Source organism: Cnephaeus nilssonii, assembly GCF_951640355.1.
Source record: "Cnephaeus nilssonii genome assembly, chromosome: 10".
NCBI classification, from domain to species: Eukaryota; Metazoa; Chordata; class Mammalia; order Chiroptera; family Vespertilionidae; genus Cnephaeus; species Cnephaeus nilssonii.
Genome location: NC_137081.1, coordinates 76194571 through 76435117, shown reverse-complemented (window position 1 = coordinate 76435117; position 240547 = coordinate 76194571). Strand labels below are relative to the sequence as shown.

General features: G+C 42.8%; 1 protein-coding gene and 1 pseudogene across 3 annotated transcripts; one reads left to right on the top strand and one right to left on the bottom strand.

Annotated features, from left to right (window-relative positions):
* Nucleotides 1–32849: 32849 nt before the first annotated feature.
* On the top strand, nt 32850–33366 carry LOC307105935 (MICOS complex subunit Mic10-like; annotated as a pseudogene). Its single transcript has one exon. The product of its transcript is annotated as an MICOS complex subunit Mic10-like (transcript).
* A 110-nt stretch (nt 33367–33476) lies between these two features.
* On the bottom strand, nt 33477–233002 carry ZRANB3 (zinc finger RANBP2-type containing 3). 2 transcript variants are annotated; one of them, XM_079781908.1, is made up of 21 exons: nt 232750–233002; nt 215174–215341; nt 164730–164748; nt 133612–133790; nt 131406–131637; nt 129529–129614; nt 114097–114268; nt 111764–111880; nt 82993–83112; nt 80481–80600; nt 77462–77641; nt 76548–76700; nt 56134–56521; nt 52737–52934; nt 51127–51218; nt 48506–48607; nt 47237–47379; nt 41046–41156; nt 39637–40039; nt 36144–36275; nt 33477–34276 (listed from the first exon to the last, which is right to left on the bottom strand). In XM_079781908.1, exons 2-21 carry the CDS (start codon nt 215332–215334, stop codon nt 34178–34180), a joined length of 3207 nt encoding a protein of 1068 aa, XP_079638034.1. In that variant the 5' UTR covers nt 215335–215341; nt 232750–233002; the 3' UTR covers nt 33477–34177. The 2 variants fall into 2 exon arrangements, with proteins under 2 accessions (XP_079638034.1, XP_079638035.1); XM_079781909.1 differs by lacking the exon at nt 232750–233002 and having other exon boundaries at nt 33478–34276; nt 133612–133698; nt 215174–215310.
* Between the last annotated feature and the right edge of the window lie 7545 nt (nt 233003–240547).

Sequence of the window (240547 nt, the reverse complement as noted above, 5' to 3'; positions counted from 1 at the left end):
TCAGTCTGGACTTACCCTTGTCTTTCCTTCATCAGTGGACTGTTAGCAAGCGTGACACAGGCCAAGAGTTGAAAGTACTTGCACACTGGGCTGCCTTCTCCTCCTGCAGGAACCTGAGACATGCGAAGAGCCCGATGAAGGAAGAACATTGGGGAGGTTTGTGATGCAGAAGTTAGCTGATGCAGGAGGGGATAGAAAGAGTGTTATAGGTGAGGAAATAGAATGAGCCAAACTCAGAAGCAAAAGAAACTATCCTAAGAGCCAGCATTTCCATTTGTGCGGAATGTGGAACCCAGTGTGGGAAGAGGTGAACAGGTGAGATCAGGACGTTCTGTGTAACCTCAGCAAGGAGTTTGGGCTTTATCTCAAGACGGGTGAGTTGCTGAAGAGTTTTAAGCAAGGGTGTGGCAGGGGTTAGATCGCAATTTAGCAGGACAAACGGATTGGGGAGTCTGGGAAAGTGTATGCATGTCCTAGTTCTTGCGCTAAATTGGAAAGTAGCAATTATATGGTTGGTGTTTTTTCCTCTTTCGTGCTTTGTACTGTACTGCAAAGAGCCTGACAAATGCTCACGGCACCCACGTGACTCCTCACGTGGGCCCTCCCACGCCTGTGTATTCCTATACCACGCGAAAATTCGGATTTCTCTGCAGGTTGGGATTTTGTAAAGTCCAGTAAGCATTTACATTTATTTTCCATTCAGCAAGTGTTTATTGAGTGCCAACTCTGTGCCAGGCACTATTCTGGGCAACAAGGATTCAGCAGTGAGCAGGACAGATAACAGACCGTCGTGGACATGACAGGAAAGGACACCAGTGGGAGGGAAGGGCTTTGTGGACGGGGGACAGGGAAGGCCTGAGTGGTGACATTTGAGCAGAGACCTGCATGGAGTGAGGGGTGCCTCAAGAGTGGCAGATGATTCTAGACGGGGCTAGTGAGTGCGAGCCCAAGGTGGGTCAGCTGGGTTTGTTGGAGGCACAGAGAAAGGGCCAGTGTGGTTAGGGTTCGCGAAGGGAAGAGCGTGCAGGGAGGAAAGGGACCAGATTACACACAGCATTAGGATTCTGTCCGCCTGACTGAAGGGGAGCATGGTGGATGGACTGTCATAATCGGACATGAGTCCTCCCTTGGCTGCTGGTGGAGGATGCACTGCAGAGGCAGAGGTGGGAGAGGAGGAGGAGGGTTGCCAGAGGAACCACCCAGGTAGACGGAAAAGATAGAAATACGTTCTAGGAGCCGAGAATAACAAATAGTTGAAGGAGGTGTCAAATGCCATTAAGATGTCAGGTAAGAAGAGGACTAAGAATTGGCTGTTGCATGCCTGTGTGTGCAGAGTAGCAAATGCAGTCCCAGAGGTCACGCAGTTCACACTGGGAAGGAACAGGAGCGCCTGGAGGGAATGTCGTCCCCCGACCTGAGTGCCCGTCACACTTCTGTCCCAGCCAGAACGGGTGTGGTTGCTGCTGCTGCTTGCCAGGAGCTGAAGGGCAGGAGCACAAAGTCACTGTCTAGTTATTTTCAAGCCAATGATAACCCTGGTCCCGGCCCACTGTTGCTGCCAGCTCCTTCCTTCTGGGCAGGCAAGGTAATGGAGAGGGCTTGACACTCAACAAATTCTGGATGGATGGGTGGGTGGGTGGATGGATGGATGGATGATGGATGGATGGGTGGATGATGGATGGATGCGTGGATGGATGGATGGATGGATGGATGGATGGATGGATGATGGATGGATGGGTGGATGGATGGATGATGGATGGATGCGTGGATGGATGGATAATGGATGGATGGATGGATGGATTGATGGGTGGATGGATGGATGATGGATGGATGCGTGGATGGATGGATAATGGATGGATGGATGGGTGGATGATGGGTGGATGGATGAGGGGTGGATGCCTCTTGATGGCAAAAGAGTCCCCACTGTTATGTTTGAATCTCTGGACTCATATTTGGCCTTTGGGCACCATAAACCAGAACATTTCGGAATATTAGCTCCTGAAAGGCAGCATTTCTCTAGCTGGGAAGTGGGACTGGGCATCAGCCTGAGAAAGGGGGCGTGGCTAATCTCAAAATACAAAATAAAGCTAGTTCATAGCCTCACGACTCCTTCGCCAGCAGTTTTTCACCTGGCAACTTATGCTGTCTGACAGGTAGTCACGCAGGAATCTGCCCCTCACCCCGCAACAGGCTCACCTACTGCAGGCAGCTTTCCAGGGCCGAGCTGACCCAAGGAAGGGGCTGAAAGGAAGGCCCCACTTGGCCCCACTTGGCCCCTCCTGGGAGCGGACAGGAGCCTAGCGGCTCCGGCTGAGTCTCTGAGTCTCTGCGAAATGCTCCTCTCGTCCCCACCGGGCCAGCCTCCCCGCCTCGGCAGCAGGAGAGTTCTCGGCAGCTGCGGGCAGAGATCTTGGTGCAGCTCAGAGGCTCGCTTCCCTGCTGCCTCCCAGCCAAGGAGTGTCGTGAAGGGGGTGACATCTCTTCCCTATCAGGTTGGAAAAAAAGAAAGGATTCTTTTTCCATGCAAAAACCCTGATCGAATATTTGTTTTTTGTTTTAAGTTTGTATGTTTGTAATCCCAGAATAAGGCGGGCCAGTGGCTTGTGAGGCAGAATGTGTGCAGGCGGGGCTGTCTCATGCTGCATGAGCTGCTAGTTGGGGTCAAAGCTGGTGAGTTGACCGGAGTGCTCAGGCCTGTGATGAAAGGTATTAGCCACTGTATTAGTTTCCTGTGGCTTCTGCAACAAGTAACACCAGCTGGGGGGTGCGGGGTGTTAACAGAGGCTACAGTCTGGGAGCAAGGTGCTGGCAGGGCCACGCTCCCCCGGAAACCTGTAGGGGAGGACCCTTCCTTGCCTTTTTCTAGCTGCTGGTGGCTGCGGGCAGCCTTGGCATTCCTTGCCTTGCAGCTGCAGCACTTCTGCCTGTCGTCACATGGCCGTCTCCCCTGTGTGTCTGTGTCGCATGACACCAGCCACCCTGCTGCAGGGTGGCCTCACTTGCATGGATTACCTCTGCAATGATCCTATTTCCCAACAGGCCGCCTCCAAGGGACTGGGGTTAGGACCTGAACAAAGCTTTCTTTTTTGGAAGGGGTGGGGGTCGCATTAACCATAAAAGCATCCTTCACAGCCAGCCCCACCTGGCTGCTGTGGGCCATGGAGCTGATGGGTCTAATCCCGGCCTTCCTAACCGGCCTCAAGACGCTGGGCTGGGACCTAACCTCTTCCAATGCCAAAATGGGGACCAAAGAAAAGAACAACCAGGCTGTTAACAAATTAAACAATCTGAGACGTGCCCAGCACGGTGCCCGGTGCAGGACACATAGGGTTTGTGTGAACTGGCCCAAGTGGCCCCGTTGTGGACGAGTGAGTGGTTAGCTGTTGGACACAGGCTCCGCTGCGAGGTGAGGACAGCTGCCAAGCCGGCCTTCACAGGACTGCCAGGTAGCCTCGTCGCAAGGAAGGCGACTGAGAAATGGACCCTCCCATCAAGTGGACTGCTTTCTGTTCACCCCTTTCCCGTCCATGGAGGAAGTTACGATGAAAGGCTGAGGAGACTGGTGAGGTGGGAGTCAGGCAGTGGCATCGCACGTGCCAGGCCGAGGGCCTTAACTCGGAGGCCCCTCCTGGCCGGGGCGGCCGGAGCAGAGCGCAGGGAGGAGCAGAGCGCAGGGAGGAGCAGAGCGCAGGGAGGAGCAAGGCTGCTGCAGCGGCCACGGCCAGCCCCAGAGCTTCGCCCGCGGTGGGGGGCTCGGCCCTGCTGAGTGCAAGTGCAGAGGCTCCGAAGGTCTGGGCAGGAACTGAGAGCAAGCCCGGAGGCCGGCGTGGGGACCAGTGGCCACTGCAGTGAAGGACGAGGTGCAGCCTGGACATGGAGGTGGCACTGAGTGGCCAGCTGCTCTGAGAGGGAAGAGCCTGGCCTGGGGCTGGGGGCACGCGCTCAGCCCCCGCGCAGACCCCAGAGGGGGCGCTGCCGCCTGTCCTCCGGTGTGCCACGCCCTTCCTGTGAGGGACACACGGTGGGCCATGTTTCCCAGGAAATGCCCCTCCGGCTGGCGCAGAGGCTGAGGTGCCCGCAGCAGGGCCCATCCTTGCTCATGTTCTCGAGGAGGATACGGGCCTGGTTTCTGTCTGGATGTCGGCCTCACCAGGCAGCCAGGGCCTGTGGTTGAGACGACGTCTGAGTGCCTCGTGGCCTCTGCGGGTCTAGCGCAGTGCCGTCCTGTGCGGGCACGGGCTGTGGGCCTTCTCTGTCGTCTTCGGGACGGTGGCCTGGGAGTTTGTGACGGAGCATCAGTGACATTCCCTCTGCCCCTGGGAGGTTGTCTGAAGCTCGGATGAAGCAGACGCCCTGCAGGAGCTCGGGTGGAGGCACTCGGCTCCCACACGCACGCCTGCTCGCTTCCCTCTGAGGACGCTCCAGCCGTGTCGCAGTGACCTCCGTGGCGGGCCTTTCCCTCCGGAGCATCCAGCCGTGGTCACCGGAATCCAGGTCCCTTCCGACCCCCCTGCAAGCGTCCTCCCCTTCACCTCCAAACGGCTGGGGTTCGCCCACACTGCCCAGGCCCGAGCACATCTCGGTTATGAAGCTCAGGTGTGGCAGGGCCACGGCTTCTTCATTTTCTCCAGGGCTTAATTTCCGTTTTGAGGCCCCTTAGTCTTGATTAAATCAGGATTCTTGTCCTGTTTCCCCGGATCCCATAAGTGTAGCAGGTGGAGCTATGTAGGGAGTGGGGGCAGGGCCAGGCCCAGGCCTCACAGGTTTATTTTTTTTAATATATTTGTATTGATTTCAGAGAGGAAGGGAAAGGGAGAGAGGGATAGAAACATCCATGATGAGAGAGAATCATTGATCGGCTGCCTCCTGCACGCCCCACACTGGGGATCATGCCCGTAACCCAGGCATGTGCTCTGACCGGGAATCGAACCGTGACCTCCTGGTTCCTAGGCCGATGCTCAGCCCCTGAGCCACGCCGGCAGGGCCTCCTGGGCTTCTCTGATCCATTCCGAAGGACATCCATGAGAAGCCCTGGCCTGACATGACCTGGGCCATCAGCTCCGCAGGCTGTGCTAACCCATCAGCAGGCCTGTCTGCTTGGATGCTCACCTGCAGGCGGACGAGGAGGCTTTATGTCTTCCCGCCCAGGGACCATTCCTGCCCCCTCCCCCAGGACTGGCTGGATGAGGCGCCTCAGGGTTTCCCACCACCATCCGGTGTGCAGGACTAGCCCGGAGCTCCCCCACCAGGCTGGGCCACTGGGCTCTCTGGGCGGCTCAGCACACGCCCCTCCCCCACCTGGGCAGGGGAGCAGCTCGACCGCCCCCCTGGGTTTCTGATGCCCGCCTCCTGTCGGGGCTCCCTCATACCTGCCCGTGGCTCGCTCACTGCAGGGATGTCAGAGGCAGCCACAGGGCTCCTCAGTGACCTGCCAGGATCTTGGGGTGCTCACCAGGGCACCATTATAATGAGGGCAGGTGAGGGGCGGACGACAGGGAAGAGCTGGTGGGATCGTGGCTGGTGGCCCTGGGAGGGGCTGGGGCAAACGCAGGGCGTGGCACTCGGCGAGAAGAAACCCGTGAGGAGCGGGAACCGGACGGGAGCCCTTGGTGGCCTGATGGGGCTCAGGCTTCCTGGGGCACTTGCTTGGGGGCAGGGCAGCATCTAGAGCAGAGGACAAGGGGCCACTGGATTTCGAGGCGAGTCCACTAAGACTCCAGAACCCCAGGCTCCTTAGCCCGGTCGTCCAGCGCGGGGAAGTTCCAGGAAAACCACTCAGGCCCGTGAGTGAGGCTGTGGATTTGCTCCTTTCCCTGCCAGGCGTCCCGAGTCTGAGCCCAGTGTTTGGTCCTTTCCATCCCTGTCCCGGGAAGTCTCCTCGAGGCCGAGCTGAGATGGGAGCGCGGGGCTGTGGCTGCGTGAGTGACAGGGACTGGCAGGGCCTCGCTCCCTGACCGCTAACACTGCCCTTCTCCGGGGCCAGGTGCAGCCTGGGGCCTGTGCCGCCCACTGTCCCAGCACAGCCCGGGGGCCCACCCTCCAGGCTCTTGCTTCCGGACCAGCACGCATTGCTGCCTCTTGCCCTGAACCCCTAGGCCCGGGAGCCCGAGACAAACATGGCTATGCCCGCTCATTCTAGGAGGTCCCTGAGCCCAGACATCTCCCAGGCACCCACGCTCGGGAATGGCTGAGCCCTGACCCTCCCCGGATGGGCTGCTGGGAGGGGGGCTGTGCCTCTCAGGCAGCCATGGGGAAGGGGGGGGGGGCGCAGGGGGAGGGAGCAGCCTGGCCGGTCCCACAGTCCCCAGGGCCTGACCCTGGCTGGCCCAGGCTGCAGAGAGGACTTGCCGGACTCTGGCCCAGGCACTGCCTCGGTTTGCTTGTGTCTACAGAGCACAGTGCTGTGCTGCGGCAGGGCAGCCAGGCGGTTCTAGAATTCTCTCTTCTGAGGTCACAGAGACAATCCCAAGGGAACAGGGCAGGCACCTCAGATTGCAGAGCCCCACCGCCCGGGCGGACTCTCACTCTGCGCATTGGTGACGATGAAGAAGCAGCAGTCCTGTTTTCCTGGGGTCTCCAGACCGCCCTCTCCCATCCCCTTTTCCCCTGCCTCCTCCCCCTCTCCTGCTTCCCTCCACCCCTGCCTTCTGCAGGCCCCCACTCTGGGCCCCCGGCCTGGCCCTCCTCCTGCTCCCCCACCTGGCCCAGCCAGGTTCCCGTCTCTCACCAACGGGCTCCCTCCTCTCCTGGGAGCCCGCAAGGCCGGCAACCTGCGCAGGTGCCCTGGGGTCCCCTGCTCCCCCTGCCCTGCCAACCCCCCGTCCCCTCTTTCCATCCACCCTGTCCGCCTGGCCTCCCTCTCTTCCTTTGCCCTGCACCCCCCTTCTGGTCCTTCTCTGGCTTCCAGCCACCTGGACAGATGGCTCACCGGCCCCTCCCCTCCCGCCCAGTCCCCACTTCCCTCCACAGCCCCTCCCTTGGGCTACCCTGCCAACTGTGCCAGGGGCCAGGAGTCCCTGCCATTGGGCACCCAGACCTTGCAAAGCTTCGAGAGCAGGGCCCCTTCTGGGCGCAGGGAGCAGAATGCGGTGGGCAGCAGCCACAGGTAATCCTGGTGGCCCCCTGGACAGCTGGCTCCACAGTGAGGTCTTCGCCATGTGGCCGGCGGGCCCATGTCGGCGGGTGGAGGCCGGGCCACAGGCCAAAGGAAATGTAACAAGCTCCCGTGTGTCCACTCGTGGGCCCTCCAGGCTCTCGGAGCTGCCATTAGAGGGGGGGCTGGGCGGGGCAGACTCTGGGCACCTTTCCCTGCCGGCCACTTCCCCTCCATGTGGCCACGCACAGTCCCCTCATTCAGAAGAAGCGAGTGCCCTGTGCCTGGTACAAACCTCACTCCCCAATCCAGCCTCCCCAGGAGACAGTGACTAGGGGTCGCTCAGGCAGAGCGCGGACTGCCAGGGCTGGGGAGCGTGGCCCTGGGGGGTGAGGTGGAGCCCTGCTGTGAGGCATTGGGGCCTGGAGCTGGGGGTGGCCTGGGACCCCTCTGGGCAAAGTGCCCATTCACTGTGGTCCTGCGCAGTGTGGCCGGCCCTCCAGGCAGGACCTGTCCCGCAGCCGCCCAGGGGCAGAAGGAAGCGCTGGGGGTGGGGGAAGCTGTAGGGAGATGAGGGCTGTGTGGAGGGGCCTCCACTCTCCTTCCTGCCCCCTTGCAGGCCCCAGGGCTACTCCCGCTTCCCACCTGTGGCAGAAGGGACGAAAGGCCAGACTGGCCAGAAATGGGGGAACCCACGTTTAAACCCCTCTGTCTGCCCGGCGGGGCTAGACAGCTTGAGACTGGACGGCCGGAGACTGGAAGGCCGGAAGCCGGCAGCACGGCCTGCCCTTCTTCCCCTTCGAAAGGTGAGTCTTGGGGGTGCTGACTGAGCATGGGGAGGGGACCCCCTAAAAACTCACCAACCACCAGCTGCCCCACCCCCAACCCCACCCCCGCTCCGAGGCGCGCAGCCTGGCAGCTTTCGGATGCAGGCCGGGTGCTCAGGGTCCAGGATGGCTCTTCCTTTTGGCCCCTGCAGGCATCTCAGTCTTGATAGTCGCCTGCCCTGGGGTGCAGTCATGTTCCGAAGACGCCTGGGACTGCACCCCTTCTTCAGGATGCACGGCGTCCGCAGGCCAGGGGAGCCCAGCCCTCCCGCCGACGGCCCACACGTGAGTCACTCCGCAGTGCATGCAGCCTGTCGGGACCCCGGGCCTTGAGCTCCGAGCCCTGTGCCAGGAGCAGGCGTGGAGACAGGCCGCTTCAGGGCCCGTCCACGGACCTGTCCTCTCTCCGTCCATCCGCTCTGCAGCCTCCGCTGGGCCTGGGCCAGGCACAGGCCAAGAGCCAAGTCCGAACCTGCCCCGGAGGCTCCGTCCCAGGCCCTGCAGGCAGGACTCCGGGCCTCGGATCCAGGGGGCAGGACGGCTCTCGTGCGGCTGCAGCCGGTGCCCTCGGGTCAGGAGAACCACCGCCCTGACCCTGCGCTCAGACAACGGCCTGCCCTGCCCACTGAGCCCACCTGTCACACTCACTCTAAACCTGACTCATGGCCACAGGTCCTCCTGAGCGTGGGGAGGGGAGCCATTCTCTCTCCACACACATGCACACACACGCACATGCACACGTGCATGCACATACACGCACACACACACAGACACACACACAAGCACGCTTGCACGCACGCACAGAGCAGCTCTCCAAATAAGGTAAGGGCTGCCTTCAGATCACGCACTGCTCTGTACCCCTGGCCTTTCTTCTTGATGGGGAAATGGGCACATGTGGGCCTGGTTACTGCCAGGGACCCACAGACCCGTGTGCTTTGGGGTCAAGGAGCCCTTCGGCCTCCTGTTCAGTGGCCTAGAAGATACGGCTGTGATGACTGTGATGGAGCCAGTGCTACGAGGCCCAGACCGGCCTGGGGAGCCCGCAGGCTGGAGGGACGTTCAGTCTTTTCGGGACAACAAAAGTGGACCGTGGACCGTGGACTGCTCGTGTGCACACCACCTGGACCACACCCACCCTCTGGGGTTTGGAAATTTCTCTGGGAAGCATCTGGGGCTCCAAATAGCCCCGTTCCCAAGGCCCCTTCCTTCCCTCCATGACCTGTGGCCCCAGGCACCAGCATCTCAGGACTGACCAAGGACAGAGGCGTGCAATGTCCCCACAAGTAAGGAAACCAATGACCAGCTCCTCAGGCCATGGGACAGCAGTCCCGCCCCCGAGGGCTCCCAGCCCCCTGCCAGGGGCAAACGTGAGACCGGCGTCTCAGAGGCTCAGCCCAGGCCCAGGGCTGCAGGACATTGGGGCCGCCTGGGCAGGAAGCTTGTGGAGTTCATGGTTGGCTAGTCCCGCACTCTTGCCCTCTTAAGAGATGCAACTGACCCCCAGGAGGGGAGGTGGGCGCCATTGCAGCCAGCTCTCCTGCCCAAGTGCTACTTGGGGCAACGTCTAAGCAGCTCAGAGAGGCCAGTGGACACTGCTGACCGAGACCTGGAGGAGGGGCAGCCGGAGTCAGGTTCCCGTAAACACAGGCGGACTAGGAGGCTGTACGTCTTCCCACCCAGAATGACGCCCTGACACTTCCTGGGGAGCGTGAACAGAGGCCAGGCCACGGGACGCCCTGGAGCATTCCCAGGACTCTGAGGGCCCCGAGCCCCGAGCCCTGCCCTGGGCTGCGTGGGGGCCCGGGAGGTCTGCATTGTCCAGAACTGGCAGAACTAAGCCAATGAGCACCCATCCTCTCTGACCTCCTCACTCAGTGTCCCAGCACCCGTCATCTTTCCTTCAAGTGAGATGCCATCAGGAAATGCAAATATTTCTTACAAGGATGAAAAATATTTATTAAAACCATTTCACAGAGACATGGGGCAAAAGAGCAGGCTATGCAGGGCTGGCTCAACCAGTTTTGGGTCATCTGGTTACAGAAATACAACTTAATATATATCTTCTTTAATACATATATATCTTATAATGAATAAATGGCATGATATATCTTATACATCTTATAAATGAACTAGAGGCACAGTGCATGAAATTTGTACATGGAAGGGGGTGTCCCTCAGCCTGGCCTGCACCCTCTCCAATCTGGGACCCCTCGGGGGATGTCCGACTGCAGGTTTAGGTCTGATAAGGCCTAAATTGGCAATCAGACACCCCTCTCACATTCGGGGACCGCTGGCTCCTAACCGCTCACCTGCCTGCCTGCCTGATCACCCCCAACTGCCCTCCCCTGCCGGCCTGATTGCCAGCCTGATCGCCCCCTAGCTGCTCTCCCCTGCCAGCCTGATCACCCCCTAACTGCTTGCTCCCCTGCCAGCCTGATCGCCCCTAACCGCCTCTGCCTCATCCCCCCGCCCCCCCCCCCCCCCCGCCACCATGGCTTTGTCTGGAAGATGTCCGATCGACCCAGTCTAATTAGCATATTACCCTTTTATTAGTATAGATAAATAGCATTAAATGTTCTTTTGTGAAGAAAATTGTTTCCGTCCAAAGCCCATCCTGACAGCTGCACTTCCTTGAGTGGCCATTCTGAAGGCCCCACCTGAAGTTTCACACGACACCCCTCACCCCCACTGTCAGTGTGGGAACGACTAACCAAATTGTAAAGGATTCAAGCATCTTGCTCTCCTTGGTCCATTTTCTCTATTCTGATTGCTGATCCACAGCGTCTGTGCTGCATAGTTTACAGATTTTGCAAAATTAGCAGTAACCTTCTCCTAGATGAGGCCTTTGCCACGTAATTTTTTTTCTGAATGAATCAGAGCAAGACGTTTTTCAATGGCTGACATTTTACCAGAATCCATAAAACAGGTCGTTGTTAGCTATTATCGACTATATTTTTAAGTAATGTTAAATCATAAGGCCCAAACTAAAATCAGAGTCATCTTATTCAAGGAAACCAATTAAATTTTGTTAAATTTGTGTTCAATTTGTTCACATGGGTTTTGAAACTTAATAAACTTGGGAGACGAAGACGAGGGAAGCATTTTTGGGCAAAGGAGATCTGCTCCGTGCAAACCAAGGGTCCCCACTCCTAACCCTCACATAGAAGTGCAGGAGGAATCCTCATAAGACTGGTTACTTGCCTGTAGCCTCCAGCCCGACCACAATAAGCCCATGACACCCCAGCACTTATTCTCTGTGTACTTTATTATAACCATCCTAGTGGGTTGCAAGTGGCCAAAGTATACGCTTTTGGACACAAGCTTGAGAGGGCCCCTCATAGGCTCTAATGTTGCCCTTTGGTCTCATGAGGCTACTGAAAGCTTCCATTTTCTTGTTACTCAAATAGTATGTGCTATCTTTTTAGAAAATATATTTTTATCAATTTCAGAGAGGAAGGGAGAGGGAGAGAGAGATAGAAACATCAATGACGAGAGAGAACCATTGATAGGCTGCCTCCTGCATGCCCCACCCTGGAGATTGAGCCCACAACCTGGACATATGCCCTGACTGGGAATTGAACCATGACCTCCGGGTTCATAGGTAGATGCTCAACCACCGAGCCACCCCTGCCAGATGAGTCTTTGCCATCTTTACATTAAGCTGGTGACCCAGGGACGCTCAGGGAGAGCTACAGGGAGGTGACAGCTGGGTGAGGGGCGAGCTCAGGTTGTCTTTCTGATGGGAGGCTGAAAGGATGCCAAAGCCCCAGAAGCTACGGAGAACCCGAGGTTACAGACTCTGAGAGTGAAACAGAAAGGCAGCAGCTGTTCTTCAAGCCAAAGAAGCTTCCGCACCCACAGAGGAGGTGCGACTTGGGGAAGAGGTGCTGGGTCGGTGCGGCCGCTGGGAGGGAGACAGGACCCAGCCTGCCTCCGGAGGGCACCCAGAGCCGTGGCCACACCCTTATCTACAGGGTATTTTTTTGTCTCAGGAGCAAATCGGTTGGGAGCTGTTGTCAGTGCACGCAAACTACCAAACTACCGGGAGGCTTCTACCAATGACGTGAAAAGAGGGAAATGAGGTTGCTGTCTAAAAGCTAGGCTTTGAAATCAACAGGTAATTGACGATCAGAGTTAAACCAAGCCCCCTTCAGGAGACACGATGGCGCCGTGGCCAGAGCGAGGGCTTAGTTGTCAGGGACCCAGTGTTGGCTGCTCTGTCCGGGGTGGAGATGGGGGAGCTCCCGTGGACACGGCTGTGAGGCTGTGAGACATCCGAGTCTTGGAATGGGCTCAGCACTTACCTTCTGGTTATGATTTGACTTCCTCAGTGTCTTGGCTCAAGTGAGATAAATGCCTTTCGGGCAGAAGCTAGCCGGCCACCAGCCTTGAGAGCCGTGGCTCTCAGACTGGGCGAAGCTAACATGCGCTCACTCCAGGAGACCCACCCTTGATCTCTGGGCCTCTGAGACCTAGGACTGGCCCTGGGAATTGCCAAGGGCCGGCGGTTCCAGGAGCCCTGGGGACCGGCAGCCTCGCTTCTTGGTGGAACGTAGATGCACACTTACCAGCCCATGGTCTGTACCCACAGCGTTTCCAGCCGCTCCTGCCCCGGCTGACCCTGCGCCCATGCCCTCATTACAATGCCAGTGACCCACAATGGTCAGGATTTCCAGGTTCTCTTCCTCAGATAGTGCCTGGGAAGCCATATTAGTTTCCCGTGGCCGCGGTGGCAAATGGCCACATATTACAACACACATTCCTTGTCTGATAGTTCTGTAGGTTGGAAGTCCAACACAGTCTCACTGGACTAAAATCAAGTCGGCAGGGCTGTGTTCCTCCTTGGGGTTCCAGGGAAGAGCCTGTTTCTGTGTGTCTTCCAGCTTCCAGAGTCAGCTCTGCCCACAGTCCTTGGCTCGTGGCCCCTTCCTCCATCTTCAAAGCCAGCCACAGCGGGTGGGGTCCTTCCCACATTGCACCCCTCTGACTTGCTCTTCTGCCTCCCTCTTCATCACTCTTGGGATTGCTTGGGTTCCACCTGATAATCTGGGAACAGCTCCCTGTCTGTAGGGCAGCCGACTAGCAACATTAATTCCTCTGGAACCTGAGTTCCCCAGGCCGTGTAATTGAGCATATTTGCATAATCTGGGCATCAACACGCGGACAACCTTGGGGGAACCGTGATCCTGTCCACCTCAGAAGCCCGAGGAACGTTCCAGGATCCACAAAACCTTCCTGGTGGCTCCTAGTCACCTTAGCCAGCAACTCTCCTTCCTCACCCCTGGCCACCTCAGAAGTAGCTTCTCTGGGTGCACATGAGCACTGCACCCCACGTATGGGCCCAGGCATCCTCCCCATTCTCCAAGGTCTAGTTGAAATGGGATGAAAATGCCATGGTAACAACGGGCCCCGGAATTCCTCACGGCCAGGGAGACATCAACAACAGTTGGACGGAATGTGGGAACTGGGACCACAACTCAGAGGCGCCGAGCGCTCCGCGGGAGGTGGGAGGAGAGGAGAGAGAAGAGCTGGAAAACTGGGGCCAGAGGACCTGCCCGGAGGGGGCCGGGGTTCGTGTGCGATCAGGCCTGAGGCCGTTCCCAGGGACGGGGTGGCTGTGGGCCGTGTTAGCTGTGGAGACGCATGACTGACAAGCTGCGACATGAAACCACTTCTCCCTGCAGCCCACAGGGTTCCCGAAGCCCAGGGTGCTCATCACTGCCTGTGAGCAGGAGGCCCTGAGGAACTCGGGAAGAAGCTGGCCTGCCTGGTGGCCAGAGGCCATGGAGGTGTCAGCCGGCCCCGCCCTGGGCGCTCACAGAGAACGTGAGAGAGCAGTGGCTACCCTCAGTCCATGGGCCAGGACATCCAGGCGGGCTGTGTCCTCCTCCAGCCCCTCGGGGTCCAGATGAGCCAAGGGTGGCAGGACTCTGGCGAGACTCCAGCTGACCTCGGGATCTCACAGCTAAGGCCAGCCTGTGCCTTCAGTCACATGTCACTAAAGGCTCGGGGAGGGCAGCGGGCGTTCCAGCCAGGGAACTCTCAAAGCCCTCGTCAGGCTTGCAGGCTCCGGGCACACCAGCTTCGCCCCCAGGCTGCCCTCTCTGCAGGCCGGGCCTGCCGCCCTCGGGAGGACGTGCCTTTGTCATTTCTATCCCAAGTCCAGCAACCTCCCCCCTTCCCAGTTTAGTCTTCTCTGGGCCCAAAGACAGGAGGAGAACATCCTTCTCATGCTCGGTTCTCAGGACCCCAGGCAGTTAGTTCCAAGTTGCAACTGGCACAGCGTGGAGTCGATAGCTCCCCTTCCTCTCGGTCAAGGCGAGCCTGCATCTAGGCTCCTGATCAGTGTTGCCAACGTGGCTTCTAGAACGCGCGTGAGGACGTCCCTCTCTGTCGACTCTGCCAGCAGCACTAAGAATCGCCCGTGATCAATCTCAGCCAGTTCCATAGGAAAAAAATCTCATTTTCATTTTCAGTTCTTTGACTACATTCGAGGAAGATGTGCTTTTAAAATATGCATATTCCCTCTTTTATTAGCTCCACTCTACACTCAGAATGAGGAGCCAGGAAAAGCCTATTTCAAATGTCACTAGATCTCTGTTTAAATATGAGAAAAACGTCACCTCAAATGGAGAAGGGAAGGTGTTGTTATGTGTGCAACTTTCATTCTGAGAGTTGAGACTGAGGGAGGGAAAAGGAAAAACAAGAGAAAAGCTACAAAGGGGGAAAAGGAAGAGCAGGAAAAAGAAAAGCAGGGAAGAAGCGATAAAAAAGAAAAAATGTAGAATTGCTTTACATTTTGTCCCAGGGGCCTCACCTGGGAGACAGGCTGGTAGGTGACGGTGAAATCGACACACCTGGCCAGGGGGCTCAGTTGGTTGGAGCATCGTCCTGTGCACACACACACACACACACACACACACACACAAAAGTGTGGGGTCAGGGCACATACCTAGGTTGCAGGTTGATCCCTGGTCGATATGTATGGGAGGCAATCAATCAATGTTTCTCTCTCACATCGATGCTCCTCTCTCTCTCTCTCTCTCTCTCTCTCTCTCTCTCTCTCTCTCTCATCCTCTCCTAAAAATCAATAAACATATCACTGGGTGAGGAATAAAAAATATAAAAGAGCCATACTCAGCTGACCCTGCACTCTGCCACGTCACGTCCAGGCCAGGGCTCTCACGCTATGTGACCGCAAGACCCCTTTACACCATGAAAAATTATTAAGGACCCCCCCAAAAAAAAACCCCTCTTAGTTACGTAGTTAATATCTATCAGTATTTGTATATTAGAAACCTGGGACCAAAATATATTGTGAAATACCAACTGTGAACCAAAGGCAATAAAAACTTCTTTTTAGGGAAAAAAATTATAAATATTTATATAAATAACATTTTAATGAAAAATATATTTTCCAAAACAAAATAAAATGGTGAACAGAGAGGCATTATTTTCCCAATCTGACCAGTCTCCCGGACGTCTGGTTGAGAGATGGCTGGCCTTTGCCTCGGCCTCTGCTCTCAGTCTGTTGTGACAACACCCATCACACAGCCTCTGGAAAACTCCACTCTGCACCCAGGAAAGGACACGTACGGGAAAGGATGTCATGGTATAAAAATAGTTTTGACCTTGTGGATTTCCTAAAAGTATCCCAGGAACCCTTCAGGGTGGCCTGGACCACACTTTGAGAACCACTGATTTAGGCAGGGGAATTGATACAAACTCTCACCCCTTCTCCAGGAAGGGATATCGACAACATGTCAAGGGAGGGGGGCAAAGGGGAGAATTGGGGGCCATCTGCGTGGGCTGTGTGCGCACCATGGCCAAGGGCATGGGGCTGCTGGAGAGTAGAACGCAGCAAAGCGCAGCGTGAGCCTATAATCCTCGGTTACTTGTTGGGCTTCCCTAGAGAATCAGAGGGCTGTGACGAAGATGTTCTGCTCCCGGTTTTAGGTGTGTTTCAGAGAACCTTCATGGAGTCCTATAAAACCCCACTGAGTGCGCCTGTCCTGGTCCTGAGGACTCAGGAGGTCCCCAAGGGCCCCCCTGCGCTGGCCTGCAGGCTCCCACCTCGGCCAGGCATGGCCCAGGAGGAGCAGGACCCCAAAACCCTTTGGTGGGCAGGCTGATGTTCTACCCCTGCCAGCTGCCACACCAACTTCCGCCAGCCTCCCCTCGTGATGCCTTCCCACACCCACCACGGACCTCGGGGCCTCTCAGCCGAACGACTTCCCGGGCATCTCTTCTGTTCAGGACACTTATTTATTTATTTATTTATTTATGTATTTTTATTGATTTCAGAGAGGAAGGGAGAGGGCGAGAGAGGTAGAAACATCAATGATGAGAGAAGCATTGATCAGCTGCCTCCTGCTCGTCCCCTGCTGGGGATCGAGCCCACAGCCCGGGCATGTGCCCTTGACTGGAATCGAACCTGGGACCCTCAGTCCGCAGGCCAACGCTCTATCCACTGAATCAAACTGGCTAGGGCATTTATTTATTTATTTAAAAAAATTTTTTTGTTGTTAATCCTCACCCAAGGATATTTTTTCCATTGATTTTTAGAGAGAGTGGAAGAGAGTGAGTGGGGGAGGGCGAAGAGAGAGAGAGAAACATCAATTGGTTGCCTCCTGCACATACTTCAACTGTGGCTGGGAATCAAACCTGCAACCCAGGTATGTGCCCTTGACCATGAATTGAACCCACAACCCTTTGGTGGGCAGGCCCACTGAGGGGCACCAGCCAGGGCTGCTCAGAACACTTTAAAAGCTGTCTTTATTAATTTGAGAGAGAGAGGAAGGGAGAGGGATGGATAGAAGCATCTATGAGAGAGAGGCATGCCCCCTACTGCAACCTAGGCATGTGTCCTGACCAGGAATCGAACTGGGGACCTCTTGGTTCATGGGTCAATGCTCAACCACTGAGCCACACCGGCCGGGCCAGGACACGTTTTCATACAGACGCCACGTCATTATCACAGCTGACAACTGTAAAAGTCAGCCTTTAATGTCCTCTGCCATCCGATCCATCCTCATCCCCCAGTCGCCTCAGAGTCTTTTTATAGCTGGTGGTTGGAATTGGGTCAGGACCCAAAGGAAGGCTCAGGCTGCGTTCTGTGGGTCTCCCCTCCTTTTCCTTTTCTTCTCATGGCGTTCGTTTGGTAAGGAAACATCATCTGCGAGTCCATTCTCAATGCACAGCCAGTAGTTGGGCCTCTCCCAGCCGCTGCCCCTCGAACTCTGCCCCCCCGCCCACCCCCCCACCCCCAGCTGGTCTGCGGGGCTTTCCCGTCCACCCCACCTTGGCCCGGCCCGGGGTTTGCTGTCACAAAGGAGGCCGGGCTGGGCCAGCAGGCGCGGCCGCCCCTCGGCAGCCGGGCAGAGCAAGTGCCGGTGCAGGGACCATCCTCGCTCGCTCCGAGGAGATGCGGGCAGCGTTCTCTGTTTGGACGGCTGCCTTCCTCACGCATCTGCCTTCCTCGCAGGCACCCAGTGCCTGTGGCGGGGATGGCATCTGAGCCACTCTCCGCCCCTGCGGCTGAGGCCTCCAGGAGTCCTGTGAACTTTCCTTAAGTTCCTCAGCCCTTGGCCAGTTTGTGTAAATACTGACTTCCAGTGCTGTTCACCCGCATTCCCCTCTCTCACCCCACTTTTGGCCCAGAACAGCCCTTATTTTTGTCCGTGTTACATAACGAGGGAAGTGCATTCTTAGCAGCCCACTGTCACTCCTGCACTATCTTGCCAAGAGAAAAAAGGACATATTTTTAGTGTGAATTTCCCAGACGTTGTCAACTATTCTGGGACCGAAGCATGACGTCATGGTGGGGAGAGGGCCCAGCGGAGGCTGAAGCCTGATCCCCAGAAGCTGGAAGCCTTTCTCCTGTTCTCCCCGTCCTACCATCCTCTCTGCCTCCCTGTCCTCCCTGCCTCCCTGTCCTCCCTGTCCTACCATCCTCCCTCCCTCCCTGTCCTCCCTCCCTCCCTGTCCTCCCTCCCTCCCTGTCCTCCCTGCCTCCCTGTCCTCCCTGTCCTACCATCCTCCCTCCCTCCCTGTCCTCCCTCCCTCCCTGTCCTCCCTCCCTCCCTGTCCTCCCTGCCTCCCTCCCGGTCCTCCCTGTCCTCCCTGCCTCCCTGTCCTCCCTGTCCTACCATCCTCCCTCCCTCCCTGTCCTCCCTGCCTCCCTGTCCTCCCTGCCTCCCTCCCGGTCCTCCCTGTCCTCCCTGCCTCCCTGTCCTCCCTGTCCTACCATCCTCCCTCCCTCCCTGTCCTCCCTCCCTCCCTGTCCTCCCTCCCTCCCTGTCCTCCCTGCCTCCCTCCCGGTCCTCCCTGTCCTCCCTGCCTCCCTGTCCTCCCTGTCCTACCATCCTCCCTCCCTCCCTGTCCTCCCTGCCTCCCTGTCCTCCCTGCCTCCCTCCCTCCCTGTCCTCCCTCCCTCCCTGTCCTCCCTGCCTCCCTCCCTCCCGGTCCTCCCTGTCCTCCCTCCCTCCCTCCGGGTCCTCCCTGCCTCCCTGTCCTCCCTGCCTCCGTCCCTCCCGGTCTTCCCTCCCTGCCTCCCTCCCTGCCTCCCTGTCCTCCCTTCCTGCTGTCCTCCCCGCACAGGTGCTACATTTTCAGCAGCGGATTCAGGAGCCCAGGAATAATCCTAATTGCTATTCCTCATTCCTGTTGTTTTGGGATTTTCAAAAGATTGGGAAAAGTCATCTATTTTTTATTTTAAAAAATACTTTTAATAAATATTTCCCTAAAACAATGAGAGGTGGTCCGTAGGCCGTTCAGCCGCATGGCGGGCGGCGTAGGACCCACTGAGGACCGGCCTGCAGGCGTGACCTGCGGAGGGGACCTGCCCCTCGGTGCTGCGTGCGCAGCCTCTCTCAGCAATGGTTTGGAGCTCATTGAGCAGAGGGAACACCTGCTCTCTGCAGCCACCTGCTGAGAATTTGGGTTTGGTTCTCAGTGCATAGGATGGATCCGGCGGAGAGGGCAGCAGCCTGGAGGCGGCGCCCTGCGTCCCATCAGCCTCCACCATCCAGCCCGTGGTCAGGAGAGACTTGCACGTGGGAACGAGCCTGGACATCACAAGGAGCAGGTGCAAACCGCGTGGCTTTAACAACTTGGCGTGCACTGGTTGGGGCCTCCTTTGGGTGGTCCCTCAGACTCTCCGGGAGTAAATGTCCCTTCTGCCTGCTGCCGGGGGCAAGGGGCGGGGGGCTGTACTTGGGGAGAAAAGTTTGCAAAACTCTCCCTGAGGGGCAGGGGGTCAGCGCTCCCGAAACTCCCGGCAATGAGGCGGTGCAGGCCACGCCTGTGAGTGGGAGCCAGGAGCGCCCAGGGCCCGCCTCCCTGTCCCCCCCCCCCCCCCCCATCCCGCCCACGGAGCAGCTCATCCCAGCGGGCCCACTAGCGGTTTCTGCAAGTGAGGAGTAAGCCTGGTTTGGTTACGCTAGTCCAGTGGTCGGCAAACCGCGGCTCGCGAGCCACATGCGGCTCTTTGGCCCCTTGAGTGTTCTAACGCCACTTCTTCAAAACAGACTCGCCCAGGCCGAAAACCGACTTCGGCGCACGGGCCACGAGGTTTCAATCGCACTGTACGTACGCGCCCGCACGTGGTATTTTGTGGGAGAGCCACACTCAAGGGGCCAAAGAGCCGCGGTTTGCCGACCACTGCGCTGGTCAGATCCCCCGTAGGATATTGTTTAGGGCGGCAGGTCCTGAGCGTGCTCAGGCGGAGAACCATGGAGAACAAAGGAAGTGGCCACACGTGGGCGCTCCCGGGAGGGTGAGAGGAGGCGAGGCTGCGGCCTGGCCCCCGGGGCTATTCCGGGAGGCCCTTCGCCGTCCAGGTGCTTGGATGCCGCCGGCCTCAGAGCCCACGGTAAGTAGGTGTTGCCCAAACCATCCCAGTGCCGCTGGCTGTTTCTCACGGAGAATGTTAGACGCTGGGGGCTCAGCAGGGCTGCCTCCTCCCCGGGTCCGTCCGTCCTCCAGGGGCAACACGCGAGGGAAGTTCTCACACAGGGGCGGGGTGGGCTGCCCGGCTCCCCTCCCGAGCAGGACTTCCGAGCCCCTCAGCAAAGACCTTCCCAGCAGGCTTGGCAGTGCCGTGGGGCTCCCGGGAGAGCCCATCACCGGCCACGTCAGGTCCCGCCTGAGAAGCAGGGCAGGTGCCGCCAGCAGGAGGCCTCCTGGGGCGGGGCAGGCTCCCCACGGAGACCTGGGCAGGTTCCTCCAGGGCGGGCCCTTTGAATGCGGGAAAATGGCGTGTGCGTTTCCGGAGCACAGACCTTGGGCTCAGGATGAGAAGGCGACCCCACACGGCAGGCCTGTGTCCTCCTCGGCCACAGCTCCCAGCTCCCCCCAGGAGCTTTGAGGACGTTCACTCGTTGGACAGAGGATGGGAATAGGCCCTGATGTTGCTGGCCTCCATTCTCAAGGTCACCTGTGCCTCATGACTCATCAGCCCGGGCTGAGCTGCCGACAAAACGCCCGGTTCTATCCAGGAACCGGCGCAGGCACAGTGGTGCAGACGGCTTGGGACTCTCCCATGTCAGCAGGGAGCCGGTCCCTTTGCCACCCTCCCGAAAAGGAACGGGAAATGCCCTCGGGCTCCATGGAGAAAGGCCATTCTCCTTTGGAAGAGCATCCAAGGACTGACACCAGAACAGACCCATGGCAGGAGCCCAGTGATGAGCCGAGAGACTCACCCTCTGTGCCCAGCGCCGGAGGCTTGTCCTGGGAGGGGAGCCAGGGGCTCGGAATCGATGCTCCCTCCTTCCTCAGAGGAGCAACTGAAGGCTCTTTGGGGAGACATCCCGAGCTGTTAGGTTGCTATTTATCATCTCTATTAAGTTTACTAGAAACAATAGGCCCCTTTCTAATGAAAACATTTATAAAAATGACCAGGGAAGACAGAAATCATGTCAATTAGCCATGGTGATTCATTTGGCTGCTGTGAGTTCAGATCGATGGAACAGTTCACAGAGCAGATGTCCTAGGGGTCTTATTAATTGCATTTGGTGAACACTGGAATTGCTATTTTGTTCCCCAGTTATTTTGATGGCTTCCCTTGAAGACCCGTGGACTCCTGAGACTGTTCAGTGATGTGCCTGATAAAGACGTACCTGTGAGTGCACGGGCTGGCCCACAGCTGCTCGGGATCAGCGACAGTTTGGGGAGGAAGGGAGCAGGATGCCGGATGAAAAAGTTACCAATGAAATAATGGGCTCAGCCCGGCCCGGGTGGCTCAGTTGGTTGAGCGTCCGTCCCATGCACCAGGAGGTCACCAGTTCGGTTCCTGGTCAAGGCACATGCCCAGGTTGCAGGCTTCAGTCCCTGGTGGGGGAGTGCAGGAGCTAGCCCATTGATGTTTCTCTCTCATCGACGTTTCTCTCTCTCTCCCCCTCTCTCTGAAATCAATACAAACATATTAAAAAATAATAATGCCCCCAGCAGCCAGGAAGGCGGCATTTCCCAAGATTAGTCTGCTCTGCTCTTTAAACCCCAGGACACAGCGAGAACACACTGAAGTGTAAACTCACGATGCTCCTCGGGGTACTCCTGTGCCGCCACGGACTCCTGAACAGGGTTAGCAGCTCTTCCAGGGGCAAGGGGAGGAGATGATGTCTGCCTTGGATTTGCCATAGAATTCCTAAGATTCGGGGCTGACTTTCAGCAGTGGGCGGAGCCTTGTCTGAAATCCTGCTAGTTGGGAATCCCACCCATCTCTCTGAACTGGTCAGGCCTTATACACTCCCCCTCTCCCAAAAGCCACCCCCAAATACATTTACCCATCCTTCACAGCCTTTCTGCCAGTTAATCTAAGGAATGGCTTCAGGTTAGCACAGAGGGGGCCACAATGTCACAGTACACTGTGCAACACACAGGCCAGCTCCTTGGATCTCCTGGGCACCACTCCATCTTTCTTTCACCCATCAAACCCTACATCTAACTACATCTAACTGTTCAATGAACAAGTGGAAGAGTCGATACAAAAGTACAGTTACTTTTGGTCCTGAGCTATATGCCAGGATATGGTTTTTTAAAAATAGATTTTAGAGAGTGAGGAAGGGGGGTAGAGAGAGATAGATCATCGATGTGAGAGAGAAACATCGATCAGTTGCCTCCTGTATGTGCCCCGACCAGGGATCGAACCAGCAACCTAGGTATATGCCCTGACAGGGAATCGAACCCACAACCTTTGGTGTATGGGACGAAGCTCCAACCGAGCCACCTGGCCAGGGCTATGCCATTTTTACTATAAAATATTTCCGATTTCCAAGTATGTATATGTTTGAAGGTACAAAGAATGTTAATTATTACCTGTGACTTGCAACCTGGCTTTAGGAAGAGGACATTACTGAGCCTGTAGAGGCCCCTCCGGCCCCGCCTTGGCCACAGGCCTTCCTCTGCCTCCCAGGTGGGGCACGTCTCTGACCACGGAAATGAAATCACGGCGTGTGCAGTCTTCTTTGAACGTTTGGTAGAATGAACCCGTGAAGTCTGGTCCTGGGCTTTTTTTGGGGGGGAAAGGAGGTTTTTTTGTTTTTGTTTTTGTTTTTTATTGCTGTTTCAATTTCCTTACTAGTGATTGGTCTACTCAGGTTTTCTAATTCTTCATGATACCGTCTAGTAAGTTGTAGGCTTCTAAGAATCTGTCCACTTTTCCCAGCTTGTCCAATTTGGTGGCATATAGCCTTTCGCCCATCAAATTTTATAATCCTTTGTAATTCTGTGGTATCTGTTGTAACTTCTCTCTCATTTCTGATTTTATTTCTTTAGTGAGTCTAGCTAAATATTTGTCAATTTTGTTGATCTTTTCAAAGAACCATCTCTTCTGCTCATTACTTTTTAATTGACTTTTTATTCTCCATTTTGTTTATTTCCACTCTGCTTTTATTATTTCCTATCTTCTGACTTTGAGCTTCATTTGCTCTTCCTTTTCTACTTCCTTAAGGTATAATGTTGCAAATTGATGCAAAAATTCTCAACAAAATACTAGCAAGCCCAATTCCTCAGCATATTAAATAATTATACACTATGTCCATGTGGGATTTATTCTTGAAATGCAAGGGTGGTTCAACATAAAATTATCAATTGATGGAATACACCATATTAACAGAATGAAGGACAAAAACCACATGATCTCAATTAATGCAGAAAAATCATTTGATAAATTTCAACACCCTTTCATTATAAGGATGAAACTACTAAGAAAAGAAGGAAACTACTTCAGTATTAAAAAGGTCATAGATGAAGAGCCCACAGCTAACATACTTAATGGGGAAAGACTGAAAGCTTTTCCTCCAAGATCAGGAATGAGATATGCCAATTTTGACACTGCTATTCAAGAGAGTATTAAAAGTTCTAGCAAGAGCAATTCCAAGAAAAATAAATAAAAGGCATCCATATTGGAAAAAATTAAAATTATCTGCTTGTAGATGGCATGATTTTATATATAAAAAATCCTAAAGATTACACACACAGAGACACACACACACCTACACACCTGTTAGAACTAAAAAATAAGTAGTATAGTGAAGTTGCAGGACACAAAATGAACTTATAAAAATCAGTTACATTTCTACACATTAACTGTGAACAATCTGAAAAGTAAATTAAAAATACGATCCCATTTACAATAAAGTAAAAAAGAATAAAATACAAAGAATTAACCAAGGAAAGAAAAGAATAGTCAACTAAAAATTACAAACATTGCTCAAAGAAATTAAAGATATAAATAAGAAGAAAGACATTTTGTGTCCATGAGTTGGAAGACTTATTTTATTTTAGTTTATTGAGTTGAGAAAGTGAGAGGAGGGGGTGGAGAGAAAGAAACATTGATTTGCTGTTCCACTTACTAATGCATTCATTGGTTGCTTCTTGGATGTGCCCTGACTGGAGATTGAACCCGAAACCTTGGCATATCGGGAAGAAGCCCCAACCAGCGGAGTTACTCGGCCAGGATGAATTGGAAGACTTGATACTATTGAGATGTCAGTACCACCTAAAGTGAGTCATTCTAACCTACAGCTGCTGTCGGCATGGGGGAAGAATGGGTCTCAGAGATGCCAGCAGGCTGGACAGGGCAGGCGTGGATTTCGGGGGGCAGAGGGCTCCCAATGCCCAGGGTTGCTTAGGAACTAGCGAATACATTTCCAGGCCAGGGACAGGATATGCTAACATACATTAGGAACATATTTTATCATTGTGCTACGTAAGAAAGAAGGCACAGTGGTAAAACGAAACGCCTATCCCACACACCTCAAGTTTTGCTAAATGGGGAAACATTTGGTCTCTCTTTGCCCTTAGTCCCTCCTCCCTGAAGGAGGCAGAAGAACGTGGCCCTTGGAGATTTCAGCGGCGGCACAGAGGATAAAGCACCTGCCCCCTCCCGTCTCTGACCAGCCTGCCTACCAGACTGGGGCTTTCTGCTTTGCCACTTTTATGAGCCCAGGAGCCCTGCGAGTCCTTCTCTCATCGACCCCACAATGAGGCCAAGGGACTGTGGGACAGGGTTTCACAGACTAGATCAGGCTCCTACTTTGCTGCAGGGGCTGCCATGTCCCGACCAGGACATGGGCCACGAGTGTTAGCTTGGCTGAGGAGCAGAGCCGTGCCACGCTCTCCCTACCCTATCAACCTCAGAATTGATCTTCTGAATTTCATCTTTCTGACTCTCAGGCTCATGCCTCAGCGGCTTCCCAACTGATGTGTGGAGGGAGGCATTAACAATCACCCTCCCCAACTCCCTAACAGCAGCTTTCAAACCAACAACAGAGCGCCCGCAGAGCGGTTCCGTGCAGGCCTCTGTAAACGCCCATTTGATGGCAGCGGAGGCACCAGCTGAGACACAGCACGGAGAAGCCATGCTGGGTGGAAAGTGGGTAGGACGGTTTGCAGGGTTGCACAGGTGGCTCTAAAGGGGGAGTGCGCAATCTGGAGTTACAGCCGAGGTGGCTGTGTGGCGTGGCTACCTACACTGTGTGTGTAAAGTGTATGTGCTCAGCACTTGCGACGGCCAGGAAAGCGATTGTGTTAGTTTTTTGTTTGTTTTTTTAAAGTTCATTTTATGGGTTAAGTCAAAACCGTGTGAAGATCTTTCTTAAAAAGACCTTAGCTGTCACACGGAACGATGTTTGGGGTTTCTGTAATTCAGTGAACTCTGGTGGAGAGAAGGCAGATGCAGAAGAACAGAAAGACTATGAAATATGTACCCTTTATAGGAAATGCAGAATTAACAATATTTTTAAGATGTTCCATCTGCCAGTTTCTAGAAAACAAACAAACAAACAGCATCTCTAATGAGACAGAGCCACGCAGTATTTCAGAGCTGGGAGAAGACTGTTAACGCAGGTGCAGCAGCCGGAACCAGAGTGAATTCCAACCTCTGGCCTTTCTCGGTAGGCAATGGGAACCAACCAATAGAAACACAACCAGGGCGGCAAAACACCCTTGCCAGCAAAAGGCAACTGACAAACGAGAGGAGATGGGGCATTTTTCGGGGGGTTGGTTATTCAGATAGATCTGGGCATTGAATAGGAGCTCACAATTTTCCAGTTTAAAAGAATAAAAGGTAGAATGAGAGACAGGCTAATAACATGCAACAGCAAGTGGGATACTATTTCCACAACCTATTCTTGATGTTTGGTATTCATGGCTCTGTATCCCTTAAGTAAATACAATTTTCCCACTTCACTCTGAAGAGCTCAAGAATGTTGACTGCTTAGACATATAATTTAAAGTGGTTCATGCTTTTATTTCCACAGAAACGACACTTTAAGTGTTTCGCTCAAGAATCTGAAGATGTATTAGTAAGACATGCGGGCAGAAACTGCTTTTCCCATCAGCAGTTCAGAAAATGTAAAACGGTATTTAGTTGTCACAGGAAAGTCTCCCCAAGAAATGTACCTTCGAATGTGATCAATGCCGAGTGGCCGAGTGGGTTTCCTTAGAAATTCCAAATGTTCTCTTCCCTAGGGCCCTGGGGCTGCTAAAGCAGCTTTATCGGTCATCAGCGTTTCTGGAGATCAGTGTCACTCAGGGGCCGAGCAGGAAGGAAGGACAGGCATGGTTTGGGCGCTGAGCCACCTGCCCAGGAAGTCCTCCCACCAGCTCCAAAAGGCCCAACTCCGCAGCGGGAGGGGGCGGGGTGCGGGCACGGCCTCAGGACACCACCATGTCTCCCAGCGCAGGCATCTCCTCCCAGCTCCAAACTGCAAACTGCTTCGTCCCTGGCGATCCGTGTTCTGCTCTGTTCCCTGGGCCCAGCGCCCTTCCTCTTCTGTCTGTACCTGCGGAGTGTTTTCAGGGCCGCCTCCTGCATGCCGCCAGCCCCTTGGTCTTGCACTTGTCTCCTTTCCTATGTGGTAGCTGCTATGTTCTTCCAGGGGGTGGGGGTGGGGGTGGGCGGCTCTGCGCTCCTTCCTGCAGGCAGGGTGCAGGGTCCCCTCCCGACACCTCGCGTGCCCTCTAGGGAACTTCCCACTTGCAACCCACCGGGGGCAGCTTCTTTCAGACTGTGAGGACGAAGGACAGCCTCCCTCGGCGTCCCCGCAGTGTTTACCTTGTGAGGTCTTTGCTATTATCGATCTCCGGCTACCTTTATTTTCAGTCCCAGAATGCTCCGCCTCAGTGTGCCCCACAAGTAAAGTAGGTCAAGAACCTGTGTGGCCAATGCTCATTGTTCCTTAGAGTGTTTTTCTTTCCAGCTTTATTGAGGTCTAATTGACAGATAAAATTGTATGGTGTTTAATGTGCACAATGTGGTCATTTGGTACACTGATAGAATAACCACCGTCTAGTTAAGTAACACTTTCATCACCTCACCTATTTATCTTCTTGGTGGGGGGAGAACATGTGTTCCACTCTCTTAGCAAATATCAACTGTACAATACATGTTATCACCTGTAGTCACCATGTCATGTGTTAGATCCTCAGATCTTATTCATCTCATAACTGAAAGTTTGTACCTTTTTATTAAACTCTCCCTATTCCCTCACCTCCCAGTCCCTGGTGACGACTTTTCTACTCTCTATTTCTAGGAGTTCAACATTTTAAAAAAGATTCAACATGTGATGCCATGTAGCATTTGTCTTTATTTGGCTCATGTCACCTAGGATGATGCTCTCCAGGTTCATGTTGTCACAAATTGCAGGATTTCCTTCTTTTTTAAAGCTGAAAAATATTCCACTGTATACATCGACTATGTTTTCTTTTTTATTGATTCTTAGAGAGGGAGAGGAAGAGGGGTAGGGAGAGGGAGAGGGAGGGAGGGAGAGAGAGAAACATTGATCTGTTGTTCCACTTTATGCTTTCACTAGAGGCCCAGTGCATGATTGAATCATGCACGTGTAGGGTCCCCTACACGCTTTCGCTTTTGATCACGGTGGAGCTGGGTGCCTGTCCGCTGGTGCACCAGGCCTTTCAGAAGCCTCCAGCGCGGCAAAGGCTTCTGAAAGGCCTGGTGCACCAGCGGACAGGCACCCAGCTCCCCCGCTTTTGATGGTCCGCGGTGGGATGTGAGCTCACTGCCCCAGAGGCCCCCTCTGTGCCGCAGCACAGCCATGGCGCAGACGCTGAGCTCGAGCCGCCGCTGGCGATGCGAGCTCAGCGTCCCGCCGGCCCAATCAGCCACCCCGGCCACCCCGAGTCACACCCCCCCGCGCCTCCTGGCCAATCGCGGGCATAGCGAAGGTACGGTCAATTTGCATATTTGTCTATTATTATGCTTTCATTAGTTGCTTCTTGTATGTGCCCTGACTGGGGATCAAACCCGCAACCTTGGCATATTGGGACAACACTTTAACCAACTGAGCTACCTGGCCAGGGTGCTATGTTTTCTTTATTCGTTCATTCGTTGACACACACGTAGGTTGTTTTCATACCTTAGCTCTTGTGAATAATGCTGCAATGAACATGGGAGTAGAGATATCGCTTTGAGATAATGGTTTTGTTTTCCTATAGATATATACCTGGAAGTGAGATTGCTGGATCACAAGATAGTTCTATTTTTAACTTCTTGAGGTCACCATACTATCCTATCTAATAAAGAGGGGATATGCTAATTGACTGCCATGCCCTCACAAGATGATGGTGCCCACAGCCACTAGATGGCATCGCCCAGTCCCCTCAACACCACCTCATCCAGCCTCAGTCCCCAGTCTCCTCAGCCCCGCCTCATCCAGCCGGAGACCCCCAGTCCCCTCAGCCCTGCCTCACCCAGTTGCTGCAGCATCCAGCCTCAGTCCCCCACTCCCCTCAGCCTCGCAGGGGAAGGCAGTTGGGGGTGATTAGGTCAGTAGAGGAGGGCAGTTGGAGGTGATCAGGCTGGCAGGGGAGGGCAGTTGGAGGTGATCAGGCCGGCAGGGGAGGGCAGTTGGGGACGATCATGCCGGCAGGGGAGCAGTTAGGGATCAATCAGGCTGTCAGGGGAACAGTTAGGGGACTATCAGGCTGGCAGGCAGAGTGGTTAGGGGCAATCAGGCAAGCAGGCAGGTGAGTGGTTAGGAGCCAGCAGTCCCAGATTGTGAGAGGGATGTCCAACTGCCAGTCACAAGATGGTGGCGCCCAGTCCCCCAGTCCCCCAGTCTCCGGCTGAGGGGACTGGGGGATTCCCTCTTTATTACATTGGCAGTCGGACATCCCCCGAGGGGTCCCAGATTGGAGAGGGTGCAGGCTGGGCTGAGGGACCCCCCCCATGCATGAATTTCATGCACTGGGCCTCTAGTCCTATATAATAAAAAGCTAATATGCAAATAGTCATCATGCCCTCACGCCATCATGCCATAATGGCTCAGACACTCAACACTGGGGAGAGAGGAATGGGGACCAGCCAGGCTGCGGCCCGGGAGAGAGACAAGCTGCCTGCCCCATGGTCCTGGGCACCTACAGCTGCGGCCAGGGTGAAGCTGCCCACCCACGGTCCCGAGGCTGCGGCCGGCCTGGGCGAAGCTGGCCTGGGTCCTGGGTGCCTGTGACCGGCCAGAGGAGGGAATCCTGGGTCCTGAGTGTGGGGTGAGGCAGAGGCGGTTAGGGGTGATCAGGCCAGCAGGAGAGCAGTTAGGGGCGATCAGGCCAATAGGGGAGCAGTTAGGGGTGATCAGGCAGGCAGGCAGAGGTGGTTAGAGGCAATCAATCAGGCAGGCAAGCAGAGGGGTTAGGGGCGATGAGGCAGGCAGGCAGGTTAGGAGACAGCGGTCCTGGATTGCTAGAGGCAGTCAGACATCCCCCAAGGGGTCCCAGATTGGAGAGGGTGCAGGCCGGGCTGAGGGACTCATCCCCCCATGCACGTATTTCGTGCACTGGGTCTCTAGTTTTCCATAGCGGCTGTACCAAAGTACATTCCCACCAACAGTGTACAAGGGTCCCCTTTTCTCCACATTCTCACCAGCATTTGCCATCTCATGTTTCTTTAAAAAAAATTTTTTAATCCTCACTTGAGGACATGCTTAGAGGAAGAGAGAAGAATGAGAAAGAGAGAAAGAGGAGAGAAACATAGATGTGAGAAACATCAATTGGTTGTCCTCTGTATTTGCCTTGACTGAGGCTTGAACCTGCAACCCAGGTATGTGTCCTGACCAGGAATTGAACCTGCAACCTTTTGGAGCACAGGATGGTGATCAACCAACTGAGCAACTCCAGCCAGGCTTGTGTCTTTTTTTTATAATGGTCCCTATAACAGGAGTGAGATGATATCTCATTGTGGTTGAGTTGCATTTCCATGGTGCTTAGTGATTCTTTTTTGCTATGGAGTTGTATGAGTTTCTTATTTATATTGGATACTAATCTCTTATTGGATATGTGGTTTGCCAATATTCTCTCCCATTGAGGAGGGTTTTTTGTTGTTGTTTTTTTTTACTTTTGTTGATGATTTCCTTTACTGTGCAGCTTTTTAATTTGATGTAGTTCAACTTGTTTATTTTTGCTTTTTTAAAAAATATATTTTTATTTATTTCAGAGAGAAAGGGAGAGGGAAATAGAAACATCACTGATGAAAGAGAATCATTGATTGGCTGTCTCCTGCACACAACACACTGGGGATCGAGCCCACGACCCAGGCATGTGCCCTGACCAGGAATCAAACTGTGACCTCCTGGTTCATAGGTTGACGTTCAACCACTGAGCCACACCGGGCTATTTTTGCTTTTATTATTGGATCCAAAAAATTGCAGCCAAGGCAGATGTCAAGGAGCTTGCCCCTGTTTTCTTCTAGGAGTTGTATGCATTCAGGTCTTATGTTCAAGTCTTTAGTCCATTTTGAGTTGATTTATACGTATGGTGTAAAATAGGGATCCAGTTTCATTCTTTTGCATGTGGTTATCTAGTTTTCCCAACACCATTTATTGAAGAGACTATCCTTTTCCTATTATATAGTCTTATCTCTTTTGTTGAAACTTATATATGCACTAGAGGCCCAATGCACAAAATTCGTGCAAGAGTAGGCCTTCCTTCCCCCAGCTGCTGGCACCGGCTTCCCTCTGGCACTCAGGACCCGTGCTTCCTTCCAGCTGCCAGCAGGCACCCGGGACCCAGGCTTCCCTTGCAGCCTGGCTTCATCTGGAAGGTCATCCGGAAGGATGTCTGGTCTAATTAGCATATTACGCCTTTATTATTATAGACTAGAGGCCCGGTGCACGGAATTCATGCACTGAGGGGGGTTGTCCCTCAGTCCAGCCTGTACCCTCTCCACTATGGGACCCCTCGAGGGCAGTCGGACATCCCTCTCACAATCCAGGGCTGCTGGCTCCCAACTGCTTGCCTGCCTGCCTTCCTGATTGCCCCTAACCGCTTCTGCCTGCCAGCCTGATCACCCCCTAACCACTCTGCTGCCAGCCTGTTTGCCCCCAACTTCCCTCCTCTGCCGGCCTGATCACCCCTAACTGCCCTCTCCTGCAGGGTTGATCACCTCCAACTGCCCTCCCTTGCAGGCCTGGTCCTTCTCAACTGCCCTCCCTTGCAGGCTGGGTGCCTCCCAACTGCCCTCTCCTGCTGGCCATCTTGTGGTGGCCATCTTGTGTCCACATGGGGGCAGGATCTTTGACCACAGGGGGGCAGCTATATTGTGTGTTGTAGTGATGATCAATCTGTATATTACTCTTTTATTAGATAGGATAGAGGCCTGGTACAGGGGTGGGGGCCAGCTGGTTTGCCCTGAAGGGTGTCCCGGATCAGGTGGGGGTTCCCTTGGGGTGTGGGGCGGCCTGAGCGAGGGGCCTGTGGTGGTTTGCAGGCCGGCCACGCCCCCTGGCAACCCAAGCGGAGGCCCTGGTATCTGGAATTTATTTTCCTTCTATAATTGAAACTTTGTAGCCTGGAGCGGAGCCAAGCCTGGGGCTCTCTCCGAGGCCCGCAGCCATTTGTGTTGGGGTTATAATTGAAACTTTGTTGCCTTAAGCGGGTGGGCCCGGTCAGGGTGTGTGGAAAGCTTTGCTTCCCCTGTTGCCGGCGGCAACCCTGGCCTGCTCTCTCAAGCTCCATTCTGCTGCCATTTGTTTGAATTTGTTTACCTTCTATAATTGAAACTTTGTAGCTTGAGTGGAGGCTTAGGCCTGGCAAGGGCAGGCGGAAAGCTTGGCTTCCTCTGTTACCTAGGAAACCTTGCTCTCTGTGGCTGTAGCCATCTTGGTTTGGGTTAATTTGCATACTCGCTCTGATTGGATGGTGGGTGTGGCTTGTCGGAGGTATGGTCAATTTGCATATTTATCCATTATTAGGTAGGATGGGCTCTCTAGTCTGTTCCATTGGCCTATGTGTCAGTTTCTATGCCAATACCATAATGTTTGATTATTATAGCTCTGTACTACAGTTGGAAAGCAGGAAGCATCATGTCTCCAGCTTTGTTCTTCTTTCTCAAGATTGCTTTGGCTATTTGAGGGTCTTTTGTAGTTTCATACAAATTTTAGGATTTTTTTCTATTTCTATGAGAAATGTCATTGGAATTTTGATAAGGATTGCATGAAATCTGTAGATTACTTTGGGTAATATGGATATTTTAACAATATTAATTATTCAGGTCCGTGAACACAAAATATTTTCCATTTATTTGTGTCTTCTTCAATTTCTTTCATTAAAGTCTTGTAGTCTCAGTGTACAGATCTTTTACCTCCATGGTTAAATTTATTTGCATTCTATTCTTTTTGATGCTCTCAGTGTTTTTAGTTGGGGTTTTGAAATCTGGCAAAGAGAGAGACCACCTTCATGGGTCATTTCACCTGAAACCATCACCCATTCCTCCATCTGAGAATGTTCTCCCTAGAATTACCAACTTAATTTGATCTAAAGAGCAAGCTCCACTCAAACCTGACCTACTTACACCAAACTCTCACTTGCAAACACTCGCTGCTGGAGGAAAAACAGTGTGAAGACTTCTTAGCCCTCAGCCGTGAGGAATCCTGGGTTACTCTGGCAATGAGGCAGAAAGCTGCAAAGAGCTTGACCAGCAAAGCAGAAAAAAGGCCAAAGAAAGCCCAACCTAACTTGTATAATAAACAACACTATTTGATCTTATACAGCAAAATAGTTATAAACTTAATGAGAACTCTACAAAAAAAAATTCATGAGTGTATAATCTTTCTAAAAACTAGTGCTCTGCATTGTGAAACATCTGCTATTAATTAAAATTGGAAAGTCTCAAACTGATGAGGTCATATCGATACGGAATTTATACACAGTCTTTGTGGTGTACTTCGTCCTCGAACCTGTGTTTTGTGTAGTTCCAACTCTTCGCTTTCATGATTCTGACATATTACAGGACTGTGCTCTGCTTTTGTTTCATTACCACCCTTTTACTTTTTTATATCAATTACATTTTATTTTTTAACATATATCTCAATCAGATCATGCTTTAATATAAAGTGTTTTATCATCATCACTCCTTTTAAAATAGGTACCTTTCAGTAAGACAGGATTTTAAAAACAAGAAGTGGTAACTGGGGGACTAAGGTGCTTTGACAGTAAGCCTAGCTTTAATGCCTGAAGGCAAACCAGCTTTGCCTGGAGTCAGAGCACGGGGCCAGGCTGGGGAGAGCCGAGCTCCGGTGGGAAACATGTCGGATTCAGAGCTCGGCAGGAAGTGGGACCGGTGCTTGGCCGATACGGTCGTCAAGATAGGTACTGGTTTGGATTAAGACTTGTTTTCTCACTTACCTTCTTTAAAGGGAGATGTGGCCACTAGCCTTTGGTTCTGGCATGGGATTGGGAATGGCCTCCTCCAACTGCCAGCATGATTTCCAGGCTCCGTATCTTCTACGTGGAAAATATGTCAAAGAGCAGAGCGTGACTTACACCTGAGAATATCTCAGTGGGCGGAGAAGAGAAGTCATGTTTATTCCTCAGGAACACTGAAGTGCCCGGAGTAAGCTGACATTCTTCTGTGTCAATGTTACCAGCAGTGCTTTAAACGCCAGCACACTGTTTATGTATTTGAAGCCAAGTCTGTTTCCTGTTTTGTAGTTTCTCTCTGGAAATTGCAAGGAGGTGGTCTTAAAAGAAATATATTAAACAAAAATAGGCAAAAACAAACAAACACAAACAAACCCCCAAAACAAAAAACAGCTAACTGAAAATTGAAGTTTAAGTGACATTTTATATTTTATTTTTTCAGTTTTTTAATATATTTAACAATTACTTTACCCAGAACCCCTGATTTGTCCACAAACACTATAGGTCCAATTAGTTTTTTTAAAACATCATTTTAATAAAGACAACTGGCTAAGAAATAAAAAAGAAAACACTCAAAACGTGTACCCCAAGCCCATTTTGGAGGCATTTAGTGAACACGAGTCTCTCTTGCATACTAAGCAGGCTGGTCACGCTTTGCCCAGGATTCCTGAATAATGAGGATTTGCTCCCAAAACTTCCCTTATGGTCTTGCCATGCCCCATTCTATACGCTCAGCAGTCCTGAAACAATCCCAATCCAGCAGCATTTTGCAAGTAATTGAGAATATATTTTTTAAGTACAACCCATGCATAACACCATGATTAAGGTAGTAGTAGGAAATCAGAGCTTAACAAAACCTTACTGAAACACAATTGAGAGTCTGCATGAAATCAAGGTCACAGAAATAGTACTGCATCTCAGGATTTCTGTTAGGTACTTTAAAAAGGTATTGAACGCTAAAAGCATTTAATATGAAAAGGGAAGCTGAATTCTTGACTTTCTGAAAAATTTCACTCTTAAAATATTAGACAAACATGAAAAAAAATGAGTTAAATTCCTCCACATGTAAGCCATCTGTCATCCATTCCAAGTTTGTTAAACTTCATTTCTTCACCAAGAACCGCGTGATGTCGGATCCATGCTTTGCCGCCAGAGACTGTCTCCTCACCTGGCTTCTTTCCTTGGCTTGCCTGGCAGTTCTCTAAAAGTTAAAGACATGAATGTGTTCACATGTGGGGAGAAAAGTACTGGCTACAGAAACTCAACTACTCTTCGTATTCTGTTAGTCTGGAAACACCTACATGACTGCCACACCCACGCCCAGTGTTTAGCCATTAGGGACATCACCAAACTACCAGCAGTGAACCCGAGCAGCTCTGCTGAGGGCCGAGGTCCGGGGTTCACTTAGGACCAGGTGCTGAGGAGAAAACACAGAGTTTGGGGGGATGCTACCCAGTGAGATCCGGGCATCCCTCCCTTAAGTCTTGGGGAGGAGGCCATGATTCTCCTTGTCCAAGTGGGAGTTTTAGGCCATCTCGGGATTTCCCAGAGTGCAGTGTGCACAAGGCCTGCCCCTTCGTCATTCCCAACCCAGCAGCCAAACCAATGCGGAAAACAAAATGGGATAGACAAGAAATGGATTGTTTTGCCAGTCCCGCAAATAAGACTTCTCATGAGAACCCGAAAAAGTGACCACAGAAGGGGCAGCATTTTGCTTTGCTGTGTCTTAATTCTCTTATTAGTCTTAAGTATGCTACTAATTTGCACGTTGGAGAAATCGAACGGCTTCCCCCCATCCCCATTGGAGTCCATGCGCGTGTGAAGTGACCCAGGTGGAAGGGTGTGGAAAGCAAAGAGGGTTCAAATGAAGAACAAACAGAACAATCCCCATTTGTGTAAAGTTATGTTTCTGAGGAGAGGACTCTAAAACATTAAAAGGCTAAGAAAACGCTCATATAATAGGAACATTGTCAAAGGATTGAACAGATCTCAAAGCTGTAAATACAATTGATTAGCATTTTAAAAACCATTAGGACTTTTAGCAAACAAACTGGGGCAGGCCTCTTCCCCCACTGCCCGGGCACAATCCATGCAGTCAGATGGGCACTCTCTTCCCTGACGGGCTGGGAGGGGCCTAACAGTATAACCTTCGGGGAAACAGCTTGGAGATAAAAACAGCAGCCTCAAAAATATCCAAACACATGACTCAGGGATATTTTAGATCTGAGAATCTATCTTAAGGAATGACCTCAAAAACAATAAAGTGCGTGGCAACAATATGTATAAGAACAAAAAAGAATGTAAATAACTTCAATGTGCATTAGTATAGGAATGCTAAATACACTAAGGTAGAGATCTATTCAACAGAATCATGTGTAGCCATTTTAGACAATAACATTGTGAATGCTTATGGGAATGTGAGAAAATGCTTAAATCTGCCAAAGGGAAAAAATAAGTCAGATGCAAAGTTTCATACTGAATAAATGTGTCTTTCTAAGTTTATCTCAACAGGTAGGCCTGACTTCCTTTTGCTGACGGCCTGTTAAAAATTCATCCTAGTTGATAAACAAATACTGTGTCATTTTCCCCCTCTCGTTTTAAGCAACAAGTAATTAATTGTGCCAAGGTTAACAGGTTTTATACTTTGGCCAAGAGTGCAATGTTTGCATATTGAACTGAGTTGGTCCTAGAGATAATTTATTAAAGTTCTTAGACATTTCAGGACATCCTTAGCTGCACATGCAAACATATGTCACTGCCCCAATTCACCGAACTTCTAGTTTGAAGGTCTGGGTCTCTTCAAGACTAGGCAAACTACATTGTATTTCTTTTCTGCTAGGCGGTGGGGAAATTTCCGGGTCCTGGGATGAATCAGAAGGCAAGCAGCTTCTCTCCCATCTGTGACTGAGACCTAGGCCTCGAGAGGAAACACAAGTGTTAGGTGATGAAAGAAATAAAATGTATCTTGGATCCCAGCCCAGGACGTAGATGCACCAGTCCTCTCCACGCCTGCAGGCACGATGTCACTGCTGCCTGGGACGGGTGGGATGAGCGGGGCGCGTACTGACCTCTCTGTGACAGACTGTGCAGAGGGTCTGCAGGTTGTCCAGGGAGCACTGTCCTCCGCCTCCGAACACCGGCCGGATGTGGTCCACCTGCCAGAAGTGCCCTTCCCCGGGGGCTCTGACCATCTCGTTAAGCTGCAACCAGAACCCAGGATCAGCACTTTTGTACATACACTGCGGGAACTGTGGGCTTTGCATTGTGCGATCATGTTTACACAGCAGAATCAGGGGAAAAATACATTAGGATGGCTCTTTATAGCGTTTGTGAATAGGAAAAAGCATCTAGGTTAGCAATTTGAAAACAATAAAATGTTTCTGAAAAGTTCTTTTTCCCTTACCTAACCCATTTTGAGAAAAAATTATAAGCAAGTAGAAATACCAAGACTCCTGACAGACTGGGAAAAACTAGTTGTTTTTTCACTTTTGAGCTAGTTTATACAGTCACTAAAACAAAACAGAAAAGATTAAGAACAGATTAAAAACTTAAAACTTCTGAATATTACTACTGACTTAAACAATCTTTAATTGTTAACCTAAATGCATTTATTACTATACCAATGACAGTTTAATATTAATAGCTATAACCTGGAACTCCCATGCTAGTCACCTGGGAATCTGCTAGTTTACAAGGACTGGTATATTTCTAGAACAACCTCTATAAGTTGCATATTTTGAATAAACAAAGATGTCCACTTAAAGCAGGGATGATTTAGGCTAGTCCACATACACACACTTAATATTTAAACAATGATGACCTACATTCAAACGGGATGTATTGTAACATTTTACCTAAGGTAGTAAAACCAGCTCACAGCACAGCTGTGCAGTTGTTTAAATATCACAAAGATCAGTGTGAAGGTTGTTTTTATTTTCTCGGTCTTGAACAAGGAAGAAGTTGTAATCAACTTCCTGGCTGCCAGCCATGGGAACCTGTGATGCAGTTCTAAAGCACTTTCAAGAAAAGCTGCAGACCTGTGTGGGCACAGGGCCCGGTAGGCAGTGCCCAGCCTCAGAGGCACCCCAAGTGGCAGCGAGTTGGAGCGGAAGCTTTGTCCAGCTGTGGCTGGCACTGTGGAAGCAACTACAAATAGAAGTCTGATGCATCGAGCAAATGGCGCATTCTTAGGAAAAAGAGCCATTTTGGTTCTGCCTTTTGTAACCAATTCTTTTGCTCTGAACAGTCTCTACTCTGACAGACTCTATGGTCTAGAAGGTGTTTATTCTCCCTAGTAATTGGCAAATCACGTGGGGACATCTTCAACATCCTAAATTCACCTGTCCAAAGAGTCACCCCTCTCTGAGTGGTCCTCCCAGAACCGAGCCTGTGGTGCTCCCTGTCCTCTGAGCACTTTTGTTTTGGGAGTCACTACGGGGAGTCACTACGCTGCTTCGTGGACAGGCCGCTTCCAGGATGTCCGCAAGTCTGGCCACGTGTGTCTCCTGGCAGCCTGCTCATGGAGGCGGCAGGCAGCAACGACTCCGGTGACACCCGGGGATGGGTGCTATATGTCCCTCACCCATTGACCAAAGGATATTTCAGGAACTCAGGACACCATTTAAAAAACAGTGTATCTCCCTAGTTCTCAAAGTCATGCGAATTCATCTTTGCAGAAATGCTTATTAATGAATTCTGACATAATTCAGCAATAATAGATAAATAAAAATATATGATTTGACAATATTTTAGTGGGCAGAGAGTGGCTCAGGAGTGATTTTTTAAAAAATTAAGCTCACTGCCCTGGCTGGGGTGGCTCAGTGATCAGAGCATCAGCCTGCACACTGAAGGGTCATGGGTTCAATTCCTGGTCAAGGGCACGTACCTGGGTTGCAGGTTCAATCCCTGGCCCTGAAGGGCGTGTGCAGGAGGCAACCAATCGATGTGTGTTTCTCACATCGATGGTTGTCTCTCTCTCTCCCCCTCCCTCCCTCCTTTTCACTCTCTCTAAAAATTAATGAAAAAGATATCCTCAGTTGAGGATTAACAACAAAAACTCAGCTCACTATAAAATTATACATTTTGCTTTAGTTTGAAGTTTAGAACTGATTAGATCACAGCATTAGAAATCCAACTGAGTTTTGGGAATCAAAGCAAATATTGAAAAGTCTAAAGATAACATTTTGTCATAAATTGCTCTGCTAAAATCGTATTTTACAACAGATGAACATGTTTCCTTCTCATTGCAATGAACTGCATTTTATCTGTTTGCCCTTTGTCATTCAATATTAACATCATGAAAAGTAGAGCAACTGGACCATTGTTGTTTTTTTTTAATTTATTGGGGATGTGAAGAAAAAGGACACCCTGTACACTGCTGGTGGGAGTGTAAATTGGTACAGCCACTGTGGAAAACAGTATGAGGTTTCCCCATAGGTGCTTCTTCTTTTTTCTTTCTTTTGGAATCGGACCCGGGATCCTTCGGTCTATAGGCTGACACTCCATCCACTGAGCCAAACCGGCTAGGGCCCTCATAGGTGTTTCTTGATGCAATGTACCATCTGTTAAGGTCTCTTCCCCAAATAATTTAACGAAAATCTAATTAAGCCTCTATATCTTATAACCATTATTCTGGAAATCAGGGGGGTAGAGAAACATGTCAGATAATACCATGAGAATATAGGGAGACACATCCAGAATGTGGGAAATCCTATAGGCAAATGATCCAGTTTCCTCAGCAATCAATAGTGTAAAAAAAAGAAAGGGGCAAAACAGATTAAAGAGACCATAAGAGGCATGACTAACTGCCATGTGTGGGCATATTTTGATCTAATCTGAACAAGGCAACCGTAAAAAGGTATTTTTGAGACAATCTGGGTGGGAAACCAAACATAGACTTACTGTAATCAAGAAATTACCATTGTTTTGTGTGTGATAATGGTTATTGGGGGGATGGGATTAAATTTCCAAGACAGACAGAAAAAGAGAGGGAGGGAAGGAGGATGGGAAAGAAGGAAGTCTTTGTCTATGAGAGATACATAACGAAAATATTTAAGGATGAAATGAAGTGCTATCTGGAATTTGCTTTAAAATAATTCCAAGAGAGCCGGGACCAGTTTGACTCAGTGGATGGAGCGTCGACCTGCGGACTCGGGGGTCCCGGGTTCGATTCCGGTCAGGGCCGTGTGCCTTGGTTGCCGGCACGTCCCCAGTGGGGGGTGTGCGGGGGGCAGCTGATCGGTGTTTCTCTCTCATCGATGTTTCTAGCTCTCTGTCCCTCTCCCTTCCTCTCTGTAAAAAAATCAATAAAAAAATATATATATTTTTAAAAAAATAATAATAATTCCAAGAGAAAAAAAGAACTGAGGTAAGGGACAGATGAAAATTAAGGCAAAAATGTCGATAACTGTTAAAGTTGGGTGATGGGTTATGGGCTCATCATTCTCTCTACTTTTGTGTATATATTCAAGATTTCCCATATAAAAAGTTAAAAGGAGAGCAAGTCAGTCTCCATCCCTCAGCACAACGCTGCCTTCTGTCTGCCACACAACGATGACTTACCTGTTCTAGAGGGAGCTTGGAGGTCCAGGTAACGTCCAGAAGACTCTTCCGCTGACTTTTAGGAGCGTCTCTCAGACGTAAAAAGAGTTCTTGTGCGTTCAGATGACACAGCTGACACACACCATGTTCAATTTCGAACACTTTGGCTCGCAGGTAATTGTTATTAGAACGAATCCAAAACTCCTCCTGACAGTTCAGAGAGCAAAACCGTGAGTCCCAAGCGTTCACTTTGCACTCTTGCTTAGTTTGGCCTGCGGGCTGCTGACAGCGGAGGCAGAGCGGATTTCCTTCATTATCCACAGCTTGTAAGTAGCCTTTGGATGCAGGAGGCTTCACAGTGAGACCAGCTTGCGCTAGGCAGGGAGTCAGCGATGGGCCAGAGGCTCCATCTTCAAGACACTTCCTAGAACGGAACAGAACATAGCTAATAAATACACTAGTCTAAATAAGCCTAACGTCATATAATGGGCTTCAGGACTCCTATGCTGATAAACAGTAAACATAGAACCCACAGATTCTGTGATTCTATGTGGAGTGAAGCTAGTCAGTACTCTTGATTCCATGCCAAATACAGGAAAGAAGGGTGTGTTTAAAAAAGTTAATTTGAATACCAATGAGCTGCATCTCTTGAGAATTTAGGTATCATCAAGTTAAACAATCAGACTTGGAAACATCTGGAGAAGTTAGAAATGCTCTTGAGGCTGGGACAGGACTGGCTGATGTGAAATCCCAGCTAACGCTCTCCCAACGCTGCACACCTCGCTGCGACACAGCCCATTCCCAAGGCTCCACGGACCTGTCCTCCGGCTCCTCTGGAAACAGTCACATCCGTAAAGTGACAGCCAAGTAGCTAACAGCGTCCACAGGGTGAGAACCGAAGACTTGCTAAGCATGTGCCTCCTACAGGCAAACTCAGAGTCTGACTGAATTAAAATTAGAAATGAAACGTAATAGGACATGTGCTCCATTTGTTAGAATAAAAGGAAAAGGTGCATTACTCAATTATGTTGAAAAGTCCTACATGGGAATTACAACCGCTGTTTTCCTATTTTCTACGCTGCTTATTAGAAGCATTAGAAGAAAACGTCTTAGGAAAGAAAGAGCTCAGTATCAGGGGGCAGAGTCCAATTTGACCTCAGGTCTCCTAGCATCTTAGTGGCCTGGGGCAGTTCACTTGGTCTACCTGGTCCCAGGGTCCTCAAAATAACCTTCTTGCTTCTAATTTCCAAGATGAGGCCATCATGTGCCTCACAGGGTTGCTATGAGAACTGAAGGATTACTGTATTGTGAAAGCTCTTTGGAACGTGTAAGGTGGCCACACAAAGGAAAAGCACAATTACAAAAATGAATGCAAAAGTGGAAAGGAGTGGTCTCAGTACTGCTGTGCCCGACTAGTAAACAGGCCTTACTGTGTCGAAGTGTCCTGCGGCCCAGCCTCCTTGGTGATCAGACGGACGTGGCCCCCGGCATTCTTTACCTTGTCCATCGAGGCTGCAGCAACATCTTCTTTAGTTATGTATCTAAAATAATGACATGTTAGGTAGATGTTCTCTCCCGGTAAGATGTTTCCTGTTCATGTAGCTCCTTGCAAAGGCAATAGGAGAGAAAAAGCGAGACCCCAGTCTATTGGTTGTGTGATGCCAAAGTTAGGGGATGACGTTTTCTCCCTTTATATTGGTCACCACGGGTGGGAAACACATCTCTTTCTTCCACATTAGACTTATTTTTCTAAGAAATTCAAGAGTCATTCAGTGTTCTACGGGCCCATTTTCACTTAGAGGAAAAAAGGAGTGGGCGCAGGGATAAGAAATGATGGAGCGCAGGCGCACGAACAGCCTTAGGTATGGTGCAGGGAATCTCTAACAGCGTTTCCCCTCTCCTGGCCTCCTCTTCTAGGTTCCATATCACCTTGATAAGTTATAATAGTGAATCAGCCAGCATTTCAGATAAAGTGGTTCTCTTTTTAGCTAAACAGGTTCAATCACATCTTCCCTAATCTCAAGGTTGATCCCGTTATTATCAGCCCATCTAGGTTTACAGAACTGCCACTGAAGTGAAGCCACTCTTGCTGTGGGATTCACAGCACCATCACTCCCACACCACGGTGTAGGGGCTGGAAGTGAGGAGGAAGTTATTCCAATTAAAGGTGATGGGGGAATGTAAGAAGGTGAAATGCAATTACCCAATTAAGTCCTTCTAATTAGCATGGCCCAGTTTCTCTGGTAGTTAACACCTATTATAGTTTTGGGGTTTTGTTTTTTTAAATCAGTTCAAACATAAATTTCTTCATTTTTTGAGTACTTCATTTGGGAGCTTGACAAAAATCAAACTTAAATCACAATGGAATAGTTCTGCAATTGTAGGTAAATTTTAGAAATTTGCTTTTATGTTGTTAAAGCATATTTAACAATTAATAGATTTCCTTCTTATAAAGTATTTTACTCATTTTCAATTAGGTAATACATACTGCACATATATCAAAATTCAAAAGATAGGCAATAGTGTATTTCTCATTCTTTTCACCTCCCCCCAAAGCTACCTCTGCTGCTAGTTTTTAACAAATCCTTTTAGAAATCGTTTTTTTTCTGTATACAGGTTACATATTTTATTTATTTATCTCAGTATTTTTACAGACACATAACTCATAGCACTAAATTTAACATTTTAAATTTTACAATCCAGTGCATTTTGCTATATTCACCAGATGTACAGCCATCACTACTACCTGAGTCCAGAACATTTTTATCACCTCAAAAAGAAACCTGAACTCACTAGGAGACACTCCCATTAACTCTTTCCCTTTAAAAACAAATGGTAGCATCATATACACAGTAGTCTTCACCTTGCTCTGTTTACCTAACCATACATCTCAGGATCTCTCCTCAGCACATACAGAATTGCCCTATGTTTTAAATGGCTGCAATATTCCATTATTTGGATAAACCATGTATTTAACCAGCCTCTGATTAATGGGCATTTTGGTTGTTCCAGTCTCTGCTATCACAAACAATGCTGTCATAAGTATCCCTATACATGATATTTCCTACACATGAAATAGATATAAAATAAATTCCAGGAAGTAGAATTGCCAGGTCAAAGTTTTAGTGCTTTAAATTTGGGTAGCTTCTGACACATTGCTCTCATTTGAGTTTGTTCCAAATACAGACCCACCAGCAATGAATGAGAGTGCCTGTTTCCTCATACTTCCACTAGCACCAGGTATGTCATTTGAAAACTTCTTGCACCAAAAGGTTGCTGGTTCGATTCCAGGTCAGGACACATGCCTGGGTTGCAGGCTCAATCCCCAGTCCCCAGTAGGGGGAGTGTAGGAGGCAGTCCATAGATGTTTCACTCTCACATCGATGTTTCTCTCTCTCCCTCTCCCTAAAAATCAATAAAAATATTTAAAAAAATAAACCCCTCTGTTAATGGTGATAGGTATCTCATTATAGCTTTAAGTTTGCATTTCTCCAAGCGTAAGGGTGATTATCTTTTCATACATTTGCATTTCTACTGTGTGTCTTTCTTAAAGCAATAAAGAATTATAGTGAATTCCTTTAAAATTCTCTAATTTTAGTTCGTAAACTCCTCCCACCCCCCATTTCTTCAACCATTTTATTCCCTTGATAAAAACAATTCACTAAAGTATTTCAGTGGATTCTAAATGAACTAAAAAGCTTCATAGCTTTGAGGGGCGAGGGAATATTAAGTCTTGCCTTAGGTATTATTCAATATTTAAAGGCTTAGGAACCTAATTCAGTAACTTTAAAAGATGCTGAGAAATCTATTCAGAGATTTAGGAACTAAAAATAACCTTTCCTACAAGAGTTTTTAGCACAGATTTTTGGAAACCATGGAACAGATCAATCAACACCAAATGGAGGGGGTAGGGGATAACTTTTCAAACATAGCTGTGAGTTACCAATATTTAATTTTCCACTGAGGTTTGTATGAAGTTCATGTAAGTATATCAACTCTCAAAAGGATTATGGTAAATCCCAATTCTGACAAATAGAGAAGGAAGAACGTTGTCTGCTAATACTTCCTGGATGGGGCTGCGGCAGAGGATGGCAAGTTTTGTAAGGAGAGGAGTGAGTGTGCTGAAAGGGGTCCACTCCGATGAAAACACTGCTGGCTCCAGGGTGCCCACCTGCGTTGGGGATCAGCTGTGGCTGGAGGATAACTAGTTGGCAGCCTAAACTCAACAGGGCTCCGACTGAACCAGGCCTGCCTCTGCCGAACGGGAACTCACTTAGGAACTGAAACAATGGCTGGTGACCTTGGCTTCTATTCACACTCAAGAGTGAGCTGCTCAAAAGCTGACTGCAGGCCCTGAGCTTGGATGAGCCTGAAAACTGGTGGACAGCACGGGAGGGTAATCTAATTGGGGATTTAGCCATTGCTTTTGGGGGGAACTCCTAAAAATCAGTACCTATTTGTCTTTATTCTAAGGCCATTCCATTTTTTTTCAGAGATGAATCTTATGCCTAGGAAATAAAATGTGGCTGCTGGTGATCTGGAAGTTGAGTAAAGAATGTGGAAACACTCTGAGCCTGATGCCAACCTTGGTTCCATTTCTCTAGAAAGGAAACTGGGAGGACAGTGGGGGAAAGGCGTCCAGTGTCTAACCGTCCGCACACAGACTTCCACTCAGCGCTGCTGCGCAGCCCTGCCCTTCAGAGAGACATGGTCACTCCACTTTACTGGGACTTAGTGGGGTTCCACGGGGAGATCGGCATGCTTCCTCAAAGTACCGCCCCTCTAAGGGGACACAATTCATTGTCATGCTCTGCTAAGTCAGTTTCCCTGGAGCCCTCCCTCTCTAATCAATGACTGCTCTTCATTTTCTTTTCTCCATTCCCATTGCTAATGACTTCATAAAAAGTCCTCATCTTTTGTTCTTTCCAAGTCTACTACAATAGTCTTTTTAATTTGTGTGGTAGGTAGAATTTTAAAGACATCTCCCTAGGATTCCTGTCCCCAGTATCCAATCAATAACGCATGTAGGTAATGCTGTAAAGGGACTTTGCAGATGAAATTAAATTTACTAATCAGCTGACTTTAAGATAGGGAACAATTCCAAGCACAAGGAGTTCACACAACTTTGCTTGTCCTGAGATGTAGGGATCCTTGTGCTAGAACTAGGAAGAAGCCTCTAGAAGCTAAGAGCGACCCCCCCCCCCCCCCAGCTGAGAGCCAACAAGAAAACCTAAGTCCTACAACCACAAGGAACTGAATGCTGTCAACCACCTAAATAAGCAATGGATCCTTTCCAGACTATCAGTAGAGCCCAGCTGGCCCACATCTTGACCTCAGCTTTATAAAATGCAGAGCAGAGAAACCAGCAGAGAAACTCAGGCTTTGACTTATAAAACCCCAAGATGATAAACCACTGTTGCTTTAAGCCACTGAGTTTGTGATAATTTGTCATGGTAGCAACAGAAAACTAGCTCAACTCGTCTCCCCAACTCGAGTATCACCCTTTCAATCTACCCTTCCAACTGCTGCCAGAGTGAGCTCTTAAAAACACAAGTCCAACGACTTACTCTGCTGCTTGTTAACACACGTGATATCTATAAGATATCACTGCACATCCTATATAATAAAAAGTATATGCAAATCGACCAAATGGCGGAAGGACTGGTTGCTATGACCCACACTGACCACAAGGGGGCAGACACTCAACGCAGGAGCTGCCCCCAGCCCACAGGCTCCAATCGCCTGATGGGGAACAGGGAACCAAGGGTGGGTGGTGGTGGTGGTGGGGGGGGGGGGGGGGGGCGGGGCCGGAGCAGCCGGGAAAGATGGCCTTGATCACAGGCCGTGCATGAATTTTGAGCGCCAGGCCTCTAGTAATTTTATAAGTAACTTTGGTTTGTATCAATTTTATGACTTGCTTTTTAGCCTGACCAGTTATCTTTCTCAGGAGGTTCTTTGAGTGGTCATCCATGTCCGATGGAGAAGAAACTAGAAATGGCTGTGGTTATCTCTGACTGTGCTTATAAAAATGAGAAAATGGAGAGGACTGGAAGAAGTATTGAAAATAGGCATCATGCTTTTTGTTATATGTGTGTGCATATATGTATGTGTAGGTGTGCGTATGTATAAACACACACATATTTTAAATGTATTTTTTATATAAAGTAATATATGCTCCTGAGAAAAATTCAGTACAGAAGACATTAGGCAAGAGTCCAAAACTGGCAGCTCATAAATAAACCAACTCAGCAGAGTCATGCAGTATTTTATTTTTAAATCTGAATTTAAATGATGTTAGATGGGTTATGCACTTTACAATTTGCCATAGTTCCATCTCCTGCCCCATCTTTTTCTAGTTTTACACCTGACCTCATTCGCTCATTTACGGTTCCTGCTTTGTTTTCATCATTAGTTTGTGATCCTGGAGTAAAGTACCAAGTCCCTACCATCTCCACAAGTCCCCTAATCTGTGGTCTACAGCAAGATCGCTCAGTGGTGGCCCTACTGGCACTTGGAAACGGGAAACTCGTTGCTGGGGAGTGCAGTGCTGCTCACTGCAGGACTGTCATCAACACCCCAGGCCTCTGGCCGCTAGGTGTTCCCCTGCGGTGTCCCCTGATTTTGACAAACTAAAAGTTGTCACCCTGGGGGTAAAACTGGCCCCAGCTGGAACCACTGTCCTAGAGAAACCTCTGGGAAGATTTTCTGAGGTATCCTTCCAGACACTTTCTATGTCAGTAACAGCAGTTACATATATTTGTGTCTCCATCCTTTTTATATACTTATTTTTATCCTTAATGAATTATCACAAGTGTCATTCCTTGTTCTCCCATATGAATGACTATACCACATGCCATATGCTGAAACAGCTGAAGAGATTTTCACTGTGTGGGGATATAATTTATTTAATCAACCACATCCTCTCCTAAACCATTGGTGAATTTTTTTCACCTGTGTGCACAGGAAAGGCCAGAAATCACAAACGATGGCATGTGGGGGTGAAGGGGTTACAGGTGTATGGAGACAGCAAGGGCCACGGGGTCTTTCTGCCATGGGGCCGCTGGTGCTTTGCGAGCTCTTCAGAGCACGAGAGGGCGGCACATAGCCGCCTGCCCTTCCCGGAACCTGCTTCGTGCTGAGGAAAGACTACAGAGAGCGGATCACACGAGGGGACACGAGCCCTAAGTGAGGCGGAGATGATTGTGATGCCAAGAAAGGAAAGTCCACGCACAGAGATTGTCATTGGTGATGACAGAGGCAAACGGCTGCAAACACGAGACGCCTAACCTTTCATTTCGTTTCCAACCACAGGCGGAACCGTTACCTCCACCACCTGGGTGGTGGTGCGGCCACCAGAACCAGCTCCCTGTGCATGGCACCGAGACCCACGGCCGGGACGCAGGGCAGATGGGCCCAGAGGCGTGTCCTGCTGTCCTCGCAGGGAAATGTCTTCCGGGGAGCAAGGGTCCCGGGCTGGGTGAGTGCGACTCATGTTGAGAAAGGACAACCGAATCTTGGATTTCTTCAGTGGTTACATAAATGCCTCAAGCCACCCCTCCCCCTAAGAACTAACCATGCCAAGTCATAAAATACAAAATAGAAAGAGAAGGTCCGCCCATACCTTTTTGTGCTATTTGGTTTGGTCTGTTGCTTTGTGGCCTCTTCGAATGCCAGCGCTGGGCTGCAGAACAGCTGCCCGCTCCTCCTGACCACCCTCTGCTTCATGGCCGTGAGGCCGCTCCATTCGCGCACGAACCGCAAAATCTGCCGGGAGATGAGAGGTGAAAGCAGGGCACGCAGCGCACCGCACGCCTTCTTTTGAAGTGGGGCTACTTACAGCGCCCGGCCACTGAGGGGGTGTTATACCCCAAACAGGCTTCTAGTGAAGGCTTTCTTCGGTTTGATCGTTCACCTCTTTCTCGTGAACCACCTACAGCCAGTTCTGCAGGCGTCTCCTGGTCCAGAGACTCGGCAGGCACGTTTCCGGGCACCCGGCACACGTCCCTGGCACGCAGGGACCAGCTGCAGCAATGTGCTCAGTGAGGCCGACAGAGGCCCGGGTGGAAGCCATGACCAAGGCAAAGCTGGTCTTGGGGACAGCGGGGGTGGCAGTGGTGACCGACCGACACTGCTACACCTGAGAATCGCTTTGAACCCCACGACTTAAGTCATCGCAGGAAGGCAGGCATCAATCAACCTGGGCATTTTTATTAGAGTGACATTCATCTCACTTATTGGTCAAATATACGTAGCTGGCTATCTTCTGGGAACCTGCGAATCACGATTAGTGACACTGAAGAAAATAAGTCAGTGCTACCTTTCCCTTTAAGACAGGTGCAGCCCACCCATGGGCAATGTTTGATTTCCACTCCAAGGGCAAAACATCGTCGCTGTTTCCTTGTAGAAAGCAGTACGCTGCAGGCTGGGTCCGCCCTGCACACGCTGACCCTCCTTTGCAGGGAAGGGAAACGGCCACAGCTGAGCACCGAGGCCACCCTGGCAGGTGCGTGGCCTGCACTGCAGGCTGGTGCTCTCACGGAATCGAGAGTCACCCAGCATGGCCTCATCTCCGCTCTCAGAACCTGCCAGGTTAGAACGGAGTCTTCACAGATAAAGTGTGACCTGACAGATACAACTATCACGTTGCTACTCCTGTGAATGAGGCATTAAATGTGAGGATGACTCAATCCACAGAAGCAGCAACCTGGGTGTGCTCACTCACCAAGGGAACGGAGCTCATATATAGTCTGAGCAGCGGGGTAACTTGCAGGCACGGCCGGTGATGGGAATTCTGCAACAGGCCACGAGTGCTCCGCTTTTATGACACTCCAAATGGTCATTAACATTACTCAGATTTTAATTTACAACAAATTCACAGAACTATTCTTACCAGGGAGCGATTTTGTTTCAGCTCAAAGCTTGCTGGTAAATCTTCCCAAAGGTCTAATTTTATATCCAAAGGAATGAAATTGCAGTTCATCTGGTTTCCATCCTGATTATAGATTAAGAAGGCATTGTTAATCCATTTTGTCTGTAGGCACCATAATTATTTTAAAAGTAAAGAACTGTATTATGACATAATAGCTCAGTCTCCCAAGATCCACCCACACAGCCCCCCAGAAAGGACGCTGAGAGGAGGAGGGAGGAAGGCTCCCCGGGGCCCTCTGAATGCCACAGTGCGTTCACTGCTGAGGGAAAATACCACGCAGAGGGGTAGTCAGCTAAACACAAGGCTGGAGCAGGAAGTACTTCTTTATAAAGGGGGAGAAGAATCTCTGCATGTGAAAATAGAGCAACAAGAGTCGAATCATATTCGAACTCTCTCTGCTAAAAGAAAGCGCTCCAGCTCCCACAATTGCTTTGGGAAAAAACACACAAAAAAATTACCTGCGGATTCAAAGTTTAGATACATAATTGTTATTCTAAACTCAATCAGACTTGGGATTCTGGCTGCAAGGACAGTTCTTTAGAGTTACATGTTAATGACATAAATGGCTAAATAGCTGTTACTGCTCTTCCTTTTAAGCAGTGTTCTTTTAGGCAGCGAGCTGAGTTTTTATCCAGATTCTACTTTGGCTCTTCGAAGGTCAAAAGGAAAGATTTCATCGCAACTCTGCTGTAGCTGTGAAAAGACCTGTTAGCATTTCATCTGCGTTGGGTCTCGTGTGTAGAAAATAACTGAATAACGTTTTATGGTAAAGGGGCACATATTTAGAGTAGTCGTACAAATGCACTGGAACTGCTAAGAGAGATGTCAAGAACAGGAGGCGGCCACGCTGCCAGGCTGGTGGCCGAGCCAGGAGGGATGGCGAGGCCGTGGCTGCACCTGGCCTGGCAGCCGGCCCCTGTGCCTCTGCCAGGAGCTGGCAGGTTCTCCCCGGCCTCCACCCGAAGGGGAGAACCACTAATCAGATGATTCAGGAAGCACAGCTTCCACTGCAGAGAGTAAGACGGGTAAGGAGCTAAGGGCTTCTGAATTCCTGTGTGCTCTGCACGGTGTCTGACTTTTGGCTTCTTGACCCTCAAGCCCACCTGGGGTCAGTTCCCTGTTGCTCCCATGTGATGGTCAGAGAAGCGAGGCCTGGCGCTCGCTCCCGAGGGGGCGAGGGTGGTTCAGGGTGAGGTCTGCCTGGGTGAGCAGAGGCCCCGGGGCGCTCCTCCCAGGTCTAGGCCTGGGGTCCAGCCGTCAGGGGAGCGCTGCTGACTGCCTGGCTTTGTCTCGGTCCCTCTCCCGGTGTGGCCCCAGGACAGAGGTTGTGGGCCGATGAGGAGGCTGCTTGGTGATTTTGTATTCACGATCCTCCCCACCTCCTGCTCCTCTATCCAGCTCTTCTAATCTTCAGTTAGAACTGAAGGTTATTACATGGAGCGCCATCTGTCTATATCTATATTTGGTGTAGTAGATAACATGGCAGTGAGTTTGCGCAGCTGCAACATAAGTTATCTTTAAAAAGGCATTCTTGCGGTAGAATGGCCCATGAGTTTAAAAAGTTATAAATACCATTTTCTTATACTTATACAGATTAGAAATTTGAAACTGTAGTCCAAACAAAATTATTCATAATTTCAGCAATTTTTTCTCAAATATTCAGACCAGTTAACCTAGGCCAAGGGTTCTCACACGGCCCCCAGCTCTTTTCCGGGGATCCACACGTCAAAGAGTTGATATAAAAACAGTAAAACACGATTTGCCTTTTTCATTCTCGTTCTGTCACAACTGTACAGTGGCTTTCCATGCACAGGCAGATCTGGGAATCCCACTGTCTTCTATTAAGACTTTAGAGAAAATTGCTACAAATGTAAATGTTCATTAAATATTATTTTTGTTTTGGAAAAGGTAATTGTTTTTCATGAAAATATGCTACTGATATAAATATGTATATTTACATTATGGATACTCTTAAATAAAACAATAAATGAATGTTTTTAAGTGTTTCCATTTTAATTTTAGATATAGTAGATATCAATACATACAAGCCACATAAAGAGATAAAAGTTTGAGCCCCACCAGCCTAGGCTCTGGCAGGAACCCGAGCAATCCTTTCATGACATCGCCATGGAGTTCAGTGAACAGATGGGCAGGCGGAGGCTCGCTAGAGACGCTACTGTGGCTGCTGCTACAAGAGGTCAGGGCAGGAGCTGGTATTTTATGAGAGGGCACTGTGGCTGGCCCTGTGCTGAGTGCTTTTCAGGAATCAGCTCCTTTCATCCTTGTACTGCTCCTCTCCACATATTACAGTGGAGGAAACTGAGGCACAGAGCAATGAAGTAAGGTGTCCAAGACTCCACAGCTAGTCACAGGTCTGAGCTGAGGCTCTGGTGCTGACGTCTGGGCTCCTGACTACTATGCTGGTTGCCTCTCTGACTTACCATTGGGATTTGAGGACTAGCTTTAAGGAGAAAAGGAACTAGGTGCCAATCTCTTTGTTAATAAAATTAAATATCTCATTGAAACATGAAAAAAGGAAGCCTTTTGCATGATGCAAGCCACATAGCCGGCATGATGCTTACCTTGGTGTAGAGGTGAATCCGGTCGGTGTTCCTACTTGCACGAAACATTAGGGTGCTGTACACTGGCTGAGGGTCTGCGCACTTCGACTGTTCTAATCAAGAAGATGAAAGAGAACCTGAAGGCTCATCTACCCTCAATCCAAAATAGTTCATTTCAGTCTTCTGTGGGCTGGCATGATGAACCAGTTTACCACGTATATCAACCCCTGTGACGGAAAGCATGTGCCTGGGCCTGAACAGGATGCAGGGAGGCAGCTCGGAGCATAGCCTCCACGGCACCAGCGGCTCTGCACTTTCGCTAGTGACCCAGGAAGAAAGAAACACCTTCAGAAAGAGCGGGACAGTTACAAGTCAGGCCTAAGGGAGCATTCCTTGCCACCACGAGTGAAGGAGTCTGGCATCTAGACTTCTGCTAGAGCTGATTGAAGTGGAGGCTGAAAGGGCACCGTCTTGATCAGCAGCAACAATACCACCCCGTGAGGGCCCCGTGAGGGCCTGACTCCCTGTGGCTTCGCCTCCCGTTCACAAAGGGAAACGAGTGGATACCTTCTCTCCTCATAATCTCTTTTCATTTATTCCTTCCTCAGTTCCACTGACCAATATATTCTGTAGGAAAGACAGGCTTATCAACGCTGACCTAAATAATAATTATAGTTAACACTTATCAAGTACTTACCATGTTCCATGCACTGGTCTAAACACATATATTAATACCTCTCAGAAATAAGTAGTGGATTATTTAGAGGGGGAAACTGAGGCACATTCACTTGCCCAAGCCCACGCCATTAGCAAGAGGATTTAGCCCAGTGAGTTACTATGGTCACAAACTGAATAACAAAGAAAATAACTCCAAGGCACTCACAATCTCTTGCCAGCTGGCCCATAAAGATAGTGATGCATGACATATAGACTAGTATTTGCCAACTAATACAGCTATAAATAATAAGTGGAATCAACCCAAAAGCAAATGAATCTGAAACTCTATGTGGTTGGCTCCAAGTGCAGTCATGATTCATATAGTCTTTTATAAAAAATTAAACTATAGTTAATATACATTATATTAGTCTCCAGTATACAACATAGTTATTCAACATTTACATCCTTAACAAAGTGATCACTTGATTCGTGCAGTCTTGAAATTATGTTCTTCAGAAAAATTTTCTTTACCAAAAACACACAAAACCCCAAACCCTAAATTTAAAATATGCCAATTAGTTGTAGGCTTTTAAAAGAAATTCATATGTAAAGAATTAATTATCTGCTAATGGCTGTTAATAATCTGTCAACCTTACCATTTGGCCCCAAAGAAACTCCCAAATATCCACACCACCCAGTTGCTGGGCGTGGGCCGCTGTGTGAAGGGGCGGGGCTGAGGCGGGCTGCAGGTCTGGAGCAGGGCAGCCAGGTGCTGGTTCTGCTCTCCGGTGATGTCTGAGTGCCAGCAGCTCTGCACTCTCCACTACCTGGTGTTTAAGTGTGTGGCTTATATTTTTAATATAAATGAGAATACGAGGAACCCAGAACCAGGTGGTGATCACAAATCTACTAACAGCATCATGTGCCTAAGCACCTGGGTATTACTTGGACAATGGAAATTGGAGCAAACTTACCATCACCCGGCGGGGGCGTGAGTCCATCGTCTCTCCCGATTTTCGATATTTCTTCCTTGCTCTCAGCCAACGGTTCCGGTTCTGTCTGTACAAGCACTCGTTTTTCATCGTCAGAATTAGTGCAAATGTTTTTGGACGTGTCTTTCTGAGAATCATCTTTCTCATTTTTGTTTTTATCCTGGGTATACTGTCGGCTATCTATTTGTAGAATTATAAAAATCAGACAAATAATTTACACATACATTAGATAAAGTCATTATTTACTCTAAGCCTAGTTTGAAAAGGAAAATTTAAAAAAGTCACAGTAGTTCTTATAGAAAGAAACAAAGTCAAACAAAGTCATCCTCTGGAAACATGTATTGGAGACACTCTAGGTGCTGGAGAGGAAGCAAGGACAAGACAGATGCGTCCCCGCTCCCTGGAGGTTCCATTCTAAGTGGCAGAGGTAGACAATAGGCAGGTAAACAAGTAAATAGGGCCTCTTCAGGTAAAACAGGGTTTTGTGAGTAAGGGGATGGTCAGCAGGGCCAAGCTCTAGGAAGAGCCCCATTTGAGCTGAGAGCTGTCCATGCGTCTAGGAATCCTGGCCCCGGGTCTTCATTCTTGGGTTAGATTCTACCTGTAGCTAGAAGGTATTAGAGGGTTTTAGGGAAAGGAAGACATTGACCTAAGTCTTTAAAGGCTCACTCTGGCTGCTGTATAGAGAAGAGCCAAAGGGAGAATAGTAGACAGGCCACTGAGGTATGAGAGAGAGAAAACGGTGGATTCCCGTGGGTGATAGCAATAAGATAAAGTGGCCGGAATCAGGATATATTTTAGAGGCCACACCAGGAGAATTTGATGGATCAAGTGTGGGAGGAGAGAAAGGAATTAAGAATGCTGCCTAGGTTTTTAACACGATATAAGGAAGATAGAGGAAGAGAAGATTTGGGTGTTGGTGGTGAATCAACAATTACACTTTGGACATGCTAAGCTTGAGGTACCCATTAGACCAAGCATGTCAAACTCGCGGCCCTCGGGCTGCATGCTGCCCACAAGGAATATTTTTGTGGCCCAGCCAATATAATGGTATGTAAGAAATGTTTTAATAAAAATTAACTTTTACAATATCCTGTTACACATAATTATTAATAACGAACTACAATGTTCGCTAATGACTGATTACTATAATCATGTTGCATCCATTTCCCTTACGCACCTTATGCACAGACACACCATTTCTCTCCACTAATATTAGCAGCAAATATTTTAGCAGCTGATTGCCACGTCATTAGTCTTGGACTGACTTGTTTGGTGTGCACAACAGGAAGTATTTTGCTTTCGGAGAACAAGAAAAATAGGTTTATTTGCGTTATGCTTATTAATTTGTGCAGTTATTCAGTGTCTGGTAAGTAAATGTTCAAGAAAAAAGATTAATTTTTATTAAAATGTTCTATTATTTTATGTTAACGATGACTCATTTATTTCAGCCCTTTGTATTCACATGTCTCTATCGAAATAAACCTACGTTTCTATGAAAATTGAAGCTTTTGGTTTTTTTGCGGCCCACATAAACTTAAACCTTGTTTATTTGGCCCATGTTAGTCTTTGAGTTTGACATGCTTGCATTAGACGTCCAGGTGGAGATAGATATTAGAGACCACTGGATACATCCAATCTGAATTCAGTGAGAGAGAAATCTGGGCGTATACAGTAAAATGTCAAGTATAAACTATCGATTTTAAGAACAAAGCACAAGAGAAGTGTTACACATTGGCAAATATTATGCTCATTAGTATACTGTACCAAATCTCATCTAATATGCTAGAATCTGCATGAGCAACCTCCATAGGAATGTAATATCCTAACACGGCTCCTTTGATTTTTGGATTCCACTATTTCCTCAAAGTGTTATATGGCAGGCAAGGACTTAAAAATTTAGATGGATTAGAAATAATTCTGTGGTTCAATACTTTTGGGGTATATCCAAATTAAGATTGGAAATCACTATGACAAATTACAGTAACATAAATCTAATAATAACTTTTATGTACAGTAATACCATTGTTATGTAGAATATATGTTTCTCTTTGAACAGACAGTTGCTTGCTCACAAAAGACATTTTGTTTTTGTTTGGACTGCTTGGGAGTTTGCTTATTAAATCGTGGGTCTAGAAACGTTCGTTGTTGCTCTTGGTATCATCACAAAGAAAAATCAGAACTATAAAACCCTGTTAAATTATAATTTTTGTTGCTAAATCGCTCAACTTACGTACTTAAAGTGAACTGACATAACCTCGTAGTCACAAGATACTTTATTTTTATTGCCTGTAGCAGTTGGAAATTGAATGAGATAATGCAAATTGTGAGAGAGATGATATGGGATAAGCTTGTGGTTCCAATTTAGTTCACAGACAACAGGTGTCCACGTTACAAATATACCCACCCAGATGGCAGGCTTGTCAGTGTGGGTAGGAACACCCAGGAATGAAAGAGGAAAGACTCAGCTACTGATTACACTTCCTCTCAAATCAAAGCTAAGACGGAGGGAAGCATGGCCGGCAAGAAGGAACGGCAGTTTCAGCTTCAACTTCGCTGCGTCTTTGTTAATGTTAATACTCTGAAGCATTCACATGTGATGGAAAAGGAGATGTGGACAATTATTACACTTGATAAAACAAAATGACTTCTTCCAGGTTCCAAAACTGTCGACTTGGTACTTTGAGTTACCATAAAAAATGACCTCTCACACAGGAGAATTGGCAACAAAAGGCATACGAGTGATCTTTTTCTTAAGACAACCAGGTATTAATAATCATTCCAAAAGCAAAGCATCAGGAAATGGCATCTTATGCTATAGAAACATACTCTGAGGTATGTTTATCATTTCTACTTTTAAAATAGCATGCTTTAAAAAAGAATAAACTCATAAAACATATCAAATCGGTTCTTTAAAAAGATCTAGAGAGGAATTTCTATGATTGTCATGCAAGAAACATGGCCCAGTGTATATTTTACTAGACAAAGAAGCGACACTGGGTTATTTTGTTATTTGAATAAAAATAATGTATAATTTCTTTAAAGTCAAGTATTATCCTCTGAGTAAAGAAAACAGCAGGTCTATGACTACCAGGCATATTTGCTGCCATAGCAACAGAGCTTCTATTCCTGCCCACTGAATTCACATCCTGCTGGCATTAATCACAAATGTCCATTTGTGCCAAATTAATGCCAGGCCACGGACGCTGGGGGTCCACATTCTTGACGGAGCCAGGAGCTTTCCACATTCCACAAGGGGATACATTCACTTCACATGTGCAGCTGTTCCTCCAGCTTAAAAGCTGCCCTACGAAGCAGCCTTGGTCTCGAAAACCACAGGCTACCTGGAAACACCCCTGCCGGGGCCCCGTGTACTCACCAGCACTGCCCTGAGGATTCCCACACACTTCACAGTAAGGCAGCAATGCGTTGTTAATGTAGGTGCAGAAACCGCACTGCCAGTCCTCTTGGGGAGGGGCCGGGGCGGTGGCCTGGGCAGGAGCTGTGGTTTTCTGGGGCCGGGCCGGCTGCGCCTGTGGGGGGCTGCAGCGGTCATCGGGGGTGACTGACTTCCGTCTTTTAGCTTCAGGTTCAAAACTGTTTTCAAAATCAGTGGTATCTCTTGTAGGTATTTTTCCAGGGCCTAGTGGCAGTACAGTATTTTTCTCATGGAATAGCTTTGATTCATCACAGGAGGTCACCAAGTTCGTTTTTTTAGGTTTTGGTAAAAAGAAAGATCGAATATCGTGCTGTTTTTCTTTTTCAAACTAGGAAAAACCAACAGTTATCAAATTAACAAGCAATCTAGCATGTGCTTCCCAATGAAACAGCTTGACAAACTGCTTTCATGAGCCATGTCTTTTCTCTTTTGAGTACCTTGTTGGGAATGATTTCTGTTTTGCTGGGACTCTTCATATATTTGTAGATGCAGAATATCATTCACACATCCATACACTTCCTGAGTGTGATTTTTATTTTATTTTAGCATTTACAACGTGCCAAGCACTTTACATCTATTCACTCCTGTGATCCTCACACCTGCTCTGTGAGGCAGGTACTATGAGTCTTTCCATATTCCAGATGAGGACATTCCAGCTTTGGAGAGGTTAGGTGAACGGGCTACAGGACTTATATAACTAAAATGTACTTCATAAACTATCTGTTCCACATGTAAAACAGGGAAAGAAGGTGCTGTATGTTTAAATATTTCAGGTCAATCAAAAGAACCTAGAGAAATGTATCACACCCAAACTATAAACACAATGATCATAAAAAATATGTTTTTCATATTAAACTGTTTTTCTTGACCAAAGAGAATTAGAACAGCTACTTTAACAGACACATTTTAATAATTATCTTGTTTTCTTTTCTAACAACAGCAACATCTCACGTTTTTTATCACCTTTTCAAAGTGTAAATCGCAACCTCCTGATAGAGGAAGCAGGGTTCTTGCCTTCACAACTGATGAGCTAGCAACTAAGGTTCATTAAAGGAATTAATTTCAGAGAAGTCCTACTGGGGTTGAATTGGATACCACTGTGAACACACACACACACACACACACACACACACACACACACACACACACTGCAGCAGTCTGCATTTCCAAAGATGGTCACACCAATTTTTACCCCATTTCACATGCTCTTCTCACAGTGTGGCCCTGACACACTACATTTAGAGGTAGGACCTGTGTTCCTCCTACCTGAGCCTTGGTGGACCTTTGTAATTGTCTCAACCAACAGAATGCAGTGCAGGGATGCTGTATGACCTCTGAGGCTGGTCACTGAAGGTTGTGTGGCCTCCATTTGGCCGATCTCTCTCTCTCTCTCTCTCCCCCCCCCCCCTTCCTTTATGTCTTGAGATGCTTTGAAGTCCAACCACCATGTTGTGGGAAAGCCCAGGCCACATGGAGAAACAACATGAGGAAGTCAAAGTTGACAACCCAGATAGGCCCCCAGGTTACGGCCGGCATCAACTGCCAGACATGTGAGGGAAGGAGACTTCAGCAGTTTCCAGATCTCAGCCTTGGGGGCTTCCCACAAAGGCCCCAGGCATCTCGGAGCAGGGACAGGTAATCTCCGCCATCCCCTGGCTGAATTCCTCGCCCATAAAAACCATCAGAAATAACATATGACTATTACTGTTTGAAGAAACTAAGTTTTGGGGTCCTTTGTTATGGAGCAATAAATAACAAGGACAGATACTACAGATAATGACAGCACCATATAATAAACTGTAAAGACATTATTTCAAAATCTACTCTGTAATTCTTAGTAGTGCTGCATAAAATATAAAGGTTTAGCAAATTCATAGAGACAGAGCATTAAATGGTGGCTGGGGCTGTGGGGAAGGGAAATGGGGAGTTATTGCTAACTGGTTACAGTCTCTGTTCAGATAATGAAAGAATTTGAAAATAGTAGTGATAGTTGCACAATATTGTTAATGTAATATTAGGAGGCATTTCCACTGAATTCTATACCTAAAAATGGTTAAAGTTATAAATTTTATTATTATACTATATATATATTCATACTTTTTAAAAAAAAACATCAATCCCCTCCCCCTATCCCTCCAAAAAAATGGAAGGTAGGAAGGTTTAGGCTGTTCCCATATTAGTAAAATTAAAACACATATTATAGGAAAAAAGTTCCTCTCCCAATAATGTACTACTTTTATTTTATGAGGCTGTTATTTATACATTTTCACATTCTATAAAAAATTCTCTAATTACTTGTGGAAGGTACATATTTTAGATAAAAATATAAAGCATGAAATAATTAATGATGAGACAAATATTTAAACAATGCACAAAGGAAATTATAAGAAAAGGATGGAGAAAAGCAGAGAAATTAGCAGACTTAACAGAGTTTGGGGTTTAAAAAAGAAATGAGTGTGCATGCATATGAGCCTAACCAGTAGTTAAGGACAACAGGGGCGTGGGGGCATGCGTGAGGAGGGGGGTGGGATGGGAATGGGGGGATGAGGACAAATATGTGATACCTTAATCAATAAAGAAATTTAAACAAAAAAATAATAAAAAAATAAAAAATAAATGAGGAAACAAAGATTTAAAAAATTAAAGTAAATGTTCTATCCAAATAATAGGACTGCAACGAGGCCTTGCAGGATTTTGAAAATATTAGCAAATGTTGAGCAAACATGAACAGATTCCATCAGCTATTGCTAGTGAAATGATGAGGATTTTAAGGTGGAGGTCAGCTCTCTGAGGCTCTGCATGTCTGGAATTAGCTGGTTTTGCTCTAACCCTTAGTCAGTAGTTTCGTTGGGCAAACGATTCTTAAATGTTTTTCCAACATTCGAAGAGGGTGAGGCTGTTCCCTTATAGATGAAAGCTTTTTGCTTGTTTTAGATGCTTTCTGGGCCTTTTAATCCCTGGTGTTCTACAATGTCAATGGTCTGCACTTACTCATCCATATCTGTTTCATCCATATCTACATGCCTTCTGCTCAGCACTCAGGATACCTTAAATTTGAATAGTTACCTTTAGCTCGTGGACATTTCTGCTATTCTTTGATAATTTCTTCCATTCCTTTTTCTCTTTTTCTGGAATTCCTGTTAGCAAAATGGAGGACCGAGACATCTATGTCTTTTATTCTCATATTTCCTGTTTTGGTGTTTTTACTTTCTAAACTCTTGGAGTTTTCCTGTATATATATATATATATTTAAGTCCTCACCTAAGGATGTTTTGATTGATTTTTGAGGGAGGAAGGGAGAGAGAGAGGGAGAAGGAGAGCGAGAGAGAGAGCGAGAGAGAGAGAACATCAGTTGGTTGCCTTCTGTATATGCCCCCAACCAGGGATCAAAACCTCGACCTTTTGGTGTACAGGATGATGCTCCAAACCACTGAGGCACCCAGCCAGGGCAGAGTTTTCCTCTATTTTATCTTTAGAACCTTCTAGAGAATTTTTTATTTTGGCAGTCATATTTTTAATTTCTAAAAGTTCCTCTTCTTCCCTGTTCCTTTTTCATATTATTGATTTTACTCATATTGGCAATATTATTTCAAATCTGAGGCTACTAATTGGAGTTTTTAAAAAGTTATCCTTAGGATGAATTTTTGTATTTTTTTGTTCCTTTTTTAGCTACAGGTTTTCTCCTCAGATGTCCAATGACCTTTGCTGTCCCTTCCTACATAAGAATGAAGGAATAGAAGGGCTGCCTGGGAACTCGGGACACGGGGGCTTATCACCAGAAGGTCGGATAGGACACAGTGATTAAAGGGGAGGGATGAGGTAGATGGAAGGGCCCAGAGTGACCCCAGCCTCCTCATTTACGATGTGTAACACTGTAGTGATGACATTCTCAGTTACTGTAATAGGGAACACAGAAAGGAACTGGGCTCATTAAAAGGCACAAAGAGAAAAGGAAATAAGCCCACTTTTTGACCTGTGTGAGGACTGGGGGTACTGGGGTATGGAGTGTGGGGAGGGGGAAGTGTCAGGAAACAGGTCTGGAGTTCAAGAGGAAGAGCCAGCTGGGTTTACCCATCGGGAACACTGGCATAGAGAGGTCGCTAAAGTCACAGGACTGGATGTCACCACACGTGGAGGGGGCAGGAAGTGAGGAGAGGGGGAAGGGGAAAGCCACAGACAGAAAGCAGAGGAACAGCATGAAGGCTGGAATGAGGAAGAGATACTGAGAAGGGAACAGAAAGGGAACAGTGAAAAAGGTAGGAAATCAGGAGAGTAGTGGCTTTAGTGTGTGTGTACTCTGGTTTTCCATTCATTCTACTAGGTGCTCAGTGGGTGCTTTCAATCAGAAAATCTCATGTCCTTCAGCTCTGGGAAATTTTAAGAGTTTTTTTTCCTTCCTCTATGTCCTCTGTTTGTAATTCTTACTAGGCAAAAAGCTTCTGAACCAATCATATGATTTTCTTCACCTTTTCTCACATTTTACCATTTCTATTTGTTCTACTCTGTGTGATTTCCTCATTATTTTCCTTTCCATCCTTGCTGAATTATTCCTTTCTAAGATATAGGTTCAATTTCTAAGAGCTTTTCCTTGTTCTCTGGTTTTTCCTTCCTTGCTCTTGTTTCATGGGCACCAGACATTCTTTTACTTCTCTGTGAATATCAATGGTAGTTGTGGTGTTTTTTAAAGTTTCCTTCAGCTCATTGCATTGTCTGTTTCTTTCCTCCCCCTTTCTGGGCTCACATGCTTGTTTTGGTTTCTCTTTCATCTGAGTGGCTTCCTTTCACGCCCGGTAGCCCTGCTGTCCATTCATACTGAAAAATAAGACACCAAAATGCTGCTGTTGGAAGTTCCACGTGGGAAACTTCACTGGGGTCAACAGTGACTGCCTGGGGATCCCGTTCAGTCTGCACTGCTGCTTCTTAGTCCAGTCAGTTTCTCCAGAAAGGGGTCCTCCAGGCCTCTGCCCGGAGGATGCAGTGCTGGCTACCAGGGACCAGGGACCCGACCAAAGGGTGCTGATGCCTGCAGCCATATCACCCCCAACGTCCCCATCTCATCTCATTGGGAGCTAAGCAGGGCCGGGCCTGGTTAGTACTTGGATGGGAGAAGATGGCACCAAGCACTTCACCATTATTAAGGAGTCTTTCACCTAACGTGCTTGTTTTCAATATACTGTCTTAACCCCCTCCCTCAACTGGTTCTCTTCCTAGATATAACTTTAAAGACATTTTTAAAGAAGAACAAATAAAACAGCTAAATAAATAAATATGAAATACCAAAAAATAAAACAAAATATACAAATAGGCTATTGTCGCTTATACTGAATAATGTTTAAATAAAAACAAAACTTTTGTCTCATTCTACATTTTAAATAATTTGTTTCTATAAAAACATTTTAATTTCTCCATCTCCCCACTAAAATATAAAATGAAACAAAACTGTTTCAGATTTATTTTTTAAAAAGCAACCCTCTCTTCAATAACACAAAACAAAAACCTAAGAAATCTTTCAAAAAAAATGCTCAGGGCCTTAAAAAAATCAGCTTTTATAGTTGATCTCTTCAATTAAGCTACTTAATTAAGCTATTTTTAAACAAACTTCTTTTACTAGTTAAGTAATGACTAATTTTGAAAATTAGCATTTGAAAAATTCTCATTCTCTGGTAGAGGCTGGTTGGAAGTCAAGGTTAGCAGTGACTGGGGGTGATCAGAAATTGACGTCGCCCTCTGCACTGCTCAGGTGTACTCACAGCGCCTGGGAGCAATCGGCGGTATAGGTGCTATTTTGAAACTACAGCCACTTGGGTAATAATAAATTGAGACTGTAGCGTGTAAATTTCAGAAAAGGAGTGGGTGGGCGGAAAGGGAATCATTTTATATCACCTCAGGAACCCAAGGATACACAGAACATAATTTTAGAAAAGGAGAGGATGAGGTTAATCTGTGACAATGACTTCAGCTGATGTTCTGACGGCTAAATTGGACAATGATGAATGTAGTTACAGGGAGCGAACGTTACAAGTTAGGGCCCTGGCCATGGGGCTGCCAGAAGCTGTGAGGCATAACAGAATAAAAACTTCTGAGATCCTCAATTATAATGAACAACATAAACTGATGAACAAAAACAGATCCAGAGATAGAGAAGCATCGATCAGACTGTCAAACCTCAGAGGGAAGGTAGGGGAGGGTGGGAGTAAGGGGGAGAGATCAACCAAAGGACTTGTATGCATACATATAAGCCTAAACAATGGACACAGACACCAGGGGGGGTTAGGGCGTAAGTAGGGGGGTGGGGGGGTAAGGGGGAATAAGGACACATATGTAATACCTTAATCAATAAAGAAAAAATTAATTAATTAATTAAAAGTTAAAAAAAAGAAAAAGAAACTGATCCATATCACCAGTTGTTTTCTGATTGTAGCCTCGGAGCAATCAGGCAGGAAGCTGGCTGACGAGGTTTCTTTGACACTTAGCTATGACTGAGAAACACAGTGAGAACATCTCTGACACGTCCTAATGATGACTGTCCATGTTGGATGGGAACAAGGAGAGTCACAGGTTTGCTGAATACAAGTTCTTAATTTGAGGTTCATGGGCCGCTCACTAGACCTTGAACAGCCTTCAGCAAGCCTGAGAAAGCCCTGGGTTGCCTAGAAAAGGTTGTATTGTATGTGCATTTTCAGAGAGCAGTTCTTTATTCTCTCCATAGTCTCAAAGGGATTCGGGTCCCAACAGAGGTTAAAAGCCACTGGATTATGCCCAGCTGGTGTGGTTCAGTGGTTGAGCACTGACCTATGAACCAAGTGGTCATGGTTTGATTCCCAGTCAGGGCACATGCCCAGGTTGCAGGCTCAATCCCCAGTAGGGGGTATTTAGGAGGCAGCCAATCAATGATTCTCTCTCCTCATTGATGTTTCTATCTCTCTCTCCCTCTCCCTTCCTCTCTGAAATCAATAAAATATATATATATATATATATTTTAAAAGCCATTGGATTAGAATAAAATACCTGAAGATGCACATATGGTTCAAGTTGCTCCATTTCTTTCCTTAATTTTCTAGAGATAACGAGAAATTGAAGGCTGATACGTGAGTGTACACATGGGCGGTGAACTCTTTTTAAGAGGAAACAAATGCATACATTCTCTTAAATAATGAGGATTCCTCTAGCTGATCTCAAAATGATTAAAAACAAAACTGAATAATGCCAAGACACAGTAACTTCTGTGCAGGCATGAAAGATGCTCACTTAGCTCACTTGCCTATCGCTGTAACAGCTTCCCATAAGAGCAAATGACAGGGGAGTACTCATGCAGTCCCAAAGGGAAACTGCTGATGAGGTGAGTAGAAGAAAGTGCCTGGGCTGCAATGGCTAGGGGACTCAGGAGACATTACTGTGCTGGCAGGACTCAGAGGTGTCATGTACGTCAGCCTAAAACAACACCCTCTCCTGGATGACTGGAGGCAGGGACAGATCACCAACAGCTCCTGGAGATTCCACTGGGGACATGTCTGCTTAATACAAGAAGGAAATGACCTTGTAGGCACAGATACTAAATATGAATGCAAAATTCCTGTGTCTGTTAAGCTGCTTCTAATAACTTTTCTTTTAAAATTTAAATTAATTTTTAAAAAGTGATCATGGATCCACTGAAGACTAAATCTGAGAAAAAAGTTTTAAAACAATAATTGTAAACAAAACGCTCCCCAAATAAACAGGTTTTTCAGAAATATTAGGTTTAAGCTTTCTCGGTCTCACCACAATACTGATAGTTACATACTCAGCACCCACACTGCGGTGGCAGGTCGACATTTAAAAATTACTGACATTAATATTATAGCACTTCTCAGTGGTAAAGAAAAGCAGGAACACAGAAAGTCAAAATATTTTTATGGCCTAGGAAAGCTTTGTTACTTAATAGCAAGAGTAAGCTAAAATGTCTTTCTTTTATAACTACACTAGAAGCCCAGTGCACGAAATTCGTGCACGGCTGGGGGTTGTCCCTCAGCCCAGCCTGTACCCTCTCCAATCTGGGACTCCTGGAGGGATGTCCGACTGCCCGTTTAGGCCCGATCCTGGGATCGGACATCCCTCTCACAATCCAGGACTGCTGGCTCCCAACTGCTTGCCTGCCTGCCTTCCTGATTGCCCCTAACCGCTTCTGCCTGCCAGCCTGATCACCCCCTAACCACTCCGCTGCCAGCCTGATTGATGCCTAACTGCTCCCCTGCCAGCCTGTTTGCCCCCAACTTCCCTCCTCTGCCAGCCTGGTCACCCCTAAGTGCCCTCTCCTGCAGGGTTGATCACCTCCAACTGCCCTCCCTTGCAGGCCTGGTCCCTCCCAACTGCCCTCCCTTGCAGGCCTGGTGCCTCCCAACTGCCCTCTCCTGCTGGCCATCTTGTGGTGGCCATCTTGTGTCCACATGGGGGCAGGATCTTTGACCACATGGAGGCAGCTATATTGTGTGTTGCAGTGATGATCAATCTGTATATTACTCTTTTATTAGATAGGATAGAGGCCTGATACAGGGGTGGGGGCCAGCTGGTTTGCCCTGAAGGGTGTCACAGATAAGGGTGGAGGTTCCCATGGGGTGTGGGGCGGCCTGAGTGAGGGGCCTGTGGTGGTTTGCAGACCGGCCACGCCACCTGGAAACCCAAGGGGAGGCCCTGGTATCTGGAATTCATTTTCCTTCTACAATTGAAACTTTGTAGCCTGGAGCAGAGCCAAGCCTGGGGCTCCGGCAGCCATTTCTGTGGCAGTTAATTCACCTTCTACAATTGAAACTTTGTTGCCTTAAGCGGGTGAGCCCGGCCTTGGTGTTCGGAAAGCTTTGCTTCCCCTGTTGCCGCCGGCAACCCTGGCCTGCTCTCTCAAGCTCCATTCTGCTGCCATTTGTTTGAATTTGTTTACCTTCTATAATTGAAACTTTGTAGCTTGAGTGGAGGCTTAGGCCTGCAACGGCTATGGAAAGCTTGGCTTCCTCTGTTACCTGGGAAACCTTGCTCTCTGTGGCTGTAGCCATCTTGGATTGGGGTTAATTTGCATACTCACCCTGATTGGCTGGTGGGCGTGGCTTGGCTGGTGGGTGTGGCTTATGTAGCGGAGTGATGGTTAATTTGCATATTACCATTTTATTAGAGAGGATTCTTGCCTTAATAAGAGACATTATAGTAACAAATTACTCACAAACGTCCTAACTCATCATGACTGTCCTTGTAAAGAAATAATGATTTTAAGTGACCCTTTTAATGTGATAAGTAAGAAACTTACATGTAGGTGTTTCTAAATAGGAGGAGTGATCTGAGTTTACAGTAATTTTTATCAAAAGGGGATTCTCTCTCCTCATTGATGTTTCTATCTCTCTCTCCCTCTCCCTTCCTCTCTGAAATCAATAAAATATATATATATATATATATATATATATATATATGTATATATATATATATATATATATATATATATACATATATATATATATATATATATATATATATATATATATATATTAAAAGCCATTGGATTAGAATAAAATACCTGAAGATGCACATATGGTTCAAGTTGCTCCATTTGGGGAAATATAGTTAAGTCAACACGCCCGTATCATAAGCAATGTGGAAAATGGAAGGACATATTCCTCTCTTCAGTTATATTGCTGACACCCAGTTATTGTATTGTGTTTCTGTCTTTTGTCCAATTGTTTTTGAAAAACAAAAGAAAAAATATTGCTTTTGGTGGGGAGTGCTGAGAATTAAAACTGCAAAGTGCTTAACATGACAAAGTGCATGTTTTTTTCTGAAAGGTGCAGGGACATAATATATTTGCTCTGTTTTACAGACAAATCCCCTGGCCATGATGATAGGATTAAGTCAGTTGCTGGAACTGAAGGAGAGGAAAAGAAAATCTAGTAAAACTCATAAGAAAGCAATAAAGCACTTCAAAGCCTGGTGCGAGCCCAGCTCAGCACACACCACCAGCAGAGACAGAGGGCGGGTTTAGCAGGCTGTGATCCAAGGACAGCTCTGCCCTGTGTCCCTCTCTCCTGTTCCTAAAAGAACTGACGAATCAATTCAGTTACGAAGGAGGGACCTGGACCTTTGCTGGTCTCCTGAATGGCCGATGACTGTTGGCTGGGGCTGGCACTAAGACGGCTTCTCTACCATTTATAATCAAGCCAGGGGATACAAAGTGACAAAAGTAGTTTCATCATCCAACAGAAAATACATTTTTTAATTCTCCTAAAAATAATGACTGAATTTTTCAGATTTTGCAAAATGTTCATTTCCATGTAGTTAAAATTGTGACAGTGATCAACTCTTAGGCACAAGTTTTTCTCTGTGGGCATAGAGAAAACAAAATAAAACACTCTGGTTTAAAAAATGGTAAAAATGAAAAACGTTATTACTTATTTTTAAAGATGACATCCAGAGCAGTGCAGGCAAATGTCTTTGGGGGTGGCTCTCTTCCAAGGACAATTAGAATTTACAGCAAAATGTTATCTAATATTGTGCACAGATCGCTGGAATGGGACTCTGGGTAAGTTATTCAGAGCCCACAGGCCACAGTCTCTCCCTTAAGGTCTAGGCCTGACGTCCATATGCCTCTTGGACATCAGCTGAGTGGTTCAGAGGCTCCTCAAACTCAAGGTCGCAATGGACTCTTCACTCCTGTCAGCCAGCTCCTCTCCTACCCTCAGTCTCCTGGCTCTACTGCTGACCAGGTGGACCGTGAAGTCCTCTGCTAGGGACCCTCCCTTTGTAGACTGAACTGGGTCACTTCCTTCCACTTCAGCTGGTCCTCCCCTCACCTACTTACATGCCTCTGCTCATGGCACCTCCCTGACGTGCCTGTTTCAATCCCCTCTTCTCTTCCTGAACATGATGCTGTTAACCAGGGCGCCACGCAGGCCTCACTGTATTGATTCTACCCCTGGTAGGAGTGAAATTTTTCTCTTTCACTCTATTACCACTGCCACTGTCAGGATGTTTAGTACCCCAAATCCCATTTGGGAATCCCTGACAAGGAGACTTCTATTTAGTAATTACCTTACTAGTAAAAAAAGAACTGGCTTTATCAATAGACCTGTGCGTACCTGAGAGCACCACAGTCAAGTTTCAGTACAAGATGTATTACCATCTGAAGGCCACAGTGAGAATTCCCGCGTTCCCCCCACATCCAGCAGTGGAGAAGGCTGTGGGGCCTGACAGGGCCGGTGGACACACACGTGCGGGGGACGGGAGCCCATTAGCTTTGAGCTGTGGCCCAGCCAAGTTCCCAGGCTCTGAAAAACCAGACCAACAGCTCCTCCTCCAGGGGCAGGGGAGAAAGCCCAGAGGGAGCGGCGGGGCTGGAACTGGATGGGAGGGAGGGCAGGGAAAGAATCGGTTCCCCAAATACCACTGCCTCCAAGAACTTCTGTGCCTTCTTAGGATTCATTTCCCACACTGCCACTTTTGAAAATGGAAATCTGATCACAACACTCATCTGCTTAAAAGCCTCTGATGAGCCCTGGCCGGTGTGGCTCAGTTGGTTGGGTGGCGTCCTATGGGCTGAGAAGTTGCTGGTTAGATTCCCAGTCAGGGCACATGCCTGGGTTGTGGGCTTGATCCCCAGTAGGGGGCATGCAGGAGGCAGCCAATCCATGATTCCCTCTTCTCCCTTTCTCACTCTTGCTCTAAAAATCAATGAACTATCCTTAAAAAAAAAAAAAAAAAGAATCAGTGGGGGAAAAAAATAAAAACCTCTGACACTGGTGTTTCTGGGATAATATCCAACTGCCGGGCACGGCTGTGCGGCTCCTTCCGCCTGACTGCAGCTTCGGGCTTCCTCTCCTGTGACTCACTCCTCGGGTGCCCACGGAACCGCGTTCCCTGAAACATGACGTCTGTTCATGTCTGTTCGTGTCATGGTGCTTTAGGAGCTCCCTCTGCCTGAGCTAGAACCCCTCTGAGCTCATCCTCAGACTCCACTTCCGAAGCAAAGCGTCCCACTGCCCCGGGCAGCCATTTGCTCCGTCCTGGGTGCCCAGAGCCCGCCTCACACATCTGTTCCCACATCCGTCACATTACATTAAATGACGTGCTTACAAGACTCTCTCTCAATTAGAGGAAGCTCCAACGGAAAGCTAGCAGTTTTCCTTACCTTTGCACCTAGCATACATCCTTTTACAAATAACAGCTTTAATGAGATAGTTTACTTATAAAATTCACTCTTTTAAAGTGTCCATCCAGTGATTTTTTTGTAGTCTATTCAGAATTATGCAACTATCACAACTGTTTAATTAGAAAACATTGTCATCACCCTCACAAGAAACCCCATTCCACTGAAGCAGTCAGTCCCTCCCCCGGCCCCCCAGGCCTGCCTCCCACTAATCTGCTCTTTCTCTGTGCGTCTGCCCGTCTGGCCAGTTCATAGAAACAGAACCAGACAATCTGGGCCTTTCACTTGCATAATGTTTTCAGGGGTTCCTCTATACTGTAGCCATGTGTCAGTACCTCATTTCTCTTCATGGCCGAGTAATAGTCCATCACGTGGATATACAACACTATTCTTTCATCAATTGATGAACATTGAACTGGTCTAACTATTTGGCTATTACGAATCATGCTGCTATAATATTCAGGTACAAGCTTTTGTGTGGACATTTTTTAATTTCACTGGAAGTGGAACTGCTGGGTTTACTAGTTTAAGGAACCGCTATATTGCTTTTCAAAATGGCTGCATTCTACATTCCTACCAGCAATGGATGGGTACTCCAATTTCTCTACATTTTTGCCAATACTTATTGTCTGTCTTTTTAATTTTCGTCATCTTACTGGGTGTGAAGTGGTATCTCACTGTGGTTTTGATTTGCATTTCATATAACCTTAATAAATATCTTACCTTATAATAGAGAAACATGCAAATTGACCGCACCTCCGCTATGCCCACGATTGGGCCGGCAGGAGGCTGGGGGCGGGACTCCGGGTGGCATATCCGCCATTGAGAAGATCAAGATGGCGGTGCCCAGTGGCCGGGCCCATGCCGCCGCTCCCGGGGGTGCCAGGGGCCATCGGCACCCCGGGGGGCGTGGCCGGGCCCATGCCGCCACTCCCCGGGGTGCCTGGGGCCATCGGCACCCTGGGGGGGCGTGGCCGGGCCCATCGGCACCCCGGGGGGGCGTGGCCGGACCCATGCCGCCACTCCCCGGGGTGCCTGGGGCCATCGGCACCCCGGGGGGGCATAGCCGGGCCCATGCCGCCACTCCCGGGGTGCCTGTGGCGATCAGCACCCCGGCGGGGCGTGGCCGGACCCATGCCGCCACTCCCCGGGGTGCCTGGGGCCATCGGCACCCCGGGGGGGCGTGGCCGGGCCCATGCCGCTGCTCCCGGGGGTGCCTGGGGCCATCGGCACCCCGGGGGGGCGTGGCTGGACCCATGCCACCGCTCCCCGGGGTGCCTGGGGCGATCAGCACCCTGGGGGGGGCGTGGCCGGGCGATCGGCACCCAGGGGGGCGTGGCCGGGCCCATGCCGCCACTCCCGGGGTGCCTGGGGTGATCGACACCCGGGGTGGGGGGCGTGGCCGGGCCCATGCCGCCGCTCCCGGGGGTTCCGGGGGTCGATCGGCCACCCGGGGGGGGCGTGGCCCGGCCCCTCCCGCCCCTCCCGGGGGTTCCGGGTCGATTGGCCACCTGGGGGGGCCTGGCCGTGCCCATCCCGCCCCTCCCGCCGCTCCCGGGGGTCCCAGGGGCCGAGGCTTTCCGGGCCTTGGGCACCAGCGGGGAGCCTGCACTGATCGCAGGAAACCACTGGGGGTCGGCTCCTGTGATCGGTAGCAGGGACGCTGGGTGCGGCGAGCCCAAGGCCAGGAAAGCCTGGGGCGGCCCCGACCCTGAAAAAGGCAGAAGGCAGTGGCCACAACCAAGGCCTGGGTCCCTGGTGCCGGCAGAAAACTGGTGCAGGCAGCCAGGTGAATGAAGGTCTATTGCACGAATCTTCGTGCAAACGGGCTACTAGTTTATATATAAACATTTTATATATAATGAATTATCTCTGAATGCATTATGTGTAGTACATGTTCCATATACACTGGCTAAGCCAAAATGAAGTGTTTCATGTCCTTTGCATTCCACAAGTAATCAAGGGTCTATAGTACACTGGTTCTAAAGCCTCTAGTATAGTTTGGCAAGGTTATGAAGGTAGGGTTTAGAGCAGAGAGACATTGCTCAATCCAGCTCTGCATTTACTGACTGTGGCAGCTAACTTAACCTTTCGGAGCGTTAGTGGGACGTGGTAACATAGCCTCACGGTGTAGTTGGGAAGATTAAACAAGATCGTGAGTGTTAAAGGCTTAGCACAGTGACTGCACAGAATAACCACTCGGCTAATTATTATTATTACTACTACATGTTAATTATTATTACTGAGTGACTTGAAGTCACAGAGGCAAACAAGACAAATGCCTAATAATAGCACTATGTGATGTAAGCGATGACAGTGATATCTGAATGTCTCCATGACAACGAGGCTGCCTCTGATCCTTATCATTAGGCTATTATGCAGACTAGTTAATAATGTTTACAGAGTGGTTTGAATTCTGAAATATATATTAAATAAATACCAAATGTGAGGTGTGTTCGCTTCAAGAAACCAGCGCTCACCCTGGCTGGTTTAGCTCAGTGGATAGAGCATCAGCCTGCGGACTGAAGGGTCCCGGGTTTGATTCCGGTCAAGGGCACATGCCCGGGTTGCGGGCTCGATCCCCAGTGGGGGACGTGTAGGAGGTAGCCAATCAATGATTCCCTGTCATCATTGATGTTTCTATCTCTCCCTCTCCCTTCCTCTCTGAAATCAATAAAAATATATTTTTTTAAAAAAGAAAAGAAACCAGAGCTTTAGCATATTCAGAAACAAGAGGCTTGGATGAGACAAATTTAGACTTCACCAATGCCACAGTTCCTGTGGTCAACTTACTTCCCGCTGTTACCATTTTTTCAACTAGACACTATGTGGGAAACAAGGCTATTATTTCTTATATATTTATGACAGATTCTTTTTTTTTAATATATTTTATTGATTTTTTACAGAGAGAAAGGGAGAGGGATAGAGAGTTAGAAACATCGATGAGAGAGAAACATCGATCAGCTGCCTCCTGCACACCCCCTACTGGGGATGTGCCCGCAACCAAGGTACATGCCCTTGACTGGAATCGAACCTGGGACCCTTGAGTCCGAAGGCCGACGCTCTATCCACTGAGCCAAAGCGGCCAGGGCTATGACAGATTCTTATTTGTACTTTTTAGCCCACAACAAAACAAATATTTCATACAATGTTGGAATTCAATAAATATGCAGTTTATGAATTTTGTGGGCATACTTTGAAATTTCAGTTGTGCTGGAGAGCTCTCCTTTCCAACTACATACACTATTTTTGCAGCAAACCAGCAACCATCCTATGTGTTTTTTTTAAAATATATATTTTTTATTGATTTCAGAGAAGAAGGGAGAGGAAAAGAGAGATAGAAACATCAATAATGAGAGAAAATCATTGATCAGCTGCCTCCTGCATGCCCCCCATTGGGGACCGAGCCCACAACCCAGGCAGGTGCCCTTGACCGGAATCGAACCGGGATCTTTCAGTCCGCAGGCCGATGCTCTATGCACTGAGCCAAACCAGCTAGGGCAACCATCCTATGTTCTCAATGACAATGTGATGTCTGAGAGGTAAATCTGCTTTGGGTGAAGGATGCCCTAAGGCCCGGAGGACAAAGGCCAGGGACTGGAGCTTGGTTATGACAGAGAAAAGGCAGTGGTATGAGCCAGGTCAGAGACATGAGCACTGGGGAGGTAAGGAAGGCTAGACAGCCAGGAAGAGGCCAATGAGAGAGGAAACCTGGGAAACCCTGAACTAAGAGCCCACTAAGTGAAAACAATTGGCAAGGAACGCAGAGAGTGCAGGAGTGGGGAATTGGGGAGCTCTCTGGAAATCTGTCCCCACATGGAAGAGAACTGCTGTCTGAAGGCCCAGAGGGAAGCAGCTCTGGCTCACTGAGATCTGAGGAGAGAAATCAAGCAGAAGGAAGACTTGTCCTAAGCGGGAGCTGGACGTGCTAAATCAGTCCTTTCTTTTGCTCAATTGTGAATCACTTATGCACCAGGTTTCTCTTTGGATACTTCTCTTTATAATACTATAAAGTATACGTTATATACTTGGAAAGGACTGTGGAAGCCATCTAGTGAGCTAGGAACTCAATGGCTGAATAAATGATGATGCTGTTACCCATTAAGGGCCAAAAGAGGATGGGAAAAGTCCCTAAAGAGGTTAGGGGAAGGGCCCCGTTTACCACAGCTATAGCCAAAGGAAGGAATATCCCTCAGATGATGATGGCAAAAATGATGCAGCCTTTAATTATTTGGAAATGACAACATACACTAATATAGTCCATATTTCTCTCTTTCCATCTAGAGACAACCTACTTTATCATTCAGTGGAAACCCATGTAGGAAAATTAAAGCATCTCAAAGCCAAAAGAGAATTAGGAGCCATGCGCATTCAGACGAGAAGAAACGAACAAGCCCGAGAAAACAGACCCCGGCTGAGGCCGTGACCCTGGTGGGAGGACGACTCCTCAGGAGACAGCCACCTGGGCTGTGCAAAGGTGCCCTTCCTTGTGGGCATGGGATGTTTGCTCTCATCTGAGTTGGACTTAAATTCGAGTTTCATTCGGGTTAAATAATGTCCTTTAAAAATGTAAGTATATCTAGGATGGGTGAAGAATTGTGACTCATACATTTGTGTGGATTAATGCCATGCAGGTGATTATTTAGATGTTTAACAACAGCTGTAGTAGAGGCACTGACCAGCATTGGGTCAAAGCAGAGCCCGAGGGGCCCCGTGCTGCCAGGTCACAGAGGTCGCTGAGACCTGCAGGGAGGTGAGGGCCTACACACAGGAGGGGACTGAGGAAGTGGCTATTTACCAACCATCACCCAAATATTTGGTATTTAACAACCAGCACACGTCTCCTGGTATATACTGGTAGAACACCATCCTGACTCCACAGATTCTTTTCATCTAACAGTTGGGTTAGGTAACACAAGGAGGACTCTGATGAAGACAGGAGGGAGATAGAGATGATACCATTCTGAAGGGCAGTGCACACCAGGGGAGAAAGAAGGCAGGAAATATAAAAATGAATAGAAAAATTTTATCCACAAAAGGTTTCTCTCCTTTCCCTCCTCCTCTTCTTCCGAACCACAGGCCTCCCTGTCCCCAGGGCCCATCATCATACTAAAGTTGGGCTCTAGTCAATTCACTGAAGACCAATCTGTCACACTGACCAAATTTATCGCTTTTCTAAAAATCATTCATAGACTTCACATCTTTTGAATGTGTCGGGCTGGCAGGGGTGAGAAGACTGGGAGCTGGGGACCCGGGGGACTTGAGCCTCCTCCCTCTCTTCCTGCCCGGTTTGTCCTCTTTGCCCCTCAGGCTCACCCTCTGCTCCTGGTCTTCTCCCGGGGAGCCCCTCAGCTTCCCCTTCTCCGGGCTGAGGCCTGGGCCGAGCTGTGCGCTGACACACACAGTCTGTCCTTGGCAGGGGAAGGCCCCTGTTCTCTGCCCCAGCTCCGACCTCCTGCCGCAGCCTCGGAGCACTGGCATGGAGATAAAGCGAACATGCCTTAAAATGCTGACACCGCCAAAACAGTCACACGCTGTTCAAAGCCATCTAATTAGAACTGTTACAAACTTTCCAGTTAAACACGTGTTTGTTTGTTTGTTTTATGACAATAGACAAATTTAGTTAATTTGGCGAAGTTTAATTAACAAAATTAGAAATAGCCTAAAATGCCAAATGTAGGAAACAATTTTTAAAGGATTTTTAAAAGGATCAGAAAGAAATCCGTATAAATAGAAAAATTCCCATAGGAAATGCTGATTTTGGCAACATTCAGAAGAAAAATATGTTTGTCAGTAGACTAAATTTTTTTAGGACCTTTCAAAAAATTGAACATTTCTTAACCTTTTGCACTCGGATGTCGAGTGTGACTCGACACGGTTAGCATTAGAATAAAGGAATCTAGAAAAAAGCAAGCGAGTGCAAAGGATTAAAAATGCATGAAGCGGGAGGATGTAAAGAGAAAGTGCTATGTGGCATTCCCACCTAAAGTCATTCAAGCACATTTCACATGCTGGCCAAAAAACAAACAAATACAAAGCAAGACAAATGGTCTGTTATAAGATTCCGATTTACACACATCCTCCCTTATCCACGGGGACACGTTCCAAGACCCCCAGTGGATGCCTGGAACCAAGGATAGCACCAAGCCCTCTACGCACTGTATGGTTTTCTACACATACCTTTTCACGTAAAGGAAGCACTTTCCGGCTCCTCTTTGGCATATGTGAATTGCCGGCATCATTACTCTTGTGCTCTGGGGCCATTATTAAGTAAAATAAGGGTGACTTGAACACAAGTGCTGCAATCCTGGGACAGTCAATCTGATAATCCTGACGGCTACTAAGTGACTAATGGGCAGGGCATATACAACGTGGAGACAAAGGGATGACTGAGGTCCTGGGTGGACTGGAGCAGAATGGCATGAGATTTCATCACGCTACTCAGAACGGTGGCACAATTTAACACGTATGAATTGTTTACATTTGGAATTTTCCATTTAATGTTTTTGGACCACTCTTGGCCATGGGTAACTGAAACAGTGGAAAGCAAACCGCAGGTACATGGGCAGAACTCTCTGTGATACCACATGTGCATAAAGCCACGCACTGGAAAACCTGTGCAAGGTAACAGTAACCTACGAGAGACAAGCACCTAACTCAGGAAAGTGAGCTTCAGTCAGGGTGACTGGGTGACCTTCAACTTTATACAAAGATATATGTTTTTCTTCAGATACACATGAACACAATAAACATGTACATATCTGTGTCAAATGTCAAATTCTTAATACTTGTCATAGAAATGAACTTTTAAACATAGTTCAATAGTTAAGAAATTTTAGAGAAAGGAAAACTACAAATAGTTATATTTTTATAGTTTGAATTATATATTTTTTTTAAATATCTAGAATACCTGGTTTTTAATTGACCAAAGTATAATGTAATAAACACTACTAAAAGGAGTTGTTTAATTAAAAAAAATTCTTACAGCCCTAGCTGGTTTGGCTCAGTGGATAAAGCGTCAACCTGTGGACCAAAGGGTCCCAGGTTCGATTCCAGTCAAGGGCACATGCCCGGGTTGCGGGCTCGATCCCCAGAGGGGAGCGTGCAGGAGGCAACCAAACAATGATTCTCTCTCATCGTTGATGTTTCTATCTCTTTCTCCCTCTCTGAAATTTTTACAAACAATCCTTCTATTTTTTTAGCAACATTTGAAAAAATGGCATTCTAGCATCCTAGAAAAAAAAAAAAAAACTAATCCTGCAAATAAGATACATAAAAATTTAGTAAGATTCCACATAAAAATATTATGTTTTTATGGAACTAAACTTTATATTAAATTTTTAAATTTATATTATGAAAAAACATGTATAGACTTTAATTTTATTCTTATAATTTCTGATCAATTCTTTTAAAAATTAAACTCCCCATAATTCTCATACCATATTGCCCCAAAAGGGGTCTGAAACTTGCTTATGTTACATTTTGTGGCAAATTTAATACATGTTTCCCAACCCTCAGGGTCATAAAGATAGCTTCCTGTATTTTTCTCTGAAGTTGGATTCTACTTAGCTTGTTTTTCTAAGGAACTGAACAGTGAGGCACTGATATTAACTGTTGGAAGATACAAGCCACAGCTGCAGCCTCCTTCCATCTGTTATTTTTTGGTTCTAAGCAGTTTTTCAGCTTTATGTAGAGGCTAGCTTTCAATAGCACGAATAAGTAAAGGTTGCTATTTAAAACAATCCTATATAATAAAAGGTTAATATGTAAATCGACTGAACAGCAGAACGACCGGTTGCTATGACATGCACTGACCACCAGGGGGCAGACACTCAACGCAGGAGCTGCCCCCTGGTGGTCAGTGCGCTCCCACAGGGGGAGTGCTGCTCAGCCAGAAGCCGGGCTCACGGCTGGCAAGCGCAGTGGCAGTGGCAGGAGCCTCTCCCACCTCCGCAGCAGCGCTAAGGATGTCTGACTGCTGGCTTAGGCCTGCTCCCCACCTTCAGTTGGACATCCCCCAAGGTCTCCCAGACTGCAAGAGGGCGCAAGCTGGGCTGAGGGACTCCCCCCCCCCCCCCGTCTCCACCCCCCCCCCCCAGAGTGCATGAATTTCATGCACCGGGCCTCTAGTATACAATAAAGTTATAGTTTCAGACTATTAAAAAATAGAAAAGGATAAGTCATATAATCGTCTTACATGAGTGAACAAAACTTCATCCCTGAGCTCCTCCGAACTCTCATTGGGAGTCCAAGCTTCAGCAAACTGCAGGAAATCCCATTTTTCCTTCTCCCCTTCCTCAGCCTGAAGTCGCTCCTTCCTACCGTTCAACGTGCTCCCGGTAACCTGCGCCTGTAGGAGGGAGAAGCATGTGACCTTCGTAACGTTCGCCTCACTGCTGATATTTGCTAAGCAATATCTTGATTTTGCATTTGAATCACAAACAATCCATTAAAGAAAATCATATTGCTTCAACATATCATGTGCTGTAGTAATATAGTTATTCAAAATCACAACCAAATGACCAGTTTTCACTAGACAAATTATCCCATTGGCTTTTCTCATAAAAACTTATTCTAATATTTATAAACTTTTGAACCTACATATGAATGGCCATTTTGAATATCTATACTCAGTGCTTGAAAACTATCTTCTAATCTTTAGTCAAATCCTTTCTGTAAACATTCCGCAAGGCTGAGAGAAGAAACAGCTCCGGGGACAGAGCAAGCAATGTCCCTCCTACCTTTTCGAGAGTCTGGGTGCAGGTGTCCTCTATCCAATATTAGCTCTGGATTCAAGAATCCTTCAGAGAAAGGGTTTATTCTTTACTTCCGAAAAAGACTTGGTGCTTGAAAGCATTATGGTTCCTTGCTAGCTATCCCTCTCCTCTAGCCTCTAAAGTGGTAGAAGAAGGGCGTGAATACAATAGGAATACACGTAAATTCATGCCTCTTTTACAAAGGATAGCAGGTACGGTACTACCTTTTCTATTATCACCAATATCTTAGTGTACTTAGGTATCCTTTGCCTGAAAACACTAAAACCCATTCTCTTAACTGATGTAGACTATGGATAACAGTAAGGTGGTAACCTGGTTTAAACTCAAGCCTTACCTTGCGATTCAACATTCCCCACATGAGGGTGTCTAGAGTCCCATTTGCAATGAGGTAGTGAATATTCACAGAATTGCACTGTCCAATTCGGTGAGCACGGTCTTCTGCTTGCTTTATATGCCCAGGGTCCCAGTACAACTCAGCAAATACAACATGAGTTGCAGCAGTAAATGTCAAACCCTTAGCAAAATAAAGTGAAGAAACCAAGATGTAACTAAACTGAGAATATAAAATAGAGCCATGTGTAATAGTCTTTCTGAACACATTAAATGGAGAAGAGAACGCTGAAGGACTTAAAAACAGATCAATTTTTCATACTAAGCCAAATTAAGAAAATATAATTCACGAAAGGCAGATGAAGACTGCAAGACAGCCAGGTGAACTACAAAACACACATTCAAAATGTATTTCAATATTTCAAAAGTCAGCTTAATGGACACACACACACACAGAGAATTACTTTATTGTCTGATGAGGACTGGATTCACATTACCACTGGAAAATCTAATAAAATACATTATAAATGAGAGTATAATTTCTAACACATGGTATCCATAGCAACTAGGAGAGAGCAATGACATCCTCTGTTCATTTAATTCATACTGCTGTTCTATAAAGCAAGAAAATCATGTCTCCAGTCATACTGTTCTCTTCCTATGAAATTTCTTATGTTACATTCCAAAGGCTCTGAAGTCTACTAGCTTGTATCTCAATATATATAACACAATTTCATTTTCTATACAATTGCACTTTACATCAGTTTGAAATAGTGCAACATTTAAACTATTAACTGTCTTGTTTTATAAATAATATATGAAATAAACAAATCTCCTCAAACTAAAAGTGAGTAAAAAATGCAGGCTGAGTGAGCTGCTAACTCTGCTTATGCTTTTGCCACATGCAGGTGGTCGACAGAAACACCTGCCATCCTTCGAGAGTGTCATCCAATCCATGCTGATGCTCACATGCACTAGAACTTGAAGGGAGGGACTCTTATGACTGCTGTATTGTTATTTTGACATGTGATTCTAACTTAAACTATTTTTATATCTCATAACAACATCATTTTAACCTTCATTTAATGGTGGCATTAGTTCTCAAGCTGAAAAATTCACTGAGGATCGATCACTATGGAACAGAAGTTAGAAGTAATAAAAACATGGAGAGAGCCAAACCACCACCATGCTAAACTGTACTGCTGTTTAAGACAGGGAATGCCACAAAATGTTAGAGATGATGTCGAAAATTAAGAAGTCGTATTTAAAGAGGGACACCTTTAAGCATGTACAAAGTGTCATGTGACCATATGACAATGAAGGGGGAGTATGCTGGCAGGCTCAGCATCCTTCTAAGACACTTCTAAACTACAACGGAGATTTACACACCCCGAGAGCAACGCTCTTTCTACTTTCCTTTCTTCCTATGAAGATACCGTGTCCACGTACACGAGTTTTGAATGATGCAAGGTCTTCAGGAATACAGCCTAGAATAAAATGTGAGTGCCCTGTCAATCTTAACTTCAAAGTCTTTTCTCAGGCCACTCCTAAGCTCTCCTGCCTGGCTCCGCCTACATTGCTTCTCCCATCCTACGAGCATTCCATTTCTAATTTTAAGCTTTTTGGTGATATTTTCTATGTCTGGAATATTCTAACATATAAAACTCAGATTACTGGAAGTTTAATCCAACATGAGCATGGAAGTGTTGAGACAATCATCCTTTGGGTTAGAATTCCTAGTGAGTTCTAGAACCATGTAAAATTGTATGTATATGTGGGTAAATCCTCATGGAGTTTCTCTGTATATACAATCTTATATACACACATTCGTTTGCTGGGTAAAAGCAGATCTTTGGCTCTGGTTCAGATTCAAGTCTACGGAAGATACCAGATATGGCATACACCAGGTTGGATGCACAGCTATATATTCAATTACTTTTCCAGATGTTAAATATCGTGGCTCAGACATTTACATTGAAGTATTTCAGAATATTAGGAGAAAAGAAAATACAGAAGGCTCCCCTCTTCTACAGTGTGGCAGAGACTGCTACTGCCTTCCCCAGTACCTATTCTTATCTTATTCCTTTGCAAAGTAACACCTGCCTTTTAGCATAACTACCTGGAAAAAGGGCTACTTTTCCCAGCCTGCCTTGCAGCGGCTAGTTGTGGCCATGGAACTGACCACAGGCCGGTGAGAGGTAGCATGCCTCTCTCCAGCCAGCTGTCTGGATGGCAGCTCTGCAGAAACTCGAGCAGCCCTCTTGGGAAAGAGAGACCTGCTAGGAGTGGTGAAGCAGAAAGCCATGCTAGCCTTGGACTGTCTACATGAGAGAACTAAGTATTTAAGTCTTTCTTAATAAGGGTTTCTATTTATTTGCAGGCAAACATAATTCTTAAATATATATATTTCAGAGAGGAAGGGAGAGGAAGAGAAATAGAAACATCAATGAGGAGAGAAAAATCATTGATCAGCTGCCTCCTGCATGCCCCCCTTACCCCCACTGGGGATTGAGCCAACAACCTGGGCATGTGACCTGACTGGAAATCAAACCTTGACCTCCTGGTTCATAGTCGACGCTCAGCCACTGAGCCATGCCAGCCGGGTGCCAAATGTAATTCTAAGGACCAAACCAGGGGCACCCCATACAAAGTTCTCAGAAACAGAGTGCTTATTCCTCAGGCCATCTTACCTTATGAACTCTGAGGAAAATAACCAAGTAAGATAAATTCTATAAGAAAGGGATGGGAAAATTCCAGACAAATTCAAAGGAAGGAAAAACAGTCATGAAACAGTATTACAATCAAATGCACTAAATACTTCTAGAAAATTCTTTCCTTGAAAATTTAGGAAGGTATCAGTCAGCGGTGTTGAGGTCTCCTTCTATTATACTTTCCAGCACTCTCCAACACAGAATGAACATTGATCACACTAGATACCAGATATAAAGTTATCACTATAGTTAATGACCTTTTTATGATTTCAAAGACATTTTATTATCAAGTTGAGGCCTGAAATTTCTTACCTGACCAGCAGCCTGAATGCTTAGGATAGCCACACGGGTCTCAGGATCCTTTTGAAACTGATTAACCAGATGTATTCTTTCTGAAGACGGAACACTTCCATCTATCCTAACATATCGAGTCTAGCATTAACAAAGGAAACGGCAAAGTTAGGACAAGCCCGTATGTACCCATCTTATTTTATATACTTTACAGCTTATTTTTATGTTCACATAATAAAATAGAAACTGGTTAAGATGACAGGTTGGAAAATATCATACAAGAAGAATCTTAACCAAATTACTTAATAGCTTCTAATAACAATTTTATGTTTTTTATTATTTGAGTTTTATTTTTAAGATTAAAAACAATTTATTCATTTTTAGAGAGAGAAAAAGAGAGAGAGAGAGAGAGAGACCTCAATTGGTGGCCTCCCACATGGGGATGGAACCCAAAACCTGGGTATGTGTCCTGACCGGTAATCGAACCCACCACCTTTTGGTGTATGGGACAACGCTCCAACCAACTGAGCCACACCAGCTAGGGCCTAGCAATTTTATATTTTTTAATCTTTTAAGCTACTTGAGGGTAGGAGCTATGCCTAATTCATCTTTATACCATCATTGCCAAGCACAATGCCTTGTACGTAACAGGAGTTCCATAATCATGACTGAATTAAGCTAATGTTGTCTCAGTAAAATTCCATGTAAATTAATATGCCAATTTTCAATTTAATGATGTATCAGAATAACTTTCTAGTTATAGAACCACTAACTCCAGAGTAAAAGTAAAATCAGACATGCAAGAAAGGAAAAAGGGCATTCTGCCCAGGTATTAGAAATTCATGAAAAGCAGTACATCTATTTCTGAAATATCCCAATAGTAACTGGGAAAATATCCTTTTTAATGTTCCATTTGAGTTCTCTTTTTTCACATTATTAAACTTAAAAGAAATATGCATCTCCATTGAGTTGGGGGACAAGACCCGCACCCATGATTTTAAGAAGTAGGGAAGCATTAAGTGCCTAACTGAACAGTTCTGCGTTTTAAGAATGATGTGAGTTGAGAAAAGGAAGCCATCAGTATGTGTTAGAACAGCTAAAAATAACTTATTTCTCAACTTTGTAAAACAAGTATAAGCTCTGAATTTCAAATAACCTCATTTATATGTGCACTTTTATGGAAAATATAGTCTTAAATAGTTGAGACAGAAATATTCACTTATATAAGAAGACAGTCAAGTTAATCACTAAATAGAATGTCCCTTAGTAACTTTCTCTGTCTTCACAAAACAGATATAAAATGACCAGTGATCCATTTACTATCTATTAGGGAGATTATAAACTCTTCAGAGAGTCTTTCTAAAGAAAACACATTGCTTTGAGCAGTTCACCTCCAACCCCAGGATACCCACATTCTTTATTCTTAGTGATGTAAATGGGATTCTAAATCCACCAGGAAAGCAGAAGTGGGGAAAAGAAGCAGACTGCTCCTCCTGGGATAGATTCCAGTATTTTAAGGGATAATGGAATCCGAATAAGAAAATACTGTGAGTCTAATAGTAAGGCCCAATCATTTCAAAGTTATTTGTAAGGTTAACTCTCCCTCAGAAGGTGTTTTACAGTCACTATGAGGTAATCAATGAGAAAGTACCTTTCAATGTACAGCACTTTATTATCATCAATCTTTCAATAAAGGAAACACTGACATTACTTTTTGGGTAATAATGAATTTATTGTCTAGTGCTTGATAAACCTATACTGTACAAAGTAATAAAAATATGGCTTTATTCCTCCATTTAAAAAAAATCTACCTACACAGGCAAGAAGTTCTGCTGTTATGCATATAGTGATAATAGGAGATATTATCTGGCTGCTTCTGAGCATCTCTAGAAGCCCTCGCACATAAAGGGATGGCAGGTTTCAACTTTGGAAGAAAAAATGGAAGACGCTGTGACTGACAGAACAGCTGGGAGACAAGGTGGGCCTAAGAACCCACGCAGGAAGGTCAGCGGGCTTGCTGGAGCTGACCTGATGGACTACCTGGCCCCAAGCTATAGATTCACTTACACTGCGAGTAAGTCTTCGTAATCATATTCTATAGTGTGCTGCCTGGAGTTTGAAAGGTCTGACTATAGCTGGGCACAAAAATCAGCAGAATTCACCCTTCCTTTCCCCTCGACGTCTCCCCCATTCCAGGGGTGCCTTTTGGGTATTCAAAAAATTTAACTTTTAACTGCCTATACCAATCTCAAATGGTATATCCATGAACAAAAACCAAATTCACAACATAGACTATTAAAGCAGCATATTTTAATCAATTCAGACCATCTGATTAGTGGAAAATTATGAGACTGGTATAAAAGGCAAGTTTTAATAGGATACCATCAACACAATAGTAATATAATATTAGGATAATTTTCAAGAAAAATATCTAATATTAATTTATATACCATCATGCAAAATAGGCAAAAAAAACTCCATTATAAGACAAGTGATGCATCCTGAGGTACTTTATAGACAAATGGTAACATACCTTGTTTTCTATGACTGCTTCTGTGCAAGCCTGGAGCATGAGTAAGTGGTGAGCGAAAACCAGAAATTTAAGCGAGTCGTTCTGAAGCATCATCTTAATGTAATCCTTTACAGCACCTGCCTAAATATTAAAGTTAAACCTTATTCTTATTAACATCATAAAAATGTTTATTAAAAGTGATTTTACTTTCTTTCAATAAATCAAGAAAAACTCAAACATTGATACATTTCTATGAATTTCTAACTGTTTTGGGTTCTAAGTAGCCCAGGGGAATAGAAGCTCACATATAATAGTGAGTGGGAGAAAAGGGACAAAAGAGGAAAAAGAATATATTCTTGTTGAGAAAACAAGAATATAAGAATTAGCAGGAAGAAAAAGATGACAAAAGACTTTAGGTGGAAAGTAGACTCTGGCCAAGAAGAGGTTGGTGGTTTTTTTTCTGAAGGTAATTTCAAAAAAGTTCATATAGAAGACTAAGTGGAATAGAGTTAAGGAGAAAATGAAAGGTAAAAAATTAGATGAATAGCATTATTTTTTAAAAAAGGGAAGACTAGAAAAGAATGAGAAAGCAGGGACTGCAGCTTAACGATTAAGAAAAGTAGGTTTATTCATTTTTTAAGCTAAAAATTTAAGTAGATTTACAAATAGGGCACTTTGGAGAGAAATTGATAATGAGAAGGTCACAGAAGAGGCTGGAGGAATGAGATTAAGAGTACAGAAGGGAGGTCTGAGAGAGCAGGGAGATACAAAGAAATTGTTGGGTAGAAAAGGAAAAAATTTTTAAAAGTGCAAATTGAATAGGCTTTTCTTACTTAACGGGAGGCCAAATTACCTATTAAGAATAAGAAATCAATCTGAGATGAATCAAATAAGACTTAAATTTAAAGTGGATAGCATGACTTAAATCTAAAACACAAATAGAGCCTCTTAACTGTTAAAAACTAGTTACTTTGACATTTTGGGGAAAAACAGTAGGCGGAACACATTTAACCTCCATCCCTCTCAGAGCTCTATTTAAATAATAGAAAGTATATAGGAGAAAGCATTGGAGAGGGATCAATAGCAATAAAACTTAGGAAGCTAAAAAGTAGACAGATGCCTGGTAACTGATCAGCCACCTAACAATAGTTCCTAAGCTGTCAGTATGAAAAACCCAGAAGAGAAGCACCTGGTTTGCAATGTTGTAATCTTAAAAAGTTCCGGAAATGGCACCTCTGGAAGGAGGAAGGGGATGTGGCTAAACAGGAAGATTGGTTGAAAGCATGTTTAGTAGTTGATTATGCGCAACACTCATCCATATGCTGTCTCTACCCATTCCATACAATAAGTGACTTGCCATCCCATCCTGGCAGAAAACTAGAGATTTATTTTCTAGAGCGGGTAAAGCAAGGTATCTGATGGAGGAATCCCACATCGACCGTAGGCTATCCTATAAAAATCCTGGGGATTAAATGAAAGTTACATAATAAATGCTGAGATCTGCTCTTCTCTCTCAATCTTCTTACCCCTCACAGGCCCATACTCTCTAGGAAGAGAACAGAATCATATAAAATTATTATTTTCTGAGGAATCTGACCACCCAAAGAGAAAAGACCAAAGAACTAAGGATCAGCAGGCATTTGTAGAAAGCAACCTACATGAACAGATCAACTGTACAGAGAGAAGAAAATTAGAAGGGATTACATTTGTAAAACAAGAATAGTATGCTACAAAAAAAGAAATAAAGAGGAAGGAAAGTATTCTTGGTAAAAAATATATTAACAGAAATAAAAAATTCACTGGTTATTAAAATAAGAAAGTCTTCCAGAAAAAAATCAGTTAAAATATCTAAAATATAAGAAAATTAGAGGAACAGGCCATTAGGGCAATATATGAATAAAAAAATTCTAGAAAACAGAGGAAAGAAAATAATCAAAGAAATAAAAATGTTTTACAGAACTTAAGGACTTAAATTTCCAAAATGGAACGTGGCAAAGGCCTAAGAAGATTCTGCACAGTGGATGAAAATGGACCCAGAGTAATATCCATCATGAAACTTTATAATACTGGGGACAAAGAAATGATTCTATGAGCTTCCAGAAAGGAGAGGAAAAGATTTCACAAAATCAAATCGAATAAACATTTTGAACTGCATTGGATACTTCAATATCAATACTAAAAACTCTAAGAGAAAATGATTTCCAACTAAGAATTTATATCTAGCCAAATTAAAAATCAGATATAAAAATAGAATAAAAGCATTTTCAAATATGCAGGGATTAAAATAATTTACCTATAATATACACTTTTATAGAAGGCTACTGACGAATGTGGTCCAGCAAAATAAGGGAGTAGACAAATGAAGAAAATAATCCTATATAATAAAAGGCTAATATGCAAATAGACCGAAAGACAGAACAACTGAAAAACCGAACAACTGGTCGCTATGATGTGCGCTGACCACCAGGGGGTGCGCGCGGAACATGGAAGGAGTTGGCAGCAGGTGGCAGTAATGAGATTAAGAGTACAGAAGGGAGGTCTGAGAGAGCAGTGAGATACAAAGAAATTGTATGTCAGAACATGGCGGGTGTCAGCTGTGGGGGATGGTGGAGCAGGTGAGCGGGGGCACCAGACCAAGGTTACTCTCATCGGGGCAAGCCTCTGGTGGTTACTGAAAATTCTTTGCTCCCGCGAGCTGCAGTCCCGCCTGGCGCTCACACCTGCTGCCGGTGCCGGCCCCCTTGCACCCGCTGCTGGCACCCAACGCTGGCCCCAATCGCTCAGCGCTGTCAGCGGGTGCGAGCAGCAGCTGCCGGCCCCGATCGCCCCTCAGGGCTTCTCCACCTAACCTGCTCCTGAGGGGCGATTGGGGCAGCAGCCACCACTCACATCTGCTGATGGCGCTGGCCCCGTGCAGAGGATGGGCCGAGACCCACCCCTGTGCCCACCACAGCCTCACGACCCACAGTTCCCTTCAAGGTGCACTAATTCATGCACTGGGCCCCTAGTCCTATCTAATAAAGAGGGAATATGCTAATTGACCATCACTCCATCACAGATGGCTGTATCCACAGCTGAGGCCAAGTTCCCTTAAGGAGCCTTAATGAGCAATCAGCAGGGACCTGAGGCTATACCCTCCCCTGCCCCCGTGGGACATGACAGGGGACCTCAGGCCGCGTCCCCCACCCTGGAGTCAGGCTGGGGGACCTCAGGCAGTGCCTTCTGCCTTGGCACCAGGCCAGGGGACCTGAGGCGACGCCCCCCACCCGGTGGGGCTTGACGGGGGACCTCAAGGTGTGCTTCCCGTTCTGGTTCTGGTTCTGGGCTAGGGGACCTTAGGCTGCTCCTCCTGCCCCAGCGCCAGGCCGGGGGACCTCAGGCTGCACCCCCCACCAGGTGGGGCTTGACAGGGGACTTCAGGCCGTGTCCCCCACCCTGGCACCAGGTCAGGGGACCTCAGGCCGCACCCCCTGCCACAGCACCGGGCCAGGGGACCTGAGGCTGCACCCCCCTGCTTGGCAGGGCTTGACAGAGGACCTCAGGCTGTGCTCCCCACTCAGCAGGGCATGATGGGGGACCTCAAGGTGCACTCCCAGTGCTGGATTTGGGGAACTCAGGCCGCGCCCCCCGCCCAACGGGGTTTGACAGGGGACCTGAGGCTATGCCCCACCCCACCTGGCGGGGCTTGACGAGGGACCTCAAGGCACGCCCCCCACCCCATCTGGGGGACCTCAGGCCATGCCCCCGTCCTGGCGCCAGGCCAGGGGACCTGAGGCTATGCCCCCTGCCCGGCAGGGCTTGACAAAGGTGGGACTGGCCGGGTCTGGATCTAGCCCAATGGGGGGGTGGCGGCCGGGTCTGGGTCTAATGCGATTTTGAGGCGCATGTGGGTGGGCAAGGACTTGACTCTGGGTCCCCCTTTTAATGTGCATGAATTTCGTGCACCAGGCCACTAGTATCAAATAAAGAGGTAATTCAGCACAAGGAATAAATAGAGAAAATCTCCAGGATGAGAGATCTGCAGCAGACTGGATGAGCAACAGTCCCAACTGGGGTGGACCAAAGGCTACAGGGCAATTTTTTTACATAGATTAAAGTTAATAGAATACTAATGTTTAAAGATATTGAAAGGAGTCCTGGCTGCTGTGGCTCAGTTGGTTGGGTGTCGCCCCATGCACTGAAAGGTCGCTGGTTCAATTCCCCACCATGACACATGCCTGGGTTTCATGCTCAATCACCAGTTATGGGGCGCAGGAGTCAGCTAATCCATGTTTCTCTCTTACATTGATATATCTCTCTTTCTTTCTCCCTCTCCCTTCCTCTTTCTCTAAAATCAATAAAAATTAAAAAAATTAAAAAATCAATAAAAATATTTTTAAAAAATATTGAGAGAAAATTAAACCACCAGAAAAAGTCTGAAGATAAATTATTGAAAATGATTTATAGAAGAAAGAAAACATACCCATAGTATATTGCACAGTTCTCCTGTAAATATTACAAACACTAGAGGCCCGGTGCATGAAATTCATGCACGGGGGGGGGGGGAGGGGGAGGGGTGTCCCTCAGCCCAGCCTGCACCCTCTCCAATCTGGGATCCCTCTCACAATCCAGGACTGCTGGCTCCCAACTGCTCACCTGCCTGTCTTCCTGATTGCCCCTAACCGCTTCTGCCTACTAGCCTGATCACCCCTTAACCACTCCCCTGCCAGCCTGATTGATGCCTAACTGCTCCCCCGCCAGCCTGTTTGCCCCTAACTGCCCTCCCCTGAAGGCCTGGTCACCCCCAACTTCCCTCCTCTGCCGGCCTAGTCACCCCTAACTGCCCTCCCCTGCAGGCTTGATCACCCCCAACTGCCCTCCCTTGCAAGCCTGGTCCCTCCCAACTGCCCTCTCCTCCTGGCCATCTTGTGGTGGCCATCTTGTGTCCACATGGGGGCAGTCATCTTTGACCACATGGGGGCAGCCATCTTGTGTGTTGGAGTGACAGTCAATTTGCATATTATTCTTTTACTAGAAGCCCGGTGCACGAAATTCGTGCACGGCGGGGGGTTGTCCCTCAGCCCAGCCTGTACCCTCTCCAATCTGGGACTCCTGGAGGGATGTCCAACTGCCCGTTTAGGCCCAATCCTGTTCGACTGCCCGTTTAGGCCCGATCCCAACAGGATCGGGCCTAAACTGGCAGTCGGACATCCCTCTCACAATCCAGGACTGCTAGCTCCCAACTGCTTGCCTGCCTGCCTTCCTGATTGCGCCTAACCGCTTCTGCCTGCCAGCCTGATCACCCCCTAACCACTCCGCTGCCAGCCTGGTTGATGCTTAACTGCTCCCCTGCCAGCCTGTTTGCCCCCAGCTTCTCTCCTCTGCTGGCCTGGTCACCCATAACTGCCCTCCCCTGCAGGGTTGATCACCTCCAACTGCCCTCCCTTGCAGGCCAGGTGCCTCCTAACTGCCCTCTCCTGCTGGCCATCTTGTGTCCACATGAGGGCAGGATCTTTTACCACATGGGGGCAGCTATATTGTGTGTTGCAGTGATGATCAATCTGCATAGTACTCTTTTATTAGATAGGATAGAGGCCTGGTGCACGGGTGGGGGCCAGCTGGTTTGCCCTGAAGGGTGTCCCTGCTCAGGGTGGGGTTCCCTTGGGGCGTGGGGCGGCCTGAGCGAGGGGCCTGTGGTGGTTTGCAGGCCGGCCATGCCCCCTGGCGACCCAAGAGGAGGCCCTGATATCTGGAATTTATTTTCCTTCTACAATTGAAACTTTGTAGCCTGGAGTGGAGCCAAGCCTGCTGCTCCCTCCGGGGCGGCAGCCATTTTCTGTGGCAGTTAATTCACCTTCTACAATTGAAACTTTGTAGCCTTAAGCGGGTGGGCCCGGCCAGGATGTGCGGAAAGCTTTGCTTCCCCTGTTGCCGCCGGCAACCCTGGCCTGCTCTCTCAAGCTCCATTCTGCCGCCATTTGTTTCAATTTGTTTACCTTCTATAACTGAAACTTTGTAGCTTGAGTGGAGGCTTAGGCCTGCAACGGCTATGGAAAGCTTGGCTTCCTCTGTTACCTGGGAAACCTTGCTCTCTGTGGCTGTAGCCATCTTGGATTGGGGTTAATTTGCATACTCGCCCTGATTGGCTAGTGGGAGTGGCTTGGCTGGTGGGCGTGGCTTATGTAGTGGAGTGATGGTTAATTTGCATATTACCATTTTATTAGAGAGGATTAGATAGGATTAGATAGGATAGAGGCCTGATGCATGGGTGGGGGCTGGCTGGTTTGCCCTGAAGGGTGTTCCAGATCAGGGTGGGGGTTCCCTTGAGGTGTGGGGCGGCCTGGGTGAGGGGCCTGTGGTGGCTTGCAGGCTGGCCATGTCCCCCAGCGACCCAAGCAGAGGCCCTGGTATTTGGGATTTGTTTATCTTCTATAATTGAAACTTTGTAGCCTTGAGCGGAGCCAAGCCTCCTGTTCGCTCTGTGGCCACAGCCATTTTTGTTGGGATTTATTTATCTTCTATAATTGAAACTTTGTAGCCTTAAGCGGAGGCCAAGGCAGGTCAGGGCAGGCGGAAAGCTTGGCTTCCTCCATTGCCAGGGAAACCCAAGCCTCCTTCTCTCTCCTTGGACACAGCCATCTTGGTTGGTTAATTTGCATACTCGCTCCCGATGGGCTGGTGGGCATGGCTTGTGAGTGTAGCAGTGGTACCGTCAATTTGCATATTACTCTTTTATTAGATAGGATGGTTCTAATAATATACATGGTGAGTATTGATCAAGCCAAAATTAGTTCAAGTTACTATAAAATTAATAAAGTATAACTATATCCATCCATCCATGCATCCATCCATCCATGTACCTACCTATCTACCTACCTATCACTTTGTTGGGAGAAGGGGAATTCAGAAAAGATCTAGGTGTGTGGGAGGGGGGAGGGGTGAAGGAGCTAAAATTTTATCTTCCACATTGGGAAGGCAAATGGTGACAGCTAAAATTATAAACAAATGGTAATACAAACCAAGAAGCAAGATAAACTTGTAGCTGAGGGATTTGAGATAAATACTAAAAAGATCAGCTACAAGAATAGGAAGCGGTTTCCTTTAGGGAATAAGTTTAGGGAATTGTTATATTTTGAAATGGTGATTTCTCCTCATTCAACTATGAACATATGTGGCTTTGGTAGTAGTGGGAAAAAAAATTAAAACGGGCATTTCAAAATTGAAAAATACCTATTGAAAGCTGATTTGAAAGCCCATTTTTTTATGTCTAAATTTTCTAAACAATAGTTATTCATCACACAATGAGACTGGAAGCTGTTAGGAACTTTAGCCTTGGATTTCAGTGTCTCAGAAAGTGGAAATGAAGCCCTCTCAAAATAAGGAGCTATAAATTCCAGATATGTTGCCATGGTAACTGAACCACTTTAATAAACTTCATGTTTGCCTAAAGAGCTATATTTACCATGATAAGCCTTTCAAAAAGTACATGGCAAGTTGGAGTATTTTTAAGGTACATTCATTTCCCATCCATTGCAGACTAATCACTCTACCCCAGCATCAGACGCATTCCGTGCCTCTTCATAAGAAAGCCGTTTCTACTAGAATCCTCCACTCATGTCACCCTTCCTTATTCAACCAGAAACTGCTGATGCCAAAGCACAAGCTCCCTACTCCTGACTCCTTCCAATCCACTGGTTTAGAATAATTTATGGTGACTATTAATTTTATGAAGTTCAATCATATTATGGGCTAAACAGTCTCTTGGGACTAAATTTAGTAACTTAATCATCTTAGTGATATTGCTTCCTAGGAAAAAATGCATTTGGAGAACCAAAATAACTATGTACAAACACACTTTAGGATTATTTTAGGGTCATAGGTAGGGATTACATAGATTTGCATCCTAAAACATACCATACATGCATTTTAACTATTCTGATTTTATTATTTTTTTCTTTTATCCTCACCTGAGGATATTTTTTTCCATTGACTTTTAGAGTGGAAGGGAGAGGGAGAGACAGAGAGAAACACCTATGTGAGAGAGACACATCTATTGGTTGCCTCCCGCATGCCCCCGACCAGGGCTGGGAGCCTGCAACTGAGACACGTGCCCTTGAGTGGAATCGAACCCGGGACCCTTCAGTCCGCAGGCCAATGCTCTGTCCACTGAACTAAACCAGTGAGGGCCTGATTTTATTCAGATTAAAACTATCACTGCATTGTCATGTTTTAAGTCATCTGAGCAGAAACTTGCTTTCAAACTATCTTAAGTGCACATTAAATGGAATGGCAGGTTCTATTAATGACAGGTTATGCTGGTTCAGTTTTATAGAAGTAACAGAAAATGCATGTACTGACTATTCTATTTTATTTTATTGAAACTGGCCTGTTAGTAATGTGTTTGTTAGTCAAAGACCTCTTTTAAATAATTAAGACTACCCACTACATCTCATTTAAAGAAATATAGAAATGAAGAAAATATGTTGTAAAAATTTGTTTCTTAAATTTTTTTTTTAGTGACTAGGTATGCATCATGCTTTCTGAAGTAAGCGAACATAAAGACTGCATTAAAGACCTGTTGAAAATTACTTAATTTTTTAAATTGTCAGTTTTTAATCAAATAACAAGAAGGAGAAAGGAAAAATGAAAAAGACATTAAACCTGAGCTATGACAAAGATTCTCTCCTTGACCAAACATTAGTCTTCTTGACTAGGCCTTACCCTTGGCCTTGAATCTGACCAGTCCTTGCCAGGTCCACATAGTCCATTCTCACCAAACATTTTGCTAAGTCAGTTATTGAGAACCCCCACTTTTATTTTTATTTTTTTAAAAATATATTTTATTGATTTTTTACAGAGAGGAAGAGAGAGGGATAGAGAGCCAGAAACATCGATGAGAGAGAAACACCGATCAGCTGCCTCCTGCACCCCCCCACTGGGGATGTGCCCGCAACCAAGGCACATGCCCCCGACCGGAATCGAACACGGGACCCTTGAGTCCGCAGGCCGACGCTCTATCCACTGAGCCAAACCGGTTTCGGCGAGAACCCCCACTTTTAAAAATATTTTTTTAATTGATTTTTCTACAGAAAGGAAGGGAGAGGGATAGAGAGTTAGAAATGATGAGAGAGAAACATCGATCAGCTGCCTCCTGCACACCCCCTACTGGGGATATGTCCGCAACCAAGGTACATGCCCTTGACCAGAATTGAACCTGGGACCCTTCAGTCTGCAGGCCGACGCTCTATCCACTGAGCCAAACCGGTTAGGGAGAGAACCCCCACTTTTGATAACTGATCAACTCTTGATATCTGATCAAGTTTTTATTGCTTACTTTTGATGTCTAAGTTTTTGACCTTCCTTTAGCAAGAATCCCCCTGTGCTGGATGTCTCCTCTTAGTAATTTTCCATCCACCAACCCCCTTATCCTGCTGGTTGGCTACCAATCCCCACCTGTCGTATTCAGAGTTGAGCAAGCTCTCTCCTCAACTTCAACAGAGTGCACTCCCATGGCAATGATCTTGAATAAAGTCTTTCTTACCATTTTAACAAGTGTCAGAATAATTTTTTCTTTAACTGCTATAAATTCTAGCTAAGGGAATATGAGTCCAAACGAAGCTCCTCTAAGTTCTGAAGTCCTCAGACCCCAGGCCAAATGGAAACTTTGTTTAGATACTTGTGGCCACATACTTTCAGAAAAGCTCTTCACGTTCTTCTCAATCAATAAGAGGTGAATTGTGACTGGTCTCAGCAAGCCTAGCACTTTCATTCCCCCTACAAGTGATTCTGACAATAAGAAATGTGGAAAGTGTGCTGCAGGCTTCAAAAAATCCTCACTGACAAAGGGACTATGGGGAAAGCTTTTCATTGCCTTAGACATTGTGGCCTGAGCATGGTACAGGAAATGAGCAGTCATCTTGGGGTTATGATGGAAGCCACTGAGGACAAGTGGTAAACTGGGTCAACCAAAGGACAAAGACAGAAAAACCTGGATTCTAAAAAAACCCCACAAAAAACAGCTTTACTGAATATAATTCACAAGGCATAATTCATCCATTTAAAGTGTATGATTCAATTTGGCTGTCACCGAATTGTGCATCCATCAATGGTTCTTTTTTTAATCCTCACCTGAGGATATGTTTTTACTGATTTGAGAGAGAGAGAGAGAGGGAGGGAGGGAGGGAGGGAGGGAGGGAGGGAGGGAGAGAGAGAGAGAGAGAGAGAGAGAGAGAGAGAGAGAGAGAGATCAGTTTTCTTTCTGTACATACCCCATGGGGGATAGAAGCCCAAACCTAGGCATGTGCCCTGACAGGGAATCAAACTCCAACTTTTTGGTGTGCGGGACGACACTCCAACCAATTGAGCCATCTGACCAGGGCTGTTCATGGTTCTTAATTTAGAAACCATTTCACCAATCTGAAAAAATATTTTCAAATCTGGCAGAAGACAGCCTTCAGGGAAAGACTAGTGTTTTGGAAATTTTCACATGCCCAAATTTTCCCACAGAAAACAAGAGCTTCACTTCCAAAGGTGTTTGGGTGAACTATTGTGAATGTTATTTCACCTTTAGGCAGGTTTATGCCTAGATCGGTAAATAGGAATCTGACACTTCGAATACATCTAATCTTTTGACATTAACCAAGTTCAACAAGCAGCCCACTTTGCACTGAGAAGCGGAAGGGCTACAAAACAGTGCACAGTGAACAAATCCAATTTAATACCTTAACCAACATGAGTTTACAGAAGAACCTTAGATATTTAACCTTCCCATAAAACTTTCTGGAACAAGATATAATAAAGCAATCACTCTATCTAATCATTCTGCCTAATATAGAATAGATGAGCAAGGCTATTCCCATTAATGACATACTCCACTGGGTTTACTCAAATTTATATAGAAAGTTAGAAAGTGAAGCCAATAGTACATGGACTTCTAAAAAATTGTTTTCATAAGAGCTGATTTCCTGGAAGTTTGGTGATAAAAGTCACTAATCACAACAGTGAATCTAAGTCTTTTAAAATTGAATTCAATTTTAAAAAATTCTCAATTTCTCTCCTAACTCCACCCATTGGTAATCAACTTTGTACTACTAAAGTATACATGAATAAACTTTATTGGGTGTTAAAAAGTATAACACTTAGAACATGCAGGCTTTAAAATTCTGCATCTTCTCCATGCCTGTGCAAGGATGCTGAAAAATCACTAATAGGGAAATGGGCACCACTTTAAACCCACGGTCATTAACAACTATTATATGTATTCAGCTATCTTATGGGAACAGTAGCTAAGTGCATGTACTCTTGAGCAACACCCTTAAACTGTTTTAGTTTCTCCAACCATAAAAGGGGATAAAAAGTACCTATTCCCCAAAGAGTGGTGGTGAGAAGTAAATGAGTTAGTGCATAATATGAACTTGGAATAGTGCTTAGGACGTTGTAAACACTGTAAAAGTGTTAGGTATTATTATTACTATATTTCTCCAGTAAATTGCAGAAACAACTTCAACCTTTATCACTCTCTTTGACATCAGAACCTCTGCCTCCTTGGCTCTCAAACTTCCCACTGTCCAGAGAAAACAGAATTTATTATCCGAAAATTCCATTGCCTTTTCTTACTTTTACTCATCATAACTTCCTTCCCTTTTCTAACAAGAGATTTTTCTTCTCTTCTCTAAGGCAAATCCCTCTACCTGTGGTTCCAAACTTAACCATTCCTGACACCTCAAAATCCTTACACTGCTTTCCTTCTTAAGGGGATATTGAAGTTTAACAGATCCTTCCTCCATTCCACATTCCACTATCTTTTTTCCTCCTCTAACACGAGAACATTATTGTTTTATTCGTACTTTATTATCACCGACCATCTTACAAATGAACAGGAAGGAGGCAGACTGTGCCTGGTTCGGAGCCAGAGACCCGTTCCTGAACAGCAGTGGCCCAGGAAGAGGCGCGCTCCAGTCTCACAGTATCCCCGTCCCTGTGTGGCAGAGACGATCACAGTGGCCTCATTACATCTCACTGCAGATTATAAATAGCATTCTACCTGTGTTAAAACAGCAAAGAGGAAACACACTTGGTGCATAATGGAACTGTGTTTAAAGCAGTCTACCTTCTGGAAAATTTTTAAGGCATGAAGGAATGCTGCCATTCCCCAAATAACAGAAGTTTAAATTATGGGATGGTTTAATCATAGAAAAATAACTGGCATTCCTCTTAAAATGGACTTCTCTAAAAATGAGATGTTGTTGTAACGTACCAGAAAATAGCTAAAAGTTGGCTAAGCCATACTACTACATATATCTGTGTTTTTTTTTCCCCTAGGAGAGTATTACACTGATCGTAAATCTAAAAAATCTGTGCATTTGTATCCAGTGTATTCTCAATAAATATTAAAAGGAATAAGAATAATAATATAAAGGAAAATTAATTTTAATAACCTGAGATCCTTCACTAATTGACTTTTTACCAGTAACACTGATTATTTTATCTTCATTTCCTTTTAGTGTTTATCATAATTATTTACTGTTTATTACCATTATTAAACTTCTTATCACTAAGAGATATCTAAAAAAGAGATCTCAATAATGTAATAACAAAACTAAGAAGATAATAACAAACATACTTAAAACTTATACAGCCTCTATCTTCCTACGTACAAGTTCTGAATCTCAAAAGACAGACCAGCATAAATGTTTTTACAGCACATGGAGGATATACATCAGTACCATAATTGTACGGTACTTTAGCACTGCATATTATAAAAATGGATCATATCAATATAACCTAATTTGCTGACATGACCTAGTTTGAAGTGCTGTATACCTGTCTGCCTAGAAGACACTGTATGACACGAGAAAAAGAAGAGAAGATCAGAGCAGAGCAGGCAACCTATCCGGGAGCTCTATGAAACCTGAATAGATGGAGACACATTTGTCGCGAAGGCTTCAGACATAACTCTGCCTGGAGCAAAGGAAGAGGATCGATGACCCTCAGAGGTTCTTTCTAGCGCACTGTTCTCTAATCACAGTTAATGAACAGTGTTAAAATAGTCATATAAATGGATGTGGGAAGGATTCGCTTCCTCAGAAGAGCTGACAAGAAAAATACTTTACAAAAAAAAAATACTTTACACATTGTTTATTATCCTATGTAATGAAGAGGTAATATGCAAATTAACCCTCACACTGTCACACCATCACAAGATGGCTGTTCCCACAGCAAAGGTGGGGTTCCCGTAACACAAGATGGCTGTGCCCACAGCAGAGGCGGGGTTCCCGTAACGAGCCATAATGAGCGATCAGAAGGGACCTGAGGCTGCCTGGCACTGCCGGGCCGGGGCGGGGGACCTGAGGCTACGCCCCCCACCTGGTGGGGCTTGACAGGGGACCTGAGGCTGAGCCCCCCACCCGGCACTGGGCCAGGGGACCTGAGGCTGCGCCCCCCGCATGGCGGGGCTTGACGGGGGTGGAGCTGGCCAGGTCTGGATCATGCCCAATGCAGGGGGCCAGCTGGGTCTGGGTCTCGCGTGATTTCGAAGTGCACGTGGGTAGGCGGCGACTTGACTCTGGGTCCCGCGGCACGCCCCAGACTCTGACAGGAGGAAGATTTTCATATACATTTTATTAATTTTCTTTCATCTCTGACATTTCTATTATAGAGAAAGGGCAAATAGCAATATTAAAATATTTCCTCTAATTAATTCCCTTTTAATGTGCATGAATTTTGTGCACTGGGCCACTAGTATAGTGATAATCTTTTAAAAATTAAATACCACAAATATTGGCTGGGTAGTTCAGTTGGTTGGAGCATTGTCCCATATATCAAAAGGTTGCGGCTCGAGTCCCAGTCAGGGCACATACGTAGGATGCAAGTTCCATCCCCAGTCAGGGTGCATACGGAAGCCAATAGATCAATGTTTCTCTCTCTCTCTCCTCTCTTCCTTTCTTCTTCTCTCTCTAAAATCAATACACATATCCTCAGGTGAGGATTAAAAAAATTAAATACCACAAATAATAAAGATATGTGTCTCCAAATAGAATCCTATCTAATAAAAGAGTAATATGCAAATTGACCGTACCTCTGCTAAACCCACAAGCCATGCCCACAAGGTATGCCTACCAGCCAATCAGGAGCGAATATGCAAATAAACCCAACCAAGATGGCTGTGGCCACGGAGAGCAGGAGGGAGGCTTGGGTTTCCCCAGCAATGGAGGAAGCCAAGCTTTCCACCTGCCCTTGCCGGCCCAGGCCTCCACTCAATGCTACAAAGTTTCAATGATAGAAGATAAATAAATCCCAACAAAAATGACAGAAGCCACAGAGCTGGAGAGAGGAGGCTTGAGTTGCCCCTAGAGATGGAGGAAGCCAAGCTTTCCACCTGCCCTGGCCAGCCCAGGCCTCCAAACCAGGGTAGAAAGTTTCAATTATAGAAGATAAATAAATCCCAACAAAAATGGCTGTGGCCATGGAGCAAGCAGGAGGCTTGGCTCCACTCAAGGCTACAAAGTTTCAATTATAGAAGATAAATAAATCCCAGATGCCAGGGCCTCTACTTGGGTTGCTGGGGGTGTGGCCAGCCTGCAAACCACCACAGGTCCCTCGCCCAGGCCACCCCACGCCCCAAGGGAACCCCCACCCTGATCCGGGACACCCTTCAGGGCAAATCAGCCAGCCCCCACCCATGCATCAGGCCTCTATCCTATCTAATAAGAGTAATATGGAGATTGACCATCACTCCAACACACAAGATGGCTGACCCCATGTGGTCAAAGATGACTGCCCCCATGTGGACACAAGATGGCCACAAGATGGCCAGCAGGGGAGGGCAGTTGGGAGGGACCAGGCCTGCAAGGGAGGGCATTGGGGGCGATCAAGCCTGCAGGGGAGGGCAATTAGGGGTGACCAGGCCGGCAGAGGAGGGAAGTTGGGGGCGACCGGGCCTGCAGGGAAGGGCAGTTGGGGGGGGGGGGGACCCAGGCCTGCAGGGGAGAGCAGTTGGGGTGACCAGGCCTGCAGGGGAGGGCAGTTAGGGGTGACCAGGCCTGCAGGAGAGGGCAGTTAGGGGCAAACAGGCTGGCAGGGGAGCAGTGAAGCATCAATCAGGCTGGCAGGGGAGTAGTTAGGGGGTGATCAGGCTGGCAGGCAGAAGCGGTTAGGGGCAATCAGGAAGGCAGGCAGGCAAGCAGTTGGGAGCCAGCAGTCCTGGATTGTGAGAGGGATGTTTGACTGCCTGTTTAGGCCCGATCCCGGTAGGACATCCCTCGAGGGGTCCCAGATTGGAGAGGGTGCAGGCTGGGCTGAGGCACACCCCCCGCCTCCTGTGCACTAATTATGTGCATCAAGCCTCTAGTATTTTATAAGTAACTATATACTCACACAAAGGCATTTACTTGAATACTCATTATTTTCTTCAAAAATCTTATTCTTATCAAGATTTTCAAATTTAGATAAACTATCATTAGATTTTTATCTTTAAACTAGAGGCCGGGTGCACGGAATTTGTTCATTGGAGGGGGGGTCCCTCAGCCTGGCCTGTGCCCTCTTGCAGTCTGGGAGCCCTCGCTCCTTATCACCTGCCTGCTTGCTGATCCTTACCGCTTGTCTCGCTGCTCCTTAGCGCTGCTGCAGAGACGGGAAAGGCTCCTGCCACCGCCGCTGCACTAGCCAGCCGTGAGCCCTGCTTCTGGCTGAGCAGTGCTCCCACTGTGGGAGCACACTGACCACCAGGGGCAGCTCCTGCAATGAGCATCTGTTCCCTGGTGGTCAGTGCACATCATAGTGACTGGTTGTTCTACCGTAATGGTCGCTTAGGCTTTTATTAAATAGACTAGAGGCCCAGTGCATGAAATTCGTGCACGGGGGGTGGGGGGGTGTCCCTCAGCCCAGCCTGCACCCTCTCCAATCTGGGACCCCTCAAGGGATGTCTGACTGCCCGTTTAGGCCTGATCACGGTAGGATCGGGCCTAAACAGGCAGTCAAACATCCCTCTCACAATCCAGGACTGCTGGCTCCCAACTGCTCACCTGCCTGTCTTCCTGATTGCCCCTAACCGCTTCTTCCTGCCAGCCTGATCACCCCCTAACCACTCCGCTGCCAGCCTGATTGATGCCTAACTGCTCCCCTGCCAGCCTGTTTGCCCCTAACTGCCCTCCCCTGCCAGCCTGGTCACCCCTAACTGCCCTCCCCTGCAGGCCTGGTTCCCACCAACTGCCCTCCCCTGCAGGCCTGGTCCCCACCAACTGCTCTCCTCTGCAGGTCTGGGTCCCCCCCAAACTGCCCTTCCCTGCAGGCCCGGTCGCCCCCAACTTCCCTCCTCTGCTGGCCTGGTCACCCCTAACTGCCCTCCCCTGCAGGCTTGATTGCCCCCATCTGCCCTCCCTTGCAGGCCTGGTCCCTCCCAACTGCCATCCCTTGCTGGCCATCTTGTGGCAGCCATCTTGTGTCCACATGGGGGCAGTCATCTTTGACAACATGGGGGCAGCCGTCTTGTGTGTTGGAGTAATGGTCAATTTCCATATTACTCTTTTATTAGATAGGATAGAGGCCTGGTGCATGAGTAGGGCCATCTGGTTTGCCCTGAAGGGTGTCCCGGATCAGGGTGGGGGTTCCCTTAGGGCATGGGGCAGCCTGGATGAGGGGCCTGTGGTGGTTTGCAGGCCGGCCATGCCCCCTGGTGACCCAAGCGGAGGCCCTGGTATCTGGGATTTATTTATCTTCTATAATTGAAACTTTGTAGCCTTGAGCGGAGGCCAGAACCAGCCAGGGCAGGTGGGAAGGTTGGCTTCCTCCATCGCCGGGGCAACCCAAGCCTCCCGCTTGCTCCAGCTCCGTGGCTGCTGCCATTTTTGTTGGGATTTTTTTATCTTCTATAATTGAAACTTTGTAGCCTTGAGCAGAGGCCAGGGCTGGCCAGGAAGCTTGGCTTCCTCCATCGCTGGGGGCAACCCAAGCCTCCCGCTTGCTCCAGCTCCGTGGCGCCACCATATTTGTTGGGTTAATTTGCATACTCGCTCCTGATTGGCTGGTGGGCTTGGCTTGTGGGCGTAGCAGAGGTACAGTCAATTTGCATGTTTCTCTTTTATTAGATAGGATTCCTGAACATAATTGTTCAAATGATCCAATAAAGAGAAAAGTATTTAATATGATGATGCACAGTACAAAGAAATCTATCATCTAACAGCTTATGCCTTGCTGAGTTTGGCACAGATTATATTTAATGGGGGACTGGGCTTATACCACATCTCATGTTTTTCCCAGTTTCACTGAATGGCACAAACATCAACCCCGTTGACCAAGCAAGAAATCTACATTTTACTTTTTTCCTCCCCTCCATATTCAGTCAATCACTAATGTCCATTGATTTGCCATTGTAATAATTCTTGAATTATTCCTTTCCAGTGCACACATGGTACAGCCACTGCCCTGGGTTAGACCACCCACTGTGCACTGGGTTACCAGTGCACATCCCAGCTGGATCCCCTGCCTTCAGGCTTGTTTCTTCCAGTGCATTCTCCACACAACTACAGTTCTTTCCCTGAGGCTCAAATCTGATCCTTTTACTCTACTCCACTATATCAGATTCCTCAGAACCCTGTGGAAAATTACAAACTATGAACTGCGAGTTTCATGACATGGTTACTGCTCTCTATGGTCTCCAGCCTAGTCTCTCTCAGAATTCCTCCCTGACATTCTATGTTTTAGCTGTGACGACCTACTTTTGGTTCCCTAAATATGCCACTTCTAGATAATTTTTGTGAGTTTGCAAAAACTATTCATCTGTCTGAAATATACTCCACCAGCCTCATCCCCTTCCTATTTCACTCCCCTCGTTTTCTGGTTGGCTCACCCTCCCTATCCTTTCCCCGCCACCCCCAAGGTAGGCCAGCTGTCTTTTCCCATGTGCTTCCACAGTTTGAAGCACTAAATACACTCTACTATAGTTAAATGTTTATTTTACTGTCTTCCCCAACATACTCCAGTTCTTTGAGAGGTAGATGCTGGTATCTTGTTCACTGTTCCTCCCTGGCACCAAGCAATACCCTTGCTATATAGTGGGCCCTCAATAAGGATCTGCTGAATTCGTCAAGAAAACAGCTAAAGAAAGGAATCTTCAACATTCATTTGCATATAACATAGTAGTCAATTTATAATCTGTGGTAGTTCAAAAGTTCATTTACAAATAGGCTTGTGAGAACTCTGAATACATTTTCTCATAAAAACAATATTAAATGTAGTAGATAATTAGCTGCCTTCCCAAAATCTATTTCATCTATAATGTAACTAACCTGTATCATTTACAGTTACTATAGACTCTAACTACTGGATAACAATAATTGTTCTGGGGGAAAATGTATGAAGAATTCCAATTTAGTAATGACATGAACTACTAATTTATGTAACTGGTTGAGGACAGAAGTTCTAATAGGGAGGGAATGAAAAATGACTAAAAACTAGGGATTTGCGGTGGCAAGGATTGGTCGTCTGCTGCCATTAATCTTTGGGAACATGTTCTAATCCGGATTAATTGACATTTCATCTCTCTTCAATTCCTTTAAGAATCCTAGGAATTAGGTACCAACTTCCTACTGACTGTCAACACTTCAGACTTCCAACAAGCGTTTCCTATATCACAGATAGGAAGTTAAAAACAAGGTTCTCATATTCTTTTTCCTTAAACAAGCATTCTGTACTCACTATTAAATGCAAAAAAAGCTAAGCAAGCAAGTAAACAAAAACAGCTATTAACTCTATGAAAAACAACAGTTGTCAAAAGAAGCAATGTAATTATAGTCAACTGTGAAATGCTTAACTGAGTCATTACATGGTAAACAATGAACACTAATCAAACCAAAAATTATGATAAAAATTATGATATGGAAAAATGAAGCTGGGTGAATGTATTGCAAATACTTTCTCCTAATCTGTATTTTGCATTTGCATTTTTGTAAGTGTCTTTCATATTTCATACTTTTTTAAGCACTAAAAATTTTAGTTGTGAGTCCCATTTTTTCCCTTTAAAGTATGTGCTTTTACAGATGTTGAATTAAAATGTTGTACACATGAAATTTATATAATGTTATTAAATAATGTTATCTCATTAAGTTTAATAATAAAAAAGCATGTATTTTTGTATCCTATCTAAAAAAATCACTACCCAAAGTTTGGGAATATTTTTATGTATGTTTGCTATTAAAATTTTTATAAACTAGCTTATATTTATGTCTTCGACCCACTTCAGGTTAATTTTTATGTATGATGTGAAATAATGGTCAAGGCTCATTGTTTTCTTTAAGAACATCCAATTGTTCTAATACCGTTTGTTGAAAAACTTATCATTTCCCATTGATGTACTATTACAAGTAAAAATCTAAGTTTTTACTTCTCTAGGATGAATATCCAGGACACACACACACACACACACACACACACACACACACACACACACACACTTTTTTAAAGAGAATTTTCATAAGTTTATTTGAGCCAAACTGACAACATTGCTGGGAAGCAAGCTCTCAAATGCTTCCCATATTTTTTATGACCATATTTTATCTCCACTACTGGCTTATAAACTGACTGAAAGATTTTCTTTTCTCCAGATACTGTTGTTGTTTTTTTATTTCTCGCATTTCCATTTTACTGTGTTTATAGTTTTCCTATTTCTTCTGAAATTCTCCTTTTCATGTTTATTTTTTTTTACTACATCCTTTAACATATTATTCACAGCTTTAGAAAAATTCCTTGTGTAATAGTTCTACTATCTGGGTCATTTCTTCAATTGATATTATTGATTGTCTTATCTTTTTAAAAATTTTCATAAACTCTATTTAATGCTAGAAATTATATCTAGAAGAACAGGACTGACTGAGATAAATGATGCTTACACCCAGAAATGGGCATACTTCTCTTCCTGCCAGGGTGACAGTATGGGAGGCACTAAGACAATCTGGTCAGTATTGAGTTGTATTTAGGTTCTCCTATGACATTTATCTTCAGTAAACCAAAAATTTTGAATTTCCCTATTTTGTGATAGTATGAACACAGGGTTTTTCTAAATGTTTCAGCTGTATTCTTAGCTTTCATCAGTCCCTCATGTCTACACTATAAATAGGTGTCTCTCTCCCCCAGTAGATTGACCTTGATGATTTCTCAGTGTTAATGCTAGGGGACAGAGAATCTCTTGGGTTTCCTGGTACCAATCCTATATAATAAAAGGCTAATATGCAAATTGACCGAACAGCAGAATGACCAGTCGCTATGACACACACTGACCACCAGGGGGCAGACACTCAATGCAGGAGCTGCCCTCTGGTTGTCAGTGCGCTCCCACAGGTGGAGCTCATGGCTGGGCTCATGGCTGGCGAGCACAGCGGCGGTGGCAGGAGCCTCTCCAGCCTCCACAACAGCACTAAGGACCCCTCAGGGGATGTCCGACTGCCGGCTTAGGCCCTCTCCCCAATCCTGGACTGTGAGGGGGTGAAGGCTGGGATGAGGGACCCCCCCTCAGTGCACAAATGCACACCAAGCCTCTAGTTCAGTATAAGGCAACTTTGCTCCAGCTGAGTCTCAAAGATGGGACTTTCCTGCTGTTTCTATCCCTTTTCTCTGTGGCAACTAAACTTTATCTCATAACTGTGAGTGCTCCAGGGCAGTAAAGATGTTCTCGCCCCTCCTCCTGCAGTAACAGATCTCTGCCAAGTGCAAAGTCTTGATTTCAACAGGGTTTCCTGCCCAGTCTCCAGAAGTAGACAGCTTTTGTTTCTACCCAGCCCCCAGAAGCAGCTGATCCTGGACTGGGTTTTGGAGGCTGGGAGAGGGGTTTTGCCTCTCCCACAATGGCTTAAGGCTTTTGCTTAATATGAGAAAAGAGTCCTGGAAATAAGCATGGGATTATGCTCCACCAATGGGATGCTTTCTGATCTCCTGGTCAGCACCAGGTAGTGGCCAGTGGAAGTAAAGCTTGTGTGTGCGGGTGAACTGCCTATGCCAGGACCCCCAACATTTTGAACTGTCATGACAATACACGCTCAGCCTTTATAATTTTGTTAAATTTTGGCTTTCTTCTTATCCACTTTTACGGAAGCTACCTTCTTCCTAACTCAATCTGCCAAAGGAAAAAATGTTATATGTCTCATCTCTCCTCTCAACAAACAAGGAAAGGAAAGACATTTTCTCAATCTAAGAAAGGGTATCTATGAAAAACATAAAGATAACATTATAATTAATAGTGAAAGACTGAATGCTTTCTACCTAAGATTGGCAACAGGCAAAGCTGTTCAATCCTATCACTTCTATTAAAAATTATATTGTGTGCCTTCAGTGCAATAGGCAAGGCAAAGAAAAGACATATGGATTACTGGAAGGAATAGAAGTGTCTTTATGTGTAGACAAAATGATACTCTACGTAGAAAATCGCAAAGAATTTACAAAAAAGCATAGGAACTAATAAGTGAGTTCAGGAAAGGTCAATATATAAAAATCAATAATTCTATATTTAAAAATAAAAATGTAGAAATTTAAATTTAAGAAATACTATTTACAAGAGCATAAAAGGACATGAAATACCTAAAAATAAATCTAACAAAATGTACTCAAGAAAACTGAAAACAGCCCAGCCAGTAGTGCTCAGGGGTTGAGCATCAACCTATAAACCAGGAGGTCACAGTTCGATTTCCAGTCAGGGCACATGCCCAGGTGTGGGCTCAATCCTCAGTTGCAGGAGGCAACTAATCAATGATTCTCTCTCATCACTGACATTTCCACTATCTCTCCCTCTCTCTTCCTCTCTGAAATCAATATATATATATATAAAACTGAAAAAAACATTGCTGGGAGAAATTAAAGAAGACCTCAATTAAATCAGATACTCTCTTCATGGATCAGGAGATTCAATGCTTAAGAAGTCAGTTCTCAGTACCACCTCCCACTTGTTAGAAAGGATATTTATTATAAAAAAAGACAGAAATAACAAGTGTTCATGAGGATGCACAGAAAGGGTAACTTTGTGCACTGTTGATGGGGATAAAAATTGGTACAGTCACTATGGAAAATAGTATGGAGGTTCCTAAAAAAATTAGAACTAGAATTATCACATGATACTGAAATGTCGCATTGAGTATTTATCAAAAGAAAAATTTAAAAAATAACTAAAAAACGATATATGCACCCCAAGTTTATTGCACTATTATTTACAGTAGCCAATACCTGGAAACAACATAAGTGGCCATCAATGGATGAATGGGTAAAGAAAATATGGTATAAAGTCTGAGGTGGGGCAGGAGCCCGATGAAGGGTAAAAAATGGCAGGTATCTGTAATACTCTCAAAAATAAAAATACATTGCCGAAACCGGTTTGGCTCAGTGGATAGAGCGTCAGCCTGCGGACTGAAAGGTCCCAGGTTCGATTCCGGTCAAGGGCATGTACCTTGGTTGCGGGCACATCCCCAGTAGGGGTTGTGCAAGAGGCAGCTGATCGATGTTTCTCTATCATCGATGTTTCTAACTCCCTATCCCTCTCTCTTCCTCTCTGTGAAAAATCAATAAAATATATTTTAAAAAAAATAAAAATAAAATAAAAATACATTTAAATAATTACAAAAGAAAAAAGAAAACGTTATATATACACACAGTGGAATATTATTTAGCAATAAAAGAAAGAAATCTTGCTATTTACAACAACATGGATAGACCTTGAGGGCATTATGCTAAGTGAAATAAGTCAGACAGAGAAAGACATATGATCTCATTTATATGTGGAGTCTAAAAAAATATACTCATAAATAGAACAGATTGGTCATTGCCAGAGGTGGTGGTGTTGGTGGTGAGAGAAATGGGTGAAGGGGTCAAAATGTACAAACTTCCGTTATAAAGTAAATGGGTCATGAGGATGTAAGATACAACATGGTGACTATCTATAATAATAAAAGCGTAATATGCTAATTAGACTGGACAGCCAAATGACCTTCCAGATGTCCTTCCGGATGACCTTCTGGATAAAGCCGCAGGAGCTGAGGCAGAGGCAGCTGCCGTGGCGGGCAGGGGGCCGAGGCAGAGGTGGTTAGGGGTGATCAGGCAGGCGAGCAGTTAAGAGCCAGCGGTCCCAGATTGCAAGAGGGATGTCTGACTGCCGGTTTGGCCAAAGGGTCCCGGATTGTGAGAGGGTGCAGGATAGGCTGAGGGACCCCGACCCCCCCCCCCCCCCGTGCACAAATTTCGTACACCAGTCCTATCTAATAAAGAGGTAATATGCAAATTGACCATCACTCCAACACACAAGATGGCCGCCCCCATGTGGACACAAGATGGCCGCCACAAGATGGCCGGCAGGGGAGGGCAGTTAGGTCTAACCAAGCCAGCAGAGAAGGGCAGTTGGGGGTGACCAGGCTGGCAGGGGAGGGCAGTTAGGGGTGACCAGGCCAGCAGGGGAGGGCAGTTGGGGGCAACCAGGCCTGCAGGGTAGGGCAGTTAGGAGTGACCAGGCCAGCAGGGGAGGGCAGTTAGGGGCAATCAGGCTGGCAGGAAGAAGCAGTTAGGGGCAGTCAGGCAGGCAGGCAGGTGAGCGGTTGGGAGGCAGCAGTCCTGGATTGTAAGAAGGATGTCTGACTGCCCGGTGGGATTGGGCCTAAACAGGCAGTCGGACATCCCTTGAGGGGTCCCAGATTGGAGAGGGTGCAGGCTGGGCTGAGGGACCTGCCCCCCTGTGCACGAATTTCGTGCACCGGGCCTCTAGAATATTTATAAAAGGCTAATATGCAAAGCGCCCCCATGGGAGTTCGACTGGGAGTATTTAGGGGTGATCAGGGCAGCAGGGGAGAGCTGTTAGGGGCGATCAGGCCAGCAGGGGAGAGAGGTTAGGGGTGATCATACAGGCAGGCAGAGGGTTTAGGGGTGATCATGCAGGCAGGCAGAATGGTTAGGGGTGATGAGGCAGGCAGGCGAGTGGTTAGGGGTGATGAGGCAGGCAGGCGAGTGGTTAGGGGCAATCAGGCAGGCAGGCGAGTAATTAGGGGCGATCAGGCAGGCAGGCAGGCGAGCAGTTAGGAGCCAGCAGTCCCAGAGTGAGAGAGGGTGCAGGCCGGTTTGAGGGACACCCCCCCCCCACCCACACCCCATGCACGAATTTCGTGCACAGGGCCTCTAGTCTTATACAATAAAAGCCCAGTGACCCAATGGTGGAACGACCAGAACAACCAGTCGACCAGTCGCTATGACACACACTGACCACCAGGGGACAGACACTCAATGCAGGAGCTGCCCCCTGGTGGTCAGTGCGCTCCCACAGTGGGATGGCTGACTGGGATGAGCAGCTGCTCAGAGGGCAGGTCCATAGCCACTCTACTGACCGGGATGAGCAGTGCTCCCACAGCGGACCAATCCCCACAGGTCACGTCCCTCCACCAGTGCACGAATCCCGTGCACCGGGCCTCTAGTATTTAATAATACTGTATTCTAAGTTTGAAAGTTTCTAAGAGAGTGAATCTTAAGGGTCCTCATTATAAGAAAAAATATTTTGTGAGTATATATAGTAATGGATGTTAACTATATTTATTGTGGTGATCATTTTGCCATATACACAAATATCAAATCATTATGTTGTACACCTGAAACTAAGAAAATGTGTTCCAATTATACCTCCATTTAAAAGAAGTTAATTCGAGGAGAAACCAAAATGGCGGCACAGGTAAACACCTAAACTGCTGCCTCGCACAACAATTTCAAAACTACAACTAAAAGACAAAACGGACATCATCCAGAACCACAGGAAGGCTGGCTGAGTGGAAATTCTACAACTACAAGGAAAGAGAAAAGCACACTGAGACTCAGAGGAGCTGCAGGAGGCAGAAGTACTGAGACGTGCGCGCATGCGGAGAGGACTGGCAACTGAGTGCGCGGCTGGCTTTCTCAAGTGGGAGGGAGACAAAAGCTAAAAGTGCCCTCTGGCTATTTTCAAATAAAAGATTTCAACAAAATAGAAACATTTTTTTTAAAAAAACGTTGGCTGAGATTCTCAGTTTGAACAAAGAATGTTAGAAACATTTTTTTTAAAAAAACGTTGGCTGAGATTCTCAGTTTGAACAAAGAATGTTAGTTAAAAGAGGAACAAAAATTCCAATAAAGCAATAGGTTTAGTTAGTATGTGGTTAAAGAACTAGGAAGAGGAGAAACCAAGATGGTGGCACAGGTAAACACCTGAACTTGCTGCCTCACACAACAACTTCAAAACTACAACTAAAAGACAAAACGGACATCATCCAGAACCACAGGAAGGCTGGCTAAGTGGAAATTCTACAACTAGAAGGAAAGAGAAAAGCACACTGAGACTCAGAGGAGCTGCGGAAGTAAAGTGCAGAGGTACGGAGGCATGCGGAGAGGGCTGGCAACTGAGTATGTGGCTATCTTTTTCAACCCGCAGGGAGACACAAGCTTCCGAATGCACTGAACTCCAGTTCCGGGCGAGACTCGGGGAACCCAGACTCATACGGGGAGAAACTGGACTGTCTGGCAGCGGACGGAACTCAAGGGCGGCTTTCTCTCAGAGGTGCTTGCAGCGATTACCACGGGACACTGAGACACAGGGGCCTATTAGGGCAGGGCTGACAGGAAACCAATGCTGTCTGCTCTGCCCTGAGACTCCGCCCCATCCAAGCTGAGCACAGAGGCTTTTTGCAAGTCTTGTCTCATAAGGGTGTCTCCAACACAGAAGTTCTCCCAGCGTAGACACAGCTGAGCCTCACAGCCAATTGGCCTGGAGGTCAATTCCTCCCAGTGATACCAACAACAATCAAGGCTTAACTACAACAAGACTGTGCACAGAGCCCACAAAGGGGTGCACCAAGAGTGTCCATCTCAGGTAACTGGGGAGGCTGAGCCACTGGGCCCTATAGGACACCTAGCACACAAAGACACTCTATCAACTCAGAGAAGTGGAGACAAAGAAACAGACCACAAATGAAAGAAATGGAGGAAAGCAAACTACTGGATATAGAGTTCAAAACCATGGTTATAAGGTTTTTCAAGAATTTTCTAGCAAAGGCCGATAAATTTAGCGAGACCCTCGAGGATATGAAAAAGGACCAACTAGAAATTAAGCATACACTGACTGAAATAAAAAATATTATACAGAGATCTAACAGCAGACTAGAGGATCACAAGAATCAAGTCAAAGATTTGAAATACAAGAAGCAAAAAACACTCAACCAGAAAAGCAAAAAGAAAAAAAGAATCCAAAAACATCAAGATAGTGTAAGGAGCCTCTGGGACAACTTCAAGCATAACACCATCCGAATTATGGGGGTGCCAGAAGAAGAGAGAGAGCAAGATACTGAAAACCTATTTGAAGAAATAATGACCAAACACTTCCCCACCTGGTGAAAGAAATAGACTTACAAGTCCAGGAAGCACACAGAACCCCAAACAAAAGGAATCCAAAGAGGACCACACCAAGACACATCATAATTAAAATGCCAAGGGCAAAAGACAAAGAGAAAATATTAAAAGCAACAAGAGAAAAACAGTTAGTTACTTACAAGGGAGCACCCATACAATTGTCAGCTGATTTCTCAACAGAAACTATGCAGGCCAGATGGGAGTGCCAAGAAATATTCAAAGTGATGAATAGCAAGAACCTACAACCAAGATTACTCTATCTAGCAAAGCTATCATTCAGAATTAAAGGTCAGATAAAGAGCTTCACAGATAAGAAAAAGCTAAAGGAGTTCATCACCACCAAACCAGTATTATATGAAATGCTGAAAGGTATTCTTTAAGAAGAGGAAGAAGAAGAAAAAGGTAAAGATAAAAATTATGAACAACAAATACATATCTATCAACAAGGGAATCTAAAAATCAAGTGAATAAAAAAATCTGATGAACAGAATAAACTGGTGAATATAATAGAATCAGGGGCATAGAAAGGGAATGGACTGACTTCTTGGGGGGAAAGGGGTGTGGAAGGGAGTGGACTGACTTCTTGGGGGGTAAGGGGTGTGGGGGGTGTGGGAAGAGATTGGATAAAAATCGTACACCTAAGGATGAGGACAGTGGGGGGGTTAAGGGCAGAGGGTGGGATGGGAACCGGGTGGAGGGGAGCTATGGGGGAAAAAAGAGGAACAATTGTAATAATCTGAACAATAAAGATTTATTTAAAAAAATAAAAAATAAATAAAAGAAGTTAATTCTTCCAAATTAACCTACAGGTTCAAAACAATACCAATCATAATTGTACATACTTAACAAGCTAATTTTTTTTTTAAATCCTTATCGAGGATATGTTTTTATTGACTTTTTTTATAGAGAGAGGATGGGTGAGAGAGAGAGATACATCAACTGATTGCCTCCCATATGCTCTCCAATTGGAGATCTAATCTGCAACTTAGGTATGTGCCCTGACCAGGAAGTGAACCTGCAACCTTTTAGTGTACAGGATGACATTCCAACCAACTAAGCCACACAGCCAGGGCTTAACAAGCTAATTTTTAAACTCATATAGGAAAGCAAAGGGCCTACAATAGACAAAACAATTTTGCAAAAGAATAAAATAGGGATGAACACAATGTGATTTCAGGACTTATTATAGAGATAATCAAGCCACTTTAGTGTTCTATATGGTTATATGTACAGTACAATCAATGGAACAGAATAGGAAGCCCAGAAACAGACTCACACATATATAACCAACTGATTTTTTTATGAAAATGCCAAGATAATTTAATGATGGAAAAACAATCTTTCCAACAAAGAATGCTGGAACAACTGAAAATTCATATGCAAAAAACCCCAAAGCAAAAACAAGTCACCCTCCACCCTTACTCTGTACAACATAAAAAAATTAACTCAAAATAGTGCATAGACCTACATATATACCCTAAAGGTATAGTACATTTAGAAGAAAACATAGGAGAAAATCTTTGTAAAATTGGATTAAGCAAAAATTAATTAGGATTCTAAAAGCACAAAACATAAAAGAAAAACTTGATAAATTTTGGACTGTTTCAAAATTTAAAATTTCTATTCTTTCATAGACAATGTTAAGAAAAAAAAAAAATTCACAGACTTGAAAAAACATGTTTGGAAATGACATGTATGTTAAAGGACTTGTTTCTAAAATATATTAAGAGCTCTAATTCATGGGCACACTGCGATTTAAAAACTAACACTTAAAAAATGTTTTTTAATCCTCACCTGAGGATAAGTTTGTATTGATTTTAGAGAGAGAGAAAGGAGGAGAAAGAGAAACATCAATATGAGAAAGAAACATTGATCGGGTGCACACCCCGAATGTGCCCCGACCAGGGATCGAACCGGCAACCTAAGTATGTGCCCTGACCAGGAATTGAACCTGCAATCTTTTGGGGTACGGGACAATGCTCCAACCAACTGAGCCACCTGGCCAGGACCAAAACTCTAACACTTTTTAGACAAACAGAACATGAGCACATTTATGTCTACAGGGAACTAAAAACATAATACCAATAAAAAATAATTGAGAAATTAAAAAGATTAGCTGTAGCAATTATGCAGTAGAACCATACAAAAAGCTGATAATGAAGATGAATATATGTATGTCCTTTAACGTATAAAATACCATCAAAGTGTACCCTTATATTGGAAAGGGTCAATATATGGATAGTAGTATAACCGTGTTCAATATACTATTGTTTACTTTGAATATGTCTAAATGTTTTTCATTATAAAGAGTTAAAAAATAAAATGGCAAACATGTTACAATATGCAAATAAGCTGCTTAAGTAAAACCATTAAAATACATTAAATAATTTGTATGAAGACACACACATGATGGCCCAGCAATGAGTACCTTGGCAATAGCAGTCTGTTTAAACATGCGAGTAATCAACCCCATAGAAGTCTCAGTGGACACGGAATTTGGAGCTCTCATTAATTTTTCCCACTCTTCAAAGCTGGCATTCAATTCCTGTGTGGGAGAAAGCAACAGTGTTTAGACATGAAGCATAAAGAACAGAACAATTAATGCAGAAATGAATCATGTCCTACCTTCTTTTATCCTATCTAATAAAAGAGTAATATGCAAATTAACTATCACTCTGCTACACCCACAAGCCACGCCCACCAGCCAATGATGAGCAAGTATGCAAATTAACCCAACCAAGATGGCTGTGGCCATGGAGCAAACAGGAGGCTTGGGTTGCCCCCGGCGATGCAGGAAGCCAAGCTTTCCGCCCACCCTGGCTAGCCCAGGCCTCCACTCAAGTCTACAAAGTTTCAATTATAGAAGATAAATAAATCCCAACAAAAATGGCTGCGGCTACGGAGCAAGTAGGAGTCTTGGCTCCGCTCAAGGCTACAAAGTTTCAATTATAGAAGATAAATAAATCCCAGATACCAGGGCCTCCGCTTGCATTGCCAGGGGGCGTGGCCCGCCTGCAAACCACTACAGGCCCTTCGCCCAGGCCGCCCCACGCCCCAAGGGAAACCCCACCCTGATCCGGAACACCCTTCAGGGCAAACCAGCTGGCCCCCACCTGTGCACCAGGCCTCTATCCTATCTAATAAAAGAGTAATATGCAAATTGACCATCACTCCAACACACAAGATGGCTGCCCCCATGTGGTCAAAGATGGCTGCCCCCATGTGGACACAAGATGGCCACCACAAAATAGCCAGCAGGGGAGGGCAGTTGGGAGGGACCAGGCCTGCAAGGAAGGGCAGTTGGGGGTGATCAAGCCTGCAGGAGAGGGCAGTTAGGGGTGATCAGGCTGGCAGAGGAGGGAAGTTAGCGGTGACCGGGCCTGCAGGAAAGGGCAGTTGGGGGTGACCAGACCTGCAGGGGAGGGCAGTTAGGGGCAAACAGGCTGGCAGGGGAGCAGTTAGGCATCAATCAGGGTGGCAGGGGAGTGGTTAGGGGGTGATCAGGCTGGCAGGCAGAAGCGGTTAGGGGCAATCAGGAAGGCAGGCAGGCGAACAGTTGGGAGCCAGCAGTCCTGGATTGTGAGAGGGATGTCCAACTGCCCGTTTAGGCCCGATCCTGCTGGGATCAGGCCTAAAAGGGCAGTCGGACATCCCTCGAAGGGTCCCAGATTGGAGAGGGTGCAGGCTGGGTTGAGGGACACACACCCCCGTGCATGAATTTCGTGCACCGGGCCTCTAGTATATATATATAAAGATATAAAAGAAAATTCCCTAAGATGCCAATGTGTTCATTTAAAGACATGGAGGCTGCTCAGTCACATGTTCACACCAATAACAGAAACTAACGATAAGCTGTAGGTGAAAACATTGCTAACATCATAAACCAAACAATTTCAGCTTCCTCTTAAGGGAAAACATTTTGTAAACATAAAAATTTAAATACATAAGAAAGAAGCGCAGTGAAAATGTATATGGTAGCAAAGTATTTTTATAAAAAGATATGATGTTACTTAAATAAAATCAAACAAAAGACTTGGGGGATATTAATTAAATAAAAATATAATATAATCATACATTCTCTTATTTTTCTTTCAAATGCTAAAATAGTGGATAAAGGAAATTAGACTATTCTTATTTTTTCCAATAACATATTGCTTAATGTTTACAGAATGCTTACTCTAAGATTTCAAAATAAAACAATGCAATAAATAATCTTTGTCAACAAAGTTATGCCCAGATTTGAAGAAATTTCAGAGAATATATAAGCATTGCACTACCAAAAATGTATATAAAGATTTGCTAAATACAATTTGGCTTTCTGATATGTTTAACTTCACATCTTACATGATCACCGAGTTTTAAGATTGCAAGAACAGGGCTGTATCTAAGTTATTCTAGAGGACAGCTACTTATACTTAAAAATAAAAAAATCCTAGAAGAAGAAACACAACTTCTCTTGCTTCACACCCTACAGATACTCAGAATTCTTAATACTAAATCTTTGTTGTAATTGAATTACTTTTTTTCTATATTCAGCAGAAATAGATTTTTTAATCACTAGGATACTGAATCTTTTCACATTATATGACTAAAGTTAAATTCTTCCTTCTCGGCTCTCGAAATAATACAAAGCCAATACATATGCTCTATTAATTAAACCAATTTTAAGAAAGCAGACTTTTCCTTCTGTAAAATATGAAATACGTACAATCTTTCTTAGTATAATTTAAAATAAGACTTTCAATCAAAAAGGGTTCTCACCTTGGCTGCTGCTGATGGAAGGTCGAAAGGAATACGCTGTCTGATTTTAGGGGGCAGCTGGGTTAAAACGTCAGTCTTTAGCCTTCTAATCATTATGTCACTTAATAACTGATGAAGTTCATTAAGATTTGATGCTCCTCTACAATCCCACTGAGGCCTTTTACCAAAATATCTGTTAATATGAAGAAAAGAACATGCAGTAAGAAAACAATTTATCCAATGTGTTCTTCCTTTAAATGATAGAAGCCATGGCACTGTTTTTACTGTAATTTTTTAATGCAAATTAGTTTCAAAAAGCTCAGCTTGAGAACTAGTAATGAATAAGATTACACATAACTTTCAGCTATAGAAAATACTAGTGTCTAAATGTACTGTTTACACTGAGTTCATGCAAGGCTGGGTGAACATGAACATGCCAGCTGTACAACATGCTTGGCAAAGTCTTATGTCACTCTGACGACCACTGGCAGTTCTGGGTGGGCTCACACAGGGCAAGCAGAATGTTTATCAGATGTAGCCCTAACTAGGCACTAACTGCCAGTACACCAGCCAGTCAGCAACCAAACCACCTAAAACATCTCCACACCCTCTAGAAGGAGGTATTATCTGGCACCACAGCAAAGGAAACAAAAAAACAACAACCCACTGTGAAAGAGAGAATGGGAGGATACAATGTTTACTGGTAGAAGTCAATGCAGACAGACGCTGACTTGGTAAAGAAAGGAAGCTACAACTTAAAATGCTTGCAAAAGGTAACTTTTCCCCTAGATCTCCACAAAAATCAGGAGTTGGAAGCACCAAGGACTGTGGACAGGTGTTAAGGCAAGAGTTGAAATATAAATATTTCGATCTGGTGGATCTACTAAACTTAGGCATCAGGACAGCTGGCCTAAAAACATCGCTCTATCACTGTGACAACTCAAACATTTCCCCACAAAATTCCCAGTCGTCTTCAGAGGGACCATACTATTAAAAATGAGCTGTTAGACAATAATTAACAAAGGAAAAATTCTTATTAGGCTGTATTATCATTACTAATATTAATAATTAAATAACTATAATTTTAATAGGATTTTGGTGGTATTTTAGCACAAATTGGTGTCAATTTGGGAAAGTTAAAACTTGTTGACATGAATTTTGATAGCAAACATATAGAGTAGTAAGACAACATTAAAGACATGTACCATACTTGCATGTAAAATCGATTAGAAAAGTACAGTGAATGAATGGAGCTACAGTATGATAAAATGAAAGACACCATTCAGTTGTCATCAATAAGAAATTTACTTGTTTAAAAAGAAACTGATAGCATTCTAAGAAAATTCAATCAGTTTATTTATAACTAGAGGCCCAGTACACGGATTCATGCACTGGTGGGGTCCCTCGACTTGGCCTACGGCTCTCCAATATACCCTCAGGAGTCCCGGATTGCGAGAGGGTGCAGGCTTCGCCAAGAGACCCCACTGGTGCACCATCAGGGTCGGGGAGGGACCGCAGGAGGCCTCCAGGGCATGTCCAGCCCATCTCACCCAGTCTCGATCGGCCGGACCCCAGCAGCAAAGTAATCTACCGGTTGGAGCATCTGCCCCCTGGTGGTCAGTGCACAGTCATAGATACTGGTCGAATGGTCAAACGGTCGCTTAGGCTTTTATATATACAAATTGTTATAAATTAACCTTTTGCACTCGGATGTCGAGTGTGACTCAACATGATTAGCATCGGTAGCAGGAATTGAGAAAAAAGCAAGCGAGTGCAAAGGGTTAAATCATTGATACTTGTTCACTGAAATGTCTTTACTTACTTTAATGTTTTATAGCCCCATTTTGCATTAAAAATACACACACTAATGAAAATGAAAAAAATATTTGCCAATACTCAATTCTGCCACCTAGTTTACTATTCACAATCATATACTTAGGTACATTTTGACCTCATGGTAAAAATATGTAATGTTCAGAACTACCAATGATGGGAAAAGAGATTGGATTTGGTGGGGGAAGGTGGTTGAGAATGAAATGTTTGCAATTAAAATGGATTCTTAAGCACACACTCCATCTATGTTACACATTCTGCAGCTGGTCTTATGTCACAACTGTTCTACACGGGCACTGACAGCACACAGGTACCCTCAAACAGGCCACCATAGGCCTCACTTGCCTCCTGCAGGGCACCAATAGCTGTGCTCCAGAAATAGGTAAGAAGTCAGAGCATCTAATCTCACAGGCCAGCCCCAGGCCTGGAAGGATGAGGTCTCTTAGTTTTAATTTTAAAAATTTCCTTTGCTCTCAGTCTCTTTACCCCTCTCAGTAGTACAGTAGCCAGTATGAACCATGGTTTAGACTCGGAAATCCTTTCTCCCACCCCCAGCCTCTTTTCTTTCCCACTAGAGGTGGCAAGGACTCTACAGAGTATTGGCAGCACCAAGTGCTACTAATGCCCCCTTCCCCAAGTTTGGAATGCAAAAGGGAAATGAGAGGGGGAGGGGGCTGGAAGAGGTGCCACCTGTAAACACTGGTCTCTTGCCATTCAATTTGATGCTTATTATATTATGGAATATCCTAATCTGTTTTATTTAGCAGCTTTATTAAGATACTAGAGGCCTGGTGCAAGAATTTGTGCACGAGTGGGGTCTGGCCAGCCTGGCCCCCAATTGGGGTGGGGGGGCCGATCAGGGGTGGGGCCAGCCAGGGGAGTGGCCGGGGGAGGTTGCGGGGGCCGATCAGGGCCCGGATTGGGCTGGTTGGCTGCCACAGTGCGCATAATAGCGACTGGTCGCTCCAGTCATTCTGCTGTTTGATCGCTGGGCTTTTATATATATAAATAATTCATAATGCCAAATAATTCACCCATTTATAGTGTACAATTCAGTGTACAATTTAAAGTGTACAATTCTAATATATTCACAGATAGTGCAACCATCACCATGGTAAATACTAGAATGTTTTCATCATTTCAAAAAGGAACTCCTATATCCTTTAGCTATCACTCTTAACTGCTGTCCTGCCTTCCCATCCCTAAGCAACCACGAATCTATTAAAGATTTCCCTATTCTGAACTTCCATATACATGGAATCACACAGTATGTAGTGTATAGCATATAGCATATAGTACACTATCCTATCCTATCTAATAATAGACAAATATGCAAATTGACCATACCTCCGCCACGCCCACAAGCCACACCCACCATCCAATCAGAGCGAGTATGCAAATTAACCGAAACCAAGATGGCTACAGCCACAGAGAGCAAGGTTTCCTAGGTAACAGAGGAAGCCAAGCTTTCTGCCAGCCTTTGCAGGCCTAAGCCTCCACTCAAGCTACAAAGTTTCAATTATAGAAGGTAAACAAATTCAAACAAATGGCGGCAGAATGGAGCTTGAGAGAGCAGGCCAGGGTTGCCGCCGGCAACAGGGGAAGCAAAGCTTTCCACACACCATGGCCGGGCCCACCCGCTTAAGGCAACAAAATTTCAATTATAACCCCAACACAAGTGGCTGCAGGCCTCGGAGGGAGCCCCAGGCTTGGCTCTGCTCCAGGCTACAAAGTTTCAATTGTAGAAGGAAAATAAATTCCAGATACCAGGGCCTCCACTTGCGTTGCCATGGGGCGTGGCCGGCCTGCAAACCACCACAGGCCCCTCGCTCAGGCTCCCCCACGCCCCACGGGAACCCCACCCTTATCAGGGACACCCTTCAGGGCAAACCAGCTGGCCCCCACCCCTGTACCAGGCCTCTATCCTATCTAATAAAAGAGTACTATGCAGATTGACCATCACTGCAACACACAATATAGCTGCCCCCATGTGGTCAAAGATCCTGCCCCCATGTGGACACAGGATGGCCACCACAAGATGGCCAACAGGAGAGGGCAGTTGGGAGGCATCTGGCCTGCAAGGGAGGGCAGTTGAAAGGGACCAAGCCTGCAAGGGAGGGCAGTTGGAGATGATCAACCCTGCAGGAGAGGGCAGTTAGGGGTTACCAGGCCGGCAGAGGAGGGAAGTTGGGGGCAAACAGGCTGGCAGCAGAGTGGTTAGGGGGTGATCAGGCTGGCAGGCAGAAGCGGTTAGGGGCAATCAGGAAGGCAGGCAGGCAAGCAGTTGGGAGCCAGCAGTCCTGGATTGTGAGAGGGCAGTCGAACATCCCTTGAGGGGTCCCAGATTGGAGAGGGTACAAGCTGGGCTGAGGGACAACCCCCCTCCGTGCACGAATTTCGTGCACCGGGACTCTAGTCTAATAATAGACAAATATGCAAATTGACCATACCTCCGACACACCCACAAGCCACACCCACCATCCAATCAGAGCGAGTATGCAATTTAACCCAAACCAAGATGGCTACAGCCACAGAGAGCAAGGTTTCCTAGGTAACAGAGGAAGCCAAGCTTTCTGCCGGCCGTTGCAGGCCTAAGCCTCCACTCAAGCTACAAAGTTCAATTATAGAAGGTAAACAAATTCAAACAAATGGCGGCAGAATGGAGCTTGAGAGAGCAGGCCAGGGTTGCCGCCGGCAACAGGGGAAGCAAAGCTTTCCGCACACCCTGGCCGGGCCCACCTGCTTAAGGCAACAAAGTTTCAATTATAACCCCAACACAAATGGCTGCGGGCCTCGGAGAGAGCCCCAGGCTTGGCTCTGCTCCAGGCTACAAAGTTTCAATTGTAGAAGGAAAATAAATTCCAGATACCAGGGCCTCTGCTTGCATTGCCAGGGGGCATGGCCAGCCTGCAAACCACCACAGGCCCCTCGCTCAGGCTGCCCCACGCCCCACGGGAACCCCACCCTGATCAGGGACACCCTTCAGGGCAAACCAGCTGGCCCCCCACCCCTGTACCAGGCCTCTATCCTATCTAATAAAAGAGTACTATGCAGATTGATCATCACTGCAATACACAATATAGCTGCCCCCATGTGGTCAAAGATCCTGCCCCCATGTGGACACAAGATGGCCACCACAAGATGGCCAGCAGGAGAGGGCAGTTGGGAGGCACCCGGCCTGCAAGGGAGGGCAGTTGAGAGGGACCAGGCCTGCAAGGGAGGGCAGTTGGAGGTGATCAACCCTGCAGGAGAGGGCAGTTAGGGGTAACCAGGCCGGCAGAGGAGGGAAGTTGGGGGCAAACAGGCTGGCAGCAGAGTGGTTAGGGGGTGATTAGGCTGGCAGGCAGAAGCGGTTAGGGGCAATCAGGAAGGCAGGCAGGCAAGCAGTTGGGAGCCAGCAGTCCTGGATTGTGAGAGGGATGTCCGACTGCCCGTTTAGGCCCGATCCCTGGGACCCCGGGCAGTCGGACATCCCTTGAGGGGTCCCAGATTGGAGAGGGTACAGGCTGGGCTGAGGGACAACCCCCCTCCGTGCACGAATTTCGTGCACCGGGCCTCTAGTACTAATATATAGTGACACTTCCTTCACTTAGCATAATGTTGTCAAGGTTCATCTGTGTTGTAGCATATACACTGAGTGGCCAGATTATTATGATCTCTGAGCGCATAATAATCTGGCCACTCAGTGTATAACCTATATAATAAAAAGCTAATATGCAAATTGTCCCCTCGACCAGGAGTTTGACCAGCAGGCAGGCTGGCCAACCACCCATGTCCCCTTCCCCTGGCCAGGCTGGCCGGACCCCACCCATGCACGAATTCATGCACCGGGCCTCTAATATATATATATATATATATATATATATATATATATATATATATATATATATATATGTATATATACACACTGAGTGGCTAGATTATTATGCGTTCAGAGATCATAATAATCTGGCCACTCAGAGTATATCAGTACTTTATCCCTTTTTAAGGCTCAGAAATATTCCATTGTGTGAATATACCACATTTTGTTTATCTATCTGTTGACAGATATTTTGATTGTTTCTAACTTTTGGCTTTTATGAATAATGATGCTATGAACACTCATATGCAAGTTTTTGTGTGGACATATATTTTCATTCCTCTCAGGCAAATACCTAAGAGTGAATGGCTAGGTCATATAGTAATTCTGTTTGATCATTTAAAGAAGTGCCAGATTGTTTTTCAAAGCAGCTGGACCTGTTTACATTCCAACCAGCAGTGTTCAAGGGTTTCGACTTCTTCAGGTCTTCACCAATACTTGTTATCCAACTCCCCCCCCCCCCCCATTGATTTTTAGAGAGAGTGGGGGGGGGGGCGGGGGAGAGACAGAGAAAGAGAAACATTGATGTGAGAGACACATTGATTGGTTGTTTATTGTACATGCCCCAATCAGGGCCTGGGCAGGGGAGGAACTTGCAACCAAAGTATGTGCCCTTGACCAGAATCAAACCTGGGACCCTTCAGTCTGCAGGCCGACGCTCTATCCACTGAGCCAAACCAGCCAGGGCCCATAGAGATTTTTGAGTGAACATATGTTTATCTTGTCTAAATACCCAAAGTGGGATTGCTAGTTTGTATGGTAAGTGTATGTGTAACTTCATAAGAAATTGGCTTACTGTTTTCCAAAGTTCCTATATCATTCTGCTTTCCACCAGCAATGTGAATGAGTTCCAATTGTTCAGCACTGTTGCCATGATGTGATATTATCAGTTTGTAAAATTTTTATATATTCTAATGCATATGTACTAGTATTTCATTGTGGTTTTAACTAGCATTTCTCTAATGACTAATGACATTGTGCATCTTTTAAAGTGCTTATTTGACCTCCACATATCTTCTTAGATGATGTCTCTAACTCTTTCAACCATTAAAAAGTCTTTTGTCCTATTTTTGAGTTTTGAAAGATTACATATATATATATATAATCCTCACCTGAAGACATGTTTATTGATTGGGGAGAGCAAGAGAGAGAGAAAGAGAAACACTGATCAATTACCTTCCCGTACATGCCCTGACCAGGGATCAAACCTGCAACCTAGGTATGTGCTCTGATTAGGAATCAAACCCCAAACCTTTCAGTGTATGGGATGATGCTCTAACTGAGCCACACTGGCCAGGGCTTCATATATTTGTAATAAATTCCTTTTATATATTTTAAAATTTATATATTTGTGAATATATATATATATATATATATATGAATTATATATACCTTTTTAAAGCTCAAAAATATTCGTGTGAATATACCACATTTTGTTTATCTATTTATCTGTTGACAGATATTTTATCATGTAAAGTCCATATTTGATCAAATACTAGTATGTGCTTTATAAAATTTTATCGTAGTCTGTGGCTTGTACATTCATTCTCTTAACAGTGTCTTTGGAAGAGACCTTTACAGTTTTGAAGTAAAAGCACTTTTGTCTTTTATGGTTCATGTTTTTTGTTTGTTTGTTTGTTTTTTGTATTCTATATAAAAACATCTGCCTAACCCAAGGTCACAAAGATTTTCTCTTTTATTTGCTTTAAAATTTTTTATAGTTTTATGTTTTGTATTTACAAGTCATATTTAATTGATTTTTCTATTTTTAAATTTTTATGTATAGACATAACATAAAATTTACCATCTTAAGCATTTTAAATATACATTTCAGCAGTATTAAATACATTCATAAAGTTGTACAACCATCACCACCATTCATCTCCATAACTCTTTTCACCTTTTAAACTGAAATGCCATACCCATTAAACAATAACTCCTCATTGTTCCATACATTCCAATCCTGGCAACTACCATTCTACTTTCTGTCTCTATGATTTTGAATACTCTAAGTACCTCATATAAATGGCAGCATACAGCGTTTGTCTTTTGGAGACTGGCTTATTGCATTTAGCGTAATGTCCTTAAGGTTCATTCATGTTGCAGCATATGTCAGAATTTCCTTCCTTTTTAAGGCTGAATAATATTCCATTGTATGTATAAACTAAACTTTGCTTATCTGTTTTGATGAACATTTAAGTTGCTTCCACAATTTAGCTATTGTGAATTATGCTGCTATGAACATAGGTGCACAAACACTTCTTCAAGTCCGTGTTTTCAATTCTTTTGGGTATAAACCCAGAATTGAAATTGCTGGATCCTATCAGCCCACTGCCTTCTGGACTCACAGTTTCTGATAAGAGACCTGCTGCTAATCTTTGTGAGTGTCCCTGGTATGTGATGAGCTTCTCTCTTTTTGCTTTCAAGATTCTTTTTGTCTTTTGAAGATTTGATTTTAATATCTCAGTGTGGGTCACTTTGAGTTCATCTTATTTAGAGCTCATTGAGCTTCTTGGATGTTATAAATATGTCTTTGACAAATTTGGGAAACTTTCAGAACTTTTCTTCAACTATTCTCTCAGCCCCTTTCCCTCTTCTCCTAAGACTCCCATCAGGCATGTGTTGATTGGTTTGATGATTTATACAGGTCCCTTAGGCTGTCACTTCTCATGCCTTTTTCTTTCTGTCCCATAGACTGGAAAATTTCTATGGTCCTATCTTTGAGTTCTCTGATTCTTACTTCTGTTTGCCTTTGATTCCTTTTATTCCTTCTAGTGCATTTTTTCATTTCAATTATTGTACTTTTCATCTTCAGAATTACATTTTAAAATTTGGTTTCTATCTCTTTATTATCATTTCCATTATGTTTACACATCTTTTTTTTTTAACTTTCTCCACATCTTCCTTCAGTTCTTTGAGCATCTTTAAGACAACTGTTTTAGTCTTTTCCTATGAGATCTGTCATCAGATCTTTTTCAAGAGTTTCTGTTGACTTATTTTTTCCTTTGAATAGATCAAGTGGGATTGCAAGGCTAGTACAATATTCATAAATCAATAAATGTGATACATCACATAAATTAAATGAAGGATAAAATCACATGCTCATATCAAAAGATGCAGGAAAAAGCATTTGATAAAATCTAGCACCCATTTATGAGAAAAACTCTTAGCAAAGTGGGAATGGAGGGAAAGATAACAACAAAAAAGGAGCATGTTAAACAGCACCACACCAACTGCAAAATCCAGATTACAGTAACTTAGCTTATTCAGAAAATTAAAATAAATGAATAAAGCAAGGAAATAGAAAAGATTAAGGGACTAAATCCAGAGATTAAGAGAGACGTAAGAGATATTTATCACTTATAATGCATGAGTCTTATTTTAGGTATTGATTCAAACAAACTTGGGGGAAAATTTTTTAAAAAAAATTACAAATTTATGACATTCACAAGATAACTGGAAATTTGAACATTTACTATATTTTTAAAATATTAAGAAATTATTATTAATTTTAATTGTTTAAGCATGATAAAGGTATTATAACTTTTTAAATGAGTCCTTACTATTTAGAGATATGTACTGAAATATTTTATGCACAAAATGTGATATCTAGGCTTTTTTTCCAAACAACACAGGTTAGTGAGGGTAGATGGGAGTATAGGTAAACCAAGAGTGGTCATGTGTTGATAAATGTCAAAGCTGATAAAGAAGAGTACATTGGGGTGGGGGTGGGGGAGGTCATTATACTATTCTGTCTACTTTGAACATATTGAAACTTTTCCATAATAAAGTATTAAAAAGAAGACCAGAAAATAAATTAAGAAAAAAAGTGATGGAATTCAGGAATTTGGGAATCTAATAGAGTAAATGGCAACAGAAAACACAGGATGATGGCTCTTCACCATCTATATATATAAAACGCTAATATGCAAAGTGTCCCCGCAGGAGTTCGCCAGGAGACCAGGAGTTCTATCGCTCGCTATGATGTGCACTGACCACCAGGGGGCGGTGCGGAACGAAGGAAGGTGCCAGCAGGCAGCAGGCAGCCGGGGAAGGGAGGCCCCTGCTGGCAGCCAGAAGGCCCTGATTGGCCCTGATCTCCAGCCAGGCCTAGGAACCCCATCCATGCACTAATTTCGTGTACCAGGCCTCTAGTACCTAAAGAAAAACCATCCAGACTGGAGTAGAACAGAAGGCTATGGGATGGGAGGCCTCCAGGAAAAAGAAAAAAGATTATTTATGTGCTTGTAAGACCTTTTGGAAGTTGACAGAACTGTTGGCTATATAGAAAACCAAAGGATGGGGGGCGGAGGGAAGAAGTAATTATAAGATTAAAAGTCAACCAAGAAAGAAACAGTCAACTACTTGATTCATTAGAGAATGTTAACTTATTTAATCCATTTATTCTATTTAATCGGTCAATATAAACATGGACAGTGAACTACCAAATAATTCAAACACTGGAAAGAGAATGGAAGGAAGGGGGTGTCAGGGGGGAGTTAATTACTGCTCTTTTACCTTTTAGTTTTGTGATCTGGACAAGTTACTTAACCTTTCCAAATCTCAGTTTATTCTAGATAATACATCTAAAATACATGGCACAGTATCTTATATATAAAAGGTAATATCATGTAGCCCATGAAAATGATATATTTTAGTTATTGATATAGAAGATATCCTAAAAGTAGTGCTACATGAAAAAAGTAGTGCTACATAGAAGAATATGTATAATATGGCTCTATTTAGATAAAATTGTCTATCTATCATCTATCTATCTATCTATCTATCTATCTATCTATCTATCTATCATCTATCTTTATGTACCTCAGCAGAGAAGCTACCTAGAGGGAAAGTTATCAAAACACATCAGTAATGGTTATCTCAGGACAGTGCAATTCTAGTTGATTTTTTTCTAATTAAAAATTTTCTCTTTTATTTATTAAAGTAAATATAAATGATTTCCCCCAAAGCAGTAAACTATCTTATAAATTAGTAAAAATAAAGGAAATAAACTTATAAAGATGATTTTAAAGCATGGGACAAGGTGATGCTAAGTGAAATTGGCAGATGATAGCATTACAATCAGGCTCTATTAAAACTACATAAAAATTATTAGATCTACAGACAAGGTAGACATAAAGAAAAAATGAAAACAATTTACTGGTTACTATAGTTAGATTATGGTATTTTTCCTTTCCAGTTTTATTGTTACAGTGTCATATTATTTTTATTTTCAAAAGTACATATATATAAGTATGTATATTTTATAAGTTCTTACTCATATTACTAAAATCTACTTGCCTATTAAGTTTCAAATAATAGCTTTGCCCTCTGAGGCCACAAAGACAAAGTCTAATTCCTTCAAAATGACAGATCTTTAAATATTTAAAGATAGGCTCCCTCTAGGTCTTTTTTTTTTTTTTTAATTCCTATAGGCTTTCTAAGATCAGGCACTATGTCTTTCTCATCTTTCTATTGCCAGCATCTCTGAAATAATGTCTTAAATATAGCAGGCAATCAATAATATTAGGTATTTGTTCAGCTGAATATGAAATCCCCTCATTATTCTGGTCACCCTCTCCCACATATGTTTTCACCTGTTAACATGCTTCTTAAAATAGGACTTATAGTTCCCTCTCAATTCCTTGTATTCCTTGCCTCCAATGACCTTCTAAAATTTACTCCAACCATTTATTCCACTCCCACAGCTATAAACAGTGCTGAAAAGTAGCTCTACCTGGTAAATTCAAATTAGTCCACCTTTTCATTTATACCCACTATCTCTCTCTTTTTAAAAAAAAATATATTTTATTGATTTTTTTACAGAGAGGAAGGGAGAGGGATAGAGAGTTAAAAACATTGATCAGCTGCCTCCTACTGGGGATGTGCATACAACCAAGGTACATGCCCTTGACCGGAATCGAACCTGGGACCTTTCAGTCCGCAGGCCAATGCTCTATGCACTGAGCCAAACCAGTTAGGGCATACCCACTATCTCTTTACTATTTCATCAGGACCTACGGTCAACTGACTGCTCCACTTTCATCATATCCACAAATTCCTTCCTGTCTTCACACCCAACCTCACCTTGTTTTGATATCTGAGTCCATACATTAGCATTGTTATGATCAATATAACATAATTTCACAGTCTATGCATCAGAAGCACATGGGGGGAAAAATCTTCAATGGCTCCTTCTCCAAGCCTGTACCTAGGCTGCTGGGTGTTGCTGGGGAAATTGTACCTTAGAAAATACTGCTTCCTCTATAAATCTAGAATTACTAATCTCAAGTGGTTACTCAGTGCTGTTACCAATTCTAAAACACTAGTCGTGTTACCTTATTCTCCCATTAAGCAAAATTTCAAACCACGTCAACATTCATCAAACTTTTAACCCTCTATTTTTTCCATTTCTCTGAACACATGACTGTCCTTCCCATTTCACAGAGAAGATAAAAATCACCATATTCAAATTCCCTAAATTTCCCACCACCTCAGAAACTATTATATATTCTCAATAATACCATGCAGCCATAAAAAGGATGAAGTTATTTATATATATATATATAAAGGAACAAATAAAGACAGTACAAAACAACATTTATGTCTTTACTATACTACCACTTATGTACATTTGCTTGAAAATGCACACAATTTCTGTTGGAAGATTAAAAACTAAATATAGAAAATAAAAAACTACATATAGTTGCTTAAAAGGAGGGAAATGGGGTGAAAAAGACTTTTCAAAGTAAATACTCAGTACTATTGGTTTGGAATTTTGAACCATGCGAAATATTGCCTCAAAAAATAACAAACAAAACTAGTAAATATAATCATGTACGTCCTTTTCATGCTTTAAAATCCCACAGTGCGTGGGCTAGGTGGGGGTAGCTAAAGAGTTATTATTTCATGGGCACAGAGTTTCAGTTCGGGATGATGAAAGAGTTCTGGAGATGGTGGTGTTTGCACAACAACGTGAATGTACTTAATGTCACTGAACTCTACACTTAAAAATAGTTAAAACAGTAAATTTTCTTATGCATATTTTATTACAATTAAAATCCCCACAATACTGAAAATTAAAACACAAAACAAAATACTCTCCAATGCTTCTTACTGCTATTATGATCAAGGACAAGACTCTGACCAAGACACCATCAGCTCAAGAACATTCAACTGAACCAGATTTCTTTTAGTTCCTCAAGGTATCTTCCTGGAATGCAAACATGGATCTATCACTGGCAAGATGCTTCCTTCTGTCCTTTGTACTTGATCAGTTCTCTATGCTAAACTCTGCCAGAGCATCCTTCACTTCCCTTTTATGACTTATCACAACTATAATTTCCTACTTAGCTGAATTAAAAACTCAGTGAAGGTTAGGACCATTGAATCTTGTTACTGAATGCATATTTGATGTCCAGCATATGGCATCGTATGTAACAGATAACCTATAAATATTTTTTGGATGAATGGATTAATTTAAAATTAAACTATAATCCAGATGAACTCTAATCAATGAGTGGAGTAGAGCCAGGCCTTACTCTGTTCCTTTAATTAATGTGTCTTAATATTACTTTATTTTTATCAGTTATGACAGACAGTTGACTTCCATTTAGTGTAGGGTTATTCAAAACCATAAATCTTTTTAAACTGAACTACTAATAATAGGTGGGAATTTCTCAAATCCCTTCCACACAAAACAGACTTTTTAAGCATAAGTGCAGAATTTATGCTATTAATTTTTATCTAATTATTTTTCAAACTTGTCTCTGCCATATAGGATATTAACTATTTCTTCCAGATTTGAACCATTTGCAAAAGAATAGACCTGACCTCTATTTAGCCATGGATGAGAATTAAATGTGACAGTGCTGAGGACAAAGAACTGTGCAATTTCATAAGAGACATTTCTTGAAGCTGACAATGACCTATTAATTAACACTTTTGGGGAAAGGCTATAAATATATTTAATATGTATTACTACCCAGAATTTTCCCTCTCATAAAAATTTAAACAACTATTTCTCCTTTGAGGTGAATCTAGCACAAAATAACAGTGATAAAGAAAGTTTAGGAAAATTTGATAAATGGCTATAAAGATATTCTGGGATATTCTTAACCTTCAAGCATGTCATCAGGGAGGGCAAGTATGTCCTCCCACAGTGTGGCTCTTGAAGGTGACTGCTGATAACAGAGTGCTTGGCTGGATTAGCTATGTGAGCTCTTTTCTATGTAAAGGGACATTGATTGAAGTTACCATTCCCTAAGACTTTCTTACTTTCTCAGGGAAAAAGTAAGAGGAAGTCAGATCCAGGGCAAGCCATTAAGCTCAGCAGATGTCTGCAAAATGACAGAGGGGGCTGGGTGATCTAAGTGCTAATGGCTGACAACTGAATGTGCTGCCTTTTCCAAGTCATATTTGTATTTATAGCTTCCTCTAAATATAACCTAGTAGAGTGAATGATGTAAGGGATCTTTGGATATGGGATGTTCTGCTTGAGTAATACTCTCTCTGTGCCTCTCAAATCAAAGGTGGTTACCTATACCTAGACTTCTCCAAACCACATTCACATTAGCATATTTGTTTGTTATCACTTATTTTTTTTAATAAACTTTATAACGGCAAAGTTATATTTTTGCCCAAGCTTCACTTAACTTTATTTTGAATGCAGTCGTGACATTTCAAATATGAAATGAGTCTAGAACTGAATAACTAACCATAATTTGCTTTCTGCAAAATTATAGTGTGAAAATGACACCTTCATAGAATCAAAACATTATGGGGGGAAATTAACATTTCACAGACTAACTTAGAATGCCAGGAAGTGACTTGATTTGAATCAGAGTCTATGAAGTCATAGTGCTTTCAAAGTAAAGAAGTAAAGGAATAACATAAAACTTTTGAAATGGAATCTGGAAGAAAATGCCATTTGAGAAGCACAATAATAATCTTGAAATGGCTCTCTCTAGTAAACAGGAAATAGCCCACAATCTCCCAATCATAAAGCACTTCATAAAGATAATCTTTTCTTTGAAACAACTTTGGTATTAATAACCAAGAAAGGAACAGGCATACACTTCTGTTGTTGTATGACAAGTCCTAATCCAGTTAGTTTTTGCTTATGTAGGCAAACTTTGACATTTATAGTCTGCAGGAATTGTGAGTAAGGGCTTGCCAACAATATCTGGTATTATGCCTATTTGGCATTGTATCTTAAAACTATTTATTATTTATGTGGAACACAAGCACTATTTAAAAAGAATGCCAAAGCTCTTTCAGTAGTAGCTGATTGGAAGAATCTCCAATACATTAGATGAAGATAGCAAACTGCAGAACAGTGTGTAGATTATACTACTATATATGTAGACATAAAATGAACTACTATTGTGTATATGTATATATAATCATGTGTGCTTTTTCATGCATAGAGTACCTCCAGAAGAATACACAAGAAACTGCCAACACTGGTTACCCGGAAAGGGAAATGGCTGTCTGTCACTTTCCCATAATGTGCATGCTCAGCTAGTCAATACAAAAATATCATTCCAAAAATAAAGTAAGTGGAAGGTTAAAAATAAAGAAAAATTGCCATTATCTACTCCTTTTTTTAATTTCATACATAGGTCATCACATACATAAGATTTTACTTGAAGAAATTATTCCACAAGTTTGAAAAACACTGGAACAAGGAATGACTAATCAAGCTGCATGTGCACAGTAAATATGTGAGGATTAAAGTTATAGAAAATAGTTTGTCTTACCTGACATGTGCGTTACAGTATCTTTTGGCATATTCAGTCCATGTTCCAAATTTTTGTGGAAAGAGAGCTTCAATCTGCATAAATAGCTGTAACAATGCAAGTGTTCTCAATATGTTGAAATATTATTAGTCAATTATTATTACAATGACAAATCCAGTTAATAAAAAGTAAAAAAGGAAATTTCCTCTCCTTCCTTAAGGTCCCTCCTTCCCCACCCCCCCACCCCCCCATTCCTGCCATCCTGTTCTTCAGGGATAACTGCCATCCTTTTGTTAAACATACATCTATGCATTTTCTATGTCTACATAAGTGTATGTACATATTCTCTTTAATTCATATGAATAGGATCATATTATACATACACAACTAGAATTTGTCCCCCCCAAAACATGTCTTAGACATTAATGCACATATATACTGGGTTTTTTTACTTAGTTTTTAAAATTCTGAGCAATGTATTATAATAATAAAGCACTGTTTAAAGTTACATAGCAACCCATTGTGTAGATGTACTGTAAAACGTTTATTTTAAAAAATATATTTTTAATTGATTTTAGAGAGGAAGGGAGAGGGAGAGGGAGATAGAAACATCAATGATGAGTGAGAATCATTGATTGGCTGCCTCCTGCATGCCCTTCACTGGGATGGAGCCCACAACCCAGGCAAGTGCCCTGACCAGGAATGGAACCGTGACCTCCTGCCACTGAGCCATGCCACCTATTAATGGATATATAGTCTCCTATTAATGGATATATAGGCTGTTTCTAGCTTTTATGTAATTACAAAAATTAATGACAATGTAGGTCTGCATGTGTATGTGTGTATATATAAAATATATTAGTATATGTAGGTGAAGGTATATGTACTACATCTACATTTATCAATTATCTATTCATCCATCTATTTGTATTTCTTTTGGATGGATTTGTAGGGTATATTTTAAAAATTGAAATATGTGGGTTTAAGATAAATGCTTTAATAGACAGGGCTTCCCTGGGTTACAATGATCCTTAGACTCATAAGAGTTCCACCCATTATTTCTTCCTCCCAACCCTTTAATCCAGGGGTCCTCAAACTACGGCCCGCGGGCCACATGCGGCCCACCGAGGACATTTATCTGGCCCGCCGGGTGTTTTTGCCGCCGCTGCCTGTCCTGCTTAGCAGCCGACTTAGCAGTGTGCATAGGAATTTGTTCATAGTTGTTTTTTTTTAAACTATAGCCCGGCCCTCCAACAGTCTGAGGGACAGTGAACTGGCCCCCTGTTTAAAAAGTTTGAGGACCCCTGCTTTAATCACTCCATACCCCAACTGCCTCTCACAATAGTGAAAGCTAAATCGGCCATCACACAAATGCCCGATTCCTCCATTCTAATCAGATACTCTATTTGGTCTACACCTAAATTCTCTACCTTCCCAAACATGGATCTTAAAGTGAAAAAGAAATAGAAAGAGGTTATGCAATACTGTATAAAATATATAAAGATATATCTTTATAAAAGATACAAAGTTGATTCAACTCCAGTCCTAAGAAGCTTATAATGTAAAATAGACTGGATAAAATGAAGATTAAGGCCACAGAACAACCAGAATAACACAAGTGTCATTTACAAATTTGTACTAAACATGAAAACCTTATAATAAAGGTAAAAACTGTGTGTGTGCTTTATAGCAGATACTCACAAGCATGGCTAAGGATCACATGTAACTAGATAAAAGTCACAGTAAAAGATATATTTAATCATTAAGAGCAGTCTAAAAATTCCCAAAGTGCTCTTTTGGCATCTGAGGCATCTAATTTAACATTTCACAGGTGACTGATTCTGTTTTCTGGGTTGTTTTAGTTTGTTTGTTAAGCCCAAGTATAAGGATTTTAATACCTCTTCAGGCCTTCCCAAAGCGGGAGTTCCCGTCAGAAGAATGGCTCGTTTGGCTTTCTGTACTATTGGCAATAAAACCTTGCTGCGAGTTGCGTTTCTGGACTTCATGTAGTGTGATTCATCCACTATCACTACGCTGAAGTTCTGAGTGTTCAGTGCATCTATCAAAGTCTCTGCATCTGTCGTTAAGAGACCATAACCCAGAACCGTCACTTTGCTGGTCGATATTCTCCTAGAAAAGAAATCCATGTACTTTAAAAATACTATTTCAGTAACCAATTTATCATAAACAATACAACTCTTGGGAAGAAACACAAGGAAAAATAAGAGCAGATGGTACCACAACTGAAACCCAATTTCTCTTAAGGCTTTATAGTCTTTAAATATAATAAACCCCAATCCAAAATTTAAAATTTGGTTAATCAAATCTAACTTTATTTTGTTTAATGCTCTTTGAAAGAGTTGACATCCAGCATGCCATATTTTACTAGGATAAGAAGATAACTTTGTGAGAACATTTGCTTTCATGCACCTGTGATCATGAAGAAAGTGGATACTTAAATATTAGTCAGCTATTCCAGGAAGCCTTTCCACAAACAAGATAGCAGTTTCTTAAGCCAGGTGCTCCTGAGATTTTGAGCAGGACAATACTTAGTACTCAGGGCTGTCCAGCACGCTGAAGGGCATCTCACATTCCTGGACCCTCCCATTAAAGGCCAGTAGATTCCCTGTCACAATGACAATGAAAATGCCCCCGGCCCTAGGTCGACGAAGTATAGGGAAAAGATGGGGTACCACCTCATGTGGAGAAACATTGGACTAAAGTGATCCCTGATCTTTTGAACTATCTCTATAATTCATACGTCTATAATATTCTTTATTATACTATAATGAAATTATTCATTTACATATTTATCCCCCTTATTATATCACTAGAGTCCCAGTGCATGGATTCGTGCACCGGTGGGGTGCCTCAGCCTGGCCTGCGGGGATCAGGCTGAAACCGGCTCTCCGACATCCCCGGACGGGTCCTCGATTGCGAGAGGGTGGTTCTCGGGTGATGCACCCAGGAATCGGGCTCCCTCCTCTCTGGTTCCAGGTGTGTCACCCAAGAACTGCAGCTGCCAAGTCACTGAAGCGGGGCAGCTCCTGCGTTGAGTGTCTGCCCCTTGGTGGTCATGTGCATCATAGCTATCGGTGGGATGGTCGCTTAGGCTTTTATATTTATAAATAAGATAGGTGAGGGCAGGGGATGTGTCTCATTCATTTTTGTATGTACAGTGCTATGATACTAAGGAATTTGTAAAATTAAATAATTAGACAAATAAATGCATTGAAAATAAAACATGTCACTTTGCACTTTCTATGTATCACCAGTGATGATACAGGAGAGAGTCAATCTTCTGCAGTTCTCTACCCTCTAATTAAGAGTGGTTCTCAACCTTTCTAATGCCGTGACCCTTTAATACAGTTCCCCATGTTGTGGTGACCCCCAACCATAAAATTACTTTCGTTGCTACTTCATAACTGTAATTTTGCTACTGTTATGAGTCGTAATGTAAATATCTGTGTTTTCCGATGGTCTTAGGTGACCCACAGGTTGAGAACTGCTGCTGTAGAGCCTAAGACCATCGGAAAACACAGATATTTACATTACGATTCATTAACAGGATGTGAGGGCGATCTGGCTGCGACATCTGTCGCCCCATTGATCGCCAGGGTTGATTCGGCTGATCTGGCTGGCTAGGCGGGTGTCCCCCTCCTCCCTCACCCATCCGTGTGCGTCCCTCCCGAAGCTGCGCGCTCGGTCGAAGAGGACGACCTTCCCCCAGAGGAGAGGACCGGTCTTCGGTCAAGGGTATACAAGTAGCTGTGCTCCCCTGCTAGAACCTCCAAACAAGCTCTCATTAACAGTAGCAAAATTACAGTTACAAAGGAGCAACGAAAATAATTTTCTGGTTGGGGGTCACCACAACATGAGAAACTATATGAAAGGGTCGCGGCATTAGGAAGGTTGATAACCACTGCTCTAATAGAAAAGGAAGGGCTCCTAAACAGCCAGTACCAACACAGAAATCACTTTTTTTTTTTTTCATAGTGACAACAGCATTTTCAGCCCGGCATAAATCTACTTAATATACAGACTTAATTAATATATACCAATTTTGGCACTTTTCCCCCATAAATATTAGAAAGTTGTTCTTACCCAACATCAGTTTTATTCTGGATAACACTGATTTCTTCTGGATCTAGCTCTGGGATCCATTTCTCTATTTCTTCTGTCCAAGGGTACCTCAGAGATGAAGGGACCACTATTAAAAGAGGCCATTCCTCCTTATAGAAGTAAGCGATGGCAATTGCCTGGATTGTCTTTCCTAGACCCATCTAAATTGAAAATAAATAAATAGATAGGCAGATAAACAAATATGAAGGCTAAAATATTTTGAAAGAAAATATAAACTATTTTATTTAAGAGTATTATTATCAAAATAATTTTCAAATGTAAATTCAATTATATTACAGTTAATTAAATGTTCACGATTATGATGACACTTAAAAGCCATTAGAAAAATTATACTGTTTTCAAACCATTTGTGATTGAACTTAGAGACAAAATGACCCCTACTTAAAAATATTAGTATACTGGTTTCATATAACTTAATTTTATAAAGATTTATGTTACCATTTATAATTTCTCCTCTACAAAATCATGTTATTTCAAAGCTAAAATAAGCTCTAAATCCTGTAATTTTACAGGGGAAGTAAGCACAGGGTAGTTAAATTATCTGTTCATCTTAACACTTAACTGGTTGCAAAACTAGCATGATGTCTGGGGCCCAGGTGTCTGGTGTCCTCCCACTTGATGGTTTCACTCTTATAGCACACTGCCCCATCTCTAAGCGGTACCACTTAAAAATTAGTTACTAGATGAATGTGTATAAAGGCCTCATCCTGTGCATTGCAGTTTAAGAGATGGCTGAGGACTTGAGGATAATAAATGTGCAGGATTTTGGGTCTTTTACAAGTTTTTTTCCTTTCTGATATTTTTCTCCTCATGTCCCAATGGCACAATATACATAGTTTGGGAGCTAGACAGAGCAGCTGTCTCTGATAGAACCAGGTATAAGCAGCCTATTTCAACTCTGCAGCTTATGGCGTTAAGAATAGAAAGAACTGCCAAAACCGGTTTGGCTCAGTGGATAGAGCGTCGGCCTGCGGACTGAAGGGTCCCGGGTTCTATTCCGGTCAAGGGCACGTACCTTGGTTGCGGGCACACATCCCCAGTGGGAGGTGTGCAGGAGGCAGCTGATCAATGTGTCTCTCTCATCAATGTTTCTAACTATCTATCTCTCTCCCTTCCTCTCTGTAAAAAATCAATAAAATATATTTTTTTAAAAAGAAAGAACTGAACAATCAGTGATGCATCTAGGCAGCTGAGGAAGAAGGGAAAGCCAATTCTGCAAGCTATGAATGTACTACTTTATTAGTTTTGGAAAATTATCTTATCACACACTTTCCTAATAACATAAAAATTATGATTGCCTTTTAAGAACTACACTATTAAACTTAAAATATTAAGTATCAATTACAAAATCAGGAGACATCTTAAAAAGAAAAAATAGTTCCCAAGCCAAGAAGTCTTGAGTTTAACCAATGGAAGGGTTAATTTAAGGAGATAATGTGTTGAATACAAGAATAGACAATGGAAGCAAAGAAAAGCGTATAGTAAAGAGTCTGACTCCATTTTTAATGTTTGAATGCTGACAGCTTTTAAACATCATCAGTCCCCTTTACCACTCTACCCCAAATTTTGGGAAGGTGATAAGAAAACATGGGTGCTGCCCTAGCTGGGTTGGCTCAGTGGATAGAGTGTCAGCCTGCAGACTGAAGGGCCGCAGGTTCAATTCCAGTCGAGGGCATATGCCTGGGTTGCGGGCTCGATCCCCAGTGGGCGGTGTGCAGGGGCATCCAATCAATGATTCTCTCTCATCATTGATGTTTCTATCTCTCTCTCCCTCTCCCTTGCTCTCTAAAAGCAATATATATATATATATATATATATATATATATATATATATATATGTGTATATATACATATATATATATATACACATATATATATACATATATATACATATACATGTATATATATGTGTAGACACACACACACACACACACACACATATAAAACATGGGTGCTACTTCCTTTGTCACCTGAGGGAAATTCAAGCACACAAGCCTAGCCCACATAAGGAGAACCCTCACCCTAGACCCACCTGGTAAATCCAATAAAAATCCAAGTTAGTCTACATTTCTTGTTCTTCTAGCCGCTTTCATCTGCTTACGATCCTACTCTCCCCAGAAAGCTTTATTATCTGAGTAATAAACTTTTCCATATCCTATGGTCATCTGTGTGGCATCATCATTCCTGACATGTGAACCAAATTTTGGCGGAAGAGTCCACCTACCTCTTCTAAGATGACCACAGCAAAGGAAACGCCATTCCTCAATATATGTTAACAAGCAGGCATTGTGATTTATATGAGAAGTTTTCCTTGAGCTTTGTTAGCTTGAGTGAAAAAAAACCTCAGAATCTGACCAACTTGGAATCACTGAAAATAATGATTTTTCTGGCCCTAGCCGGTTTGGCTCAGTGGATAGAGTGTTGGACCGCAGACTGAAGGGTCCCAAGTTCGATTCCAGTCAAGGGCATGTACCTTGGTTGCAGGCTCGAACCCCAGCCCTGGTGGGGGCCAATGAGGGAGGCAACCAATGGATGTGTCTCTCTCATATCCATGTTTCTCTCTCTCTCTCTCTCTCTGTCTCTTCCCCTCCCTTCCACTCTCTCTAAAAATCAATGGAAAAGTGTACTGGATTGAGGACTAACAACAATAAAAAAGAGAAGGATTTTCTGAATCTGCGTACCTGAAGATAATACCCTATTCTGGTTAGGGAATTCACCTAACAAATGAGATTCTAATTTATCTATTATCATTCCAGGTAACCCCCAACCTTCTATTCAGCATCTCTTCACTTAAAAGATCATGTAGATAAATGACTAACAGTATTTTATGGAAATTAGTAAGATACTTAACAACACAAAGTAAAGCAGTCCGTTACTTTCTTATGTATTTGTTGATGACTGCTCCTTTTGAAGGCATCACCCAGTAAAAGATAAAGTTTGATGGGACAAACTCAAACAAAACATGATTCCAAATCAGAAAGTAAAAGTATATGAGTGTAATCTCATGCTCCCATTAAGGAAAGAAATTACGCATAGCATAGGATAGCTGAGTTCCATATACAATTTGTAAATAGGAAAATATGTCTGGAATTATTTTTTCCTTAGAAACAAACTTTTAAAACATGTACTTAGATTTCAGTATTTTGCAACGAATTTTAAATAGCATAATATCCAATTATAAAAGCAATAACACATGTCAAATAATTTGGGTATAAAGAAATAACTACACTCAATAGGTAGTTCAAAGCTCTTGGCTCTAACTGCACTAGAATTTGTTAAAGTGGAACCATCCAGTGTTTCATCACAATTAAGGCTAAATCACCTATTAAGAACCAAAGCCTTGACTCTACAGTAGTACAACTGTCTAGATAATTACCTGAGAAGAATTAAATAGAATACATTAACTTCAGGGGGTACATTTTATCAATGTTTTCAAAATAATAAATCACTTTCACTTATGAGAATAATTTTAGGTTTTCTTAATGACTTATTCTATAAAATTATTAAGGGCAATTAAATAACAATGATCTTAAATGACATACATAATTTCAGTTTTAATTTTTTATATTGTGATTGCTTTTATATACCAATTATATACAGAAGATGCCTGCTGATTAAAGACAAGTATCACATGATCTCATTTATATGTGGAATCTAATGAACAAAATAAACTGATGAACAAAATAGATCCAGAGACAGAATCATGGAACAGACTCTGGAATCTCAGAGGGAAGGTGCGGGAGGGTGGGTGGGTGGGTGGGAAGAGATCAACCAAAGAACTTGTATGCATATATGCATAACCCATGGACACAGACAATAGGGTGGTGAAGGCTTGGGGTGGGGGGTGAGCTAGAAGAGGTCAAGGGGGAGGGGAAATATGTAATACTTTCAACAATAAAGATTTAAGAAATAATTTTTTTAAAGCTATAGCAGCATGTAACTCTTAGGACAGAGAGGTGGGATTGCCTCTTGGTTCTAGAGGAGGCTCCTTTGGAAGACCGTTTTAGGTATACAGTTTTAAAATCTTAATGAAGAACTAAATTTTTTGCCTGACACCTGACAGTGCAGAGCCCTCCTTTCACGTGGCCAAATCTTGGTCTGTTTAAGCATGATAAACTCTGCTAGTCTCCTCCTGACTATAGCAGATCTACCTAATACAAGAAAAAATGAAACAAAACAACAACAACAACAAAACACAAAAAGGCAGTCAAAATGACACAAAGAATCATGCCCCAAATGAAAGAACAGGAGAAATCTCCAGAAAAATAGCAAAATGAAATGGAGCCAAGCAACTTATCAGATACAGTGTTCAGAAAAATGGTTATAAATATAATATATAGACACAGAGAACAGTGTGGTGATAGCAATCAGACAAGAAGAAATAAAAGGCATCTAAATTAAGAAAGGAAGAAGTAAAGCTGTCATTATTGCCAGATAGCATAATACTGTATATAGAGAACCCTAAAGACTCCACCAAAAAAACATCTAGAACTGAGAATTCAGTAAATTAGAATACAAAATTAATATTTAGAAATTGATGGCATTTTTATACACCAAGAAAACAATCCAATTTACAATTGCAATAACAACAACAACAAAAAGATATCTAGGAATAAACTTAACCAAGGAGGTAAAAGACTTGTACTCAGAAAATTATAAGATAATAAAGAAAGAAACTGAGAAAGATACAAATAAGTGGAAACATATACTGTGTTCATGAATAGGAAGAATTAACCATTAAAATGTCCATATCACCCAAGCAATCTATAGATTTCAATGCTATTCTTATCAAGATACCAATAGTGTATTTCACAGAATTTGAACAAATGTTCTAAAAATTTGTATGGAACAATAAAAGACCCTGAAGAGCCTCAGCAATTTTGAGAAAAAACAACAAAGTTGGAAGAATCATGCTACCTGATATCAAACTACACTACAAGACCGTAGTGATCAAAATAGCCTGGTACTGGCATAAAAACAGACATATAGATCAACGGAACAGAACAGACAGCCCAGAAATAAATCCATGCCTTTATGGTCAACTAACATTTGACAAAGGAGTAAAGAACAAACAATGGGCTAAAGATAGTCTATTCAATAAATGGTGCTGGGGAAATTAGACAGATACATGCACCATACACAAGAATAAACTAAAATTGGATTAAAGACAAATGTTGAACTCGCAATCATAAAAATCCTAGAAGAAAACATAGCCAGTAAAATCTCAGACATTTCTCATAGCAATATTTTTTCATCTCTCTCCTCGGACTAGGGAAACAAAAGAAAAAATAAACAAATGGAAGTACATCAAATTAAAATGTCATTGAACAACAAAGGAAATCATAACAAAATAAAAGACTACCCACTGAATGGGAGAACATGTTCGCTGGTGATACGTCTGACAAATGGTTAATAACCAAAATTTATAAAGAATTTATAAAACTCAACACCAAAAAAAAAAAAAAAAAAAAAAAAGCAAACAATCCAATTAAAAAATAGGGAAAGGGCCTAAATTGACACTTCCCCAAGAGGACACAGAGATGGCCAATAGCACATGAAAAGATGCTCAATGTCACTAATCATCAGAGAAAGCAAATTAAAACCACAATGAGACATCACCTCACACCTGTCAGAATGGCTATCATCAATAAATCAACAAACAACAAGTGTTGGCAAGGAGATGGAGAAAAGGGAATCCTCATGCACTGTTGGTGGGAATGCAGATTGGTGCAGCCACTATGGAAAACAGTATGGAGTTACCTCAAAAAATTAAAAATGGAACTGCCTTATGACCTAGTGATTCTACTTCTGGAAATATATCCCAAACCTCCGAAACACATATGCTCCTATTTTCATTGTAGCGTTGTTTAAAATAGCTAAGATTTTGAAGCAGCCCAAGTGTCCATCAATAGATGAGTGGATAAAAAAGCTGTGATACAGCCCTAACCGGTTTGGCTCAGTGGATAGAGCGTCGGCCTGCGGACTGAAAAGTCCCAGGTTTGATTCCGGTCAAGGGCATGTACCTTGGTTGCGGGCACATCCCCAGTAGGAGGTGTGCAGGAGGCGGCTGATCGATGTTTCTCTTCCATTGATGTTTCTAACTCTCTATCCCTCTCTCTGCCTCTCTGTAAAAAATCAATAAAAATATATTTTTTTAAAAAAAGCTGTGATACATTTACACAATGGAATACTACTCAGCTGTAAAAAAGAAGGAACTCTTATTCTTTGTGACAGCATGGATGGACCTGGCGAGTATTATGCTAAGTGAAATAAGCCAGTCAGGGAAAGACAAGTACCATATGATTTCACTTACATTTGGAATCTAATGAACAAAATAAACTAACAAAATTGAAACAGACTGACAGCTATCAGAGCAGAAGGGCACTGGGGGGCTGAATGAAAAAGATGAAGGGATTAAGCAAAAAAATAAAAAAGCCTCATAGACATAAACAACAGTATGGTCTGGGGAAGTGGAAGAGGATAAAGGGGAATAAATGGTGATGGAAGGAGACTTAACTTTGGGTGGTGAACACACAATACAATATCAGATGATTTCAGGAATTGTACACCTGAAACCTATATAATATTATTAACCAATGTCACACCAATAAATTTAATAAATTTTTTTAAATGACTACATCCCACACTTTGGGAAATATGCTTCCACACTTCCCTGATGGTCTGGCTCTTCTTCATGGGCATAAGCAAGCTTTCTCCTGAAGAGAAAACACTGGATAAGGTGAGGTTTGAAAGGAGGCTGGCCGTAGAGGGCAGCAGGATGAGACAAGGTATCTCTAAGGACAGGGTACAGAGTTGAGGATGTTAGCCAAACTTAAGTAGGACTGTGCTCCAAGCACAGCTTACTGATGCCCATGTAGGGGCAAGCAAAAGTAAAGCCGTGAAAAGGCTCTGAAATGGACAGAGAGGCTGGACCTGAGCTAATGTACTTAAACAACAGCCATTTCTCATATTAGCAGTTAAATGTTACACTTTTAATATTATAGTTTTATTCTTCCCAAGTCTCTGGGAAAGTTTTATTAAAAGTCACATCTTTACAAATGGGATAAAATCTTCAACAGATATATCTGAGTAAGGGTACCAAAAAATGGATGTTTTTTGTACTATTCATATTTTTGCAATTCTTCTATAAGGATGAAATAACTTTCCAATAAAAAGCTGGAAAAAGAAAGTTACAGGTCTACAGCACAACCTAGTATCAGTTGTGCTGGGAAGGACAAAAAGGCTGTCCTACTTCAAAGGCAGTGGCCAAGAGAAAATGACACTAAACCATTTCAGGTAGTGCTGAAAGAAGAAAACCTTCTAAATTATTTGAAAATTATTTTTAAAAGTCAACATTACACTGATGCTAAAACATGAAAGGCAGCCCTAGACGGTTTGGCTCGGTGGATAGAGCGTCGGCCTGCAGACTGAAGGGTTCCAGGTTTGATTCCGGTAAGGGGCACATGCCTGGGTTGTGGGCTCGATCCCCATTGTGGGGGCGCAGGAGGCAGCCGATCAATGATTCTCTTTCAGCATTGATGTTTATATCTCTCTCTCCCTCTCTCTTCCTCTCTGAAATCAATAAAAAATAAAAATAAAACATGAAAGGCAATACAAAAGATAATAAAAGATCAATTTCACATGTGAGTATTGGTGCAAACATTTTAAGTAGACTATTAGAATATAGAATTCAGGAGACCATTAAAAGAATAACTTGATCATGAGAAGTTCAAGTCCAGGAATGAAGAGTGTTCAACAAAAGAAAGTCTGATACTATAATTCATAATGTTAATAGATCAAAAAGGAAAGTATCATATGATCTTTAAATGTCAAAAAGGCAACTAAAAATATTCAATTTTCATTCTTGATAAAACCCCTTTATTACTAAAGGGATAATCTCCTCACATGAGGAAAAATAAAATAAAATAAAATAAATATATATATATATATATATATATCCCATTAATGGAGAAGAATACAATTCCTATTAGCATCAGAAACAGGATAAAGAAATGTGAGATAGAAATATTAGAATAAATAGGCAATAAGTGTATTAGCTACAGATAATGTGACCAAATACTTAAAAATCAAAAGAATCAACAGAAAAATGATTACTACTATTGGTAGTAATACCTAATACCACCTATAGAATTTAGGTAAATGACTAGTTCCAGGTTATGATGAAAAAAAGTTTGATACTTCAAAGGAATAATGAAAACAGAGCAATAAAACAAAAGAGAATACAGAACAGGCCAAATGCATATGGGAATTGAGTATATGATAAAGGTGGCATTTTAAGTCAATGTGGAAAAATAGTTTATTCAATTAATGCTATTAGAAAAATTGGCTCACGATGGAAAACAGAATATGTTATCCCCAAATATTCCTGTTGGACATAAAAATTATTTTGAGGTGAAGGCACTTAAGAAACCGTAAATGCAGAAAAAGCTCACCCTTTTCTGCCTAAAAGCAGGAAATAAATTCTCCTTTTACCAGAGACAGACTTATCAGCACCAAAGAAATTTGTAAATAAACCTTGTTGTAACTAGGCTTATGTTCCTAGTTACTTCTCCACCACTTACTACCCCTAACCCAAACCCCTTTGTCTTGTCAATTCTTTGTTTAAAGGCATAGAAACTTCCTGATCTGGTCACTTCTTTGAGTCTTCATTCTCTTGTGAAACAATAAGATTTGTGGGCCTTTCTCCTGGTAAGATACCTTTGTCATTTAATTTTCAGACCCAGACAGGGACTCTAAAAAGATCAAGGAAAATTTTTTCCTCCCCTACAGTAACCATTTCAAAAGTAATAAAGCTGGGTCTTTGCCTCACTATAAGACCATTTACAGATAAAACAAAAATTTACATATTAAAAAGGAATACATAAAAGTGATAGAAAAAAAAGATGCATAAAAATAAAAACTCAGAGTAGATATTTATATTCATTACATCAAATCCAGAAAGCAAAAAAAATACAAATAGCCCTAACCGGTTTGGCTCAGTGGATAGAGCATCGGCCTGCGGACTGAAGGGTCCCAGGTTCGATTCCGGTCAAGGGCATGTATGTACCTTGGTTGCCCGCACATCCCCAGTAGGGGGTGTGTAGGAGGCAGCTGATTGATGTTTCTCTCTCATTGATGTTTCTAACTCTCTATCCCTCTCCCTTCCTTTCTGTAAAAAATCAATAAAATATATTTAAAAAATACAAATAGAATCAAATGAAAAATTTAAATTTATATATCACAAAGATAATAAAACGAATAGAAACAAAAAAAATTATAACACAAATGACAAAGGCTAATTTCTTCAATTTATAAAATGCTCCTACCAAAAAGAAAAAAAAAGACAATCCAATAGAAAAACGTAGAAAAGAAATGAATAAGCAACTCAAAGAAATAAATATGTTCAACAAACATAAAAAGATGCTCAATCTTACTCATAATTACAGATGAACAAATCAAAACTATGAGAAATGATTTTTTTTCATTTATAGGATAAGAATAAAAACGAAAGATTTGATAATATAGTACTAGAGAACGTTTGGGGAAATAGGCACTTATACACTGTCCTAGGAATAAATATTGATTTGACTATCCAGCAAGTCCAAGACTTTGAATTTATTCAGGGACATAATTGCACAGTACACTAAGCTGATAAAGAAGAGAAATTATGGTACATTTTTTTAAAAAATGAGTAAATAGAAACCTTATTTACAATGAAGTAAGGAGGCCCTACATTGATGCTGAAACAGAACAGGAAGAACTCTTTGTTGGTAGCAGCCCTCCCAGCTTCCACTTCCCTTCGATAAAAGAGTTTCCTAGCCTCTGTTTTAGCAGACATGCTCATGGACTGCCATGGGTCCTTTTCCAGATTGCAATTCTTTGTTGTTCCCCAATAAACCCATTTGCTGGAGAAATATCTGGCTGACTTCTTGTTAAAGGTCAACAACATCCATACCATTATGTAATCATCTTTTAAAAATGAACATATATCTATACGTTGCTATGGGAAGATTTATTAATCACTAGCTGCACAATAGTCTATTGATAAGAAAAATAGTATGGTGATTATGAATAGTATCATGAGTATTTAGAGGAAGAAAGTGAGAGAAAAGAAGAGAGAAGGAGAGGAAGGAATCAGGGAAGGAGGGAGAAGGGAAGGAACTGTTAATAGTGTTACCACTGGAAGGTTGGACTGCGGGGATAGAGAGGAAAGGAAAATACAGACTTTGAACTTATATTATGTCTTCCACGTGTACATATTCCCTCTGAATAAATATTATTTGTAGGGGGGTCCAGTAAAGAACACAGAGAGAAACTTCTTTTAAAAATATCCAAGAGACTCTGAAACATAGCTCATTTCTGCCAAAATCGGGACATCAGCTGTGACTTTTTTAATAAAGTCATAGTCTACTGAACTATTCTGATATGTGGTGGAGGGTTTGGAGGAGGGAGAGGGAGGAAAAGCAGGGAGACAGGAATGAAGACAGGGAGAGAGACAAACTCAACACACATATGTATGTGCAGAATGAAAAAAAAAAGGGGGGCTTTAAAAAAATTGGTCAAACCTACACTGGAAGGTAAGTAAAGAAGCAAAATATGAAGAAATCTTGGGTTGCACGATTCTGTCTCCTGTTTTTGCTGATGATTATTAGGTCAAGACTCAGTATAAGTCACTTTTCCTTAATATGCTTGAATTTTCTATCTATACCAATGTGGAGACTTTATATTTTATTACTCATTTCAAGGGAATAAGTGGGAAGATGTACAAGGCATAATGTATACGTTTCCTGGGGAAAAACAATTTCACTCAGTAAAAGAAAGAACAACCCCATTGTTTTGAGTTTCAAAACACTGAAAACAGAACGATGAGCAGACTATAATGTTTTAGAAGAGTTTTAAGATATATCTCTAATGTGGACAGCAATCTGTTCTTACCAAACTGAAAATCTTTAGTGATGTTTACTAAAGGGTAGGTTAATATGTCACCCCAAAACATGCCGCCTTAGGATAAGGATTACTTTGAGCTGATTATCTTTGAGAAACAGCAGATACAGGAAGAACTCGGAAAACAGAGTAGAAGTTATTACCCTTTTGTAAGGAAAACTTACATTTATGAAGAACATCTCTATTTTATAAGAGTGTCTCTTTCTTTGTACCTGGAAGGGAGGGATGACTCAAAACCACAAAGAACTCTTAGCAATGGAGAAGGCCCTGACTTAAATCAGCACAACAAAACTTACTCTTGTTTACCTGGTAAATCCTGGCAACTGCCCCCTAATGGATCTTTCTCTTCTGTTTACTAGTAGCTGAAGATGGTATTTAAGGTGGTGGCTTGGGCCAACTCAGGGAGTTTACTCATCGTTCCTGGGTATCACTCCATGTACATAAAATATACATGTTAATAAACTTGTTTCTTTCTCTTATTCATCTGTCTTTTATTACAGGGAGTCTCAGCCAAGAACTCAGAAGGGTAAAGGGAAAATTACTTTTCCTCCTCTACATTCATATTTAATTTTAAGGAGTCACAAGGCATAGTAAAAATGAGATACTTAACTATAATGTGAAATGTTCAGATGAATATGTATTATTCATTCAAACAGTACCACTCCTAAGATGGAAGGTGAATAAATAAGAGATAATGACAGAATAATGTGGATTAGTAATGCTCAAGGTCAGAAGTAGATTTTCCTTATATGTTTGCATTTTTTAAAATCTGTTTTATGAAATAAAAATCAGGTGAACAAACTATATTAAGACTCCATTCATTTTTTTCATATGTATTATGGGATTAGTGCCTAGGGGGTTTCTTGAAAATAAGAGCCCAATACAACATAGAGAACACTATTATAGGTGCTGAAGGGAAGAAGGAAAAGGAAAAAAAAGTGGCCCAATCTTTTGGTTATGTTCTAGGTTCTGAACTATTGGAATACGAGTTAAAAATTCAGACTTCAGGACACCAACACCCCAAATTCTGACTCAATAAAATTGGACTTTTAAAATAAAAATGTTTAGAGTGCTCCTCATGTGGATGGTTCTCAGGCTGTACTTGCGAATAACTATTCTGAAGGTTAAACCTCAGGGAAAAAACCTCAATGCTTTGCCTAATTTTTGGCCATTTTCTCCTCAAGAGAAAAAGAAAGATGAAAGCAGAATGAACACATTTAGGATTTTATTGTTGAATTTTTTATTAATTCCTGGGGGGTCTTGTTCCTTGATTAATCTTCAATTACAACTCCCAGGCTGGATAAACACAGTGCTTTCTACTTTGTTATATAGTACACAGAATAACGTTTATAAGTCTCAACTGCCATCATGTTTTGGAATTTGGAGTCTTGATTTCACCATTGCAAGAAATTTTTCAATTCCATAGCAATAAATAAAGATCATAATTTTTGTAAAAAAAAGAAAAGAAATTTTTAAATGAATATGCATTACCTATACGAAGCTGAAGAGAAAATACCATCAGTTTGGCTTGAACTTAATCTATTTAGATAAATTAACAATTTCATAGAAAAAGGCTACATTTTTTTCTTTATTAAGATATTACATATGTGTCCTTATCTCCTTGCCCCCCCCATCCCACTCCCGTTCATGCCCTCACCCCCCTGGTATCTGTGGCCATTGGTTAGGCTTATATGAATGCATACAAGTCCTCTGGTTCATCTCTCCCCCTTACCCCCACCCTCCCCTACCTTCCCTCTGAGGTTTGACTGTCTGATCGATGCTTCTCTGTCTCTGGATCTGTTTTTATTCATCAGTTTATATTGTTCATTATATTCCATAAATGAGTGAGATGTGATATTTATCTTTCTCTGACTGGCTTAATTCACTTAGCATAATGCTCTCCAGTTCCATCCATGCTGTTGCAAATAGTAAGAATTCCTTCTTTTTTACCACAGTGTAGTATTCCATTGTGTAGATGTACCAGTTTTTTAATCCATTCATCTGCTAATGGGCACTTAAGCTGTTCCCAAATCTTAGCTATTGTAAATTGTGCTGCTATGAACATAGGAGTGCATATATCCTTTCTGATTGGTGTTTCTAGTTTCCTGGGATATATTCCTCGAAGTGGGATCACTGGGTCAAATGGGAGTTCCATCTTTAGTTTTTTGAGGAAACTCCATACTGTTCTCCACAGTGGCTGCACCAGTCTGCATTCCCACCAGCAGTGCACGAGGGTTCCTTTTTCTCCGCATCCTCACCAGTATTTGTCATTTGTTGATTTGTTGATGATAGCCATTCTGACAGGTGTGAGATGGTACCTCATTGTCGTTTTGATTTGCATCTCTTGGATGATTAGTGACTTTGAGCATGTTTTCATATGTCTCTTGGTCTTATGTCCTCTTTCAAAAAGTACCTATTTAGGTCTGTTGCCCATTTTTTGATTGGGTTGTCTATCTTCCTTTTGTTAAGTTGTATGAGTTCCCTGTAAATGTTGGAGAGTAAACCCTTATTGGAGATAACATTGGCAAATAAGTTCTCTCATGCAGTGGGCTTTCTTCTTGTTTAGTGGATGGTTTCTTTTGCTGTGCAGAAGCTTTTTATTTTGATGTAGTTCCATTTGTTTATTTTCTCCTTAGTGTCCATTGCCCTAGAAGCTATATCGGTGAAGATATTGCTTTGGCATATGCCTGAGATTTTGCTGCCTGTGGATTCCTCTAAGATTTTTATGGTTTCCCGTCTTACGTTTAAGTCCTTTATCCATTTTGAGTTTATTTTTGTGTATGGTGTAAGTTGGTGGTCTAGTTTCATTTTTTTGCATATTATCTGTCCAATTTTCCCAACACCATTTATTGAAGAGACTGTCTTGACTCCATTGTATATCCTTGTCTCCTTTGTCAAATATTAATTGAGCATGGTGGCTTGGGTTGATTTCTGGGTTCTCTATTCTATTCCATTGATCTATATGTCTGTTCTTGTGCCAGTACCAAGCAGTTTTGAGAACAGTGGCTTTGTAATACAGCTTGATATCTGGTATTGAGATCCCTCCTACTTTGTTCTTCTTTCTTAGGATTGCTGCAGCTATTCGGGGTCTTTTTTTATTCCAGATGAATTTTTGGAGAGTTTGTTCTAGCTGATTCTTTGAAAGGATAAACAAGATTGATGAACCTCTAGCCAGGCTCACCAAGAAGCAAAGAGAGAGGATCCAAATAAACAAAATCAGAAATGAAAGAGGTGAAGTAACAACTGACCCCATAGATATACAAAGGATTGTAAAAAAATACTACAAACAACTCTATTCCAACAAACTGGACAACCATGACTAAATGGACACATTCCTAGAAAAATACAAGCTTCCAAAACTCAATCAGGAAGATTCAAAAAACCTGAATAGGCCGATAACTACTGATGAAATTGAAACAGTATCAAAAAGCTTCCAGCAAACAAAAGCCCCGATCCAGATGGCTTCACAGAGGAGTTTTACCAAACATTCAAAGAAAAACTAAAACCAATCCTTCTCTGACTATTCCAAAAAATTCAAGAGGAAGGCACACTTCTAAGCTCTTTCTATGAGGCCAGCATCACCCTAATACCAAACCAGATAAAGTCACCACAAAAAAAGAGAACTATAGGCCAATATCCTTGATGAACATAGATGTTAAAATCCTCAATAAAATTCTAGCAAACTAGATCCAGCATTACATTAGAAAGATCATACACCATGACCAAGTGGGATTTATTCCAGGAATGCAAGGCTGGTACAATATCTGCAAATCAATAAACGGTAATATATCACATAAACAAATTGAGAGACAAAAATCACATAATCATTTCAATTAATGCAGAAAAGGCATTTGACCCTTTTCTGATAAAAATGCTCAGCAAAGTGAAAATAGAGGGATCATACCTCAACATAATAAAAGCCTTATATGACAAACCTACAGCCAACATCATACTCAATGGGCAAAAATTAAAACCATTTCCCCTAAGAACAGGAATGAGACAGGGATGCCCGCTTTCACCACTCCTGTTCAACATAGTACTGGAAGTGCTAGCCACAGAGATCAGACAAGAAGAAGAAATAAATGGCATCCAAATTGGAAAAGAAGAAGTAAAATTGTCATTATTCGCAGGTGACATGATACTGTACATAGAAAACCCTAAAGACTCCATCAAAAAATTATTAAGACTTAATAAATGAATTCAGTAATGTAGCAGGATACAAAATTAATGCCAAGAAATCTATGGCATTTTTATACACCAATAGTGAACTTACAGAAAGAGAGATTAAAAAAACAACCCCATTTACTATTGCACCAAAAAAATGAAGATACCTAGGAATAAACTTAACTAAGGAGGTAAAAGACCTGTACTCAGAAATCTATAGGATGTTGAAAAAAGAGATAGACGAAGACATAAACAGATGGAAGAACATACCATGTTTATGAATTGGTAGAATCAACATCATTAAAATGTCCATACTACCCAAAGCAATCTATAGATTCAAAGCACTTTCCATTAAAATACCAACGGCATATTTCACAGACCTAGAACGAACTCTCCAAAAATTCATCTGGAATAAAAAAAAGACCCTGAATAGCTGCAGCAATCCTGAAAAAGCCTAATTTTAAAAAAAGATTTCTGATTGATTTTTAGAGAGCGAGAGGAAGGGAGTGTGTGTGAGAGAGAAACATCTATTGGCTGCCTCTTGCATGCCCCAGACCGAGGATCAAGCCCGAAAACTCGGCATGTACCCTGACAGGGAATCGAACTGGCAACACTTCAGTGCACTGGAGGATGCCAAACCAACTGAGCTACAACAGCCAGGCAGAAAAGATTGACTTTAAAAGTTTAATAAAAAGGGAATCTAACTGGTACTTTGCTTTGATTGCCTATTGTGATAGGTAATCAATGAAAGTACTATATTTAAGCAGCTATGAGCAAAACTTAATTGTTTAACAGTTGGAAGAATAAATAACTGCCATCACTAAAATTTCTAATAATGTACACAGAGAAATAAAATATAATGCATTCTTAAAGGAAAGAAAAATATATGAAAAATATAAACTATTTCATATAGTATGATAATACTGTAAAATATGCTGATCACAACTGTAAACAAAGCAGTCTTTGAGAAGTACATGAAAACAAGGAGTGTGGTGCTTTATATTCTTTTTTTTAATGTGGCAAAACTATAATTAATTTGAAGACATAAGAATTGAGAATAAAGAATCTTATGTTAAAACCCATACCAGTATATATAAATAATATTTTCTTCAATTCTATAACACAAAAAATTGTGCTGGAAGTGAAGTAAATAAATAATGCCACCACTTATTTGTGACAAGGGGAAAATTACTTCTTTTAAAATAAGGGATCAAATGCAAATCAACCAAAAGCAAATCAATCAATAGCTTCAGAGGCAAAGTTTTTGCAAGATTATTAGAATGCTCTCAGTTGAACAAGTACTTGTATTAATCAGTCAATTCATGTGTTGATATATAGCAACTTGAAATCTCAACCCAGTAATTTTTTAAAATGTTTATTATGCAATTTCAGAGATTCACTACTCAGATTCAGAACTGAGACCGTTTTAAGATAGATCTCATATATATTACAAAGAAAGTAAAAAGGAAGTCTCATAAAAAAAAGTTATTTTAAAAAATAAGAATTAACTTACTTAAATGATTATATAAAATGAAAAGGAAACAGCAAGAAACAAAATGCTGATCACAACTTCTACCAGTTGCCAATATGCCGCTATTGACTAAAAATAGAGCCCTAATAAGTTGGGTAGATAGTTTCAAAGATTAAAAGTACAGGATGGCCACCAAAGCTAATAGGTTAGAGCATTATTACTGAAACTGAAGCAAGAACATGATCACATAAGTCTGAGAAGTCAACATATCATTCTATGAAAAAGATATGGAATGTTAACAAAAAATTAACATTGCTGTTTAAATTTCCTTAGGTCTGATAAAGAAAATGGCTCAAAATGGCATCACTCATAGTAAAAGCCAATGATACCAAACCTAGAGATAATACCTGATTTAATTGCAGTTTTGACCTCTCCCAGAAACAAACTTTTTTTTCTTTTTTTAAAATATATTTTTATTGATTTCAGAGAGAAAGGAAAAGGGAGAGAGATAGAAACTTCAATGATGAGAAAGGATCATTGATCAGCTGCCTCCTGCATGCCCCCGCACTGGGGATGGAGCTGGCAACCCAGGCATGTGCCCTGACCAGGAATTGAACACGTGACCTCCTGGTTCATAGGTCGAGCCAAGCACCAGTAAGGTAGTCTGTCACTGTGGGCTCTCTCCATCCTTCATAGAAAAAGAGTCAGTCTACATGATAAAAACCCTTTCAGTTCTTTTCCCCCAAAGAAAGATGTCCAGGCCCCAAAATAAACCTTTCTTTTGTTAATATCTCCCTTGCCCTATCCTTCCTCCTATAAAAACCTTCCATTTTGGCCCCTCCATTGTGGCTCAGTAGTTGAGCATTGACCTATGAACCAGGAGGTCACGATTCAATTCCCGGTCAGGGCACAGGACTGGGTTGTGGGCTGGATCCTCAGCGTGGGGCATGTAGGAGGCAGCTGATTAATGATTCTCTCTCATCAGTGACATTTCTATCTCTTTCTCCCTCTCCCTTCCTCTCTAAAATCAATAAAATAAAAATAAATACATAAATAAAAAACCTTCCATTTTGTACAACCTTTGAGAGTGTCCTTCTAATTGCTACATAGGACTACTGCCAGATTCATGAATCACTTAATAAAGCCAATTAGAGCTTCACATTCACATTGGTTGCATTTTGTTTTTTAACAGGTATAAAGAAAGAAAAAAACAAAACACAAGACTACTAAAGAATAAGAAGGATAAAACCATAGATTTTTAAAAAGTATTTATTACTTAAAAAATTAAGTTTTATGTTTAGAGAATATTTACAGAGATGATTTTTTTTGGGGGGGGTGGGTCTGGAAACAACCACAAGGTAGATTTTCCTAGGTTCAAATTATATAGTTCACTTCTCTAGAGTAGAAGTTATATAGACAAAGTCACAGATACTTTCTCCTACAACACAATGTTACGTGAACCACAGGGAATTACTATAGCAAGATGAAATATGTATTTGGTTTCTGACATTTTTATTGGCTAGGGATGCCCCTTGTTTTCTCAATATAACTATGTTATTGGATAATTTTTCTGTCATTGCCCTTCATTTGTCTTCTGTTAGCACTAATACTGGTTCTAAAGTTTTTCTAAAGAATCCATGTGCAGAAAAGTCTCAAAAGTATGTAGCCCATCAATTTTAATCTACAAAAATAAATAAGATATGTCAAAATTATGATAATGGCATCATATGTTAGTAACGTTCCTCATTTGTTAAATATTACCCATATCAAAATGACTGGTTTTGTGGAAACAGTAGACTAGAGAAAAAAATGTAATATATCTCAATTTCAGAAAATTTAATGAAAATGGCATCTAAGAAAATCTTCCTAAGAAATAAATTCAAATTTGGTTTAGAATCAAAATAAATGGTTACTTGCAAAGTATTAATGACTATACCCATATATAAATAATAAAAGGGTAAATTTTATGAGGAAGATGCAATGTTAAGATTAAACCTGGGCTTCATTTTATTTTACTGAAGTATTAATGACATCAAAAGTAGAGAAAATAGTTCATTTAATTCATAGTTAACACTATTTCATATAATAATAAGGTAAAGAAAATAAAAAATATTATGAACATTTTAGAATAAAAAATAATCAATATTAGGAATTAATGTTAGAATTTATAAATTAAAATAACAATTAATGACATATTATAAAATAACCTAAAAAACTGATTTTAATAAAAATGTACTGAAAAGTCACAAGAGTATTCAGTCAATAGTATTTATTCATTTATCCTTTCTAATATCACTTATCATTAATAGCCTCATTACTAATGTTAATAAAAATAGTCATTTTTGAAAATTCACTTAGGGAAGAAAAAGGCCTTGGGGTAGCAAAAATCTATACTAATAAAAGGGTAATATGCTAATTAGACCAGGTCAACCAGACATCTTCCAGTCGTCCTGCCTTCCTTCCGGACAAAGCCACAGTGGCGGGGGCCAAGGCAGAGGCAGTTAGGGGTGATCAGGCCAGCAGGGGAGGGCAGTTAGGGGTGATCAGGCCAGCAGGGGAGGGCAGTTAGGGGCGATCTGGCCGGCAGAGGAAGGCACTTAGGGGCGATTAGGCAGGTGGGGGAGGGCAGTTAGGGGCGATCAGGCAGGCAGGTAGAGGGGTTAGGGGCGATCAGGCAGGCAGGCAGGTGAGCAGTTAGGAGCCAGTAGTCTCGGATTATGAGAGGGATGTCCAACTGCTGGTTTAGGCCCGATCCTTGCATCTAAACCGGCAGTTGGACATCCCCCGAGAGGTCCCGGATTGGAGAGGGTGCAGGCTGGGCAGAGGGACCCCTACCCTATGCACAAATTTTGTGCACCAGGCCTCTAGTGAAGAATAAGAAGCAGACACAATTTGAAATTAAGAGATTTAAGGAAGGGGCCTAACTTGTTTCAGTAGTTGATAACTTTGATTAACTGAAAAAATGTTATATTATGGGTAGTGTATAATGTTTAAAGAAGCAAGAATATAGAGAGAATATTTGAAAAATCTTCCGTTAAAAATTGTGATGGTAAAAAAATTTGGATGCTTGTTGGTCCTAAATACTTTGACTCTAGAAACTTTTCATTTCCTATAGGCTTAAATACATCAAAGCTCAAACAGGGAAATATCATCATCGTTAAAAAAATAAAATTTCTAATTAAACTGATTTTAGAATTTGAAAGAAGAAAATGATATTAAACCTTGCAGAAAATGAGAAAGATTGCATCATTTCACTAAAAATTTTGGATCACTTATGACTAAAATTAGACAAAGGTTAAGAAAGATACTACTTCACATCACTGTAACATAAAAAGAAGACACTAAAAATCTAGAAAAGCAGTCTTAAACTTTTAAAAAGCAGTGTAATCCTTTTTCAAAGAAAACATTCCACAGAAATTCAACATTTATAAAGCTGCAAAAGTGAGGCAGCAGCTGTGGCTGAAGTCAAGCAGCGACCTCACAGCCCCATATCCTGCATCTAACCTCAGTTCCATGAAACAGAGTTCTGTGAAATGCAGCTCACAAACCATGAAAGGTTCCCCAGTCTATAACCTCAGGGTTTTTTGTGGGGGGTTTTCAGTGCTGGTTTTCTACTTACTTCTTCCTGAAGGCCCACCTCAAATTTACCTCCTTCACAAAGCCTCTGACTTAGGCTGGAATTAATGGTTACTTCTACAAAAGTAGCATAGAATTTATATTGTAAACTTCATTTCCAGCATTCCTAGTACCCTGCCTTTTACACTGACCACACAGAGGCATACACCACCCCCTCCCCTTCCATTCCTGACTGGAAGCTTCTCGGAAGGTGGGCATGTTTTTTAATCTATATTCCCAAGACTCTCGATAATATTTATTGTTGAATATAGGAGTAAAAGGCATGTTAATCAATACCTAAAGGAAAAAAATGGCTTTAAAATGTTCTAATGTATAAAAATAAGACCTGGACTGATAACAGTCCCTAGCAGCTCTCTGAAAAGTCTGGAGCCTTTATACATATTCATAGTTGTTGCCCAATTCCCAGTGCAGCTGTGGTCCCTTTGGGATTTTAAGTTTTGTAGAAACATAAGCCCATTACCAAAAAAGGAAAAGCAGTTATAGGCTGATATTTAATTTTAAATCATTTCTATTCATTAAGAACAATCCATTTAATAAAAACTGGTGAGGCAGAAATGTTTGCAGCATCCTCCTTTGTACTATACTTGGAAGTGTTAATGTATAATAACAGTGATTCACAGTGAGATAATGGCAGTAGTGCTTTGTGCCTTAAGATGCTTATGTGAATAGTAAACATGATATTCCAGGAAGTTGCTTTGTGTCTGGCTCTATCTGGGTAGGGTTTAACTCACTATGGCTGTCACCTCTGCTTTTCATTTTGAATTTTGTCCAAGACTATTGAGAGGACATTGTAATAACACAGCTGTGCAAAACAGCAGGAGTCCTAAACAAAATTACATCTGCCACCAAAGAAATTAGGGTAAACTTCTTTAAAATTGAAAATGTAATCAGTTGCATTTGTATGTTGCTGTTGTTCAAGATAAAAAATTTCAGACTGAAGAATGACTTGAAGGACAGCAAGAGGACTCTATGCTAGACATTTTAATAACTTTTTTTAAAAAAAAAGATCCCTATGCACCAAAACTCACGTTACAGAATGTTTTCTCCATTACCTTGATGGCCTAGGCTAACTGGAGGTGGGCAGCAGTGGGTTGTAGATCTGATTTAAAGTTCTGGTGACAAGTAGACAAGATGTCCCTGTTGTTCAGATGAAGAGGTATCTCTTGATAAGCTCACACGGTCTCAAGTCAACAACAAAAACTTAATAAAACAGCAGACATTCTTTTTGTTTCTCTTATTCATTTATTCAGAAGAAATTAATTGGAAATCTACTATTCCCAGGCACTGCTAGGTGGACATGGCTTGATTCCTAGGCGCTCCAATCTATAAGAGAGAACCAGATAAGCACAGCAGAACATAATTTAAACCAGAGAATTGGCAGCAGAGAGCAAACAAAAGGCATCAAGGATGGTGATACTAAAGAGGAAGTGATAACTAAAGAGGATTTTGAATGATGATTTCATTAGGTGGACTTGGGAAAGGACTGAATACAAATGGAAAGGAATCAGGAAAAAATCCCAGCCTATATAGAGATATCAAAGCATAGAAAATCATGGTGTTTGGGGATAGGAGAAAAGGGGAAATGAATAACTGAGAAATATCTGTCCTGTTCCTTACATAAGTAATCTCATGAGAAAAGTATTATTATTCCCTACTTTACACAAGGAAAGTGAGGCTCAGAAAACTTAATTAACCTGTCCAACGCAGCAATGATAATAAGTTGTGGGTATTACCATAAGTAGAGAGATGAAAATGTAACTAAAATCTATGCTGGAGAAGAGCAGGAGAAAACGTAAGAAATAGGTAGTGGCTAGCTACAGGCAACAGAAAAAATGGAGAATTTTGGAAATATAACTCTAGTGCAATAAACAATAGCTGTTTTCATTTGATTCAGCTTTGACCTTTGGAATACAAAAGGAACACTTTCTAACTCATTCTCTGAGGTCAGCAATACCCTAACACCTAAAACCTATAAAGGTATTACAAGAAAGGAAAACTATAGACCAATAATACCTCTCATGAACATAGATATAAAAATCCTCAACAAAATATTAGCAAATTAAATCCAACAACGTATAAGAAGAACTCTATTTCATGACCAAGTGGAATGTATCCTAAGCATGTAAGACTGTTTCAGCACTTGAATATTAATAAATGTAATCTACCACATTAATGGACTAAAGAAGAAATAAAAACACATGATCATATCAATTGATTCAGAAAAAGCATTTGATAAAATCCAATACCCATTCACCACAAAAGCTATCAGGAAACTAGGAACACCAGTGTATTTCCTCAATTTGGTAAAGAGCATCTACAAAAAAATCTACAGCTAACATCATACTTAATGGTGAGAAAGTGGTCTTCTCTGACCATTCCTATTTGATGTTGTACTAGAAGACCTATATACACAAGAAAAAAAAAAAGATATATAGATTGTAGATATGATATTATATTTAGAAAACTCAAAATACTCCACCAAAAACAAACAGAAAAAAACCACAAAACTTAAAACTAATAAATGAGTTCAGGAAAGTTGCAGGACATAAAAACAGTGTTTTTAAAAAAATCTGTTGTGCTTCTATATACTAATAATAAACTATCAGGAAGAGATATTAAGAAAACAATCCCATTTATAATTGCATCAAAAACAACAAAATACCTAGAAATAAATTTAACCAAGAAGGTGAAAGATTTGTACACTGAAAAGTAGAAAGTATTAATGAAAGAAATTGAAGATGCAAATGAATGAAAAGATATTCTGTACTAATGAATTGGAAGAATTAATATTGTTAAAATATCCATACTACCCAAAGCTAATCTACAGAATCAGTGCAATCCCTATCAAAATTCCAGTGACATTTTTCATAGAAATAGAAAAATTTCTAAACATTGTATGGAACCACAAAAGGCCCCACATAGCCAGAGAAATATTGAGAAAGAACAAAGTTGGAAGCATCATGCTCCCTAATTCTAAACTATATTACAAAGTTATAGTGATTAAAGCAGCATGGTACTGGCATAAAAATTGACGCATAGATCAAAGGAACAGAGTAGCAAACCCAGAAATAAACCAACATATATCTGGTCAATTATTTTATGATAAAGGAAACAAGAATATAAAATGTGGAAAGAACAGGTTTTTTCAGTAAATGGTATTGGGAACACTGGACAGCCACATGCAAAATAATAAAATTGGACCCCTATTTTATACCATCAACAAAAATTAACTCAAAATGGATTAAGGACTTGAATGTAAGGCCTGAAACCATAAAGCCAAAAGTAAACATGGAATATTATTCAACCATAAAAAGAATGAAGCCTTGCTATTTGTTACAACATGGATGGACCTTGAGGGCATTGTGCTAAGTAAAACAAGTCAAACAGAGAAATACAATTACCATATGATCTCACTTATATGTAAAATTAAAATAAACAAAACAAAACTGGCGTGGCTCAGTGGTTGAGCATAGACCTATGAATCAGGAGGTGACAGTTGGATTCCTGGTCAGGGCACATGCCCAGGTTATGGGCTCGATCCCCACTGTGAGGCGTGCAAGAGGCAGCCAATCAATGATTCTCTCCCATCATTGATGTTTATATCTCTCTCTCCCTTTCCCTTTCTCTCTGAAATCAATAAAAATATATTTCAAAAAACAAAACAAGACAAAACTGAGTTCATATACAGAGAACAGATTTGTGGTCACCAGAGGTAGGGTGTTGTGAGTGGGTGAAATGGGTGAAAGCAGTCAAAGTTACAAACTTCCAGTTATAAAATAAATTAGTTATAGGGATGTAATGTATAACATGGTAAGCACAGTCAATATACTATACTACATATTTAAAAGTTGCTAAAAGAATGGATCCTAAAAGTTCTCAATTAAATGTAGTTAACTGTATGGTGACAAATGATAACTAACTTAATGTGGTGATCATTTCAAAAGTCAAACTGTAAACCTGAAACTAATTTAATGTTATATGTCAATTATACCTCACCAAAAAAAAAAAAAAAAAAAAATAGAAAATTTCTGATGAAAATATTCAAAGACAGTCCTAGACTGTTTAGCCCACAGGATAGAGCACTGGCCTATGCACTGAAGGATTCTGGGTTTGATTCTGGTCAAGAGCACATACCTTGGTTGTAGGCTCAATTCCTGGCCCTGGTCTGGATGCATATAGGAGGCAACCAATTGATGTTTCTCACATCAATGATTCTCTCTCTGTCTCTTGCTCTCCCTTCTACTCTCTCTCAAAACAAACAAACAAACAAAAAACAACAACAAAACAATGGGAAAAATATTCTCTGGTGAGTATTAACAAAAAAATTAAAATATATATCAAAGACATTCTAAATAAATGGAGACATATTTTGTATTCATGGACCAAAGACTCACATTGTTAAGGTTTCTTTCCAACTAGACCTATTATTTCAGTGCAATCCCAATCAAAATTCCAGCAAGCTGTTTTGTACATGAGAAGCTGCTTCTAAAATGTATATGGAAAAGGTGAAGAGATTAAGAACCATAAAAAAGTTTGGTAATTACAAAACAGTCACAGGGATGCAGAGTACAGCATAGGGAATATAGTCAATAATATTGTAAGTTATTATTGACTATAATAACTATGTTGCCAGATAGGTATTTGAAATATCGGGAGATCACTTTGTAAATTATATGATTGTCTAACCACTATGCTATACACCTGAAATTAATCTATATACATATATATATATATATATATATATATATATATATATAAAATAGAGAAATATGCTAATTAACTGGGACACCACAACGGGTTCACCAGACAGGAGGAGGTTGCATGTGCAGCATTGGGGGCAGGGCGGCAGGGGCCTCTACATGCCTGCGCTGGGGAAGGGCCTGATCAGCAGCGGCTGCGGCCGCTTCAAGGGCCAGAGAGTGAGGCAGGACCGGTGACTCAAGGGTGGGAGGCACCGCGTGATTTCGAATCGCGCACTGGACTCCTAGTATAAAATAATACTGAATGTCAACTATAATTGAAAAAAATATTTAGAAAAGCCCTAACCAGTTTGGCTCAGTGGATAGAGCGTCGGCCTGCGGACTGAAGGGTCCCAGGTTCAATTCCAGTCAAGGGCATGTACCTTGGTTGCGGGCACATCCTCAGTGGGGGGTGTGCAAGAGGCAGCTGATCAATGATTCTCTCTCATTGATGTTTCTAACTCTCTATTCCTCTCCCTTCCTCTCTGTAAAAGTTAATAAAATATATTAAAAAAATATTTAGAAAAAATATATATAGAAAGACAAAGAACCTAGAAAAGCTAACATAGTACTGAAGAAGACAAACAAAGTTGGACAACTCACACTACTCAGCTTCAAGAATCACTATCAGGCTACAGTAATTAAGACAGTGTGGTACTCCTGAGATAATAGACACAGATCAATGGAACACAAGAGAGACCCCAGAAACAGACCCAACTGAGCTTTGACAAAGAAGAAAAGGTAATTCAGTGGAGAAAGAATATTCTTTTCAACAAATGGTGCTGGAACAACTAGGCTTCCATATATAAATGTATGATAAATATATGAAACAACCTCACTGAAGGTTGTAGAGGAATAAGGTGCTAACCTATGTAGTTTCAGGAGTGGAATTTGTAAGAATAAAAGTAAAAGGAACTGTTCGTAAGCACTGCACCCTAGTTAATAATTCTCTTTTCCATGAGGATACAGGTGAACAATGCTGAAACCATCATACATGTATACTAGAATTTAACAATTAAATAAATGGATGGCAGATGGTGGGAGCCAGGGAGGTTACAGATAAGTGAAGGGGAGGAGCTACAATGATCCATGAGTAATTGATTAGTTAGAGACATCAGTATGAAGTCATGTTTAGCTTAATTACAGATACAGATAGTTAAATATGTACTTATAAATATGTGTATATACACATATTAGTATACACACATTTATCTTCTTGCTCTGTCAGCTGAGGGAAGCGAGAAGAAATGATACTCCAGTAAAACTGAGTACACCTGGCACCTAGCTCCTGGTTCTAATATTCCCCAATAAAAGGAACAGGGATTCTTGGAGAAATGACTGATTCTGGTACTGGCTCAGGAAATATACAATATGAGCCTGGAACATCTTGTACTGCCAGAAAGAAGAAATGCTAAAAAACAAAAACAAAAAAACAACAACAAAAAAAACACCCCAAATCCCAAACAAAACAGCCCACAATGCAGAGGTTATGTCAAAGGGACACAGGAGTGAATTTAAAGAGCTCCCAATGAACAAAATTGGAACAATTTGAGCAAAAAGATAAAAAGTAGTATTGGATAATAACCCAAAATATAAAATGAATATCCATGAGTCTACACTGATATACATAATAAAGTAAATGAATGAATTCCAAATAATTTATGTATTTACTCAACCTTTAAGGAAGTGGTCTGTAACTCCCCATTCCTTAAACATGGGCTGCATATAGCTACTTTCTTTCAAAAAATACAGTATGGAAAAGGAGAAAAAAAAACCCTAATAAGTTTACAATGGAGAAACCTGACAAGCAGGTGATCAAGGTCAATATCAACAGTGATAAATCATGTTAATTGTATGTGCTTGATATGACATGATGACAATAACACTACTTCTGTGGTCCTCCTCCCCAAACTACATTACCCTAGTCTGTTGAAAACATCAGACAAATCCTGATTTAGGGATATTCTATAAAATACTGAACCATTAATTCTCAAAACTGTAAAGATTTTCAAAAACAAGGGAAGTCTGAGAAACTGTCGTATCCAACAGCAGCCTAAGTGGAAATGACTACTAAATTAATGTGTATCCTGAATGGAATCCTGGAATGGAAAAAGGACATGCGAAAAAAGGTGAGAAACTCTAAAGTATGGTCTTTAGTTAAAAACAATATACGAATATTGGTTCTTTAATTGAGGCACATAGACCATACTAATCTAGGATATTAACAATAGGGGACTGGATATAGGGTATAAGAGAACTGTGTACAATCTTCAAAATAATTCTGTAAAATCATTATAAAATTTTAAAATTTATTTTTAAGAAAGGATACCCAAAAACTAATAAAGCTGGCCTTAGAAATAAGGAAAGGAAGGAAGCAGGCAAATGATACTGATTTAAAGGGGTACAGATAGTCTCACCAGCACAAAATTTTAATGCTATCACCTTCATTCTAAAATTCAGCTTCATTCATTTGTACACTGTGTCCTGCAGATTCTTCTGTGCCCAAAAATCCTGCTTCAAAATATAGCAAGTCTGGTACCTGGAGACCTTGTATAGAACAGTAATAGATAGACTTGGGAACTGGATTGTTTCAGGTTAATATTAGCTTCTAGCATATTCTTGCTGTATATTCTTGGGCAATTTACTTGACCTCTCTGTGCCTCAGCTTTCTCACATGCAACATAATAATAATAATAATATTCCATAGAATTGTGAGCATGAGATAAATTAATACATGTAAAGAACTAGACTAGAACTTGATATGTATGTGTTAATTGTTAACAATTTAATCAGTTCATTCATTCAACAAAATGTACTAACAACCAAGAAGGGTTATGAATTCTAAAGAGTAAGAGCTCAAAGGAGGATATGTTAAATTCAACTTGGCCTGGTAAAGGAAAAGTAGGATTTGTGAAAGGAAATGGAATAAAAATTTCCATCTCAGCTTACTTTGTCAAACCTGACTAGGCTTATATAAAATGAAAACTAAAATTATTCATTCCTATTGGGTGCAAACATATTCAGGGAGTAAAACATATGCCTCTTTCAGTTATTTTAGGTTCTCAAATTTATTATTTTATTAAGAGCCTTTTGGAATTCATCCTGTTCCAAAATGGGAATTTCTGTCATTTCCCAAATGTCTGTTCTATCTCTTCAATTGTATTGTCAAAGTCCTTCAAGGGCAATGACTATGTTTCTAACTATAACATCTAGTCTCAACGAATGTCTATAGAATAACAAGTTCAAACTAAAACCTTAGGTAAATATCAGCATGAACCAAGACACCCTTTCACATCTTAATCTTTTTTTTTTTCCTAAAGAAGAGACTACAAAGAGAAACCATTGGTGAGTCTATATGTAACCAAAACCAAGAGACAGTTAATTGACAGAATCTTTTATGGTTCCACCTATATTTTTAAAAAATTCAGTAGTCATTTTCTCCTTTTGTATTGTTTTTAAGTGATATTGTTTTGCTGTCATATGCTTTAAAGGTATCATGAAAAGAGCAGCACATTTCTCAAACTGATGGTAAAATTAGAACTTTATTGATTTACTAGTGTTCTGGTGCACGGATCCATGCACATTGAAAGAAAATTAATTAGAAGAAATATTTTAATATCGCTATTAATATCTTGCTAATCAAAAGAAAATAGATTCTACCAAGTCTCCTATCTACCTACTCCAGGACTTCTGTGAGGATCAAATGAGATAAGGCACGGGAAAACACTTCACAAACATTTGGTTAAATTGTAAAATGTTTGCACCTGGCTATAAAGCAAGTTGGGTTCCTGGGTTGAAGAAACTCCAAGGAGGCTAGTGGCTAGGGAGAGGAAGCTGAGGTTGCTACCTGAAATTATTAGCCGGTGCCCACAGCCACCGTTTCCAGGCTGGGCTGGGCTGTGGGCCGCATTTTGCGCCATAGGGTCTTGGCAGCGTTGGCTGCAATTTGGTGGGCTGTCGCTCCGGGGTGGTTGTAGGGAGCGGCTATAGGGTTAAGCCTTGGACTGACCTGTTGGCAAAGCCACAAACAAGTCCCAGCTTAGAGGGCACAGCCCTTATGACATTCCCTAGATCATTCCTGGGTAGCTAATGGGCTGTGGGAGGTGCAGCAAGTGCTGCCAAACAAGTGAAACTCACAAGAACATTGTAACTATGGTGACCACTACCTTGTTTACCTCTGGCTATAAAATAAAGGCTCAGCTTGCTGTCTGGATCTTTCTCTGTGGTCTTAGCCAGACACAGGTGATCCACCTAGACCCAGCTTATTCTCTTCGTCTGTCTTTTCTTCAATCCTTCACTGCCCTCCCTCAGGCTCTGAACCCTGGGCTGAGCTGGCCCTGCACAGGTGGTGGCAGGGCCTGTGTCACATATGGGGGAAGTCGAGTGTTGGTTTGTTGGCACCAGCTCCATGGTGCCATTTATTTATAGATGGCCAGTGTGTGTCATGGTAGCTCCTGCGTTGAGAGTCTGCCCCCTGGTGGTCAGTGCGCGTCATAGTACTGGTCAGACAGAGGGACACTAAGCCTTTTATATATAAAGACTAGAAGCCTGGTGCACGAAATTCGTGCATGGGGGGGTGTCCCTCATCCTAGCCTGCACCCTCTCCAATCTGGGACATCCCTCTCACAATCCAGGACTGCTGGCTCCCAACTGCTCACCTGCCTGCCTGCCTGATTGCCCCTAACTGCTTCTGCCTGTCAGCCTGATCACCCCCTAACCACTCCCCTGCCAGCCTGATCGATACCTAACTGCTCCCCTGCCAGCCTGATTGCCCCTAACTACCCTCCCCTCCTGCCCAGTAACCCCTAACTGCCCTCCTTTGCTAGCCTGGTTGCCCCCAACTGCCCTCCCCTGCAGTCCTGGTCACCCCCAACTGCCCTCCCCTGCCGGCATGGTTACCCCTAACAGCCCTCCCCTGCCGACCAGGTCGCCCCTAACTACTCTACCCTGGAGGCCTGGTCCCCCAAAACTGCCCTCCCCTGCTGGCCTAGTTCCCCCCAACTGCCCTCCCCTGCCAGCCTGGTCGCCCCTAACTACTCTCCCCTGTAGGACTGGTACCCCCCAATTGCCCTCCTCTGCTGGCCTGGTCCCCCCAATTATCCTCCTCTGCCCACCTGGTCACCCACAACTTCCCTCGTCTACTGCCCTGGTCACCTCTAACTGCCCTCCCCTGCTGGCCTGATCGCCCACAACTGCCCTCCCCTGCTGACCATATTATGATGGCCATCTTGTGTCCACATGGGGGCAGCCATCTTTGACCACATGGGGGTGGCCATGTTGTGTGTTGGATTGATGGTCAATTTGCATATTATTCTTTTATTAGATAGGATATTACTCTGAGAATGAAGGTAAAGAATATCATAGTGTATATAACAAGAATTTTCATTTCAATGAGACAACATGAGTATGAATATATACAAGTGCATGCCACTTAAATGTATCATATTGTTTAGTGATAATAAGTACTATTTTAAGATTAAGTTTTATACGAAACAATTAACCTTTAGAGCAAAATCTTCCAAGTTTAGCTTCTAAGCAAGCAGTATTATGGCAAGTAGAAAAGAGTTGTTTCATTTGGTACTGCATTTCAAAGCACATTCAAGTTTCTTTGGATAACCATTTGAATTTTGGATCACTAATATTAATAACATGTTCCAAGTGCACACCTTGCATACACTTGCACACACACATTTATTCTCATTCTTTTTTAAAAATCCTCACCCAAGGATATGCTTATTGATTTTACAGTGAAGGAGAAAAAGGGTGGTGGGGGGGAGAGAGAGAGAGAGAGAAACATCAATGTGAGAGAGAACACTGATGAGCTGTCTTCCGTACATGCCCCAACTGGGAATGGAAACTGCAACCTCGGTATGTGCCCAATCCCAGAATATAACCTGCAACCTTTAGGTATATGTATGAGGCTCCAACCAAGTTACACTGGCCAGGGATATTATTGTTATTCTCCTGGCTGCACCCCTCCCCACCTTCCTCTGTCTCCCCCTCTCCTTTTCTCCATCTATAGAAATATAGTCATATGGAGAAACAGAGAGTATATGGTAAATAGTAGACACTAAAAATTGGCTGTGAAATTTAATAAAAGACATAAAAGTCATGAAAACACTTACCTCATCAGCCACCATGCACCTGGAAAAAAAGAAAAATAAAACGAAATTAATTTCTTAATTATCAAAGTCAACCTTTTAAAAGTTCTGATTAAGTAGCTTGCCACAAAATAATTTATAGATGATAAAGTGCTATGCCGGAAACAGGTTTCTGTATGTGTGCATGAGAACAGGGGCCAGCGTTGACTTGATGAGATTATCCGGCTGCCAACGGCATATGGCTATGTGGGCGTGTCACAGCCTCAGCCGCGCTGTTTGCCACTGCCCACCATGGAAACAGCTATAGTGACCCTTCAGAAATGTGAGCAAAATGGCAAGTGACTGTACCAATGAGTTCCGTCATCCTTACCATCAAACCTTAAAATGGTCTTCCCTAGACATAAGAATACTGTATTAACCTTTTGCACTCGGATGTCGAGTGTGACTCGACACGGTTAGCATTAAAATAAAGGAATCAAGAAAAAAGCAAGCGAGTGCAAAGGGTTAAAGTACAAGAAAATAAAAGTCAACCATATCTCAGTAGACATATAATTATATATATTATACTAGTGGCCCGGTGCATGAAATTCATCCATATTAAAAGGGATTAGAGGAAATATTTTAATATTGTCATTTGCCCTTTCTCTATAATAGAAGTGTCAGAGATGAAAGAAAATTAGTTAAATGTATATGAAAATCTCCCTCCTGTCAGAGTCTGGGGTGTGCCGCGGGACCCAGAATCAAGTCCCCACCCACCCGTGCCTCAAAATCACACAAGACCCAGACCCGGCTGGTCCCACCCCTGTCAAGCCCTGCAGGGTGAGGGGGCGCAGCCTCAGGTCTCCTGGCCCGGCGCCAGGGTGGGGGGTCGTGGCCTCAGGCCCCTTAGCCCCAGAGTGAGGACACAAGGGCGTGATGACCACTTGCATATTAGATCTTTATTATATAGGATAGGAGTAAATTCTGTCCACTAAAAATTGAGGTTAGGGTCATAAACGGAGGCCCTGAGTAAAAGAAAAAGCAAAGAGTAAAAATCAAGAATAACAGGTATGGTCAGGATCACGAGGAGTCCCGTAGAGATAGTATGCACAGTATTGGATAAAACAACAACAATCTCTTAACTGAAGGGATTTCCAGGCAACCTAAAAAACACTGATATGTTATACAAGTTTGAAAAGAATAAAGTCCCTATTTCTATTAGTTTCTTCCTTTTCACCAATGGTCTTGACATTATATAATTTTATAAGGTTTATTTTAACATAAAACACAAATTAAGAATTTGATAATAAATATATTATCAAGGAATAAGTTACAGGTAAAATGGAATTTCATTCTTAAAAAGAAAAAACATGTCAGGTTACCTAATAAGTATTTTTATGAGAAAATAAGATAAAAATATTTTAACTGAAATTCAAAGCATATGCAAGAATATAAAGTTTATTACATTTTTTACACACAAGCCTAAAAAGTAGAAATGAAAAAAGCAATACTTTGAGAATCATGATTATTTCCAGGAAAATTCATGTGTTTGCCTACTTTTTCATTTTAAAATCCAACTCAAATTTGGTGAAGATGTCATTTTAAGTGTATATTATTTGTTGAGCATCTACTATGTACCCTGCACTGTTCTAAGTGCTAGAGATGTAGCAGTGAATTAAAGTTGTTCCCTCATAGAGGTTGCCTGGAAGAAGATAATACACAAGCATACGATTCCAGTGGTGATAAGTTCTATTAAAAAAATACTAAAACAAGGTAAGGCAGAATAAGGAATATAGGGGAAAATATATATCATAGAATGGTCAGGAAGAGTCTTTATGTTAGGCAAGTTGGACAGATTTGAGCAAGTCATAAATTTAATGAGAAAGGGAATTATGAGAAAATCTGGAGGAAGATTCTTCTCAACAAAGTGATCAGCAAAACCAAAGATCCTGAGATAGGATAGTTATAATATAGTTTAAAAGGATAAGGAAGCTAATGTGAGTGAAGTGCAGTGAGATGAAAACAGTACTACTACTACTACTACTAATAATGTTGGAAGGCAGCTAGGCTCCTGACCCTGAAGAACCTTATAAGCAATGGTATAGAATTTGGATTTTCTTTGAATCCTTTGGAAAGAAGAAACATATTACCTTTTTTAAAAAGACTGCTGTGGCTTATCTATATACTAGTAAATAAAAGCCAAGCGACCAGGAACAGTAGAATGATCAGAACAACCGGCATGATCAGTCGCTATGAGGCGTACTGCAGCAGCCAACTGGCCCGATGTGGGCCCCGAATGCCCCTCCCAACTGCCCGCACCCCCTCCCCCTGGCCAGCCCCACCCCCGATCAGGGGTGGTGCTGGTGGCCAACCTCCCGCATCCTCTCCCCACAACTGGCCCGGCCCCAATTGGCCCCCATCGGGGCGGGCCAGCCGGACCCCACCCATACACTATTCCTTTATCAACCTATGGGATTCCTGCTGTTAAGGATAGTTCAGCAACCAGACCTGATTTCCAATGTGCCATCATAGAAAAATAACTGCCCATGTGAGAGGCACCAACATTTGAAACAGCAAAATAAGAGTGAATTATCAGAATACCTATCTCGTGAACAAGAAGTGATAGAAAAGAAAAACATGGGCACAAAAACTGTTTGAGCACTTTTGGAAATTCTGATGCAACACACACACACACACACACACACACACACACACACACACACACATCCTAAAACTCGAAGCCATGATTATCAAACTAAAAGGAGTAGATGAATTTTTTTTAAAGGATGATCATTACTGACATCTAATAAGTAGATTGGAAGATGAAGCACAAGGATTATCTCTCAAAGCACAGGGCAGAAGGGATAGAGTAGGTTGGCATGAGATTTCATCACACTACTCAGAACAGCACACAACTTAAAACATGAATTGTTTACTTCTGGAATTTTCTATTTAATATTTTCGAACTGCAGTTGACTGTCAGTGACTAAAACTATGGAAAGCAGAGCCTCAGATAAAGGGTGTGGACTAATGTATTTACAAAAATAAATGACAGGCTGGGGTGGCCCATGGTGAGTAATCTGCAGACTCTTGTTTTAAGGGAGTCAGAATACTCTTTAAATGATGAGTTTTCATTTAGATTACAATCCCAAAAAAATAGGAATATTCTGGATTATCTGAATAACTACTTTAAAATTAGGTGTGTGTATATTTGGTACTCTCTTTTGCATTTAGGATTGTATGAGGCATATGTTCTCCCCTACAGACCCACACCAGATACTTCTTACTGTGAAATACCCAATGGATACAGATTTTTAAAAGTTATAAGAGAGAACTGTAGAAAGATCTTGAGGGAGCTAATTTTTTTAGCTCCAAACGTTAAACTTCATTATCAGTAACCATGATAGTCAATATGAAATAAAGAATTTTTTAACCATTGTTATAGACCTGTTACAGTTTAACTCACGGATGAATTGGTCTTTATGTGATAGAGGTGGCTATTGTGTTTCTAAATTGCTCCTCCTTAAAATTGGCCTTGGAATTTGCGCAGAGCCTGATGTTGCTTTCCCAAATCTTTTCTTCCCTTTTCCCTCAATAATACAACCCTGAGGACGGGATCTATTTTCCAAGCTCCATTTCAGTCAGGTGTGGATGTGACACAGTGTGTGGCCAATAAGACAGTAGAGGTCACTCGAACAGTAGAATGACCAGTAGGGTGGTGACTCTGAAAAAAACTTGTTAAAATAGAGTCAACTCAGTGGGCAAGTGCCCTTTTGTCCTCTTCCTCTCTTCCCGCATAAAACGATGATGCCAAACCTGGAACTGGAACAGCTATTTTTGACCTACCAGAAAGGAAAGGACACTAGGATTGCAGAGGTGTGGCTCGGACATCTTGGACTACCTAACTCCAAACTTCCTGTTGGGGGAACGAGGGCAGAATAGTCCTATCTATTTTAGCCATTACTATTTGATTTTTTATTCTGTGTAGCTGGACTCAATTCCTTATCATTAAAAGGTAAATACAGAATAAATGATAAATAGACACGAGGCTATTTCTTTTCACCATAAAACCCAACAGCATCAATTTAGTTTCCATAAAATAACATCATCCATCATATTAAATTAATATTGTTAAATTGAATTGTCTTCATTTTTTTGGTTTACTCTTAATTTTATAAATGTGTTTTCATCTAAAAAAATTTCCTAAAACCAATATGTATAAGGGAGTTGGACCTAGTTTGGGGTTTGTATTTAATATAAAACATTTTAAATAAACAATAGGGGTTAGAGGGAATTTCTTCCTTTGAAATGAGTGTCATGATTACTCGGGTATGAGGACCTGCTTGAAGGTGAGGAGGAGGCATTTTGAATCCAGGCAATAGTTTAATGTTCACCATGTCTTTCTCCCTGTAACCTTTATTACACATTTGGATAGAAGTGACTACTTTCCTCTTCTGCCTTATAGCATTTGCCCTGAAAGGACTTCTACCATAACATCAGTAACGTTTAGTATACTTACTTGTTTAAATGTTTGTCTCTTGCTCAGACTAAGGGTCTAGCACTATGCCTGGTGCTCAAAGTTATATTTTGTGATTGACTAAATAAACGTGTACCTGGCGGTTGTTGAAATTAAAAGACCAATTTTATATATGTACATACATGGCCTGATTCACCTCCACATCTCCACAAGATGGAGTAAGGTTTATAACAGGCTCTCAGTTTGTAATAAAACGATTTAACTTATTTCTCCACCTACCCATCAATATTTAAGTATCAGTGATGCACATGTCATTATTCAGAAAGCAAATTTAATACTGGTACTAATTTTTACTAATTATAAAATCACTTTAGATCAAGCAGACCTGACTTACTTTTTTTTTTTTTAATATATATTTTATTGGTTTTTTACAGAGAGGAAGGGAGAGGGATAGCAAGTTAGAAACATCGATCAGCTGCCTCCTGCACACTCCCTACTGGGGATGTGTCCGCAACCAAGGTACATGCTCTTGACCGGAATCGAACCTGGGACCCTTGAGTCCACAGGCCGACGCTTTATCCACTGAGCCAAACTGGTTAGGGTGACCTGACTTACTTCTTAGTTGCTTTTCACTATATTTTTGTAACTCCAAAATATTATAATGAATGTTACTGTCTAATTAAGCTCTAAAAATTCTCTACTAATTGCTGTAGGAATAACCAATGTTTTTTACCTACAGCTTTATAAACAAGAATAAATAATTGCATAAAAGCTAATGTGATATAATGGTCCAATGGGAATTATTATATATCCTGAAAATAATAATTCCCTCAAAACAGCTGAAATAGACTTTTTTTTTAAAAGCTATCTAGGAGGATGCAGAGGATACTTTCTATTTTTTTCTTTATTAGTAAAAGTTATAGGTAATTTTGTGCTACTGCGGTTGGTCAGACTAATGAAGCATAATATTTTCAAGATATAATCTAGCAATTAGAGACTAGTTTAATTTTTTGTAAAGCTCATGAACAGAAAAAGCAATTCTTTTAAAAACTTCATCTGGATTTTGGCATTCACAGGATTTGTTTGTAAAACCCGCATGTCTTACATACTTGGAAATTATCATAGACTTTTATGTCCTTCCTGTATGTGACTGTTGCCTCATAATGGGTAAAAGAACTAAAATAAAACACTGAATGTTATTGTAACTTGTTTTCCAAAGTCATAATATATGCAGCAAATGTGGGTTGCTTTACCAAAGTCTTTCTCCTCTTATTTCTCTATTACAGACTTTGGAATTTTCTAGGTATACCTTCCATGTGCTTCTGAACATTGCTGAGTAAGGATATGTTGTCCAGAACTATTTATGATGACAGAGTAGAAAGAGGACATGAGGAGGCTACTGAATGAGCCACCTTGGAACCATCCACTCCTGGATTCTTGTTACATAGAATGTGATACATTAATTCTCTTTAGTAATTAAGCCATTTTGAGTTGAATTTCTATTCCTGCACTGCATCCTAATGAAAATAGTGTTTATAAAATCAGTTTTTAATGTCAATCACATTTCCTTTTGTTTATAACTGCTAAATTTAAGCTACTATCCTCTGTAACTTCCCCACATCCATTGCCAGTATTTACTTACTGACAGTGAACATAGCTATTCGTATTTTATTGAACAGAATGTATCTTCAGCATCATAACAACAATAAAGTTTTTATGGTATATTTGCATTTATAATGTACTCTCTTACATTATTTGGTAACAGCTCAGCTTACTTGGCTTAGGTTAGTCAACTCATACTAGTAAATCAGATGAGACTAAGAAGCTGGATATAGACGTCTACGATATTTTAAATTATATGCTGGCAAATAAGAGCAGCACGTTAAGATTTTAGAGAAATGCAGCAGACTGAATTGATAAGCAACCAAAATAAACAGTGTTGTTTTGTAGATTTTATTTTAACATAATTTCTGACCCAAGGGTAAGAATCACATACTCAAATCAATTGTTTAATTAACCCCTTTAGAGATTTTTTTTTTTTTAAATCTAGTTCTTAATTAGCTTTAGTTTCAAATATCAACATGCAACGTATAGCATAATAACTTCAGGATATTCAGAAAAAACAATATCCAAAAAGAGGTTTTACATGTGGAGCTGGAGCATATGCTAAAAGCTTTAGGACTTGTATGTGAATGGTACTTAAAACTATGAGAATGGACAAGAGCTTTAGAAATTTAGGTGGAGCCCTGGCCGGTGTGTCTAAGTGACTATAGCTTCGACCTGCCTGTGCCCTGAAGGGTCTCAGGTTCAATTCCTGGTCAAGGGCATGTACCTAGGTTGCAGGTTCAATTCGGCCACATGCAGGAGGCAACCAATCGATATATCAATGTTTCTCTTTCTCTCTCTCCCTCTCTCTCCCTCCCTCCCTTCCACTCTCTCTTAAAAAAGAAAACAAATATATCCTTGGGTGAGGATTAACCACAACAAAAGTCTTAAAAAAGAAATTTAGGTGGAATATGAAGAGAAAATGACTGAAGACAATACTGAAAAGGATGGGCAGAGGAGTATGCATCAGGAAAAGAGGCAGAGATAGAGCAAGGAGGAGAACTGGAAGCCGCTGGGAGTCCAGGACGGCTTTTCCAGGAGGTGGCTGTTCTACCCGAGCCCTACGCAGAAGCCAAGCTAGAAAGAGCTGAAGCTGAAGGCTTCCTGTTTACATATACTTGTCATTTGTCAAAGCAATGAGAAACAAAGATTTTTTTCCCTAATTTTCAACCTCCATTTTTTCCTTTTATTTTTCATGTTATATGTTAGTATCATGTTACAATGCTATAAAGTGCCTTTTGGGGATTTTACACAAGATCACAAAAGGTATAAATCTTATGTTATTATTTGTAACATATATAGTAGTAACTTGTACTTACAGAGAATATTTCTGGAAGGCTACACACAAGGAATTGGTAATTTTATTGCCTCCAGAACAGCCAATGTCTGGGACACACTTGAGGAATAGAGATTGGAGACTTCCCACTTTTGTACCTTCTAAATCATATACATCTGAATGTATCCCCAATTGCAAAAACAAATAATATTAAACCTAAATAAAGGCCATTTTATCATGTTGACTTTTTACAATTACAGGGGAAATACTTTAAGAGGTTTTGTCAGGAAAATATATTATAACTTAGTCCTCTGAAACCATGGTGATTGTGGCTTCATCTGTAGGGGAGAGTGGGTGGAGTTTATTAAAGTAACATTAAGTTAGCATAGCATACTAATGAGTGGTGTGGTATATAATATGATATGGTAAGTCATGAACCATTTAATATGTCAAATGGTTGATTAGTGCTAATGGTCAGATTACATATAAATATCCAAAAGGTATTATTCCTGCGGTACTTAACCCTCCTCGGAGGCTGAAACATGCATGTAATAGGTTAAGCAAACCCTGTTTTCAGGTACAAAATCCTAAATCCTGTGCTTATGATTCAAAACACAAATAGAGTGTTCGTATTATACATGTCACCTCATTAAATTATCAGTGTAATAAAAATATTCTCTTGGAGAGTTTTGCTGTTTTCTTTTTACAAGACATTATTTATTCAAAAGAGATATGGGTGTTAATTATAGAAAAGTTGGTCTAGTTAATATAAAGAAATTGAAAAGCTTCAGGTTAAATACAAATTGTTTAGTTCTGAGAATCTTGGATTTAAAATTTAGCTGGTGTGTAAAATGGTTCTCAGAAATGTATACTGCTATTCAGTTTTCTCTTTTCTATCTGTATGACAATTTGGGTTAAAAATAGCAAACACTGAGCATGTGCATCCAAAGATATGGCTATGTACACACTGGAGTATGTATGTCTCGATATTCTAATGGATGATTAATGTAAGGTGCCTCAAGGTTTTGGAAATAATTCAGAGAAATGAAAAGCTGCTTTTTGATGTCTGCAGCCATACTGGATAAATTATGATTCAAGCAATTAATGAATTTGGAACAAATAACATTTCTTTTTGTAATAATGGAAAATTGAACTGGTTGTCCAAGCCAGGTGAATTGCATAGCTGTTGACACACCAAACCAGGTTTGGCAAATAAAATGGATGTTCTGTAATGAATGAAGTTTTCTTTTTAGCTGTAGGTTAAAGTCTCTATAATGTAGACTATATTTGCCATTTCTCAGTAGGAGAAAAAGACTTTTTATTCTCATGGATAACTGTGATTATGGGCAGTCCTTCATCTACAAAGTAAACTTTAGTTTCATTCAAATGTGGTGTAAAATTTCTATGAAGTGAGAAACTGTATTAGTCATATTTTCCCTTACTATATTATAGAAGCACATTAAGGTCTCCATTAGTCATCTTTCTTATTTTTCTTTCTCATTGTTGACTCATGCCCACTATTCAGATTTCCAACATGTTCTACAGCTACTGCCCTATTTTAATCTCTTTTTTTTCTTTGCTCCAAATTCCTGATTACTCTATATCTGTTGCTAAATTTTAAAAAATGATAACAACCAACACAACAATAGACATCTGGTGTGAATGAATCAAAATTATACCTATTTCTTTTGTCAAATTCTTGTGTGCTGCAGAATTTCAGTAATTAGTGTAGGTGTGCCATGAAATAAAAACAGGTTAAAAATCACTGGCCTATAGGAAGAATTCAACAAGGGATCCCCCGAGACAAGTGACACCAAGCCATTCACTGCAAGTTACAATAAGATATTTTGAGAAAGACCAAATTCACATAACTTTGTGAATTGTTATAATTATGACAGTATATTATTATAATTATTCTATTTATTATTTGTTATTAATCTTTTACTGTGCTTAATTTATAAATTTAATATTACCATAGATATGTATGTATAGGAAAAAACATAGTATATATAGGATTTGGTACTACCCATTGTTTCAAGCATCCACTTGAACATATTTCCCATAGATAAGGGGGGAAACTACTGTAATGTTTTATTGGAACACAGTCCTGCTCATTCATTTGTATATTGTTTAATGGCTGTTTTTGTGCAACAAGAACAGCGGTGTAGTGACAGAGATGGTATAGCATGCAAAGTCTAAAATATTTACCATCTGGAAAAAGTTTGCCAACCTCTGTGTTGGAATATATCCAAGAACCACAGTTAAATGACAATGAGGTATCACCTCACACCTGTCAGAATTGCTACCATCAACAAATCAACAAATGACAAGTGCTGGCTAGAATGTGGAGAAAATGGAACCCTCACACTGCTGGTAGAAATGCAGAATGGTGCAGCTACTATGGAAAACAGTATGGAATTGCCTCAAAAAATTAAAAATGGAACTGCCATTTGACCCAATGATCCAACTTCTAGGAATATATCCTAAGAAACCTGAAACACCAATCAGAAAGAATATATGCACCCCTATGTTCATAGTAGCTCAATTTACAATAGCTAAGATCTGGAAACAGCTCAAGTGCCCATCAGTAGATAAGTGGATTAAAAAGCAGTAGTACATTTACACCATGGAATACTATGCAGCTGTAAAAAAGAGGGATATCTTACCTATTGAGACAGCATGGATGGAACAGGAGAGCATTATGCTAAGCGAAATAAGCCAGTCAGAGAAAGATAAATATCACATGATCTCACTCATTTGTGGAATATAATGAACAACATAAACTGATGAACAAAAACAAATCCAGAGACAGAGAAGCATCGATCAGACTGGCAAACCGCAGAGGAAAGGTAGGGGAGGATGGGGGTATGGGGGAGAGATCAACCAAAGGACTTGTATGCATGCATATAAGCCTAACCAGTGGACACAGACACCAGGGGAATGAGGGCATGAGTGGGGGCAGGGGAGGGCAATGGGGGGATAAGGACACATATGTAATACCTTAATCAATAAAGAAAAAAAAATCAGAAGCTTAAAATAAAAAATAAATAGGCTATGTTCCCTGCCCCACGTGTATTCCTGTACAATGGGTGCCTGCTCTCAAGAGTGTTACTAAAAGTCTCTCATTTTTGCCATGTTTCTGTTTCCTAGTCTGTCATTTAAAATTCAGACAGGTGAGCCATTTCTCACACAACCAACCAAATATTTTAAAATTCCCCAACTAAAGGGAACAAGTTTCTATATTGAATTAGGCCAACCAGTACCTAGCACAAAGTAAGAAAATAACACAATAGATGTCTAAAACTGGAAAAAAATAAAGTTGTGTCATAAACACATTATTTAGATATATGGTGTGAAAAGTTAGAGTTGAAAGTGATATCTCTGAGGAATTAGAAATTGTAGAGAAGAAGGTTGGGGGATACCAGGAGATGGCTATGGCTATTTTTTATAGTAGCCTTAATAGCCACTGACTCTAAACTATATAATAACTAGAGGCTCGGTGCATGAAAATTTGTGCACTCAGGGGATCCCTCAGCCCGGCCTGTGCCCTCTCACAGTCCGGCACCCCTCGGGGGATGTCCACCTGCCGGCTTAGGCCCGCTCCCTGGGGTATCGGGCCTAAGCTGGCAGTCAGACATCCCTCTGGCAGCCCGGGAGCCCTTGGGGGATGTCCGACTGTGGCTTAGGCCCACTCCCCAAGCCGCAGTCGGCCATCCTTAGTGCTGCAGAGGAGGTGAAAGAGGCTCCCACCACCACCACTGTGCTCGTAGCCATTAGCCTGGCTGTGGCTGAGCGGAGCTGCCCCTGTGGGAGGGAACTGATCACCAGGGGGCAGCTCCTGCATTGAGCGTCTGCCCCCTGGTGGTCAGTGCATGTCATAGTGACCGATCATTCCACCATTAGGGTCAATTTGCATATTACTCTTTTATTATATAGGATATTTTGATAAAATAAAAAGTAAAATTAAAAATAGCCAAAACCGGTTTGGCTCAGTGGATAGAGCGTCGGCCTGCGGACTGAAGGGTCCCGGGTTCGATTCCAGTCAAGGGCACGTACCTTGGTTGCAGGCACATCCCCAGTAGGAGGTGTGTAGGAGGCAGCTGATCGATGTTTCTCTCTCATCGATGTTTCTAACTCTCTATCCCTCTCCCTTCCTCTCTGTAAAAAAATCAATAAAATATATTATAAAAATAAATAAATAAATAAAATAAAAATAAAAGACTTTTCCAATAGTTCAAATCAAACCAGTTACAATGCAATTGTCCAGAAGTATTCATTTTTTGATTAAGAGAACATTGGTTTTTGAAAGACTTGAATCTCACAGGAAATATGTTCTTGCTCTGTTGAATTCAAGTAACCTGCTTTAAGGACATTAATGAACAATTATTTTAGAGAGTTCAATTCAGTTCAACAACTGAATTGAACTCTCTGAAATAGAGAGTTCAATTTACTGAGCTCCTAATATGTGATAAGCTCTGAAGATAAAAAGACAAAAAAAATCTTAAGACGAAAAGGTGTAAAGCATTAGTCCAAATAAAAATGTGTAAACATTTACTCAAATAGATGTAGGACTGTCATATAAAATATGAGGTAATCTTATTCTAAAGGGCATACATATGACCAATGGAAAGAAGTGATAAATAGGAAAATCCTAGCTCAATACTTGTTTTCCCATAATAAGAATTAAACCAAATTTTAAGATTTACTATAGAGCTACAATAATCAAATCAATGTGGCATTTACATAAGGATAAACATATGGATCAATAGAACAGAACAGAGTTAAGAAATAAACCCACATATGCAAAGTCAATTGATTTTAGACAAAGCCGGCAAGGTAATTAGATACAAAAACAAAACAAAACAAAACTCTTCACCATAAACAAATATTAATTCAAATGGATTATAGAACCCCCGAGTGACATTACAGAAATGTCAGTGAGGTTCAAATTACTGAGATCATGTATAAAGTTAATAAAAGTCAACATATTCTATGTACTGTATGTAATAAATAAATCCAATAAATCTGTGCATTAAAAAATAGGGAAAAACATTAGTGCCTTGGATTAAGCTTTTTCTTAGATAAGACACCAAAAGCACAAACTACTGGGGGGGAAAAAGATAAATTGGATTTCATCAAAATGAACATCTGTTCTTCAAAAGATACTCCTAAGACAAGGCACATGCTAGGAGACTATGTAAAAGATGAGAAAAGGACTTGTATCTAGAATATATAAATAACTCTTATATTTGAACTACAGGCCCAGTGCACGAAACTCATGCATGGGGTAGGGGTGTCTCTCAGCTTGGCCTGCACCCTCTCCAATCTCAGACCCCTCAGGATTAGGCCTAAACCGGCAGTCAGACATCCCTCTCACAATTTGGGACTGCAGGCTCCTAACCACTCGCCTGCCTGCCAGCCTGATCGCCCACTAACCGCTCCCCTCCTGGCCTGATTGACGCCTAACTGCTCCCCTGCTGGCCTGATCGCCCCCAACTGCCCTCCCCTGCCGGCCAGATCGCCCCCAACTGCTCTCCCTTGCCGGCCTGATCGCCCCCAACTGCCCTTCCCTGCCAGCCCAATCGCCCCCAACTGCCCTCCCCTGCCAGCCCGATTGCCTACAACTGCCCTTCCCTGCCGGCCCAATCGCCCACAACTGCCCTCCCTTGCCGGCCCGATTGCCCACAACTGCCCTCCCCTGCAGGCCTGGTCTCCCCCCAACTGCCCTCCCCTGTAGGCCTGGTCACCCCCAACTGCCTTCCCCTGAAGGCCTGGCCCCCCCAACTGCCCTCCCCTACAAGCTTGGTTGCCCCCAACTGCTCTCCCCTGCTGGCCTCATCGCCCCAAACTGCCCTCCCCTGCCGGCCCGATCGTCCACAACTGCCCTCCCCTGCTGGCCTGTTTGCCCCCAACTGCCCTCCCCTGCTGGCCTGATCGCCTACAACTGCCCTCCCCTACCGACCATCTTGTGGTGGCCATCGTGTGGCGGCCATCTTGTGATGACGTGAGGGCGTCACGCAAGGGTGCGAGGGCCACCTTTTATTAGTATAGATAAGAAGAAGATAATCTAATTTTTAAATGAGCAAAAGATTTGAGTAGATACCTCAATAAAAATGTAGAGATGGCCAGTAAGCACCAAAAAGTGTTCAGCATCATTAGTCATCTGAGAACTGCATGCTTTGCACACCTACTAGGATGCCTAAAATTAAAAATGATTTATAATCCCAAGTATCAGAGTGACTGTAACCCTCATATATTTGCTGGTGGGAATGAAAAATATATACCCATTTTAAAAAACAGCACAGTAGTCTCGTATACAGTTAAACATACATTTACCATATGTTCCAGCAATCCCACTCTTAAGTATTTACCCGATAAATAAAAACATGTCCACACAAAGACCTGCATGTGAATGTTTATAGTAATCTAATTCATAATCATGAAAAACTGTAAATAATCAAAATGTCCCTCACCAAGTGAATGGCTAGACAAATTTTGACACATCTACCCAATGGAATATTACTCATCAATAAATAGGGATGATATATTCAACAAATGGATCAATCTTAAAAGTATTATGTTAGAGAAAGAAGCCAGACACAAAATGCTACATTCTGTATGATTCCATTTATATGGGAGTCTAGAAAAAACAAAGCTATCGGGGGAGAAATCAGATCAGTGTTGCCAAGAGTCAGAAGTTAAGGGAGGGACTGATTACAAAGGGGCACAAAGGAATTCCCAGATCTTGCTTTTGATGGTGGTTACACAATTGTGTTAATTTGTCCAAACACATCAAACTGTACACTTTCAAAGGGTGAATTTTACTATATGTAAATTATAAATCAGTAAACCTGTCTTTAAAAAGTGTTTTAATAAATAACCATTATTGTACTAGCAATAAAAATGTCAGTGAGGTTCAAATTATTGAGATCATGTATAAAGCTAATAAAAGCCAACATGTTCTATGTACTCAAGTAATTTTTAAGATAAGGTAGTCTTCTTGACTTAAGATTTTAAAAGTAACAGGAGGATGTTAGAATGAATAATTATGAAGCAATCAAAATGAACTAACAAGCAAAATAGAGACAGACTCAGAGAACACTCTGACAGCTGTGTGTGTTGCGGAGGGGGGTGGCGCGTTTAGGGGACTGGGTGGATGGGGATAGAGGGATTGAGCAAAAAATAAAAAAGACTCATGGACACGGACAATAGTGTGGTGACTGTTGGGAGGAGGAGGGAGATGGAGGGGGGAATAGGGCAGATAAATGGTGATGAACAGAGACTTGACTTGGGGTGGTGAAAACATAAAACAGTGGAACTGTGGAACTGTGCACCTGAAACCTGTATAATTTTGTTAACCAATGTCACCTCAATAAATTCAATAAAAAGAAAGAAAAAAGAAGTAATCAGGAAGTAAAGGATACAAAAATAACACCTTTGAGCATCTTTTAAAAAATATATCTTTTTATTGATTTTAGAGAGGAAGAGAGACAGAGAGACAGAAACATCAATGATGAGAGAGAATCATGGATCAGCTGCCTCCTGCATGCCTCCCTCTGGGGATCAAGTCCGCAACCCAGGCAAGTGCCCTGACCTGGAATCGAACCATGACCTCCTGGTTCATAGGTGGACGCTCAACCACTGAACCAAACTGGCCAGGTACCTTTGAGTATCTCCTGATTAGACAATTAGAATTTTTTTTTTTTAGCTATTTAAATTTTTCAAATAGACCATAATTAAAAAAAATTAGAATTTAAGTATTTCTAGAGAAAATTTTAAAATAAACATTCATTCAAATAAATAAAACATGTATATAAAAATAGGGATTTTTTTGTGCTGTCAACAAGTTGTAAAAATAATACTTTTCTTTCTAAAATTTTAAGTCAAAATTAGCAATCAACATAAAGACAAAATCTACAAATGAGAGTAAAAGGAGACTATAAGAATGATTTTCTGTCAATACTAAGCATGGCTCTAAAGTTTGGGAAGCTTTGCAGTTTTAAGAGATAAAGGTAGCTGACAAGCTGAACTGATAACATGTATGGATGCCTGGTATTTCACAGGTGGGCACTGAGGTAAATCTTAGCCTTTAAGCCAACTATTCTTCTATCTCTTTCCCTCCTCCAGGTTCCAGTTAACACAAAGAGGAACATGTGAAAAACAGGAAAGTCATATGAGAAACGCCTTACCCAAGGCCAGAAAGGAACAAATGAAAAAGTACCAAGTCAGGCCAAGCTGGACTAAAGTGCTTACTTCTTCCCTGCTCCAAGGAGGAATCCTTGGATGAAACAGTGGACTTTGCATATTTTACTGTTGGGGAAACCATATCAAGTGCCAAGGTTGGGGGTCTAACCCATGTAACCTGACTGAAATTCTGGCAGGTCTAGGTAAACTGAGGCAGATCACAGGATATTCTTTGTGGATAAGGAAGAAATGAATCCCCTGCAATAGATTTTTGATATAAATCAGTTACATGAGCAGGTGATCAAAGATGGGGCACACAGACTTTCTCCTTTCAGGGAGCATTATGTGGTGGAAATTTAAAATTCTCAGGCTCAAACTAAAAATACTAGATTTGCCCTGGCCTGGTAATGCAGTTGGTTAGAGCATTTTCCTGATACCCCAAGGTAGTGGGTTCCATCCCCAGTTAGAGCACATACAAGAATCAACCAATGAATGCATAAATAAGTGGAACAAGTTGATCTCTCTCTCTCTCTCTCTCTCTCTCTCTCTCTCTCTCTCTCTCTCACCAATCAATAAAATTAAAAACAACAACAACAAAACTCCACTAGGTGAATTTGGCAAGCAAAGCCAATTTTGGGTGGAAAGCTGATTGAGGGCAACCTCAGTCAGGATTGGCCATGAGGAAACATGTGTTAATGTCTAAACATTGACAAGGGAATGGAAATCCCATGTCTGTTTATTAATCTGTGGAGATACTCTGGCAAGGGGAACAATAGTTGCCCCCAAAATAAAATAGGTTATGAGTAAAGAGAAGATCGAAGGGTGCAAAGGCTGAAGAGGTAAATTAGAATAGAACTAGGATTAGAGAGCGAAGCCAGAATTGGATGGCATGTCCTGAAATATGGCTTGCAGGCAAGTGGAGGGGTAGTTAAGGAGCTACCTACAGGAACACAGTCCACCTACTAAAATGGTGCTGTAGCACACCTCAAACACAGGGCTAGCAGTGAAGATTTCAAAGAATGGAGTTTGTCTTACAGTTTGGATGTCAGAACCAAGGCCTGTTATTCTTTATCCTTTGATTATTATCCCCCAGGGTTCTGGGAAACCCAAGGAGACATAGGTTAACTTTTATATACCCAGAGCTTTACTATCACTAATTCTGTTTTACCATTTAATATCAAGTGTACCACACAGACGCAGTTATGTATTGTAGAATACAAATTAGTTCAAACCTCAATACTCAGAAAGAAGCCAATGATACAGGAAAATGCTACAAATCATTCTTAAAACCACACACAAGACTTTTATAAATGAAAAAGCTAATTTTATATTTATTTTTATAATCATTTAATATCTGATTGCAATTTCCTTGACAATAGCTCCTAAACTCATTTTAGGCAATTCTACTAACAGAAAAGCTATGCACAAAAATGTTAATAGCAGTACTCTTCATAATAGATTAAAACTGGAAACAACATAAATGTCTATCCATAGTAGAATGGAACATCCTTAAAACAGAATTCTACACAGCAATGAGAATGAGCAAACTACAACTATGCATTATGAGAGAATAAATTTCACAAACATGTTCAGTAAAGGAAGGCAAAGAATAATAAGTGAGTAATATATGATTCCACTTATATAACGTTCAGAAACAAAAGTATCCAAAGGTTTTCAAAGTCATAACTGTGGTTGGAGGAGGAGGACAGTGACTGGAGGCAGCACACCCTGGACTTTTGAGTTTGGACAATATGTAATTCTTGGCCTGGATGCTGGTTATACTAGAGTGTTCTCTTGGTGAAAAATTCACAGCACTGCTCACTTACAATGAGGGCACGTTCTGTACATGTGATATACTTTAGTAGATAATCTACTTTGAAAATTCGATAAGAAACTTCCTAAAGAGATCTTTTGAGTTTAGAATTATTTTTTAATACAAAACAAAATCCTAATTTATTGATTTTATAAAGTTTGGTTTTCATTAAGAATTTTTTATTATTTCAAAATATAAGGGAATGATACTTTTCTATCCATTAATTTTTAATCAATGTAGTTCATGGACATAGTTTTTATTTTTAAAAAGCAGTACAGAACAGCATACAATGAAGAGTAGTCCCCACTTTCATCCGTTCTCACCCCTAGTCCAAATACTACTCCTGAAAGGCAACCTTGATAACCTTAAGTAACAGAAAATCATAAATTCATATTCTTTAATTCTACCCTGACTACATAGTATCTCTGAGGTCTGAGCATGAGGCTCCAGTTAACAGTTGTTAATGAGGAATTTTTAAAAACAGAATACTAATTTTGAAAGTATTCCAGGGGATCCCAATGCATATCCAAGGATGATAAAGGGTAAAGCAATTGGAGAAGGAAAAGGTTGGAATACATTTACATTCCTGTTACTATAAAATTTTCAATAAAACCATAATTATCTTGTACCTTGCATTCAAAAAGTTCAGGTTCTGCCTAAGTAATTTGCTAAGAAAGACAAATGACTTTATTTAAATACTGAAAATTTTATTTTGATATTTCTAAGGACTATAACACTTAACTTTGTGCTTAAAATAATTGCAAGAGGGCTCTAGCCGTTTGCTCAATGGTTAGAGCACCAGCCCATGGATATTTGCAAGCGGAAACTATATTTATTGAAGTGTCTTTTATAGAAAACTGTCTATTCACTAAGAAATGTAAAGTATGTTTGCCATAGGAAATTGATTTTAACATCCAGATAATTTATTCATAATAAATTCATTGATCTAGCTCTAATGAACTCAATCTATATAAAAAGTCAATACAAATTCTCACAAACTTCAGAACACGACTAAAGAGTATTTCCTCTTTGAAATTAAAATAAAATGACTAACAGACAAACTTTGAAACAAAATGTAGGATTTGATTTGTCACATCGTATTACTAAAATAGATTTGGCTTCCCACTAAGGAAAATTTGACTCACAACTAGCACCCTCCTACCTCTTTTTACCAATGAGATAGTTATAAGAATGATTATACTACTCATCACTTTTGAAACTTTACAGAATATATTTCAGCTTTGAGCTTTAGTTTCATAAACTTTAGACCACTGGTCCCCAAATTTGACTACACGCTGAAATCAACCGGCAAACCTAAAACAATGAATAGACAAACTGACACCTACATCACACTGTCAAGGATCTTCATTTAACTGGGATGATGCAGTTTGGGATTCAAGATTTTGAAAGCTTCCAAAGTGATTTTAATATGCAAGAAAGTTTGAGAATGGCTATATTGCATGAAGTTTTTAGTAGTAGCAGTCATGCCTGTCCTTCCCAACTTATATCACGTTTATTTTTAAAATATTTTTTAAGGATAAGATATAGGTTATATTCTATAATCATAATTAAGACTTTCATACTTTGGATAGAAAGCTAATTCTTTTTTTAAATTTAAAATCAACACAGAGCATGTACAGTATTAACCCTTTGCACTCGCTTGCTTTTTTCTCGATTCCTTTATTCTAATGCTAACCATGTCGAGTCACACTCGACATCCGAGTGCAAAAGGTTAATGTTTATATGAATATTGTTCCCGGCAGGACCAAGAAGTGCACTCAGGTTATATTCCCTTCTCTATGCTACTTCAATGTCAGAAATACTTATACTCTATTTCTCAAAACCATATTACTTTGGATCTACCTAATATCTGGACGTTAACATTCCTACCTAGTTATTTTGTTTTTCCTCAAGTTTATTGAAATAAGAAAGCATGTCTATTTAACTAGTCCCAATATTATCCTGCCTGTTATTTACTCTAATTTATCCATTTTTATTCCAGTCTTCCTAGACACAACTGAATTCCTACCTTCATATGATCTGATTGTTTCTCTTGCCTGATACACAAATGCCATCTGGAGCTTGTACTCATTGAACTTTTGGATCAGTTTTGGTGGTTGTTGAATCCTCTCTTGGTTTTCTTTTTATTATTCTGCTTGTTCATTTATTTTGTTTTTTTAAAATTCAATTGTTAATAGATATGTGTTTATTGCATTTTATTGTTCATATTTTTTATCTTTTTTTTCCTTTTCTCCTTCTTCTTCTTAAAGAAAATCCATTAAAATTTCATGTAATATTGGTTTGTTGGTGATGAACTCCTTTAGCTTTTTCTTGTCTAGGAAACTGTATGTCCTTTTATTCTAAATGTTGGCTTTGTTGGGTAGAGTAATTTTGGTTGTAGGTCCTTGCTTTTCATCACTGAATATTTCTTGCCACTCCTGGCCTGAAAAGTTTCCTTTGAGAAATCACCTGACAGTCTTATGAGTGCTCCCTTGTAGATAACTGCTTTTCTTTTTCTTTCAAGATTTTCTCTTTGTCTTTAACCGTTTGCATTTTAATTATGATGTGTCTTGGTGTGGGCTGCTTTGGGTTCATCTCGTTTGGAACTCTCTGTGCTTCCTGGACTTGTATGTCTATTTCCTTCACCAGGTTAGGGAACCTTCCCATCATTATTTTTTTAAATAGATTTTCAATTTTTTGCTCTCTTTCTGCTTTTCTGGCACCCCCATGATGCAAATGTTGATACAGCTAAAGTTGTCCCAGAAGTTCCTTACACTCTCCTCATTTTTTTTTATTCTTTTTGCTCTTCTGATTGGGTGACTTTTTGCTTCCTTATATTCCAAATCGCGGTTTTGATTCTCAGCTCCATCTACTTTATTGTTGATTCCTTATACTTCTTCATTTCAGTTAGTGTATCCTTCATTTCTGACTGGCTCTTTTTTATGGTTTCCATATAATTTTTCACGCTGTTGAAGTTCTAAGTTCATCTACTCTTGCCCTAAGTTCATTGAGCATCCTATTAACAAGTTTTGAATTCTGCATCTAGTAGATTGCTTATCTTCACTTTGTTGAGTTCTTTTTCAGTTCTATTCTGTTCTTTCATTTAAGACTTTTCTTTGTCTCCTCATTTTGGCCCCCTCCCTGGATTTGTTTTTATGTATTAGGTAGACCTGCTACATCTCCTGAGCTTGGTAGAGTGAGCTAATGTAGTACATGTCCTACAGGGTCCAGTGGCACAGCCTCTTGATTCACCGGAGCTAGGCCCTCCAGGTGCACCCCTTGTATGAACTGTGTACACTCTCCTGTTGTAGTTGAGCCTTGGTTGCTGTTGGCACAGAGGTATTTACCCCCAGCTGATCAGCTACAACTGACTGAATCATGGTGGACGATCACTTGTGCAGGGGGCCCACCCCACAGAGCAGGACTTACTTTAGCAGGGTTCTGGTGCCTACTGAGTCTGCTTGTAGAGGTGGTTGGGTGGTGCTTCGAAATGTGTATAGCTGTCCACTGGGTGCACTGGCTCTGGAGGCTCCTAGGCTCAGGGTCAGTCACCACCTGTGTTCTGCATGGTGCCACCTGTCATGAACTACAAAGCAATCTGCAGTTGGCTACTATTTGTACCAAGCTTGGAGGTTCCCAGGAGAGGCCAAGCTGTGAACCACGGCGGGCTGCCACTAGTGCCGGGCCTGGAGCCACTTAGCTAGAGGTACAGAGCATGCTGAGGCCAGTTGCTGCTTGTTTGGGAGATTTAAGAAAATCTGAAGCATAAGCCAAGACAGGCCATTCAGATGGAAAAGCCACTGGAATCAGCTTGGGGTTGGCCCAAAAGTTGGTGGGGCGAGGTCTTAGGTGCAGGGTAAACAGTGATAGCCAGGTTGATGGAGACTCTGATATGGTGCCTGCTTACTGCCTCTGTTGGGGAAGGACTTACAAAAGGAACAATGGTCTCTGCCAGCACTTCTGTCTGGGAGAAAGCTGCCTCTCCAGCTCTCACCCTGACGCCAGATACTTCAGTTCTTCCTTGTATGTCCCTGTTGCCTTTTGAGCTGCTGCCCCAACACTGGCGCTCAGGAGTGAGTCTGAATAAGTCTGTGCTTGGGTCCTTTAAGAGAAACTGCCTGGGACTCCAGCAGTCCTCTGTCTTACTCAGGTTTCTCTTCCCAGCACTGGAACCTCTGGGTGGGGGGCCTGGTGTATGTTTGGGGACACTTGCTCCTCAGGGGAAACCTCCACAGCCAAGATATCCCTCCTGACTTTTATTTACCACACGAGGGTGTGGAACCACACTGTTCCATGTGTCTACCCTTCTTAGCAGTCTCGATGTGGCTTGTTCTTCATATCCTTAGTTGTAGGACTTTGGTTTAGCTAGATTTCAGGTGGTTCTGAATGATGGTTGTTCTGTAGTTTAATTGTATTTCTGATGTGTTTGTGGGAGAATACGAGTACCACATTTACCTATGCCACCATCTTAACTGCTCCTCTGTTTAGTTTTCCTCCTTTAAAAAAAAACACACTTTTTTATTTTTATTTTAGAGAGAGAAACATTGATGAGAGAGAGAAACATTGATCGGTTGCCCCCCACATACACCTTGACTGGGATCAAACCAGAAACCTTTTGGTGCACAGGATGCTCAACCAACTGAGCCACACTGGCCAGTGCCATCCTAGGTTTGACAAACAAAGTCCTCAACTATCTCTGTGATAAATGTCATTTATCTCTTCATTTATCTTCACATACTTTCATGTATGAAAATGACTTTATTTTTACGTCACATTTTCTAGTTTGCTTGGGTATTGAATTCTAATTTATAATTCATGTTTCTTCAAAACTGTGATGAAATTGTCCCACTATCCATGCTCCACTGCCTTATAGAAACCATATTTGCTAATTTGTAGACTTTTGTTTCTTTTCTTTAGAAGTTTTTTAGGATCTTCTTTGTAATCTTGATATTTTGAAATTTCACGAGAATATGTTTCCTTCATTCTATGTAGCATTCAGGAAGAACTTTAAATTTAGAAATTCATGTCTTTCTTCACCTTTCACTATAAATATACCAAATTTATTGCAAGCTTAAGTGCTAAGAACTGTTTTTAGGTTCTAGGATGGTAGTAAAGTACAAAAATAACAAAAAATCCGCACTCATGGGGCTAACATTTTAGTGAGAAAAATAAAGAATGAACAAAATAAGAAAAAATAATATATTAGATAGTGATTAGTACTAAGGTTAAAAATTGAAGCAATAAAGTGGAATATAAAATAATGGGTAGGAAGTCATGAAAATTTGGATTGAGTGGCCAAGAAAGACATCACACAGAAATGAATTTTGGATAAAGATCTGAAGCAACTAAAACAGCTAAGGTATGAGGATAAGTATTGGGGGGTGGGGGGGGGAGGGGTGGAAGGAGGCCATTCCAGGCAAAGTAAAAAAATAAGTACAAAGGTTCTGAGGTCTGAAGGACCAAAGAGAACTGAATGAGGGAGAGTAGATGGTTATGAGGTTAGACAGGTAATGGGAGCAAGATTCTATGGGATCGCGTAACTCTTGGGACTCTAGCTTTTACTCTGAATATGATAAGATACCATCCATTAGGAGAACCTGAGCAGAGGGATGACAAGATCCCATTAATGTTAAACAGGATATTATGACAGTTCTACTGAGAACACATATAGAAGGAAAGCACAGTTAGAATAAAATAGTTAGAAGCCTACTTAATAATATCAGGTAGAGATGATGGTGGCTTGAAAGTAGTGGCAGCAGTAAGGATGGTATGAAGAGGATCAAATTTTATGTATATTTTGGAAGTAAAATTAACAAGATATTCTGATGTAGTGGACCTACAGCTGGAAAGAAAGGAGTCAAGGAACAACCCAAAGTTACTGGCCTGAAGAAATAAAAGAATGAAGAAATCAATAGCTGAGATGAGGTAGACTGAGAGAGAAGCCAGTTTCTGACAGCACATATCAGGAGTTTGGGTTCAGCCTTATTGAGTTTGAGATGTCTATTAAACTTCTAAGTGGGATGTCAAATAGGCAGGTAGATGCACAAATATGAAGAACAGGGAAGAAGTCTGGCCTGGAGTTACGTTTTAGGAGCCATCAGCATATAGATAACATTTCTAATGCATATTTTTTTATTGTTGATAGTATTACAGATGTCTCCCATGTTGAGACTTGATGAAATCTCCTAGGGAAGACATAGAAAGAAAAGAGGGAAGGCCCAAGGACTGTGCTCTAGGATACTCTATCATTAAGAAGGAACCATGAGCCCAATTGGCATGGCTCAGTGGTTGAGCATCGACCTATGAATCAGGAGGTCCCAGTTCAATCCCGGTCAGGGCACATGCCTGGGTTGCCGGCTCAATCCCCAGTGGGGGGCGTGCAGAAGGCAGCTGGTCAATGATTTCCTCTCATCATTGATGTTTCCAACTCTCTCTTCCTCTCCCTTCCTCTCTGAAACCAATAAAAATATACAAATCGGTGTCAATTAAAAAATAGAAATAAAAGGAACCATGAGTAACAACCTGCAGAAGCTACTAAGAAGTAGCCAAGAAAGTGACATCCAGTTACAGTGGTGTGAAGAGGTCACTAATTCCTTGCCACAAAAAAAAACCAATTATTAAACTGTACATAATTTTAAAAACAATTATTTCAGGGCTTTAGAGTGATGCAGAAAACAAATTTAAAACATCATTCTTGAAATCAAAGTAAGGCTTCAGATAGGAATAGCAGAAGACTGTGGCCTTTGATCACATCTGCATTACCCTCTACACACCTCAGTTCAGTTGGCAAGAACAGTAATCCCTTTGTTTTTAAATTGTGGTAAAATACACATAACATAAAATTTACCAATTTAAGTGTACCAGTTTAAGTGTATAGTTCAGTATTGTTAAGTGTATTCTCACTGTTGTGTAACCAACTTCTAAAACTCTTCATCTTGCAAAACTGAAACCATATACCCATTAAACAACAACTGTCCATTTCCCCTCTCCCCCAGCCCTGGCAACCACCATTCTATTTTTTTTTTAATTTATTTATTTTTGTCTCTATGAATGTGACTACTCTCAGAACAGTAGTTTTTATCACCATGGGGCTGGCAGGGAAAAACAGCAGCTTTGTTGCCAAAAGGGTTGGGCTCCGAGGTGGAGGACAAAAACTCATGGCATTGCCCTTTAAAAGTGGTAGACTTAACACTTAAAAGTTTGTCAAGTAACAGAGGGGAATATATAAAATAATATACCAGAATAACATTTTTAAGTTTTCATTGTATAACAAATATATTGAATTAGCTTTAGATGTCAGCTTTAGTAATACTTATGTAAGACCATGTTGGCTTTCTGCCTTGCAAGTGTATTACCCTATTAATAAAAAATACAAGTGAAAATAAAAGTGGTGGACTTAAATGAAAATGAACAGAGAAAATCTGCAGCTATACTACATCCAAGGTTGTGATCCCAGCTGGGATAAGCAGTAGACAAAACAGAAATTAAATGGGGTATCTTAGGAACAAGAGAGTCATGGGAGAGCTGAGATAAGTTCTCCACACAGTCCCTGGCTGACTTGGAAACTACAAACAGGAGAGATTTCAGAGAGCCTGGTGAAAAGTAAAACTGAGGCCGAGAAATGACTGCAATTTTGAATGAGACCCTCAACCCACATACAAATTATTAAGCAGTATGTGCAAGCATTAAGGGCTCAAGACTTTTAAGCATAATCTCCACCCAAATCATTGGCTAATACACTATGTAGGCAGAGGGACAACCATAGGAATGTAGGCTAAAAAAATAAAAATAAAAACATTGAGCAGAGATATTATCGTCTGCATACTGTAGGGAACAAAGAATATAAAACAGAATCCAGATCTCCTATAATGTATTATGTAAAATGTAGTTTTCAAACAAAAAGCACTAGACATACAAATAAACAAGCAGGAAAAAAAAATCAGTTCATCAGATGGTAAATTTAGCAGATAAAGAAGTCAATATATCTATTACAAATATGTTCAAAGAGTTAAAGGAAAATATGATGACCATTACCCTATTTGGATATCTTAATAAAAATATAAAAATTACAAAAAATAACCAATGGAAAATTCTAGAATTGAAAAGTACAGTAACTAAAGTAAAAAATTCCTCAAGGGGCTGGTGGAAAGCAGAATTCTAAGATGGTCTGCCAAGACCTCCACTTCATTCTCATGTACACACCATGCATAAACACAGAGGAGTGATCAATGTGTTCATAAATGACAGCAATGAGAAAGAATTGCTGGCATTGGCCTCAAAGGATAGAGTTTGCATTCTGATGAAAGATTAATGATTTATAGGTCTCAACTGGAAGCTAGAAGAATGCCAACACCACCTGCTGGCCACGAGGTACTTTAGATATGGACAATAGAGCTTGCAAAAAGTACGGGTAAAATTATAAAGTGTGTATATTGGGGGGACCAAAAATTTATGTAAAATGTTTGCACATATGTAAACAGGCACATGAATAATAGCTAACTATGGCAGGCTGTATTGTCTAAAAATGACTGCATCAATATCTCCCATTACACAATGTTCTTGTCAAGTAATGTTGACACTCCTCTTAAAATTAGATGGGTCTATAACTACAGCCAAAGTAACACTAGGTGACTTCAAGGTTCTGACTAATCCTTTAGAGATGCTTGCTCTTGGAATTCAGTCACCACGCAGTGAGGAAGTGAGCTCGCAACCCGGGCATGTACCCTGACTAGGAATCAAACCGAGACCTCCTGGTTCATAGGTCCACGCTCAGCCACTGAGCCACACTGGCCAGGAAGACACTGCTCTCTTTAGAGCAGAGGTTGCAAACTGGTCGTTTGGCTTATAAGAGGGTCTGCTTTGACCAAAGAGTGCTTTTTTAGTTGTTAACATTAACAGGAGAGCATAACAGAATGGAAGGTTAGAAGTGGAATGGTCCTCCCCAGTTCCTGGTGAGTAGTAGGGCTGTTGTAATGATTCCTGCATGCATGCATGGATAAACTTCTTTATTCTCTGTTAAAGAAAATGAACCCTAAGCAGACCTATTAAAGGACACCCATGCAAAATACCTTAGATTCAGAAATCCTTAGTTCTTATTGTGTTTTAAAGTTCAAGCAAACATTCCCCCCTAAACTGGCAGTTACCTAATTTTGTCCTCATCCTACCCATCTGTTCCTATGAAAACTTAATAAAAATCTATACCCAGGAGTATAAGTCTAAGTTATTAAACATTTATTTTCAACTTTGATATATTCAGTTTCATGTTCTGCAAATTGATTCAATCCACCAAAAGCAAAAAACAGAAATTCAGAAAAGTATGAAATGTTATTGCTGCATTTGTTTACCAAATTCCCTCTGGAACAGCCAGTCTGTTTACATTCTGAGAATAATGATGAACTATCACTTGACCTAAATCTTTAGACTGTAAAAGGTTTTCTTGAAAGTATTCCTAAATGAAGAAAAAATTAAAGTTAAAATTGAAATTTAAAAATGATATCCTGGTATAAATTTAAAATTAGGTAATTAAAATATTAATAAGAAAATGTCGTATCCACTGAGAATGTTTATTCCACCATGTCTAAATATTTACTGAGTAGCAAATTAAAGTTGATGGTTTCATCCAACAGATATTTTGCAGATCAAGTAGCTGACAATCTAGCTTAGGTACTTAAAGAGAAATGTCAATTAAATGCTGACAACTCAAAAGAGAGTCACTAGGATAGTGAAGAATCTAAAAAATACAAAATAGGAAGAATAGATAAATGTTTGGAGAACAGGAAAAACGTTTGGAGAGGCAAGGGCCAGGCATGATGGCAATCTTCAAATACACGTAAGAATCTTGCAAGAACAGGTTTAATAAGTTGCTGAAATGGGAGGCAGCATGGTGTGGTGGAAAAACTGTGACTTAAGAACCTGTAGTTTGAGTTTGGACCTTGCCAATAAAAGCTGTTTCAGATTTTGAATGAATCACTTAACCTCTCCATTAAATGGACAATAACAGTATGTAAAGATTTTTCAGTTTTAGAATTCTATATGATTTAGTGATCTGAAAAGTTCTTACATTTAAAAGCTCTCAGAAAAAGTTTATATTCTTTAAGTGTGATGCATTCACTATTATCGTGGATATCAGGTTTTAATTTCCTTTAAGGTAGTTGAGTTGTAGGAATTATGTCTCAGTTCAATTCCTCTTCCAATGGCTTAGTTTGCATTTCTTTTTTCTTTCTTTCTTTCCTTTTTTTTTTTTTTTGGTTAATACTCACCTGAGAATATTTTTTTTCATGGCTTTTCAGAGAATAGAAGGGAGGAAGGGGGAGGGGGATGAGAAAGAGAGAGAGAAACATCGATGTGAGAGAGACATATAGACTGATTGCCTCCTGCACGCACCCCAACTGGGTGCAGAGAGGGAACCCACAACCAAGGTATTTGCCCTTGACCGGGAATTGAACCCAAGACCCTTCCGTGTGCAAGCTGGCACTCTAACCGCTGAGCACAATGGCCAGGACAGTTTGTGCTTCTTGCTACACCTTTTCCTAGACCCAGGTTTGAGACTGTGCTAAGTGGCTTCCATTCTCTGCTTCCCTTTAAACAACTGAACAGAGTATTATTTCACTTCCCTCTTGTACTATGCAGTCTCAACTTTCTCCCGTAAGACTCCCAAATACCAACCTATCCCATCCTCTTCAGTTGGGATGAATTCCATGAGCACTTCTAAACTACTATACGTGGTTGTTCTTCTCAGGTATGTAACACAGAGATAGTGAAAGCACAAGCAAAGCAGCCCAACAGACTGATATACATGCTATATTAACCACCTCTAATTTCCCAACACCAACCTTAACCACCTGCATCTGCACTTCACACATCTTTCCTTCTTGGAAGTTGTCCCATCCTGTCTTCCATTCTCAGAACCTTCACTATAGATTATTCCATCTGTCACTTCTATCTTCTAATTGCCTGCCTTTGCTCAATTGTTTACATTAGAATTTACACATGCTAAGCATTACCCATCTTAAAAACAAAGAAGAATGCCTCCCTGGTCCTTACTTTGCCTCTCTAGCATCACTCTCTCCCACCTCTTCAGTCAAACTTCCAGCCTCCTTTAGTGCCTGTCTCTCCCCTCCTCCCCCCCACCCCGTACCCATTAACCTTTTTACAATTTCTTTAAGCACTGGCTCTGGAATCAAAACGTATGCTGGCTCCTACATTTACTCTAGTAAGGGTAGGGAATTATTACTTCACCTCTACACCTTAGTTTTCTGGCTTGAAAAGGGAGGATCATCATTTTTAAAGTGAGGATACAGGCTCAATATAAATGTGTTGCATAAATAAATCTTCCACAGAATTTATACTTTGCAAGTATAAATACATATAGCTAAACTTTCAGTTAGTTATAATAAAGTTATATATAAAAATTTGGCAGATAATCCAAGCATCTTATCCTTCAACTAGAGGCACAGTAAATGATTGAATCATGCACGTGTAGGGTCCCCTACACGCTTTCGCTTTTCACGGTGGAGCTGGGTGCTTGTCCGCTGGTGCACCAGGCCTTTCAGAAGCCTCCGGCTCGGTGGAGGCTTCTGAAAAGCCTGGTGCCAGAGCAGACAGGCACCCAGCTCCCCCACTTTGGATGGTCCGCGGCCGCTGAGGGGGGCTACCCTGCTGTTGAGAGGCGCAGGGGACGGGACTCCCGCCCCCTGCGCCTCTCAACGGCCGCTGAGGGGGGCTGCCGCGGACACCTGGCTACCCTGCCATTGAGAGGCGCAGCTGGGTGTCTGCAGCAGGCCTCCTCAGCGGCCGCGGATCTGGCCGTTGAGAGGCATAGGGGGCGGGAGTCCCGCCCCCTGCGCCTCTCAACAGCAGGGTAGCCCCCCTCAGTGGCAGCGGATCCGTGCCTCTCAATGGCCGGATAGACCACCCCGAGTCCCGCCCCCCAGCCTCCCGCCGCCCAATCGTGGGCGTAGCGGAGTGATGGTAATTTACATGTTATTCTATTATTAGATAGGATTTCCCTATTATTGCCTGCTGTTTAGTTATTTTATCATTCACTAGTGGCCCAGTGCATGAAATTCGTGCATGGAGGGGCCGGTTCCCTCAGCCCAGCCTGCAACCTCTCCAATCAGACATCCCTCTCACAATCTGGGACTGCTGGCTCCTAACTGCTCACCTGCCTGTCTGCCTGATCGCCCTAACTGCCCTCTCTTGCTGGCCTGATCTCGCCCCCAACTGCCCTCCCCTGCCAGCCTGATCTCACCCCCAACAGCCCTCCCAACGGCCTGATCTTGCCCACAACGGCCCTCCCCTGCTGGTCTGATCTCGCCCCCAACTTCCCTCCCCTGCTGGCCTGGTTGCCCCCAACTGCCCTCCCCTGCCGGCCTGATCTCGCCCCCAACTGCCCTCCTCTGCTGGCCAATTTGGTTCTAATTGGTCAGTTTCTATGCCAGTCAGCATCAAAAGCTCTGTCTCCTAGGCAGTCACTGCCTCCTCACAGTTGACCCAGATTTGGTTCTGATTGGCCAGTTTCTATGCCAGTCAGCGTCTCTGGGCCTATCAACAGGGACTGATCAGAAAGGCAGGGCTGATCAGCAGCCCCGGTGGAGGCTCTAAGAGAAATGAAGGCTGGACTGCTGGCCAGGCTAGGAGGGAAAGAGAGAGGCAAGTGCTGGTCATAAGCTGCCTCAGACGCTACAGATCAGCCCCTGCTTCTCTCTTCAGGTCTCTTTCCCGGCCTGATTCAAAGCCCCCTCAGCAGTCACTGCTGGGGATCCGGGCCTGCAGCCGCAGTAGTCAGCGCTGGGTAGCCATGGCAACCCAGAGCTGACTTCCTGCTGGTCAGCCTTTGGTTGTGATCGTAGTTACACCCTGGCTCTCTATTATAGAGATTAGTGCCACCATTAATGCTTAGGAATAATCAAAGATGGTTGGAAACTTAGATCACTGCAAGTACTACTTGGTAAATGTTTTAATTACTATAATGTTTTACTTAAGAAGTAAGAAGAACTGTGTTTAAAATTACCTTCTGTAATAATATGTGGATTCTTCTTCTATATGGAAGTTCCCTAAACGCTGTGTTTGCTTTGCCAGGAGTCCAGGAAAACTCCCACCTATATTCTATTGTTATTGAATGCACATTTGTCCTTTAAAACCCACCTTACACATTAGTTTCCTGAGAAGCATTCTCAGGCCACCTCAAGCTTCCTCTTCAATCAGTATACTCTCTGCACCTGGAACACCTTTCTACTGTGACATCTATCACACTGTAGTAAAATTCTTTATGTATGTTCTGCTACTAGGCAGTGTATTTCTTCTTGAAGTTAAGACAATGTTTTATTCATCCTGTATGCCAAGGGCCTCTCTGTGTCCCAAACCAGTGAATATTTATTTGAAATGACCTGGGTGAGGGGAATGCATTTTGAACCTGCTTTAAGGAACACTGGTTTAAGAAACCAAGTCCAATTCTATGAAAAGGTCATTCCAATGGGGCATTATTACTTGAAATTAGTTTTACCTATAGGACTTACTTTTTACCATTAATATAAAAAGACAAAATAAAAATTCTCATAGATCTGACACACATATTTGCAAACAATGTTTTACTAGAGAGAACTAAGGATCCGTTATCATCAACAGCTTAAATTCTACTTCTGATTCCATGCAGCACCTCAACATATCTTTCTCCATACCGTAGGAGTAGCATCTAAGATGAGATCATAGAAATTAAAGTGTAAATAAAAAATAAAGATTCTACTGAATCCCAGCAGTAATACCATAGATACAAGTATGGTTGAATATAATTTAAAATGAACTCTGATGTCCCACTGATCAAATTAACTCTTCACTGACTAAGAAAATACTCAGGGATAATGGCAAATCAATAGTTTTCTACATGTGCAACACAGTCTAATTAAAATTTAATTTGACACACCCACAGATAAACATTCATATATGATATATATCTACCTCACAGAAATTAAAATGTACTTTAAATGTTTTCATGCTTCCACATGACTAAGGCAAGTAAGCAACTCATAAAAATAATTTTGGTTATTTGATCACAGCTTTAGTTACATGATATGGTATAAAATTCTAAAATAAGTAACTCTCTGGTCATAAAGAGAGGTATTTATATCATTAACATATTAAAACATGATTAATACTTTAAATTTATTTTTAAACTATAACCATAATAATCACAATAGATGTCAGTTTGAATAGAATCTCATTTGGAGAAGACAAAAGATACAAATTGCTTGTTCATTGTTTTTTTTTTTTAATGACATCAGAGACAGGTATGCCATGTTATAGAAATCACATATACTATATATACTACTACTTGTAATAGCAACCCCTCAAAAAGAAATTTATGTACAGATACAAATATATTATTGTTATAGCACAAAAAATTGAAGAGCAGAAGTTTTGTCTAGCTTGAAATCCCACCACTGCCATTAGGTGAGCAAGTTTCTTTACCTCTCAAAGCTACCGCTTTCTCTTCCAAAAATCTGGGATAACACCAATACCATCGGAGAGATCTTATAATAATTAAATAACATAAATGAAAGTGCTATTTACAGGGCCTGTTTCACAGCTAGAAGTGTCCTCTGGCTATTTTCAAATAAAAGATTTCAACAAAATAGAAACATTTTTTTAAAAGCATTCGCTGAGATTCTCAGTTTGAACAAAGAATGTTAGTTAAAAGAGGAATGAGCCCAGACCGGTTTGGCTCAGTGGATAGAGCGTAGGCCTGCGGACTGAAAGGTCCCAGGTTCGATTCCGGTCAAGGGCATGTACCTTGGTTGCGGGCACATCCCCAGTGGGGGGTGTGCAGGAGGCAGCTGATCAATGTTTCTCTCTCATCGATGTTTCTAACTCTCTATCCCTCTCCCTTCTTCTCTGTGAAAAATCAATAAAATATATTTTTTTTAAAAAAGAGGAATGAAAATTCCAATAAAGCAATAGGTTTAGTTAGTATATGGTTAAAGAACCTAGGAAGTATTCTTTTAAAATGTATTTTTTTTAATTCCATACAAACAAAATCTAATTTGTGAAATCCAACCAAAACAACATTTTGGATACTATAACAAACATATTTAAGATTATATAATGTTACCATGAAAAAGAATACAAGGATTAAAATTTAATATCAAATAGACTGAATCTGAGATAACATTCCTATATACAATACTAGATGGCTGATGCACAAAATCCATGCAAGGGGCTTGGCCCTCGCAGCCCTGGCTTTGTCCAGAAGGTAATCCAGAAGGTCATCCAGAAGGACATCCAGAAGGTCGTTCAGCTGTCTGGTCTAATTAGCATATTATGCTTTTATTATTATAGATACTGTTTTTATCAGTAAAACAGCATGAGCTGCTTATCAATACTAGAACACTACTTGTTAAAAGATCATGTAATGGTATTTATACAGGATTTAACAAATATTCTAAAATACTCCAAAAGGAGGTATATTTTAATCTCTTGGCATTAACTAATTTAAAAACCTGAGGCACAGGGAAGTGAATTACTTCAAATTCTGAATCAAACTTTTTATCTTCTAAACAATGATTTTTTTAATGGTAAAAAATGTTATTTCACTTTTTTTAAACAGGAAGATATTCACCAAAGCAATGAAAGAAATTATAAAGACTTTTTAAATGAATACAGCTCCATTAAGCAGCCTGCTGGAACATGGTATAAAGAGAACCGGCACATATTGGCTTTTTCAAGTGTGGGTGTCCTGGTATTCTTGGGATTTTTCACCTACTCATATGAGTCAGTTTTATATAACATTGTAACATATAATTTGCCTCCTACTCACAAGCCAACACTTCAGAGATAACATCTCACCATTAGTTATTTAAAGAACATGGTTACTTGGAACTTTTTAAAATATTTTATAAAATTGCAAACAACAAAATTATTACGATGTCAGCAACAAGTACATTGGCTTCCAAAAAAGCATTCCAGTTTGTTCCAGTAAGTTTTGGGGAACATGTTAAGGAAGTATGTAAATTGTTTCACTGTACCCAAATATCAAAACTTTATTTAAAAATCTGTATGTTTTAACAAGTATTACTCATTGTTGTACATAAAGAATATCAAGTAAATAGCAATTACATTCTTATTGAGGAATTATTTCCATGGCTACTAAAGATAGTTTAAGGGTTCAAGAAAAGTAGAATCAATTTTGTTTTCTCCACAGTTTAGCAAATATTCCATTTCTGAAGGGTAATGTGTAAAATCAAATAACCACAAATATAAAAGGAATGTCCAGATCTTTATGTTTACGCTAAAATTCTTTCACTTATGGCATTACTAGAAAATAGTGGTTCCATAAGTAGTTTGAAAATTGTTACTATACTGAGAAATTTTCTATTAAATTATTTATTACTAGAGGCCCGATGCATGAAATTTGTGCAAGAGTAGGCCTTCCTTCCCCTGGCTGCCGTCACCAGCTTTCCTCTAGCACCCGGGACCCGGGATTTCCTCCGGCCACCGGCAGGCACCGAGGACCCATGCTTCCCTCGCAGCCCCAGCTTCGTCCAGAAGGACATCCGGTCTAATTAGCATATTACACTTTTATTATTATAGACTAGAGGCCTGGTGCACAAAATTTGTGCACGGGAGGGAGGGGGAGTCTTTCAGCCAGGCCTGCACCCTCTCGCAATCCTAACCGCTCGCCTGCCTGCCTGCCTGATCGCCCCTAACTGCCTCTGCCTGCCTGCCTGATCGCCCCTAACTGCCTCTGCCTGCCTGCCTGATCGCCCCTAACCACTCGCCTGCCTGGCTGATTGCCCCTAACTGCTCGCCTGCCTGACTGATGGCCCCTAACCACTCGCCTGCCTGCCTGATCACCCCTAACCGCCTCTGCCTGCCTGCCTGATTGCCCTTAACCACTCTGCCTGCCTGTCTGATTGCCCCTAACCACTCACCTGCCTGCCTGATTACCCCTAACCACTCACCTGCCTGCCTGATTACCCCTAACCGCCTCTGCCTCAGCCCCTGCCACAGCAGCTTTGTCCAGAATGACGTCCAGAAGGTTGTTCAGCTGTCTGGTCTAATTAGCATATTATGCTTTTATTATTATAGACTAGAGGCCCGGTTCACAAAATTTATGCATGGGTAGGGTCCCTGCGCCTGGCCAACAATCAGGGCCGATCAAGGCCTTACTTCCCTTGGCTGCTGGCTGCCAGCTGGGGCCTTCCTTCATTCTGCGCCACCCCCTGGTGTTCAGCATACTGCATAGCGAGCGGTTGAACAATTTGCATATTAGCCTTTTATTATATAGGACTAGAGGCCCAGTGCATGATTGAATCATGCAGGTGTAGGGTCCCCTACACGCTTTCCCTTTCGATCACGGGGAGCTGGGTGCCTGTCCGCTGGTGTACCAGGCACCGGAGGCTTCTGAAAGGCCTGGTGCCTGAGTGGACAGGCACCCAGCTCCCACGCTTTTGCTTTTGATCACGGGGAGCTGGGTCCCTGTCCGCTGGTGCACCAGGCACCGGAGGCTTCTGAAAGGCCTGCTGCCTGAGTGGACAGGCACCCAGCTCCCACGCTTTCCCTTTCGATCACGGGGAGCTGGGTGCCTGTCCGCTGGTGCACCAGGCACCGGAGGCTTCTGAAAGGCCTGCTGCCTGAGTGGACAGGCACCCAGCTCCCACACTTTTGCTATCAATTGCGGGGGAGCTGAGTGCCTGTCCGCTCAGGCACTCAGCTCCCCGCTTTTGATGGTCCACGCCGCGGGACGTCAGCTCGCTGCCCCAGAGGCCCCTTCTGTGCTGCAGCACAGCCATGGCGCAGACGCTGAGCTCGTCCCGCTGCTGGCGACGCAGCTCAGCGTCCCACCGGCCCAATCAGCTACCCCGGCCACCCTGAGTCCCGCCCCCCCGCGCCTCCTGGCCAATCATGGGCATAGCGAAGGTACGGTCAATTTGCATATTTGTCTATTATTAGGTAGGATGATGAGATAACTTTAGTGTTCTTTCATTAAAAAGGAGTCTCCAAAGGAAGCAATAAAAGCAGATAGGAATGAAGGATGCAATTTAAGCATCGAACAGACCGTCAAACTTTAGAGGGAAGGCAGGGAAGGGTGTGAAGGGGAGGTAAGAGATCAACCAAAAGACTTGTATGCATGTATATAAACATAACCAATGGACACAGACAATAGCGGGGTGAGGGTATGTGCTGCAGGGGGGTGGAGGGGGGAGTGGCCAGGAAGAGGTCAATAGGAAGAGGTCAATGGGGGAAAAAGGAGACATATGTAATACTTTGAACAATAAAGAATTTAAATTAGAATTAATAAATTAGCAAATAGATTACAAAAATGAATCTCCTCTCTTAGAGACTCATAGTATTATGAAGAGAAGCTCCAACTGTATATCTGATGGTAAACTAACTTAAAGTAAAAAATGCAGTAGATGACCTCACGGAACATGAGTCATTCCCACCTTACACAGTCTACTCAAATTAGACATGACCTGTTTAAAGGCCACAGATGTTACACACAGCTTGGGGTTATCTTAGGATGCTCAGAATGCTGCTGTATGACTTTTTTTTTCCCCAGGCTGGCCAACCTCCTGCAGCCCCTCCCCCCCTGGCTGGCCAATCTCCCACAGCCCCTCCCCCCCAGTCAGCCAACCTCCCACAGCCCCACCGCCCGTAGCCAGCCAACTTCCCATGGCCCCTCCCCCCAGCCAGCCGGCCCCCTGATAGGCCTTGATCACCGCTAGGCTGAGGGATTCCACCTGTGCACGAATTTGTGCACTGGGCCTCTAGTAATTTAATAAATATCTAAGAAATGTACTTAACACTAAAATTAGTAGAGCACACATTCAAAAATGTAATGCATGGTTATTCATCATCTTTGAAAACTAGACAAAACAAGGGGATGGCTTCCAAAACAATGTTAAGTAGTAAAAACAGTAACAACAATAACAACAACTGAAGGAGTATAACCACAAAGAACACTTTGGCTACACATTTCAGGGGGGAGAACAAAACAGCAGAACACAGTTACAAAGTGAAAGGGATATTTGCATTGCAAAGTCAAAAATCCCTTCTTTGCATCAACAAGAGGATAGGTGGACAGACAGGGTATTGCAGAGTCCAGTCTGGCTACAAGGAGAAGAAAAGGAGGCAAAGCTCAATGACAAACCCCAAACGACTGGGAAGCAGAGAGAGGCCCAGGAGGAGTGTGAGATTTTGCACCATTAGCTATCCTGCTATGTTAATTTCAAAAGAAATAAATTATACACAAAAATAGTGTCATAAAAAGAATAGGTGTTAGTCGTGACACAAGATGATCTTTTGTATATAGGCTCAGGAAAAGCATTCCTCATGGAATGATGAGTAGAGATTTTTTAAAAAACTAATGCTACAAATAGAAGAAGGTATGGCAAGAAAAATGAAGAAATTAAATGTGAACTGACAAGTCAAAGAAGTAAAAGAAAAATAAACACCACTGAAACAAAGACCAATGGAAGCAGAAGAGAGAACAGGCACTGCTAAAAACATGGAAAAGTACACACAGGACAGTATTGAAAGGAAATTTTCAAAGGAAACGAAGAAAGGCCAAACCACATTTAGAGGAAAAGTAAGAAAGAAAAAGATAGCAAATACAAATAATATAGATGACAGGCCAAGATGAAGCAATAAACATAAGCATACCTGGTGTCTTCAATGAAGAAAACCAAAATAAAGGAACTGAAAAACTATTCTCAATGTAATTCAAGAAAAGTTTCCAGAAACAAAAGAAAAATGTAAACTCCAGGTTATAATAAGATAGCACATTCAGGAACAAGACATATAAGCATCACACCAAGATACATTCTAGTACTGGATTGCCAAAATGGATAAAGAGACAAAAAAAATTAATCTCTAAGGAGAGAAAAACAAGGCAGCCCTCAGACTTGTCTGCAGCAATCAGTTGAGTCCAAGCAACAGCAACAAGAAAAGAAAGTGGGACTGAGGAATTTATTACCCAGCTAACTTGTCATCTATATATATAAAAGCCTAAGCAACCAAACAACCGAACAATCATGTAACCGGTCGACCGGTTGCTATGACATGCACTGACCACCAGGGGGAAGACGTTCAACACAGGAACTGCCCCCTGCTCGTCAGTGCGCTCTGACAGCGTTTGCGCCACTCAGCTGACTGACGGGTGCCAGACACCGGGTGAATGGCTGGCAAGCGCAGCTGCGGCAGCGCAAGCCTCTCCCGCCTCCACAGCAGCGCTATCTAGCAGGAGTGGTGACAGGCGCAGCAGGGCAGAGATGAGCAGAAGTGGCACAGTGCCTGGCCTGGGCATGGGCTCCTCCCTGGCCACCTGCCACTTCATGCACTACTACATCCCTCAGGGGATGTCAGACTGCCGGTTTCAGCCCGATCTCAGTCCGACATCCCCCAAGGGGTCCCGGATTGCGAGAGGGCACAGGCCAGGCTGAGGGACCCCACTGGTGCACAAATCAATGCAATGGACCTTTAGTATAGTATAAACTCAGCCAAAAGACATATACAAAATGCAAGATATTGGGGAACTGATTTTCCATTAGTCTGTCTAAAAAAACTTCGAGAAGAAACTTCAACCAAAGAACACTGTGCAGAAACAAAATGAACTGGAGGGAAGCAGTGAAATGATTTAGCTGTTGAAATAATTTATGTACAGAAAAGAATGTAAAGTTACAGACAGTGACACAGAAATTATACACCCAACAAGAGTAAAGAGACAAAAAAAGGCCAAGATCATTTAAAGTTGGTAAAGAAAATAATATAAATATTTATAGAAACAAATTATAAGTAGTTTTAAAGATTTTTCTTGAAGTTAACAAAGGTTAACTTCAAGAAAAATAATTTAACCAATTTATAGGATGTGCTGAGAGAGACAGAAAGGGAGAAAACGGAAATATACCAAATGACACTGCTTATAGTTGGGAATAAGAAAACACTGCCTAATAAAATAGAGAACCAAGTATATTATATAAAGCTATAAGTTATAAAGATGGTCAATGGATCCAAACTACAAACCTTTCAAATTACTAAAAGTGCATATTAAACACGAAGAACACTTGAATTGCAGTCATCTAAAGGGTGGGGCAAAAGTAGGTTTACAGTTGTGAGTACGCAAAACAGAGTTTATTCTTGCATTATTATTTATTAACTAGAGGCCCATTGCACGATATTCGTGCAAGAATAGGCCCCTGGCTTCGCTCCCAGCCGCCCAGGAGCCGGCAAGTCCCCGCTCCCCAGTGACTGGGAGCCGGCAAGTCCCCACTCCCCAGCCTCCCGGGAGCCGGCAAGTCTCCGCTCCCCGGCTGCCCAGAGCCAGCAAGTCCCCACTTCCTGCTCCAGGCCGCCCGGAGCCGGCACGTCCTCACTTCTGTCTGAAGCACCACTCCAGTAGCTCCCTCCGCCACACCCCCCTTGCCCTCATAGCAGGCTTCACTCCGCTCTGCACCTGCGTATGCAAATTAACCGCCATCTTTGTTTGGTTAATTTGCATACTTGCTCTGATTGGCTGTGGGCGTAGCGAAGGTACGGTCAATTAGCATTTTCCTCTTTTATTAGGTAAGATTATTGTATTATTTCCCATAAGAACAACTTCAAACATACTTTTGCCCCATCCTGTATTGAGTGGATCATCTAGTGATTATACAGTAACAGTTTTAGAAACAGAAACCATAACAACTATTATGATGAAAGAATTAAAACCAAATATAGCTCTAATATAAATGAATAAAAGTGAGAATAATACTACTTAAGAGAAAAGACAAACTGAATCACAAAGTGAAATCTAACTTTGAAACTTAACAACTCATCTAAAGGAAATATCTCAGAAACATTGAAAATATAAAGATGGTTACGGCATCCTAGGAAAATATGGTCAGAAAGAAATAGTTGCTGGAATAGTAATTACACAAGATTAAATTAAGAGTATAAAAGGAAGGAAGGAAGGAATTTTATAAGGTTACTAGAGGCCTGGTGCACGAAATTCATGCACAGGTGGGGGGGTGTCCATCAGCCCAGCCTGCACCCTCTCCAATCTGGGACTCCTCGATGGATGTCCGACTGCCCACAGGGATCAGGCCTAAACAGGCAGTCGGACATCCCTCTCACAATCCAGGACTACTGGCTCCCAACTGCTCGCCTGCCTGCCTTCCTGATTGCCCCTAAACACTTCTGCCTGCCAGCCTGATCACCCCCTAACCACTCCCCTGCCAGCCTGATTGATGCCTAACTGCTCCCCTGCCAGCCTGGTTGCCCCCAACTTCCCTCCTCTGCCGGCTTGGTCACCCCTAACTACCCTCCCCTGCAGACTTGATCGCCCCCAACTGCCCTCCCTTGCAGGCCTGCTCCCTCCCAACTGCTCTGCCCTGCTGGCCATCTTGTGGCGGCCATCTTGTGTCCACATGGGGGCAGGATCTTTGACCACATGGGGCAACCATCTTGTGTGTGGAGTGATGGTCAATCTGCATATTACTCTTTTATTAGATAGGATAGAGGCCTGGTGCACAGGTGGGGGCCGGCTGGTTTGTCCTGAAGGGTGTCCTGGATCAGGGTGGGGGTTCCCTTGGGGCGTGGGGCGGCCTGGGCAAGGGGCCTGTGGTGGTTTGCAGGCTGGCCACGCCCTCTGGCGACCCAAGTGGAGGCCCTGGTATCTGGGGTTTATTTATCTTCTACAATTAAAACTTTGTAGCCTGGAGCAGAGCCAAGCCTTCTGCTTGCTCCGTGGCAGCAGCCATTTCTGTTGGGACTTATGTATCTTCTATAATTGAAAGTTTGTAGCCTTAAGTGGAGGCCTGGGCCAGCCAGGGTGTGCGGAAAGCTTGGCTTCCTCCATTGCCGGTGGCAACCCTAGCCTCCTGCTCTTTCCTGTTCCGTGGCTGCCACCATTTCTGTTTGGATTTATGTATCTTCTATCATTGAAACTTTGTAGCCTTGAGTGGAGAGCTAGGCCGGCAAGGGCAGGCGGAAAGCTTGGCTTCCTCCATTGCCGGGGAAACCCAAGCCTCCCTCCTGCTCTCTGTGGCCATAGCCATCTTGGTTGGGTTTATTTGCATATTCGCTCCTGATTGGCTGGTGGGCGTGGCTTTGTGGGTGTGGTGGAGTGATGGTTAATTTGCATATTACTCTTTTATTAGGTAGGATTTTATAATGATAGATCATAATCCCAAATAAATGAAAATTTAACAGTAAGATTTGTGCTATCAGTACTGTAGTGGTTTAGATATTCTAAAAACCCTTTCCTTTGCCCGGCTGGTGTGGCTCAGTGGTTGAGTGTCTATTAGGGGGTCAGGATTCGAGTCCCGGTCAGGGCATGCAACCAGTTGTGGGCTGAGTCCCAGTGGGGGGCGTGCAGGAGGTAGCTGATCAATTATCTCTCTCATCATTGATATTTCTCTCTCCCTCTCCTTTCCTCTCTGAAATCAATAAAAATATATTTAAACAAAATTTAAAGGAGCACCATCTCCACCTTTGGGAAAAAAAAAACACCCTTTCCTTTGCAAATACCTAGAAATGCTAATTGAGATAAAATATTATCTTTTAAAATGCAGAGAGATCTGAAGAAAATTAAGAAAAGTTTATAATAGACAGAAACAAAAGAGAAAGTCGAGCCTACAGGACACAATGAAGGTGTCTGCAGACAGCATCAACAGGGAAACTTAAGACTTAGCCAATCAGAGCAATAGGAATACATCTTAAATATACACAAAGTATATAGTGGAAAAGAAACTCCTAAAGAAAACTTGAGCCTAAGAATGCTACAAAAAAGTGAAAATGGAAAAGGGATGACTGACAATAGAAAAAGAGACCTATAGCAAAAAGAAACCACTGGGAAATAGATTTATACATATATGGTCAATTGCTTTCTCACAAGGATGCCAAAGTAATTTATGAAAAGAATAGACTTTTCCACATATGCTGTGGAATAAATAGGTATCAGTATTAAAGAAAACTGAACATAGAACTCTTATGTCACCCAATACATAAAAATTAATTTGAGATAAATCTTCTACCAAAAAATAAAGGCTAAAACTATAAAGTTTCCCATACAAAACAAGAAGACCATATTGGGGTAGAAAAACACTTCTGATGACAATATGAAAAGTACTAACCATATAAGGAAAACTTAACAAATTAGATTCTGTCAAAATTAAATATTTCTGTTCATCAAAAAATATCATAAGGAGAATTAAAAGACAAGCTATAGACTAGTAGAAAATATTTATAATATATAGATCAGGCAAAGGTTTTGTATTCAGAATATAAAAATAACTCCTATAAATGAATAATACAAAGACAACAAAACATGGGCAAACATTAATACACATTATTTATAATATATGCAAATATATAAATAACATATATCCTATCTAATAAAAACAGAATATACAAATTGACCATAACTCTGTGATAAAGATGGCGGCGCCCACAGCCAATAAGGAGGGAATATGCAAATTGTCGCAACAAGGCGAGAGGCGGAAGACGGCTCTGGCTGGAGCCCAGGCAGAAAGGCAGTTCTGGGCTAGAGCGAAGGTGGAAAGGCGGCTCCCGGCCGGAGCGAAGGCGGTGCTGGCAGCCAGGGGAAGGAAGGCCTATTCTTGCACCAATCTTCGTGCATCAGGCCTCTAGTTACATATATAAGAATAACACCAGTGGAAGTCCTTCCCCTTGCGTTGGACTTTCCGCCTGGCCCCCAATATTTCCAAATTAAAAAAAAAAAAAAAAAGAATAGCCAAGAAGTGCAGGGAAAGACACCAACATCATTAGTCATTAGGGAAATACAAATTGTAATATAATGAGCTACCACTGAAGATGCATTCATTTTGAATGACTAGGATGAAAAAGCTGACAATAAAAAATACTCACAAAGAGGTGGAGCATCTAGATCTCTCATACTGTATATTGCTAATGGATGGAAAAAGATGGGCAGTGTTGTTACAGTTAAACAGACACCTAACATAAAACCTAGCAGGAGAATTAAAAATATGTCCATAAAATACTTTTCCAAGAATGTTGAAACCATATTTGTCCATTAGATTCCTAAACTAGAACCACCCCAAATGTTCATTTGCAAGTGAATGAACAAAATAACTGTCCTATATTCAGAGATAAAAACATGTATCAATGTCAAAAAATGTTGAGTAAGAGAAGTCAGACTCATATAAACCATCATGATTCTGTCTGTCAAGTTCCAAAATAGAAAAAAGTAAGATGTGGCACAGTATAGAATTATAACCCAATGAATATAATAGGAATCCATGAGTCCATCCTAAGGATAGATGGATGATGGATGGATGGATGGATAAAGACAGGAGTGGGTGAAGGACAGGTTGACTGTAGGAGCACAGGGAAGGCTGTTCCTTACAGTAGAATGCCAATTAATAAATCATCATTTTACAACTGTCATAGAAAAAATTATTTTAAACAAGAATCTATGAATGCTAAATTCAAGAGGGAAAATTGGATAAGAATCAGCATATTTGCATGGTCTCAATCTCTCGTGTTAGCTGATTGCTAAGTAAGCAACAATTTTACCATAGCAAAAAGTAACTATATGGTAGAGAAACCATAACACTTTGACAAGTAATCAAAAATTAACATTAATAGTAAGAGGCTGAAAGATACAGTGTGCCTTCAAAAGCAATGTCTTGAGAAGAACACAACCTAGCTCTCAGGTATGTACTAATCCAGAAAGGACTGCATAATCTAAATACTATCTTGATAAAACTTAAAAATTTGAGACACATTCTAAAAAATAAACTGGACTATATTCTTTTTTATTTTTTTTTTAAATAGATTTGATTGATTTTTTACAGAGAGGAAGGGAAAGGGATAGAGAGTTAGAAACAACAATGAGAGAAACATCAATCAGCTGCCTCCTGCACACCCCCCACTGGGGATGTGCCCGCAACCAAGGTACATGCCCTTGACCAGAATCGTACCTGGGACCCTTCAGTCCACAGGCCGACGCTCTATCCACTGAGCCAAACCGGTCAGGGCACTATATTCTTTTTTATTTTATTATTTTATTTTATTTTTTAAAAATTTCTTTATTGATTAAGGTATCACATATTTGTCCTCATCCCCCCATTCCCATCCCACACCCCTCCCCACACATGCCCCCACCCCCCTGTTGTCCTTAACCGCTGGTTAGGCTCATATGCTTGCACACAAGTCCTTTGGTTGATCTCTCCCCTTGACCCCCACCCTTCCCTACCCTCCCTCTGAGGCCCGACAGTCTGAACCATGCCTCCTTGTTTCTGGGTCTGTCCTTGTTCATCAGTCTATGTTGTTCATTATTTCCCCTAGATGAGTGAGATCATGTGCTATTAGAAATACACTTATAAGAACCGAAAATGAGACAAGCAATTTTATTGATTTCAGAGAGAAAGGGAGAGGGAGAGAGAGAGACAGAAACATCAATGATGAGAGAATCATCAATCAGCTGCCTACTACACGCCCCACACTGGGGATCGAGCCTACAACCTGGGCATGTGCCATGACGAAGAATCAAACCATGACCTCCTGGTTCATAGGTTGATGCTCAACCACTGAGCCACACTGGCCAGGCAAACTGGCCTATATTATTTTTAAAAATGCCAGTGTCATAAAAGGCTAAGGATCTGTCCCTACATTAAAGGAAACAAAGAGATGTCATCCTATCTAATAAAAGAGTAATATGAAAATTGACCGTCACTCCAACACACAAGATGGCCACCCCCATGTGGTCAAAGATGGCCACCCCCATGTGGACACAAGATGGCCACCACAAGATGGCCAGCAGGGGAGGACAGTTGTGGGTGATCAGGCCAGCAGGGGAGGGCAGTTGGGGGGGATCAGGCCTGCAGGGGAGGGCAGTTGGGGGCGACCAGGCCTGCAGGGGAAGGCAGTTTGGTTGGGGGGGGGGGGAGCAGGCCTGCAGGAGAAGGCAGTTGAGGGGGACCAGGCCTGCAGGGGAGGGCAGTTAGGGGCAACCAGGCTGTCAAGGGAGGGCAGTTAGGGGAGACCGGGACAGCAGAGGAGGGCAGTTGGCAGTAACCAGGCCTGCAGGGGAGAACAGTTAGGGGCAACCAGGCTGGCAGGGGAGGGCAGTTATGGGCAATCGGGGTGGCAGGGGAGCAGTTAGGCATCAATCAGGCTGGCAGGGGAGTGGTTAGGGGGTGACCAGGCTCGCAGGCAGAAGCAGTTAGTGGCAATCAGGCAGAGGTAGGCGAGCAGTTGGGAGCCAGCAATCCTGGATTTTGAGAGGGATATCCAATTACCCGTTTAGGCCCGATCCTATTAGTTGACATCAGTCAACTAATCCCTAAACTATACTCTGACATTCAGCAAATCCTTAAACTCTCCAGCTTTTTAAAAGTATCCAGACTTCCCCAAAGCCTGATACAGTACCAACTCTCTCCTACTGGGATCGGGCCTAAACGGGCAGTCGGAATCCCTTGAGGGGTCCCAGATTAAAGAGGGTGCAGGCTGGGCTGAGGGACACACACCCCCATGCACAAATTTTGTGCACTGGGCCTCTAGTTAAATATAATAAGTGATCCTGGACTGGATCTTGGGCAAAAAAAAATGCTTAAAAAGGATATTACTGGTACAATTGACAACATATATGTAGATTAAAGTATTATATGAAAGTTAAATTTCCTGAATGTGATAAGTATGGCTATATTTTATAAAATAACTTTTTCTAAAAGTTTAAGTTATTTCCAAATAAAAATGATAGATGTCAGATCAGTGGTTGCCTAATTCAGGGGGATGGGGTTGATTAGAAAGAGGCCTATTCTGGGTAATGAAAGTGTACTTTATCTTGACTGAGATTTTGAAAACACAAGTATATACATGTATTAGAATCCACTGAACTGTACACCTAAACCTGTGCATTTCATTAAATTTAATCACACCTAATTTTTTTAAAGCCACTAAGGAAACTCAAAGTTTATCATGAGGGGAAAATTAATCATCACAAATCATAAGCATATCTGAAAATGAATTTGGGGTTTTGAATTTTAAACTGCCTATCTGATCTGGGAAACCATAAACTAGGAACTTACTTTACAAATCCTTCCTAAAACAATTTACCCAACTCTTTAGGTCTCTTCAAGATTTCCAGAGATTAAGATTATCTAATTACTAAAACAAAATTTTTAAAAAATTAGAAAATACATTGGGAAATAAACCATCATCATGAACAACAAAAAGCAAAATTAGCTTCCAAAGGACTTTAGATATGTAAAATAAGTATGTTGTAAATATTACACAAATAAGAAAATTAAAGCAAGGCGAGAAACAGGATACTATCAACATAAACAGGCAGACAGGAACTGGATATTCTAGGACTTAAAAATACACTATATGACATCAAGAACAGAAAATAAAATGTTCCTATTCTCCAATTACAAGAAAGGAAAGGACTGACTGTTCTTTGACATTAGTCAACTAATCCCTAAACTATACTCTGACATTCAGCAAATCCTTAAACTCTCCAGCTTTTTAAAAGTCTCCAGATTTCCCCAAAGCCTGATACAGTACCAACTCTTTGCTTTGTTTAAAGAGCCTGTTTAATAAGCCCAGTTCTCCCTTGCTTGGCAAGTAAAAAATTCAGCTACTTTCTTTCAGACATATTGAACAGGTTTTGGTTTCAGGTATTGTGAGTGGTGATCTCGTCCTTAAGAGAATGTAATAGATTTATTTAACAGCAAATGATAGGATTGGTAAATAAGAACATGGGTAAACAAAAAATATCCAACTGAGCCACAAAAATTTTAAAAATTAAAAAATTATGAAAAAGAAGGTAAGAGATACTGGGACACCAAGAAAGGTCTAATTCTGTAATAAAGAGGTAATATTCAAATTGACCATCACGCCCTCACAAGATGGCTGCCTACGACCAGGCCGGCAGGGGCTTTAGTGAGGGACAACCAAACGACTGAACAAGCAGGCTGCGTGGGGCGACCAGGCAGGCAGGCGGGTTAGTGAGGGACGACCAAACAACTGAACAGTAGGCTGCGTGGGGCAACCAGGCCAGCAGTCGGGGGCAGCTGGGGTGACCAGTCCAGCAGGGGGGGCAGTTGGAAGCGACCAGGCTGGCAGGGGGGGCAGTTAAGGGGAAATAGGCTGGCAGTGGGGGCAGTGAGGGGTGACTAGGTCAGCAGTGGGGGGGGGGGGGGAGTTTTGGGCAACCAGGCCAGCAGCGGGGGCGGGGGGGCAGTAAGGGGTCACCAGCTAGGCAGGGAGGTGAGCGATTAGGAGCCAGCGGTCCAGGATTGTGAGAGGATGTCTGACTGCCGGTTTAGGCCCAATTTCAGGGATTAGGCCTAAACCGGCAGTCGGACATCCACCACAGGGTCCTGGATTGGAGAGGGTGCAGGCTGGGTTGAGGGGTCCCTTCCCGCCCCCCCGCCCCCGTGCATGAATTTTGTGCACTGAGCCTCTAGTATAATTATAACTGGAGATTAAGAAGCAGGAAAAAATGGGGCAAAATAATATTTGAAGATACATCAACTAAGAATTTTCCTGAATTAATGAATGCCATATACCCACAGATTAAGCTATAAATGCAACAAAAACCACATGTAGGCATATTATAATAAAATTTTTGGATAGCCAAACAAAGAGAAAACCAAAAATTAAAATATAAATGAAAGGCCAGGGGTTGGGGGACATACTGTAATAGCATCAAATATATTAAATACCTAAGAATAAATTTAATGATATATGTAAAAGAACTATACACTAAAAACTATAAAACCTTATTAAAGTTAAATAAAAGGAGGAATCATTGAGATGAAAATAAATGGCGAGCAATGGAAGAATTCACATTCATGGATTAAAATACTTTTAAAATACTCTATATTATAAATATATCAATTTTCCCCAAACTGAACTGTAGATGCAAAACAATCCCATGCACAATCCCAGCAATGTTTTTGTGTGAAAATTGATAATTATTTCTATAATTTACAGGCAATGCAAAGAGCCAACTTCTAGCCTCAAGAACTGTGAGACAATGAATTTCTCTTGCATAAGCCACCTAGTTGTGGTATGTACTTTATTAAGACAGACCTGGCAAACTAATACAGACAGTAGCTACTTAGTGGAATATATGCACATTTTTTTTACCCAAAAATTTATCTTCTTGGTATATGCACAAGAGAAATGTATCCATATTTAACAAACGATTTACTTAAGAATGTTCATAGTATTGTTTTTCTAAGAGCCCCACACTAGAAACAACCTAAATGCTCACCAACAGTAGAATCAATAAATAAGTCATGGTATATTTACACAGTGAAATTTTATATGGCAATGGGAATAAACCAAGTACAAACACATGCAACAATATAAAAGGATCTCACAATGATGTTGAGTGAAAGAAACCAGACACAAAAAAGCATACGTATACATGCATGATTACAATTATTTAGTTGAACATGTGAAAGTAATTTATAGTGTTAGAGGTCAGGACTGTGGTGACCCTTGGAGAGGAGGGAGGTAATAGTGATTGTGAGGGGCAAGAGGAAGATTTTGGGGATGCTAGTAATGCAATTCCCTTTCTTGATCTTGGTGATGGCTGTACTATGAAAATTCTTCAAGTTGTACACTTATGATCTGCACACTTTTCTAAGTTTTTTACAAGCTGAGTAGGTGAGTTAAACAGCAGATTAGAACAACTGAATAATGAACAATAAGGGAGATCTTTAAAAACATATATAATGTAGCACAGACAGAAAATATAAGAAAAATTAATGAAAGTATACAATAGAGTGAAAAGGTCAGGTATAAGTCTAATTGAAATTGCAGAAGATAATAAAGAGAATGGATAAGAATCAATATTTGAAGAGATAATAGCTGAGAATTTTCCAGAATTAACATGATACAAATCCCAGATTAAAAATGCACTATAATTCGCCCTAGCCGGTTTGGCTCAATAGATAGAGCATCGGCCTGTGGACTGAACAGTCCCAGTTTCCATTCCAGTCAAGGGCACATGCGCAGGTTCTGGGCTCGATCCCCAGTGGGTGGAGTGCAGGAGGCAGCCAAGAAATTATTCTCTCTCCCATTGATGTTTCTCTCTCCCTTCCTCTCTGAAATTAATAAAAATATATATATTTTTTAAAATGCACTATAATTCCAGGCAGGATTATTAAAAAAAAAATACTGAGTAAATTATAGTAAAACTACAGAACTCCAAAGACAAAAATAAAATCTTAAAATCAGTTACAGATAAAAACAAATGATTTACAAAGGAATGAAAATTAGACTGATTCCTTTGTGTGTGTCAGGGGGGTTGTTTTGGTTTGGTTTGGAAATTTTTAAACTCACAGAAAAGCCAGAGAATAATACATACTTATCCCACTCACCAGATTCACTCTGTTAACATTTTAGCTGACACACTCAAAGTTTTTCGAAACATACACATGTCCTTCCCTTTTGGAAAAAATGTAGAAAGTAGGCTGCAAATAGCAGAATTCTTTACCCCAAAATTCTTTATCATCCCAGGAATTAGAACATTCTATTCATCTACAACACCATTACCTCAGCCTATATAATAAAGAGCTAATATGCAAATGGTCGTCACACCCTCACACTGACACACCATAACAGCTCAGACACTCAACACTGGGGAGAGAGGGATAGGGACCAACCAAGCACAAATGAGCTTGTGAGAGAGGAATGAGGACCGGCCAGGCTGCGGCCCGGGAGAGGGATAAGCCGCCCAACCCGTGGTCCTGGGTATCAGCGCCTGCAGCTGCAGCTCAGGAGAGGGACAAGCCGCCCGCCCTGCAGTCCCGGGCGCCAGTGCCTGCGGCTGTGACCTGGGCAAAGCTACCTGCCCACAGTCCCCTGCGGCTGTGGCCGGCCCAGGCCCCTGGGTGCCTGCAGCCGGCCACAGGGAGGGAAGCCTGCATTCCAAGTGCAGGGCGAGGCAGAGGTGGTTAGGGGCGATCAGGCTAGCAGGGGAGCAGTTAGGGGCAATCAGGCCAGTAGGGGAGCAGTTAGCGGCAATCAGACAGGTAGGCAGAGGTGTTAGGGGCGATCAGGCAGGCAGGCAGGTTAGGAGCCAGCAGTCCCAGACTACGAGAGGCAGTCGGACATCCCCTGAGGGGTCCCAGATTAGAGAGGATGTAGGCTGGGCTGAGGGATTCCACCCCCCACCCCCAGTGCACGAATTTCGTGCCCCGGGCCTCTAGTCTAAGATAATCAACATTAATTCAATAACATCACTCTAATAGAGTCCAGATAAAAATTTCTCAGTTATCTGAAAAATGTTCTCTAAAGCTTACCTTTGTACTTATGCAGGACCTAAGAAAAATGTATGCTTTACTTTCAGATATTGTAGCTCTTAATTATCTCTCAGTTTAGAACATTCTCACTCATGACACTGAATCATATGAAGAGTTCAGGTCAGTTGTCCTGAAAAAATGTTGCACATTCTGAACTGGTTTGACTGCCTCCTTATGACCATAAGGTCAAGTATTTCCAGGAAGAACACAACTAAGGAATGCTATACACCTTCCGTGCACCATATTATGCCTGTCTAACATTATCCATTTTGTAATTTTTCCCTTTGTAATTAATAAATCACCGGTAGGGTAATATTTTTTTTAAATATATTTTATTGATTTTTTTTTACAGAGAGGAAGGGAGAGGGATAGAGAGCTAGAAACATCGATGAGAGAGAAACATCGACCAGCTGCCTCCTGCACACCCCGCACCGGGGATGTGCCCGCAACCAATGTACATGCCCTTGACCGGAATCGAACCTGGGACCTTTCAGTCCGCAGACCGACGCTCTATCCACTGAGCCAAACCGGTTTCGGCAAGTAGGGTAATATTTTGAGACTTGGGAGCGTACTTTTAATGGCAACTGTGGAAACCAGAAAACAGCACACTACAACTTTCAAAGTGCTAAGAAAAAAACTACTATCAATGTAGAGTTGTATGCCAACCAAAATATCATTCACAAATGAAGAAAAAATAAGACATATCTCAAAATTATTATTTCATGATCCAGTAAAATAAATTAACAAAAGACTATGTATACAACACACACACACACAGCTTTGCACAGAGCTTTGATTTTTATAAAACTTGCCAGGGACTTAACATTTTTAGCATGTCTTGAAAAAGTACCTTACCTGCCATCTCTTTTAAGGGCAAAAGCGATGCCCTCTTTCTGAAAAGGAAGCAGCTTTGCTCTTAGTTTATCAGGCAAAAAATCCAGCTGTTCATAAGATTCACTTGTCAAACAAGAAATCTGAGATGTAAGGGGCTTTTTTATGTTATGAACTCTGGGCATGATGATCCTAAAATCAAAGAAAAAACAAAAGGGAAGGGGTTAGGGAAATAAATATTAACTAAGTGTATCACAGAGTTAAACATAAATAATAATGTAAGCATACTTACCAGTAGCCTTGATAAACTATCCACATAGATATAAATTAAATCATGTTCCCAGAATTAGCTATTAAGAAAATTCAAACCACTAAGTTCAAAAGCAACTACTTATTTCCTATCTAAAAACTCAGCATCACCCACCTGGCTTGGCTCAGTGGTTGAACATTGATCTATGAACCAGGTGGTCATGGTTCGATTCCCAGTCAGGGCACAAGCCTGGCTTGCGGGCTGGATCCCCAGTCTGGGGCATGCAGGAGTCAGCCGATCAATGATTCCTCTCATCATTTTTTTTAAATTTCTTTATTGATTAAGGTGTCACATATTTGTCCTCATCCCCCCATTCCCATCCCACACCCCTCCCCACGGATGCCCCAACCCCCTGTTGAACTTAACCATTGGTTAGGCTCATATGCGTGCACACAAGTCCTTTGGTTGATCTCTCCACCCTCCCCCCACCCTCCCCTATCCTCCCTCTGAGGCCCGATAGTCCGATCGATGCCTCCTTGTTTCTGGTTCTGTTCTTGTTCATCAGTCTGTTGTTCATCATTTCCCCTAGATGAGCGAGATCATGTGTCACTAGAGATATACTTATATGAACTGAATGTGAGATAAGCAATAATAGTTATGCTGACAGGCAAATGAATCAGTCTGTAGTGAGTTTCTTTCTGGACCAACAGTTCTTTTGAGACCCAATATCAATGTCCACCAGTTCCTTATGTGTACATGTCGGCACTGACCCCTCAGCTCTGGATGGTGGACAAATGGTGGTAATGCAGGTTCGATTCCCTCTGGTTGGGTCTCGGCCGGACCCAGGGGCACGGCTTCATCCGGACCCAGGGGCACGTGGCCTCACCCGGACCGAGGGGGTGTGTGGCCTCACCCGGACCCAGGGGCGCGTGGCCTCTCCCAGACCCAGGGGCGCGTGGCCTCACCCGGATCCAGGGGCACATGGCCTCACCCGGACCTGGGATCTAGCTTCACCCGGACCCAGGGGCGCGTGGCCTCACCCGGACCCAGGGGCGCGTGGCCTCTCCCAGATCCAGGGGCGCGTGGCCTCACCCGGACCTAGGTGTGTGCAGCCTCATCCGGACCCGGGACCCAGCCTCACCCGGATCCAGGGGCATACGGCCTCACCCGGATCCGGGATCCAGCTTCACCTGGACCCAGGGGGCATGGCCTCACCCGGACCCAGGGGCGCGTGGCCTCACCCGGGCCCGGGACCCAGCCTCACCCGGATCCAGGGGCACACGGCCTTGCCCAGACCCAGGATTCAGCTTCACCCGGACCCAGGGGCGCGTGGCCTCTCCCAGACCCAGGGTCGCGTGGCCTCACCCAGATCCAGGGGCCCACGGCCTCACCCGGACCCGGGACCCAGCCTCACCCGGATCCAGGGGCACACGGCCTCGCCCAGACCCAGGATTCAGCTTCACCCGGACCCAGGGGTGCATGGCCTCACCCGGACCCAGGGGCGCTCGGCCTCTCCCAGGCCCGGGACCCAGCCTCACCCGGATCCATGGGCACACGGCCTCGCCCGGACCCGGGATCCAGCTTCACCCGGACCCAGGTCCTCTCATCATTGATGTTTTTATCTCTCTCTCCCTCTCTGAAATCAATAAAAATATATTTTAAAAAATAAATAAAAATAAAAACTCAGCATCCTCTATTTCATTTGTATTTCTAATTGAGCCATAATATAGCCATAACCCTGTTTTAAGCAATAATATATTACTGAAAAGTTATGTCAACTACATTTTTACCAACTGAATAATTCTCTCTATATAAAAACCTAATATGCAAATAGACCAAACGGTGGAACAACTGAACAACCAGTCGCTATGATATGCGCTGACCACCAGGGGGCATGTGGAGGACATCACAGGCATCAGCCCGGGCAGGATGGTGGAGCAGGTGAGCGGAGGTGCCAGACCAAGGCCGGGCACTGGGCACTGTCATGGAGTGAGCCTCTGGTGGTTATTGAAAATTCTTTGCTTCTGTGCGCCATGGTCCCAGCTGGTGCTCACACCTGCCGCCTGCACCGGCCCCACTGACACCTGCTGTCAGCACCAGAGACGCCGTTTGCACCCACTGCCAGCACCCGGCGCCAGTCCAATCATCAGCACCATCAGCGGGTGCAAGTGGCGGCTGCCGGCCCTGATTGCCCCTGAGGGCTTCTCCACCTCCCCCTGTTCCTGAGGGGCCAAGTGGGGCAGCAGCCGCTGCTCGCACCCGCTGACGGTGCCAGCCCTGCTCACACCCGCTGTTGGCGATGGTCCCATTTGCTCCTTGCCGGCAGCGGGTGCGAGTGGGACCGGAGCTGTCAGAGTGTGGGATCGGTGGCAGCAGGAGTGGGGCTGCTGGCAGACAGGGGACTGAGGGCCATGGTGGGAAGGGCCGGGCGGGGCGCAGAGGATGGGCCGAGACACACACACACACACACACACACACACACACACACACACACCCGTGCCCACTGCAACCTCGCGGCCCACAGTTCCTTTCAAGGTTCACGAATTCATGCACTGGGCCCCTAGTTTTGAAATAAAGAATAAATTTGCTATAGAAAGATGACTCCTTTCATAATTTATAGATGTACATTTTTATATCACACCATATTTTCTAAGAATGGGATAAAACTGCATTTAAAAAATAAAATAGCCTGGCTAGTGTGGCTCAGTGGTTGAACATCAACCTATGAAACTAGAGGTCAATGGTTTGATTCCTGGTCAGGGCATATGCCCGAGTCATGGGTTTGATCCCCAGTAGGGGGCATGCAGGAAACAGCCAATTAATGATTCTCTGTCATCATTGATGTTTCTATCCCTTTCTCTCTCTTCCTTCCACTCTCTGAAATCAATAAAAACATATTTTAAAAAAGAAGAAGAAGAGTACTTCAGGTAGACAGCATCAGCAAAGGCCCTGAGTTTAAAAAGGGCTTGGTGTTTTCTAGCAGCAGAAAGGAAGCCAATGTGGCTGAACCAGGAGAAAGAATGGTATGAGATGAAGCTATTGAGATACGCAAGAGCCAAATCATAGAAGGTCTTGATTAGGAATTTGGATTCTATTTTAAAAATGAAGGGATGCCAATGGAGCTGTGCTGTCCAATACACTATTAGCCAGGCTATTTGAGTTTATTAAAAATTAAAAATTCAGCTCTTCAGTTACATCAACCATGTTTCAAGTGCTCAATGTCCACATATGGCTATTGGCTATCATATTGAACCTTGCATATATAAAACATTTCTAACTACACTGAAAGTTATACTGGGCAGCACTTACTGGCGAATTTTAAGCAGCAGGGTGACAAAATATGACTTACATTTCAAATGCTATCAGTGAAGGACAAAGCTATCAATAGAAAGTCAGGGGATAAATGTTCCTAAAGGACATGTCAAGTCCACAAAGCCACCACTGCCTCAAGTAGCCAACTGGATTTAGAAATGATTTATGACTCAGACCTGTATGTTAAGGTCCTCATAAACACCAATGAGTGGGCATCCCTAGTACCATCTCAAAAACAAAAACAAAACTCTGAGTAAAGAATAGAGAATGGTTCAAAAAGGGAAAAGCATAAAAGCAAGAAACTTTATCAGGCTGCAATAGACAAAGCAAGAATCATCTTTGGCAGTGGAACTGGAGAGACTGGGACAAAGTATCAGAGGTAAAGCAAATGTGACTTGCTGATGGAGTGCTTGTGGAAGATGAGGGTAATGTGAAATCAAGATGTACATTTACAGCAATGAGATAATGCAAGTTACTGAGATATTAGAGACTAAGGAAGAAATGGATTTGGGAGAACAAAAATTAATAGATATTTTAGAAATATAAAAAGTTAAAAAGGCTATAAAATATGAAATGTAAATGCGAAATAGGTTTGGAAATAAATACATCTGAAGAACAAAGAGAGAACAAAGCGGATGTCTGTTATTTGGGAGTAGACATGAGATAGTAATAAGGCCACTCAACATCTGGGTCCCCTGCTATGTTTAGTAATATCCTCACATTTCAAATCTGATGGGAATCAGATATCACCTCCCAATAAAAAAATCAGGCAATACCAGATTATTGCATTCCCAGCCTGCCTTATAGTTTTAGGTTTTCTAATCAGATATACCCATTCTGGACTTTAATCCAGAAAGTCAAAACCTAAAGGAGCAGGGTCAGTGGTACTCAACCTTTCTAATGCCGCGACCCTTTAATACAGTTCCTCATGTTGTGGTGACCCCCAACCATAAAATTATTTTCGTTGCTACTTCATAACTGTAATTTTGCTACTGTTATGAATCGTAATGTAAATATCTGTGTTTTCTAATGGTCTTAGGTGACCCTGCTAGGGGTTCTCAACCTGTGTGTCATGACCCACAGGTTGAGAATCGCTGCTGTAGAGCCTAAGACCAAAAAAAAAAAAAAAAAAAAAAAAAGCTGATACATTGAGGTCACATTACAATTTACATGATTTATTCTATGAGGACTATATTTATAAAGATAAACAATGAACTAAAGCCACTTTAATAAAAAATTTGTTTTAATAGAATGGGGGACAGTGGAGAATAGAGAGCAACTGCTAATGAATACTGGGTTTCTTTTTAGAGTGATGAAAAAATTCTAAAATTAGATCATGATGATGATCCCACAATTATGAGGATATCAAAACCAACAGAATTTTAAAATGACTAAATTCTATGGTATGTGAATTATATCTCAAGCTGGTAAGAAATACATTGTGGAAAAACTCAATCGATGTAATTCTCAACAATAACAAAGTAATTTGTATGGTCATTGGAATGGGATGGGGGGCATTTGATAAAATTCAAAATCCATTCACAGCAAAAGTTCTCTGACACAGAAAAAATAGAAAATTTCCTTCAGGAGAAACCAAGATGGCGGCATAGGTAAACACATGAACTTGCTGCCTCACACAACAACTTCAAAACTACAACTAAAAGACAAAACGGACATCATCCAGAACCACAGGAAGGCTGGCTAAGTGGAAATTCTACAAATAGAAGGGAAGAGAAAAGCACACTGAGACTCAGAGGAGCTGCAGAAGTAAAGTGCACAGGTACGGAGGCGCGCGCGCAGAGAGGGCTGGCAACTGAGTACGCCACTGGCTTTTCCAAGCCGGAGGGAGACACAGCTCCCGACTGCTCTGAACTCCAGTTCCGGGCGAGAGTCTGGAGACCCAGACTCATACGTGGAGAAACTGGACTGTCTGGCAGCGGGCAGAACTCAAGGGCGGCTTTCTCTCAGAGGTGCTTGCAGCGATTACCAAGGGACACTGAGACCCAGGGGCCTCTTAGGGCAGGGCTGACGGGAAGCCATTGCTGTTTGCTCTGCCCTATCCAAGCTGTGCGCAGAGGCTTTTGCATATGAATGGCCTGGTCCTTTGAATTCTAAACTTACCTAACAAACTGCAGCTGAGTCAGAGAGACCCAGAACATCCAAAAGAAGGCCCAAGGCCCCACAGCAGCTTGCATTGCTTCAGGGCCTCATCTGGGCACCTCCAAAACACAAACAAAGAAAAGGAACCTGCAGATCTCTCCGTAGCTCCTGCTGGGTGGCCTCAGGCAGAGGCTAAATTAGCACTTCCTTGGAGATCCAAAAGCCAGTGTACCCAGGAGTGAGAGTAGGAACATCCACATTACAACTCCTCAGATTCATAATTGACACACTCAGGGGGCAGACTCAGTGAGCACCAAAGCCCCACTGAAGCAAGTTTTGCCTCATAAGGTTGTCTCCAGCACAGAAGTTCTCCCATTGTAGACACAGCTGAGCCTCACAGCCAACTGGCCTGGAGGTCAATTCCTCCCAGTGATACAACAATCAAGGCTTAACTACAACAAGACTGTGCACACAGCCCACAAAGGGGTGCACCAAGAGTGTCCACCTCAGGTAACTGGGGAGGCTGAGCCACTGGGCCCTATAGGACACCTAGCACACAAAGCCACTCTATCAACACAGGGAAGCAGCCAAAATGCGGAGACAAAGAAACAGGTCACAAATGAAAGAAATAGAGGAAAGCAAACAACTGGATATAGAGTTCAAAACCACGGTTATAAGGTTTTTTAAGAATTTTCTAGAAAAGGCCGATAAATTTAGTGAGACCCTTGAGGATAAGAAAAAGGACCAACTAGAAATTAAGCATACACTGACTGAAATAAAAAATAACATACAGAGATCCAACAGCAGACTAGAGGATCGCAAGAATCAAGTCAAAGATTTGAAATACAAAGAAGCAAAAAACACCCAACAAGAAAAGCAAAAAGAAAAAAGAATCTAAAAATATGAAGATAGTGTAAGGAGCCTCTGGGACAACTTCAAGCGTACCAACATCCGAATTATGGGGGTGCCAGAAGAAGAGAGAGAGCAAGATACTGAAAACCTATTTGAAGAAATAATGACAGAAAACTTCCCCCACCTGGTGAAAGAAAGAGAGTTACGAGTCCAGGAAGCGCAGAGAACCCCAAACAAAAGGAATCCAAAGAGGACCATACACCAAGACACATCATAATTAAAATGCCAAGGGCAAAAGACAAAGAGAGAATATTAACCCTTTGCACTCGCTTGCTTTTTTCTCGATTCCTTTATTCTAATGTTAACCGTGTCGAGTCACACTCGACATCTGAGTGCAAAAGGTTAAAAGCAGCAATAGAAAAACAGTTAGCTACCTACAAGGGAGCACCCATACAACTGTCAGCTGATTTCTCAACAGAAACTATGCAGGTCAGATGGGAGTGGCAAGAAATATTCAAAGTGATGAATAGCAAGAACCTACAACCAAGATTACTCTACCCAGCAAATCTATCATTCAGAATTGAAGGTCAGATAAAGAGATTCACAGATAAGAAAAAGCTAAAGGAGTTCATCACCACCAAACCAGTATTATATGAAATGCTGAAAGATATTCTTTAAGAAGAGGAAGAAGAAGAAAAAGGTAAAGATAAAAATTATGAACAACAAATACATATCTATCAACAAGTGAATCTAAAAATCAAGTGAATAAAAAATCTGATGAACAGAATAAGCTGGTGAATATAATAGAATCAGGGGCATAGAAAGGGAGTGGACTGACAATTCTTGGGGGGGAAAGGGGTTTGGAGGGTGCAGGAAGAGACTGGACAAAAATCGTACACCTATGGATAAGGACAGTGGGGGAGGTTAAAGGAAGGGGGGTGGGAACTGGGTGGAGGGGAACTATGGGGGGGGGGGAAAGAGGAACAACTGTAATAATCTGAACAATAAAGATTTATTAACAAATAAAAAAGTTTAAAGAAAAAGAAAATTTCCTTCATATGATGAAAGATTTTTACCAATACCCTCCCCTACCGATCATCATACTTAAAGTAAACTGTCGAAAGCTTTCCATGCAAGATCAGACAAGACACAAAAATGTCTACTACCTCATATTTTATTTAAAAGTGGAATCATAGCTGTTGAATAAGGCAAAAGGAAAAGGAGAAAGAAAAGATGTATATAACTAACAGATGACATAACAGAATCATTTATATAGAATAAAAACAATCTATAGAAAACTAGTCCTATATAATAAAACCCTAATATGTAAATCGACTGAACGGTGGAACGACTGGCAGAACGACCAGTTGCTATGATGCGCACTGACTACCAGGGGGCAGACACTCAACGCAGGAGCATCTGCATTGAGTGTCTGCTCCGCGAGAGGGAGGCAACTGGCAGAGGCAATGGGGGGGCGGGGCTGGCCAACAAGCACCCCATTGGTCACCTCCGCCAGCGGTAGGTGACCAGCAGTGGTGATCGAGGGGTGGGGCCAGCCAGCAGTCAGCGCCAGGTCGCCAGCCAAGGCGGGTGCCAGCCGGGGCCCCCCAATCACCCCACCTGCCGGTCACCCCAAAGATGGCCCTGATCGCCGGCCAGGCCTAGGGACCCTACCCTATACATTGAGAACAGTCTCTTAGATTTAAAAATTAAAACCTGGCAAAGCTACTCTCACACTGAAAAAAAACAGGATGATGCAGTGATGACATGCATGGACTCTGGCTTGCATATTTTATGGTCAGCCCTGATTTTGACACTTACTAGTATAACTGTGTGACAAAGCCAATTACTTAACTTCTCTCTGCTTCAGTTTTTCCACCCATAAGTTGGGGAAAATGGTACTACTGCCTCAGAAGGATCATGCTATGTACTACATTTTATAATTACAGCAAAAACAATGTAGCTGACCATACAACAGCAAGATGCCTTTCATCTGTCTGAAAAGTATGGTCACTGATGCATGCAATGTCCCAGATTGTGAGAGGGATGTTTGACTGCTGGTTTAGGCCCGACATCCCCCCAAGAGGTCCTGGATCGCGAGAGGATGCAGGCCGAGCTGAGGGACCCCCTCTCTCCTGTACATGAATTTTGTGCACAGGCCTCTAGTAGATTTATAAGCCAATTTAGTAAGGTTTATAAATACATGATTACTATGCATAATCAGTTATGTTACTCTATATAGGCAAAAATCAGAAAATAAAATTAAAATTGATACCATTCTTAAAAACTTCAAATATATGAAATCTAATAAAACATGTGAAAACTTTGTATTACGAAATCTATAGAGATTTTTGAGGAAAATTAACAAAATCTAAAACAATGACATAACCCTGTGAAAAACTTAAACATTATAATATAAACAAAATTTTTATTGATTTTTTTCTCTTTTTTTAGGGCGTAACTGTGAAAAACTAAAACTGATTATAATATAAACAAACATTTTTTCATTGATTTTTTTAAATCGTTTTTAAGGAGACAGTGAGAGAGAAACATCTATCAGTTGCATTCTGCATGTCCCCTAGCAGGGAATGGAGCCCACAAGCTGGTCATATGTCCTAACCAGGAACTGAACCAGCTACCTTTTGGTACATAGGACAATGCTCAACTAACTGAGCCACACTGGCCAAGGCATCAACAAACTTTTGAGATGATTTTGAGATGATGTTACATGCCACTGAAACAATATGAATAGGGCTTGGGAATGTATCTATTCTATATTTGAACATACTCCATGCTTATACCACAGTATACACTCAATTTACATGTTTATATCTGATACAGCTATATTTATAGATTGTTAGTAAGTTACAACCTAAATTTAACAATTGAAATCATTTGTTATTTTGTCAGTGAAATTGAATATTCTACAATGATAAGAGATCAGCCCAGCCAATGTGGCTCAAGGGTTGAGTGTCAACTTATGAATCAGAAGGTCATGGTTCAATTCCCAGGTTGCAGGCTCGATCCCCATTAGGGGGTGTGCAGGAGGCAGCCGAAGGATGATTCTCTCTCATCACTGATGTTTCTATCCCTCTCTCTCTCCCTTCCTCTCTGAAATCAATAAAAACATTTTTAAAAAATAAAATAATAAAAGATCAATTCCAATACATTATATAATTATATAATACTTTAAATGTTACATATGGGGTTTTAAAAACCTGCCATATCTGCCCTAGCTGGTTTGGCTCAGTGGATAGAGTGTTGGCCTGCAGCCCAAAAGGTCCCAGGTTCAATTCAGGTCAAGGGCACATACTGTGGTTGTAGGCTCCTCCCTGGCCTGGGCCCAGGTTGAGGCACATGCAGGAGGCAACCAATAGATGTGTTTCTCTCACATCAATGTTTCTCTCTGTCTTTCCTTCTCTCTTCCACTCTCCATAAAAGTCAATAGAAAAATGTCCTCAGGTGAGGCTTAACAAAAATAAAATAAAATAAAAAATAAAAATTGCCATATCTAATATCTAACTACTTTAAAAGAAAGGACACTAGACTCTCTCATTGTATAGACAACTGTTTTCAGAATAATGATAAAATAACTCCCACTTATTAAGTGACCTCTTTCTGTTATATACTACACTAGGAAATTTTAGAAAATCTGTAATTCTCAAAAAAACTCACAAAAATAAGTATTATTATTGTCATGTTAGGGACATAAAAATATTGGTGATATTTAGCCTGGAACTTAGATTGGCCTAATTTAAAAGTCTGATTTTTTTCCCCATTATGCAACAGTGCCTCTTAAAATCACTCATTCAACAAATAATTATTGAGTGCCTATTATGTACCACACATTGCAGAAGGTACCAGATATACAAAGATAAATTTATGTTATTGTATCCTCACCTCCCAGCCCACTCTAGGACAGAAATAAGAATTGTTAACAAATAACTGCAACACAGTGTAATAAGTGTTATGAAAGGAGTATATATAAAAATAGCATACATAAGTGGGAGAGTTGACTCTGTGTAACATAGCAAACAATCAAAGAAGGCTTCATTTAGCAGAAAAAAATGCTTAGTACTTAGTACAGCTTGTTTAAATATTTGATGTAATTCTTAAATTGAAGCTACAGGAAGAGTAGAATTTGCAGATGGAGAATCAAGATAAAACATTGCCTGTCTGGTGTGACTCAGTGGTTGAGCATCGACCTATGAACCAGGAAGTCCACGATTCAATTCCCAGTGAGGGCACATGCCTGGGTTACAGGCTCAACCCCCAGTCAGGGTCATGCAGGAGGCAGCTGATAGATGATTTTCTCTCATCATTGATGTTTCTCTCTCTCTCTCTCTCTCTCTCTCCCTCCCTCCCTCCCTCCCTCCCTCCCTCCCTCCCTCCCTCCCTCCCTCTCTGAAATCAATTTTTAATTTTTTAAAATATTCTAGAGAGAAAGAAGGCTTATTTGCAAAGGCACAAAGTTTCAGAAAATCCTTAGCAGTTTAATATAACTAAAAAATAAGATGCTTGTGATAAGTTGTAAACAGGCCAGATCAGGGAGGCTCTCATATGTGATGCTGAAACTGAACTTTATTCTGCAAGAAATTGGGAGCTATTCTTGGAGTTTAATCAGGCCACTATTTTACAAAGATTACCTTGTCAAATCTGGAAGAATGGATCTGGAGACAGGGACAACCTTTAGAAGGCTACCACAAATAGTCCAGTTAATATAATTCATAATCTCTTAGCTTCAGACTCCTATATCTAATTATTTACCTGACATTTTCGGTATCTCATAAATATTTCTAGCCTAAATGTCCAAAAACAATATCTTGATTTCTCCATCAAATTTGTGTGCCCCCTGCCCAATCTCTCAGTAATAATACAATCAAGCAAGCTACTCAGACCAGCAACCTCGATTCATTCTTGATTTCTCCCTATCCCTTAACCGCCATATTAAATCTAATTATTATTGATTATTCCCCAAATATATCTCAAATAAATTCATTTGTTTCCAGTTCCATTGCCATCACCTATCCCAAAGCATCACTGCTCAACTGGAATACTGCAATATCTCCCAAATGGACACCCTGATATTTTCCTTAATATTAGCTGACTAGAGGCCCGGTGCATGAAAATCATGCGCTCTAAGGGGGGCGAGGGGATCCCTCAGCCCGGCATGCACCCTCTTGCAGTCTGGGAGCCATCAGGGGATGTCAGACATCCTTAGCACTGCTGCGGAGGCGGGAGAGGCTCCTGCTACTGTCCCTGTGGCTTCTGGCTGAGCGGCGCTCCCCCTGTGGGAGCACACTAACCATCAGGGGGCAGCACCTGTGTTGAGCGTCTGCCCCCTGGTGGTCAGTGCGCATCATAGCAACCGGGTCATTCTGCCATTTGGTCAATTTGCATATTAGCCTTTTATTATATAGGATTTCCTTAACCTTTTGCACTCGGATGTCGAGTGTGACTCGACATGGTTAGCATTGGTAGCTGCTCTTTTTATACTCTTTGAATGTATAAATAATTTGAAATATAAAAAAATCCAAATAAATAAGTTTGTATGAAAAGAAACTCCAGTTTTTTATTCTACTGCCGCGCTTTGTAAAATCTGGGGTATTTAAAAAATTAAATCCCAAGTAGAATAAAGGAATCGAGAAAAAAGCAAGCGAGTGCAAAGGGTTAAAGCACTTATAACTGGCAATTTTTAAAAATCCGTTTGCTAGAAAATTGTCTCACTCTCCTATTAGAATGCTTTCATAAAGTCAAGAACCATCAACTGTCTTGTTTATTGTTGTTTTACTTCAGTACTCTAGCATCAGCCAGGTCAATAAAAATTATATTAACAAAGCTCAGCACACATTTACTATGTACCAGGCACTACTTTATGTGTTTTACATATATTAAGTCCTTTAATCCTCACACAGCCTGTGACATAGGTACTCTCTATTATCTCAATTTTACAGAAAAAAAACTAAGGTACAAATAGTTAACTAATCTGCCCAAGGTCACCCAAGGAGTAACTGGCAGAACCAAGAAGCAAACCTAGGCAACCTGGACCTCCTCTTGACCATTAGTCAGTACCTCTTTTGGTAGAAGCTCAATAAATACTTCTTGACCAAATAAGCAAGTGAGATAAAAGAGGAACAGATTTAGGGGACATGTTGAATTTGAAGTACTTGGAGAAGGCTGTAAAGTACAGTGTGATAAATAGTTAGAGATAAGCATTCAAAGAAGTTATCAGGTTCTACAAGAATCCATTTATCATATGCAAGCTGCTGTATAAAAAGTGATTATATAATTTTAAAAGTTAGATGTGCTCTTAAACTGCAACCATTTTGATCCAACTCTGTAATAAAAACATGTTTTAAAAGAGCACAGAATGCCCCATGAGCCTTGATTGTACCTATGAAAAATTCTGATTGCTAACACTAATTGAAATACTTTCCTTCCTTTATGTAGTATTCAATATCTATATAAATGTCAAACTTGTATTTTGTTAAAATACAAAAGTAGAGAGATTTATTTTTAATTTGAAAAATGATACCAAAAATCCATCTAATAAACCATGAGAATGACAAGAAAATATCTAAAAAAGAAGAGGGGAAGCACACTTTTCCTACTAGCTATCAAAACAAAGTTACCGAAATTAAGATAACGGGTATGGTACAAGTCAAAAAAAAAAAGACAGAACAATGAAAGAGAACAGAGTTCAAACAAAACCAAGTATATGTAAATTGAAAAATTAAATGTAAAAACAAATGAAAATTTATATATACATATTTTTTATTACCTAATTTCTAAGCATCACAAATAAATTAGAAATTATACAGAGAAAGATAGATTTCAACATTAAAATAATTGAAACTATACCATGGGAAAATATCATCAAAAAGTAAAAGGACACATTTCAAAGTGGGAGTAAAAACTTGCAAAATATGTGACAAAGATTTAAAAACCTAAGAAGCAATTTCTTTAAAATTATTAAGAGACTGTGATAGATAACAACAAGCTACTCACACGAGATTAAACAATAATGGACAACGTAGATATAAAAGATGCTTAGCATCAACAGAATTCAATTAAATACAAATTAAATTAATGAGAGATCACTTTTTACAATCTCATTGAATAGAATAAAAGATGGGAAATGGGTGCTCTCAAACACTGTAAGTAGGAAAGAAAATGGGCACAACCTTTTGAAAAGAGTAATTTAGGAATTGGAGTATTTGTGGCTAAATAATCCTATTTATAAAAAGTTAGATTTAAGGGAGAATCAGATAAGCATATTAACATGGAGCTCACAACAGTATTGCTTTTAAAAGCTAATAAATGATCCAACCATCCAACTTTTGGGTATATATCCAAAAGAATTAAAAATCTTAAAGAGATATTTGCACACCCATGCTCACTGAAGTATCCCCGTGGGGAGCAGGCCTAAGCCATTAGTTGGACATCTCCTGAGGGCTCCCGGGCTACCAGAGGGATGTCTGACTACCAGCTTAGGCCCAATCCCCTGGGGACAAACATACAGTGGACATTCCCCAAGGGCTCCCGAACTACGAGAGGATGCAGGCCAAGCTGAGGGACCCCCCCTCCAAGTGCATGAATTTTCATGCACCAGGCCTCTAGTTATTCATAATAACAAGCAGTGGAAAAAATCTAAATGTCCATTGGCAGATGAATGGATAAATAAAATACAATGGACTATTATTCAGTCTTAAAAAAAAAATCTGTCATATGTTACAACATGGATGAACCTTGAGTACATGATGCTAAGTAAAATAAGCCAGTTACAGGACAAATAATGCATGATTCCATTTATATGAGGTAGCTAAAGTAATCAAACTCTTAGAAATAAAGTAGAATAGTGGTTGCCAGGAGCTGTAGGAGAGTAAGAGGGGAGCTGTTGTTCAATGAGCACAGAGTTTCAGTTTTATAAGATGAAAAAGTTCCAGAAATCTGTTGCCTGACAGGTGCATACACTTAACACAACTGTATTATATACACTGGGGAGGTGTAGGAATCCCTTTCCACGTCCAGCGTGGTCCAGGGTTCCGGTTCAGGGTTCGAGTTTCTGGAGAAGGGCCGCACACAAATGAATGGAGACTTGAAGAAATTCAATTTGGCGAAATGGGGGGCCAGGCGGTAGTCCACCTCTAGTGGGAGAACTGACGACTGCTCTGGCTCTGCCATCCCTTTTATTGAGGTTTTGGGGAAAAACATCTTAGGCAAAATAACAGAAACTTACATGGGAAAAACAAAGGTGGAGGCTGCTTCAGCTAACAATGTAAACAACTAAAGGGTGAGTGGTTACAGCAATTAAGGTTGTTGACCAGCCTTCCTGGCTTCCTGTCAACATCTCTCTTTTGGTGAAACTGATTTGTTTCCGGCAGGGAGGGAGGAGTTGCGGGGGGCAAAGTGGAGGTTAGGGGGAAGTGGGGGACATCTGTAATAGTGTTAACAATAAAACATGGTTAAGATGGTAAATTTTATGTTTTTTTACAATGAAAAAAAAGTCCATCCTACCTAATAAAATAGTAATATGCAAATTGACCTCACCTTTGCTATGCCCAAGCCATGCCCAACAGCCAAAGCCACGCCCAACAGCCAATCAGGGCAATTATGCAAATTACCCAACAAAGATGTGGTTAATTTGCATATGCTGAGGGGGGGAGGAGTGAAGACTGAAGACAACTTAGAAGGAAGAGGGAGGAAAAGCGGAAAGCAAGGTGGCTGCTAGAGGGAAAGCCCGGGCGGGGCGGGGCGGGGCGGGGCGGGGCGGAGCGGGGCGGGCGGCAGCGGCCTGCGGGTGCAGGCGCAGAGGCTGCAACAGTGGCGGCAGCGCACGTGGCCGCAGCGGCCGCTTGCAGGATTCTTCCTGCAAATGGGCTACTAGTAAAAATATAAATATCCATCACCTGGGAACTGATCACATTAGAAACATACAGTGAAATACCAGATAGCCATCAAAAATTATAGTATCAATATTTATTCAATCATATCCACAGCCTATTGTAAGTTAAATAAAGTTTACAAGACAGCATTTGAGATCTTGCTTTCAATACTTATAGAATTGCAGGGAAATTTTACATAAAGTACTTTAACATCATTCCCGGCTCAGAGGAAACTCTCAATAAAATGCTGGCTGTCATTACCACTTATTAACTTGATTTATACTGGAAGAGATCACAAAATAAGAACTAATCATCTATAGAAGTCTATACTGCTAAATTATACTGAAAATTCCAACTGCATTAAAACAAAAGACAGGGTTTCATCTGTTGGACTTAACAACACTGTTTGGCTGAAAGGTATGGTTATAGCCCTATATCTAGAAGCATATATATATATATATGTATATATATATATATATACACACACACACACACATATATATATATATATATTATGCAAATTAGGCCGGGACTCTGTAACGGGTCACAACCAGACAAGAGGCGATTGCGCACACAGGTGAGGCCCGGAGCAGAGACAGAGACAGAGGCAGGGGGGCCTGCCCGAGCCGAGCCAGCGCGGCGGCTTGAGCGGTCCCGGAGCGGACGCAGGCAGTGGGGCCAGGGGACGCTGTGAATCAGGTGCTGCGGGTCCTGGCCCCCTGCGGCCCCGGAGCGGACACAGGCAGGGGGGCCAGGGGACGCTGCAAGTCAGGTGCAGGTACCGACTCCCGCGGCGGCCAGTGCTGCGTGAGTCAGGCATGGGTCCCGGCCCCCCACGGGGTGCCTCCTCGCATGGCAGGAGGTGGGGCGCCTCCTCGCGCAATTTCAATCGTGCGCTGGGCCTCTAGTTAACTATAAAATTTACCATCTAGTTGGTGCATAAAAACTCATGAGTATTCGACAAGGACGTTTTAGTGCTTCAGTTAAAAAAAAAAAGGGAGAAAATATGCTTACTTTAATCCACAAGTAGAATGGAAAGAGGTGACAGAATAAATACACAAAACATGACTAATGAAATCTTGATTTAATTTAGAGATTTAAAAAATTAGCAGCCTTGCCAGTGTGGCTCAGTGGTTGAGCACTGACCAATGAACCAAGAGGTCACGGTTGGATTCCTGGTCAGGGCACAGGCCTGGGTTGTTGGCTCCATCACCAGTACGAGGCAGCCTACTCATAATTTTCTCTCATCATGGATGTTTCTATCTCTCCTACCTTCCTCTCTGAAATAAATTTTTAAAAATATTAAACAAAAAACATTAGCTCTAATTTTCTTTGGCCTTTGTCTTCCTCACTACTTTTGGACAAAGAAGAAGCCTGTCTTTTTGGCACTGCTTTATCCCCAAAGACTGGTATAGTGGCTAATACAGTATAAGTGCTAAATAAATATCTACAAGATTATTTATAAAAGTAAGTCTCAATGAGACCCTGGGGAAAACTTAGAATTTATCTGAGAAAGTCTTAGTCAAAATGATAGGGAAATTAGTTTAGTCTTGGGGAGGAAAAACCTTCTATTTCCTCCTGCATCTTCTTAATTCAATGAATTTCCCAAGGTAACTCAAAGGAAACATCAAACAGCAAAAAAATACACTCACTTTTGCATCTGGAGTGGGGCATAAACCAGGGCCTAATGTGCTAAAATTAGGCTATGGGCTCCAAAGTACATAAATATCTTTATTCATCAGTGTACTATAGCTAGTACCTGTCGCCACTTGTTGTATGCTTTAGTCAACGATAAAAAGGTAAAGTCACCATTTTTTAGTATCAATCCTGAGCCCTTCTGGAACATTTTTCCTTTGAACTAGTCTTCAGAAGTTTGTGAAAGTGGGAGGAGTTAGCTCAGAACCTCAGAGCCGGTTTTTTAGTCAAACTGATGCCTTGAAGCCGTGGGTACCCACAGCGGCTAAAGGCATTAGAGGTACCCACAACAAATAAATGGGTGCAATAGTGAGCAAGTCACAAAACAAGACAAATGGGACTCTGGGATTGAAGGCTGGGTGGAGAACGGCATTATGGATTTAGGAACTACCCCTGCCCCATTTCACCCACGCTTTCTTAAAATGCAATTAAATTACGTTCCATTTCCTATCGCTCATGCAAGAAACTATCGACTTGCCCGCCATCCCACTCCCAGACGGCCACACCTGGTGTATTCGCTGAAGAGTCTCCAACTCCCGCCACACGTTTGGCTTGTATCCGCCCAAAGCGGAAGTGACTTCAAAGGGACAAACTGAAAGTAACAGTTCAAACACCAGGAATCTACACCACCTATGGTGTTCTGAGAAAACTCTGCTCTACCTTGCTCTTCTATCCCTCATCTCTTCCGTTACGGCGGCGAAGGAGAGTCACTGCAGCCTCAAGACAACTAGCTCTCCTCCCCAAATCCCAATTATTCAAAAGTTTGTCCCTTCTTATTGGTCAAGGAGGCGGCATGGATCCCTCCCCAAAACTACAATTCCCGTCAAGCTGCCGAGGGAAGTAAACGGAGAAAAGGATGTGAGCAGGAGCAAAGCATGTTGGGAAATGTAGTTCGCTCTTCTAGATAGAAAAGGGCAATCACCCCTCCTTCCCTAGAGAAACCAGGTGTTCGGCTTAGAACCCGTTACCGCTAATGGGAGGAGTCAAGCTTTTAAGCAGCGTTCCTCTCATCTCCCCACATGGAGAATGAATATTTTCTTTTACTCCTATAAAGCATTATAAATACTCCTTGAAAAAATGGTCGTCTTCCCAATAGCTTCAGGTCAGTGAAAACTCCCGGAACTCCCCCACCTCAGGTTCCAACTCGTGGGAAAAGGTGGCTCTTTTTCAAGTGGGCAAAATGGCTGTCCTCTTAGTTTTACCATTGGTTACCCTTTGCGTCCTTCAAGGGCGGATACTAATCCCCGATTGGTCCTTTGTCCCTTGAGGGTGGAGGAAGACTTGGCACCGTTCTCCCGCGGCCCAGGAGGAGAGAAAGGGGTGGAGAGAAGGCCGTTTGTCTAGGCGTGATTGGATGAGCCTCATATCACTCCGAGGGTATACAGCCTATGATTTGTCGACTGCCCTCAAAGAGAACAAATAGGCGGAGCTAGTACGTGGTGGGAAGGGGCGGGATTCTGCCAGCCGCGGCTGCCGCTGGAGCCGGTGTCCGGGCTGGTGATGGGGTTAATTCCCTTTCGTAAGACTCTGACTTGCACCCACCCAGCCCCGCCGCCGCCCCGCCGCGCCGCGCTCCAACCGCCTCCTCCTCCTCAGTAACGCGGGTAAGTGATGCCGTCCCCTCCCCCTTCCAGTTCCCCGGGAATAACGCGCCTCGCTCCCCTCCCCCGCTGGCCAACCGGTAGCGCTAACGGAGAAGGAGGCAGGCTGGGGAGAGAGGTGGTGTGTGAGAGAGAAGGTGGCCTTCCCCGCCGAGCCGTCGGCCTCCAGCCAGGCCCCGCCGAGGTGCCTGCTACCAGCCCACCCGCAGGTCGGGTTCCGAGGGAGCCCGGCTCTCCCGGCCCGCCGCTGCGGGTGCAGCTGCATCCACTACCTTGTGCCCACCGCCCCCAACCGGGGGCCATGTGAAAAGCAAACCCCTCGAGGCCTAGCGGAGGAGGCAGGGGAAAGGTTCCCTAGCCCCTGCCATGGCTGCTGCCGCGGCCCTTGCAGCCCCGGAGAGTCGGGACCCAGCCGCGGCAGGCCTGCCGGGAACGGGTGCCGCGCGTGTTTCTCTCCGGCGCGGCCGCCGCTGCCCCCGGCTCCCCGGCCCGCCCCGTGGCCGCGGACCCCGGCCTTGCGCCGCGAGAATTTTTAGAAAGCAAAGAGGGCATTTGGTGAAATGTAGGTACATCTTGCCTGTAGTACCAGGAAAAGCACAATGGGGAAATGAAAAAGGGAGCTGAATGGCTGTCAGTGCCCCGGACTCCAGGGATCAGATTTACACGCGTTATGGTTGAGCCATAGGATGTCCCCCCAAATCCCGGTGTGTGTGTGAAGTTTTTTGTCGTTCTCTTTTTTATGTTCCGAGGTGCAGAGGTGCCTCTGTTCTTTGACCTTGCTTTTTATAGAGAAACTTCGATTGTTGAGGCTATCATGCCCCGTGTATAATTGACCCGAGATAGCAAGTCAACTAAGTAAAAGGTGAAGAGGTGCTTTGTAAAATAGTAAGGCGTAGTAAATAACATGATTTTTTTCTAATAAGATTGTCTCAGAAAAGAAAAGTGTGTGATTATATATATATATATATATATAGTTTTGCCTAATTGTAATACTGAAGAAACCCTTTGCTTTTAGCTTAAATGTCATTGATCAAAAGAACTTTTAAGAAATGAAAGGATAAAGTCAAACTGGAAGGCCACCTATGTATAATACTTGAAACAGTAAGACCTATGTCATATTTAATATAGTAGGATACTGGTGTGATTAGAGTAATTTGACACACCTAAGTTTAACAAAAGTTGGCATATTTGGCCCTATTTGAGACCAAATAGCTTCTTCTCACATGTTGAATACTCATCTTTTCACTCCTTGCTTTTTTGCCTGGGTAAATATGTCTTCAAACAATGGATTCTTTAATTTATAGTAGACATGTCTGTAATGAGTGGTAAAATTCTAGGCCTACTTCTGAGGCTTGTTACCAGAATAAACTTGGGTTCTGAAGAAATACCTGAGTTTTGACTAACTGTTACACAATATTTTCAGTGTTTGAGGAAATTATACTGGCTTAATGATCTTCCATATTCCATAATTAATACACCTAGATACAGAATTGGCATAGATCCATAGATTCAGGGCCTGGAAGAAATTTGGATATGTTACAATTTTAAAAAATGGAATGCATAAACCCTGAAAGGTAAGTCCCCTCAGTTCCCCACGAAGTAGCCACAGCATACATAGCTCAGCCTAGCATTTTCTAAAACTTGTTGGTCAACTAATAAATTCTATAATTGATGCTTTCAGATCGCATGTGCCTTATGTACAGAGAAGAGCTGATAAAAATATAGGAGGCTTCTGCATTCTCTTGCTAGCGGTGGGACCCTTCTATGAAACTCAGTTCAGTTTCCTCATCTGCAAAATGGGGTGATAATTCTTAACTCATGGGGTTGTGAAGCTTAGAGATAAAGTAGCATGGTGCCTAACATAGTATGTATGATTAAATATTAACTATTGCTATTTTATGCATATTAAGAGAATAAAAAATTTTTTCACTCACACTAGGTGTTGCAGCCTCAGAAATGTTGTTAGTGAGGAGTACTATGGGATTTTTTATTTATACAGTGACTTAAATGGCAGTTTGCAGCTCGCCATTTTCTTTTATATAGCATATATTTTATTGATTTCAGAGAAGAAGGGAGAGGGAGAGAGAGATAGAAACATCAATGATGAGAGAGACGCATTGATTGGTTGCCTCCTGCGTGCCCCACACTAGGGATCAAGCCCACAATCTAGGCCTCCGGTTCCTAAGTCAATGCTCAACCACTGAGCCACGCCAGCCGGGCTGCAGCTAGCCCTTTTCTAAGTTAAAGATATGTGAGAAATTGATTATCCCATACAGTGTCCTTGGAGTTTGTACAGTTGGACAGATTTAAGGTTAGCATGAAAACAATTTTATTATGAAGTCTTCTGACAGTAATGTCTGGCCAGGGTTCAAGGCAGCTGCACCTTATGCTGAATAGCGAGCTGAGGGACATAATGTTATGGCAGACTTCCCAACCTATTGAACCCAGTACAGTTGGATGCTTCTTCAAGAGACTTACATGACAATAGCAGTAGAAAATTTTATGAAATTGAAATAAGCTTTTTCAAGTTACTATGCAGAAGATAAGCATTATCATGCCTTGCCAAGTAATAAAAGAGATTTTCTTGTACTTGCCCTTTAGAATAGCTGATTATACCCATTTGAGTTAATGTTAATTCCTCAAAATAAAGAAGCACTGAAAGTTGATAAGTTTTATTTTTTCCATTCTTGAAAATGTTACAATCATAAACATTGTTGCTACTTGATTTAGAAAATTTCACTTTCATGATATTTTGTAAATATGTTGGGCAGTCTCTGTCAAAGAGGTGTGGTTGCAAATGGCAGTTAACTTTTCAAATAGGTTTTACAGCTCGAAACCACAGAATCAGTACTCTTACTCTTGTCTTTATAGTGACACCTGCATACAGTGATAACTTATTTTTTATAACTTAAGATAACTAAACTAAGATGGTTATCTTAAAGAGAAATGAGTGTGTCAGTTTCTTAATATAATAGTAACGTTTTTTTAAAAAAGGTACAATAATCTCTCAATTAATCTCTGAATTCTGATAATGTTTACTAATAGTACAGACATGTGCAAAAATCAAACAAAATTTTAAGTTAACTTTGTTTCCTCACTAAGGATATGTTATACAATTAAGCAAATTTGCTTGTACCTGATTAAAGGTGTGAGTATGTGTATTTTTCCAGAATTCAATTCAATTAGTCATTGGCTGATGGTTGAAATGAGAAGTTATTTAATCTGGGCTCAAAGTTAGTTTTCTACCTAATTTTCCAGCATTTTTTTTTATTCCCAGATTTTATCCTTTAATATTTTCCCTTTTCTTACCTTCTTAGTCTCCACTCATGCCTATTAACTTAATTTTTTTTCCATTGAAAGCCTACACTTTATTGTGTTATTCTTTCTGTGCCTTCTGAAATGTAAATTTGTGACTTTAAAAAAAAAATTTGGTTATAAGCTCACTGCTAGGCAAGTTGCAAGGTTTTAAGCCTTATTTCTAAATACTAGACCACATAGTATGTTTAAATTATTGTTTTTATTGCCTGCTTGACTAATGTTTTCATCTACAACTCCTTGACACTACTTCCTCTCCAAAAGAAATTAATCATGGGAAATAAACTACATTTGTTTTTATTTTTAACCATTCTTCTTGAAAGACAATAATTTGATATTGTCTTGTTTAAGAGTTTAAAGTACTATAATTTGATTTCTTCCAACTTTAGTTTGATCAGTGATGTATATAAATTATTTTTGTGAGGTAGTTGTACAATTAACTTTACTAACCTATCTTCTACATGAAAGAAGTCCCATAACTGGTACAAAATATCACCTTACAGTATAAGATGGAAGTTTAACTAACTGCAAATTGACCTTGCTACATTGGCCCTCACTGGGAAGGGAACCTGTGGGATTTAATTTCAATGTGGGAAGAAAAAAAATCTCTGTATATGTATGCAAAGCTATGGCTTCAATGAACATAAATCCCTCATTTTAAAATTCCTCTTGGGAAAGAAGCTTGCTTATTACAGATTAACTATGTTTAAAATAAATATCTTTTTATTGGAAACAACCCAAATGCCCTTCAGTCAGTGAATGGTTAAACAAAGTGCTATGTTCATAATATGGAATACTATGCAGCAATAAAAAGGAACAAACCACTGCTACATGTAGCAACCATGTGGTTCTATTTATATAACGTTCTTAAAATGAGGAAATTATAGAGATGGAGAACAGATTAGTGGTTGCCAGGCATTAGAATGGTGTTGGGGGAGCAGGATGGTTTGACTATAAAGCAGTAGCATGAGGGATCTTTGTGGTAATAGAATAGCTCTGTATCTTGATTGTGATAAATCTATACAGGTGATAAAATTGCATAGAGACAAACACACAAATGAGTGCATTTAAAACTGGTAAAATCTGAATAAGGTTGTATAGATATCAATGTCAATCCTGGTTTTGATATTAAACTATACCTAAGTAATGTTATTGGGGGAAACTGGATGAGTAGTACATAGGACTTGCTGTACTATTTTTTTCAACTTCCTATCAATATGATTATTTAAAAATTAGAAAGTCAAGTATAAAAAATAGCCATTACTTATATGTATGTTCCTGTATGGTATTAAAAAAAAAAAGGTCTGTTATAACAGATATTCTTTGCAAAACACTGTTCATAAGTTTCTTATTGTTCCTTTGTGTTATTTTTACTGTCATGTTCCCATGTATCTGAGCACAATGGAAATACCCCTACATCAAACATGTCCAAGATGCAATTTTCATTTTATATGCTTTGTTTGCCCTAAATGCCAATTCTTTTTTCATTCTTCTTTTATTAGGCCTTGTTGCCCTTTCATTTTCCAATCACTCATCATTTAAGCTAAAAAGAATCTGATATCAATCATCTATATTGTTCATTTATCATTTACTATAAGGCTTGTGCTTTTTGAGCAAGCTCTTGTTGGGAGAGAAATCAGGCAGATAAGTTAGCCTTTGCCTGAACTATTCTAGTGACAGAGCTGCATTCCTAAAGGACTTGGTTACATTTCCTTGTTTCAAGGTCTTCATTTAACAGAAACACACACACAAACATTTGATGTAGGAAGGGAGGGCATAGAGAAGAGGAGATCCAACTGATCCCAGACACAATTAAAATCTATCTATATATATAAAAGCCTAAGCGACCACACGACCTGTTGACCGGTTGCTATGATGTGCACTGACCACCAGGGGGCAGATGCGCAACACAGGAGCTGCCCCCTGGTGGTCAGTGCATTCTCACAGTAGTAGCGCCACTCAGCTGACCAATGGGTGCCAGACACAGGGCGTTGCAGCAGAGTGAGCCTCTCCTGAGGGACTGACTGGGTGACAGCCGCGGCAGGCGGCTTTAGACTGCCAGTTTGTTTTCTCTTACTCAGGGATGGTGGTATGACCCATAGGGAAGAAATGTTTTGAAGGACAGTTTTAAAACCTGTTTTCAAATCATCCTCTTTAATAAAATGGTAATATGCAAATTAACCATCACTCTGCTACATAAGCCACGCCCACCAGCCAAGCCACGCCCATCAGCCAATCAGGGCGTGTATGCAAATTAACCCCATTCAAGATGGCTACAGCCACAGAGAGCAAGGTTTCCCAGGTAACAGAGGAAGCCAAGCTTTCCAATAGCCGTTGCAGGCCTAAGCCTCCACTCAAGCTACAAAGTTTCAATTATAGAAGGTAAACAAATTCAAACAAATGGCGGCAGAATGGAGCTTGAGAGAGCAGGCCAGGGTTGCCGGCGGCAACAGGGGAAGCAAAGCTTTCCACACACCCTGGCCGGGCTCACCCGCTTAAGGCTACAAAGTTTCAATTGTAGAAGGTGAATTAACTGCCACAGAAATGGCTGCCTCCCCGGAGGGAGCAGCAGGCTTGGCTCTGCTCCAGGCTACAAAGTTTCAATTGTAGAAGGAAAATAAATTCCAGATACCAGGGCCTCCGCTTGGGTCGCCAAGGGGCGTGGCCGGCCTGCAAACCACCACAGGCCCCTCGCTCAGGCCGCCCCATGCCCCAAGGGAACCCCACCCTGATCCGGGACACCCTTCAGGGCAAACCAGCTAGCCCACACCCGTGCACCAGGCCTCTATCCTATCTAATAAAACAGTAATATACAGATTGATCATCACTCCAACACACAATATAGCTGGCCCCCTGTAGTCAAAGATCCTGCCCCCATGTGGACACAAGATGGCCACCACAAGATGGCCAGCAGGAGAGGGCAGTTGGGAGGCACCCGGCCTGCAAGGGAGGGCAGTTGTGAGGGACCAGGCCTGCAAGGGAGGGCAGTTGAGAGGGACCAGGCTTGCAAGGGAGGGCAGTTGGAGGTGATCAACCCTGCAGGAGAGGGCAGTTAGGGGTGACCAGGCTGGCAGAGGAGGGAAGTTGGGGGCAAACAGGCTGGCAGGGGAGCAGTTAAGCATCAACCAGGCTGGCAGAGGAGTGGTTAGGGGGTGATCAGGCTGGCAGGCAGAAGCGGTTAGGGGCAATCAGGAAGGCAGGAAGGCAAGCAGTTGGGAGCCAGCAGTCCTGGATTGTGAGAGGGATGTCCGACTGCCCGTTTAGGCCCGATCCCACTAGGGGCAGTCGGACATCCCTCTAGGAGTCCCAGATTAGAGAGGGTACAGGCTGGGCTGAGGGACAAACCCCCTCCGTGCACGAATTTCGTGCACCGGGCTTCTAGTTTGGA

Excerpts from the sequence above, each read along its gene's own strand:
- ZRANB3 (XM_079781908.1), bottom strand. The coding sequence starts at position 215,334 with ATGCCCAGAGTTCATAACATAAAAAAGCCCCTTACATCTCAGATTTCT. Across the intron at positions 76,701-77,461 it reads GGGGAATGTTGAATCGCAAG|GCGCAGGTTACCGGGAGCAC; the intron begins GTAAGGCTTGAG and ends TCCCTCCTACAG. Across the intron at positions 41,157-47,236 it reads AAACCAAATAGCACAAAAAG|ATACATAACTAAAGAAGATG; the intron begins GTATGGGCGGAC and ends TCATTATTTTAG.